This window comes from Python bivittatus, unplaced genomic scaffold (genome assembly GCF_059951505.1).
Source record: "Python bivittatus isolate LINGU-HERP-01145 unplaced genomic scaffold, Pbiv_v1 ctg000610_np1212, whole genome shotgun sequence".
Lineage (NCBI taxonomy): Eukaryota > Metazoa > Chordata > Lepidosauria > Squamata > Pythonidae > Python > Python bivittatus.
In genome coordinates, this window is record NW_028277088.1 from 40325315 (window position 1) to 40613672 (window position 288358).

Below are 288358 nucleotides of genomic sequence, written 5' to 3' on the forward strand. Positions count from 1 at the left end.
AAATACTGAAAAAGTTATTAAGGATGAGCAGTTCTCAGAAAGCAGAAACATCAACAAACCTTGAATAAGTTTCAAAGCTGTTGGGTTTTGTTTTTTTTAAATTAAAACAATAGAGTTACCAATGACATTTAATTGTGGAGTCCTTGGTGCTCTCTGAGCTTGGTTGCTTGCTTGTAGATGCTTCATTACTCAACTAGGTAACATCATCAGTGCTAGAGAGTGTGGGGTTTGCTCTCTGTTCATATACAGTAGCTTGCCCTGCCAGTGTTGGTGGGGATGTGGTTTTCTCCTTAGTAGTTCCTTAATTAGGCTATTGTTTTTTGCTTGATTGTTTGCCTGGTGTTAATCACTGCCTATTTGGGTGTTGGCTCCTGGAGATGGTGTGTTCTGCTCTTTTTTTTTTCTTGATAGCTTTTTTCTTGTCTCTTTCGAATGGTACGTAAATGTGATTTATCTCTATGTGTCTACTGATGGCTGATTTGTCTGAGTGCCAAGCTTCCAGGAATTCCCTAGCAGTTTTGGATTTAGCTTAGTCTAGGATGCTCACAGTTTCCCAGTTGAAACTATGGTTGAGTCTGTCCATGTGTTGTGAGATTAAGGAGTTTTCATCATGTCTTCTGACTGTTGGTTGGTGTTCATGGATGCGCTCTGCTAGTCTCCTGCCTGTCTGTCCTACATAGTGGCTGTTACAGTCTTTGAATTGTAGGTTATAGATGACTCCTGTGTTTTTTCTTCTTCTTGGGCTACTGCGTCTTTTGGTTTGCTTAAGATGTTTTGGAGGGCTTTGGTTGGTTTATATGGTACAACTGTGTGATTATAACAGTCTGGTTGTTTCTGAGATGTTTCTGATGTATGGATGTGTTATCCTTTTCATAGCTTATGCTGGTAGTGCTGTAGTAGATTGAGTGGTCAGGTACTTTTTGATAAACCATTTATCATAAAGCATTTAATTCAAACAGTCAACTAAAACATAGGAGTTGTGTACTTGTTAAACTGAAATATGCTGCTACAAGGATTATCTCTACAATGCTGAATCTAGACAATTCTGTTATGCACTATATGTAAGACATAACTCTGAAAGCAGAAAGAAACAACACAGGGCATTACTAAATTAAATATTATGTCATGCTTCAAATGTAACTTCAACGTTTAAATGAGCAAGTATAGTAGAAGCCCTACATAAAGTAATAAAATAATAAGATCATGAATAACAAACAGGTTTGTTAAAGTGTAGTGCAATAAATTAAATAGGAGGAAATATTATAGGCCTTTCCATCTTCACAAACCTATTTACCATTTAACTATGTCTCTATCTGAATATTACAAACATATTTCAAATGATTACATACATATATTGCTTTTAGTGTAGTCTCCAACAAGTTTATATTCAGGTAGGTGAATGCTGATGGTTTTTATATTATTACATAAATGATGATGAATCAGTGCCATAAACCTTATTTTAAATAGTTACACTGCATCAAAAATACAACTAAGATCTATATGTGTACATACACACATAAACTTTAACTCAAATATGCTTCTGAAATGCTTAAGAAAGACCTTGTTGCTATTTTAGTATTGTAGACATGTTTCAGAAATTATAAACCAGTTTACCTCATCTTCATGTCCTCCAGATGGGGGATGAGATTATAATTCCCAGAATTCCCAGCCAGCACAACTTTTAGCCATGCTGCTTGGAATAAGAGAGGTTGTAATCCCAATTTATCAATGGAAAAGGCTGCTACATGAAATCAATTGTCCAAAGATAGACGAGATGTTGTACAATCTTCAGCATGGATCTTTTTGGATCTCTACACAAAAATGAATGTTTTCAGGAAAAATGTGTGGTTGATGACGTATCCAATTGCTCATATAACACTTCATTTTTCCAAAGGGCAGCACAGTTGGTAACACTTGTACATCACCCCATCATGATAAAATTTCCTTTAACTTTTAAATTTCACAACACATGACAGTACTCTTTCATTTAATACTCATTGAGTCACACTTAGCCCTGCTACATCAATGACTTAACTGCACTCAGTTCAGTTACAGGAATTAAATTAGATACTCATCTTAGTGATGAAGTAATGTTTCATCTTGCAGTTTAGAGATGCAAAGTGTATCTTTCAAGAAGTTATTACCTGTTTATTAGAATGGCAGAAAATCAGACTTCCATTTGCCCACCATTTGCCCACCATCTACTGAGCATTTTTATATGAATCACAAGGTCTAATAACGTCATGCCACTTTTTTAGACTATAAACTCTACACACAGAAGCTGCACTAGTGTTGGGGAGTGTCAACTACAAGTCTTTCCCAAGCGAATCAATCTCATCAAGCAGGAAGTCCATATCTTCGCGGATCACCTGGGGGCTAATGATGACCTGGCGAAAGAAATTAACTTTTCCATGATGAGGTTGATAACCCAGCATCATGCTGCCCTTTTTTACCATCCTTTCTTTAATGGTGGGTGCAACCTGAAATAAAGAATTGAGATATGCATTCAGAATAATAGTTTGCAAAGGAACATTGATATATGAGTTTAAGAATCACAAATAAAGAAAGAAAGAAGAGGGGAGACATATATGTAAAGTATAAGCACATAGATTTGCATGATTTCATGAGATTTATATTAAGAATCTTTAGGATTGGACTAGCTTAAAAAAAAGTTAACCCTATGTACAGTGCTCCATTGAATCTTCCCATTCCACATTTGGGACTCCTTCACATGAAAACCCCACTTGTTGACTGACTGACTGGTTAATCGATCAATTGGTCTCCCATCCACATATAAACAGTGTTATGTGACAAAAGCTTTGTGTACCCAACACTAGCTAGTTAAGTAGATAATGAAAACAACACTGAATCTGGCCAAAGACCAAAGGAGCCCAATTCATTGGTGTGTTTCATATTTATTCTAAACCCTTCAATAAAAATTACCAGGATATTTGATATAAAAAAGGGGAAAATGTAACAAAGTGGTTAAAAATAGCAACACCAAAAAAGCATAGAATGGTACGACCTTATGGAGAAAAATCAACACACATCTTCAAACCCTAGTGGCACACAATTATTAATATATACAGCTTTATGTTATCAGACTTAGCCCAGTTTATTTATTTGGTTGCCTTTATTATTTTGAAAGAATAATTGTGTAATGACTAATATATCTTTCTGTTGTACTGCTCCTTTTGTCATTACTTCTTAAAAATAAAAGTAAACTGAATAATATTAAGTAGTCCCCCAATCAGTTAATGTAGTGAGTATAGAACAATTTGAATAATAACAACCAGAAAAGAAATTATAGGAGTTCCAATGCCAAACTCAGCACTAGAATAAGCCAAGTTAACAACAGAGAAAAAAGTGATTCTGAGCACATACGTAGCGCCTTTCCATCACCATGGCCTAAGAACTACATTTCTGTGATAAAAGGGAAGAGCCGGCTCAAGATACAGGTCAGGTCAAACATGCAGTCTTCTTTCTCTGGTATCTTTCATTTTACAAACATAATCTCCTAATAACAGGTAGCAAGTTTATTCAGAATTGAGTACTATTGTGTTCAATCTATGTTCCTTCTGCAATAGCTGCATCCTCACAGACTCACTCAGAAGTGCATTTTATCCCTACAAATGCTGTTGGGATAATATTCAAGGATGTATTTACAACACGGTATGGTCTTGCCCAACTAGGGGATAAAGGACTTTAGAGTCCAACCCCACATGGAGGCCATGAGGTTCATAAAGGCCAGCAGTGCTGCTCCATTAAAACCACAGCAAAGAAATTCACCCCAAGCGAAACAAAATCAAACTCTTCCCAGGCTCTGCTGAAAATCATAGCCTGACAAGTAGATATTTAGAAAATAAATACTTGCCATATCCCTTCGACATGCTCTGGGGTGCTTCTTTGCAAAGAAAAACTACGCTGCTCTCATTTAGTACTCATTTTCTAGGTCTCAAAAAGCCAGCGGCTTCATGATCTCTACAGGAAATAGGATGCTGCCGAATTTGACTTAATAGTGTTGCATCTCTCTTGCAACATGTACAAAATACATTTAACTTGATAAAGCCTAAAAAATTAATTTTTATATAAAGGTTATACATTCACAATATTTTTTCCAGTATATCACACCATATATCTCCTCATCCCATTTATGTATAACAGTCAATTGCCTTAAAATAAATTTTAAACTAAAAAAAAAAGGCATCTATAATTTTCCTTTTAATTTGTGCCTGCCTATTGCTATTTGTCTTTACAGTAAATGTAATTTTTATTTAGACTTTTATTGTAGGCTGTCTGGATATTAATTATAAAGCTCAGGAGAACGCAAGCGTAAATCAAGCGTATGGCTAAAATGAATATTATATCATCAAACTGGATGTGCAGTCAGAATTGTCCAGCTGAATTCTAATTCAGGAAATAATGCAAGCAAAAGAAGAGTGACTGTGAGGAAGACTGCTGTTCCAAGACAAGTTTTGGTTCAGAAAATTCTCAGACTGCAGTCTTCACCCTGGAGGAAGACCTATTAAATTCCCTGGAGCTTCCTTGGATATATTTCAAGAAGATATGCATAGAGTGTTCTGTTAATTAATGTTAATTTGAAAAATGTGTGGCTAGTTGCAATACTTGAGAAAAAATTAACATACATGGGGAAAAAAATCTAATGGACCATCCTCTTGTGTCTGCAAATGTCACTGGCCTATTTGAATTGCTCAGCTTTCCATGGTCCCAAACACTGACAAAGGTAGGATCTCAAATATTTTACAACAAAATGTGACTACATTAAAAAAAAAAAAAAACTAATTGTACAAGGCTTTCTGTTGCGAATCACATTAGTACGAAGGTTATAAGAAACAGTGCATAAAAATCAGAGACGGACTAAGAAGTATCTTGCCCAATTGTGAGAAAATATTGGCAGGTTCCCAAGCTAGTTCTTTTTGCCAGCACAACATCTTAAATATATTCTACAGAATGAACAATTTAGGTGACTCATCCCTCTTCAGTATTCCTGGGAGTTTCACTAAACCACTAGGTTATCTTCACTGGAATGCATTCACTTAACTGAATGTATGCATGTAAGCCAGTACACCACTTTAAAAATCAAAAACAGATTGTCTCAGATTTCAAATGAATAGAAGCCCATACCCAGCAGAAGGTTAAAACAAGAAGAAATGAAAGCTAATGATACTCCAGACAGCGATCTTGCACCCAACTTTGCCTTTTATCCTCGCAACTGATAATAACTACCAAAGGCATTATTCTGTGATTTCAGATCTGTGCCCTTTATTTATACACTTAAAAAAATCATGCCAATGAGTAAAATACCATGGCTATTTTGCTTTTATACTTCTTGTTTTGCAAAGCTGATTGCAGATGAATATACACGCTTTCTTCTCCTGCAGTAATTAAAACCAAACCAGGGTCATTTGTTAGCTGTCACCCTGACTAGAACAAACACAGTATCAAATGTTGGCACTCCCAAGCACAGCTTTGGTCCTTTTGCCAAGGCAGACTGTAAAAACCCAAACATGTTTTTCTTTTGTCTAGAATTTGTTCTGGGCCCACATCCTTAAACCACTAATAAATTACTGCTGCGCATGACTGCAAACAGAGTTTCCCTTGTGCTGTATCCTGCAACGAAATGGAGAGATAAATGTGGTTGTCAAATTGCAATTAATCACTTCCACTTTCTCAGAGCTACTGGATGTTATTAAAGGAAGAAATTGATGTCTCTGTATTTGCCCAGACAGTGCTATTTAGGAGGTATGTGTGGTCATGTTGGCTTAGATATTTTCAGTCATAGTTCCATAGACAATAGCTTTGACTTAGTAGACATTACATACACCAGATTCCCCATCAAGTGCCTTTCGTGGGCATCCGTAGGGGCTGGGGGGAATGAGGAAATGTGTGGTGTAATTATAACTTAGATAGTTGTGTCAGATTCCAAGAGCCAAGTGTTTAAGGGTGTCGTGTGGTTGATGATGTCGCTATATGTGTGGACATTGTGATGCCATTGCAGTGTGCTGCAGATGACACTGGTGTCTTTTTTCTCAGTGAGATATAATTGCAGAGAAAGTTTTGAAGAAACTTTGGTTAGAATCCTTGGGTTCATTCAGTGGGGTATAGAACAGAGCATACATATTTAAGTAGAATCAAGCCCATTAATGTCTAGAGACAGATGCTTGAAGTCCAAAAGGACAAATAAAGTTTATTAAGGAGGCTTTCATGCGATATGATAAAAAGCCTGCTGAGTGGATCAACGTGTTATCCTTCTGCATCAGCAGTCTGAATCAGAATAAATTTCTCATGTTTTCAATATCCGTGAAGCTATAGGAGAGGTTATCTGAGGATGAGGAATGAACCCACTGATTGGGCAGGGAAATGGATTGAACAAGTGTTAATAAACTGAGTAGTGAGTAGTTTAATTCTTGGCATTTATTAGAGATGTGCAAAACATTTCACATTCAAAACGTTTCAAGCTCAATATGGTCCATTTTGAGTTCACAGTGTTTGGTTCCAAAGTTCAGTTACTGAAAGTGATCCAACACTGTTCCAACAGTCCATTAAAAGCTCAAAGCACCTGTTCTGAACATTCTGAACAGAGGCTTTTGAGGTTAAAATGCTCCAGAATGGTTGGAACAGCTTGGAACAATGTAAGAACACTTCCAGTAAGGTTGGAAAAAATGATTTCTAACTCAAAGTAACAGACTTTTCAATTTCAATTGCACAGCCCTAGTGCTTTTCCTATTTTAAGGGAGTTGCATCATCTCTAAAGCATCAGGCACATAATTTGAAATGCTCTTAGATCTAATGTTGCTGCTAGAGTCACATATGGTCACAACGGCTGGCCTTTTATCAGCTTAGGTTGATATGAGAACTCTGATATGAAGTATCTTAATTGAAACAATTTCAGAATCGCTATTTACAGTATACCCTGCTAACCAGTTCTGTGGATTATTTCAGTGATCAGTTTTTGAAAACAGCCCAAAGGTTTAGGCAGTATTGACCTTATGGCCTGTTCAGAGGCAAGATAAGTGTTTTTCTTTTTCGTTTGGCTCACTATTACATTTTATTTATGCATCTTGTATGCCTGGAAGACTCTTCCTACTCTATTGTGTATAACCTCAAAGCAGCTTCCATAAGTTAGTCCTTGTGTGATTTGGGGAAAAAAATCAGCCAGTGCCAGAGTGGGCACAGAAGCAGTTTGGTGTCTCCATTATGTGCTTTGGGCTGATTACTTCGACATTTGAATATGCATATACAGAGCAGATTTTTGGTCCACCTATTCCTGTGGTATATACCGTCACTAGATAAATCTTTCAAAGAGGTCTTCCCCAGCTCTGCAGCTAGAGATGCCAAGGATGCAGAAGCATCCAAGGGGATGTGCGCCAAAATCTGAAATATGGTGGGTGCAGCATCACTATCTAAACATCACTCCTTTTGTAAGTTCATGCAACATTAATGGGCATACAAAAAGGGCAGGGCTTGGTTTGTGATGCTGCACCCACCATCCTGCAGACCTTGAATTCCTCTGCAGTTGCCACTGCAAGGATGTAAAGTGGGGTCCACTACATACAAAACATGTTCTCTGCCAAGTGAACCATGGACCATTCTAGGTCCTGCAGAGTTGAACAATTATGTAAATTAATGGTTACAAAATTACCCATATAAGAAGTAATACCGTTATTCATTCATTCATTCATTCATTCATTCATTCATTCATTCAAACAAACAAACAAACAAACAAACAAACAGATACACATACCCTATTGGACTTGGAGTCAGAAAGGTCTGCAACAATCCCACAGAACACAACTGCCCTTCCAGATAAATCAGGCTAAGAAATAAGGCTTATTTGGATGTCCATGAACACATGAATAAGGGATAGGAGACAGTGTAACTGCTAGCTGCCCAGAGTCATGCATATGAAATTGGTGGCCATATAAATTTATCAAACAAACAAACAAATAAACAAATAGAGTTCTTGCACAAGCAACCTCCCCCACCCCATGCCACGAATCCCAAGCTCTCCTTTGCTCTAGGGAGGCTTTCGTTCTACTTCTAACATCCGTATATTAGAAGACAAACTGTGTCACTCTGCACCCCTTCCTCTAGCCTCCTAGAATGCTCTCGTCATCTCAATTTGCCTATGTCTTTTTTCTTGCCCCTTCCCCCTATGTCTTGATAGGGGGAAAAACGTCCAAAGCCTTTGGCTGCCTGATGAGCCATTAGATTTTCTAAGAATGCCTTTAGAGGCACTGATAGAAATGCAGGTTGTGCTTGAGGCTAAGTCCTTTGCTCTGCAGCTTGGTAGCTTCCGAGGGAGGTATGTGAGTAATGAAATGAAAAATAATAGTGTCAGATAGGTTTGGAGTCTGGTAAGAATGAAGGGTAAGAATGAACCCTGATTGCTCATTGGAAGGATTGATAATGAAGCTCAAGCTCAGATACTTTGGTCACCTAATGCGAAGAGAGGACTCTTTGGAAAAGACCCTGAAGCTGGGAAAGATTGAAGGCAAAAGGAGAAGGGGACGGCAGAGGATGAGATGATTAGATAGCATCACTGAAGCAATGAGCATGAAACTGAGCAAACTCAGGGAGGCAGTGAAGGACAGGAAGGCCTGGCGCAATATGGTTCATGGGGTCACGAAGAGTCGGACACGACTTAATGACAACAAGAATGAAGGGAAGGTTCCTTTCTGGAGATCCAAGTCCTAACATCTGAACAGGGCTACAATTACCGGTTAATGCCATTCCACAGCCAGATGAACCAATCTCTTCTTCATGCCAGTCCAACCTCTATTTCACTCTTCCCCAACTTAAAGCCCTCCAAAATGGCTACTACTAACCATCATAATATGTGGAAACTCAGGCAGTTTTAGTACAACACATCTGGCAGACTAAAATTGAGTAATGATGCTCTATATATTTCAGTACACTGGCTCTTCACAGTCATTGCTTCAACTTATAAGAGGATTGTGGAAATCAAAAAGAACAATCTTCTAAGGCAGACTGCAAATGGAAAGAGTTCTATAAATAATCATCAGCAGTAATATTTATTGTTGTAGCAAAGGATATTCCAACACCTCAGACCAATCCAAAAGACAAACAGCACGATCAATTTAATATCTATTTAATTTTTTTAAAAAAAGAAAAATAATAAGGACAAGATAGTTGACTCAAGTCTCTTCTGTGGAGCATGGGGTTAAAACAACATTCAGTGGAAAAACCTTTTTCACCGCCTGCTGAGTGATTTTCTTGCCTCTGGAGAGGAATTAAACGGCAGCATGTCATCTCAAAAGGGTTTTAAAAAAACCCTCTCATACTTTGTTAGTATCTGGATGAGTTTTTGTTCTTTTCCTCTAGGGGAATAAAAATCATAGTGCAATGTGGAAAATGTACATTTAGTGAGAAGCGATACATTATTTGATGACTAGCTATTTAAAAAACTGACACCATTCCATTGTAGAAAAATAAATGTCCTCTGAGACACTTGGAATGAATCTCTGTTATTCAAAATTATGATTATCATTACCCGAACTACCATCTGGCATACCACCCTCAGATTTGTAAAGTAGTTGGGATTAAAGAGTTACAACAACACTGTTCTTCTGTTTTAGGCAGATCTAAAGAAAAACGTTAACATATATGCAGATTTAAACTTTTTTGTTTAGTATGACATTATTGCAATGGCCTTCCTAGAAATTTCTAGGATGCTCAAAGCTAAGGAAAAGAATCAGTAAAAAATTAGTACTGTATGGCCATACTAATTCTATTAAACAAACCCAAGAATCATATTTTTCAGAAATCTGACACCCATGGCCTTTTTCTGTACCTTCCATTTTCTCTATCAGAATTATAAATGCAAGAACAGACAAGCCCAATCCTGACACTCTGTATATAAAAAATTAACAAAGTCCCTGACAGAAGCTTGCTTTTTAAAAAAAAACCTCTCTGGAAAAAATTAAAAACAGCCCATGAACTTTTAAAAAATGGCTAAATTTAGGCATCCTGCATATAGAGTGTGGAAATCTGCATTTTCTCTCTCTTTGCAGCCATCTGCTGGACAACTGGACTTTTGCAGCTCAGTTATTGTATGCCCCAATATGGTGTGGTATGTATTCGGATTTCCCCTTCTCTATACAATGTTCCAGATCCAGACCAAGCCATAATTTAACCTGACAGCAGGTTTGCCAGCTGGTGTTTTCCAGCTGTGAGAGTACAATTCTCAGAATTCTCCTCTAGGATAAAGGTGGCACCAACTGGAGAATTCTGGGAATTACAGCCCTAAAACATTTGGAGGGTACCAGTTCAGAGAAGCCTGCACTGCAGTAAATGAAGAACACAAATGGAAGCATACATCATGTACATCATAAGAAAAACAGTTTAAATTCCATCTTTCATATTCTCCTTAGGCTCTGGTTTTTTTCCTTAAAATATACACAAAGTAATACTCTGTAGAAAACTTTAACCATTTCCACATGTAAGTAGCAGTCTGGCTGGCATGACTTATGAAAATTTATGGGACTTGAAGTTCCTTGCATAAGTCTTGCTCCAAAATGCAAGCAAGGCAAGTATTTTATTTCAACTGGAACATTTCTCTCTAGCATTCAGTAGATTTTTGAAATTTCATCTTCTATATACTTCATGGATTTTTGTGATGCTGTTATTCTTTGGACTGTGTCTATTATGCTACAGATGATCTGAACTGAATGATTAATGTGCATAACCAACCATTTTGCATATAGATATAAAAGAAATCTGCCACAGATTTCAATGGGAGCAAAATATTACAGTCACGGATAAGACAGAGAGCAATTAATCTGCTACCCTCCCTCATTCTCTACTGAAAACTCACATTTGAGAAAGATACTTCCAAAAGAGAACCTTCCATCTTATTTGGAAAAGTTGGAAGAATATACATTCATTCATTCATTCATTCATTCATTCATTCATTCATTCATTCATTCATTCATTCATTTAGACTCAATAGATTGAAGCACCTGCCATGCATTGTCTGGGCTCAGAAGATAAGTTAAGTTGATATGTGTTAGCATTCATTCATTCATTCATTCATTCATTCATTCATTCATTCATTCAAATGCCACCCAACTCCACCCAACTCCAACAGACTGCAGGTACTGTACAACCCCCCCCCCAAAAAAAACAATTAAAACATAAAACTGCACAGACAGCCCAGACTAAAATTATCTTAAAGGCAATCATGACAATATCAACATGTTAACGTGATACTGAAAGAAGCGGATGCCTCCCCTACCATTGAAAAGTATCCAACAAGCTATTGGGGTAGAACAGAGTGCAACATGAGTAGCATTAGTGCTTACAGTGTGACTGAATTAAAGCCAAAAGGACATTCAGATGCTGATGTGGACAGAGATAAAGGAAAGTTCTGTGCTCCAAAGATATGTACATCATTAGTGTATGTGGAATGCCAGAGCCATGAACCAAGGCAGGTTTCATGTTGTCAGAGCAAAAATGTCAAGATTGAATATTGAGGTTCTGTGAATTAGCAAACTGAAATGAATTGGAATAGATAACTTTATATCCGAGAAACATCAGATCTTCTACTTCAGACCAAAAAAAAAAAAAAAATCATAGAAGAAATAGAGTCACCATAGATATTAGCAAAAGGGTGTCAAAGTTTTGGGGGCTACAATCCCCCAAAATATAGAATAATCTCAGTTTGAATACAAGGTAAACCAATCAATATAGGAGTGGTCCAAGTCTGTGCTCCAACCACAGATGCTGAGGTAGTGGAAGATGAACAGTTGTTTGACAATTTGTTACACCTTGTTGACACAACATCAAAAAAAGATGCCATATTAATTGTAGGAGACTTGGATCCTAAAGTTGGAAATAAAATAACATGGAACAATATGGCCTCAATGTATAAAATGAAGCAGGAGACAGACTAATGGAGTTCTTGCAAGAAACCTGAATCTAAAAGATGACACCAAACCAAAATGATTACATACTCTATAAGCAAAGATAGAGAAACTCTCCTTGGCCAGCAAAACCAAGACCTGGCTTTGATTCCTTCTTGAAAAATTACAACTTAAACAAAACAGATACAATAATCAGACCAAGAAGTTATGTCTTCAGGAGAATTCAATATGATTATGCAATGAAGGGCAAGTATAGATTTTACACATTATATTTGATAAACGGAGTGCCTAAAAAAATCCTGGACTGAAATCCACGACATCTTTAAAGGAAACAAACAAAAATACTGTGAAAGTCAGAAAGCAAAAGAAGGCAAAATGGCTTACTGCTAATATCTTGAAAATAGCTGAATAAAGCAAAAGGCAATAGAGATAGAGGACAATTTGTAAGAAGTAATATCTAAATAAACAGTGCTAGAAATTGAGGATAACAATCAAGAGGGAATAAGAGATGGTGTGGATACATGGAAGAGCTATACAAAAAAGATTTTTGCCTTTGTCTTTTATAGTGCCCACCTTTGCATAAAAATTTCCTTTGATTACTATAATCTTCTAAAGTAAACATCTTTGGGATTTTTTTTGGCACAATTCTTCTGTATGTTCCAACTGTACAAAAATATATCCCCAAATCAATGATGTGATCACAGAATTGATAACAGGTTTGATCGCATAATTAGAGGTAGACATTCTAGAAAATAAAATTAAAACAAATGAAATCAAATAAAATTACTGCTAAAATAGAGCTGCAGAAATGGGTGGAATACTAACAATTTAAATGCTTGCAGAATGATGCAGTTTATAAGCAGGTAAGCAAAATACAGCAGTGGCCAAGGAACTGGAAAAGTTCAATTTATATTTCTATACCCAAAAGGGTCAGTGCTAAAGAATGCTCAAACTACTGAACAAGCTGCTAGTAGGATAACACTCAACATTTTGCAATCCAGACTTCAAAACTACAGGGAGCAAGAACAGCCAGATGTACGAGCTATATTCAGAAGAGACAGGGGCACCCAAGGTTACACTGGTAATATCCAATGTATAATGGAAAAGGCCAAGGAGTTCCAAAAAGATGTCTACATTTGCTTTGTTCATTATACTAAAGCTTCTGACTGTGTAGACCATAAAAATGTGCGTAGCCCTTAAACACATGGGTTTACCAGGCCACATCATCTGCCTACTGAAGAATTTGTATGATGATTAGAAATATTGTTTTTGTGCTTGTCTTGATCAGAATCAATCAGTCCTATCTATCTATCTATCTATCTATCTATCTATCTATCTATCTATCTATCTATCTATCTATCTATCATCTACCTACTACCTACCTACCTACCTACCTGACAAACAGAAAGCAACTGTTAGGTTAGCCAAAGTTTCATATTGTCACCTTATTTAATTTATATGCAGAATATATTGTGAAAAATGCTAGAGTAGAAGAAAAGAAATTGGAAGTAAAACTGCTGGGAGAAAAATCAACAAACCCAGATATGCTGATAATATCACTTTGACTGGAAGTAAGAAAGACCTAAAGAATCTCTTATTCAAGGTGAAAGAAGAGAGTACAGAAGCTGGCCTACTGCTCAATATTAAAAACAAAAAATTAAGATTGTGCCACAGGCAATGCCAACCGAAAGCAAACAAGCAGAGAAGAAATATTACAAACTTTATCTTCCCAGACACAAAAATTCATAGGGATGGTGATTGTAGCCATGAAATAAAAATATCTGCTGTTTTGGGGAAAGACTACGACAGATGTGGACAAACTATTAGAGTGCAGAGACATCACACTGACAACAAAGATGTATTGTCAAGGCCATGGTTTTCCCAGTTGTAAAAGCTGGACCCTCAAAGGTTGAACAAAGAAAAATTGATGCCTTTGAATTGTGGTGCTGGAGAAAATTGCTAAGAATACCTTGGACTGCAAGAGGAACAATAATTCAACACTATATAACATAAAACTAGACAGCTCACTGGAAGCACTAATAATGAAGCTAAAGCTTGAATAGTTTGGACACCTAACATGAAGGCAAGTATCACTGGAGCAGATCCTGACGTTTGGAAACATCAAAGACAGCTGAAAGAAGAGGGAGACAGAAAACAAGATGGTAAAATACTGTTTCTGGTGATATAAGAAGGAATTTACAAGGACAGAAAATCCTGATAAAATAATGTCCGTTGAGTCACAAAGAACAGGGAGGGGCTGAATGAATAAGCAACCTAATTAAGTACTTCAGACAATGTAAAGTTTTGCTCCAAAGCCTACACGGTATGTAGCAGTCTGTGAAGACAAAGCACAGGCCCGCCTTTGATTCTAAACTCACCACTGCATCTATTTCTTTACTGATTTTAAAGCATTCTTGTTTGGGGGGGGGGTGGAAGCATTGAGCAACCTCCTTGGTCTGAATATGGCCTTCAGTCAGTTCAGAGTTCCCTGTCAGTTGTAACTGTTGTGATAAAGTGCTGCCTAAAGTGCTCACAACCCTGATCACTTCATTTTTGCTGTTTTCACACTCAGTGCTCTTTCTCATGCAGCCAGCTTATATCTCCTTTCTCACGTAGCAAACTTTCCAGGTCTCTGTGATGTATGATGAAGGTAAGTCCTCTCATGGCCTCAGCTGTTCAAGGTAGACCAGACTAGGAAACCAATGCCATGTAGGTCAGTACTACTTTTATTGTAAAGCTTTAGTAACAGAATCTTGCAAGTCTGAATGTGCTTCTCCCTTCCTACCCTTTACCTTTGTGTGAACTAAGGAGGGACTTGTCTGAGATGTTTGCTCAGATAACATTCTTACCCTGGGCTCAGGCCCCTTTTACCTGACTGTTGCCTTGGTAGCAGCTCTTCCTCCTGTCCCTCAAGGACATTCCCCCTGCCTTCTACACATGGTCAGGTTTCCCTTGGGCCCAAAATATTCAACTAATCTTCTCAAGACATCCACAGCAAAAGCAACAGAGATTAATGATTTTAAAAATCCATTTTGCCTGTGACATAAATGCAAGCCTATCCCTGGATTTCTCCTTCTACATTCCTCCTTACAGCAATTTCCTAGTGGAAAAAACTCTGGTGTCCCTCAGGCCTGCTAAAACCAAAGGCCTCTAGTGGGAAAAACATTCTCCACACTAGGCATCAAAACTATAGAATGTCAGATGTGACGAATCACCAAAGCTGAAATATCTGATACCATGTTTGTTCTTCACAAACTGGTTTAACACATCCAATCAAAGAACAATCACTTTCGTAACTCTATCTCTATCTATATTATAACTCTGCCTGCAATCTCTATCTCTAACTTTATCTCTGCTTACAATGCTTAGATTGCTTTTCCAAATCGAATGTCTTCTTTTCCAACTAATGTATGTTTTCCCTGGGTTGTTCCTTGGCATATAAAAGAGATGTGCAGTACACAAATCAGATGTGAGCAAGCTTGCTTTGGATCCAGCATGGGCACCTCAGTGTACATGTTGCTGCTCCTTAAAAGAGCCATGTCTTTTTTAGGGCTCACACAATAGTCATGCAGGCTCTGAAAAATATTAGTTTGGATTAAGGAGATCTTTAAGGAGCAGCTGATCCAACTACTGCATACCTCTACCATTTAATTTTTTGGCTCCTCCTACTCCCATTCTTTGATTAGAATGACATTTTGCAACACATTGTTGTTCCTAATGCTATCTCTAAAAAGTGGTATGGATAATTGTATTCTTTTCCACATGTGTGTTTTATAAAGTCATCCCAGGAACATCACACTTTGTGTTAGAATAAATCAATTCTCAATTAAGAGATCTTTATCCCAAAGTGTATAATGAACCATGTCCTTAAGATATTCTTGCTATAATTATTTGCTAAAAAGCAGAAACTGTTCATCAGACAGGATTCCAGATCTCCTGCATTGTTATGTTGTCCATACATCATTTTATTAAACACAATTATACTTAATCAAGATTAGTTATATTTATATAGTATATTAGAAATTTTCTCCCTTAACTCCAAAACCCATGGGGAATCATGAAAAACAGTAGAGATTGCCTTCAGGAATTTAAGATGTATACTAATATAAAAATACAGTTTTAATTTTAAGATGATCTTTTATAAATTACTTGGAAAGTGACTAGGGAGGCTATTTTTTTAATAATAATTTAAGATTTTTTAAAAGGAAGATAGAAACTAATATAAAGTAAGAAAAAGAAAAGAAAAAGAAAAGAAAAAGAAAGAAATCAAAGAGAAAGCTAAAAGTGCAAAAAAGGGGAAAAATCTAAAAGAAAAATAGAAAAGAAAGAAAAAAGATACAAAGAAGTAGCTTCCAATCTTCTTTACAACAGTTATACGCACAGCTATCAATTTACCTCTTATTCTATGGTTACAACATGAGTCTCATTCTATAATCTATCCTGTCTAATCATCAAAACTATAAATCATAAGTTCATTTTTTTCTGTTTCATGCAAAAAGTCCATAAGGGGTTTCCAGTCAGCAATAAATGTGGATATTGCCTTTTCTCTGATCAAAGAAGTGAATTTAGCCATCTCAGCAAGTTCCGTCATCTTCACCAACCATTTCTCCATTTGTGGGTAGTGCTGAATCTTTCCATCTTTGTGCATACAATAATCTTGCTGCAGTTATCATGCACAAAAACAAAATTCCATAACCTTTTTCCAACTGTTTGTCCATCAATCCCAAAAGAAAAACCTCTGGTATCAATTGTATATTAATCTTTAAAATCCTCTGAATCAGTGGGTGTATTTGAATCCAGAATTTTCTAGCTTTTGTATATGTCCACCAAACATGATAAAATGTCCCTTTTTGTTGTTCACATTTCCAGCAAAAATTTGAAGTGCCTTTATACATTCTAGGCAATTCCTCTGGTGACATATACCAATGGTACATCATTTTATAAAAATTATCTTTAAGATTATAACATAGTGTAAATTTCAATCCTTTCAACCACATATTTTCCCATTCCCAATAAAAGTTTATATATTTTAGCAATTACATATTTATCATTTGTACACAATTCTATTTCAAACTCAGTCTTATAATGTTCAAAACCACAAATTCTTTTGTCTATTTTAAACCTTTCAGGAGGCAATTTTTTGATAGTATAGATCTTGAACATTTTTTGTTTGGAATATTCACTGTTGCTCAAAAAAAGGCCAGTGTAAATATTGGTAGATAAAGCCAAAAAATACCCCAAAGAAGTCAATATGGGGTTCATCAATTACAGAAAGGTCTTTGATTATGTTGATCATGTCAAGCTGTGGAATGTTCTTAGAAAAATGGGAATTCCAGAAAATCTCATTGTGCTTGTGTGAAACATATATACAGGTCAGGAATTCACAGTCTGGACAGAACATAGCAAAACAGACTGGCTCCAGGTTGGCAAAACACTGAACCAAGATTGTAAACTCTCTCTCTATTTATTCAATGTATAGAGTATATACTGAGGGAAGCTGGACTGGAAAAGATGAGTATGGTTTTAAAACTGGAGGAAGAATTATCAATAACTTGTACTATACTGATGACACTACTCTACCAGCTGAAAATGCAAAGCTCTAGTCAAGAAGCACAGTGAGAAAAATGGGACTATGATTAATTATAAAGAAGATCAAACTAATTACAACAAATACAGCAATCAGCCTTAGAAATGACAATGAAGATACTGAAGTGGTAGATACCTTCTGCCTTTTAGGATTGACTATCAACAGTCAAAAACCAGCAGCCAGGAAATGTGCTGCAGACTAGCCCTTGGCACAGCAGCCATGAAGGACTTGGAAAAGATATTTTGGTCTGGGATGTGTCTGTATCTACAAAGTTCAGAACCATTGGCCCTGTGACAATCTATGAAAGCAAAAGTTGGACTTTGAAGAAACAGGATAGAAAGTGTATTGACCCTATTGAACTCTGGTGCTGGAAAAGACTCCTGAGAATACCATGGGTAGCCAAGAACACAAACCAATGGATCTTCAAACAAATCAGCCTAGAGTTCTCACTCGAGGCACAAATGACTACGCTCAAATTATCCTTCTTTGGACACATTATGCAAAGACCTAGCTTCCTGGAGAAGTCTATAATGTTGGGAAAGGTAGAAGGAAAAAGAAGAAGAAGACAGTATCTAGATGGATGGACTCAGTACAGCAGCAATGAGTGCACTGTTGGAAGTTCTGAAGTTCCAGGTTGGAGGACTCCAGATTATCCTGGAGAAAATCTATGTGGTTTCTAAGAGTCAACATCGACTTGATAGCACATAATAAATCAATAATGTATTTACATATTTACCTTTGATTACTGGATATTTACTTTGGAGGCTTATAGAATATAAATTAGTACCTCAGCAAAAATTAAATTATTAGAAATTGCAACATGGCAATGAATTCCTGTAACTGTTTTCCATCTTACCACACTGTTTTCTGTTTAAAAGCTAATAGGTGGACACTATTGAAGATTGTTCCTCCCTCCAATTCTGCTGTTTATAGCAAAATTAAGAAAACAGTAAGATTAAGAAAAGACAGTTCATTCAGGTACAATTCCACAGTTTTTCCAGTTGTGCATTTACTCTTTACCTTGTGCTACATTTTGATATGCTCAGAACAGCACGTGTTCTCAAAACTGTTATAGATGCGTCTTGGACCACAGGAGAGTGGGATAACTCTAGCAGAAAAATGTGAAAGTCATTTTCATTTGGGTGATAGGTTTTACAGTATCAGAACATTCACACACTCTCTAATTTACTGAAGCAACTCGATGTATTCAATTCCTCACTGTGGTCTCATAAGGAATTGATTGATTATGTGCCATCAAGTCAGTGTTGACTCAAAGAGCATCATCATTATTTAAAAGTGTACAACTCACCAGGATTGTATCCCATTGAGTCTATTTGTTCCTCTACATATATAGACATTTGCATGTACAAACACACACAAGTTTGGATAAAGAAACAAGACTGTTTACTACAAAAGCATGAATGGAAAATGTTCAGTCACTGAAGAAAGAGAAAGAAAATAACCTTGATTTAGTGTAACAGGTAAAGAGGGATAAGAGTTGTTGGCAAATGGGCAGTCCTAAAAATTGACATTATAATTATATATGTGTGTATTTGTAGAAGTATAAATATAAATAAATAGGGCTATTTTTAATGATAAAAAGCAGGATTGACACAATATATTAAATAATACATACATACAATTATGGTTGTCTGCCAAGTGCTGTTTCTTGAAAAATTTATAGGAGGAAATAGTTGGGCTGTTTGTAATCAGTAAATTGACTCCATATCTTCCCACTGATTTTTTTTTTTCAAACAAGCATAAGGAAAAGGAAGTGGACTACAGAACTCACACAAATACACAAACAACGTCTCTAAAATAATTCCGTGGACAGTTTAAGAGGTCAGTTGTAGAACTGAGTGGTTTGATATCCTATGGGACAATATTATTAAAATCTGAATATTTTTACTCTCTAACAGATGTTAATCCTTCTATAATTTAATTCCTTCTGTTAATATTAATTAAATCCACTATACTTCTGAGCCATGTGCTAATATTCATTACCAAAATATGAGGCTTAATGATTGTAGTTCTGATGATAAATGGAATAATATTAAATGCATCCCAAAAATTAAGGGATTCCTTTTAAAAAACAACTTAAATTTGTGGCATCTATTTATTTTGAGAGTTCAGCTTTCTATGATAACTTTTCATAATATTTTAATGATATAACATGCTATATCCAAATGCCCTTTATCCAGTGTCTTCACATGAGATGAATTCATGAAAATTCATGCATGCATGCTTACCCCATGGTGACTGAATCATATAAAAGGGGGTGTTATTAATAATATTTCAAATGTAAATATTGACTTAAGGCTGGAAGCAGCTAGTATAAATCAGTAAGTCAGCCTTGCCCAACCTGTATGTTCCGAAAGTGATGGGACTGCAACTTCCCAAATTCCTAGCCAACATGGCTAGAAAACTTGCTGGCTGGGAAATTTGGGGAGTTGCAGTCCCAATACATCTAAATTAAGTCCAGATTAAGGAAGACAATATTAATTTTATATCACATCACCTACACTTTTTTTAAAAAAAGCTGTTCATCTATTGAACTATAAGTCGTCATTAGAACATAAGAACTATTCTGCTAAATCAGAGCAAAGTCTTACCTAATCCAACTTTTTGTGTCCACAGAGTCTAAATGTGGACTCATAACAAAGACATATTCAGAGGCAGGTTATGGATATGACAGTACAGTTGAAGCCCCATCCCTTTTTAATGTATATTGCACACATGTAAAAAATGGTGGGGCTCTGATTACCCAATCATGCTCACCATTTGACTTTTTGGACCTCTAATCTGCAAGCAGCCCTGATTTAAGATGTGCAAATGCTGGCAGAAAGAAAATGGATAGCATGTGGTCTGTTATAAGGAAGAAACGTTTGTCAAAACAAGTAAAAATGTTTCTGCCTACGTTGTTATATGGAAATGATATTTGGGTATGTCAGAAGAAACATAAAAGTAAGTTGAATGCAACAGGAATAGGTTACTTAAGAAGTGTATGATAAAACAAGAAGAGCAAGGATCAGGAATCAATAGATGCTGAAAGAGTGTGGATTGAATGCAAAAACAACAACACAGTACATTGAGGTGGTTTGGTCATATAGACAGAATTAATGAGAATTGAATTTCAAAACAAATATATGAATGGGTTGAGAGGAAGGAAAAGCCCAAGAAATAGTACTTGGATGGAACTGATGATATTCTCAAAAACATAGTAGTGTGAAGGTAAAGCAATGTATGAAATGGTGCATCGATAGGCTGGAAGCAAGGATTGAAAGGTATGGGGAGATACTGTATAATGCATGGTGTGTTAAACTAGCTTTAGCTACATTTCCTTTCCTTTTTCTTATGTCATGCCTTTACTTTCTTATTTTATTATTTCTTATTTGGTTTCTGCACTCTGCATAATGTTGCTTACCCCAAGCGAATTGCACGATAATGCAGGATATCAAACAAAGGGTTCCTGTTATCATATCTAGTTTAGCTGAAGTCTGTTACAGGAAGAGTGGTACAGCACCAGCTTCTATTCCTCTAGTCCCAGGATGCATACTTAATGGGTGTTACAAGCAAGGACCATATTTCTACATTATATGTACTTTCAGTTTCTATAGCTGTTACATTATTATTTTTATGGAAATACCTTAAAGTCAGGTTTATTTCTTTATACCATTAGATGCCCTCCAGAGTGAATTAAGATGATGGTGCATTATTAACCTCGTCTGCTGCTTAGCAGCCTGGATTTCCATGTTCCCTGCTGTCAGGAAACTTCACTAATGTAAAGAAGCTACTAGCTTTGCGCTAATTTATTTTAGTTCACTTTCAAACTAAGTATGTGGTCTAGATTCATTTTTAACAATTGCCTGTTGGATGTAGAAAGTATGCTTTAATGACTAAGGCAATACAGCCAGGAGATTGACAGGGGAAATAACCAAATGCTCCTGTCTAGAATTATGCAGCCAGTGATGATGAATATGAAGATGACTAAAAGAGGAGATATTTTAAGTTCTATTTCTCTTAAAAGTTGTATAAATTAGGGAGCCTGTATGCTACTGATGTGCTATGCTAATATAAGAGAGAGCTTTTAGAGCAGTGTTTTTCAACCTTTGGCAACTTGAAGATGTGTAGACTTTTAACTCCCAGAATTCCCCCAGCCAGCATGCTGGCTGGGAATTCTGGGAGTTGAAGGCCACACATTTTCAAGTTGTCAAGGCTGAGAAACACTGTTTTAGAGACCACATTTGATACAGACTGGTGTCCTATTATCAGCTGTAATAAGGCCAAAGAATATATCAAATAAATGACTTTTTTTTAACATACAGAAGGTTTGTCCCTAGACCTCAGGCAAAGGTTTAGGTTATAAAACAGAACCCCCTGACTCTGCTCATATTCAACATGTTCCTATTTCAGAGGCTTCATGCTTGCTTGGTATTCCAAAGTCAGCTTGTAGCTGCATTGGATATAACAAAATGGCTGCTACACTGATACATCCCTTCCGTGTACTGGAGCCATTTTGAACCAAGTCCTCAAGGTTTCCCACACACTGTCGGAGTCTATGCATCACATTAAACCATGCTGTGATTTTTTTTGTGTGTGATGCCAGCCACTGTGGGTTGTAAACTATGATTTAGAGTTTACTATTATGTCTGAATATAGCCAGTTCTGGTTTGTTCAAATAAACCATAGTTCAAAAAACCCTCTATTTATGCCATATGAAGATCAAATATGTGTCTGTGGAGTCCTTGGGGTTCTCTGAGCTTGGCTGTTTTCTTGCAAACGTTTTATTACCCAGCTAGGTAACATCTTCAGTGCTAGGATGGACTGGGGTTTGCTCTCTGTTTGTATATTGTGGCCTGCCCTGCCAGTGTTGGCGGGGGTGTGGGCTTTGTTTCGTTCTGTTTTTTCCCTCTGATAGTTCCTTGATTAAGGAATTGTTTGCTGCTTGTGTGTCTGGTGGTAATCTTGGTGTTAGTCTCTGCTTATCTGGGTGATGATTGCTGGTGAGGAGATGTTCTGGTCTTTTGTTTTCCTTTCTATTGCCTCTTTTGAATAGTGAATAGATGTTGTTTATCTCCGTGTCCCTGTTGATGGCTGCCTTGTCTGGATACCAAGCTTCCAGGAATTCCCTTGCATTTTTGGATTTAGCTTGGTCTAAGATGCTGACAGTTTCCCAATTGAAACTATGGCTAAGTCTGTCCATGAGTTATCCAAGGAACAATCAGAAGGAAAAAACAAAACGAAACCCACCCACCCACCCCCGCCAACACTGGCAGGGCAGGCCACAATATACAAACAGAGAGCAAACCCCATCCCATCCTAGCACTGAAGATGTTACCTAGCTGGGTAACGAAACGTTTGCAGGAAAAGAACCAAGCTCAGGGGACCCCGAGGACTCCACGGTTCAACCCTGGGCTACACACATTCGCTTCTATGAGTCTCCTTGAATGTAGAGGTTGAGTCTATCTCACATCTCCTTTTAATGTCCCCACTGTACACACACTGGTGATTAGAGCTAACACACCCACTTTTTAGTTTGATAAGGCAGCATATAAATATAATAATAAATAAATAAAATAAAAATAAATTCCATTCATGATGAGGAGACTGAGGTATTCTTATTAAATGATCAATACCCAGGTGTTTTGAAGGCAGTAGCAAACTTTTTATTTATCACCTTAACTTATAGGAGCTGTTTGGTCCCTTCTGTGCAATGTTAACTTTAAATATAAATATAAATATAAATATAGTTACTTATACATGTATTAAAGGAGCTGTATTTTTTAAAAAAATTCTGTTATTTGGTCTTGGACTGTAAATAAATAAATAAACAACTAAACCCTGGTTTAGTATGTGTGAACTCAATAACTGGTAATAGTTTGATATTATTACTGTTTCCCTGACTATTGTTTCAAGCTAGACTGTCTGAAAGACAGTATCAGCAATTAACTGTTAGAATGAAACAGCTTTTATTTTCTCACACATAAATAGTTCAGGAGAACTAATCATTCAGATCACTTTATTCTAAGGAATTTTCCATCTACCATATTTTATCTTAGACTACTCTCCATATTATAGGCATTATTTTGCTGCTAAATTTAATGGGGCTAAAAATACTGCTGTTTCAAAAGTGATTCTACATCCATGCAGAATCTAGAAAAAATACTCCAAATTTCAGTGAAATCCTGGACTGTGGAATACATTATAAATATGTTATTAAGGAGACCTCATTGTCAGTGTAACTAATTAACATGATGCCACTAAGTCTGAGCTTATTTGCTATAAAGCAGTGTTTCTCAACCTTGGGAACTTTACGATGTGTGGACTTCAACTCTCAGAATTCCCCAGCCAGATGCTAGCTGGGGAATTCTGGGAGTTGAGGTCCACATAGCTTAAATTTGCTGAGATTGAGAAACACTGCTATACAGGGCTGTTGATGGCGAGTGAAGGCTGTAGCATTCCTTTACTGTATAATTCCCTTCCTCTAACTCTTTCTGGTTACACCACCTCCCCTTTGGGCAATGCATGAAATTATGCTGAGGGATGCAGAACTTCCTGCCAGGTTTTAGGGTTGGAAGTTCTGACTTCTAATCTTTTCTTTCTCCTTTTGATGCATATTTTGGAACTTACACTCTATAGCAGGAGTTCTCAAACTTTCAAATACTGCAACCCTCTAAAATGGTAAATGAATTTCTCTTCCCCCCCCCCAAATAAACCTAAATTACAAATACCTAATAAATAACACATAAAGATAGCTAGACTCTCAGTTTAGCCTCTCTCAAAACTTCCTGGGGCTTTGCAACCTGCTTGGCCTGTACCAGCCCTCTGCTCTGAAGTCTTGCCCTGTCAAAATTTGCTCTGGGCCTCCCTCCCTGATTTGTTACAGGGTTTAGCCATCTCTCTTTTTTTTAAAAAAATAATTTTATTGAACATTTTGATTATAATAGTAAAAGCAAATACAAACTAAACTCAGGAAAAGAGGTAGAAAGAAAGAATAAAAGGTACACAGAAAGAAAAAGAAAAAGAAAAAAAGGAGAAAGTAAGAAAAAAAAGAAAAGAAATATTTAAAGAAGTGACTTCTGATCTTCATCACAAGTATAAACAAACTAGTAACTCCTCACCCCCTATAAGGTTACATGCAAGCATCTCTTCTTCCGAGAACCCATCCCTTATCCATATGCAAATCAATAAATCAACTTTTCAGTCCTGGTGTCAGTACGAAGTCCGTAAAGGGTTACCAGAACTTATAGAAACAGTCTTATTTTAACCTTGGTCAAACAAACCAAGGTTAACCTTTAACAAACCTTTTACTTCTAACAATCTTGATCTTTAATTCATTCACATGTTGTCGTAGGATTTTATCTCTCTTCAATTTTTCTTTTTCCCATCCCAAAGGCTTCTTCAAGGCTTTAGCAAGCCTCTTTTGTAAATCCAATGAAAATTCATTATCCAGATTATCCTCTTGGTTTATCATTTGTTTTTCCACTTTAATTTTCAAGGCCTTAACCAACTTCTTTTATATATCCAGTAGAAAGTCTTAGTCCAGGTCTTCTCTGTCTTATAATCTACACTTTTTTTTATTTTCCAGTATTTCTGGTTCTAATATTTCTACATCACACAAAATTTGTTTTCACTTCTTTATCACCTCTTTGTAAATCTCTCAAAATATTATTTTACATCTGTCATTCCTTTGTTAACATCTTTTGGACATAGTCTATCCATAGAAGCAGACATCATTGCTAACGTGGTAGCTGCTAGTTGCTGACTCCATTCTTCAAAAATCTCCTGGAGTTATTTCAAATGTCATAACATTTTGTGCCATTATGTAAGTTCCAATACTAACCAAAAACAAAGGGCAATCTTTTACTTTTTTTTCCTTTCCCTTTTCTGCCTGGAATCTTTAATCTCCTCTAGTCTCCAGTTTCTGAAATCACAAAGTCTCAAATTTCTGTTATGACTTAAGTTAGGCAAAACAATTTTGTTCCACAAAAGGTGTTTATATAATTAAAATGTTATAGTAAAAGTCCTAATATTCCAAAATTGTCTGGTCCCTTAATTTGTTTATAACGTTCTTGGATCAGAGTCTTAGCTCTATTTCTCCCATTTGGCAGTGAAAACGTCAGCAAATAAGGAAGTAGCCCATACATGAAATATGTTGTTCATGCAATTGTGGAAGGTCCTTTAGTTCCTGGTCTGTAGATGCCTGGATGACTCTCTCTAACAGATCTGTGGGCTTAAATGGAAACAAACAAACAAATGAAGTGTGGTCCTTGGGTACTCTGCTCCATTAGGCACCTGCAGATGACTGGCTTGGTAGCTTTCTGTGGTGTGGGGAAGGTTTCTTTTCTTGGGCATGGGAGAAAATAGAGTTGGTAGAACTGACTCTCAGCTTGACTTCCATTTTACCAGCTTGCTCAGACAAAGCTAGAGCAGGTTTTTACAGCATTCTAGCTTGGTATGTGTAATCTCTCTCCTCCCCACCTCAATTTTGCAACTCCCCTGACAGTTCCTTGTGACAAACCATGGTCTAAGAACCCCTTCATGATACAGCATGTATTTTTAGTTACAACTTACAGGCTATCCTTCTCCAACTTGGGTTCCTCTACAATTCCCATCAGTAGTGAGCAATCCTCACCAAAACCATTTGTACATCTAGGTTGCAAAAACCTAAACCGTATACAGTAAATCACTACTACTTCTGCAGTGAAATAAGTGGATACGAAATAATAATATATGTCTTCCACGAACATGATTTCCAAGGAGGAAATTTGTTATGTTTGACATGGCTTTTAGAGGAAAGAAGCTTCTTATGCTATGGAAATTATTACTACTGCTAGTAGTAGTACTGCTGCTGCTGCTGCTGTTGTTATTTCCTATTGTTTAGCCAACAAAAATCTTTCCTTCCCTCCTTCCCTCTCTCTCTCTCTCCCTCCCCCCCTCCACCTCTTTCTTTAAGATACATTTTTCAGGCATGTTATACTAGGCTTAACTTGCAAACTAGGTATGTCTTTAATGATAGGAAGTGACACCCAGAAATATCTTCACACCTCTGGGAATCACTGTTCCTCAGGACTACTAAACTCCACTTTGGTTCCAATCCCAGCCATGATACACTAAGGGGAAACTGAGTCAAACTGGATTGACACTCTAATACAGCTTTCCACAACCTCAAATCCTTGGATGTATTGAGACAGCAACTCTCTCCCAGAATTCCCCAGACAAAATCTTTGGCATGAAAGCTGGGAATTCCGGAACTTGCAATTCCAATGCATCTGGAAACCATTAGGTGGACAAAACCTACTTATACAATTTGAAGGCCACATGTGGCTTGTAAGGAAAATTTTAACTACAGTAGCAGATGTTAATTTCTTCCTCGCAGAAGGATATAATGGTCCACTTTATGGCTAGCTGGTAGTAAGGAAGAAAAACAACCACCATAATAATGCAAAATGAATGACACAATACATGCAGTAACAATATAATAAACAGATTTAACAGCACCCCTGAAAAATAATCCCTTTCTAGCTTAACTTTCAATACTTTCAATATAATTTGGGGAGGGGCAAGCTTAATCTTTTGGGGAGGAAAAAGAAGAATTTAAATGCTTGGCAAAAGAACTTGTCTATATCATGTGCTTTCATTTTCTGATGAATGGGTATTGACTGAGGTAAGAGGAATAATTTTAAATTCCGGTCAAGGAATTCCGATTGGTGGGGTCTAGGCAGAGGGCTTTTTCTGCTGAGGCTCCCACCCTATGGAACATCTTGCCTCCCGAGGTCCGGTGTGCCCCCTCCCTCATGGCCTTCAGAAAAGGGGTTAAATCCTGGCTCTGCCAGAAGGCCTGGGGGCCGGATGGGGGCTCACACCTGTGGAGATAGCTGGTGGGGTGATGGGTTTTGGCTCCCCCCCAGCATCTTGAAGGTTTTAGTGCTAAAATATACAGGGGGGTTTTAGGACATTTTTAATGTATGTTTGTATTTTAATTATTTATGGATTTTAGTCACTGTTGGAGAGATTGGTGTGTTTGTTCTTTTTTGTTATTGTGAGCTGCCCAGAGTCACCCGTTGGGGGAGATGGGCGGCATACCAGTTTAATAATAAAATAAATAAATAAATAAAAATTTACATTGCTATGGATCCCCATCTAGTGAGTGAGTTAAACAACTGTGCAAATACAGGAAGTAACCTCAGCCAGCATTCAGTGCTTGTCCCATCTTTAGTTTTAGCCAATTTAATAATGTCCTGGGCAGTATGATTTTCTTGCAACTATAAAAGCACGTGTCTATTTTTAAAAAGTCTCAGTGAGTTCAATCACATTTATTTTGAGATAAATGTTTATAAAATTGCATCCTTAGAATTTAATTTTCTCATTTTTTAATTCACACCTTGAGACCCAGGCTGGTATAGTGGTTAAAGCACCAGGCTAGAAACTGGGAGACCGTAAAATCTAGTCCCCCCTTAGGCACAAAGCCAGCTGGGTGACTTTGGGCCAGTCCCTCTCCCAGCCCCAGGAAGAAGGCAATGGCAAACCACTTCTGAAAATCTTGCCAAGAAAACTGCAGGTACTGGTCCAGGTGGTCACTAGCAGGCAACACTGACTCGAAGGCATTAAAAACTAAACAGAACAAAACGAAACAAAAATTTAAAAAACCTCACAACCAATACCCTTAAACTCCTGATAAATAACGTTTTCACAGCTTTAATAAGCCAAGCATCCTGCTATAGTAAGGTCTTCAGTGTACAATTCTGTACTAATGTAGATTTATGACCCTTATTGGTGCACCCTTGGACATTATTATTAGGGTTTTGTCTACTAGAAAGCAGAACACAATTTAAACTCTAAGAGTATCTTTCTCCTCAGAAAACAGCATTCTGCAAATAAGTCAAAAGAAAAATACACTCACATTTAAAAAGGAAAAGAAAAAGAACTGAAGCAGGGAAGTTTTTTTTTCTATGTGCAGATTTCTATGATTATTCCTAAAAGAGCTGAGCAAATATACTAATTAGAGGTTAAATATATTTATGTGATTCTGGTGCCCCCTCATGGCAGATACTTACACTGCTAGCCAAGATTTTTTTTTTCCAATAGGGAAAAAAAAAGGGTTGTGTATAAGTTCAAGATGTCTTGTAATAATCAGAGGTCTATTTTACTGACCAAGATGTCTGAGCCCCATTATTTCCAATTCTGAATGGCAAAACATTGAAAGACAATTCATGAGATTATAATTAAAGTTCAATCTTCAAATATTTTGCACCATGCATTCAACGTGAAGTTTATGAAGAACTTACACAATTTAGCAGTGTTATGTTTTGGACTCTTCGATGTAACATATCTTTAGATGAATATTTATCACATATCTTAAAATGAGATGTTGGAAGCAGCTGTATTTAGCAACTGCAGCATAACCTACACCAGCTCAAGTGGCACTGTAATGAGAGGAAAACATGGCCTGTCAGTCTTCCAAAGAAACCAGGATAATCCTTTGCTTTAAGTCAGAAAGCTGAAAACAACTTTGGTAATTCTTGGGATAAAACACAAATGGATACTACTTGTTGCTTCCATTTTTGCCAAAATAATTCCAAACGTGGCCTCTGTTCAATCAGATGCATGAAGCATTATATACTCAGGTGACAGCTTGTGTAAAACAAAACAGAACAAAAGCAGCAAAGTCAAAAAGACGCTGAATGCAAAGCAAAAAGTCCATGCAACATTTTTAGGCAAAATACAAATTGTTTCCGAGGGTTCTCAGCCCCAGCCAAATAGACTCTGGTCCAACAAAATACACATAACAAAAACATTGGGTGGCTCAGATCTAGGAAAAAAACCAAAACACTCAGACTGCATACTATGAAACTTTTAAACACAATGGATAGACAGAGCTGGCATTAATTCGTCATTAATGAAATTCTGCCTTTGACCACTACAGACGATGAAGCAATTTTACAAAATAGTAAAAGCAGTTACAGAAAGTTCTGTTTCACTGTGAATGACATAGAGACAATATAACACTTTGCATCTCCCTGCTAATGTAACTGGGAAAAAAGTCCCTTTACTGACTCAGTAAATATCAAAGCGATATTTTTTAAAAAACATTCCCCCAAAAGGAACAACCAGAGCAACAACAAGAATTCCAATATTTTTTATATATCAGTAATCATTTTATATCCAAGATGTATAATTCAGAAAAAGAGAGGGTAATTACACTACACAAAATAATTAATCTTTGTATTCTTAAGAACTGAAAACACATGTTGTTTTACTCTGTGTGGCTGGATTGTGCAATTTTATCAGATGTCAGATTTCAATAAAGGTAATTTATCTGCGCCTTAATTGCAGATTCTATGTTGACAAATTTAGAAGAGATGTTTCTTTAAGTAGTTTTATTTTTACCTTTGAACTACAACAATTAATAGCTGCAATCAAACATATATATCATTTTTAAAACAGATGTTAATACTGTAATCACTAACTGGATGAAATCCCAATTTTTCCAAATTGTTCAAAGCTACTGTCTTCATATGGTGCCCTCTGGGTGCATCCCCATTATGGGTATTGTAATCCAACACATTTGGAAGGCACCTGGTTGAGAAACCTGATCAGCTATGGCTGGTTGAAACTCTTCTAAGTTTCACACATTCTGAATCTTTTAATTAAAGATGTGAGGGTCAAATCTGAGGGTAATATTGTAGGACAGCACCCCTGCTCTTTTTTTGCTAATGGAAACATACACTCTTAAGAGCTTGTTGTGGGCATTTAAAAAATAGATGCCAGGAGATGGCTCACCACTTTATAAAATGGTCCCCACCATGGGTGTGGGCAGTTTTATCAATTTATACGATTTACCAGAAGGCAAACTTAGGTGGTTCCTCCCCACCTTCTCTTGCATTCTAACTAGCAATTCCAATGATACATTTATTGTTTCTTCTGATTTACAAATAAATCACTAGGCTGGGAAAAAAGAGTTTCTGAAAGCTATTTTGCTTTGCAGCATGCCAGTTCCTTTTCACTAATCCAAAACAGAAATCAACATTTTTTAAATGTTGTGGGTTATAAAGGCTGGTAGGCATTCAGGGGTACCCCATTTGGGACCATTTCAAGTATTCCCTATTCTATCATTTCCTGATTAACAATACACGTGTATAATGTTCCTAGTATCCATTTCATCTAGGGACAGGCCAAGACAGAGCTGTTTCAAAGCTCTGAGTGGTCCAGAGATAGGCTGTTTATGTGAGCTTCCTCCCTGCCCACTTTCTTCTTAGGGCATTTATGTTAATATCTTGTTCTCCATTGTTTTATCCACCAAAGGTAATATCCTAGGAAATGGGAATGTCCTGACAGTCTAAAACATGTAAGTAACTCTTGAGATGATATTTTGACTGATTCATTTTAATGTCTTCAGTGAAAAGTAATGATATATCTGATTATTTAAAATAGTGAATCATACTTTAATTATCCTCCTTAACTATAATATGGTCTTAGGGTTTAAACTAAGCTGGGGAATCTTTCTCTACTGAGAGCCATTGAGGCCTGAACAGTAAACAGGATTGAACAAAGTGAGGATATGGCCAGACCCAAATTTTCTGGGACACCCATATTCTCATTCTCTCTCTCTAACACACAACATTTTCTCTTTCTAACCCCCTTTTCTCTTTCTGACACATTCTTCATTGCCTACCAAACACTAGGCTATACAGAAGGGATAGGCCTCTATTCCCAGTTTTTTTTAACTGTTCTCTTATAAAATATTTTTGAACTTACAGGGGGAGGGGAGAAAGAGGGAGAGTTTAAGAAATTAACCTAATGGCCACATCCAAGCCAAGCTGGCCATTCCTGTTTTAAGAGGTATACTCTTAAAAGCAACAGCATGGCCTCAGTGTTGTCTTCACTGAGAAATGAAAAGATTCATGAGGGGAGAAGTAACACCTGATAAATTTCCAGTGATGAATATATTCAGAACTTCTTTTGGGGGTGGGGGGGGGTGGAGAAAAACAGAAATGATAACGATGAAGAGGACAATGGCTGGGGGAAATGGCATGCTGAAAGATAAGAGTGCAGGGAGGGCCAGTTCTACAGCAGATGACTTGCATGCTGAAACTTCTTAGTGACCCATTTCACACATTGCAGTAAGCCATCATTGTTAACTAAGCTATGCACTAAGCCATAACCAGGATTTACAAGTCACAATGGCTGAGTTCACAAAACCTCTTGTCAGGGATTCTCAAACTGTGGGCCATGAAACCCAGAGGGGTTAGAAACAACTGAAAGGGGTGTCACAAACATTTCTCAGAGCTGATCAGGTCTGCATAGGCAAAGCAAGAACACTGTCCAAATTTGCTCTAGGCTTGGTTCCCTGCTTTTCTTTTCCTATACCAGCTATTAGTTTTCTTCTGAGGAGGGAGGAGAGCTGTACAATTTGGGGGGTTGTGGCATTGCAAAGTTTGAGAAACCCTGTGTTGAGCCAAAAGAAACTGAAACACAATACTGCTTAGGGTAATGTCTTACTGCAGCCGCTGCTTCGCCATATGCAGTAGTGGTGTGGTTAAAGCACTCCAGAGAAGGCAGACAGACTCCCTTTCTGCCCACTGTGGACAAAACAGGCTTTTCCTACTACTTCAAAGGCCTTTCTGTACATCTAGAATTTTGCTCCAAGGTGATCAAGGCACCCCAGATGTGTAGCAGTCTATTAGCTTCTGACAATTTATTTCTTAGCTACAGAGATGACCTATAGGTCTGCCAGATTTATACTTTTTGCCACCTGAGTGGTTTTTTCTGAAGTGCCAACATTTATCCCCAAATCAGCCTTTGTCAGACTTACTTATTTTAGATGTAGATTTTTAAATTTCTTTTATCCCATTTTTATTTATTTTTTTTATAAATAACTCAAGGTGGCAAACATACCTAATACTCCTTCCTCATCCTGTTTTCCCCACAATGACGACCCTGTGAGGTGAGTTGGGCGGAGAGAGAGTAACTGGTCCAAAGTCACCCAGCCAGCTTTCATGCCTAAGGTGGGACTAGAACTCTCAGTCTCCTGGTTTCTAGCCTTTCTAACCACTAGATCAAACTGGCTCTCTATTTATTTATATCTATTTATTCATAAGACTTGTATGGCTACCCATCTTGTAGAACACAATTCTGGGTGGCTGACAACAATAATAAAACCAGAAACAAGAAAAACAAGAAAACCCACGATCACCAATCCATGGAATTATTTAATCCTTGAGCTCCCACCTCACTCTATCCCAGTGCCTGGAGGAAAAGCAACTCTTTATAGCTTCCTGGAAAGCTAAAAATTTGGGGGGGCCTGCTGGATCCCAGGGGGAAAGATGTTCCAGAGCAGGGGCTGCTACAAAAAAGGCACGCTAGCTAGGTCTCATTGGATGGCAACACTTAAAGGATAGGACCTGTAACTTGCCCATCCTGTCTAGCTAGTCGAGCAAGCAGATATCCTCAGGCAGAGATGGTCCTGCAAATAACCTGGCCCCATACCATGTAGGGTTTTAAAAGTAATAACCAGCACTTTGAATTGCACCTGGAAGAAAACTGGAAGCTAGCACAGCTCATGCTGCCCTGATATATCATGAACAAATCAAGGGGTATCCAGCACGGCACAAGCTGCTGTGTTCTGGACTAGTTGTAACTCCCAGGTGGTCTTCAAGAGCAGCCCCATGTACAGCACACTGTGATAACCCAGCTGGGAAGTGACCAAGGCATGAGTGACTGTGAGCAAGGCCTTTCATGAGAACACTGGCATTTGGGCTCAAACCACAAATACACCTTACTTTCTTTTTGCAACACAGAGATGGTAGCCATATCCAGGTAGAAAAATGTGGCCAGTTTTATTTTAATTAATGCGAGATTTGTCTTATGTATGAATGGCCACATTTCCAACTTATTTGAATGGAGAAAATTAAGATGTAAAAAAGGAGTCTAAGTTCATCTTTAAGCATCAGAGTTTCCTTTCTGTTAACTTTAATTTAATTGCATAAAGCTTATAAATAAAAATGCCACCAGGGGGCACATGAAGAACTCGCATAAGACATTTAAGATTTAACGTCTCTCTAGAAAAATCTGAACTGTTTCTGTTCAGCAAGAGTTTTAGGGATACATTTAATGAGAACTTTTTAATGTCTTCAAAATTATATCTGATTGTAATATTTACTATTGATTTACCAGATTATAATTTGCAATGATATAAATATTATCCCTGCAAAATCATGCTTATTCAGTAGCTTGAAGGGATTCACAAACATCTAATTGCTCACAGCTAATTGCAAGCAACATGAGCTCTTACGAATGAAGGCTGATTACATGTCACCTTTCTCATAATCTCCCTAGTAGTTTCATAGGTGACAATAATAGTCATAATTAACATACTGAATCAGAAAAGAAGAACCACTAAGTAGATTCAACACTTTAAAGGATGTAACTTATAAGTACATTGCACTAATAGCAAGGAAGAGTAGATTAGTCTGATTCAAGTCCATGTCAGGATTATATTCATTCATTTATTATTTAAATTGACAAATGTATGCATTATTACTGGTTATGCCACTATGAGGTTCATGTTGATGGATCTCATCATTTCTTGGTAGATTTCTTTTACATTCTTTGGCCACAGGGGTGGAAGGGGGTGGCAAGGACTGGTGTTCCCTCTTGATAAAGGTCCTACTAAGTGTATTATCATATGGCAGAGGTATACAAGCTGATGCCATAGGGCTGCAAGTAGCCTCTAAAAGCCCTCAGCACTGTGGAGGTCTTCAAAAGTTGCTTCATAATTGTTAGGTCTAATGGGACAGAAAGGGAAATAATTAAAACACATTATTAGAGCACAATCACATTAACTATTTTTAATTTTAATGAATATGGAATGTAAACCAGTTGAAATCTGATCTAGTTTTTGATATGGCCTCGCCCGCTGTTTCTTGGACTATACCCCATCCCCCAGCATGACATTTAAATGACAAGTGTAGCCCCCTCACCCCAGAAAGTTCCACATACTTTTGAGCTTATTACCTGAATTAAGCCAGCTCATAAAGCTTCTCAATTCCATCAAACACATAGTTAAACAATTAAATTCACTATTACAAGATGTGACAGTAACGTCAGTGACCTAGATGGTTTTAAATGGGGAATAAGATCCGTGTGGCTCCCACTGTGCTGGCATTTGGGAAGGCCTTGAAAATCTACTATTTTCTCAGGCCTGGGGTAGGGTGGATCAGATCTGGGTGTTGTCTAGATTGCCATTCTGTAACCATCTTGCATAATTTTTTAAGTTAATCTTTATTATGTTATTATTTACTTGTTGCTTTTGCATTGTTTTTTACTTAGTGGGGCACCCAGAGTCAGTTGGACTTAAATGACATCAACAATAGCGTAGTGTAGTATAGAGTAGAGTAGAGTAGTATTCAGAATCAGGGAGACAAAGCCTTGCAGAGGAAGAATAATGGGCGAAGACTATCTGTCACCATGTCTTACTTGGGAGCTTTCCATAGGTATCTCACTGAACATTGTAGGAAAAAATAGGCTTTTAGTTTGTCCCCCCCCCCCCCCAAGGGCTCATGTATTGATATTATACAATGAAAAAAGTGATGGGTAAAGATTAAAGAAAAGACTACCACATATAGCAGGGATGGCCACTACAGGCTACAAGCTCCACCTGACTTTATCTTTAAGGGTCCCCCTCCCAAAACAAAAGGGAAAACTGGCATGCCACACAAAGTACAAATCTCCACCATCTTTATTTTCAAGATAAACCTCTGGGCCCACATAGGTTCCAAATGCATTCTTAGACAATTGCAATGACAAGTGGCTGCAGCTTAATCTTGTTAGGTAGTCTGGTCACCAGTCTAGGGGGAAAAAAGCTACTAGTAAGTTAAGACCGGTAGAGCACACTGCAGGGGTCCAGAAGGGATGGCAGGAATCACCTTCACCATTTTGTCTTCTGCTAAATGGTCATCTGTGACTGGCCACGTCCCTCATGGTCTTCTGTGTAAGAGTCGTAAAATTCCACAGAAGGCTGCCTATTTCAGTTACTGGTGCATGCCTTAAAGCAGTGTTGTCCAAACTTGGCCACTTTAAGATGAGTGGACTTCAACTCCCAGAATTCCCCAGCCAGCATGGCTGGCTGGGGAATTCTGGGAGTTGAAGTCCACTCATCTTAAAGTGGCCAAGTTTGGACAACACTGCCTTAAAGTGATGTGCTGTGGTCAGTAATGTACAATATGAAAAACATATTACCCATATAATTAGAGCTATGCAACAATCTCAGTTTTAATTTGGTAAGATAGTAACTGTCCCTTGGATATACATTTCTATTTGCATAATCCCAGTGTTGAAGATGAGAATGAATGGCAGGTAAATTCAATTTGTGTGTATGAGTTTTAGCGACCTGATTCTGCTCCACATTCCAGAAATGCCACAAGTACAAGAAAAGGTCAGTATAAGTTACCATCAACATTGCAGTATTGCTACATTCAAGGCTTCTTTCCAAATGGTATCATATAATCTGTAATTTGCCTGGTACCACCAACCTACCGCAACAAGATTTGATATTGTGTTGGAAAGAAGGGAAAAGGTACAGGGAGAGAAACCTATTTAGATCACATTTGAATGCAAACTAATTTATTTTTGCATTTTTAAATCAAAGAATTATAATTCAGAACTTGCAGTCCCCTGTGCTTTACTATGTATGTTAGAAAAGCATTTGTATAAAAATGCATATATTCATGAAAATAATGTACAAAATATACTATATGAAGGAACATTGTTTGTACTTTGCCTGTATGCAATTTTCGTGAACAAAAACACATATTTTGGAGAAAAGTGTACTGAAATACTCACGTAAGCTTTTTTAAAAAGCATATTTGCAAAAAATGAGAAACTGAGAGAAACCAAAATCAAGGGGTTTGCTTATCCTTCGTTTGTGCTGGCTATAACACCCTTTTGTAAATTACTCCCTCAGTGTGACACAACTTAAGATTAGGTTGTGAGATGTTCCTAAAGTTACTTAGGTTTGATTGCCTAATATTTCAAGTATTAAGTACCTACACAAAGGAGAAGACTTAAATAGGCTTCTGTGAACAGCGTGAACCACTTTTCATTCTCTGAACAATAGGCAGGTTGTTTAACATCAGAAATTATTCCTAAACATTTTCCTGGGCATAATATCCACCAATAATGCTAAGTGAGTCCCAAGGACAATGTTAAATGTCTAAAACAGGTAATGAATGCTCTGTCTAGACAATGGATGCAGACAATGTCGTTCATCTTCCCCTGGCTCTGCCATCTGTTAGCAGCTTTGATAGCAAGTGGAAAAATTGTATAATGTCTGCATCTATTATACGAAGAGAGAAATTTAATTAGCCTTGCCTAAACTGAGATCACTGTAAACTTTAAAAAGTCCTATAAATACTTATTTCTAGTTCAAATTAAGACCCAGATGGTGGATTAATTCTGTGAGCATGTACAAAACCAGAGCTTAGTTTTATCACAAACCATAAAGGGAGCATAAACCTCTAAAGCGATCCACATGTTGCCAACATTTTCTCTAGCAAGTCTCCTATGCCTTAAAGAAGGAACTGTCAGGCAGAATATCATCAGACACAGCTATACTAGTACGCTAATACAAACACTGATGGAAATTTTGTTTGCCATGCAACTGTTAAAAGCACAGGAGTCTGGTTATTGAAAAGATAGTCCTTAACAAAATGTAGTACTCACATGACTGAGCTTTTCCCAGAATTCATGTCCTTTCTCCATCTTTCTCAGGCTAGGAGGAATATACCAGAAGCAAATATTTGCATATTCTGGCTAAAAAGGAAAGGAGAAAAAATCTTCAGAACGTAGAAAGAAAATTGGCCAGACTATACAAATATAAGAGTCCAAATGGGTAGAGAGCAAATATTACCCCAATCGATTCATATACAAACGCACACACAAAATTTTGGCATCAATCCCATTAAAGATTGTTAATCTAATTAAACATTTTTACATAACATCATGATGGTGTATGTAATTAACTATTTGTAAATTCCTGGGTACAGTTTATACCTGTTAAATGTGTATCTTGCATTTTCAGCATAAACCTAGTTCTATGCCATTATCACTTACTTTAAGAAAATACAGATAAATATAATGTAAGCTGTGAAGGAAAAGAAAGAATCTCTGAAATAATTTCTTAAACAACAATAACCTTTGTAGCACATGTTCCTGCTACACAGGCATAATTTGTTTTCAGTATTTCTGATTCTAAATCAGAATGTAGTGGGTAAAAATAGGAAGAGATAGAAGGAAATAGCTAGAGCATACTCTTTTTTTTTTTTTTTTCTGAAAGTGAATGCTATCTCAATTACAGTCTATTCTTCCTCCCAAGTGGGTAGAAACTACTAGCTGTGCTAAATTCTTTCATGAAAGGGCACTGACTCTATTCATAACATCATCTCTGCCTTCCTTCAAAGAATATATTAAATACATTTAATCATCAAGGAGAATACACTTGTCAGCAGGAAGAGATGGCCAAGTGTGTCATCGGCTGTGATGAAATGAAATGAAGTTAAACTTTTTCTCTAGAACATACAGGCTAAAGTAATCTTCCTCGCCTGGAATACTGAATTTAGTATTCACTCTGGTGGGATTAAAAAAAAGATGGAGGTGTCTATTGCAAATTAGCTGAGTATCTTTGTTCAAATTCACACAATCATGTCATTGTCCTCCTTTTCTTCCTTCAGGCCAACGGTTACCCAGTTTTCTACTTGAGTAAAAACTAACTATGGTGCCCTCCTTCTGTGCATTTAAAAAGGCTGCCATGCTGGAATTATGTAAGAGTTATTGCCATTATTTATGCCAGGCTGGGATTGTTTGGGATTTCTTCTTCTAAGTTTTTATGCATGATTTTCAGGTATTATATTGTAAACCACTGAAGTATGGAAGTAACTAAGTTAGTAAAAACAGGGGTTCACACAGGACCAAGCCAAAAAGTAGTTTTGTGCTGCATGAGCCCAGTTACTGTGCCTTAGTGTCTTGTGCAAGCCTAACACATTGTGGTCTATTGTGCCACAATTTAGTGCAATGTGCCAAAAGATCACTGACAGATACCACTGGCTCCTCTTTGGTTTTATTTTACATTCTTCCCTAGCAAGGAGAGACATAAAAAAGTTAAAGAAAACTTTTTTCCTTTTAGGATTGATGGAGACACGGTTAGAAAAGAGTCATGGAAGATTATTTCAATATATGATTATCGTGGAGAGATTATTACATGCACAAAGATGGAAAGATTCAGCACTTCCCACTAAGGAGGAATGGTTGGTGAAATTGACAGATCTTGATGAGATGGATAAACTGACTTTTTTGATAAGAGAAATTACAATTTCTACATTTATTGGCAACTGGCAACCCCTTATGGAATTTTTGTGTAAAAATGGAAAAAAATGAACTTGTGATTTATGGCTCTGATGATTAGACAGGATAGAATATAGAAAGAAGAAAGTCATGAGGTGACTTTAGAGAGAATGGTTAAATATAATTTTACTTATAACTGCTGTGAAGAATATCGGAAGCTATTTCTTTATGTCTTTATATTTTTCTTTATAACTTGCTCTTTTTTCCTATTTTCTTTTTCTATTGCACTTTTAGTTGTTTCTGTTATTCCTTTCTCTCTTTTTTTTCAATTTTTCTGTTTGTTGTAGTTTTATTCTTTTTTTTTTAATCTTTAATAAAAATTATATATATATAAAAAACAAAGTTAAAGAAAACTTCATACAATCAAGGGAAGGTTGGGGGATGGATGGCAAGGTAACAATGGGTATCACAGAGACTCCGAAGTAATGGTCATACATCAGACCCCCTGCCCACCTCACTTAATTTTTTTTAAAGATTCTTTTAATTTAGAGTCCATCTTATTATTCCTTCAGCATCTCGGTTACTGTGCTACTCATGCTGATCCTGCTAGCAGTAATCTATACCTTGAATGAGTGAACTGTGGGCAGTCAATTCTCTGTTAACTTCTGCTTTTCCTGTCAGGTTTGCTTAATCATTCTTTTTTACAAGAAAGGGGCCCTTTTCCTCTTTTCTCTAGAAGTACTGCCTTGAAATTAAAACAAGAAGTCCATTAAAATCCTAGCACTAATTCTAACTGTCAGCAATTATCAGAATCTGCATTCCAAGCCCCCTTATCTAGATAGATGCAATTGTTTTCCTTTTCCTCTGTATGTTTGACACTTTTCACTTATTTTTTAACCATCTATGCGTCTATACTGCCTGGTTTTCTGTTATGCATTCCTAACTCTTTGTTCAGAATTGTATCCATTCCTAACTCCAATTTGAAACACTAGCAAAATAGTATTCTGTGTGACATTGGAAAGCCCTCAACGTTTGTTTCCTATTTCTGCAATTTAAGTTTTTGAAGATTGGATATGAAGGTGTGACAACCCATGCATTTTATCTGCTCTTTGCTGACCTTGAAAGAAACAGAGTTTTAGGAAAGTTCATTGAGAATGGCTCTTGGCATCCTTTAGATATGTGGAGGATATATTGCAGACCAGCCCCACCTGAGGTCATCAGATAGGTCAGAATGTAACACTCATCATTTATAATCAGCAGGGCCAAATGCCATGATGAAAGTTGAAATTCTGTGCAACCAGAGGTCAATTAATGATCATGTTGCTGACAGCTATTTTTTTCTGTAGCCACATTTGATCTGAAAGCATAGCACAACTTATGCTACAGCAGATGTCTTTTCTATTGCCACACTGCATGGAAATTGCAGCTTTATATTTCTACTTGGTCTGAATTGCTGAAAATGTGCACAGACAATAATTTTTCAGGGGTAATGGGACAGCATCAGAGGTCTGGTATTCGACAGAATCTAGTTCCTTCAGGTCCTGAAACACAAGTTTCTGAGACTAAACCACCCTTCCTTTATTTTGGCATTGTTCCCAAAGGGTATTTTCAGGCTTGAACAGAATCCAAATCTAGCTTACCAATGGTCTAGACAACTAAGATCTGTTGTTAATGTCATCAACTCAATGCCAATAAGACAGATTGCAGAAACTATCCTTTTTTGGCACAGAAATGTGCTACAGGACAGCATGCAGAAGTCCATATATTCTAAGCTTGCTATCTCAGTTAAAAGAGACTTAAGCAACCAGGTTTGGAAAGACTTTGCTGAAATGTCTAAGAACAGCTGTAGCTGCAATAGGGAGTTTGAGAGAATGGAATCTGATGCACAGCTTAATATAAAGTGGTTATAAATTAATGTTGTGTGTCTCAGAGAAGAATTATAGGATTACATTCCTGGCTCTTTTACATCCCATTACCCACTCCTCACATTACAGCAGCCTTCCCAATCTGATGACCTCTGATGTGTTGGAGAGCAACTCTGCTCAACCTCAAGTCAACTTGGATGGTACACCAGTTTTGGAAAGGTTAGACTGGGAACTAGAGGACTCATGCCAGTTTAATAATCCCTGCAGAGTTTGGCTCACAAATAATTGGGATATGATATTACAGGCTCCTTACAGATGACAATTTGGAATACTATGAAATTCATAATGAATTCACTGCAGTCACTAGCCTCTAAAGTGCTCAGTTTAGCAAGTAATTAAAGATAAAATCTAAAGCTTTACATATGTTTTATCCCGCAATACTAAAATCTATTGCCAAATATTCTAATCAGGGAGATTTTAGTTTAAGAAATAAAGAGAAATCATTCAATGCAAAGCACCCTATTTTGTTTCAATCCAATTGTTGCCACTTTGTTTCAGTTCAATTACATGGTAAGTGATTACTTACCATCTAAAACAGGCATGGGAAGCAATCAAGCTGATGATCTAAAATACTGCCTACACTTCATACCATTTAGCATTTATTATATCATCAGTTCCAAAATGGTGGTGCAAAGACAGTGCTAAATTGCATTTAATAAACACCTACCTCCAGAAGCAACTGAAATCCTTCTCTCTTCTTAATTTCATCCACTAAGTATCTGAAAAACAGAACAGAAATATCTGGAGTACATTTAATTAACGTACAGATATGAGCAGACGTTAACATTTCAGGTTATCAGATGCACGTATAATTTCTTTCAGCCTGAGGCCCACAGGTAAGGCTAAGTCTCAAGTAGATGGGGTCACTGTTTATTTTTATAATTGTTCCTATATATTTTAAAATTAGCATTAATTTTTGTATTTACTTTTTTAAAATAGCAAAATTTCAAGGAACTGAGTGTGGAGGATGAGTCGTAGGCTTTTTTTTAGCAGCAAAGTCTTTTTGAATGGAAACTCTTTTCTGAGTGGCACAATGTACCCTCCACTGATTAAAAAAAAAAAGCCTGAAACTATTTGTTTGGTTGGTCTTTTAAATTATTCAAATATATAAATTTTCAATATTTTCTTTTAAAAAATATTTGTATTAAAGTTTATATATATAAAAACTAATACAAAACTAAAAACCCTACAAACAAACAAACAAAAAAGAAGAGAAGAGAAGAAAGAAATGTAAAAGGCGACTTCCCCCTCCTTCCAAACAAGTATATATATTAACAGTAACTTAACACCTTCTCTATTAAATTTTCAATATTTTTCAAATTAACAGAAACAGCAATAGTCCATTCTAGGAAACAAACACATACTGCAACAAGTGAATTAGTAAGTATCAGATTTCACACAGGCACTGCTGTAAATCTCTGTTTTTGTGATTCTTAGCCCCTAATTCAGGAATTGGCTCACTCAACATAAGGTTTATTGACACACTTCAGTAAGACTAATCTCTTTGTTGGACTTCCGGGTGAGGTTCAGTGGTGAACTAGACATCCCTGAAGGAGCAGGCACAGCACTGTGGCAGAGACCGGTGTCCAGACAGCGAATTCTGGTTGACAGAATCTCTCCAGACAAGGAGAGACTGTGAGATTGCCCATCTGTACTCCAGACAGCTGCTCCTCATGAGGAGACCGCAGGAATCATGGTTTTTGTGATTGACTTGTTAGTTGAGCATCTGGGAGTCAGGGGATTTCAATCATGCTCACAATTGCAAATGGGCATAAGGTTCACAAAACCCTCACTTTCTTGACCACTACTGGATACAATCAATTTAAAGTTAAAGAGAGATCTTCAGATCGGCAGAATAAGGGAAAATCACTTGGTGAGTCAATCACCTTTCTCAAGATCAAAGAAAGTGAAAAAACAAAAGTTTTAAAGGATTTTAAATTACTAGCAAGGATTAACAAGGATTTGATGTAAGAAAGTTTAAACAGATAAAGGGGACAGCAATTTTGAAAGATTAATTTTTGACTAAAGTGCTTTTGAAAATATTGGAACTAAATAGACAAACTGGACTTTTGTGGGAAAGTTGTTTAATATTAAAGAACACAGTTGATGAATTTTACAAAATAAAGAAGATAAAGGTAATGTGAGACTGATTGTGTGACTGTAACTATGGAATGTCAAATGAGACTAAAGTATTAAAGACATAGAAAGGCAAAACAGAAAAAAAAGTGTGGGGGGGGGAAGTCTGCCTTTTGTTTCCTTGTAATTGAGACACTTTCACTTTTGGATTACAAAATTAGAATGGCAACCACCAGAAAAGCAGCTAAAGCAGGAGAAGGGAGAAGACAATCGTTAGAGCAACCTACAGAAAGGGGGATCACCCCACAGATGTTGCAGAAAATGTTTGAGGAATCAGGCAAGAAGGTGTCTGAATCAGTTAATACTAACTTGGCAGCTTTTGTAGAGAGAATGAAAGAAAAGAGGAAAGAGGAAATGAAAGAAGAATTTAGGAATAATTTAAGAAGATTGAAGGATCTGTAGGACAAGTTGCTGGAGATGTAAAACAAATTAATGATAAAGTGGAAATTTTGGAAAGCAAGACAGAAGTTATAAACAGAGAGATGGAAATTTTTTAGATAATTTGGCACTATTAGAATTGAGAGAGAAAGAATTCTGCCTGAGATTCAGAGCATTGAGGATTCTGGTGAAGATATCAGAGAAAAGATTGTTAAAGCCTCCTCAATTTTTCTGGAGTGGGATGAAGAGGACACAGAGGTAGAAATCAATAAAGTTTATAGGATAAATACAAGATTTGAAAAATTAAGAAATGTTCCAAGGGATATACTTGTGCACTCTGTCAGGAAGAAGACTAGAGCCCAAGTTCTATAGCAGCATTTTAATACTAGACTGAAGATTGATAATACAGAAGTAATTGTGCTTAAAGAAATTCCAGTTAGAATATTGAAACCAGAACTTTTCCTCCTGGGACTATCTATCTATTCTAAACTAACAGTTAGAAAAGAGCCATGGAACACTGTTTGATGGAAAGATTTGGCAATACCTACAATGAAGGAATGGTTGGTGAAGATGACAGAACTTGCTGAAATGACTTGTTTGCTTAGAGAAAAGACAATATCTACATTTATTGGTGACTGGAAACCCCTTATGGACTTTTTTTGTGTAGGGTAGGAAGATCATTAGAGGTTGGGAGAAATAGAAAGAACAACAGAGAATCAAAAAAATGCAAGACATACAGGAAGGGTTCCAACATGAAAGTCTCAGGAAAACCTACAATATTGCTACTTCTGGAAGTGAAAAAGGATAGACATTTCTATTTCTCCCTCCCTTAAAGGGCTTGCTTAAAGGGCTTGAAACAATGGGAGGGAATACATTTACATCAGCTCCAAGGCTGGCATAGATTACATGCCAGTTTGTAAGCAGATTTGCTGATTTCAAAAAAGCCTAAGAAGGATTGGACCTCTTTTAGCAAATATTTGGATGGGAAACCACAAGAAATCTCAGGGCTATAAACTAGACTAGGCAGTCAAAAAACATCCCTGAAGATCCCCAGTGACAAACCACTTCCATACTGTTGCCCAAAATACCCCAAATAAATTTATAGACTTGAGGGAGTCTTACCCATTTTGTAAATGGCTAGACCAGTGCTTTTCAAGCCTGTCAACTTTAAGATGTGTGGACTTCTTAAATTTAAATTCCCCAGCCAGCAATATTAACCGAAAGACATAAGGCACAGAGGCAATTTTGTAGCAGTGCCTGCCCTCTGGAATAAGGTTCTCCCCAAGATCCAGCTGGCCCCCCACTCTTTGCCCAGGCCTTTGGCAAGAGAGAGTGATGACCCTTTGCTTTGTTCCTGGCTGGTTTGTCACTCTTGCCATCTTTTATTTTTCACTTGTTATTAATTGTATTTCTCTTGTTTTAGTTGTTGTGAGCTACCCAGAGTTACTGAGAGTCAAGCAAGCAAGCAAATAAATAAATAAATAAATTCCAAAATCAGCCTCCATGGAGCTGAAAGTTGAAAAGGAAAGTACACTCTTCCTTCACAGAAATTATATTCTATTACTCTTAAATACTTTATATTTGAACTAGGACTAAATCGATAATGCATTGCTTAAGAACGTCAATCAGTTAGATGGATCAGAATTATATCCAAGCCTATCCACCACTATAAGTGCACAGAACTTAATCCTATGAATCTGATCTTGGATAAAGGATTGCACACCTGACAAAATGTTGCTTGGAGAAATGCTCAGAAAATAAATACACAACATTGAATAGATTTCTAAAAATACTGATTTTAAATACTCACAAAATAACTTAGTTATGCCACAATCTGGCATTTTACATAACGTTTTGCCAAGACTGTCCAGGGATTCATTAAAGAGAACAACGAAGAGATTATTTATACTGGAGCATAGGCAATTGCCAAGATGTTTGTTTTTAACGAGACAAGTCCATGTGACTCCTCTCTCTTCAGTGCATATCTATGCAACCAGATTGCCATGGTGCACTGTTGCCACCAGCATTAACACTATCTAAATGAATGCAATATTCCTATCATTAAAAATACTTTTTGGGTTCATATTTATCATCATATTACTGGTATTAATATTACATATTACATTTTAAAGGTCAGAATGTGTTATGTGTGTATCACATTCCACTCACTTCAAAGAATGCCAAAAGGCAGTTGTTACAGTCCCTTTTTTTAAAGACAAGAAGAAAAGATGAAAGGTACTGATTTACCCCAGGGTATCAAAGACTGCGCAGTGGCGATGCTGTAACAGAGGCAAACATTGCTTCAGAACGTATTACTCTAGCACAGATTACTATAGAAGTTTGGCAGGATATCTATAAAGCACACAGAACATTTCCTGTGGGATCAGCTGAGTCCTCTGTTGCAATTATCTTAAAATGCTATGCATCCCTGCAAGGAAAACATCTATGCCAGTCTCAGATCTTCTGTAGAATATGAAGATATGGGATTCAACATTCCACAGAAAGCGAGGATAAAAATAAATGATGAATATGTTACAATAGCTGATTCAAAAGGCAAACCATACTGCAGTCCAAGTAAAACATTTGCCAGCCTGGCAGCTAGCAAAGGAGAGAATCTTGCCCTTGATTTTTTAAGGTCCATGGTCTACCTCCAGAATGAAGAAAAGTCTATTCAGGGACCCTGAAATATTATCTCTGCAGCATCACAGTAAAGCTTACTGTAACATAATCAGAAACATGCCACATTTAACAAACTGGGCTTTTTGCCCAGAGAAACAGATACCGCGGTGGTAAAGGCCTGGTGCCTAATGCTTAAGCTAGCGAAGATGCTACTGTGCTGAACATCACACTAGTGATGGTCAGATAAGGGCAATTTTCTTTCTGCGAAGACTAGTGACTCTTTCCTTTAGCTGTGCCATTGGCTAAAACATGCCCATCAAAGGGAAGTATTAATTCCCAGATCATTACCCGGTGTATTTTTAGCAAGTGAACTTGCAAGTATGACCTTGATGAAGGACTATTTTTTCACCGATAGGGAGAATCAGCTGCCAAGTCTGAATATACCCTGATTTAATAAGATAGAATGCAAATAGACACAATTATTGATTACTTAAGAAGTCTAAAGAACATCCAACCAGTAAAATTATACCTGGACTTTGTTTTCAACCCATTTCCTTCAGATAAATGGTCTTGTATAGAGCTGATGATGGAATTCTTGCCCAGCTTTTATTTACAATGCAGTCATAGTTAAAAAAAAACAACCCACAGTAGATTTTAGTATTACTATTAAGGCTATGCAGATGCCTCATCGAAGTATTTCATTGACTAAGGCAGTGTACCATGCCTCTGAGAGACAGATAACCTTTGAGCCACAGGGCCCTAATTATTATTTCTGTCATAAAAGGATGAATTTGTCAAAATCTAAAGTGCCATCAGTAAAACAATCTATCTAGGAACTATGTTCTCCCATGCAGAAATTAAATAGAGCAAGGAAGACAGGATTGTTTAAATACAGTTATTCAAGTTACTTTATTTCATGGGGCATTTTTATCATTCCAGCTTTTAATTTAAGTGTTTTGTTCCATGTACTAGTACATAACATTTTGTTACATATATTTATGTGAAAACACATTGGTGTTGCTATTTTGCCACTTGCTTACTGTACTTCAAACCAACTATTATTCTTCGATACTTTTTTCAAGCAAATTACCTGTAAGTACCCAGGGAAGACAACTTGAGGTTGGTGTTGCTACTGAGAGTGGCAAAAAGAACTGCATCAGGATATGAGCGGAATTGAATTATAGTATAATTTTTTGTAAATGTATGCAGGTGTATAGGAGTTTTAATGGAGAGAGCTCCTTTGCCTTTGTATATGAGCACGGTCACTCATGCCCTGGTCACCTCCGGGTTGGACTACTGTAATGCGCTCTACATGGGGCTACCCTTGAAGAGTATCCGGAAGCTACAGCTGGTACAGAATGCAGTGGCGTGGACAGTTCTTAATGCCCCTAGGAGGGCACGTATAACACCCCTGTTGCGTGAGCTGCATTGGTTGCCAGTTTGTTTCCGGGTCCAATTCAAGGTGTTGGTTATCACCTTTAAAGCCCTTCATGACATGGGACCAGGTTATCTGAGGAACCGCCTCACCCTGGTCATTTCAGCCCACCCCACTCGGTCCAGCAGAAGGGGCAGGTTGCAGACCCCACCGGTCAGGGAATTTCAATTGGTGGGGTCTAGGCAGAGGGCCTTTTCTGCTGCAGCGCCCGCCCTATGGAACATCCTGCCGCCTGAGGTCCGGTGTGCCCCCTCCCTCGTGGCCTTCAGGAAAGGTATTAAATCCTGGCTTTGCCAGAAGGCCTGGGGGCCAGAGGGGGGCCCGCACCTGTGGAGATGGCTGGTGGGATGATGGGTTGCCCCCCCCCAGCATCTTACAGGTTTTTATAGGGCCAAAATTGGAGGAGGTTTTTTAGGGTATTTTTAATACGTTTTTAAATTATTTATAGTTTTTAGCCATCTTGGAGAGAATTGTATTTTTTCTTTTTTATTGTGAGCCGCCCAGAGTCACCCGTGGGGGAGATGGGTGGCATACAAGTCTGAAAATAAATAAATAAAATAAAATATTGTATACAATAGACAGCATGCAAAGAGAGATTATATACTAACAACAGGACAAACCATGCTGAACCAGACATCATTAAGGTACATATAAACAGTTAAAACTCCATATTTATAGGGTACTTTCCTTCTCTTTGTATCACCAAAATTCTGCCCGTGAAGGGGAGAAACTCCCTCATATTTCAATGAAATTACATTTCATTGGATGACACTTTTCACTTTTGTTTTGCTCTAGAGCAGTGTTTCTCAAACTTGGCAACTTTAAGGCAGGTGGACCTCAACTCCCAGAATTCCCCAGCCAGCATTCCCCTTAAAGTTGCCAAGTTTGAGAAACACTGCTCTAGGACTTCTTTGGTGTTCCGAATAAGGAACAAAACACTACTGAGGCTAATAATATAGCTATTATTTCTAACACACAAGAATAAGAGGAAGACCAATAACAGCAGCAACTATAACAATCTAGTAGGATTTCTACACTTAAATGCATTTCAAGAAATAAACATGATAATGAATTTCTATTTACAATCTAATGTTAAGTAACATTGCAATAACATTTCGCTTTAAAGTTAACAATGTATTAACTTGGGCTGACACAAGTTCCCTATGGAGGTTTTCCCCTATCTAGTTTCTAAAATAGAATAAATAGGATCAATAGGATTTTTAAAAATGGAGTGCCTTGTTTTTCTTACACACAGTTAATGATCTCCAGTTAAAATTACTGTTGTTATTACAATTTCTGCTAATAATCAAGACTTAGACTTCATGACGTGGTTCCATGTCTGGTTCAGTATGGTTTGTCCTGTTGTTAGTATATAATCTCTCTTCATGAAGTCTAAGTCTTGATAACTGGCAGAAATTGTAATAACAACAGTAATTTTAACTGGAGATCATTTAGCACAAAGTATTTCCGTAACGTTTCCAGTTCTTAGCTAGACATTTTTATAGCACTCAACTTAGAGAATGTTTATGTGTAAGACACATTATTGTTTTGTTACAATACTAACAATAATCCTGTAGGCTGTTTTTTTTTTTTTGCAAAAGCCAAGGCTGAGTGTGAATGTAGTGAATATATTATAATTCCTTATACCAATTAAAGCATTGGCCCACACTCAATGTCATCTCTACAGTAACTGGCAACAGCTTTTCAGACAAAAAATTCAAAAAAGGTGACCACTTTTTCTAAAATAACTCTCTTATATACTTTTTAAAAAATATATAATGTATCATTTAAAAAAAAATCCTCTTAACCTATTGCACCAATTAAATCTGAGACCTTTAATAAAAGATTACAACTTAAATGATGTCCCAGCATTAAATACAATTAATATTTATTTAGAAATAGTTAGCTTGTTACCTGTATGAAACCCATTATTTTATGTTACTTATAAACCAAAACACACTGTTTGCAAATTGTTTAGTGGGATATTCTCATTTTCAGTAATATTCTAATAAAATATTGGCTGATATAATCAAATGCATATTAAGTTTTTTTAAAGAATGAAGAAGTGTTATTCAAATGTGTCATCAGAAACATTTTTGGATCAAAAACTATATTAGTTCACACCAATCTATTTCTAATAAAATCCCTCCCCTTCCTTCCCTTTCTGTACCATAATTCAGTATTTTGTTACAATATATTGAACTGGAAGACTGGGATTTATGTTCTTACTACTGAATATAAATGTTCTCACTAGAAATGAAAACCATGGTTTGAACTGCTTCAAGGACTGTGGTAAGAATTTATATTACAGGTTTTCTTAGTCTGAACACAGCACAACGCCAATTGTTGTTCCTCTTCCATAACATCATTCACACAGAGTATATCTATGATGGCAGACATTCTTGAAATTAACTTCTGAGTCCATTGTTCAGATATATCCTTCAGTACATTTGATGTTAAGGTATTTTGCTCCATTCTGTGTTAACAAGTCAAATAGGTGTTCTTCTCCTTTAATTTAATCTTTACTTCCTTTTGGCTCCCTCTAGTGTCCATCTTTCTAAGTCCCATCTTATCATTTTTGGGGGGGGGGATTCAAAACACAAACCGTTTTCCCACAGGAAGGATTCATTCAATTAATTTAAAAATCCCATTTCAAGTCAATATAGACCTTTAATCCAGTTATGACTTTCCAAAAACAACACTCTAATCACCCTTTTGCCATTTATTCCCAAAAAATTGCTGAGTCACACTTAAAATTTTGTTCATTATGGGCTGAAGGAAACTCACTCAGTGAATGCCATCAAACTTGCCATTCTGAAGATTTTAAAATTTAAAAAGCAGTAAAAAATAATTCAAAAAGTGATTAAGAAATGAGGCTCAGCTGTGCTTATTGTCCATATAGGCTATATTACGGTTGAGGGAGTAGATGGAATCCCTCAACTCCCAGCCACTCAACTCACCAGCCAACTGCAAAAAACTCAGTTCTTGCAGTCTACTCACAAACAGCAGCTGTCTGGAGTACATGTGGGCAATCCCACAATTTCTCCTTTCTCCAGAGAGATTTTGTTGGCCAAGATTCGTCCTCTGGTTGGCAATTTCAGCCATAATGCTGTCCCCACTCCTTCAGGGATGTCTAGCCGGCCATGTCCTCACCAGAAGTCTGTATAATGCCAATTTTGCTAGCCACAGAAATGTTTTTCTTTATTTCTTATTTACTAATGTAATTATATACCACCATAATCTACAAAGGACTCCTGGTGGTTAACAACTAACAGAAACATTTACATAAATCAAGAATTAAAATATCCATGGTAAATAATCAACATTTCTAATCACAAGCAGAACAAAAACAAGATAATGCAAAACATAACCCAACATAACATACTGTAACATAATCTTTACATTAAAACCCATGAGAGAAGGGGATTGTGGAAATAATCAGTCCAGCAGAAGGGACAGGTTGCACACCCCACCGGCCAAGGAATTTCGATTGGTGGGGTCTAGGCAGAGGGCCTTTTCTGCTGTGGCTCCCGCCCTATGGAGGATCTTGCCTCCCGAGGTCCGGTGTGCCCCCTCCCTCATGGCCTTCAGAAAAGGGGTTAAATCCTGGCTCTGCCAGAAGGCCTGGGGGCCAGATAAGGGCTCGCATCTGTGGAGATGGCTGGTGGGGTGATGGGTTTGGTTCCCCCCCCAGCATCTTGAAGGTTTTAGGGCTAAAATTTACAGGGGGGGGTTAGGATATTTTTAATGTATGTTTCTATTTTAATTATTTATGGATTTTAGCCATTGTTGGAGGGGTTGGTGTTTTTTCCTTTTTTGTTATTGTGAGCCGCCCAGAGTCACCTGTTGGGGGAGATGGGCAGCATACAAGTTTAACAATCAATCAATCAATCAATCAATCAATCAATCAATCTTGTTCTCCGTTTGAAAATCCAAGGTTTTAATATAATTATGTCTGAACTACATTTTCAGCTTAGGGAATATACATCTGAAATTTAATAGAGTTACCCAGAGAAGCTTTTAAAGATATAGCACTACTATGTGATATTTTAAGTATTGTGTCAAAAACTTCTATCAATGAAAGATCATACCTGACTAAAGCAAGGGCTCTGTTCACTCTCTCCTCAAGGCCAGCTGTCCCCACGGCTTTCCATGTCATCCAGAATTTGAATGCATCTGCTCTTCTGCTACACTGGATGGATTTGTCACCTGTGTCATAGCTTATGTCATAAAACTTGTCTTGCTGGAACAGATACGAGGCATTGGCAGAGTAGCATCTCTTGAGTAAGCCCTGTTTTAGATGTAACAGAAAATGAAACAGGATTAAAAGCCTTTATTGTATTCAGGATGATACATTAAATGCTGGACTATAACATAAACAGCCAGTATTACACAGGGGCACAACATCTTTAGAAACAGCATGGCCAGGAGCTATTGTTTTAAAATAGGTAACAAAGTTGTCAGTGGAGCCATAAATTCACAAACCAACATTCTTCAGAAGAGAGGGAAGGGATTAAAGTTGAATTACCCAACTGTTTAAGTAATCAAATTATCATTTCAGGAAAGACACTACTATTTTCAAAGACCATGGCAATGGCATCAGCATGATAGACTTTTTTAAAGGTAAAGAAGGAAGAAAGGAAAGTTGATTTTACAAAATAAATACAATTTCCACATTCCCCACCACAATTTTTTTTTTCAAGAAAAGGACAAATGCTATTCAAATTTCACTGTAGTTCATGTTTCTTTTCAGGCAGATCTCGTGGCAGCAAAATACCCACATTTGCTCTCAGTAGGATCCATAGTGGAATGCTTTGTGATCCTTGGTTATAAAGAGACAGCAAAGGGCCACAAAGAGAATGAGGGACAACTCATAGCACATTGTACAACAGTATCTGAACAGCCTCTGACTGTGAAGCAGAAGCAGCAATTAAGGCAATTCTTTTGAACTTGCAATAGAAATGTGGGATAAGAAAAGGCTATTGAATTTTAAATAGGTTCTTATTGAAGCCATTGGGGAGTTTCACAAGATTCCTCCCACAATTTCCGATGACTTATTGGCTTCAGTGCCAAACGGATAATCATAACCAGAAAATGTTCTAATGGCACAAGCCCCACTATTCATGAAATGTTTCATTGTCATCGTGCCTCAAAATGTTATGATATAATTGGCTCCTTTTGCATCATAAAGGTACACGAAAGTACGCATCAACTGATCCCTTTCCAAATTCTACAACAGGCTGTGTTTAAAACCAGATAGTAAGGAAGTCTTTTTTTTATTATAAAGTAATTCACATTTTAAAATGAAATTATTCCATCAGTTACTGGTGGGTCTTTTCCTCTTTAAATTAATTCCACAGAAAATATCATCACAAAATATCTGACTAGTAATGAGAACCAAAATATTAAAGTGCTTTCAAGGTATGTGCCTTGAAAATGGATTTCACAAAGACCAAAGTCATCAGCTAAAGATATGTGAAGAGAATGATGAAGGAATGTGAGGTCCAGTGCTACAAGAAAGCGTCAAAATAAAACATAAGTAATCTCAACAAACTCAAGCAATACAAAACTTATGTGCAATTGCAGATCCATTGCTCAGGGATCTAGATTTATATTCTGTCCTGGGAAATCACTGCCAATCAATGTCAGAATTTCTAGACTAAATTGTCTGGCAGTATTCACCCTTAATGCTAAGACTGAATGTGGTTTATTTGGCTTGGGCTTAAGAGTATTGTATGAATTTAGCCATCATTGTTTGTAACACTAAGGCTTAGTGTGATGTGCAAACCCAGACAAAATAAGGAAGCTTCCTAAACTTCAGGCACTCATTATACAATGTTGCCTTACTTTTAAACCCCTGCTAGAATTCTGAATCTTTTTCCTCCAGGAAATAAAAATAAACTATTCCACATGGTTGCAGAACTGTGTTAAACATGAGGTAAGATGCCATTCTAAAAAGATCCCCCCTTCTTCTGCTTACTAGATTTCAGAAATGAAGAATTCCAAGGAGGCCTCTTGCTTTTTTAGGAATGTTTACATTCCCATCATCCAATGTTCTCCATAAAGTCCTCTATACAAAATCCTAATATTTTTAATACCAAACCATCAGCTGAAATCTTAACTGAGTAAAGCCATGTGACCAAAAAGTGATCATTCCATTGATGAAATAAGTACTCCAAGCTGTTTACAAGCTTGATGTCCTCCAAATTAGCAATGTCAGTCTAACATTCCATGCATTTTCCCAGTAGTTCTAAAAACAAAGCTATAAAGCAGGACAGTATTGTTTTTCACATACAGTGAAAGGACTTTCAGGCCAGAGGGAAAGAGGCTTCCCAAGACTTCCTAAAACTTCCCTAGGGATGTGAAATAGCTCACAACTTAACCCCCATGGTAAAGTTCTGATTATGCAGGTTTTGTGTAAATAATGCATGGATTATTTATGTAAATAGTGTTTGGGCTTTGGAGAAGTATATGAATTCAGTGTGAACTTCACAGCAAAATTCACATACAGGTTATGAGAAAGATGCATACATAAGACCAGAGATTATCAATGTGATGTAGAATCTTATGAGATCATGGGATGAGAGTATTGAAATTTCCTGATATTTGTTCTTCCTTGGAGTGAGGTCCCTGGTACAGGAAAGGTTGCTGACCCTTAGTATAGGCAATGCTAAATGAATAAACAGTTGTTTAATTCTGAATCAGCTGATGGAATAGAGATTGGAGAGAACACAGGTAATCCTCCTTTAACAACATTAATTGGGACTGGAAACTCCATCATTAAGCAACGCGGTCATAAGTCAAAAAACCACATGACCATGCCAGTTAGCAGTGGCAGTTCTGGTAGTTCTGGTTGCCATTGTTAAGTGAGAACCACACGGGCCTTAAGAAAGGACTTGTGATGGAATGTTATCTACGAAGAGGAGAGTGATGTGGGAGATCAAGGCTATCAGGAAGGAAGGGGTGCATTCCAGCCAGGGAAAGGAGACAAAAGACTGCAGCCCACAAGAGGAATGTGGGAAGAGTAAGAGATTCAGGATAGCCACTCCCTAGAATCTCTCAGGGTATATCCACTAGTTGCTGTAGTATAGATTTAGTTTGGCAAGATTCTGTCTATAAGGTGTAAGCAAATAAAGAAACTATACTTGACTGGACCATTTCATCGTTGTTCTTGGGCTGGGCCTGACAGGACTTTACATGACTGCAACTTGTGACTTCCTGCTGGCTTCCCCATTGACTTTGCTTGTCAGAAGCCAGCAGGGAAAGATGCTGTGGCTGCTGTAAATATGAGGACTGGTCGGAACTACCGTTCAGTGCCGTTGTAAGTTTGAACGGCCGCTGAATGAGTGGTCATTAAATGAGGACCACCTGTATATAGATGTGGGATTCTTCCAATGTTTGGGTCTACAGCTTCTACCTACCCAAGCTACCATCACCAATGAGAAGGGGTGCAGTAGTCCTAATCCTAACATGTGGAGACAACATGTCAGGTTGTCTATCCCTACTTAGTAGATGAGAAGATGCAAGGTTTTTTGTACTCTGTAACTGGAGAGCCAAATTCTTTTACTATGAAAATATATACACTATTTTTATAGCTTTCAGTTATAAAAAAGTTAAGATTTTCAGGTGATTGTGAGAAACTGAAGAGTATACATTGACTGGGATTGAATTTGCATAGCTAAGAATGGAAAGAAATGTAGATAAGTTATCCAGTAAGAATTAATTAGGAAAACACCAAAATAAATAAAACAGAGCCAGTAACAGGGAGGCAATCATTATGAGTTTGCTACATTAAATAAGTTGATCTCAGAAATATAAATGGTATGCAAGTCATATTGGTCTGCACTTTAAGTTTATTAAAATAATTTTATTGTGAAAAACTGATTAACAAAAGGAAAGCCAAGGTTGCATATTATTACCTTATTTGTTTAATTTATATGCAGAATACATGTCAAATACTGGATTAATAGAATAGAAACTGGAAATAAAATTGCTGGGAGAAATATCAACAACCTCAAATATGCTGATGATATACTTCATGAAAAAGCACGCGCGCACACACACACACATATTCATATTCATATTCTAAGGACAGAATTTAGCTATTAGGTATCACAGAATATTTCCTAATGTGACTTTGTCACCTTTGTCAGTTGGAAATCAGCCAAAATTATATTTTCCGTATGTTGTTTGTATCAGCTAACTATCCATCCACCCTTACATCTAAATAGATTTAGGATTCAAGCCAAGCTGATGTGGGTCTAACATGTTGCTTGCAGTACATGACAGTGATGTGAAACAACAGTCTGCATAATGAATTGCATGCATAGAGCTTCTCCCAATGCTGATGTGAATATTCATCCAAAATGTTTGTGTATGTAACTTATATAGAGAAACTTTATCCAATTTGGCCACCTTGAGATGTGTTGAAAATGCATCTTCCAAAGTCCTCAGCTGGCTGGGAATTGTGGGAACTACATCTCCAACATGTTTGGAGGTGCTAGAGTGGAAGATACTGGCTCAGAACTTCTGGACTGGTGTAAATGAACAGCTACTTATGTGGTATAATTATTTGGACACTATTTAGATAAATCTGGAAGATTACACTTTTAAAAAATGCAATAAAGTAAAAACAAACATTGAATTAAGATTTTTCTGGACTGGTGTGAATGAACAGCTACTTATATGGCATAATTATCTGGATACTATTTAGATAAATCTGGAAGATTACACTTTTAAAAAATGCAATAAAGGAAGTAAAAACAAACATTGAATTAAGATTTTAGTTAAAGAAGTACATCTGCAAGAGCTCCATACAAACCTCCTTAGTTGTTGTTCTAAGTAAACAGGCAGACATTTTAATTCAAATTTGTAATTGCAGGTATTATTTCAGGAAAAGCTTGTTTTTACCAGACATTGTGGGAACCATTGTGCTCTTCTCTAGCACCCCTTGTCAACACAAGGAACAACCAGCAATTATTTTGATTGATGTCTGCTTTAAAATAGATCTACTAATTTCACTTTCTCCTTCTATATAGTCCACATATTTTCCCATTTCAATCAGCTCAAAACACTGTCTCCTCCCTCAACCAAGAACCTTGTACTTCTTTTTTACTAGCTCAATGACATTCAATCATATTTTGCATCTTTTTAAAAGATCAGTTTCAGTCATGCCTCTGTTTAGTAGTATATATTGAAAAGTCCCACTGAACTAAGTAGACATATAAAATACCTGCACTATCACTTGAACTTATATTTTCTAGCCCAGAAATAAATAAAACATGAATAATTTGTATATAAGTATAATCCTTATTTGATTTTGCTAAGGCAACCCCATAGACCTTTCTTAGTGCTAATTAACTCCCCGTCTCACTTCACTTAAAAAAAGAAATAATTTGTAAGAATGTGATCCTGCGTGCATGTTGCAAAACAAAGAACAATCTCAAATATCATATTAATCTACAGAAACAATGCTCAGCCCCACAAATATTGGGAAGACAGAAAACATCGTGAGATATTAATTTGCCTTCTGGTAAATAAGTATTTTATTATTGGCTAGTCCTACCATGGCAACTTGTGAATCAACAAGTCTTTCACGGCAGCCAAATTGGGAAGGTATCCAACACATGCTGTCAAAATTTGAAATGTATCCCAGTCCCAAAAGTTGTCTACCCCTTTGCTAAGGGAAATGCAGTCTCAAATACTGCACTCACTTGTGAAATTTAATCTGGACTAAAAGCAAAATTTGTTCTTGATTGTGACTCTCTTGAATCATGCTGGAGGGATAGGTGAGAGATTACAGGTAGTAATCAAACCATTTGCAGTTACAATGGTGATGAAAAAGTAACATGGTGACCAATCCTTGCATTTATGACCTCCGCAGGTCTGTAAAGCAAAGGAAAGCTGAAGTAAGATCATAAGCACAGTTGCAGTTTCACTTAGCAACTGCTTTGCTTAATGACCAAGTTGTCAGTCCCAACTGTAGTTGCTAAACAAGGACTACCGGTACTTTGCTAAGATTTTTTTTTTAATTATGCACAGGAAGCAGTTGTCCCATTATTGAAAAATGTAGTATTGAGCATTATACTGCACCTTACTTTTCTGCCCTGCAAACAAAATCCATCTTCCAGCAAAAATATTATATTTCCACTGTGAATACTCATAAAGTATTCATTTTGACAACAAAAGGGGTGGAGCCAACCCAGCAACCTAGTTATACACATCTTTTTAAGCTCCTGCTCTTTTAAAAATCGTATTATTCTTTAAATAGTTTCTCATTGCCATGTTTCTCTTCTTTTTTGATATTTTTAGTTATAATAAGCTTTTTAGAATATTGTAGTTTTTTAATTTTATTTTTATATTATATTTCTTTAAACTCATTCATATTTTCCTGCGGTGAGACGTACGTGGAGTAAAAAGCTTTAGCAAAAGTCTCAGAGTGGATCTAACATCATGGGAAAAAGGAAGATTCGACATGGAAGTAGTCCAAGCTCTCTTTCTTCTTCAAAGTCTGCTAAATAACCAAAAATAGAAGAACTACTTAAACAAAAAGAAACTGTAAGTAAAACAAAGCTTTCTCCTCCTCCCCCCACAGTAGCCCATGAATCATTCAAATGGGATTTCCAAACCAAACTTGAAAAGCAACAGTTGCTAGATATCTCATTATCACTTAGGGAAGAGTTAAATGAAAATTTGGTTTCCATCCCGGACTCTCATCATGGTCTTCAGCACAATTAGTTAGCTCACCCAATAACCTCAAGGGAAACAAAAATAAGCTTAAAAATAGGATACAAAACCAGAACTTGGAGAGACTTCCCTGGGATAACACATGGCAAAGCAATGCCTTCTTACAGCCCAAACTGTTATCTCATTGTTTGAGCAACTGTCTGATATAAAATACAACTTAGATTTGTTGAAAAAAGACTTTGAGATTTTTGTTTCTAAATATGATCCCGGTCTCACTGCCTTCACTAAATCAAGGCAAAAGCTATGATAAAGCAAGACTCTCTTAACATGTACTTGGCTAAAGGGCAAGTTGTTAAAGGAAAACAAATTGATAAAAGCGAGCAATGTCTTAACGATGACACCAGTAAATCCCAACCTTCTGACAAGATAAAAGGAGGCAACATACAAACTAACTCCTCCCTGGGTTTTGTGGAGAAACCTTCCTGCAAGCAAAAACGCATACTACAAACACAGCAGGTTGCTCTCTGTATCTCCCTGAATAAAATCAACACAGGACGTTGGGACACTAGGAGAGCAATCAAAACCTCACTAGGTCTTGCACTGTCACTATAGATCGATTGACTTAGATGCTATCGAATGGCTTCCTATAGTACAAATTCGAAGATGGGTCTTGCTATTGTTCAAACAGCCTACCATTCTGTCCATGATATTTAAGATGAGACCATAATTAGCAGCTTTTCAAATTTTTCCTATCAGAGTGTTCCGTGAGGTAATAGTTAATTGTTTATGTGGCTTTGCTGTACCTAGACACTATTCCTACACCAAAACTGCAACAGAAGCTAACAAACTTTCCCCCCCTCACAAGACCTTGAAAAAGCAAGGCAGTGGGAGTCAATTTTCTCCTCAACTGGACAGCATGACCAATCCAGCTGTAGTAGACCTTATTAGTGCCTTTGGCTCCCTGCCCAGGAAGGAACAAGATAACATCATATTTAAGCTAGAAAATCTTAAGAAAACCTTACTGGACTCTATTGCTATCGCAGAATCTCTCATTGATCTTGTGTCTCCAGCTACTGACTCCAATTACTATCACCTGGAGGATATAGATTTGGGGGGAAATCGATACCCAAATAACAACTGCTCTAGCCTTTATGAGATGAATGGGGTCTTCCCTGGAGAACGTCAGTCTATGCGAACTACTGAGGAGGCAGTCCTCCCTAGACCACAGACAGACGCTGACCAACGCCTTGTGGATACTAGATCTCCTCCACACGATGGCTTGTCCCCACATTCTGTGGATTCGCCTAACCATATTCACAAAAATCAGATGTGAACACATCTGGCTCCCCTGATCCTTCATCTGTTGAGAAATGACTGAATATGTCTTACCATAACCCTCCCTCACCCAGTTTTCCTACCCCATCCCTTACAGGTGTGGTTAAGGATCCAGCAGTTCACATATTATCATGGAATCTTGCTGGATGGAAAAACAAACTACATGAGTGTTCTAATTTTCTGTCCAACCATGATCTGATTGCAGCCCAAGAGACCTGGTTAACTGATGATGATGAGCAGATCTCGATCCCTGGCTTCAAATCTTCCACTCCAGCTCAGAAAGTAAAAGAGAAAGGCCAGGCGATAGGGGGGTTGGCCATTTTGATTAAGGAAGACCTGGGATGGAAAGGCACTGAAACTCTCTTGGATGCCTCTTCTCCTTTTTGTTTAGCCATTAAATTTCAATATAATGCTCTTGAGTTTATGATGTTAAATATTTATATACCTCCACAGTCGTCTATATACTATCCTCCAGATATATGGGTGACCCTAGAGCAATCCCTGACAGAACTAACCTTTAAATCTCCCAAAACAGTTATAATCGTTCTGGGAGATTTTAATGCAATGCTCGGGCCCAACATACAAGAGCATATTACCAATATGAATATCCCCACAGAATTTCATTCATGGTCTTTTAGGGACCAGAAAAGCAATGCTGCTGGTATACAGTTGTTGAATCTGCTGTTTAAAGGTAATTTGCAAGTGTTAGGGTGTAAGGACTATAGCTTTGTTTTGTTGTTGTTTAGTCGTTAAGTCGTGTCCGACTCTTCGTGACCCCATGAACCATATTGCGCCAGGCCTTCCTGTCCTTCACTGCCTCCCTGAGTTTGCTCAGTTTCATGCTCATTGCTTCAGTGATGCTATCTAACCATCTCATCCTCTGACGTCCTCTTCTCCTTTTGCCTTCAATCTTTCCCAGCATCAGGGTCTTCTCCAAAGAGATCTCTCTTCGCATTAGGTGGCCAAAGTATCTGAGCTTGAGCTTCATTATCAATCCTTCCAATGAGCAATCAGGGTTGATTTCCTTTAAGATTGACTGGTTTGACCTCCTAGCAGTCCAGGGGACTCTCAAGAGTCTTCTCCAGCACCACAGTTCAAAGGCATCAATTCTTCGGCGCTCGGCCTTTTTTATGGTCCAGCTCTCACAGCCATACATTACTACTGGAAAAACCATAGCTTTGACTATGCGGATCTTTGTCGGCAAGGTGACGTCTCTGCTTTTTAATATGCTATCTAGGCTTGCCATAGCTTTCCTCCCAAGGAGCAAGCGTCTTTTAATTTCATGGCTGCAGTCTCCATCTGCGGTGATCTTGGAGCCCAAATAAATGAAGTCTGTTACTGCTTCCATTTCTACCCCTTCTATTTGCCAGGAATTGATGGGTCCAGATGCCATGATCTTAGTTTTTTTAATGTTGAGTTTCAAGCCAGCTTTTGCACTCTCCTCTTTCACCCTCATCAAGAGGCTCTTTAGTTCTTCTTCACTTTCTGCCATTAGGGTGGTATCGTCCGCATATCTGAGGTTGTTGATGATTCTCCCTGCAATCTTAATTCCGGCTTGTGATTCTTCCAGCCTGGCATTTCTCATGATGTACTCTGCATATAGGTTAAATAAGCAGGGTGACAGTATACAGCCTTGTCGTACACCTTTCCCTATTTTGAACCAATCGGTTGTTCCATGACCGGTTCTAACTGTTGCTTCTTGGCCCGCATACAGATTTCTCAGGAGACAGGTAAGGTGGTCTGGTACTCCCATCTCTTTAAGAATTTGCCACAGTTTGTTGTGATCCACACAATCAAAGGCTTTTGCATAGTCAATGAAGCAGAAGTAGATATTTTTCTGGAACTCTCGTGCTTTCTCCATGATCCAGCGAATGTTGGCGATTTGATCTCTAGTTCCTCTGCCTCTTCGAAACCCAACTTGTACATCCGGTAGTTCTCGGTTCATGTATTGCTGAAGCCTAGCTTGTAGGATTTTGAGCATAACCTTGCTAGCATGTGAAATAAGTGCAACTGTGCGATAGTTTGAGCATTCTTTGGCATTGCCCTTCTTTGGAATTGGAACGTAAACTGACCTTTTCCAATCCCGTGGCCACTGTTGCGTTTTCCAAACTTGCTGGCATATTGAGTGCAGCACTTTAACACCATCATCTTTTAGTATTTTAAATAACTCAGCTGGAATACTGTCATCTCCACTAGCTTTGTTGTTAGCAATGCTTCCTAAGGCCCACTTGACTTCACTCTCTAGGATGTCTGGCTCAAGGTCAGTGATCACACCAGCGTGGACATCAGGGACATTAAGATCTTTCTTGTATAGTTCTTCTGTGTATTCTTGCCACCTCTTCTTAATCTCTTCTGCTTCTGTTAGGTCCCTGCCTTTTTTGTCCTTTATCATGCCCATCTTTGCACTAAACGTTCCTTTCATATCTCCAATTTTCTTGTAGAGATCTCTAGTCTTCCCCATTCTATTGTTTTCCTCAATTTCTTTGCATTGTTCATTTAAGAAGGCCTTCTTATCTCTCCTGGCTATTCTCTGGAAATCTGCATTCAGTTGCTTATATCTTTCCCTTTCACCCTTGCTTTTCGCATTCCTTCTTTCCACAGCTATTTGTAAAGCCTCATCAGACAGCCATTTTGCTTTCTTGCATTTCTTTTTCTTTGGGATGGTTTTAGTTGCTGCCTCCTGTACAATGTTACGGACCTCCGTCCATAGTTCTTCAGGCACTCTGTCTACCAAATCTAATCCTCTAAATCTATTCATCACCTTCACTGTGTACTCACAAGGAATATGATCTAAGTCATACCTGAGTGGTCTAGTGGTTTTCCCTACATTCTTCAATTTAAGCCTAAATTTTGCAGTAAGAAGCTCATGATCTGAGCCACAGTCAGCTCCTGGTCTTGTTTTTGCTGTCTGTATAGAGCTTCTCCATCTTTGGCTGCAAAGTATATAATCAATCTGGTTTCGGTATTGACCATCTGGTGATGTCCATGTGTAGAGTCGTCTCTTGTGTTGTTGGAAAAGAGTGTTTGCTATGACTAGCTTGTTCTCTTGACAGAACTCTATTAGCCTTTGCCCTGCTTCATTTTGTACTCCAAGGCCAAACTTGCCTGTTATTCCGATTACTCCTTGACTTCCTACTTTAGCATTCCAATCCCCTATGATGAAAAGGACATCTTTTTGGTACTAGTTCTAGAAGGTGTTGTAGGTCTTCATAGAAGCGGTCAACTTCAGCTTCTTCAGCATCAGTGGTTGGGGCATAGACTTGGATGACTGTGATATTGAATGGTTTGCCTTGGATACGCACTGAGATCATTCTGTCGTTTTTGAGGTTGTACCCCATTACTGCCTTTCCCACTCTCTTATTGACTATGAGTGCAACTCCATTTCTTCTAAGGGTTTCTTGCCCACAGTAGTAGATATAATGGTCACCCGAATTAAATTCACCCATTCCCGTCCATTTCAGTTCGCTGATTCCCAAGATGTCGATGTTCAGTCTTGTCATCTCATGTTTGACCACATCCAGCTTGCCTTGGTTCATAGATCTTACATTCCAGGTACCTATACAATATTGTTCTTTACAGCATCGGACCTTCTTTTCGCTTCCAGATACATCCACAGCTGAACGTCCTTTCGGCTTTGGCCTAGCCGCTTTACTCTTTCTGGAGCTACTTGGAATTGGCCTCCGCTCTTCCCCAGTAGCATATTGGACACCTTCCGACCTGAGGGGCTCATCTTCCGGCGTCATATCTTTTAGCCTTTTAACATTGTCCATGGGGTTTTCTTGGCAAGGATACTGGAGTGGGTTGCCATTTCCTTCTCCAGTGGACCACATTTTGTCAGAACTCTCTGTCATGACCTGTCCGTCTTGGGTGGCCCTGCACGGTATAGCTCATGGCTTCACTGAGTTACGCAAGCCCCTTCGCCACGACAAGGCAGTGATCCATGAAGGGGATAGCTTTGTTTACCTCTATACTTATCACTGAGTGAAATCAAGTGGCACATTAGACTATATATGTGTCTCAAACAGCAAAGTGTCCCTTTTCTCAGAAATCCGGGTATACAAAAGAGAGGATAGTGATCACCAACCGGTTGCCATAAAATTCTGTGGGTATTCAGACCTTAGACCCCACACTGTAAAAGATAGATGGATTTTACACCATTTAGAGGTCCATCAGGACAGAAGAATAAAATGGGCCCAAGTTGACGCAAAGGCCCTGACTGATTATTTGAATTCTACCCAAGCACAGTCATTTGTAGACACTGTTGTTGCATCAGACTCTGAGATAGTCGCCATTTCTACAGCTTATCAAAATTTAAGTGAAGATCTAAGAACATTCTTAACTGATGAGGCCCGCCTCAAAAGGCCCCTGAGGAAAGGCCCTCATTGGTTTGATACAGAGTGTTATGTACAGAGAAAAAGATTAAGGCAAGCCATGCAGGTTGCATGGACCCAACCCTCAAATAACAATCATATTGTCATGCTAGCAGTCAGACAAAAATACAAGAAAACCATCAAGTGCACAAAATCTCTCTATCCTCACTTTGGCTAAATCTAGAATTAGCTGCCAAAAATACAAACCCAGTCTTTTTTTGGCATTTGGTCACAGGAATATTGAAGGAATGTAAATTTGCCTTGGACACTCCAATATCCGCTTCCACTTGGGAAGAATATTATAATAAACTTTTCATAGCCCCAAGGGGTAATGGAATGGCAGATACACAAAATGAAGCACAGAAGGATTGCAGCTTTCTTCCATTCTGGTCCCCAGTGACTGAAAGGGAGATTAGAGGTCTTATACAGACTCTGAAGCCTAACAAGGCTCCTGGTGAAGATCTCTTTCCCCCTGAATTATTTAAAGGACACATTAATTGGTGGGCTCCCCTACATGCAGGCTTATTTACCCACATAAATAACTCCTGCCAAATCCCAGTTGGTTGGGAGCTCTCTATTGTGATCCCCATCTATAAAAAGGGGGATAAAGGTGACCCCTCAAATTACCGACCAATTAGTTTAATTGATATTGTAGCTAAACTGTATGCTAAATATCTCTTATATAAGATTGAGGATTGGGTGAATGAAAAGGACCTGCTACCCGAAAAGCAATCTGGTTTTAGACCTGGACACTTAACCATTGATAACTGTTGTATTCTATGTCACTTAATAGACAAATATTTAGCTAATGGGAACCAACTATATATTACCTTCACTGATCTTAGTGCAGTATTTGACTCAATAAATAGGGACCTCCTCTGGAAGAAACTAACGGATATGAATATGGAACCCAGACTCCTTTTATTAATCAAAGCATTATATTCAAATTCCCGCCTAAGGGTACGTACCGGAGCAAATGGTGCCCTAACAAGGACCATTAATACTCACAAAGGGGTCAGACAAGGATGCATACTGGCCCCTATTTTGTTTAATTTATATATAAGTGACATCTCAAAGTTTTTATATTCAACAGATACACATATGCCTAAAATTAAAAATAAACACATAAATATACTGCTTTACGCAGATGATATGGTACTGATGGCACACACCCAAGTAGGAATGAGAAGGCTACTATGTAAGATTAATACATATTGCACACTTAACTATCTGTCTATCAACAAATCTAAGACCAAGGTAGTTATCTTTGGGAAAAGGAGGATCAGGTATAATTAGACCCTGGACAGGGAACATATAGACCAGGTTAAGTCCCATCTATACCTAGGGCTTATTTTTACCAAAACAGGTTCATGGCTCCCCCATTTCAAGTTCCCTAAAAGCTACAGCCTGCACCAATGCCCTAAGGCAGCTAATCAACCATAGTTACCCAAGATCATTAACCCCAATTATAAAGGTTTATAACCCTAAATTGTCCCAATGCTTACTTATGGTGCAGAACTGTGGGGACACTTAAATGTCCCTTTGCTTGAACAGATACAGTCTTCATTTCTGAAATGTATTTTGGGAGTGGATAAGTCAACTCCAACTCGAGCTGTAAGAGCAGAGCTAGGCATTACTGGCTGAAGATCCTATCTATGGACTCAAAAAGATTACCTAAGCTTTGTTTTGAAGAACAGATGCACAACAAGCCTTCTCATGCTTGGGCGGCCTGACTTATCAATACCATCTCCCAATATAGATTTTCAATCCACTTCCCAGTTCAATCAGACTGGAAGGCCAAGAAAAGCTTTAAACAAAGGGTTTTGGACATGGCTGCCCAAGAGAATATAGCATTTCTTAAACATCTCAAGTCCTTGAAGTGGCTGGCTCAACACAAATCAGTCTTTCAACTAGAAAAGTACTTAACAACTCCCCTATCCCATTATCTTAGAAGAACTTTTACTACAGCTCGTTTTGATCAATTAGACACTATAGTAAGATATGGGAGTTTTCAAGGAGTTCCATATGAAGAAAGGCTATGTATTTGTGGCGCCTCAGCTGTTGAAGATACCGCACACATCTCATTTGATTGGAATACTGGAGCAGCCAGCAGAAACTTTTCTACTTTTTACAGGGCAAGAACCTCCTTATTACCAGTAAGACCACACTCTTCATATCAAAGGCAATTTCAAAGAGGACAGATTATTTAGACCTGATTGGTGTTGACTGTAGGGGTGACAGTTTGATATGAAATTGTATCATAGTTTTACTTATATTTACTAATTTTTTTTGTCTGTATGTTTACAATGGCTTTTTATTTTATTTCCTTTATACATGATATGGTCAATAGACTAAATCAATAAAGTTGATTGATTGATTGACAACAAAACACCTAATCAGATTCTTCTGAGTCCCTAAAGAACTGACATGGTAAATACTTCTGGTGCTACCCAGATTTTTGTTATTGATTTTAGACCTTTTACAGCAACTCTGTTTTTCAAATAGTGACTCTCAGATCCCACAGTATGAGATTACTACAGCAAAAAAAAAGAAAGAAAGAAAGAAAGAAAGAAAGAAAGAAAGAAAGAAAGAAAGAAAGAAAGAAAGAAAGAGAGGGAGGGAGGGAGGGAGGGAGGGGGGAAGGGAAGGGAAGGGAAAGGAAAGGAAAGGAAAGGAAAGGAAAGGAAAGGAAAGGAAAGGAAAGGAAAGGAAAGGAAAGGAAAGGAAAGGAAAGGAAAGGAAAGGAAAGGAAAGGAAAGGAAAGGAAAGGAAAGGAAAGGAAAGGAAAGGAAAGGAAAGGAAAGGAAAGGAAGAAAATTAGAACTGCTGAGTACATTATCACTAATTAAAGTCCCATTGGTTTTAATGGGCCCACTAGAAATATGAAGGACAATTATATTGTTCTGTTGGAGCTCTCTGAAGTTGGACAGCTGTATCAAGTCCTTGAATCTTGCCAGCTGCAGAACAGCACGACAGAAATAAGGTACTGAAAGTATAGTATCTCTTGATATTTGTTTTCACAACCAAACTAAACAAAAGCATTTTCTCTTATACCATACATAATGGGAGGAAATATATTTCAACCATCTGTTTAAATCTGTTTCTTAAAAAAAAGAAAAAAAGAAAAAAAAGTCATATAGGGAGTACAAAAGAGATCTAGGAACAACGAGTAAACAAGAAGGAAAATTACTGACAAATGTGATGATAATGTTCAACTATTCAAGAATTTTGGAATGCCATCTTTAAACAATTATTCAAAATATGACTCTTAGACCACACTTACAACTTTTAGTGATGTTGCCCAAAAAGAATTACTTTGGTTTCTTTTCATTGCATCCTGAATGATTCTAGAGTCTTCTGGGAAAGGTGACAATAAATATGAAGGACAAAGGTGGTACAAAGGGTTTTTTTGGCAATTGGCTATAGCAGAAAAACTAACAGAATGAAAACTATAAGGGTTAACTCATCTATAGACAATTTCATCATTAACTGATTGAAACATATTTCTTGTATTAATAACAAATTGGACTCTTGTTAATTCCTATTGTATTCTTTGAGCTAATTCGTTAGGATATAGTTGGAGGGTTTGTTTTAGTGAATATGCTAATTGAATATGTTAATTGGTATATATTTTTCCTGATAGGTTTTATCATATTTATTTGTAATGGTTTTGGAGTTTCAAAACATAAAAGCCAGGAACACTGAGGATATTTCAGATCCTAAGCATCTCCTAGTCAGGGGTATCTGCAGAGAAGATCAAAAAAATCAAGATGGTGGGTATAAATTTGCAGTTGAAACCCTGACCCTTTTATATGTCCAACACAGGTAAAAAAAAGAGAGAAAGAGAGAGATGGAGCTTTAATTGTATAGATCACCTTACATTCACATACAAGTCTCTTCCTGCATTCTTAGTTTATTTATCTTAGTTTATCCTACTTTTTTTTACTGACCTTTCAATTTGTAATCAATTTGCATTCATGTGGGTACATTTGTGTGCACAAATGTGTGTGAATTTGTGTACATATGTTATATAGAAACATATGAAATATAAGCTATATTTATAAGCTAAAATGTTATATGAAATAAGCTACTAAGAAAACTGGACTTTTAATTTAGAAGCTATTGCAGAAATAACATTTCTCTCTACATTCCTGGCTATTTTATGCTTTGCATTTGGAAAATTAATGGAGGTGTAGTTACAGGTTCTGTTCTCCTTTTTCTCCATATAGCAGAATAAAATGGACTTACAGAACTGTCTTTCACCAGAAGTGCACAACACTGGATTCCTGCCATAAGCATCTTATGAGGATTCCATGCAACAGAATTGGCCCTATGAAAATGAGAAATGGAAGAAAAAAGAACATTGTTTATTGATGAAAACATTCATTTTCATTTCAAATTGCCTTCATTTTAAATGTATGGGCATAGATATTCATATAGGTAATCTAAACAGCCTTTCCTCACTGTTGTGTTAAAGTGCACTCCATCCATCCTTGGGTTGGTAGGAAAAAATACCACAATGAAATTTGCTATTCCCATTACTAATGCTTCTCTCTCTTCCCTAGTCACTGCTAGTCACCGGCTTTTCCTCCAACATAATGGATAACAGAGTCCAATAGCTTTTATTTATCTTAAGGCTGCCCTTGGATGGGACTGGAATAAGGGGAGAAATACTACTTTAACCCCAATACAACTAACAAGGATTTAAGCCTGTCTGATTCAAGGGCAGGAGATAAGATAGAGACCAATGCAATTTGTTCCATGGGAGTGTTACCCTGTTTTCCTTTAAGTTTTGATGCTAGCACTTTAGGCAGGATCAGCAAGAAGGTTCAACACCTTTGGTCATTCCTGGCCAAAAGAATCTCCATGGCAGGACATGTTTGTGGCATGGTTATGTGTAAGGAACGGTCCACAGACCAGACAAAAAACCTCTGCTTTAAATGGGAAGAAGCTGACTTCTAATTCAGCAAAGGGGGAATCTGTGGGCTAAAGACCTCCCACTGCCCAAACACAGCACTGAAATTCAGCCAGAAAATGTTAAAATTTCATCACATGACTATGGGGGTTTATTTGACAAGCATAAGCAGCCAAATAAGTATGTTAAGCCTCTTTTATTTTTTTACAAACTTCAAACTCCAAATAAGCAACAACAGAAAGCAGGGGTGGGGGGAACAGTCAGAAGTTCCAGCCCCACCCTTTCTAGTAATGTCATGGATCACTGCTATAGCCCCTGAAACTCTCATAAGATGTTTTTTTAAAATACAACACCAGACTGCAAAGTTGGTCCAACTTAAAACAGTAGAATGTACAAAGTGTTTACATTTGATTCATAAGCCATTAAATTTCCAGTTAAAACTGATGTACCTGTGGATGCCATGAAGAAGCTTGCGATGCTTCCTTGACAGCAAAGCTGAACCTCCCCATGATGCCTATAGGGAAAGATCATTCATTAAAAGTTGTAAGGTAGGCTGGGCTGAGAGATAACGACTGACCCAAAGTCACCAAGTGAGCTTCCATGGCTGAAGGTAGGCTTAAACCTGGGTTTTCCCTGTCCTCAACTTAACTTCTGCACTACATTGGTTTGAATCTCTTAATCTTGCAACCTGCAACATATTCAAAAGATAAAGATAGATAAAGACAATGACAAAGACAAAGACAAAGACAAAGATACATGCGATGGATGGATGGATGGATGGATGGATGGATGGATGGATGGATGGATAGATAGATAGATAGATAGATAGATAGATAGATAGATAGATAGATAGATAGATAGATAGATAGATAGGCTGTGATTCTAAAAGTTCTCCCTAAAGAAAACTCTGTATCTGTCTGATCCACAGTTCTGAGAAAAGGTAGAGAAAAGTTGCATGTAGGCACTAGAATCTGGAATTGGCTCTTCAGTGCTCCACAGACCTAGAAATTCTTCAGAAATTTTCCATAGTTATTCATGTAGTTTGGTATCAGATAAGCCAGTGATGATCTTACACAGCAAGATCACTGACCAAATGTTATGCCTGTGAACAACCAATTTTCACCATAACAACAAAGAATCTTTCCAATGTATTCTAGAAAATTTAATTATCCTTTTTTGGGGTGAGATAAATTCAGGCACAGAAAAAAGTTCTATGGTTATTCTATTTAGCCTCATATTACTTAAAACTGAGGAAATAAAATCACTTCGGACAAGACTATAAGTTCCCTGTACAAACATAAATTGAAATGGCTGTGATACCATGGAACCTGCATACAAATTCTAGTTGCCAGAATTAGAAAAACAATGAGAATATGCAAGGGAAGTGAAAGGTGAATTTGGAAAGAAAATACATTACAGGACATAACAGAAGCTCTGAAAACTAAAGCAAAACAAGATCTAAAGAATGGAAAGAGAATGAAGCAGAACTGATAGAGAACCTTTAGCAGATGGATCACAGGTATTGGGTGGAGAAAGAATAGTGTATGTGTGTATATGTGTGTGTATGTATGTGTGTGTATCTAGACAGACAGACAGACAGACAGATCAGTCTGAGAAACAAGAAGGCATCAGCCCAAAAAAGAAGCAGTTGGGAAAATCTGGAGTGGAAAAGCTAAGAAAGAGTATTGTAGTAGAAACGTTATGTGTAATTAACATAAAAAGAGAACCAGGCACTCAAAGATAAGAATCTGTAAAGAAGAGGCTAGGAAAGAGAAAGGAGGCATGGAACTGGAAGGAAACTTTTCATGACAGATTATGTAAATTAATAGGAAATGGTTAAGGATTAAAAGTGCTGAACTACAACTCCCAGGAGCCCCAGCAAAATGGCCAAGATAAGGAAATCTGGGAATTGTAGGGATGTAGAAGGCCTCTAAAGATCAGGAAGATGGGATAAAAATGCTAAAGAGATTTGGAAGAGGATAAATCATTTTAAGTTTCTGAGTGAATGAAAGGTACATCTTTACATGCAGGTTTCTAGGAACAAACTTCTGATAGAAGTCTTAAAATAGGGGCACAAAGATTTGATCCTACAGATGTTGCTAAATGACAGAACCCAATGGCAAAGAATATTGGAGCTGTCATTTCACAACATCTGGCAAGCCAGAGGTTTCCATATCTTAAAGATATAGTCCCACATGGTGGCATCCTCAAACATTAGAATCTCTCTTGAGTTTCTGAACAAAAGGAAAACAATGCTCCTAATATTTTTATCTCCACCTAAATTGCCTGCTGTCTAAAATGCATGGTAAGTTTACAAAAGTAGATTTCAGTAAAAACTAGTCTACAGCCCTACAATGTATCTAGAATAATTCCTACGAATTTAATGGGGATTATTCTGGAGTCCATTCATACGGTATTGCCCAATTAGTATGCTGTGCTGACATTTTGTTTCAAATGGGCTTAGGTCATAAATAACATCCCATTGGTGATCTGAATCTGTCTCCAGCCATTACAGATTTAGCACATTTTATATAGCCTTTTCTCTGGAGGCTAGAATGGAAAAGAGTGATAAATTACAGTGGAGGTGGCCTTGCAGCTTATACCTGCAAGGCATTTTCCACATACCTAAACATACAAAGACTTTACTTGAGCAACAGTTATAGAGGAATGGTGAAAGTTGCTTTCGTATCCACTAGTAATAAAATAATACCCCTATGACAGCTATATCAGGAGCCAACTTGAAATATAATACTACAAAAGCAATTTATTTTTAGTTTCTCTGAATGATTAAATCAAAAGAAACAAAGAGACTTTCAAAATAATTATTACCAAGTAATCAAGGGATCATAAATTCTGAATACAAGCCTCTTATTATTTCTGATAACCCATCAACAAGAAAAGCAGAAAATTAGCAAATAGCAGATATAATGGCAGCTAGCTCACAAAACTCTTTATATGTTTATCTCCCTTACTTTAATTTCCCAAAATTAACATGAATGCTAGGCAGGGAGTTCTATTTTTATTCACTCGCTCTCCTGTTGTAAATAGAAATGTACACAAACCTGGAAAGAATCAGTTTAGAGTCTGGAAACGCTAGCCAAAAAGAACTCCACAGAGTCCTCATAAAGGAAGAATAACTGCTATTGAAATCTAACATTCATTCCAGATAATCATTTGAAATAACTCAGTACTCACTAAACACTAGGATAATGACATTTCTAATACTTGCCACATTGGGCTAAGATCAGTGAGGCAATTAATCAGCCTCACGGCTGGCTTCTGACAGCCTAGTTTAGGGGTTTTAACAGCATTCAGCTTAAGCAGACATTCTTTTCCTATCCTCATAACAGGAAGAAATGGATGACCAAATTGGAAACAGTTCCTACCAGTATAGTAGCTCAGGCAAAGAGGAAAAGGGTGACATTGGCAAGAGTCTATTCTGAAGAGTCTCTACACGCCAGTCCCTAGGCTGTTTTGTGCATTCTTTCTGGTTTTGATAAGCTGCCTTATGGGTCGAAGTAGACGACCAGTCATTTCTTTTCTTTTCCTTCCCATTTGTGTGTATGGGATGATGAGTAGATTTGTGCTGCTCAAGGACAGTCTCTCCCTCCCCCTTCACTGGCAACCTTGGATATTTTCTTCCTGGTCTCTGTCACTAAGTATTGTTTAAAACTCATAACAAAATGAGTTTTATTATGGATTGTTTATTTTGTCTTTGATTGTTAACTGCCCAGTGTTGATTGACTGATTGATTGATTGGAGCAGTATAAAAATTGGGTAAGTTAACAAATAAAGACATTTCACCCACTCTAAGCACCACAACGAAACACAATCTTGGCTACAGCTCTTGGGGAAAGTGTGGGGTTGCTAAAATTCTGGAATGATTTCCTTTTGGAAGGGAGGGAGGGAAAGGGAAGGAAAAGGGGAGGAAGGAGGGAAAGAACAAAAAGATTATCTGTAGTGGTCTAAGAAGTCCATTGGATAACAGCAAACATTTTAGTGGGATGATAAATAGAGCAATAAAGACATATATAAACTGACATCTTCCAGTTGGGACTGAATCTCCCATAATTCCTTACCACTGGGAATTCTGGGAGTTGTATTCAAGCATAGTCAACGGATGTCTGTTTTGGGAAAGGCTGCATTAAACAATGCTAAAGCCAACATAACCTTCCACAAAACATTTTTAACTAACCTTCCACATCAGAAACATTTATAACTAATTAAGCAAGCAAGCAAGCTGACAAGATGAATAAGCAAGAGCATATAACAGCTACACTTTTGGTTTTGGTATGGAAAATTTTACACATTGGGCAGCTTTGCCTAAAGTCATTACTACTCAACCAAAACCATGTCAAAATAAAAATGCTCTCAATTCTTGGGGAGAAGACTGACAATTTTAACAAATAATAAGCAAACAACATTCCGTTTTCAGAACCCCATTAATTGAATTAGAAAATACTGTATTATCCCAACATTTTCAGTGTCCTAGTTTGTGAAAATATTTCCGCAAGGAAAAGGACGAGAACAAGTGGGAAAAAAATCCAATGCTATTAAAATTAACTTACATCAACATGCAGCCAAAGATTGTGTTTTTCACATATGTCAGCTATCTCATTCAGAGGGTCAAATGCTCCCAAAACGGTGGTGCCAGCAGTAGCACTGACAAAAAATGGTGCTGAACCCTAGAGAAATAGAGATCGTTTATAATTCTACAGCAAGTATAGTACACAGAATAGAGTGAGGTTTAGGAATCTAGGCAGAACTAACAATGTTTCTATTTAACATTCTTTGCAAAAACAACATTAACAGCCAGCTTCCCTCCAAAGACAGCTGGTCCTTAGAAGCACATATCTGAAGCCTGGATTAATATCAGAATGTCAAAGATCAACTGCCAATTATCAGTGCTCTTTCACAGAATTATAAGGGAGGGGGTTCCCAGATTGATCAGGATTGAGGAAAGTTTTATGATCAACCATCCACAAGCTCCTTTGTTATCCATAAAGAGACTAGTTCATCCGCACACAGAAAAGCAGTCAGAAATGGAAAATGACAAAGATTCTGCCCTCATGTACTTTGGGGTGTATTGGTTGTAGACGGAAAACCATTTAGGTGCCAAAATTCTTGTAATTTCATCCTTTCTTCTTAATAAATCTTGCTAAAGAAAATCTGTGAGAACTGTGCATGGAAAAGCAATTAGAATTGTCTCTAGGCAGATGCCAAGGAGATCGACGCTGTCTTTAAATTCCACTGTGCCATGGCCAGTCTAAATCACTGTGACCCCCCAAAACAAAAAATTCAAATTGCAGCATGAACACACCAATGCCACACCCTCTTAAACAGGAGAAAATATAATCAAATAAAAATAAAAGAATGGTTGCCTTTTATTTTTTTTAATTGAACAATTTTGCAGCATTTAAGAGTTGAATTAAAGACTGACAAATGATATGCTACATTAAATAACTATTGTATTTTAGGTTCCTGCATTTTTAACCAATGGAATTTAAAAGGATTGGAACCAATACAGTCCCACTAAAAATGCCATCTTCCTAGATTAAGTTACTTTGGAAAAAAACAATATTCATTAGGATCACTGCTGAAAATGGCGGGGGGGGGATCCTCTTTGTGTGCCCTGATTTGGATCAAAGACTCTAGGTAAGAATGGCTAGTTTGGGGGAGGTACTGCTTTGAGTCATGGCATATCCAATAGGTAGGAATGGACACGATCCTCTTTGTTCATCCCCAAAGGGGTTCAATCTTTTGTTCTTGCTCTAACTGCACAAAAACCTAATAGTGGTCCAAACAAGCAAACATAAAACACTTGCAGTTAACTGAAGCACTGGTCCTCCCTCAGATTTATCTGAGTCAGGAGAACGAGAATTCTGCCATGATGATGGATGGAGGCTCCTATTCCTAAAGAGAACATATACTTTTTCAATCAAGAAGGCATGGGAGCTACGAGCCCTAACAGACTTCCAGGGAAGAAATGGTGAACTGAAGATGACCATGGCAGAATGAAGAGCCGGTGAGTGGAGCAGCTCTTCGTAATTCCTCTCTGGACAAGGAGAGGATTTGAGATTGCCCACAAGTACTCCATACAGTTGTTCCTTATGAGGAGACTGTAAGACAGTGGTCTCCAGCAGGTTTAGAGTTCTGGGAGATGAGGGAATAGCCATCTTGCTCAAACCACATCAGCGCCTTTAAGGACACTGGGTTTGCATACTTCCTTTTCTAATCGCTTTTGGAAATTGCTAGTTAACTGCTTTTTAGCTATTAAGAACCTTTGGATTGACAGGTTTTACAGCATTGGGTGAGATTTCTTCGATTCTTAGTGAAAGAAGTTTTAAACACAAGTTTAAGGACTGAAAAATACTTTTTTTTAAATAAACAGCAAAAGGGTGATTAGAACTTTGATTTTGGAAAGATACAAGCTGAGTAAGGGTCCAGATGGATTTGAAATAAGATAATGGAATTAATTATAAGAATACTACTCATGGGGAAATGCTTTTGCTTTGAATTCTCTTTAAACAAAGCATGATAGGATGAGACTTTGAAGGTTGGACGCTAGAGGGAATGAGAACAAACTAAAGATTACAATTAAAGGAGAAGAACACTTAAATTTGACTTACTAATACAAAATGGAGCAAAATATTTTAACACTGGATTTTAATACTGAAGGATAATTTTGAACAATGGACCCAGAAGTTAATTTTAAGAGTGTCTGCCTCTATAGATAGACTGTGTTTAAAAGATGCTATGGAAGAGGAACAAGTATTATGTGACATGATTGAGACTGAGAGTGGATTTAAAAATGACGGGCTACAAGAATGATAATGGAAAAAGATGCTACATTGGACATACAAATGAAACTGGCTGATGTCTTAATAATTAAAAGGGATATATAAATAACAAACCAAAAGAGTGACCTGCATAACTTTTCTATATTGGATTTACAAAAGAGACTTGTTAAAGCTTTGAAGAATTTTATGAAGGGACAAAGAAAAAATGAAAAGAAATCAAATTATAGGACATTATTAGAAGGGATTAAAGATCAAAATTGTTAAAAGGAAAAGGAAGGAATATAAAGTTGGTTTATCTGATCAAGGTTAAAATAGATATGTTGTTATCTCTGGTACCCTTTAATTGACTTTTGCTGACATCAGGATTAAAATGATGTGGTTTTATGGATTTGCTTATAGATGGGATATGGGAAGAAGAGATCATTGATTGTATTTTAAGAAAAGGTGACAAGTTACCAAAATTGTTTATACTTGTGATGAAGGGAGAAATCATTTCTTTATATATTTCTTCTCTTTACTACATTCTTATTTCTTTCTTTCTTTTTTATTTTTCTGTCTATGTTTTCTTTTCTGCACTATTTTTTCTTTTTATGCTTTTCTTTTTTTAGTTTGTATTAGTTTTTATCTTTTTAATTGTAATTTTTAATAAAATGACTATTAAAAAAGGAACTGTGTCCTAGCATGCCTGATTGGATTGCCACAATTTGAAGATAGCATGAAGATCCCTCAGTCACAGCAATCTCCCATCCTTCATCCCCAAAATAAATTTGGAGGTGCTTATAAACCAATTACTTCGTGACTTTCCTTAATACTTGCCCATCAAACAAAACATGTTGTTTTTGTTCCAGGATTATGGCCTAAATTTGACACTACCATCACAATTCACAGACTCTCAAAGGAACTCTATGCTTTTTCAAAGTCTCAAGCAGAGCACCCCTTTGAAACAAAACACAAATCAGCACCCTGTTTATAAAGAATAGAGTGACTGCATCAACAGGGGCTTCTGGAAATGTTCAGTGCATGCCTGGAAGGCTCTAACGTCAAAACAAAGAGCTTCATCAAGGCAGACAGGCTTTACACGATAATACTGGCAAGGTGCTTCACCATGCTGAAACTGACTGCTACATCTCCATAAGGCAAAACACCTTCTGAAGCTGAATCCTGGACAATATGCCTATTATTGATCCTGGACAATATGCCTATTATTAATAATCACAACGTTCCACAACACAGTTAATTCCAAATTACATTTTCAGACTTAAGTGAGGGAAGAAACCTTAATTCTAATAGAAACTCCATTATTGTTGAGAAGAATAATTAATTCAGCTAGTAGGTTGTCCACACAGCCATACTTGCACGATGTAATTAGAACTTTACCTCAACATTTGCAACCAAATACAATCAGCTTATCTTAAAAAAAGGGGACATCCCCCACCCCCCTCGAATATACCAGCTTCTTATGCAGCAGCAAACGATCACCAAGGCAAGAAGAAAAAACAGGTTCACGGTAAGGAGGCTTATTTCAAGGTATGAGGCATGACAAACAAATCCTATGCAGCTTAGGAGCTGGAGATATGAAAAAGCACATGCCTCATTATGTATCTGCTCATCAGTTCAAACCTGATAAGGATACCTCTTGAAGGTGTTGCATCAACCAGGACTTCTGTATGTGAAAACCCCAAAGAGTTCATTCTTGGTGAAGTGCCCCACTGTAGAATTCCTGCACTGTCAAATTACAGTTGGTATAAACCAACCTTGAGCTTCTCATGTCAATGTAGAGGAGTACAGAGGTAGCCCTGAGGGAAATATATAGAGCCATTATGAAAACATTAGCTTAGCTTACAAAGACAGGAAGAGTTGAGGAAGAAACTCAATGATTTGTCTGCCTTGATTTTCTTGGGTATAAGAGGGAGAGAAAGTGAACTCTGTCAGGCTTTCAATGTTTCGTTATTACAGCCTATATCTGTAAAGTAGAGTTCTAGTATTTCTTGTGGTATCTGTTTCCAGACCTGATCTACCTCAAAAGGCTGGCAGTCAGATGAAGTCATTTCTCTTCACTCAGGTCTTTGCTTAATTGCTTCTTCTGTCTGGATGGTGTCAGCATCCTGTCTTTATAGAACCTAAGGAAGTTATATTTTAAAATGCACTCCTCACTGTTTTTATTAATGACTTAGATTTCTTAGGCATGAAAGCCAGCTGGGAGACTTTGAGCCAGTCAGTCTCTCTGATTCCAACCCACCTCACAGGGTTTTTTGTTGTGGGCAAAATAGAAGGTAAGAGTATTATGTACACTGCTTTGAGTTGTATGAAATAAAGAAAGGAAATAATAATATAATAATAATAAGAGTACAGATGATAAAAACTGGGTGGGATAGCTAGAAGACAGAAATAAAATTCAAATTAATCTTCATAGTGGAAAGAGTGGCCTTAGGAAAGCAAAATCAAATGCATGGATATAGAATGAGTCATACTGGCTTGGTAATAATACTTGTGAAAAAGACCTTAGAATAGTAGTTTATTGCAGACTGAATATGAGTCTGCAGGGGGAAATTGCTTTTAAAAAGGCAATGTAATTTTAGGTTGCATAAACAGTAGGGTAATATCTAATTATGGGAATATAATTAGGAATGTAAATGATAGTAAGAAATTATAGTTCCTCTTTATTCTGTATTGGTCAAAGCTCACCCTGAATGCTGTGCCCAGTTCTGGAACCCCACTTTAAAACCGATTCAGAAAAATTGGAACAGGTTCAGAGAAGTGCAGTGAGAATGATCAGGGATTAAAAGCTAGTCCCCTGAAGAGAGATTGAAGGCACTGGAAACCTTTAGCCTTGAGGGGGCTGAAGAATACTTTCATACCTGTTCTTTTACCACAGAAGATGGTCAAACATCAGCATCCATTGAAAGAAGGGGTCAAAACAGACAAGATTATGATGCCTGTTTTGAAACACAGATCAACATGCACGCACACATGTGCACCCTTCAGATACCACTGCAGTCAAGACCACGTTCCACCATTCCAGAATGCAGAACACACAATTACAGATTTAATTCTGACTCAATGTTAGGAGAAAAAAATGCCTAGATAGGTTCAAGGGGAGGCTAGACAGCCATCTTTCGAGAACACTTTAATTTGGATTCCTGTGCTGAACAGGGAGTTGGACCTGATGGCCCAAATAGCCCTTTCCAACTATACGATTCTATTTGTGTGAGAGGTTTATTGACTTACTCATTTTTAATTGTAAGTATTTTAAACCAAGTGGTTCCTTTTATCTTAATGGAATGGTATACTGCTTTACAATTGTTGAAAGAAATAAAAATAGAGTAAATAAAGATTACAAATAAGTAATAAGTCAAGCACCCACTGTATCAAGCATTCGATCTATGCATGCGCCTGTCAATGTGGATGGGCAAGGGCAGATGAGGAATGACTGCATAATGAGTGATGAGTAAATGTAATCACTGGAAGTCCACAGACTTCACATTCAACCCTAGATGAAGATGCAGTATGAATGAACCCTGAACTAATATAATTTAACCACCACTGCGGATCTTAAGAAGGAAGGGATGGATCCAAAAGAGGAATCAGAGGTAATTAGCCATTTAATCCCACATTACAAAAGACTGTATATGTAAGAAATAGTATATGGGACCTAAAGAACCTTGTTGACTGTACAAACATAGGTCCTATATCTCTCCTCTCAGAAGGAATTCAGTAACAGCCACTGGCACAATAAGTGGAGTTGGAAAACAAAGATAGGGGAAGAAACAGTGGTTTGTTTACAAAATCAATGTGAATGTTCATTGCAATCTTCTGGAAACCTGACATGCTACAGATAAAACCATAAGCAAACTTCTAATCTTTCCAAATATTAAGTTCAGGAGAGGAATATCTGTTACTGATGTTCTAGGACTTGTCACCACATTGCCCTAAAGCACTGTTATTCAACTAACTTCAATGTTATTCTCATCCTGCATTACCGTTATATTTTTTAGCATTTAGGTCTTGTTGGCAGAGAGGCTAATGACATACCCATCTGCAATACTCATGCCTTGCACTCAGACACCTCTCTAAAATAACAAAATGTTCTCTTCTCCAAAGCCTAAAGCAAAAACATCAAATCAATGAAAATTATCCTCCCAAGACAACCGCTTTAAGTTTTCATTGCACTGAACTATTGATTAGAGTAACTTTTGAGTTCCAAACTTAAATACTGAACAAAGATGCAAAATAATATGTTCTGAAACCAGCAGAACAGCTTCATAAATCCCACTAAACAGAATTCTTTCAGCTCTGATGTAATGTTAAATAGGTTTTTTAAGCTTAACTTTAGCAGGGGATGGGAAGAGCAGTAAGCTTGTATTTCAGAAATTGTCTTTTCCTTGTAATACTGAAGCTAGCTGAAAAGATTGCCAAGTACATTTTCACTGTAAAATATTTTTAAATGCTTCAGTGGTGCTGACACATGTCAGTGAAAAAAAAAGAAGACATCCTATGCATTGGAAAATTCTGCTCCCTTTCCCGTCTCCACACTTCATGTTAGGTCAATCTAATCTCTAGTGAATTTAAAAAAAGATGAAAGCAACATCGCACTTCTGCTTCCCAAAGCAGTTTGAAACTGACCTGTGATTATATTCAGTTCTCCAGACCTCAAAACATTGAGAGTGTTAAATACAACATATTTATTGTGCTTAGATTTCTATCTGGCTATTAATACTGTATGGACTCTATGTCATTCTTTAGGGTGACGTGGGACTTCCTGATGTTTCCACTGTGACACCTTCACATGGCTACCCACTGGAAATTATAGAAATAGTGTCATCCCTGTCATCTATGATGCAACACAACAAATATTACTTGCCCCAGTGCCTGATGTACAACAACTATCCTGAATTGCAATTTGTATCTATGTAAGATACTGAGTTTATAAAATAGATTTCACCAAACATTTTTACAGGCCCTGAAATGAGATAAAAGAACCTTTCAACTGCTTATAGTTTCCATTTCAATGAAATAAAATCATATAAAACCCAGATAAGTACAGTTATTTTTCACTAAGGATGATTTTTATTTTTTTTTAAATATAGGACAACCTTGCAAATATGTTCATTTAAAATCATAAAAGTTTTTATTGACAACAATTCCTTTAGACAATGAACAGAAGAGTTGTTTAATGCAAAACAGAAAAGTTGGTTTATTTTTCAAAAATAGGTAGGTTCTTATTTTTAACATCTGCTCAAATTGCATGAAATTTCTGATCAAGTAATGACACTATTAAAGCAGATACTCAGCAGTCTTATAGCACAGAATAAGCGAGACATTCCTTATCTTTGACACTAGCTTGAGATATAATCGATGTGAAATGAACAATGAGAATAGTTTAGAACTGCAATGTTAGCCATTTTCAATGCCAATTTGAGACTTTCAAAATAAGAAAATAATACTGAGGGTGAAAAAGATGAACTAGAATACTTCAGGGTCACTTTAGCGATTGTCATTATGCATGACAGTAAAATATAAAGCTAAAGCAAGACCTTATGCCTTCTTCCTATAGTTTTCCTAACACTGAAAGGCCTCACAAAGGGTGAACCAGGATAGGCAGGAATAGTATGGGAGGAACAGATGGATCCTTGATGTTCTCAGCCCTCTGCCATACCATAAACACACCCAGCATTTTGATCCTCTGATAGACTTGTTCTGCAAATCAAAGTCTTTGAAAATGTGGCTTATTGAGCAACAGATCTGTGCAAGGCAGTGATGCTTCACATTGACAAGACATACTGTAGCAACAATCCAAGCTGTCTTGTTAAAGCACTATATGCTGCTTAGGGAGTCCCCTTTTTCAACTCTTTCAGCTACTAGAAGTGTTGAAGGTGTCCCCAGAGTGATACAATGTGAAGCAACACAGCATTTTCACTATTTGAAAGGGGGGGAAGGGATTGCACTATACAGTGGAGCAACTTTGAAAGGGTACTTCAAAGCAAACCAAAGCCCTAGATGATATGGGCAGCCCCACTGACCAATCTGTAGACTGAAAACATTGTCACATATGTACCATCCTACTTTGACTTGCATTCACCCCTTTTCTGTACACTTCGAAGCAAAATGCCCAAAGATCCACCTTTCATAAGATCCACACATAGACTTTCACACTCTCTCCCCCTCTCACCTCTTTCCTTGCCCGCTGGACTTGTTTCTCCAGTTCCTCAGGTATCATCTTACCTCTATGGAACACAGACGTAAAACTTTTCAGTTATGTTCAAACAGGTTAGTCGCTTACAGCAATACTGCATTGTCAAATGGAACACATCACTTGGATGGTGGTAGCACCCTTACCTGTCATCACTTTTGATGAAGTAAACATTTTGTGTGCCGATTCCCAAGAAGGAAGCTGCCTTCTTCACCGAATAGTGACACTATGTAAAGGCAAAATATGTGAAAGTGTGTGTTAAGCAGGCAACTAACAGTGGAAATGTTTTAAAAAAAGTTTCATCAGGCAAGCAATTTACAAATTCTACACAAAAAGAGCAGACAAATTGAAATAAAGACACAGGATAGTAAAACAAGACATCATTTCCTCCCTCAAAGCAGAAAGGAATATTGAGGCTGGTGAATCTTTAATCTAGTTCAGCATTTAAGGGCCAACCAAAGTTTCATGGTTTTAAGGTACTGCTACAAAGATATCTCAAACTACAGAAAGAAAAAGAAAAGTAGTCAAGTTGAATGAAAACCCTCTTTCTTTATTAATAGCTTCATACCTTGGGGTCCTTCCTCCATTTCCCTATCTTAACATTTTATTAAAAAAAAATAAAAAATCTAAAATGGATAAACCAATAGCACTGGCCTCTAAAAAAATAAATATCTGGAAATGTAACATCAGTTTTGGCCTAAGGTGACAGACATTAAAGCAGCCCATGGTTGACTTTATCGAGTCTTCTTTTGGCAACAGATGTTATGCCATGGTCATTGATAAGGTATTCTGTGTTCTTGACAGAATTTCTAAACATGTTTGTAGAAGCATCGCCAACTAGAAATATCACATTGGACTCTATTTGAAGTTATTTAGGCTTATTTCAAGCAGAACTACTGAAATCAAAGTAATTTAAGAAGCCGAAGTGGTCAGAGTGCCAGCTGAGTTAATGTTAGATTGGCTGAAATGTTTAAGATCCTGAAGTCAATAATTTTAGAAAACAAGTGACCCAAGTGGGTAAATTAGGAAATAAATTTTTGAATTCAATGTTCTGGTAATTAATTAAACCAGCCTTAAGGAGGCCTAACCCTGCACTAGCATTGGAGTAATACCTCCGGTATGGACACGGTTTAGATAAAGCATAACTTAAGTCTTTCCCTTGTTCCAGTCCTTCCCCTTTTTCTTTTCAGTCAGCAGACTAGCTCTGCTGATAGATCACTCTTTCTGGAGAAAATATTTCCTGATGGAAGAAACTATGTACTTCATCTTAACCATAACAAGTGTATCTGAAACTGAGGCAACAATAATAAAAACCAACCACCTCTCAAAAGAAAAGCCTGGAATAATATTAAAGACATTTTCCACAAGTCAATCAAAAACAGGAGCTGGAAAAGGATCCTGTTCACAGACATATTAAAGAAACATGATGTGGTGAGTCTCATGAGAAAGCTATGAGTGAATATTGTTAATAGTTACTAAAAGGCCTACCATGAAATATTAGAAAGCTTTTCAAATCAAATCTTGAAGACCAACAGTATAACCATTTCTTCCTGCTCATGAGCTTCTACCAGACCAAAGCCTTTCTGATAATTTCAAGGTGACTGCTCCTGATTCTGAAAGGCAGTTTATGTCTCAATATGGCCACATGAACAGTTTGGCCAAAATTGTAAGCTTTTTTATTTTTCAACCACTGGGACACAACATTTCCCTTTTGTCATGAAAACATGCACACAGCCTTTTTATAAACTATCGAACAAGAGTATCATGTGGATAGCAAAGAAATCCTTCAGGATATGGCATTTACCACCTGTACAATTTTTCAAAAGTAGAAATACTGAGAAATTTGTCGGCATTTCCCACACAGGCTTTCAAAATAAGAGCAAGGAATGGCAACATTCAGATGGCCCAGAGGCTTAATAATCTTGTTGACCTGTGTGCCTTCATACCACTAAATCATAATGTATGCTTCATCCTGATTGCTGAACAAAATGATTCTGGATTCCACATTGGCTCCGGTATTTAGATGAATGTAGGAACGTTCAGGTTAATCTACATTGCGTTCCATGGAGAAACTGGGCTCAATTCCAAGAGCAACTAGAAAAACAGAACATCTGAATTGCCCTGGTGACTACAACTTTCACATTAATAAAGTAGCATGCAAAAGCACCTAATGAAGTTCCATAAGGGGGCAGCTGAGGCCTTGGATCGGATCACACCCATACAACCTCTCCCCTCCTGTGGATTCCATCACTCCGTGTGGTTTACGGAGGAGCTGAGGGAGATGAAATGAGAGAAGAGATGTCTAGAGCACTGCTGATCCTCAAGCAAAGACAAGCTCAACCAGACATGGGTTAGAGCTGCTATTAAGGCCTACCTTGTGGTGGTAAGGGTGGTGAAGTGACAGTACTTCTCCGCCCTTATTGCATCCATATATTGCCATCCTGCAGCCCTGTTTCGGGTGACATAAGCCCTCTTGGGTAAAGGGGACCCAGAGCACCTTTTGCATAAGTGCAGAGGAATTTGCTCAACATCTGTTGGATAAAATCACTCGGATTCATTCGTAGTTGGGCACTAGTTTTGTTGCAAGTCCAGAGGAGATGCCTGGGGTGGTCTTGCCCACTTATCTGGGAACAGTTTGAACCTGTTGGACCCAAGGAAGTGGACAGGGTCCTTCAAGCTGTAAGCTCAGCCACCTGCTCCCTAGATCCATGCCTCTTCTGGCTTGTGAAAGCGGCCCAGGGAGTGTCCTATGAGCAGGCTCTAGCGGTGGTTAATTCTTCGAGGGAGGGGGTTGTTCCATTGCCTCTTAAAGAGGCTCTGGTGTGCCCCTTCCTCAAGGAGCCATTGCTAGATCCCACCATACTGGACAACCTTTGTCCAGTATCTAACCTCCTTTTTTTGGGTAAGGTGGTTGAGAAGGTGGTTGCACAACAACTTCAAAGGGCCTTGAATGAAGCAGATTATCTGGATACTTTTCAGTCCAGATTCAGACCTGGGTGTGGCGTGGGACAGAAACAGCATTGGTTGCACTTCTGGATGATCTCTGGCTTGGGCAGGTGGAGGTTGTGCATCCATCCTTGCCCTTCTTGACCCCACTGTGGCTTTCGATACCACTGACCATGGTATCCTTCTGAATCGGCTCAAGGGACTGGGAGTAAGGGGCACAGTGCTTTGCTAGTTTGCCTCTTTTCTCCAGGGTTGATTCCAGTCAGTGATGGTTGGGGAGGAGAGGTCCCGTCCTCAGCCCCTACTATGTGGGGTGCCGCAGGGTTGGTGCTCTCCCCTCTCCTATTTAATATCTACATGATACCGCTGGATGAGCTCATCCATCGCTATGGGGTGAGGTATTATCAGTATGTTGATGATACCCAACTATTGTGATGGAATGGAATTATGAAGGCCACACTCAAGGAGGGAAACATCCTCTTTCGTCTCCTGAGGGGCGAGGAAGAGATAAGAGGATGAGGCTGGCACCTCCCTGAGGAATTCACTCTGTTTTCACTGGCTGACTGTGGGAACTAAGTTCAGTCTGGAAAGATTCTTGCTGGAGGTCGTAGATAATAAACATTGCTGAACTGAATCTGCATGGTCTCCTGGAGTTCCTTGGGCTAGCCTGACACTATACATCTCTGCCCCTGACAAAGACAGTGATGCTGTGGATGCCTTATCCTGGTTTCTGGAGGCTGTGAGGGTCTGGATGGGAACAACAGGTTTCAACTGAATTCTGGCAAGACTGAATGGCTGTGGGTTCAGGGTCCTGCCAGTTCTGGACTATACCATCTTGGGTGCTGGATGGGATGGCACTGCCCCGGACAGACCCAGTGCAGTTTGGAGGACCTCCTAGACTCGCAATTCCTGCTCAAAGAGCAGGTGGTAGTCGTGGCTAGGAGAACCTTCGCACAACTCCATGTTGTGTGCCAATTGCACCCCTTCTTGGATTGGGAGGTTCTGCTCACAGTCACTCATGCCCTAGTCACCTCCAGATTGGGCTATTGTAATTTGCTGTCTGTGGGGCTGCCCTTGAAGAGTATCGAGAAGCTTCAACTAGTGCAGAATGCAGCAGTGCAGGCAGTTACGTGTGCTCCTAGAACAGCACATATTACACCTCTGCTTTGTGAGTTGCATTGGCTGCTGTTTTGCTTCCGGATCCAATTCAAGCTGCTGGTTTTGACCTTTAAAGCCCTTCGTGGCACGGGGCTGGGTTATTTGAGGGGACCACCTCTCCCCGATTACATCAGCCCATCCCATTAGATCCAGCAGGGAAGGTATTCTAAGGGTTCCATCGGCCAGGGACTTGCATTTGGTGGATCCCAGGAGGCGGGCCTTTGCCTCCATGGCTCCCTCCTTCTGGAACTTCCTCCCTCCTGAAGTTAGGCTTGCCGCTTCCCTGCTATCATTTAGGAAGTCCTTGAAGACCTGGTTGTGTCATCAGGACTGTGGATCTTTGGGAACCAGAGACATCCTTAGATAGCTCCACTGTAATTGATATTCTGCTTTCTCTGTAGGGTTTGTATATTTTAATTTTTTTAATTTTGTGATATTTTTATTTCAATAATCACTTTTTATCTTTTTATAATGCTTATTTTTATTCACTTGTTATTTTATTTAATTGTTTGCCACCCAGAGTCGCTTTGTGTGAGATGGGCAGCTACATAAATAAATAAATATTCACTGGTATTTTTAATATTTGACTTTGACTCAGTGATGAATCTTGAAAGGTTCTGTAGAGTCTTGCAGAGCTCCTGAATCCTCCCCAAAGTCTATGACACTTGAAATCTTTTCAGTACAATAATAAATCTTCCCCTTAAGAAAAGCAAAGGAAATAGGAGCAAGTCTTTAGTTTATTGAAGGGTTAAGTTAATGGATTTGCCAGCAATGCTGAACAAAGCCTTAAATTGTTTCTTTGCATACAGCAGGTGAAACCAGGTGGTTAATTAATTCAGTTTTCTTCCAAGAGTTCACACAAATGTAGTTACGAATGAACATAATTATGAAAAATCTGCAGCACTTTAATGTGTGGGTATGAATATATTAAAATTATTCAGGGTGCCACACTTCTTTTAATGAGATGAATCAAAATGGTGGCCCCTCCTTTTTTTTTTGACAAGGAAGTCTTTTTTCCCTATTTTTAATGAAGTGCATCAAATATACCATCAGCTACCATCAGCCAATCATTTCTAATGTGACACTTTCACAAAGCTGGTGGAATTTATTAACTCGTGCTGTTTTGTGAATAATAACATACATAGGTAGATAATTAATCTTCTGTTACCCTGAATTACATCAATAATGAAATAAGCCTGCAGAGGGCCAAGGTACCATTCACCAGACATTTGGACTCTGGCACCAGAGTTTCATTTGAATTGCAAGGGATTTTTACAAAATAGCTTCTTATTAGTACTCTAACAGTCACCTATTAAGCTCAGCTGAAAGGACTGTGACACTGAATTCCTGGGAAAATGTCAAACCTTTCCAGACTCAGATAATAAGGGATCAGCGAAATCTACAGAGTGACATAAAGGCAGGGCACTGAATCACAAGTCTTAGAAGAGAAGAGAACCTTTCAGGACTCCAGACCTCAGTTTATTCTTCCTTTTTAAGAATCTGCTGTCCAGATAGAATGGAAAAATGTAGTTAGGACAAAATGAAAATGGATGCTTCCAGTCTTATCCTCACATGCACAAGACAGGCAAGCACAAAAGAGAAGAAAAGGAAGGGCAGGAACCCCTCTATTGTGCTGGCATTTTTGTAACAACATAACACGGTTTAGCATTATGTCTGGCCCTAGCTGAAGTCAGCCAAGGGTAGTGAACATAAAAGGAAAATAAAGGGGTGGTTAAACTGCTGTGCCAGGTAAAATGAAGGTGCACAACTAATTGCCATTTAAATGCAATCACCAAAGCACAAAATGTCCCCTTTAAACAACGAATTCACACACACACACACACAAACCTATACCTACACACGCATAGGCACATTCTCTCTCTCTCTCTCTCTCGTTTCCGGACTGGATTGTTCTGACTATCAAACAGAAACAGAGTTGTTTTGGGGAGATGTTAATTTTCATAATAAATTCAGTAACCAGCAACAACAGAGAAAAGAAAGCTCCTCCCAACATAAAACTGATGTTTCTGTTCTATCATTATTTCTTTTCTTTTTTCTTTTTTCATTATAACAGGAGTTGAAATTAGCCTGCTTTCACTTAAAGTAGCTACTTGGTATTCTGCAGAACAAAAAGAAAAAGAAAAATGAACAAATGGTTTCTCCATTTAACTCTTTTATTGTTAGTGAGCTACTTGCCAATCAGAAGAATTGTCAAGGAAGAGGAACGTAAGGAAAAACGCACACAAAAGGTGAAGAAAAAACTATCAAGAGTCTTCTCAGTTTGGCCATTCTTCTTATTCAAGAAGCAAGGAGCACCTGGCGATTATCAGAAAAGAGCAGAGCCAAAATGGGCAACCTCAGGCTAGAAACCACGCTTAAAATATTTCAGGAAATAGAGGTGTAGTGGTTGGTGCAATGACAGGAAGACACGGAGCACTAATGGGAAGTCATTGGGGGTAGTATTTTATGGGCTTTCGTTTTTTTTACGTAACTAATCTACCCGCACATCTACCCAGCTAAAAGCAGTTGGGATCCACACTGCTAATTCTTAGAAGCAAACTGTGCTGCCAACATTTGGTGGCACATTTCCTTCTGGAGAATCTTGAGGATGAATGTATGAATCTCATACAGAGTCTAGACCATTTATCCCTTCAGTAAAGGAAAGAAAGTTTCAGAGAGTACTAATATTTCACACAGAGCTTTGTATAATTTTACTTTTCAAATTTTACTAATACTTCATATTGTCAGAATGTACGTTGCCAGCCAGAAGCTTGCTTAACATCCTAGCTTTGATCTTCTGTGTGTATATATATATCCTGATGCTTATTATGGCAATTTTTTGTGCACGTTTTCCTTCTCACAAAATGCTACACAGGTAGTCCCCAGTTTAAGAATGAGTTCCGTTCCCAAGGTCTGTCCTTAAGTCCAATTCGTATGTAAGCCAGAACAGTATTATTTAAAATACTGTATAAGTAGTATTGTATAATGAACTTGAACCATTGTGTATTTAACTCAAATCATTGTGTATTTAACTCAAATTTTGCTACAGTAGGCTCCGTTCTTAACTATGGGTCATCTGTAACCCAAGTGTTCTTAACCCAGGGACTATCTGTACTAGAAAAGCTATAAGAAAAGTTCATTACCTCTTCTGATGTAAACAGAACCAACTGAGGTATCCCAGAAAGACCTCTCTCCTTTATGTCAGGAAAATATTTATATCTTGCCAAGTTCATTGCATACATATTGGAAACAGAGCCACCTTTAAAAAAAAAATTATATATATTAATAAACATTTCAGGTTTCCAAACTGTAAGTGTAGAAATACTGAACTGTAAATGCTGTATGGCTATAGGTGCTTCTTGGATGTTGAGGAAGTCATATGGATACAAGCAGAACATATACATCTCAGAGAGCATAACACTGGAACAAGTAGAATGGGCTTTGCAATACAGGCAGTCCTCAACTTACATCCATTTGTTCAGCGACTGTTCAAAGTTACGGCAGCACTGAAAAAACGGACTTACGATCAGTCCCTGAAGTTCCGGCCATCGCCACACACCCATGGTCACATGACCGCAATCCGGATGCTCAGGTGCCCAGCTCGTGATTATGATATAACAAGGAGTTGTGGTCACGTGATCACCATTTGTGACCTTTCCTGCCAGCTTCCCACAAGCAAAGTCAATGGGGAAGCCAGCAAGGAAGGTCACAAGTCGCTCCAGTAAGTCACTCCCACCCACAGCACCCCTCTGCCCATGCGCAGCCTCCATTGGGCCTCCCAGGCCCCTCCCAGCCTCCCCCTGCAGCACTCTACACCCCCTGCAGCACCCCCATGCTCCTTACCTGGGACTCCTGCCGCTTCCCACTTAACGACCTGCGCATCTTGGGGTTACAATGGCAACTGGGACTGCCGGGATTGCCATTGCTAAGCAATGCAGTCACATGATGTTGTGCTTTACAACCACATTCCTTAGCAACAGCAATCCCAGTCCCAATTGCCATCATAACCCAAGGACTATCTTTATAAAGAGTTTCTACCCTACTATAAGCAACAGGATCCCAGAAGAGAAAATACTACAGGATGCTACAATACTTGTATAAATCATACGGTTGCTATGTAGATATTGCCTTATTTCTTAAATTAAGGAACACCTTCTTACCTGGATTAAATATACCATCTCCTCCTTCCCATCCAATATATTCAATCATTTTCTTTAGGACTGCTTCTTCCACTAGCAAAAACACTGGAGAAATTTCATAGGTATATCTGAATGAAGGGAAATGTGACATGAAACTGTCACTCAGATGGTTGACTTTTATCAAGTGTACCAAATGAAAAGAAAATCAGCAGACAGCATGAATATGAATATATAATGGATCCCTTCCTAGTCTGCAACCCAGCCCAGATTTTTATAACAGATTTAAAAGACATTAGTGAAAGAAAACTATAACTTGAGACATAAAACTCTCAAGTCTGTCTTGGTCATTTTAAGCACTTGGTCCCACCACTCCATTTCCTCAGTTCCTAATAGACTGGATGACATGTAATTAACTGATTCTCCACCCATTCCGTTAAAGTATGGCCTGTATTTCAAGCATGATACCATAGTCCTTCAGAATCAGGAATCTAATTCCTGTTAATTTGTTATGCTCCACAGCATATCATTACATTGACCTTGATATACAGTCATCTGGCCTTGTGATGTCTGAACCCACATGCTAATATGGCAACTTTGAACCTCTTCCCTTTATCTACCATCCAATATTGTAGACCTAGGGACAGCCAAAATATCTATATATTCCTGATCTGACCAATGTTGCTTTATGTTACAAACAGCATTAATGTGGAAGCATTAATATATAGAGAGAAATTTTTAAAAATCTCAATTTTGTAGCTTGTGAATTTCATTTCCCATCTAAGACTTTTATTGCTTCTTAATTGCTTGCATTCCAAGTGAGAGGATAAATGATAAACTGTGAGAACTAGTTGTGAGAACTGTATTTTTGAACAAAGGTCAGTGTGACTATAGTCTCCTGTGAAAGGACTTCATTTCCTCTAAGAAAGTGTTTCTCAACCTTGACAACTTTAAGACGTGTGGACTTCAACTTGCTGGCTAGGGAATTCTAGGAGTTGAAGTCCACACATCTTAAAGTTGCCAAGGTTGAGAAACACTGCTCTAAGAGCTCTTGAGACAGGTGTTCCCAGATTCACCATGTCCTATCCCAGTGCTGCAATGATAAGAAAAACTTAAATTAAAACAGAATTATCATAAAGAGACATTTTTCATTTGAAGCATCAAAATCCAATCCAAAAGAGAAATAAAGGGCTTTTAACTAATATTCAAGAAATACCTCATACAAATAATAAGCAGGTTTAATACATTTATATAAGAGAGGGGTTCCTCTTGAATTTTCTTAAACATTCTCATATTTGTTCTAATAAAAGAGCAGAACCAGATATAAAAGTCAAGATTTCACATTCAGATTGAATTCCCAAACATAATGGTAAGTATAGGGCAGTATTTTTTTCTCTAGTCTTCCTACGTGGATTAAAAGAATGAAACAGAAGCTTCACATTCTGTCTACATGCAGAAGGGTCCTACTGACTTGGGAACAATGTTTGAATAAAGCTAACATTTCAAAAGTCAACAGACATAGGCTCAAATTCTACAGTCAATATATGGTATGTGCAAGGAATTTAAACACAATTACCAGACTTGAGTGCATATGTCCTACAGATAGTCCTCATTTAGCAACTGACTCGTTTAGCAACCATTTGCAGTTATGATGGCGATGAAAAAGTAACTTTGTGACCAACTCGCATTTACAACCTTCACAGGTCTGTAAAGCAAAAGAAAGCTGAAGTAAGATAATAAGCACAGTTGCAGTTTTGCTGCTTCACTTAATGACCGAGTTGCTGGTTCCAATTGTGGTTGCTAAATGAGGACTATCTGTATTTGAATGCCATGCCAACAAATGGATGTCTGGCCAAATAAAGTTGCCTGGTACAGATGTGAAAAGGTAAACACAGGAAAGATGACAGAGAAAAAAAATATTCAGAACAGGAACATTCAATCGTATAAAGGAAAGGAAAAAAAACCCTAAGAATAAACCAATTAAACAGAATGCCTCTAATTAATCAGATTTAAAAGACTCCCCTACATCTTTAATTTAGCTTCTCTATAGAGTTAACAGCGACTGAGAAACCTAATTCACCCAATATCTGAAAAATGCACCCCATCAGTGTTATTAATGTATATAGAAATGTAGAGGAAATAGGATCTGCCACCATTAAACAGCATTGCAGATTCAGCACCATGATTTAAAACAAAATACACTTACACACTCGGGTTTAATGCCTCTGTAATGAAACGTGCTGCTAAAGAGTAATAATCAATACCAGCATACAACTGATTAAAAAATCTTGGGTGATCTGTAAATAATGATGACAAAGACATAAATCTGATTAGCATTAGTGGTTGTTGAAAAAGATAAAGTAGTCTGATTCACACATACTGCTAAGGCAAAGTTGCAGAGCTCATGCATCACAGTAATCAATAAAATAATGTTGTGGTTTTGGTGTGATGTGCGAACCCAGCCTCAGAACTTCTCCAATATAGGTGGGAGCTTTTCTGCTTACAGTCAGATTTTCCTTATCCAAAGTAAATCTACAGTGAAAGGCAGAGTGAAGCTTGAACTTGAGATAGATCTGCTCCTTTATCCCAATATGAGCTTCCTCTCATTAAAGGGGGAATGTATCCTATTTCATTCTTTCCAACTTTATATATGATAATATTAAATTAAATATTACCATCCCTGATTATAATAGAGTATAAAACTATTTGAGAAAAATTTTAATTATATATTATATATTTATAATATAAATTATATATTATATATTTAATTATATATTGTATTTGGTACAAGAAGAATGGTGTTCAAGTTACCTATTTAAAATTTGGATTTTTAATTTATTTTATTTATTTTAAGAGTATCAGCCTTTCCAGAAATATATTTAAGAGATGTATACATAGTCAATTTAATAAAAACATTACAAAAGATTTGAAATTGACTTTCCTATAATTCCTATTTTTATGTCCTCTCCAAGACACAAAAGACATTCAGAGAATTAAGGAATAATTAAAATCACATCAGAGTTGGTTATGTTACACAGGAATTGCTTAAAGGGCTTACACAATAGATAAAATGGCATCAGAAGACCATCTTAAAGCTATATCTAGTTTTTCAGATAAAAAACAGCATGAATCAGATCCCAGACTACCTAGCTTGATTCATCTCAACCAAAATATAGTACAGATTTAGAAACGTTACCTCTGAATCTTTTATAAATTAATGAACAGTGCAATGTTAACTGGGTGCCTGGCTGGACATCTTTTTTTGGTTAAGAATAAACTTATTTAAACTTAAACTTAGTGGTAAAGAATTATTGGTCAACTTTCTTAAAAAAGAGGCCTCTAAACAGCTATATACTGTAATTAAGTAACCCTTTTATAAAAATGTTGACTGATAAATTCTTTACCCCTAAGTCTTATCAGCTTTAGAAAATTGCTGTGAACTCTCATTAATTAACCATATTTTCCAAAGAGGTAATTAATCTTTTGATCACTCTCATTATTTACTAGAATAAACATTGTTTTGAAGATAACTACTTTGATTCTTGTTTAATGGGCTGCTAATCCTTGGTATTAAAATCATCTCCTTGCCTCAGGCTATAACTCTAGATGCACACAGGTTCTTCTGACTAAGACAACATGTGCTGGTCAAACCCAATCTGCAATTTATAGAACGACAGGGTTTCTGCATCACACTAAGCCATGATTCAAACACAGCTTATTGAATATGGCACCAATGCCCGGTATTCACATACTTCACTAAGCCATAGGACATGGTTACAAACCACAGTGTGCCCAAGTTACCCCTACCACATTAAACCAAGGTCAAACAAACCCAGCAAAGAATGTTAAATACTGTCTATATGGGCTAATTAATAGCTGCAATCTGATATTTAAGTGGCTAATTGGAAGGACCTCAATTCTGTAAGCATTTTGTATGCTGTAGATCCCCACTTCTTTCAGATTAAATTCATTTTTAAAAATATAAACATAAAGCATAAAAAAGGGAGATGGTCTGGTATAGTTGAAATTAGCAGGAATATCCAGGAAGCTATTCCAGTATACTTGTTAATCAATGGCCTTGAAATCCCTCTTTCAATGCAATACCTTTGATCTATTTCTGCTTGCATGTCTGCCTCTAGCTTCCAGGCCTTTTTTCTTCCGGTTTCCTAAATTCCCTGCTTCAAATTTCTATCCCTTATTACATTTTTGAATGTGTATATTTCAATGAACTCAGATATACAGTACTGTGCAAAAGTTTTAGGCAGGTGTGAAAAAATACTGTAAACTAAGAATGCTTTCAAAAATATATATTGTAATTGTTTATGTTTATCAATTTACAAAATGCAAAGTGAGCAAACAGAAGAAAAACCCAAATCAAATCAATATTTGGTATGACCACCCTTTGCCTTCAAAACAGCATAATTTCTTCTAGGTACACTTGCACACAGTTTTTGAAGGAACTCGGCAGGTAGGTTGTTCCAAACATCTTGGAGAACTAACCACAGATCTCCTGTGGATGTAGGCTGCCTCAAATCCTTCTGTCTCTTCATATAATCCCAGACAGACTCAGTGATGTTGACATCAGGGCTCTGTGGGGGCCAACTATCACTTCCAGGAGTCCTTGTTCTTCTTTACACTGAAGATAGTTCTTAATGACATTGGCTGTGTGTTTGGGGTCATTGTCCTGCTGCAGTATAAATTTGGGGCCAATCACACACCTCCCTGATGGTATGGCATGATGGATAAGTATCTGCCTGTATTTCTCAACACTGAGGACACCATTGATTGTGACCAAATCTCCATTTGCAGAAATGCAACCCCAAACTTGCAAGGAACCTCCACCATGCTTCACTGTTGCCTGCAGACACTCATTATTGTATCGTTCTCCAGCCCTTCAGCGAACAAACTGCCTCCTGATATAGTCAAAGATTTCAAATTTGACTCATCAGTCCAGAGCACCTGCTGCCATTTTTCTGCACCCCACTTCCTATGTTTTTGTGCATAGTTGAGTTGCTTAGCCTTGTTTCCACATCAGAGGTATGGCTTTTTGGACTCAAGTCTTCCATGAAGACCACTTCTGGCCAGACTTCTCCGGACAGTAGATGGGTGTACCTGGGTCCCACTGGTTTCCGCCAGTTCTGTGCTGATGGCACTGCTGGACATCTTCCGATGTCGAAGGGAAGTAAGCATGATATATCTTCCATCTGCTGCATTAAGTTTCCTTGGCCAACCACTGCGTCTATGTTCCTCAACATTGCCCATTTCTTTGTGCTTCTTCAAAAGAGCTTGAACAGCACATCTTGAAATCCCAGTCTGCTGTGAAATTTTTGCCTGGGAGAGACCTTGCTGATGCAGTAGAACTACCTTGAGTCTTGTTGCTGTGCTCAGTCTTGCCATGGTGTATGACCTGTGACATGAAACCATCTCTCACAACCTCAACTTAGTACAAAGTTTGGCTGTTCCTCACCCAGTTTTAAGCCTCCTACACAGCTGTTTCTGTTTCAGTTAATGACTGTGTTTCAACCTACTTATGAAACTGATGATCATTAGCACCTGCTTCGTATAATTGGTTAATCATACATCTTACTCTAATCCTACAACATCCCTGACTTTGTGCAAGTGTACAAAATGTGCAAGTGTAAGAATTGAAGTCAAAGGGTAGTCACACCAAATATTGATTTGATTTAGATTTCTCTTCTGTTCGCTCACTTTGCATTTTGTAAATTGATAAACATAAACAATTACAGTATATATTTTTGAAAGCATTCTTACTTTACAGCGTTTTTTCACACCTGCCTAAAACCTTTGCACAGTACTGTATTTGTTGCGCCTATAAGTTGTCTAGGACTATGTAAAATAAGCAGGATATTAACACTTTTAAATAAAACAAATCACAGCTAGAAACTAAACTCAATTTAAAAAATCAATAAAAATGCAAGGTGCCAACTCTCAGATAGCTATTCAACAGAGCATGGAGACAAACAGTAAAATGTTTTGTTGCAATTGCCACTGTATGTTCCAAATTATCTTCTTCAATTACCACAGTCAATTCATTTCTCTCCCCTTGGAAACATTCATAGTTTATCATAATCATGCCCAGATTCCTGCACTATGTTAAAAAGGTTTACTTACTACAAACTGGTTTTATTTATTCTTAATCACTTTTGCTATTCACTCTATGGTGAGTTTTGTTAATCCTCAACATGTTTTCTGGCCACCATTATCACTGACCACAAATCTTTTCAGAGGAACTCATTATAGTAGGACTTCAATTCATGTAATGAGTAGTGCTAATTAATGCTAGAGGTGGGGCTGAGGCAGAAAATTCATCAGCATCCCCAAGATGGCAGAACCATTGTAGACAAACTCAGTGGTCCATTTCAGATGCAAATTCCAAGTTTCCTAAGTATTTATGAAGCCAGGAAGGAGTATTCAGAGTTTATTTTCATCCTTCTCTATCTCTCTCAGTACAAAAATGTCAACATGATTTTGTTTCATTTAAAGCAAATTCTGTTACATCTGAAATAAGGATTCTGATTGAATAGTAACCAGAATATTAAATCAAAAATGTAAGAAGACAAAAAGGAGAGGCAGATATTGATAAAGGCCCATGTCAGATAAATGAAGTTGTGAAAGCACACCTGAAGTAGGCTCTTACCTAGACATGCCATAGTGACAAACTTTTAATTTCATTTTCTGTGTTTAGCTAGAAAAGCCCAATTGCTACATTCTTCTAAATAAATAAATACATACATACATACATAAAAGCAAGAGCAGCCTCACACTGCAATTGGAAGAACATCATCACTATATTAGGAACAAAAAACAGGTGTAAACATAAGAATCATACAGGTTTTGACGCTGAATTGTATAACATCCTGGCATAACTGCAAGAGTTTGGGATGGCTCTCTCCTGTGTCTTTCAATTCCAAATCAAGAAGTGTTCTCAGTTTCTCAGGAGGTTGCCATTCACACACCTAATTGCAGGAAAGCATCAAGTCATTGAAAAGAAATGTTGATGATGAGAGAACTTACAGTTAATCAAGTTGTGTCCTAAATAATTTGCAAAATACTCTGGTAAATACAACTTAAAAAAACAACTTGATCTGGTTTAGTTGTTAAAATATTCTAGAATTTCAATAAGAGAGAGTCTTTTTATAGTCTTTACAAACTGTTTTAGATTTGCAAATACAAACAATTTAAAATAAGCACAAGTATGAAACACATAAAAACAGAAGATTCTGAACAACAATATTTGAATTTTAGATTTGTCAGCTACTATATCCAAGAAATTAAGAAGTATAGGCATCATATGACATGGAAAACATTTCTTGTTGAAGATTCAGCATCTTTAATTGTCATATGATTTAATCATATCAAATATTTTCTTTTAATCTATCCGTAGCAATGCACATTGTACATAAAAACACATCCTTGAATATAATTCCTGAGTTAATAATTTCCTTTTTTTCATTTAGGTAATTAGTTTGAGTTATACCATATACTAAGAAGACACTAGGTCCTACTCCAATTACATCAAAGGGTTTTACCTTTTCAGTTGCATCAGCAGCCTTCTTGATCACTTCTTCCATTATGATCTTACTGACCTCTTCCACAAATTTTTCACCTGATCTTGAGTCTGCTACTGGGCCATTTAAAATAACCCCATCAACTAAGATTGCATTCTTCCTCTGTGACTTTTCCTGCTGGTTATTCATTTCAGCTGCAAATGATAAAGATAAGACAAAAGCAACGCACAATTATATATGCTGCCTGTCTCCCATTGTTTCTGTCTACCCAGCATGTTCAGGTGGAGTAGGCGTGTTCCAGCTCCCCTCAGTTAAACACTGTCATCTTGTGGGACCGTGGAAGTGTGCCTCCTCTATTGCAGCCCTGCCCTCTGGAAGAACATCCCCCCAGAGATACGGATGGTGCTCACTCTCCTGGGGTTCTAGAAGGCCCTTAAGACCTTTATTCTGAGGCCTGGGGACAGAGTCTTTGTAGAACCCCTGTTGTTCTTTTGTCTGTTCTAGCTGCTTTCTTGTTTGGGCTGTTATGTTTTCTTATGTTTTTGACTGTTTTAATTGTACTTTTGTTATGCTGTAAGCCACCCAGAGTCTTTTGGAATGGGCAGCTATACTAAATCTTAATAATTATAACAACAACAACAATAATACACTGAATACAAAATTTAAGAAAGTAACATGATATAATTATGTATATATACAGATAGTGACTTCAGGACCTAAAGGAGTTTGAAAGAAAGATGATGCAAGAATTCTCTCCAATAGGACATGGAGCCATACCATTAAAAAAAAATCACTTTGCAGGGATTTCATTTATTTCACAGCTGAGCTGGAATAAATCAGTTCAGCGCTCTGACAACTATATAACTCAGAGTTTTTGTATTATGACACAACAATGCCCACTTCATCCCTTACCGCCTTGTCCCCCCTACAAATATTTGATGTCTATACATAAAGTACACAAAATGGAAGCACAGAATATATCACCTATTTGCAAATGAATAGACTCTACTACTATAACCTTTTGGTGGGCTTCATTAATTAGGACACAGAATCTAGCTACTGTGCCTTGGAAAGAGGACAGGCTGTTTATCTGATAAAAGGAAAGCAACATAAAATTTATCTGAACATCCTAGAAAGGAAGGAATAAAACGCTGAAATCAAGTCATTGCATACAACTCTATCAAAACCACAAGACTGGAGATTGTGGGGCAAGTATTTCAACAATTCTAGAGCCACAAGAACAAAGACAACCTGCACTTTAAAAGGGTCATTATTAAATCTCCCATCTAGCAAAGCAGATGGCAGGACATTAAAACATGTCCCAGAAAATGCTTTCCAGTATTCGGGCATAGTTAAAATATAGTGGTAGCACATTCCTTCTCAGCTGGGATTCAGCCTCTATGTTTTGAAATGTTTGGGTATTTCCCCTAAATAAGATTATGTTCTGCATCCAAAATGCATTGCCTAAGTAATTCTCTAGCTCAGTTATTGCTCAGAAATAGTAATGACTCAGGTGAAAGACCATAAAACAGCCTTCACTTACTTCAGCTGAAAAGAACCAATCAAAGTTTAATTTTTGCTAGTACTTAAACAGTACTAGATTTCTACCAACTATTTTATATTTTAAATTACATTTTTGCTTTCTCTAAGAAACTAGAAAAGGGGAACATCCTTAAATATTGGAATGCCAATAAAATGTACTGGTACTGTCTTACCACTTTTGTAATTACAGCCTTTTCCCCTAAGTATTTAAGGCCTGTACATTTTTTAAAAACTAAAATATAATTTGCAACAGAAGACGACTTCTTAAAAATTATCATTTACTGGTGTGAACATTTCTCTCTTTACTGTGCTTATTTTCTTCCAACCTGCACTTTAAAAACCCATGTTATTCAAAAAATTCCAGATATCTATCATACTGAAGTTTGTTTTTGTAACTGTTCTTTGTAGGATTTTTAAAAAATAATTTCCAAAAATCTAACAGTGAAAATAAATGAAATTTACCCACAACTGAATCAGAAATTAAATTGACTTTATTCATTTATGTAATGCATTTGTAAGGCTGCCCAACATCCTGACAACTTCATGTAGCATACAATGATAAAATCACTACTAAAAAAAGAGATAAAAGTAAAAAACCAAAGGCAGGCTTTAGAAGAAGAAAACATTCAAATGCCAGCAGATTTGGGAAATCTCAAGTTTGCAAGGAGGAGGAAAAATCTGTAGGAGGGGAACATCCATAGCAGCTCAATCACAACACAGCAGAGATCTGGAGAAGCTTCCAGGAAGAGGGACCAGAATGAAGTGGCTGCAAATGTGAATAAAGAATACTCCATACCGAGTTTGATTCCATGAGAGACATTTGTCATTTTCTGAGTAAACAGTGGATATTCAAAAATAAATGTCACCCTTGAAGACATTTCTTCATTCACAAAATGACTTCCACAGTAAGTGTAACTCATTTTTAAAAAATCCCTCCAAGGTGGGATCTTGCCACCCTTTCTAACTTTCCAGGCCATTCGCCTAACATCCCCCAGCTTACTTCGCCTTTTTTGCTAGGCAGTTGGATATATCAACGGCAAAACATTGGGCCTCAACTGCTTACCCACTTTATGTTCTAAGAAATCCTATGGGGCCTACTACGAAATCTAAGTGAATCACAGGGGTGGGGGTGGGTGCATGGGATTACTCGGGAGGCTACTGCTTTGTAGCACGTCAAACACTTAATTTTAAAAAATGTATGTAAATGTAAAAAATATTTTAAATGTGAAAAAGTAGAATGGGATGGAGGGTTGCAAGGACATACTAGTGTCTACAAGCACTATATGGATGATTTACTCCTAATTCTACTTGTAGCACTGAAAAGCCTTTTGCTACCTGGATTAAAACTGTGCAGATTAAATCTACATATTATATATGTGGACTGCAACACATTGGAAGCAGATTACATCAAGCATTTCCCTGAAATGCACAATAGTAATTATGATGGCAAAGCCCAGAGTTTGTGGCTCTGCTTACCAAACTGCCTGATTATTGTTGGCCAGGATGCTACTGAAAAACAAGAGCACATATTTATTTATTTATAAATCAAATTTATACACCGTCCATCTCACATACAAGTGACTTTAGGCAGCTCACACATAAAAAAACATAAAAACAGTTAAAAACACAAAGCAAAGTTAAAAGGACTACAAACAAAGGTAAAAAACAGAGAGAGCATTCTCAAGGTACTAACTATCCCCAGTGTGGGGAGCCTCCATTGGATCCCCAAGCTAGTCAGCAGAGCCAGGTCTTAACGCTCTTCCAGAAGGCCAAAGAGTGGGGGCCAATCTCACCTTGGGGGGCAAGATATTCCACAGTGCAGGGAATAATGGCAGAAAAGGCTCTCCTCCGTCACTCCGCCAGCTGAAATTCTCAGTTGACAGGGTCCACAACATGCCCTTCCTGCCAGACCAGGTGGGATGGGCTGATCTAACCAGGAAGAGGTGGTTCCTCAGGTAACCTGGGCCCATGCCATGAAGGGCTTTAAAGGTCATAACCAACACCTTGAATTGGGTGCCAGTTTGACCCGGAAGCAAACTGGCACCCAATGCAGCTCACACAGCAGAGGTATTATATGTGTGGTCCTAGGGGCACCCCAAACTGCCTGGGTCTGAAACCTGACTGGAAGGGGTCCAGATAATCCATTTCATCCAGGACCCTCTGGAACTGCAGCGCAACCACCTTCTCTACTTCATATTCCTAGTGGAGCCAGGAAAGGGGATTATTTGCTGAAACTCATCATAATACAATATGAAGCTCAGAGAACCCCAAGGACTCCACAGTTCAACCCTGAGTTACATATATTCTCTTCTATTGGTACTCATCATAACAGGATGGCAGAGAAGTAGAGATAACATATGGGTCAACTGATCTCCTAGCAATCATAATATTCTCCCACACAGAAAATAGACAATTGACATATTTCCCAAATTGTTCAGGTTTTCATCTATGGACTCTGAGTCAGCTGGACTGTATGAAAAAAAATATATAACCTTTGAGCCATATTGCATATACATTTCAAGGATGTCCATGCAGATGTGTTCTAGCATTACAGCATATAACAAGAATGAAAGCCTAAACACAGAAACTGAGTGTAATTTATCATCTACATTTTGCTTAAGATTTGTTAAAAGCCCATCTGTAAATCACAGTCAGTTACACCAGCTCTCAACACTGATGTAGCAAGTAACACAGATTGTGGCAGCTGCAGCACCCCACCAGTGGAATGGATTTTATTCTTGGAAAGAGTAACGTCCCTACATACTGCAGGAAGTCACACCCAGTATCTGTCAGTTTTATGAACTGGTGGAAGTGCAGAAAAAGCTGAATTTGTCTACAAGGATACAAAGCTCTGAATCAGTAATTTCTGAAGTTATCAAAAGGCACCTTAATTCAGGCTTACTGAAGTTTACATTCTACAGACACTAAGGATTGGAAGAAAAGCAAGAAGGCAAACTAGGTTTGTTTTTGTTTTTTGTTTTGGTACTCTGGAAAAAAATTGGAATATCTCTTGTTTCAAAGTGAAAACAGTGCATGAGATCAGAGGAAAACCAATTACTTTTAAACATGTGAATGAGAAAGAAGACTAAACTCCATACAGTTATCCAAATGAGCATATAAACTCAATCTGATACAAAAAGGTCAGAAAATGTCAGCACATTAGTAACCAGAATGGCATTCATCTTATGCATAAGTAGAACATCAATACATTTTAAAAATCGCTATCCTTCATCATTTATTCTAAGAACCAAAAGAAATTGGCAATAAATGTTAAAGATGAACCATGATTTTAATGACCTACGAAGAGTAATGATTTGTTGACATTATACAGTGCATTCTGTTAAAAAGTAAACCATGCTGCCTTAGCTTATCTCTACAGAACCATAGGAAGATCACTTCCTATGACACTGATTTTGTACAATTATTATTCTTTGCATGCACATGACTAAAACCATGGTCACTCTAGAGAAGAATCAAAATGTTTTGCTGTACTTGCCAAACCACAAAGGAAATTTTTGTTGACTGCTCTGGGGCTTCTCAGAAGCAATACAGTGGTACCTCGGTTCACGAACTTAATTCGTTCCGTGACTCTGGTCACAACCCGAATTGGTCGCGACCCGAATCAAATTTTCCCATAAGGTTCAATGTAAATACGGTTAATCCGTTCTGACCCCTCCGAATTTGGTCACCAACCGATTTTGGTTGGGACCCGAATCAAATTTTCCCATAAGGTTCAATGTAATTACGGTTAATCCGTTCTGAACCATATGTATTTTTTTTTTTAAACCGCAAAAATATGAAACAAAGTACAGTACGAAGAGAGAGAATGCTAACCTTGCTCGATGTGACTTCTGGCGTGGAGGACAGGAAGGCGGGTGGGGAGGCGGTTATTGCTTGGAGTCCCCCTCCCTACAGGAAGCCACGACCACGTGTCACGGGAGGGAAAATGGCCGTGGATCCGTCACCCGATCCAGCATTTGCAAACGGAAGCAAAATTTGGCAAACGGAGCTGTTCGTGACCCAAATTGGTCGTGAACAGAAGCGTTCATGACCCAAGGTACCACTGTATTTGAAATTATTCTAGGGCAGCAGAGGCAGAAGTTTCTCTTAGTGCAGGGGAGTTTTCAAAAACAGGTTCTCACTAGTACTTGAAGTACCAGACTAAAAAGCACATACATGGTCTTTTTGCCTATTTCACTCAAATTTATTTATTTATTTCCATGAAATAATCCATTATTTCCATGGATTTAAAGATTGCCTGAGTCCCAAGGACTCTGGGCCCATTACATTACAAAAAGGCAGAAAAATAAAGGAACAGTTGATGAGCATCCAGCAAGAGAAAAAGCATACTGAACAGCATGAAATCTTATAGGGACTGTCCTACCCCAAGGCTTGGGAAAGCTGTGAGTTTTCAGTGCCTCTTGGAAAAGTTTTGGAAAAGTTACCAAATGAAACAGTTGCACAGCAATTCACACCTAGGTATCCCTACATACTCCAGGCAAACTTTTTATGGCCTGGAAGATGTTTTTCTCTCAATCCCACCCAATAAGTTTATTTACTGCAATATTAATAGCAAATGTTACGCCCATCACCTGAACAACAAATTACAGGATTGGAGAGAGATGATCTGGTTTGGGCAATGACCAGGCCAATTCTTGTCCCAATCACTATCCACAGTCCATCCCAATCACTATCTACTGTCTACCTTAGATCATGTCTTTGTCATATGACATCTTATTAAAAGGTTTAGTGGCAAGAATACATCTCCACACTATGTAGCCTTTATAAATCTTAAATCAGATATCCACCTTAAATCAGATATCATACGGGAGAAGTTGAGTAATATGAATATAGACAGGGGCCTCCTTTTACTAATTCAGGAACTTTATAATAACACCTTCGATAGAATTAGATGCAACCCACAAGACATTTTGTCTAAGCTAATCCCGGTTCAAAAGAGAGTTAGACAAGGCTTCATCTAGCCCTACTGTAAACTTCTATTTAAACTCCCAAACAAGCAGGTTAACTGATTCAAGTTTCCACCCCGTCACCCCATCCCCATGATTGCCAGGGTGGATATTCCATTTCTTCTGTAGGCTGGTGATGCGTCTATCCTTTCATTAATACATGTGGGATTTAGGCAAGCGCTCAAAGCTTTCACTGGCTTCTGCCGAAAGCACTTACTGCTTATTCATGACCATACAACTGAAGTGGTAGGCTTCACCAAGAAACCCAAAAGATTTAAATGGGCCATTGGAAGGAAGGAAACTGAGCCAATTAAATATTTCGAGTAAACCTGAGTAGTGTTCCAGGTGCCTGGAAGATGCACACTGATCATGCTGCTTCATTAGCGCAAAGGAGAACAATAGTTATTACATTTTTTTTTTCAGACAAAGGGTAGGGAATCACCTTCCATTAGTCCTGACCATCCAATTTCAATCTTCATGGCCACAAGGGAGAAACTTACTTTCCACTTGAGCATCTGCTTCTTTTGGAAGACCCTCATTAGAGAAAGGGTCCTAGATATAGAAGAGTCCCAGAATGAAGTCAGCCATATTCCAGCCCACATTAGAGCTTGCATAATTTATTCTAGATGGAGACTGGACAGATACTATTTTAATCTCTCCTGTCCAACAAAGAGTCTTTCTCAGACACATGCTTGATGTTTTACCCTCCTTGGTTCTTAATAGATTTACTAAAGTTTCCATGTGTAGGAGAACCTGCCTGTGCAGCACAAACACTGTTGAGACAATCACACATGTGATTTTATACTGCCCCTATTATGAGTGTAGTCAAGAAACTTTCATTCTTCCTTCACTGATATGTTTTATAGGTCATAATGAAAGTTTTCTTCTTGATTTTCTTCTCTCAGATAAGGAACCGTTTATCATAGATAATGTTAGCTAGATTTTGCATGGCAACAATTAAAATCTGTAGACAGATAATTAACCGTACTGGGCATGAGTAAACTCACTGAGAATCCCTATTTTATTATCATGTTTATTGTTATGTATTTTTAATTACTACTACAATTACTGATAGTCTGTGCTCAAAGCAGAGACCAATTCCTTTCGAATTTTAATTAGTTATGCTTAATTGCCCCCCACCCCAGCCCTACCTGGACACACACACACAGATTAATTTCTTTTAATTTTATGAAAGTTTACTATCACCTTGATTTTCTGGGAGGTTATGATGTTAATTTTTTTTCTTAACATGCTGATATTTAATTCACCTTTTAATACCCAAACAATTATATTTTATTAATATGCTATTGTTAACATCTTATTTCTTTTAAATAATATATTCTTTTTAGTATCTTAAGGACTCAAACTCTTTTCACACACTTCACTAATCTATTTTACCTTTTCCTTTGGTTCTTAGTTTCATTGGTACAGTACTTTATAAATTTAAATTTGTATAAAATATTGGTGCAGTGACCGTAATAAACTACAATTTCTCTCCAATCTTAGTGAATGTGTTCCCTATGAACAAAAGTGTCCTTTTTGGCATATGCTGGTACAATAGGTTACAAACTAATAAATTTTATTCATAGTAAACAAGTTTGATGTACATCACAAGGGCTGACCTAGCATGCTCCCATGATGCCAGTGGGTTGAACATCAATGACAAAATGGGGACCTGCTTACCATTTTTGAGGCCAAGGACTATGGGGCAGGGAGGAATGATGTCAAGTGGGCAAAGCTACATCACATTTATGATCTGAAGCAAGATTTTTCTCTTTTTACAGACAGGAAAAATAGTATTCTCTTTTTTAAAATTGTGGTATGCTTGTTTAAGAGATTGAACTACAATTTGCATGGCTTGCCACTGGAAAATATCAGGAAACTATGCTATTGACATTTTTGGCAGCTTTGGTGGAAGGAGGCTCTGGGAGGCATGAAAACAAATGTGTCAGCTGGTGGCAAACACATAAGAAAAACCTGAATAGCAATGCAGTTTATGAAACTGTTAAGTTATATTCCATTTTTATGACAGCATAAAAGATTGAAGCCAACCTGCTTTAAAAAAAATGGTGTGGCTGTGATGTAACCAAGTGGTTGTCAACTTTCTAGAAACAAATCTGGGCTAATGATCAGTATAGAAACGCTGCCAACCTCCGATGGCCCAGTAAATCACTTCATTGAAAAAGTATGGCCAGAATCCAAAGTGACTCGAAGTATTTACTCATGCAGAATGCAGGGAGCTGCTGATTATGGAATAAGTGGCCCACTTATGATTTTTGGAATCTTGCCCCAAAAAAGTATTCTATCCCAAATCTGAGGGCAACCTCCAAAAGGCAGAGCCTACATCTCTTCTTTATTTGCTACACCAGCCACAAAACAATTGGGAGCATTTGTTTTCTCTCAAACTGTTAGTTAATCTGTCTAAACATTGGTTGGGGGATGGGGAGAATATGGCTAAGTACAATCATTTAACAAAAACTATGGATTATTTTACCACATCATAATTTTAAATATCTACAGTGTGCTTTCAATTCAGCTGTAAAAAAACTGTTATTTTCAGAAATGGATTTTCTAGATCTCCTTAAGACCATGCACAGTATACTAAACAATGGTTTAATTTTACATTAAAAGTAAACCAGTGTGTTGTTCTGAGTTTATCACATCTGGGTAAGCAAGTTTTGGAATAAAACCCAACTGGAAAAAGGCTCAGTAATCAAGGACTCGATGGCCTTTATCTTTTTTATTATTAAAGTGAGAATTATGGAATTAAAGAATAAAGTGAAAAATGAAAGGAATGGCTACATTTGTATGTAGTATAATGCTACCCAGAACAGAAACTGCCTTCTGATGACTCATAAAATCTCACTCATGTACCTGGCCAAGGTCCCAATTGAAAGTACCTAGAAGTGCCTTCTGGTGCATTTTTTATTTTTTTCTTAGTTACAGTTGTCTCTCTCTTCTCCCTTCACATTTTTCTTTTCCAATTTGGAACCACAATGGATTCCTGAACTGCAGTACTTGGTACCTCAGGGACTAGTCTAATTCAAAGTTCATAATTATTTTAATTCTTTCCAAGAATAACATTAAGGAGAGAGGGGAGTTAAAATTTATGCTACCATAAAACAAAAGGAACATACTGAACTTTGAGGAGATGAATCTGAGCAGATTCCTTCCTACCACCCCTTTACTAAGCCAGAGCTGAACCTATTCCACTTTCACTTTCCTTCCTTACCCACCCCAACTGCTAATCACCATTTCTCCCCCTAAAGCCAACAGCTTTTCCTTGCAGCCTTCTCCCTTTCTTCTTGATAAGGGCAAAGAACTTAACTTCCTATTAGCTGTCCATTACAGATCAGATGGGGGAATCAGCAAAATCAAGTGCCCTGACTTACAGAAGCGCTATCCATTAAAACAAAGCAACCACAGGGTGCTGAGCAAATGTGCTCAGTAACGAAGTACAGAGATGCAGAAGGTTCTCTAATAGGGATGGGCAACCTGCTGCCTGCTATCCACTGTGAGGGACAGCTTCACAATCCCTAACGTTGTCCATGTGAGCTTGGACTGATGGGATAAGAAGTCCAAAATACCTAGAAGTCACCAAATAGCCTAGCCCCTCTACAATTTATTGATCCATCAGCCTCTGAGACTAAGAGCACTGTTTTAACAATGTATTGCAGGAGAGGACTTTCCTTTACTGCTAAATCTAAGTGCTACCCACCCATTATTGAACTGACAGAAAACTATACTGGCGTGAAATTTGCTGTCCCCATTGACAATCTCTATTATTTTCATCTTGCCTCTACTGTTTTAAGCCACTGTAAAACAGCGGATTTCTCCCCATGCAACAGGTGACAAAGCGTAACAGATTTGACACATGAGGGAACTATCCTTGGGTGATGCTGGGATAAGGGGGGAAATGTTGCTTTAACATCATCAAGAGCAACTTAAATCTGCCTCATTCATGGACTGGGAATAATATATCAGAGTAAGAACACACCAGACAAAAGAAGTATGTGCCATTATTAGGAATAAAGGGGGACGGACATGGGCAGAGGCATGTAGCTTTAATTCTGTATTTATTTAATATTCTTTACTTAACACACTTCTAACCATTTAAATTGGGCTATGCAGGATCCTGGCCCAGAGTTTATCCTTTTCAGTACATATTCTTAAACTTTACATGAAAGCCAGTGATCACCTTATCCACACTTATGTGAGTGTAAATTCTCTTGCGTACAATAGGAATGACTGTGGAAAAGATATGTAAAGGACAGCACTGTAAAGTACTTTGCCACTGCGTAATTACCTCTAGCGCTGAGCACAGCTGGAAGCTGAAGAGTTTCAAAATGGCAAATAAAGGCAGCAAAGGCAAATCAAGCTTTTTTTTAAATTTTAAACATTTAAATAATTGAATAGACATATCTTGTTTCCTATTTATTTTCTACAATAAAAATAAAACTCAGCCTTATATTCACTCCCTCATTTCACTGGAATCTTTTGCCAGGCTTCCATGTTAAAATAATGCTTCTTAGAAAAGCTGGAACATTTTAAAATGGTTGCTGCTGTGTGGAGGACCCGGTTGCCACTCTACTGCAAATATTCAGTCTAAATCTCAAAGTTATACTGCCTGGGTTATTGCTATAAGAAACTGCAAGGCATTTGACATGGATCTTCTGTATCTCCTCCATTCATTCTGCTTAGCCTGGAATTCAGAAAAGAAAAATCTCAGCCTATTATTCCAAAGCTGCATCCTCCTTTGACATATTTCCTCTAAAGCAGGTTCACTAAGTGTTTTCATTGTTGATGAAATAGATATCTCTAACAGATTTGGTATTGGAGCGCTTCAGAGATGTTCACCTAGAAAGATTCCACAGATAACTCACAGAGAGAGAAATTACTTTTTTTTAATAAAAAACTACTAAAATATGAATACCTGTATTGCCCATCTATCATAAAAAATATTCAAAAATGTACTAATTTTTACATACATAATATTGGGAATCAGGAATCTGCATTTCTCAATATGAGCATTTTTCATATTTGAGGCTAATTTTCTATCAATACCTGTACCTGTTAGAAGCTACACAGCTACAAGATCCTCTTCCCGAAAAGTCACTTCCAGTTCAGACCTCATCAGTGTAACATATGATGTTATGATGTTTGGTCCAATGTGCTCACCTTGTTTAGCAGGTCTGTATTTGTTATTCTACTGCCCACTCCTTCAATTTAGAGAAATCTTTTTTGAATGTTTCACAAACATCTAAATAAATTTATCACTAGCTGATATGGCCAACCCACCACACTCACTGTTTAACTCATAATTGCTAATTTTGCTCAAAACTCTTCAATGTGGAATTTTGTTCTAAAGACCTCAAATATCCAACTGAATCGTGTCTATTGGAACACTCCTATCCACATGGTTTTTGACAAAGCACTCTAAAAAGAGAGTGGAATGTGATTTACTCTTACAGTAGACTTGTCATTCAATGTTTTTGATAATTTCTATCTTTACTAAGACTTTCCAGTTTTGTACCTGGACATATATTAACCTAAACAGTCTGAAATCCTCTGGACCCTAACCCTAGATTTCTTTCTAAAATGTAGTACTATATTGGTCCATATTCTGATATAGAACTTGTCCTTAGGAACCTATATTGTGTTTTAAGAACTTTATATTTGAGTTTTTTAAAAAAACTATTTCATAGATAGCATTTGCACTAAATTATTTGTCAGTTACAGCTAGAATTTCTACTCTTACTACGCTATTTGCCTCATTTTCCATCTGAAAAGCTCAGTTCAGTTACATAAACCTTCCTACATTTTTGGCAGAGAAGTACTTCAGATTTTCTGCAATCTCTTTATCATCTGTTAACTTATTTTCAGTGATTCAACCACCTTTCTATGGGGCTTCCTGATTTTATTTGACTTAATTTTTAAAAAGATAGTCCTCAAAATCTTTGATTAGCAACTCTGATTACATTCTTCAGTATTTTTGCACAAATCTGTCCCATTTGTTCAAATTTTGGCAGGGCTTCCATTTTCTGAAAGAAGTCACCTTTTCTCTATAAATGTGACACCACTTTTTAATCATGCAAGTGACCCCTTAAAATTGGATGAATGGTGTACATTCTAGCTCAGCTTGTTATTGAAATTGAGTAATTCTGAAGTAATCTGAAGAGTTCTCACCCTAATCAACTTTCTTTTGACCAACAACGGAGTTCCAATTATCCATTTGCATAGAAATTAAATTTGAGTAGTGCTGTAATCACTGCTTCCCATCAATTCAACAGCACTCACAACATACACTAAGTCCTGAGTATGCTTTAAGATTAAATCCCAGGGCTACATTCCTTTGGTTATGTAGGCAAAACTGTTTTTAAACTATGTAGATATGTTACTTTTTTGCTATGAGTAGAATGTGCATTTAAACCATCTATATGAGGGCATTTCAGGACAAATCCCCCATTACTATGAACACTTTCTCTTTTAGATAATTCTCTAATTTCATTTTCCATCTGAAGATCATTACAGCTTAGTTAGGGTCTCATATTTCCACTGGAAAGATTCTGTAGAAAAATCTTTCGAGATTTTGAATCTATCTTACAGAGTGACATTGTTTCCCAGAAGGAATTTATATTTGCTGTGGAAATTTCTAATATTACCATAGGCATACCTACATAAGATTTCCCTCTCCAAACAACACACTTTCCTTATGGCTATCACATTTTATTGCATACTTCTAGCCTGTTATCAGTCTTCACTGAGAAGATCAGTGATGACAGAAATAGCTTGCCTAGCATAACTGGTCTTGCCCTGCAATGGGCTCTGCAAAAAAGAACATTTGATATGTCCTACAATTCAGTACTTCTGTCTCTTGTACTTTATTCAACTGAGCACTTGACAACACTCTGCAGGATTTTCAATAAAACACAGTAGCTTTATGGTAGATGTGTTGAGATTTTTTGGCAGACAAGCTAATATGAACAGGATTCTCTAAAGGAAGAAAATGTAGAACTTATTACAAGAGGAAAATTGCCAGACCCAAGCCAAGATAGTGAATAAAAGAAAAATGAAATATCCCCAAGTATTTTAGTATATGCTTTTGTTATTTAAGGTATAGATTTGAGAAATTAGAAGTTTGAAGCCATGACTCTCTTTGAAATGTTAATAAGCAAAACCAGCACCTATATATCTCATGGGAATGTGGGAAGCTGCATTACATGGTTAGACACCTCTGTCTCAGCATTACTAGTTCTTGCTATCAGTTGCAGACTAGTAATTTAGGCAGTATCTTTTTTGTAGGAGAGATATAAGCAGCTATTTGCTGCCTACCCTCTAATTTTGTGTTACTCTTAAAATAATTGTTGTCATTTCCCACTGTTCAGGGTTTTACATACACTACAGAAACTTTTCATCAAGCTATGAATTCTATCCCCCCCAAAAAGCTTAGATCATTTAACGCAGGGAAAAAAAACACCTCTGCCACAAAAAATAGCTTGCCTAATAAGTGTGAAAATTGAATTAATATACAATAATGATCCCAATGCGTTAATCTGATAGTAGTTTTTAGAAGTTCAATTGACAAGATTGTTTAATGATCATAGTATCTTAATTTGTCAGTATTAAACCCCATTTTGTTAACCATTTATTAAATCTTTAGGGGGAAATCAAACAAAGTATCACTTTTATCTTGAAAAAGAAGCTTGATGAATCTTCATGATTTCTTCCAAACACTTCCTTGTCTACTTATCAAATTATATGAATAAAAGTGCATTTTATCATCATTTGTATGTTTTAAAAGACCATGGCATAACTACCCAAGGGCTATATTGTAAAAATATTTTCAAGCTACAAAAATTCATCAAACCAACTTGTTAAATCACTGTTCTACAGTTCTGTTATGGCTAATCACAGCTCTATTTTCCCCTAAAAAGTAATAACTGTCATTACTTTGAGAAAGAAGCAAGAGCTGAAGATGCAGCATACCATCCTCTAAAGTAAGTTGCCAGAAAGTCCTGTGTAGAGCCATCGCACCCAGCATTTATTTATATTTCTATAACTATACACATACCACCCAGTTCCAAAAGATCATGAGGCAATTTACAATAAAAATTATAACAATTAAAACCATCAGCAAATTTAGCTCAGGCAGCCCAAGTAGAAGCACTCACACACTCTGCAGAATAAACAGGGTTTTGAGGCTTTCCAAAGGTTAACAGGTTGAGGACACCCCTTATCTTGGGAGGTGGGGTGTTCCAAAGGATGGGGCAGCCACTAAGGAAGTGTAGCATCAAGCCCCAACCCCTCACCTCCTCAGCATTCATCTATCAAAGACAGCATGGATTGGGCTGAGTCTGGGCAGAACAGATGGTCTTGCAGATATTCAGGCACCAAGCCATGAGAACCAGCACTTTGGATTGGACCTAGAAGAAAACCAGTAGCCATTCTAGCAACTGCAGTTTGGGTATTATGCTGTTAAGCCTACTACCTCTGCACTGGATCACCTTTGCAACAGATCATTCCCAAGAAGAAAAGTCATTTAAGACTGCCTGAAAGCTGCTATTAGTGGTGGTATTCGTGTTAAAATGTTAAAAAACACAACATAATGTTTAAACCTTGTACAGTTTGGTACTATCTGTGGGTGATGATGCAGTTGAGGGTTCTCTAATCTGGTGATTTTGCTCTTCCCTAGTTCATATCATAAAAATTTCATGGTGCAAATTTTTATTTTGAGTCTTTCTGCAGATTTCACTCTCTCCACACTGCTCTTGCATTGCTTCTATTTACTATGTAGATTTAATACCAACCTTTTTCTAGATTATATGGTACATTATATTGCATTTTTATGAGAGACCAGGAAATCCCATACCAGGCTGGGGAGATGAAAAAACATCTCAGAAGAAGGCAATGGTAAACTATTTCTGGATTGTTGCCTCAAAACTACATGGACAAACTCACCTTAAGGGAATCAACATTTTTATAGAGTGAAAATAAAGAGAGGGGGTTAAAAGACATCTAATAAACATCAAGAAGCACTGTATGATTTTTATTATATAGTACACAGTGCTGAGCTGAAATGTATTTTCTTGGCAAGCTTAATGTAGCCCTGTCAATAAAAATCACTTTAATAACCTGGTTTAAATTTGGATTCATAATAAGGGCAGCTATGAACTTTCTCTGAAAAAAAAAATCCATCTGGAAAAAGGTCTCTTACCTACTGTAAGTTAAATCTGTCATAGTAAAAATAATTTTAGTCATTGTTTGAATAGCCTAAATGCTTAGCAACTTACATAATTGAGCTTTTAGAAGAAAAAAAAACTTCAGAAGGAAAAAAACTGAACTATTAACTGCTCATGTTACCATACCTAGTACAAATTAGTCAATTTAAAGAAAAATATACTTCAGACTTTAGAAACACTTTCATAAGAAGATTTTGTAAGCATCTCATTAATTTCACCGAGGCTTGTGCAACAGTAATTCTCAGTAGACAGTGTCTCTTATGCAGCAATTACATTATTTTCTTCTACATGGAGCTCAAGGTGGCAATATGGGGTACTTCATAAAACATTTTTGGCAAGGGCAAGGAATGGCACAATAACCAGCATGCCTAGGTAAATACTTTTGAACTATGGAGTCCTTGGGGTTCTCTGAGCTTGGTGAACCCCACGGACTCCACAGTCCAACCCTGAGCTACATATATTCTCTTCTATTGGTACTTTTGAACTACAATCCTAAACAGACTTACGAGGGAGCAATACTTCCAAATAAATAGCCAAATTACTAATCTATCCATTCACTCTCAATAAAGTTGAATGGGAGTTTCAGATGTTTGACAGATAAAATTCCAAGTATTATTTTTAAAACCTTCATGTTCTGATGTACCGTTTCAATCTGGCATTCATATCTTCGTTTCCATATTTTAAATCATGCATTAGCATTCATTGTTTGATTAGTAAATGTTCTACCCCTAAATTAATAACAAAAGAGGAGCATGCCGTACTACAAGTTACCCATTTGTTATACATTTTAAGACTATGAACTATATTTCTCTAATATTGATTATATTCAGCATTCTAGTGTTTTTTTTTTTTAAAAAAAGAGCAAACTGTGATGGCTATAAATTATTTCAAGCACTTCTGTCCTACAAACCTGCTTAAAACAGTACAATTAAGACAACAGTCATTTTTCTATTACCTTAAATTAAGTACTCACAAACTCAAATGAAAATATTAAGGGCCAGATTCATAAATCCATGAAACTAGTTTGGTTGATAAGCTAAGAGGGCTTTAAACTTCGTTTCTATGGCAGTTTACTACAAATTATGGGATGCTGCTGTTCGAAAATACTATTGAAAGGCTGTTACTTAGACTGGGGTTCTTTTGAAAAATAAAGGTGAAAGTACACATTTTTAGTGATTTCAATAGCACCCACCTTCAATTATTTTATTTAAGATTACACATTTTTTTAAAGGAGACAATATAACAAATCCCAATACTTTAATACATTTATTTCATTCAACAGTAAAGAATCCTTAAAGATGAAGCCAAGTCCTCATGTCATGGGCACAGTTTACCAGTGTTCCTTTCATTTTTTCCCCAATGTTACAATTTAGCCTATTTTCTTGACTGGTCCCATCCAAATATGAACTGGGTTTGACTCTGCTTTTCTTGTGAAGTCAGCCAAGGTATGGTAGGTACTAATATCTAGCCCAGCTTTTCACTCAAAATATATCTCCAATATACTCAGCATTTATTTTAATATCCCAGAAAATTTATTTTTTATAGTCTTTCCCTAGATCAAGATGAACTAAAATGTTAAACACTGAATTTGCTTATTCCATAGAACTCTGCCAAATGCTTTTTCAAGCACACTTAAAGTAATCTCCCTGTAGAATATACATTCATTCTTGTTATCTTTCCTTTTGTACAAAAGAACAATAACAGCATTTTTCTAATTGTCAGGCCTAGATACACATTAAACAAACAGTGTAACTCCATAAGCAAACCAAATCTACATTTTAACATTCCTCCAGTTACACCGTCTACACCTGCAGGCTACCATCTTTCTTTATTTGGATAATGTTTGTGACTTCCTTTTCATCAATTTTTTGTGGGAGGTAACATTTATAGCATCTGTTCTGATTTTACTTTGATATTTTATTTATTTATTTATTCAATTTATAACAGTACAAAAAATTAAATATAATATAAATGCAGCCAATTGATCTTAAAAACCACTGGTATCAACACAACCATGAAATAGGGCCCTTCACACACTCGGGGCCCCAGGCCTGGGCATAAAGCCAGGCCCGGGCATAAAGCCAGGTCTTCAAGGCCTTCCAAAAAGTCAAAAGGATCAGGGCCATCCTAATCTCAGGAGGGAGGATGTTCCAGAGGGCAGGCACCACAGCAGAAAAGGCGCGTTATTTATTTATTTATTCAATTTATATAGCCGCCCATCTCAGACCAGTGACTCTGGGCGGCTAACAATAATAAAAACAGTCAACATTTAAAACAGTACAAAGAAAAAACATCCTATTTCATATTTCCCGTTAGCATAACACTAGTCACTTATATGGCATTCTATAACATAATTTTTTATAGTGTTCAAAGCAGCTTCCATATACTTTTCTTTATGTCCATTTCCCCTTCATTCTATTGGAGATTAATCTATCTTCTAGTGCTTTTTCATACAGAACTCATACATTCTGTTCTTATAGTCACTGTAGGGTTTTTCACTTAATTCCTTTTCTTACATGTTCATTTTTTCCAAAAATCTACTCTTGATGCTACCCAAAACCTGGATTGCTTTCATTCAAAATGGTGAATTCCTACTTTCATACACATCCACTACAACTTAAATGACACCAGTTCATACATCCATACATTTGTGAGCCCTTTCATTCACAATTAAACCTTCATCTTCACTTTCCTGTTTGTATTCTTCAACTCCTCCACAAATCAGATCACCTTCATTCATATCTTTTGCCTTTCTCTTAATTTCACAGATATACTACATATCTATTTTCTTTCTTTCATTTCATTAATATATATTCTTACATTCTAAGGCTCAGTCTTCTATATGGCATGTCATCACTAGATAGGTTTATAGATATTGGCTTCCCTTGTCTATCATGACTTTGGCCAACGAGGCTTTCACTTAATGCTTTTTAGTAAGATAAAGTAGAGAAGGTATGGACAAGGCTACAAGCTTTAGCTGTACTCATGCCCCAACATGCTAATGGTAAAGACAGTACTGGTCATTTCTGGCACATTTTGGTCAGGATGTCACAAGCATAATTAAAGCCCAGTGATCTCTAAACTAGAGAGTACTTTGAGAGCCAACCTACTGTTGGCTATATCCCATTAACCTAGATCTATAGACTCAGGATACCCAAGGAGTTATTTGTATCATGGCTTAAAGATTTGATTTAACATACATTTTTATTCTCTTAACTAAATATCTGCATTCAAAATAAGGCAAGGTACCTATTAGGAAACACGTGCAATACTAAGAAATGAACTTGTAAAACTACAGATCACCAAGATGTGTTTGTTAATAAGCACATGAAAGAAAAAAATCCAGAACAATTATTTTTTTCACAAAGCATAGGGGGACACTTTGGCAAACAAAACATTTTCCTCATACAAACAACATACATTATTATTATTATTATTATTATTTATTTGACTTGTCCCCACCCATCTCCCCACAACGGGGGACTCTGGGCGGCTTACACCATACAAACATTGCTGGAAGGCTGGCAGCATTACCTTGTAGGAGCAAAAGTATCAAAGGGTTTATGACAAAAGCTTTTATGTACAGTACACAAAAGTTTATGCCATAGTAAAATTTGCTGTTCTTAAAGTGCCACAAGAGTCCTTGAAGTTTGTAAGAGATATATCAGTAAGGGATCACAAGTCAATGGCTGAACACCAGCTTTGTAAGCTTCCAGGATCAATTCCTGGCTTCTAAGACTGCCCTTAACTGTGGACAGCTGCTGCCAGGAATAGATTCACCAATGACCCAGCTTAGTACAAGGGCAGTTTCCTACACTGTAGCTCTGTCAACTGTCTACAGATATTTATCCAGCTTCTTCATTCACATAATGCTTGAAATAAATTGTGGTAGTCTCTGTGCCCAGACATTGTGTGTGACAGCCCTGAAAGAATATATCTCACTGTGAAGGGATACATATATATGGAGAAAAGTCTCAGAGAGGCCTCCCAGAATTCATGGGGTCAACTGGGATTTACCACTTCCCCAATGCAGAGCAGTCTACTTAATGAAGTTTTCATAAGAAGTGTGGCTGAGGGAAGAGAAGAGAAGGATAATGTAATATATGTACATATATGATGTTGTTATATTAATATTTTCTAGTAATATTTAAAAGTTATGTCTATCAAGTTATAGATGAGTAAAATAAGAGCATTTGTACTCTGTGAAATACATTGTATTTTTTCTTGCTAGCTTTAGCCTTACTAAATTGATTTTAGCATATGTAGAGCATAACTTTAAGCTAAATTAGGTGTGTTCAAACCCACAAACTCAAACCAATGGCAGTCCTAATTTTATATAAGACTGCAAGTATAATCCTAACACAAATGTACTCTAGGACCAGACCCAGCCCCTACCTATCAACAGAAACTGGAAAGGGTTGGATGGACCTATATGGCTAACAAAATCAAAGAGATGTGACTTCTGACTTTGAGGAAACTTAAACTTGGATAATTCTGGTCAAGATGTTAGCCTGACTGGAAAGTCTGGGAAGATAGTTTTGATAAAAAGATTCAGTCTCACTGAAGAAAGAATCTCACTTATGGACTTTCTGCTGAAAAAAACAAAACAAAAAAAATGAACTGATATTTTATGGATTTGATTATTAGAAAGGGTAGATTATGGAGATAAGGAAACACTGATGTAACCTTAAAGAGAGGGGGTAAAACATAAATGTCCTGATAACTGCTGTTAAGAAGAGCAGAAGCCACCTCATTATTATTTTTTTCCTTCTTTTCTATTTTTTTATTTCTTTTTCACTTTTCTATTAATTTTCTCTACTTCTCTTATCCTTAACTTAAAATTTTAATTGTTTTTACTCTGTGCAAAAACTTCTTTAATAAAAATTACACACACACACAAACACGAACAATCTCATTTTCCTCCCATAGACCATTTACATTAGCAATTCCATGTTCATGATAAAAGTGACCTGCATTCCTTTTATAATGCTTACAGACACTACTGTACTGTAATATCCACACAGACTAGAGGGGCAGCAAGCAGGGGTTGGTTAATGCTTTTTTATTTTGTTTTTTAAGAGTGTAGGTTTCGTTATAGTAAACGGGTGGGTGGTGTGATGTTGGCTTCTGTATAACATAAATCAGCTCCATGCACCCGGCGAAGTTAATCCATGGTGGTAACAGATAAGTTATTTAGGGCTCGCCGATGGAGATACAGCAATTCCCTTCAGAGCTGCGGAAGAGCTAGGCGACCGCCACATCTAAACTCGAATTATTTACTGAGGACGCCGGTCACAGAACCAGACTGCAGAAGGGCAGCGGGGCCAGGTAAAAAGAGACCCTAAAGTGCCACAATACGGCGAGGAAAACACCCTTCCCACCCCGGAGAATTTCTCTCCCGAACCGCCAGAAAGCGGGATGGGACGGGGTGCGATCCACCAACGCCACTGAGGAAGAAAGCCGCCCGGCGTAAACTCACTCGCCGTAGGCACGGCTTTGCTTCCTTCACGGGAGAGCAGAAATGTGCGCCCCCAACCCGCGTAAAAGGGGGCGGAGGGCTGAGAAGCTTCGCCGAGAGCCAACTCAAGCATCCTGTAAGAAAAGATTAAGCAAGAAAAGCCACCGAGCCCGTGCTTTTACCCTCCTCCTCCTCCACCTCCTCCACCTCCACCTCCTCCATCCCGCCTTCGCCGCTGGCGCTGCAGTTCAACGGGAGCGTCTCCCCCGCGCTAAGCGAGGCGCCGATGGCTGGTGCCGGAGCTCCGCGCCGCCGCTCAAACCCTGAACTCCTCGGCAAATGGCTGCAGGTGGGATGACAGCTCAGAGCGGGAGAGCCGTGCGAGGCGCGCCCCGCCGCCAGCCCCGCCCACCCAGCTCGTGGCGCGCGGAAGCTGGGAAGCCGCCGCGCCGCTAATGCATCTTCTGGGCAAAGCAGATTAGAAATACCTGAACGGCCATGCTGAGCCAAAGGGTCGAGCAGAGGGCCGGGAGTGAGGCGCTGAGGGGTGGGGTGCTGTTGCGCATAGAACTGGGGGGGGGGGGGAATTTAATATTTGAATCTGGATTTAATATTTGATCGCAGTGGGGTTAGGATAGAGGGACACAGTTAATTTGGTAGGAGGAAGTAGACCTTTCCATCCAATGCAAATTTCTGAAGGCAATGAAGTATTTTCTTTTGGCTTAGTATGCCCCACTCTAAATATGCACTCACTAAAGATTTTACTAGGGTTGTGTTCCATAAAGAGTGGTCCAAGACCCTCTCTGGGTCTGCGAAATCATTTCCTGGATATTGAAGATATTGGCTAAAATTTAAAACAATTTCTTCTCTTTATTATAGGGTTTTTTTAATGACTATCTAATATTGTTATTTGTACATGATTCAATAAATAAATATTCTACAAATGCATCAATTTTAATTTTTAATACGGTAAATATTAATAAATAAAATCCATACAAGCAAAACCCCTTTTGGGGGTCCTCCATAATTTTTAACAGTGGTAAGGGGTCCTCAGAGCAAAAAAGTTTAAGAAATACTATTCTGGGGTAACTGTGGAGAAACCACAGCTAGGATTTATTTTCTGATGGACTCCTATAGGCCCTGTCCCCTACTTGCAGTTTGCTGCAAGTAGGGGTACCCCAGTCTTCTCCCACGGTGGCATAAACCTCATCTTCTCTCCAGTGCTTGTGAGGAACAGCTTTATACCGCTATCCACCCATGCTTTACTTAGCAGAAATCTAAACAGGCATGAAATTAGTTATTCTGATTGCTGACCCCTCCCCTGCCTCTATTGCCTCCTTCCCAATCACTACTAGTTACCAGTCTTCCCTCCAACGTAATGGAAAGCCTAACAAATTTTATACACCTTGGGGCTATCCTTGGATGGTATTGGGATAAAGTGGGGAAAAGCTACTTTAATAGCAATGCAGCTAAGGATGAATTATGCCTGTATTCCTCTTGAGCTGGGGGCAAAATGAAGGCGATGTTGGAGGGGGGGGGAGAGGATGCTAGGCCCTGCTTGTTTTGTAGTTAGGTGGAAGTGAGGACAAATCTAAAGAGAAGTGGAAGAAATATAGTCTTTTCCTGCATAAGCTCAGGGTCATGTATGTGAGATGGGCAGCTACATAAATTTACAAAATGAATAAATAAATGAATTAAAATAAAATAAAATAAGCTGTTTTGCATCCCAGCTGCAAGGTGTGTAAAATCTGTAATACTCTGCCACCCATTGTCTTGGAGGTTAGGTGACCTGGGGTAGGTGGGACCAAAGGTGTGGCCGTGCTCATTGCCCTTAGTCTCCTCTGTGCCATTGCTGTCGCAGCATTTGTCTTCTTCAATGTCATTTCTTCCTGAGTTGCTTTTTTTTCATGCCCATCATCTCCCTTCCATATCTGAACCCAACTATTTCTGGGCTACTAGCAAAGTAGAGGACTGGGGAGCAGACCTCCACTATTTTATTTGGAGAGGAAGAAGGATAGCACTAGTCTGTATTAAAAGTACTCTGAAATGACCAGACCACCTTTATTTTATTTATGGGGAGATAGAGAAAAGGGGGCATAGTAGCACAATTTCATTTTTAAAATATTTGAAAATTGCATCAGTGAGGATCTTTGCAGAAGGCATGCATTTCATTGCCATGTCCAGAAAATAATGAGGATTATTGATGGCTTTAGTTGCTCACCAGTGGTCCTATGTTTGTCAGGGTCCATCATTCCCTATCTCTCCCTGTGAAATAAAGTAGGTGCCCATTAGCCATTCAGTTTTCCTACTGTGCAGGACCTAGCTAACCATGGCAGAAGCTACCCCACGCTCCTCCTTCTCTGTGGGCTATTTCTGCCTGGTTTCTTTCCTTCTCCCCCCCCCCCCCAACATTATTTTAGCTTGGGAAATGCCCAAGCAAGATGTAGGAAGAGGGGCAGACACATCAGTGTAGAGAAGATCAGGCAGAGTTCTGAAGTCAGACCCGTGCAGTGTTCTTGATGCTCTGCCCCACTGGTAAACCGGCTGAGAACAACTGAAAGGAGATGGTTTAAAGCTGGAGGAGAAAACCAAAAACATTGCTTATAATGACTGGCACTCATACAAATCGAGTTGATACCTTTTTTCAGTAACTTGAAATGAACACAAGATAGATAGGATGCAAATTAGCAAAGAGGATTAGCAAAGTTCATGCTGGGTTGTCATGTACTAACTCAAGGAGGGATGGATAGAACTCCAGTTCAGTTGTAGAGAAAGGCTCACATCAAAATAGGCTGGCTGAAAAGGAATCTTTCAGTTCATGCAAGCAGTGCTATGCTGGCAAAACTCGATTCTCCAGCAGCATAACAGATTCAGCAAAAGCACGCTTGGCAAGTGGAATCATTCTGCGAGTAAATATAAAATGGGAGAATACATGCCAGAGTTGCTCACACAGGTGTCTGCAGAGTTCAACAGTTTCTTCAGAGTTATGATACAAGTTTTACAACACAAGCTCCACCCTTTATATTTGTGCCTATGATATCATAATGCACATACAAAAAGGACAGGTACATCACAATGCCGAACACTCTTTTCAACATTTTGTTCTCCTCCCTCCTCCGCCACAAGTGCTCTTGTTGCAAGTACAACATGGGTAGTGCAAAGAGAGATAAACATACTACTTTCTATATCATTTCAGTCTATGATCATGTCCTTTTGAAAATTTACATCGCTCTCTGACCTTGTACAAGAAATGTTACTCTCACTGATGTCAGTGAAAGGATTTTAAAAATATGTGGCTATGATTACCTGATTTACCACACTACAAGTCTGTTATTAGTATTAGACTTTTTATCCCACTTTTAAAAAAAATATATTTGGTCAATTCAAGACAGAGTTAACCAAATAGTACAACATTGTACAGAATATGCTGGAACTCAACATCTACCCAGTGGAAAACTCCCTTGCTCTATAGACAAGGTCTAAATTAGAACTGTAACCTCTGAGGATATAAGTATCAGGACTGCATGCTGCTTCTTAAAAGATGCAGCTGCTTTAAAGAGCTGCAGACAGGTGTTAAGTGTGTGTTCCTGCATACTCTGTAGCTCCTTGTCCATTTCCAATTATTTTTGAAGCACTGCACAGCCCTAATAATTCTCTACCCCCTCTCTCCTGTATATCATACCTGTTTGGGGATATATTTGTCCATATCAGATCAACCCCATATACGTATTTGTTTGAACAGACAGTTGGTAAGACTCCCCTCTGGGGCAGCCGAAAGAAGCTATTAGGCTTCCTTTAGAAGGCTCAGACTTGTCTGAAATTTCCCAGAAAGGCCTGGCTAGAAAAGAATATCATAATGCCAAAAATGAAGCCATTTCCAGCAGTTGGTTGCCTCTGACAAAGACAGCTGCTTTTCTACATTTGATAACACTTTCATGCTTTCCACACATGCAGCTGGAATGTTAGATTGACAGGATAACTTTACCGGTTTTCTTTCCTTTTAAAAGGGGGGGGGGAATGTTATATTGGCTACATGTAGTATGGATATCAATTTATTTATTTTATTTTATTTAAAAGATTTATATAGCCACCCATCATATGCCCCATAATCCCGACCAGCTTAAAAATGATAAAAACAGTTGTTGTTGTTCAGTTGTTAAGTCATGTTCGACTCTGTTATATAGCCACCCATCATATGCCCCATAATCCTGACCAGCTTAAAAATGATAAAAACAGTTGTTGTTGTTGTTCAGTTGTTAAGTCATGTTCGACTCTGTTATATAGCCACCCATCATATGCCCCATAATCCTGACCAGCTTAAAAATGATAAAAACAGTTGTTGTTGTTGTTCAGTTGTTAAGTCATGTTCGCGTGATCCCATGAACCATATCACGCCAGGCCTTCCTGTCCTTCACTGCCTCCCTGAGTTTGCTCAGTTTCACGCTCATTGCTTCAGTGATGCTATCTAACCATCTCATCCTCTGCCGTCCCCTTCTCCTTTTGCCTTCAATCTTTCCCAGCATCAGGGTCTTTTCCAAAGAGTCCTCCCTTCGCATTAGGTGACCAAAGTATCTGAGCTTGAGCTTCATTATCAATCCTTCCAATGAGCAATCAGGGTTGATTTCCTTTAAGACTGACTGGTTTGATCTCCTAGCAGTCCAGGGAACTCTCAAGAGTCTTCTCCAGCACCACAGTTCAAAGGCATCCATTCGTCGGCGCTCAGCCTTCCTTATGGTCCAGCTCTCACAGCCATACATTACTACTGGAAAAACCATAGCTTTGACTATGCGGATCTTTGTTGGCAAGATGATGTCTCTGCTTTTTAATATGCTATCTAGGTTTGCCATAGCTTTCCTCCCAAGGAGCAAGTGTCTTTTAATTTCATGGCTGCAGATGGAGATCTGCAGTGAACTTGGAGCCCAAATAAATGAAGTCTGTTACTGCTTCCATTTCTACCCCTCCTATTTGCCAGGAATTGATGGGTCCAGATGCCATGATCTTAGTTTTTTTTAATGTTGAGTTTCAAGCCAGCTTTTGCACTCTCCTCTTTCACCCTCATCAAGAGGCTCTTTAGTTCTTCACTTTCTGCCATTAGGGTGGTATCGTCTGCATATCTGAGGTTCTTGATGTTTCTCCCTGCAATCTTAATTCCAGCTTGTTATTCTTCCATCCTGGCATTTCTCATGATGTACTCTGCACATAAGTGAAATAAGCAGGGTGACAGTATACAGCCTTGTACTCCTTTCCCTATTTTGAACCAACTGGTTGTTCCATGACCGGTTCTAACTGTTGCTTCTTGGCCCGCATACAGATTTCTCAGGAGACAGGTAAGATGGTCTGGTACTCCCATCTCTTTAAGAATTTGCCACAGTTTGTTGTGATCCACACAATCGAAGGCTTTTGCCTAGTCAATGAAGCAGAAGTAGATGTTTTTCTGGAACTCTCGTGCTTTCTCCATGATCCAGCGAATGTTGGAAATTTGATCTCTGGTTCCTCTGCCTCTTTGAAACCCAGCTTGTACATCTGGTAGTTCTCGGTTCACGTACTGCTGAAGCCTAGCTTGTAGGATTTTGAGCATAATCTTGCTAGCATGTGGAATGAGCGCAATTGTGCAATAGTTTAAGCATTCTTTGGCATTGCCCTTCTTTGGAATTGGAACTTAAACTGACCTTTTCCAATCCCGTGGCCACTGTTGCGTTTTCCAAACTTGCTGGCATATTGAGTGCAACACTTTAACAGCATCATCTTTTAGGATTTTAAATAATTCAGCTGGAATACTGTCATCTCCACTAGCTTTGTTGTTAGTAATTCTTCCTAAGGCCCACTTGACTTCACTCTCTAGGGTATCTGGCACAAAGTCAGCGACTACACCAGCATGGACATCAGGGACATTAAGATCTTTCTTGTATAGTTCTTCTGTGTATTCTTGCCACCTCTTCTTAATCTCTTCTGCTGAGATGTTTTTACTGATAAAAACAGTAAAAAAATATAAAAACTAGCACAAAAACTCCCAGTGCCCCCAAAAGCAACACACCCTCTCATATCCGCAAATAACTTTACTGGGCTTTACTGAGCTTCAGCTAACACTGAGCTCCAGCACTTGTGGCTAAAGCCAGATCTTCAGGGCTTTTCAGAAGGCTAGGAGAAACGGGGGCTGCCAGATCTCAGGAAAAAACATGTTCCAAATTTAAGGAACAGATAGCTTGTTGTTTTTGTTAGAAGATCAACCATTTCAAATCTGATCTCTTGAAAAGCTTCTTGGTATTTAGATGCTCAGACTTGGTGATGTGCTGATCTGTAACTTGTCAATTATACCTTGAACATCACTGTTCCTCATGGCTAGACTACCCAGTACATTCATACCCAGAGGATTCTCTGCCAGTTTGAATCTGGCTCCAGCCTTATACCATCATCTCTGTTTGGAAGCGGAGATTATTATTTTCAGTTTAGCTGTAGTACTAAGAGTGGGGGGGGGGGACCCTTCAGATTGCAGAGCCAAGGCTCTGCAAAAGCTATGGGTCATCTTTTTCACGTGGGCTGGGATTCATCCCTCACCCTGTCTTTTAGGTCTTTAAAGGGGAAAGGTGGCTTGACAGCTTGACAAGTTCCCTTCACAACCTAGTTTGCCCCCTTCATGACAAGATAAATGCACACCAGCTTGCATATTGCACTTTCAAATGCAGCCAGAAGTGATTGGGGTTGCTTTGAGAGCAATCACTGTGACTGTTTTTGTGTACGCATTTCTCTAGCAGAGGATGTGAAACTGAATGTTGTCTGTTTCCTTTTCTTTTCAAAAGTGGGTTAGCTTCCATGAAAACCTTCAGGCCTTTCCTTCTTTCCAGAAATTGTCCCAGGGATTTCTTCCTTTTGTGTGTAGGAGTGAGTGAGATGATTATTATTGTTCTAGAACAGTGTCTGTCTGTGTCTCCCTCCATCCCAAGGGCAATCTTTAGCATCCTGTTCCTGGGGCCCAACTGCAGGTATGGTTCAGAAACTATCTCCTTCTTTCCTCCACTCTAGCCATTGCAGCAAAACGCAACCATGGTTACGGCTCTTGGGGAAAGCACCTGGCATGCGCTCCCTTCACCAGCACTGTTAACAAGAAGCTTTTACATGTTTGATTCATTTTTTTATTGCATTATACCTGGGAACTCAAGGGAGTATGTATAGGGGGATCTCATCTCATTTTGAACATTCATTGACCTGAACTGCAAGAGAAGGATGGTTTAGCACTTCCGCAGTTTCTCCCTTTAGAGTTATGGTTAATTAGTTTTTCAAAGGGCCTCCACCACTGTGAGTTGCAGAGCAGGAATAACCATTTTAATACTCTCCAATGGAAGCAAACAAACAAAAGATAACAACAACAACAACAATAATAATAGCAGCTTAATATTCTATCCCAGCATTTTACCTTTGTGAAAGGGTTCTTGAATGGACAGAATTGTTAACAGAGCCGAATATTAATAATGTAATATCCCATCTACAGATTGTGGTAGCACAGTTGATACTGAAGCCTAGATTTAATATTTTACTACCTTACTGCAATAGTCTGTTAAAATTGTTTTAAATCCATTTTTTCACCAGTGCCCAGTCAAATATAAAGTTATGTTTAAACTATTAATCTCATTTTATAGGTGGAAAATTGAGATGGAATTGGAATGACTTTCCCTGCTGTACCTTTTCCCCTCATGACTGGGACAAGAATTTTTCAAAGCTGGAAACATTCTTAAGTTCTTGAAAGAAATACTCAGGAGAGGACATCTTCTGAGTGGGTCTAAAGAAACAAGTGAGTCATTATTTTCACTGATATTTGTAGCACGTATAACTAAACAAGTAGGCACAATGCTCTCAGAACAACTTGAATAAGGGGGTCTGGAAAGAAGAAAAAAATCTCTGCATGTGACTACAGTCAAGTGATTGAAAGCACAAAGCAAAGACACTTCATCAACAGGGAGTAAAGTGTGCCTTTAAATTAATCCCCAGTGAGATATTCTACCCCCCTTTGAGTCAGCTTGTAATTGCCTCGAGAAAGTGCACCGTTCTTCAGCATAACCAATATGCTGTTTTTCTCCTCTAAACACATTCCAGGTTATAGATATTGCTCTTTTTAGCAGAGAAGGCAATTGAAGGTTTCCAGGCAGTAGGAAAAAACCAAACTGATCTATAGTGGAGTGCCCTTGTTAACAGTTTCTTATTTCCAACGGCTATTAGTCCTGCCATACTGATTCATTGAATAACCTTTTTTAACAGCTTGCTTCTTAATTTCTCTGACTTTCCCCAGTTGACTCTTGACTCAAGCAAACTTGGGTTATTTTGATACTGATATACTGTACATGCTTGCTTGTTAGGGTTTCAGTACTGTTCTCTAGTTCAGACACAACAACAAGCCATCGTTTGTTGTTACAATTATGAGCTCTGACAACCTTTAGGCTTAGAAGCAAAGGAAGAAGATCAGAAGTTTCAGTGCACGGATTCTTTGCAAAATCAACATGAGAAACGATGTCTTGTGCAAACTATCTTCTGAATTGTAGAACAAGCCACGGTGCTTGTTTTCCTGTACCTGGATCAAACCCAAAACAAAACTGCACTTTCCTGTAAGCTACAAATTGAAAAAGAAGAGGCCCACAGAGCCATTTTAGTATGAAGGCAAAACATACCTAATTGAGGGTTACCAGATGTCCAGCAAAAGGAGGACACACCCTCCTTTTTATCCTCATGTTCTCCATCCAGCAGTCATAGCCTTAAAATCAAATATTGTCCAGCTTTTTGGATGTCTTGGGGTTTTTCACAAGAGTAGTCATTAAAACTTTAGTGTATTGGGACCTTGTAAATTGCTTCTTTCTTTCCCTCGTCTGTTGATAGACTCGATAGTCTAGATTTATGTTATTTATTTCCTGATTCAATTCAGCCCCTTCAAATCTATGATCACTGTAGTCTAGATCACATGACTCATCATATGTTTAAATGGTGAAATTTGAAAAGCGCATCATCAACGATTCTATATTATCTCATGCATATGATCTCGAAAAAAATGTGTTGGAAAAATATTGCAATTGAAAAACCAGTCTTTCTGATGCTGGGAAAAAAGTAACTTCTTGTACATGTAGACCTAATTACAATGTTTTGTAGTTTTTTGCTGTAATTTTTGTCACAGATGCCAAGAAAGTTAAACAGCTAGTGTGACCTCCTTTTCCCCCCATATGTCCTCCTTTCCAACTGTCCATGTCCTCCTTAGCCAGTTCAGATATCTGGTAACCTTAGCTCAATTGGTTAGAAAGTCAGAGACATTTGTTCTTTAAGGCATCTGATATACAAGGCTAGTATTGCAAGTTTTCATTTTAGTATTTTTGTTGCTAGTATGCTTACCAACACACATCAATTTTTTACTCCTAAAAGTACAAGCATGGTACGTACCAATAGAATAATTGTGTATATAGATCTCTTTATATTTAATTGCTTTTTAAACATTTATTTCAGCATCAAATCATTTTAAAGCTGTTTTTAGTATCTTTGAAAAGACAGCATTCTAAGTGTGCCTTCTAAATCCCAAACCTCCTCTAAACCTTAATTATCTCCTCAAAGAAAAATGTAGTAATCTATAAATGATCCCAAACATTTTACAAATAGATGCTTGCCAGCAATATCATAATTATTTAGGGCTCATACCAGGGGCATCTTGTCCATTTCTGGGACCCTTTTTCTGAACTGTCTGCCACAGCTAATAGAAATCCTGAGGTAATGTTGTTGTAATATTTAAGCTACAGAAAGCTGTAGGAATGTTGGCAGTTTATTTATTAAATCTATATAGCCACCCATCTCACATACATGAGTCAGGCAGCATATAATAAAACAGTCAAGTAAACAATTATCCGGGCTGTAAATGCCACCGCCTGGCAATTTGATCCATGCCCCTCCTGGCTGGTTAAGGCAGCTCGGGAGGTGACGTGTGGGTGGGTCCAGGCAATGGTGAATTCATCCTTGAGAGAGGGAGTGTTTCCAGCGGCCTTTAAAGAGGCACTGGTACACCCCCTCCTCAAGAAACCATCACTGGATCGCACTGGTACACCCCCTCCTCAAGAAACCATCACTGGATCCCACTGTACTGGACAATTTTCGTCCAGTCTCCCACCTTCCCTTTTTAGGGAAGGTGGTTGAGAAGGTGGTGGCATTGCAGCTCCAGAGGATCCTAGATGAAACGGATTATCTGGACCCTTTTCAGTCGGGATTCAGGCCCGGATTTGGGACTGAAACAGCATTGATCACACTTTTGGATGATCTCTGGTAGGAGTGGGATGGGGTAGTGCATCCATCCTTGTTCTTCTTGACCTCTCAGCGGCTTTCGATACCATTGACCATGGTATCCTTTTGGGTCGACTTGGGGAGTTGGGGGTAGGTGGCACAGTTTTATGCTGGTTCACCTCCTTCCTCCAAGGCCAGTCCCAATCAGTGTTGACAGGGAGCGAGAGGTCCAGCCCATGGCCCCTGCTTTGTGGGGTGCTGCAGGGTTCGGTACGTTCCCCGCTCCTTTTTACACATTGAACACTTTACACACTTTTACTACATGAAACCACTGGGCGAGATCATCCGCCACCATGGGATGAGGTATCATCAATATGCAGATGATACCCAGTTATACATCTCCATCCCAGGTGATCTGAGTGATGCGGTGACTACCCTTTCATGGTGCCTGGAGGCTGTAGGGGTCTGGATGGGGAACAACAGGCTTCAGCTGAACCCTGGTAAGATGGAGTGGCTGTGGGTTGGGGACTTCTCTGTATCCAAAAGTTTACCACCTTTGGTTCTGGATGGGGTCGCACTACCGGTGCATAATCTGGGGCTCCTCCTGGACTCACAACTCCTGCTCGAAGAGCAGGTGGCAGTCGTGGCCAGGAGGCCCTTTGCTCAACTACGGGTTGTGCACCAGTTACGCCCTTTTCTGGATCTGGAGTCCCTCCAGTCAGTCACTCATGCCCTAGTCATCTCCCGTATAGACTATTGCAATGCGCTCTACATGGGGCTACCCTTGAAAAGTATCTGGAAGCTTCAGCTGGTTCAAAATGCAGCCACATGGGCAATTTTAGGTGCCCCAAGGATGGCACGTTACACCTTTGCTGCATGAGCTGCATTGGGTCCCAGTTTGCTTCCGGTCTGATTCAAGGTGTTGGTTATCACCTTTAAAGCCCTACATGGCATGGGACTGGGTTACCTGAGGGACCGTCTCACCCCCATTATATCCACCCATCCCACCCGGTCAGGCAGAGAGGGTATGCTGCGGACCCCATTGATGAAAGAATGTCGACTGGCAGGGTCCAGAAAGGGAGCCTTCTCTGCCGTGGCCCCCGCCCTATGGAATACTCTCCCCCCAGTGGTGAGCCAGGCCCCAACCCTCTTGTCCTTCCAGAAAGCAGTCAAGACCTGGCTCTGCCAACTTGCATGGGGTGAAAAAAGGAGCAACCAACCCTGGGGGTGGCTAGCACCTTGAAGATGCTCCCATACGTTAACATCATACTGATCATCAACATCTTGGAAGATATTATTATTTGTGTATGTATTTGGTTGTATTCTATTTTTACTGTATTTTTATATTGTTCTTATTGTATTTTAATTAATATTATTGTTGTTTTATTGTGAACCGCCCAGAGTCACTTTTTCGTGAGATGGACAGTATCTAAATTTAAAATATAAATAAATAAATAAAATTATAAAACAATAGCATAATACAATTAAAAAATTTAAAATAATTTTAAAAAGTTAAACACAGATATAAATAAGACTGTGGGAGAATGGATCAACCTCCTACAAACAGTGTAGCCACCTTCCAGGCTCCCTACTTCCCTGAGATCCCCAAGCCTGTTGAAAGAATCAGGTTTTGTTGTTAAAAGGGAACTGCAAAGGACCTAAGAAAACTAGCAACGTCAGTGCAGCAAACAACAATCACACCAAAAAGGCCACACACATGGAGTGACATCATCACACAAATGCTCCCATTCCATGATTGCATCCTGACATCTGACTGAAGAATCTAAGTCACAGAGTATGTGTGATATTGTCATGCTAGTTTTGTGATTTGTCCCCAGCCCTGAATACCTGTAACGATGGGGTTCTTCAGGGAGGCAAATGACTTGTGCTTAATGATGGACGCAAATACTAATGACGGATTTGCATGATGACATCAGCCTGAGTGTATCGTCATTTTGGTCTCATTGCAGGTGACTGCAGGTGCCACTGTTCTAACCAGTTGCTGACTTCCTGATAAAGTTATAAACAGATGGCTCTCTCAGCATGGAGCAGTAGTAAGAAAAAGGCTAATATTTATATCCAATCTGATTCACCCTATTTTATTCATAATTCTTGTAGATAGCAAGGCCTACAATACTGTACTTACCCTAGCTGCCCCTTGACTGAAGTCACTGATCATAGCAACCAAGACTCTTTCAGTGTGAAAAATGATGCCTGAACCCCCAGGTGTATTTCAACAAGGGATAGGCACTCAAAAGGTTGCTAAATGTATCCCCAGAATCCCCAGTAATCATGATGAATGCTTAGAATTATTCTTCAACAAGAGCTGGAATGCCACAGATTGCCCCCATCTGATTTTAAGTATCTCAAAAAACTTGCTGTCAACCTTACTCAGATCCAAGGAATACTAGCCCCCAAGTGATAGTTGTTACAGACTTCTGGTACAGGCAGATGTTGCACTGACACAGATTACCAGTGAACTGTGTAAAAATCTGCACTGTTATTGCCTGCCATTCTCATTAAATGGTGGTTGAAGGTCTTTGTGTGAGCCATATGTAACTTTATTTGAGTTTAACAGTGACAACTGGAAATAACACCATTGCGCTACCAAAACGTTTTGTCTTGCAGTTCAGCCATGAATTTACTAAATGTCCTTGGGTAGTAAGACCACACTGAGTATTAGTTTTCCACATGGAAACTAGAAATAATAATGGGAAAAGGAAAAAAAAATTCATAGAATTGTTCTGAGGAAGAATGAAATAAAGGCTGCAAATGTCTCATAAAAGACATTTTACATAATTACGTTTCACTGTGTGACTTGATTTTAAATTGTGTCAGTGCACTATATTTTAAAAATACTATGAAACATCAAGTAGTATTTTAGATTTAAAAGAAAACCACAGGACAAGAGAATCACATTGAGAGGGTTTTTTTTTTTAATTTTAATTTTAATAAGATGCTTGAATTTCATTTTGACCCTAAATGTTTAAGAAAGTCTTCTTGCTGCAAATGGTAATAGATTGAACAAATGAGCTTTAAAGAGTGCGAGCTCCAGTCTCCAAGAATCTTGAAGAAAGAACCTGATAGTTTAATTCTACAGTGCAATATTACACTAGTAAATAAGTGCCTATTTAAAATATTTATGTATAGTTTCCTTAACTTCTGCGTTAATATATTGAGTTACTGCTAGTGAAGCTATGATCCTCTATAATGAGATCAGCTATGGAACAGAGACTTAACAGGGTATTACTCTGAGAAGTAATTCCTTACTGCCAGAAAACAAATTATGCTGCTCGGCTAAATTATGTTACTATTATGTATATTATGGAAAACCTTGTTTACATCGTGTAACATTTCTGAAAGCAGGTTGGTGTCTTAACCATTCATCTGTTCTTTTTCTGTATATTCGTGACAAAATAATAAGTGCTCATCACAAGTGATGTTGAATTGGTTTTTACTCTTCTGTAGAAATTAATTAATTAGATTGACAAAGTGCCAAGTATTCAGTGGTCTTAAACTGTTGTAAAATTAAAGTTACTTACTGTTAGCCGCTTTTCAAACTGGGTCTAAAGAATTTCAAATTTTATGTATTAATCACACAGTGAAATGAACACAGATATTCAGAGGGGTTCACTTCTGTAAATGTACATCCGTAAAATGATGTTTGGACTCTTCACATACAACGATTCAGGTTTTTTATTAATTATTAGCTCACCATTGCTTTTTCTCTCCAGCCTGTCATCCTGTACCTAATTTACAGACAAAGCAAGTAAATGAAAAAGAAGAGTAATAGCAAGAGTTCAAAAGCAATATCCTTCTGCTAAGAGGAGTTACCTTGTTATGACAATGAAGGTGAAGTAGAGTGATAGTGGCCTACCATCTATAGCAAAGTGAAGAGACAGTGATAGGTTTTTATGGCTTCTTTTATTTTTCTTCATTACTTCTGTTCTTGAGGCTACAAGATTGCATCTTAGCTGGAAAAGTACCAAGACAGTTGGATCTCAAGACCAGTAAAGATTAAACAGACTTATCTGAAGTTTAGTTAAAGTTAATTTACCAATTTAGGAAGTGTTTTTCACTGAGACAGACCACTGATTTCATTAACACTGATTGGCAAGAGATCTCCAGGAAGGCTTCCATCCCTCCCTCTATCTCTATCTGAAGATGATAGGGATTAAACCTGAGATCTTCTATATGCCAAGCACATGTTCTGTTACTGAGCTTTGGCCTCTCTTAACTAGGTTAATGCCTGTTCCATGGATTCACAGTTGACCATGCAACCATGGAAGATGATTATTTGAGTTGGGTACCATTTGGCAATGGTCATGTATAACATTTGAGGAGAAATATTCCCTTCTCTCTTTCCCCAGATTTATAGTGAGTGATGTAGTTATCTAAAAATGAAAATTCATGGAAATGCCTGATGGAATGAGAGCAGTTCCTCAGTGAAGTAAATCACCTCATTTCTGTCTTGTGCTGTGATAATGATACATGGTTCAAAGTGTCTCCTCAAAGGCAAACTGGCCACCTCACACAGACCAATTAGGACTGAAGTCCTATGAAGAGACACTGAAGGAACATGGAACGCTTAACCTTGAGAAGACTGAGCAAATATATGCCACTCTTCCACTTGAAAGGATGTCATACTGAAGAAGACCAAAATTTATCTGTTGTCATTCCAGAAGACAAGATGCAAAATAATGGATTTTAGTTACAGGAAGACAGATTCTGTCTGAATATTAGGAAATAAGTCCTAACATTAAAAGCAGTTCAGCAGTGGAACCAATTCCCCAGAAAATTGCTGTGCTGTTCCTTGCTGGATCTGTTCAGGCAGAAACTGTCATCTATCATGAATACTTTAATTTGGATTCAGGGATATTATACTAATCCAGCTCTATACAATATAGCAGAAATCAAAGTTCCATGAAAGCAATCATATTATGGGGAGGGGAAATTTAGAAATACTGTCTAGAACACCAGAATTTATATAGATATATCCTGTCTGAGGATATCTGATAAAGGATAGCGGAAAAGCTCTCTGTTATCTGAAGAAACTGTAGCTCTGTTCAAGCATCACCTTCTCAGATTGAGTCCAATACAAGTCTGGTAATAGTGAAGGGTTCCCGCTCATGTGGAAGCATTTGTGTGTAAGCAAAGACTGTGTACTCCAGATCATCATGCTGTATCCCGGATGAACAGCTTTTCAGTTAGGTCACCAGTGAAACTAGGAGAGGGAAAGGACTGCTCACTACTCTTTGCATGTTGCATTGAACATGTGAAAGTAATGCCTGAATAAGGCATATGTTACCTGTACATTTCTTTGGGGTCTGCTGTCCCTCTGGAATAAACAAGTAAATTAAATCTGCAAATCTTAGAAGTGAATGCGAATACTTGAATACCTTGGAAACTCTGGAAATGGTATTTGCATTTGTGTACAATGTGGAAAATGCAGGAAATCATATGGGGCTGGAAGTGCCACTATAATAAAATGCGAACAAGAAGAAAAAGAATAATTTATCAATTATTTTATTGTGCAAGTCAAAAACAAAGAAAGACGGCAACTGTTCAAGTTTCTGAAATTTAATTAAAAAAGGATATTTATTGGGATTCATAAATAAAAAGAAGGGTATTAATACATTTGTATCTACTTTTAAAGATACAATTTAAATAATTGAAGAATTCAATGTATTATTGATGCAACTAATAAGTAAATTCTCCTATGGCAACTTTATCCCAGAACATATTAGAAAGACTTCTTCAGAAGTCAGATTTTGCAGTATATTATGGAAAGATGTCCAAAGTTTTTCATTCTCAATCCAATGCATATATTAGCAACTTGAAATGCAAGTTTGAATTTTGCTTGCTTTTCAAATTAAGCTATTTGTTTGTTTTCAGATTATCATTAAAGCTACAGCATACCAGGTACTTTAAAGTTATTGCAGTTAGGAGTATGATAGTGGCTTAAGAAAAAAAAGGGGAGGACACAGAACACAGAGTTCAGAACACAGAATTACATAAATAAAATGAAAATTGTTATTATTCTTATTTTTATTCTGATTCTGGTTGCATCTTTCATTTTGGAAGTTCAGGTCAATGTATACAGCAGATATCCCTAATTTTATCCCGACAACAGCAATCTGGTAAAATAGTTCCATAGTTGAGTGGGGACTTGATCAGACTCTCCCTTCCCTAAACTAATAAACATCATAGTCGATAATACTTTGATCAAGTGTCTGTTCAGCCTCAAATATTGGCTGCTAATGGACAGCTTCAAGACCTCTCTTCTGATTATTTATCTTCAGCCAGACCTGGACTAGACAGACCTTCAACGAGAAGTCTCTGGCCGCTCCCAGAGGGTTAGATTAGGCAATTATATCTCCTCAGCTCTTACTCTCAACACTGGTTCACCGCAGGGCTGCGTGTTGAGTCCCTTATTTTACACTCTTTATACATATGACTATACCCCCACTCACTTCAGCAATATTATCATTAAATTTGCAAATGATACAAGAGTGGTGGGGCTTATCTCCAAAGGAGATGAGTCTGCCTACCGGGATGAGGTGGACCGACTGCTTTCGCGATGTGGAGACAATAATTTGGCTCTTAATATCAATAAGACCAAGGAGCTTATAGTGGACTATAGGAGGAATAGATTAGATGTCCAGCCCCTGGTTATCAATGGAGACCGAGTGGAGCGGGTGGCCAGTTTTAAGTTTCTGGGTGTTACTATAACGGAGGACCTGACCTGGGGCGCTCATATTGCAGCCTTGGTTAAGAGGGCCCAGCAGAGATTATACTACCTGAGACTTCTCAGGAAACAACAACTGAATGAAAAACTGCTGGTGACCTTCTACCGCTGTACCACTGAGAGCATTTTAACCTACTGCACCTGTGTATGGTTTGCTAACTGCACAGTGGCAGATAGGAAAGCGCTCCAGAGGGTTACCACCACTGCCCAGAGGATCATTGGTTGCCCTCTCCCCTCTTTGGAAGAACTTTATAGTTCCCGCTGCCTTAAGAAAGCTCAAAACATTCTTAAGGATCCATCCCACCCGGGACATTCTTTTTTTGAACTATTACCATCTGGCAGACGGTACAGGATAATGAAAACAAGGACGAATAGGCTGAAGAATAGCTTCTATCTTAGAGCTGTAACTATACTGAATTCTATCGTATAGTGCAGTATTAATCAAGGGTTGTGCAATATGGAATGTGAAGGTTGTGTTATATGTGTTTTATGTGTGTTATGTGTTTTATGTGTTCTATGGTTTTTATATTTTTAAAGCTGCACTGGGGTGGCATTTAATTTTGTTGTACAAGTAGTACAATGACAATAAAGATTTCTATTCTATTCTATTCTATTCTATTCTATTCTATTCTATTCTATTCTATTCTATTCTATTCTATTCTATTCTATTCTATTCTATTCTATAAAATAGAACTTTAATTGCTGTTATAGGCTCCTCAAGTGAATGTTCCCCAAGCTAGTGTCCTCAGTTGTGTTGGACTACAACTTTCAGCTTTCCCAGGCAATGCTAATTTGGGTGATGAGAATTATACCCCAACACATTTGGAGGACAAACAGAATGGAAGAAGTTTACCTTAAATTAAGACAATAAGGCTGTGCACACAGGAGACGTTTAGCTGAGTTAAGAGAGGTTAGTAGACTATACAAACCTGTTAACTCAGTCACCACTGGGATTAGAGATTTTTAAGCAAAAAAGCTCTGGGTTCTCAGTTAAGTAACTTACCCTGATTGGCCATGTTGTGCAAACAGGAAAGAGAGTTTACCTGTCGCTTCCTGCTAGCACACAGATGAATGCCTAGACTTCAATAAACCTATGTTTTCCCTAGGTTCTTCACATACACACACCGATTGCAAATGACTAGCAAGAGATACTATATATGGCGACTTGTTTCAAGCTGTGAAGGGGCACTTTACAATCCCATGGGGAAAAGAATACCTCCAGAGAAAGGAGAAAGGGTTATTACTTTGAAATGATAAATATAAACATGGTGTTGGATACACTGAACAAAACTGGAGGATAGGTGTAGGATTCTAATGTTTACAAAATGCCTCACAAGGGGCCTGATTTCATTCTTACTTGAGAACTATTACAGTATCACAGTATCACAATTGCGCTGTTTTGAAAAACAGCTTGGAGGTACTACTTTACTCAAGCTTTTGTCGAAGCAAAGCATCTTCTTGAAGATCCAGATAACTGTACTACTTAGACCAAACACATCTACCAGTGAAAATCTGATTGTCTTTCCCACTGGTCTCTCTTCTTTCTATTTTGCTTCATCTATAGTTTTAACTCTCCCCAGAATTAGCTGCTTTCTTTACTATAAAACAACAAACAGCAACTATTTTCAGCAGCAAATTAGAAAGTTTCGTGCTAACAATTAGGAGTTGAAAGCCATAGTTCAAAGGATACCATTGTTTCAGATGAATTATTCAGAATCTTTCAGAGAAGGTGCAAAAGGGAAAACATTGCAATTGTTTTGCTGACTAGAAGTGACTTCAGTTCCACAATATTCTCATCAGTCCTTGAGTGTGTGTATATGATGATTAAGAATTAAAGAATTCAAAGATTAAAGATTCTTCAAGACACTTGAGCACATTATAAACATTGGCAGAATGAAGCTTAATATTTTCAGTAAGATAATTGTATGGAGAACGAGTAAAAGCAGAGAAACTAAAATCACTTTGTATTCTGCACAGCAGATTAAAATTAAAATGTTGATTATCTGAAAGATCTGGATCATCTTGCTGCTATTATCCTTTTTAAAAAATAAACTCAAATGAATGGAAGAGAGAATGGAATCAGTGTAGTAAAGTAATTGTAAGTACATTAATACATGTTTTCTCTTTATAAGTAATAGCATTTTGCAGAGGCAATTTGCATTGAGAAAAATAAGAGGAAGAAGTTAACCCTATCTCCATGTGCCTAATCCAGATTGTATCCTTTTCCTTCCTTGAAGATCTTTTTTAAAAATTAGGGGTAGAATGGTCAGTTTTGTACTTGCACACCTCTGACATCTCATCTTATTTAGCCTTAATAAAGGCAGCCATATATATCTCCTATATCATTATAGGAAACCTGTAATCCTCCAGATGTTGGTCAGTTACAATGCGCAATATCTCTCACCATTGCCCTGCTTCCTAGGAATGTTGGGAGTTGTAATTCAACAATCACTCAAAGGCCACAAGTTCCCCATCTTTATCACTATATAGCTCTACCTTCAAAATTGCAATATAGTGCAGGAAAGAAAGTATCTTAATGATAGGTTAGAGGTTTAGAAAAGAATACCAGCATCCTATGTATGATGTGACAATAAAGACCAACTAACCCAGTACAAAGGTACGTACAGAATGTACGCATAATAAATAAAACCTATATCTACAGCCAGTGTTGTCCCATTCAGTTGAACACATATGGTCATGGTTCCCACTGCTACTTTTGCAGAGGGATCTGGTGGGAGAGGAGGTAACAAAATCAAGATGGCAGGAGCAACCATGTGATTAAAGCCCTTACAGTGCATCACATACATGTAAAAAAGGGGGCAGGGCTTCGATCACACAGTCATGACCACCATCCTTACTTTTTTGGATCCCTCTGCCATGGCTGCCACTGCATTTTTGTCTTCAATAAAACAACCGTCCTACAACAGCCATACAAAAAGCAGTTTTCCACCTCTCAAGACACATCCCATTATTAAGGTTATGGCGCCATTTAAAGAGATGGCTATTTTCCGTAAGGTTGCTGCTTCTAAAGGTATGTATGGAATGTATGAGGAATATGACATCTGTAAGCTCTAAGCATGTACTAAGCTCAGTATTATCCTATCTATAGAAGTGCACCCAATGTGGATGATCTTGGAAGCTAAGCAGAGTGAACTTTATCATTATTATTACTACTATTATTACTATTTACATACCTTTACCGAGATCAAAAGAAAAACACAATTGTTACAAAATTCTACCCAATAAAATAGTTCACAACTAAACAACCAACCAGTAAAACAAATATTTAGAACTAAAATAAATCAGAAATAACCATCCATATCTAAATGGATGCTGCAAATCCTAAATCAAAAATTACTAATCTGAGAGCTACCATTCTTAATGAGAGTAGGTTAAAGCAACCAGTCCCCACAGTGACCCACTAGTCAAATAGAAAAGTATTTCAACTCCTTTTAGAGGCTGTCAGATTTCACAAAAGGAGCTGTTCGTAAAAGGCTGTGAGAATAACCCTGGGAGACAGGAGGAAGAGGCGCAGCCTAGACAATGGTCTCATAAATGAAATCTGAGTCCAAAGGAGGTGTGGGGGTGGAGAAAGAGTCTCTGAAGGGACCCTCCCTAGTTTTCTAGAATGTAAAGGCAGGGGAGGAGGGAAGCACTTTCAGACTTGCAAGATTTTGTTACTGTAACCTTACAATAAAGGTAATATTAGTACTCATAGTTTTGGTTTCCTGTCTGGACTATCTCAAAGGGCTGACACTGGTTCCACAATGGCAGGATAACATACTTGAAAGCCCACAGCCTTTAGACCATGACCCTGAAGTGAGGAATAGAAAGAAGATCCTGCCTGCCTAGGCAACATAAGAAAAGAACAGGGTTGTAGAAAGAAATAAGGACAGATGCCAGGGGTGGGGGGTTGTGACCAGAGGGCTCTGGGCTCTGTCTTAAATTGGGAGCCAGTGAAGAGCTCTACAATGTACAAAAAATGAGAAGAGCATGCAAGGTCCAGAACAGCTTGAATGGCACTGTTCTGAATTAGGATCAAAGGGCCAAGAGGAATTGGGATCACCTACCAGGAGACTATAGCAATAATCTAAATATGAAATAACCTAGCCATGTACCAATAAATCTCCTCCATCAACCCATCTCCCTGTATCCCACAAATATTCATCAAATGAACATGTGCAACCCTCTCGAAAGAGTTGCAAATAAATGGATGCAAAGTCAGCTGATCATTAATCAAGATCCCAAGACGGCAAGCAGAGGAAAGTGGAACCTCTTGGAGCTATGGAGATAAATAGGGGTAGGAGAACTTATCTGAATTTCAGGGCTATTAAGTAATCCAAGAAATAGAAAAATATCTTGGAAAAAGGCAATGACACATCACTTCCATAACACTGCCAAGAAAGCATTACATGGATGTACTCATCAAGAGCCAAGCCTGACTCAAGGCTGTCTTTACTTTAAATAGTAAATCTCAATCAACAAGGAACATTTTGAAACATTTAAGCAGGCAGTATGTTTCTCCATATTTAATAAAGTAAAGCAAGGAAGTTTAGTGGCAGAAATGTGTATATCCTCCTAGGCATCTTGACACAACATAATTTAAGAATACTACTGATGATTTTGTTACTCTAAGGGATTTTAAAGTAATATTCTAGTTATCATGACAGCAAGAGGAACCAAATTAGTTTTCTAAGAAACATCAACGAACAGGATAAAACTCATTCAGATGGATTGTTCTACATGCTTTAGTAATATTTTATTCCAGTTATTAATGTACTTTGCATAGTGCTGCTGAGATGGTAAGTATTAAGAGATTTATATAGATCTTCCTGACACTGATTAAATATTTCTTGTAATAAGTTACATTCAACAGGATGAAAAGACCAGGAGTTGGAATAGGTAATCATATGGTGGCTGAATGTCACAAGTAGCATTGGAGTCAAGGAATATGGTAGGGAGGAATAGGCAAAGTATATGTGTCACATCTGTCTGTGTGCTTTGTATTCCCCCCCCCCCGGGAATTTGAAGAGCAATTTCTTGGTTTTTTTCAACCACGCTATGTTAAATTGTGTTATGTTATTACATTGCATTATATGTTGAGCTTTAAAATAATGGGAAACTCTTCCAATGACTTGTGGTAATTATAATTTGGGGACACTCTCCCCTGCCAAAAGGATTTGGGGATTTTTTTTTTTCCTCACTGGTTGGTTGTTTGGTTTGGGTGGATTGTAATGCTGTGTCTTTGGCTCATGCCATTAAACTTGAAGGGAAATCATTATTTCATGGATTGTTTATGATTTTATTGAAATGTATAAGCCAGTGTTTAATATAGCAAGGTAATGTGCAACAAAATGAACCGATCAGTAGTAATAATTAATCATTTGTGATTATTCAGTTGTTTAGTTGCTTCCAACTTAACAACTTCCAGTTGTTTAGCCACCATCCAGTGTCCATTGGAGTTGGGCAGCCAATAAATTTAAACAAACAAACAAATGTCTCTTGGCACAATAGGTAACAGTTTATCAAAACTACTTCTCTGAATCCTTGTAAGGGTCATGCTCATGATATCAGTGATCTTGTTTTCTGTTAGCCTCTTTTTCTATTGCCTTCATTTTTTGCCCAGAGACTTTTGTTTCTACCTTATTTTCCAAAATACTGAAGCTTTAGCTTAGCATTTCCAGAGACCCATCTGGTGTAACTTAATCTAGGATGGATTTATTTGATTGTCTTCAGGTCCAAACAATTTTCTCCAGCACTGTAGTTCAACGGCATCCATTTTTCTTCATTCAGCTTTTCTGATGGTACAGCTTCCACAGCCATAGATTATGAATGCAACATCCATGTTCTTGAAAAAAAAATGCCTTTGTTCTGTCATGTGATATCCCACTACTTTCTAAGTAACAGAGTACATAGTATAAATTCAGCAATTAAAATTCAGTTATAAATAAATGTAAATAGGTGAGTCTTTAGGGTCTACCTGAAGGCCTGAATGGTGCAGCCTATCAGCCACCAGTTAGAAAAGAGTTCTACAAATGGAGGAAGGGTACTATTGAGAAGACTTTATCCTTCATGCCCACCACCCTAATTATTCTTATAGGTAGGCACCCAAATATAGCTTCCAACATTGAACTTAAATTACAGGCTGGCTGTTATGGATGAAAATAGTCTTTCAAAGTACTCAATGGAGCCAAACCATGAGTACTTTAGAAATGTGTGTCAGCATTCTAGACTGGAATTGGGAACAGATGGCAAGTAGGTCACAAGATCTAGAACAATTCTATCTATCACTTACCCAGCTCCAGAGGTTGCCTCTTGTATTAGAAAGGGATTCCCAGGACTGATAACATTGACAGTTGCTAAGCAACTATCCTTAATCCATTCCCTGGAATAAGCTGCCTGATGGCATTACCAAGGCTTTTTCAAATCTCAAACTTAATATCTGAAACTTGATATCAGTGGATTTTTTTGTTTAAACCCTTCCTGAAGTTATGAATCCCATTGCTTCCTTAAGAATGACTGTAGCTAAGTGAATACTTGCTGTTGTACAACTTGATAGGAGTGCATGACATCAGAGCAAAAAGCATAGACCAGTCTAAGAAAAGGTTGTTACTTTTGTTTTGCAAAGCCAGTGGTTTGCTGGAACTCTTACAAGTATCGCACTGGAAGCAATAACTCTTTTGATTTTTTTTTTATTCCATTCAGCAAAAGGATTTGTGTATGTGCATAATGTGTGTGGGGAAACTGGATAAATGTAGCGCACATATTTAAAGATATATTTTACTGCATTATATAACACTAATGATAGAGAGCCAGTTTGGTGCAATGGTTAAGGCTCCAGGCTAGAAACCAGGAGACTGTGAGTTCTAGTCCCGTCTTAGGCATGAACGCCGGCTGGGTGACTTTGGGCCAGCCACTCTCTCTCAGCCCATGACCTCAGGCTTGGGTGACAAGCCGGTCAGTCAATTCCTGTCGTAACCAATGGATCAACAGTTGGTTGATCTGAAAAAAAGTGGACCCTGCACCTGTGGGAAAAATGCTAGGAATATATATATATTCTTCCTAGCATTTTTCCCACAGGGGAAAATATATATCTATATATATATATATCTAATGAACAAAAGAAAACTAAGCCTGAAACAGTACTAGCAATATAATGTATCTCAAAATCATGATTAATACTAAAGACATAAATAAATAAAACATGTAAAAAATCCGGTGCACATCTGAATGCATTGGACATTTTCATAACTACCAGTTCAAGTATGTCCCAATGTCACTTATAAGGCCTTTTTAAACTTAGAAATTTAAAAGTCTTGTGGCACATGGGGGTTTGCTGCAGCCGTTCCACATGGCCACAGCTCTGAAGCGGGCAGATATGCACTTCTGTGACAGCCTATATATTCTGATGCATATTTACATATTTCTTAATCCACTCCATCCATCTTATGTACCAGTCCATCAATATACCTGACCTAATTTCAAAATCCCTGCTGTTGCAGATGCCACCGACATGCAGGGTGCTCAGCGTATTGGGAAAGCGCATCCATCAGAGCAACAGAACACAGTACTGGGAGCGTCATCTTCTGTCAGGAGCAGCTGGAGTTATTGCTTGCTTGGTCACCCCAAGGCATTTATAATTGAAAGGCGGGAGTCATGCATGCTGCCAATATGGGCTATAAAAGACACATTTTTATGCCCAAAGCAAGTTGAGAATGTCTTTGTTAGTACAGCAAATGGTTTCATTTATACCTTAATTAAAGTAATTTTCTTTGATTTCATTTTTGTAGTTTGCATAAATACATTTGATCTGGTGCAATGAGGCACATTATGATCACTTGCACTGGCCCAGTCCCAAATGGTTAGTTTTGGGTGAAGAAGGGAAAGAATCTATTAATATACACGTGCAACTGGAAATATTACCATATGATGTTGGCAGCTGGTTTCTTTGTGTAGTGTGTGGGATAATTAATTCACATAAAATCTACAATATAGATGTCAGTCTTAGCATATCATACTCGAAATCTTGGGGGGGGAATAGAGCCTAGATTTTAGCTTCATATCTTTGGTGTAACTGAAAATGACCAGTCAAGCCAGTGCTTTGCTATACTTTCTTATTTATTATAGCAGTTCAAACTATATTATCCTTGATTGTCCTCCTTCCTGTACTGTAAGTATTTGTAAGACAATGGGCATTGCATCTCTTTGGATAACTTTGATTCATTTGAATTAAATTTCTTCTTTGTCTGAAAAGGCCAATTTTAGACTGGCAAAATTTCATTAGAAAAATCATTGTCAGCCCTTAGCATCTAACAGCCATGTTTGTTTTGGAGTTATTGGAGCCATTTCTCATCATTGCAGTGTGCCAGCTCATCATCTGTGATACCAGATGTTCTTAATACTTGCCAGGATTTTCCACTCATTAATGGCAAAGACTCTGATGACACTTGTGCATACTGTGTATGCTCAGAACAGATTTGTGGCAATCTTCAAATATCCTAGAAGTAGCTCTTCCATCCATTTGGTAACCTACTTTCATACCCAGTCTACAAGGCTGTCACTAAAAAGAGTCTGAAATGAAAAGGAAGGAAGGAAGGAAGGAAGGAAGGAAGGAAGGAAGGAAGGAAGGAAGGAAGGAAGGAAGGAAGGAAGGAAGGAAGGAAGGAAGGAAATAAATTAGGGAAGGAAGAAAAGAAAGTCGAAGGGGAAGGAAGGAAGATAGGAAAAGGAAGTTTTCTTCTATTGGAAGTTAGTTTGACACCATCTCAATACTGGCGATTTTAAGTTCCTACCAAATGGCACCAATAAGACATAAACTGCAAAGCCAAAGTTATTGACTTTTATAATTAGTAATGAATAAGGCTATGCAAATCTTTGAAAGAATGCTTCACTCCATAGGTGTCAGGATGGCACAGAACCCACAACTTACATACTTAGGACATTAGGACACAAGGACAAAGACAGGATTTGCATCATGTCACCAGGCAGGTGTCATCTATTTGATGTAATCTAAGTTTGTCATGAAAGCCAATTTGGTATAGTGGTTAAGGCACCAGGCTAGAAACCAGGAGACTGAGTTCTAGTCCTGCCTTAGGCACCAAGCCAGCTAGTTCACTTTGGGCTGGTCACTCTCTCTCAGCCCTAGGAGAAGGCAATGACAAACCACTTCTGAAAATCTTGCCAAGAAAACTGCAGAGTCTGGCCCAGGCAGTCACTAGGAGTCAACACTGACTCAAAGGCACAATCATCATAATCAAGTCTGTTGTAGGCACCTCTGCTTCTTTCTGATGTAAAATGTATTCAAGTGCTCCTTTGAAGTTAGGCCTAACTGCCTTTTTCTGAACTTGTTCATTTGCCTGAATCCTTTTCAAAATATGGTGCTCAGCTGGACACAGTGCTTGAGGTAGAGTCTGACCAGAGCAGAACTAAGTAGAACTATGACTTCCCAAGATTTGGATACCATACTTTTCTTAATGCTCCCTAAGAATTCCATTTGCCTGTTTTGTAGTCATGTCTCCCTGCAGCCTTAATTGTAATCAAGTAGTACCCCCTGACTTTTTTTCACTGCCACCCCAGGCATTTGCTATTGTATTCCCATGCATCTGATTTCTGTTTCCTAAGTGGAGAACTTTGCATTTCTCTTGATTAAATTACCTTTTGTTATTTTCAGCCCATTTCCCTATCTATCAAGAGTCCAAATCTGCATATGGGCTAATCATTTCAGATTTAAAGTTTTGAACAAGAATGCCATCCACTTTAAGTGCCTTCTGACCAAGAAGGATACAGTTTGGCTCAGCATTCGAAATGTGGGCCTCATGTTATATTCATGTCAGGGCATCATGTGCTTTCTGGGAAACATCTGTTCCATGTGAATACTGTTCAAACTAATATGCCACCCAGCATGATATGCTTGTTCCTTGCCATCAAGAGCCTCAGGGGGAACCACTTTATTGACATCAGGAAAAGATAAGGACTTTATTACACTCATCAAGCATAATCAAAAAGTTCCCAGATATCTTGACGCTGATCAGTGTAAAATACACAGCTGCTCTCTGCATTGTATTGTGGCCATCGGTGAGTTACATTCCCCAAGTGCTTTTGATAATGGATTATGGTTGTGATTCCATTTGGTCCTCTACTTCAGTGAGCTCTTCCAAAAGGTCTATTTCTTGACAAAGACTGTTGAAGCTGTCTCACAGATAACTTTTTTTTAATGCACCATAGACTTCTTCAGTATTTCACTACTTCCTTACAGGTTTATTTTGGGTGTTGCCTGTTTAATAGGCTCTGAAAATGCCAACCACTTCGTTCAGATTCTTTCAGTGGGAAAGTTAATACTTGGCAGGTTTTATGTTTAAAACCATGTGGGTTGCCCTTCAACTTTATTGGAGATGATGGAATAGTCAACATCAGAATTAAACTTGGTGTTTCAACTCGCTTTCTGGGGTGGGAGGCAGTGGAACTCCAGCCTAGCCAGAGGACATTAGACTAGGAGGGCTCCACTTGCCATTAAGGAGACTTCAGCAAAAGCAAAAGAAACGATTGTGAGGCCATGGCAGTGAAGTCATTGTCACCAATTATTCTGTGCTTATTAGGAAAGGAACTAAGAGATGCTGAGAGACATAAAATAATTGTCAGCAAGAAAGCCCTTATAGATAGAATTTACACAAGTAGCACCACAAAGAGATTTAAAACTAAGGACAGAAAGAGGAAACACGCATTTTCAAATAGGCTTGCAGGGACATTGCTTCAAGTGGTAGGAAACACAAACCACAACCCATAATCCAGAACTAATAGATTATCGGGTTTTTATGGGCTTCATGGAAATTGTAGCCCAAAGCATTCAGAAACCATCAAGTTGCTTACAAAACAAAGAGCTATGAAGTGCTACAAAATAGCATGGAAATGGTTTACATGTGATGTCCTAGAGCACTTCTGTGCCCACAGTTCAGAAATCCAAATGACATATAATGCTCAGTCACAGTTTTTTTTCCATTAAAAGTGCTTGTATTGATCCTTCACCTAATGGATATTCAGTATAACTGCAATGCACTTTTTTCTTATTTTCTCCCTTTACCTCCCTGCACCCCTCGGAATGCCCAGCAGAGAACATCGTGTCCAGTCTGATCCTTAGATGTAACTTTGAGGCTCCTCATACTGTATCCTTTTATTCCTTAGATACAAAAATGTCTTTATGAATACATTGACTCCCTTCCAAACTGCTCAAGCTTGCTTAATTCATACATTGCGTCATCTTTAACCTGCCCACTTGAGTTCCACCTCTTTGGGGGCGTGACATCATCACTCTTCTAGTGACATCATCTGTGGTCCTACTGGTAGAAAGGGAGCAAGTCACAGCTCCCAAATCAAGCAAATTGCCTACCTTTCTGCAAAGTCATAGTGAGGTTTATTTGCTTTTGGCTTTATGTGCTGCATGAACTTTTGGCTTTATGTGCTGCATATGGTAGCTTATACAAACCATAACTTAGTGAGTTGAACTGAGTTTTCCACAGCAAACTTGCATTGCTATTGAAGTAATAAATGACTCTTAATTTCCCTTGCTATAGTTGTATATTTTTTTCTTAATGAACTTGCTTGTTGAAGAGTTCTTCAAAGCTTGCAATTGTTTTTGTGTAACTTTTCTGTTGGCCCAATAAAGTTATTACCTCTATAGAGTTTGAAATTTTTCTTATGATTCACATGGATTCTATTATTTTTATAGGTAGAGAAATGCTGAATATAGCCTTCAAAGCAAGATCCTACAAAGGAGAAGAAAATTGCATGTTGCCTTGGGAGTCCATTTCCTCCTGTGATCAGATAATCCTTCCCAATTTGGCTTTGACTATTCATTGTTGCCTATTATAACATTTCAGATTGTATTCATATATATTCACATTCTGTTTTCCACCAGCCAAGGAAACAGTGTATTTATATAAAATAAAAACAGTTTTGACTTGAACAGCTAGAACTGATATTTCTGAGAATGGAGGATCTATAAACATTTGCTTGGTTCTTCTTTCTAAAAAGCTTTGGGAGAAACCTTATCACAACCTAACAATGGTCTCTGTCTATTAAGACCCAGTTTGTATGCCTGGGGGCTCCATATACCCCACCTAACAATATACACTGGTACAGCTATGGCTCCAAAATCAACCACATTCTTCCACTCCTTCCCCATTTTTTTCCTATCCAGCTTGCCTAAGGATTGAATCCAGAAAGTGTGTAACAATTTTGTAAAACTTCAGTTCGTCAAAACCTCTATGGATTTTAATTTTTTTTCTCATGGTCAACATGGCACTACTGTTTTTTAACTGTACATTCATCATCCTGTTTGAAAAGAAATAAAATTGCAACTGCTTGGAGACCCCTAAGCTTATTAAATCATCAAGAACTTGTGAATTTCTGGAGAGGTGCAAATTCCCAGAAATGTCAAGCTTAATAAAAGGCATGGGGAGCTTCTAGTTGGAAAATGCAAAAAAGAAAGATGTCTAACAAGGGCAAGGATTTATGAAAGTCCCTTTGGCTGAAACCTGCTGGGCAGAATGAAGACAGAGCACCCGGAATAAAAGAGGACACAGGAGGAAACAAATCTTCTTGGCAGCTGAGGTCCAGGGAAATCTCAGGAAAGAAGAAGAGACAGTTTTGAGGACTCAAAGGTCAAACATTCATTTGAACTTGGCATTCAGCCCAGAGACAAGAAAAACATCCAAATTCTAACACTGTGAACAGCTGTGCAAAGCTTTAAAGTAATACTTCCATTTGATTGAACCACCCCATTGAAGCAAATGGAATCCAGTGGCTTCAAAGGGCTCTATCACCTTTCAAAACGCTTTTGCAGAACTGAAGCCTTTTTCTGCACCTTCTGAGTTTGTTTCAGATCATATGCAATGTTGCCATTTCAGTTCCAAGGATGGAGAAGGCTGAAGGGGAAATCGCAATGTAATGGGCTCTCTGGCACTGACCTGAGTGGCTGGCCAGTAAGTTTGATCCCTTCATGAAACTCTCTGCCTGTCAGACTTGTTGTGGAGGGAGAGCATTGAGGGGCAACAGTAACATTGCTTTGGGCTTCACTCACTTTCTCAGCTCTCATCCCCTTTAAGATGGCCAGCCAAAAGCCTTAACTTTGCCTTCTCTTGCACTAATAATGCCACGCTTCTGGGCTTGTCCTGCTGACAAACTGAGAGTTTGGTTGATCAAGGCTGACCAGTTCAGTATGCCCTCTGATATCAAACCAGAATGTAGTTTGGCTCAAACCTTACTTTTAACTTCTGAACAACTGGCCAGGAATGAATAAATAGGTACCAAGTGAACACTTATGAGGTAAGCATCCACTGTTTTAAGAATAAACTATAATGGCAAGGCTGTGAACACCACTTTTTCTGTGCCAGGTTCTTTCTCTGTGGCCTGCGTATCTCAAATTTCATTTTGCCAGTCTCCCTTGCTACCTCTTCTAACAGACTTAGAATCTTTATCTGTATTTTTGTTTTATAAACCTTAAAAAACATTTCTTTAAAAAACTTAGCAGTTTGTAGTATTACATAAAAACTAAATAGCAATGTAACTATATAATTGTTATATTGAAAACTCTATACTTTAAAAAAGAAACCCAACCTATTAGAAGAGAAGCTATATAATGACTTCAGAAACTAACTTAGAATATTGTTAGCAAGCCACAATGCTGACTCAATCACATCTTGCCAGCGAGGAGTCCCCTCCACAAGGGGACCTGCCTGCTGACCACCTTTACCATCCCTCTTGGCACCCGTAAAGTGATCAAAGGTACCCAAAGGTAAGGGCAAATCAGTGCTCATTCTGGGATTTATGCAAAAGTATGACATTCCAGAAGAACAAGTGGAAAAGTAAGAGCTTACTTTTAAAACAGTTTTTTAACGTTTTATTTAAAGTTGGGGTTAGACGTTTTCTGCATTGCTTCAGTGCAACTTAGACTCAGTGTGGAGGTTGCTGTCCTGCATCCCTGCCTTCTCATCCTTAAAAAAGGTACACAGTGAAAGTTTCAAACACTGTATGGCTGTGAACCTCTTGAAGATACCCAGTTGAAACTAGGCAGGGTTACTGTCCGTCAAAGAATCGTTGGTAACTTGCTATTTCCATTCCATTATTTCAAAAGTTGAAGCAACGCTAGGTATTTTGTTACTTCCCCATTATAGCCTATGGGCAAATCTTTTTTTCAAATCTTGACTGGTTTATGATTTGGTTTGACCCAATCTCATGCGGTTTAAATCAAATTGGTGTGGCCCTTGGACCTCCAACCACAGTGTCTAATTTGAATGGAATCAGGACTGATTTGGAAAGGCCTAAGGAGCAGGTAACAGTGATGTGGGAGCTGAACGCTCTGAAGGGGTGCTTTGCCCTTGTGACAGTTTATGCAATGCACCTTTTTAAAATTACTTCATAGAGCAAAACAGCCTTAGCCCACTTAGCAAAACCGCCACACTGGTTTCCTTTGAGGCCACCTCTGGCAAGTCCAACAGCTGGAAAGGGCTTCTGGATGTGATGTGTGATGCCCCTTCTGGCTACAGGAACTACTGGATGAAATTTCAAGGTAATGCAAAGCATTTTGTCAAGGAGAATTGCCTCTTTCCCTAGACAAGAAGAATTGTATCATCCATAATGTGAATCAGCTCAATAAGACAAAGCCAAGACTCTGTTATTCAAGATAAGATCCTATAATCATGATCAAATTCCTGAAATAACTATATTGTCCAAACCTGCTATAAGTAGCTTTTCTTCAGAGTAACTACTATAATCCTCTTCAGGCATTATCAGATCTGAATTGTGGCAGAAACAGAGGGACATTTGTTCTGTCTCTGCTTCCTCCATTCCTAGCCTAAAGTGCATTTCCCCACCTTCCCTCCACTCTGGATTAATGAGATAGCAAGGCAAATCAACAGACAGGCTTAGTAGCTGTTTCGAAACTGAAAAAATGTAGTTGGATAAAAGCAATTTCATTAGGCTGAATGGCCACTATGGCCAGAAGCAAATTTTGCCATGTGTGTCTGCTCTATTCTATCTATTCATACAAAACATATAAGAAATGTAGCTATCATTTAAACTACCCTCTAGAGTAAGCTATTCTACTCTTTTCAGAAAAAACTAGATACAGTTAAGCTATAAATCAAAAAATGAATAAGATAGCCTAAGGTCTAGAAGCCTTCCTTAGGGACTTCTCTACCCAGGAAGGATATTGTCATCGAATCTATAATATAACATTATAGAAGAATTAAAAAGAAGAAATAATATGAAGAAGAAAATGATATCTTTAAGTTGAGGTCAATTCTTCGTGACTTTAGGGACATTATCTTATCATTTTCTTGGGAACAGTAAGGAAATGGTTTGCTATCACCTTCTCCCAGGATGTATTTGTGAGTTCCCAGTTTAGCCTTCAGTCCTGCTTTTCCTTGCTAGTCTCCCATCTAACTACTAAACTGGCGTAACCCTGCTTAGCCTCCAAGTGCAGACAAGCCCAGACAAGATCAGAAAAATTGCATTATGTAAATGTGGAATATGTTAGCACATCCACTGCTACAGGGCCCAGAAACTAAGTTCATACTGTACTAATCCATGGTTTGTTTTAATATTTTATTTCTACTAGACAGATATTGCTAAACCAGCCTTCCCCAACCTGGGCACCCTCCAGGTGCATGGCATTTCCTCAAGAATGGCCATGCAGGCAGATAATGGGTCACACATACCCAAAGAGGACCCAAATTGGGAAAATCTATGCTAAGCAATAACCTGGGTGTTAATCACCTTGTGGCGTTGTGCAATATATGAACTTAGACATAAAGTTAGTGGTAGAGGCCCATGCTTCAATTTATGGTGCAACAGCCATCAGTTGTTGTTGTTTTTTAATTAAAAAAGAACCATAAAAATAAGAATAAAGAGCTGAAGGAAACCTCACAAGAACCATAGGAGATGTTAATGGACACAGTGCTACTCCCAAATGTCATATTGGAGAAGTTGAAGTCTGTGCTAGTTTCCTGCCTTTTGTTGACTTCGTCCTTCTTGCATTTTCCACACATGGGATTCTGTGTCTTATATTAACCTTGCTGCATTGTTTTGTATTTAGTCACTTGGGGAATCATAGCTTCCTGATGATTCATTCAAGTAGTCCCTCAAACAGCCAAGCATCCTCGAATGATAAAGATAAAATTACAGCCCTTTCCTTGTTCTGCCTCTACGAAGGCCTTTAATTTCTTTTGGTACAAATCAGCTTACCAGCTCCTGATAAGTCCTTGAAATCCAAACAGCATAAGGTGCCAGGGATGAGTCAAAAGCATTCATACAGTTGTTGTGGTTTCTTTCTGAGCATAAGCTGTAGCTGGTAATCTCTTTTTTAATACAACCCTTTGGGGTTTGGTTTTATTTGTGTTATGGAGTTAGTCTTCCAGTTGGTGTATTCTTTTTTTGATACAAGTTGTTTTCTTTTCATTGTAAGCTGCCCAAAGTCACTGAGGAGTAGGGCAGCCTCAAACTCGAATTAAATGAAATTAAATTAATAAAATAAACTGCACAGTGCTATCAACCCAAATTGATCTCTGGGTAGGAATATGCAATTTTTCTTGGCAAAGGGCTGCACCAATCTTTGCAATGGCAAATGGGGTGGGGGTGGAGGTTGCGTGTGGAGGAGCATGGGGCCACATTAAAACTAAAAATTAAAAGAGCTGGGGTGAAAATGAAATTAAACTATACCTTAATATTACTCCTTGCCTTCGTTTTAATTATTTAACTGTGATATTTAAACCTACCCACTTAGGTATCTCCATCTTCCCACAGCTCAGCTGATTCCCAGGTTTAAAAAAGAAAAATAACAAATAAGTGAGCAAAAGAGAAAAACTACACCCAAAATCTATTCTCTTTTATGCACACATGCAAACAGATCTCACCTACCGAAGAGGCAGACGTGGGACATGGAAAGAAACACTGCTGGCCTGAGGTTTGTTGCTGGTGAGCAGTGGATTTCCAGTGGATTTATAGGGGGCTTTTCTTGACACACACATGCACATACCCTGGTAGATCACATATGGCCAAGGTACAGGTTGTACTCTTTGCTCCTAGCTTGAGAATGTGCAATGCCCTAGCTGGCTGAAACAAGCTTGAAAACACATTGCTTGTCCGTGAAACAGTGGAGAAAACTGATATTCTTCAAATGGGGTTTGAACATGAAAGAAAAGGTGGCCTTCATTCACTCACTCACTGACACACTGTGACATTCAGATCACATTTGAAGTCAAAGTCTCCCTATCAGGCAGAAGGGAAAATCCCCAATTTCTGAATACTTTAAATGTTGCATGGGTGCGATTTGAATAATCAGATATAAAGAGAGATACAGATCATGAATTTTAAACCGGTCATATTATTGACAAAGTTATGTTTGGTGCAATTTTTATGTCTACTGCCCGTATTTCCATTTTTTAAAGCGTTTAAAGGGATTATGGCTGAAATGCATTAGGAAGAGAATATACTGTCTGGAAAAAAAATAACTACTGCTTGCTTTTCCCTTCAATTGGATGTGACACTGACTGTATATTGTTAAAAATATCATATCTGAATAGGAGCTCCATTCTTCTAACATTCATTTTCGCTTAACTGGCTACAGGACTGTATATACGTGCAGAGCTGTATTAACCCAACCCAGTTAATTGGATTAATGATCTAGTAGTTGTGTTTACACAACATACTAAGTTGGTTAATATTAACTTTGATTAGATTTTTTTTTTTTTTTTGCACCTTAATGTCTAATTTCTGAACCCAGCCCCTTTGATTAGTTTCTGGTTCAATATTTTACCCGCACTGAAAAAATAAAAATAAAATTGATCCTGTCCGTGCCAGATTCCTACACTGGCAAAAGCTTTCCCATGGCACTAACAGCATGAAGCAGCAGCTCAGCCTTCCTTTCTTAGGTACCTTATATGGATGTAAGTTTCTTCAGGCTTTGCCACTGTTACAAATAAGAAGAAAAGGGGAATGAGAGGTAGGGGGGAATTCCTTCCATGCTCTAAGGCAGTGTTTCTCAACTTTGGCAACTTTAAGCTGTGTGGACTTCAACTCCCCGAATTCCCTAGCCAGCATGCTGGCTGGGGAATTCTGGGCGTTGAAGTCCACACAGCTTAAAGTTGCCAAGGTTGAGAAACACTGCTCTAAGGAAATTGTTGAACATCTGGTTACTTCCAATATGGGCTAATGGAAGTCATATGGAAAAATTTAACCACCTGAAAAGGGTTGTAGTATTAACTCTTCATGCAAATTTGGGGCAAGGAAAGGGAGTTGAAGTATGAATAAAGACAAAAAGAGTGAAAAGGTGCCGTGTTGTATTTTTCAGCTGACTCCAGCTGCTTCTTTAGAAAGGCTTGTATCTAATCCCTGCACTTTTAGCTTGTTGGTACTCATACTGACTTGTTTATAGATAAGATATTTTAAGCAAATGTTCTTACTTTAGGACCACAGGGCTACTGGGCCTACCTAACGCTTTTCCAAACTGATTCCGTTTTGATTTTTTGATCTCACAGCCCCATTTTGAATTCCTGTATTATGGAGAAATACTAAAAGAAAGGTTGGTATCTGTTCTGCTTTCATTCCTGGTAGAAGTAGAGATGTGTTAAGGTAATTGAAAGTATGTATATATGAGATAAATATGCCATGGCATGTTATATCAAAATGTATTAACCAATCGAAAAATGTGGAAGACCTTTAGGTTTTGAGGAAGGAAAAATTAGCTTGGTGGTTATTTTTGGGAGGTTATCCTTGGTGATTTTAACATTTGTACTGACTGCATTTTATTTTTTAAAATGCCTTCTGCAGTTGTTTTGATCAGTTCTTGGGAGGGGGTCAACATTTGGTTTAAGGTTTTATTTCTTTCTGTCAATTTAAGCTTTTTCATTTCTTAATCTACTCTTAAATCAGGAATGATTAACATGTTAACTGGAGCTGGTCTGAATGTTGTGGGAGGGGGGGCACTGACTGTCATAGCAGGTGAGATAATGCATGGATTGACCTTTCTACTTTTGTAGAGGAGTTGAATTTTTAGGGTCTATTAAGTGTATTTCAAGGGTCACATCAGCATTTTTGTATGTTTCCTGCCTCAATCTTATGGGAAAACTGTACCCAGTTTTTAGGAATCACTCTAGCAACATTCAGAGGCACTATGCAAACTGAGGCTGCTTAGCTTTTCTTGGCCCTTGGTTATCCTACAAAGAAAGAAAACTTTGTGGAAAGTAACCTTTGATGATTCCACTTCTGTGCCTCCTTGAACTATTTAATTTTGATGGATTAGGTAGAATTTGCACATCCAGCAGTATTTACAGCTGGATTCCTGATCCTGTCAAATTTTATGACCAGGTACTAGCAATCAGTAAAAGTAGAAAGATGGTCTGAATTTAAGGTGATTCCCTTCAAGAAAAGGCAGGTAGAAAATGCACATCAACACAGATGAAAGTTCTGCGTGTTGCTCTTTTTGCCCACCTTGGCAGTCTAGGACTGCAAATTCCATCTGAAGCAATCCTGCAACCAATAAATGTTTGCATGTGGCACCCTTTACCTGTGTGTGCAGGTAAGTATACTTGCACATATACCTGCTAGAAGCCATGCTCCAAAATAAGGGCAGAAACATATACATTTAAGTGTGTGTGTGTGTGTGTGATAAATACTCATTAAATGTAATTGCATATAAAATAAGGTTCCCCATTTATGAAAGTAATTAATCCTCATCTGGGTATACCAAACATTCTTTCTCACACACCAACCAGTATCATATACAGACATTCTCCTCTTTCTGGCAGAAACAGCCAAATAGAAAAAAAAAGTAGAATAGAATGACTGCATTGGGAAGGGAAGGGAAGGGAAGGGAAGGGAAGGGAAGGGAAGGGAAGGGAAGGGAAGGGAAGGGAAGGGAAGGGAAGGGAAGGGAAGGGAAGGGAAGGGAAGGGAACCAATGAGAAGCAGTAGTGCTATGGGAATAGGGCTGCAAACATGAGGATGACACAAAATGGTGTCAAAGAGAACAATTTTCTGTACCTGCTGATGTCCAGATTTTGGAAGCCCAGATCTGGTAATCTTGGGAAGAGGTAACTGGACAGGGAAGGAAAGTAAAAAGAAAGAACGCTTGTTTAGGTGTTACAAAAGAGTTAGCTATCAGGTATGCTGTCCCTCCAAGCAGCAGTGAATCTTCAGGTTGATCATCCATGCTTTGCAGCAGAAATAGAGCCATTGGCATCTTGGGCTAATTCATTTGTTTTCAACAGCTTCTCCTATTCTTATCAGCCGATGTAAGGTGACCTCCTCCTCTCATTCACAAGTAATGATTTGGGGAAAAAACTCTTCCTACCAGTTAAATATAATAAGCAGATGTCTAACCATTATTATGCAAAATTAACATCCTGAATACAAGTACTAGAGGGGTGCACAACAAAATATTATTTTCAAGTTATCTGTATCTAGTTCAGTTTGACCATATTTACTCCAAAACAGTTACCATCTATTTCCATGTGGCTATAGAATTCCAAATTTTGGGATTAATATGAGGCCATAATATTCTCTTTAATCTTAATTATTTCTATGCAACTTAAGGTGCCTTGGTTTGCAAACATTCTCTTTTAACTGCATGGCTAACCCCTTTCAGTGATCTTAGTGCAACAATCCACCCAGGTAGTGTGCTTATTGGTTCCCATCACATTTTTGAAAGCATTATGTGATCTCATCCTTGGAAAGAAAAAACATCACTGAGGAGTACCTCTTCTGAAGCTTTATAGTGCAACCACCCCTTGCTGAAATCAGAGCAATTACAGATTGAGCTGGGACTTGACCTTGGGCTCATATTCCATCTTTGCACATATGACAACTGAAGGGTGTGCTACCCACTTGCCTGAGCAATGCATAGCTATCTGTCTTGCTCTCCTGCTCCTCTCTATTATACCCTTTTCCACTTTTTTGGGTATGTTAAAATATACACGAGAAAAAGCAGGCTGTGTAAATATTGGTGCTTAATATCCAGCATCAGCAAAAGATAAGGAAAGGGGGGAGGGGAACCAGTTCAGAAACCCTGGGCTGTTTCATTTAGAGTGATGATTAAGCCCGCTCCTTTTCAGGGTCCAGAATCCCTGAGTCATCATGGTGATCATTAATGCTACCTTTTTTGCTTACTGAGCTTTAAAAAGATTACAGTGATCAGCAAGGGGCACCAATTTAATTGGTACATAAATTAAACCAAGGCTTCATTGGTTTTCATTAGAGAGAAATCCTGCCCTTTTGATGTTTTTCCTCCTCAGTAATATTTTCACCTCTGTTTATTAAAATGGCATAAAATAGCAGCAGGTTTTACCCTTTCTTTCTTGAGATGCATCATTTAAAATCTGTCCTTTCATTAATCTAAGCTGTTTCCAATTGAGCCAAGTATATCTAAGGCATTTACATTTTCTGCATATAGAGGAAAAATAGGATTCATTTTGCATCTCCACTTAAGTTGGGCACAGTTGGGCTGTTTTATCTGTTGTAATGCTCCATGAATCAGCATATCACCATGGTAAATTTCCCATTCTTCCCCAGTCTAAACCGCATGAATTGGACAGCGATAGGTATATTTGGAAGGATCAAATATCATGTCTGTAAAATAATGTGGGTTTCAAATTAATGCATTTAGCATAGTCTGGGTACAGTAAAGGCAAAGTCTCTTTTGAGTCAGTCCTGACTTCAGATGACTTTCTAGACAGGTCCACCTGATTTTCTTGAGTGGCTTGCCACTGCTTTTTGCAGAGAAGTTTTTCAAAATCCCATTCCAGCAATCTGGATCCAGGGCTATAACCTTAGAATCCTCTTGTGATGCTCATCCAAATACCAACTAGTTCCAGACTTGCTTAGCTTTTTGAGAACTACCTAAATTGGCTAGGTTCTGCCCAGTAGCCTGGATACCCACAGTCTGTTTGAGCTGACCATACTGCTAGGAGTGAAGATTTACTGTGCTTTGAGATGCCCCTGAAACAGCAGAGGATCAGAGTAGGAATTTTCTTCTATCAACATTAAATTAGTGATATTGATCAGAGTAGACATTTTTCCCTGTCAAGATCAAATTAGTGAGCTATCTCTACAAACAAATCTAAAGTCAACCCCACCATCATCCCTAGAATAGCCTATTTTAAGTCCCACCACCAATGTTATCCTTATGCTAGCTGAATTTTCTTTGACAACAACTGATGACTCTCTTCTTGATGCCAAACACTGCCAGTGAAGCTCATCTCAGCCATTGAGGGGTTGATGTATGCTAACCTACTTTAAAATGCAGTCCAAAGAGATCAGATTGCTTTGTGATCTTCCACTAAATTATCTAATCTCTTTCAAAGCTATCTGTGTGGTAGTCATCGCTTCATGGTACCAAAGCTTTTAAAATAATTATGTGCCATATGGAGAATTATTTTAGTCTGTTGTGAATCACCTGTCAGTCAGATTTATTATCCATAAGATCATAGTTTAACAGAGTTCTCCCTCCTGTTTCCAGATTCTTCTCATTGTTTAGTCACTACCCATTATTGCATCATAGGTATATATAAAATATCATTTCCATATATGTTTGCCTCTATATATATTCATACATGCTGAATTACCTTGAATTTAATTTGCCATTTTGTTGCTCATTCACAAAGAGTAAGCATTACAAGGGCCAGTAATGTGGGATTCCAAAAATCCAGCTTTTCTTGATAAGGGATGAAAGGACTGATGATGAAAGAGAGTAGCAAGAAAGCTCATTAATAATATTAATGAAATTTATGTTAATTCTGCAGTGGGGGTGAGCAGATGAAAAGGTCATACCCAAAGAGGAGAACTGATTTAATGACTGAACTGCACACTCTAATCTGGAATTAGATCACCAGCTGCCCAGGCACAGTGCTTCTGTTCTGGAGAAGGCCACCATGCACTTGCACTTGGATAAATTAAACCCAGATGGCAATTTATATACTATATTTTGTTCCTGTAAAGATCTCTGGCTACTGCAAGAAGGCAAACATGCATTATGACTGTAATTGCCAATTAATGAGTTTTTTAAGTGAAACAACAACACATTTTAAAAATAATTTCCAGCTACTGAAGATCAAATATATTTTAGAATATGTTATTGAGAATGAATATTTTACAGTATAAATAAACAAGCATAAAACTCATCCCAATTATTTCTAGGACAAAAGACTAACAGGTAGAAACTCTGACTTTGCACATTACAGGAATGGAAGGTGTCTTTCATTCTCAGCAAACAGAAATTGCAAACAACTGAAGGTGAAAACCTGAGCCGGGCTAGAAGAGATTAATTAGGAGTTAAATAATTGACAAAGTTCTCTGTCCTTGTTTAACTGGAAATTAGATGAATTAACCTGCAAAAGTACCAGGAATTGATAAGGTAGAAGAACACTTGCATGAACAGAGCATAACTCACTGTTAATAAAGAAAGGAAAAACAAGAGGAAAAACCAATGTAAGCAGACACAGTGCTTAAAAAGAAATGTTATGTTTTCAGAGATGCTGACTTTCTACACTGTGTTGTATGTATTATCATAAAATGCTCTGTAGCATTCTGCTTGTTTTGATGAATTCCTTGTCCTTCAACCTCCACTTTGTCTTCCTCTTCTTAATTCAATCAGATTGCTTCAATTGAGAAGCAAACAGTTCCAAACAAGGAAAGACTGATTATGTCACATGTTTTATATAATTTCAGGGTTTATCAATGTTTGGTCTTAAATTATGCCAACTTGCACTGTTGGTGCTTTAGTTACCAAAAAAAGCTATCTACCTTTTCAGGTTAACCATGTTCTTCTTAACAGACATCTTAACAGACATCTTAATAAACATCTTTTCAAACCAAGTCAGGGATGATTATAAGCAGTTTTATACTGGCATAGGCTTTCATAGCTGGTATCTGTTGGGTAGTGTTGGGCTTCAGAGTTTAGTGACTGTGGTCTAGAGAACAGATTGCCTGACATTTTGCCTCCAACACCACCATAACAACCAATCAAGATCAGACACAAAGAACCAATCAGAGACCAGCCCTCACCAACTTGCACCAATTGGAAACCAGCTTGGCCAAAGGCCAGTCAGAAGTCAGGATGCCTGGCTATAAAGACAGGAGCCCAGTCAGCCTCTTGCTCAGTTGTCTGTGGTCTGGAGTGTCGTGCAGAGTGATAATCACAAACACTCCTGTTTGTGCAGAGCACAGCAAAAACTCCAGGAAAATATTAGCCATGAAAGCAAACACAATGCAATGTCCATTTCTTGTTTCCCAAAGAAATCCAGTCAGAAAATATATACTAACTGGTGTTTATTGATAAAAATGCAAAATTCCATAAAATGCAAATATCATACAAAATATAAAGAAAAACACATCTTCTCATTATATTGTAGCATCCAAGACTTATTAGCAACACAAGCTTAACAAAATCTCTAGCTACAAACTCTTAGAGAAGAGGTACACTACTTGGTAATTTGTTACAACTATGTAGCCCATAAAACCTACATAGTGGCTAACACTAAAACAACTAACAACTACTCTGAGAGGTTGAACATTTTCCTCTCCTTGTATTATAGCTCTATGCCACCCCCACTGGGTACCTAGCATACACACGCCAATAGGTGGCAGTAAATAGCACAATACACAACACACAATAACAGGTGTTTTTCACATGATCTCTATAGCCAAAATATTATTTGTTATTGTTGTAAAGATAACAGGATGAATCCTTTCCCATGAGAAAGAAAATCCTGACACCCCTCTCAGCCCGTTTTTGACACAACAACACACATTACAAAAATAATACAGACAATTGATTACAACAATACAAAAACAATTACATTTGTTCAAATCCAAGTCTGGTTAACATTGTTTCATGTTGTACAATAGGCAATGATTTGGTAAATACATCTGCAAGATTTGCTTCAGATACACAATACACAAGATCAATGAAATTTTCTAACATAGCTTGTCTTACATTTTTGTACTTTACATCAACATACTTTGTGCGAGCTCTTAGGTTTTCTGTTTTAGCTAACCCTATACAGGCTTGGGAATCTTCATGCACTGTATAAGGCAATTACACCTTTATTTCCAAATCAGTGAATAATTGATGAAACCATCTTAACTCACAAACTGTTTCTGACAAAGCTGCGAATTCTGCTTCTGCAGTAGATAAGGCAATTGATGTTTGTTTCTTTGCTTTCCACGCAATTGTGGATTCACCAAATTTACAAACAAACCCAGTTATTGACTTTCTGTCACCTTCTTCTGCAAATGAACTATCAACAAAAATTACTGGCTTTTCAGGCCCTTTGGCTGACATTTTGAAACAAAAATCTACTGTGCCTTTTAAATATCTCATTACCCTTTTTAATCCTTGCCAATCATGCTCAGTTGGTTTAGCCACTTTACGGCTCAAAACTCCAACAGCATAGGATAAATCAGGCCATGTCCATTGTGCTAGGTGAAGGATTGAACCTATCACAGAATGGTACACTTCAGGTTTTTCACACAACTTTTCACATGTCTCATGTTTTAAAAAATCACATGTCATTGGGGTCTTTACAGGTTTTGCATCTGACATCCCCATCTGTGGTAACAACTGTTCTATCTTTTTCTTCTGACTTAGATAGATTTCTCCATTTTCAGTTCTATGCACTTCAATACCAAGGTAGTATCTTAACATACCCAAATCCTTCATTTTGAAATATTTCTCCATTTGCTTTGCAAATTCTTTTACCAAGTTTAAAGAACCAGTGACAAGACAAAAATCATCAACATAAGTGATAAGGACTGTATAACTTTCTCCAGTTCCTCTGGTGTACACACATGAATCAGCTAATGATTTCTTGAAACCAATTTCTAACAAAGCTTTATCTAAACACTGATGCCAACATCTCCCAGCTTGTTTCAATCCATACAGTGCTTTACACAACCTGTAGACTTTCTGGGAATCTCCACATGAATATCCTGGCCCTTGTTTCATGTAAACAACTTCAGGAAGTTCAGCATTTAAATAAGCTGTATCCACATCAAAATGATGAACAACCATGTCTCTTTGTGCAGCTAAGGCCAACATTACACGCAATGATTCAGGCCTAACTGTAGGTGCATATGTCAGGTTGTAATTCACAAACTGCTCTTGTGAATAACCTTGTGCCACAGTCTAGCTTTATACTGAACAGTATCATCAGGTAAAAGCTTCTTTCTAAACACCCATCTGGAACCTATGGCTTTTTTTGATGCAGGTAAATCAACAATCTCAAAAACATTTTGTTTTACCAATGAATTAAATTCTGTGTCCATAGCAATGTTCCACTTATCTTGCTCATCAACAGGTAAAGCTAACATTTCTTTGAAGTCTTTTGGTTCGCAAGTGATGTGACATACTCTCACTTGTTGAACAACAAGACTTCAAAGAAATGTTAGCTTTACCTGTTGTCAGGATTTTCTTTCTCATGGGAAAGGATTCACCACTTTGCCACTGAAGATGCCAGCCACAGTTGCTGGACATGTCAGGAAATCTGTCATTCAAGTGGTCATTGTAAAGCAAACCATTAAGAAATCTGACAAAAATGGAAACTAATTTGCAAGAAGGAGAAAGAGAATATTGAATTCCTAAGAAAATAACTAGCCCCATCCAATCTTTTACAGCAATCAGTGAAAAAACAGGAAGGGCAAGGGAGGAAATGCCATTCACAGGCTCTTCTGTAGAACTTTCACAGAAGAAAGTCAGCCATATAATGTAGGGAGTGCTGTGAATGCTGATAGCACTAATCACCAATTATGAAGGCATTTGTGGACTCCACAGGAACACCAACATCTCCATTATACCTGGATGCCAGTTGTACAGCTTTTCTATAACATGGTTGCCTCTTAGTTTTTGCAGTGCTTTCTAGAGATAGTAGGTTGGTGGTTCACAAGGGAAGGCCTTATCAGTAGCAGCCTGCTCACAACTATTGACTTTTGTGCCCAGGGAGGTGAGTCTGAATCTATGTCTGAATTGTACTTGGGAAATTCCACACTATTTCACTGGGATTTGATAAATGTTAATGTTGCTCTTCTTTGTTTAAAGTAATATTTTCCTTTTGCTTTCATTCTGATATTAATGTATAAAGATGTTGCATGGCTGGACAATGTACCTTGGTTTAAGGGCCCTAATGAAAAGCATGGTTAATATAATGATGAAGAAATAAATAACATATCCAAGAGTAGGCTTTCCTTGCTCTGAATTTTGTAACCCCCTCCTGATATCATAAACAATGAAGAATATATCATTCAATCACTCGTACATATTAGCCATAATAGAAAGGAAACTGCCCATAAATGAATGACCGGAGGAGAAGGAGGAGGATTTCTGCACTGTTCATGTAATGAAGTTCACTATATCACAACAGTCCTGGTCCCTTTTATTTCTGGCTGTCTTTTATCGCAGGGCCATTTATTCTAGTAAAAGGTCTCTAATTCTTCATACATTATAGCGGTCAGTCAAAGTGTAGAAACCAATAATGATGCAGGAAGACACACCCTCACCCACAGACTCTCTCTACCAAATACATACTCATACAAATCTCATTGGAATTCCTAACCACGAAGGATACAGAAGCCCTGAGAACAAAGCATAAAATGTCAGACAGTCCATAGATGTTCTGTGTTCTTCATAAACGTGCAAGTCTTTTAAAGAGAACAGAAATGGTCACAATCATTAGGTGAAATACAAGTTGACATTTCCAGCAGGTCTCTTATTATCTGAGAAAGAGAACTCTGAATGGCAACTATTGTTCAGGCAGTAAACTCCAAGGCAAGATGCTGATGAGAATTTTCAGGACGTGAAATGAATTAAACTAAAACTCAGAAATACAGAACAAACAGTTGGCAAAACTACCAATCAGATTCATTCATTTATTTGGAACTCTTTCTGTTCAGATTTTGGGTAATTTTGGACCATTTCTTTTTTCTTCTTCTTCTTCAAGTGTAAAGATCTCATCACCCCATCAAAGCAGATCCCCAAAGCAAAGCATCTCTTTTGTTCAACTGTTCAGACCAGCCAGGTTGCCAATTTTGTAATCCTTCAGTTATCTACAGTACACGTGTGCAACCAATGTACAGAAGCCATTTGTCTCAAAGCAAGAACTGTTTGAGACAGACCAGCCCTGCCCCAATGCTGTAGCACCTTGCCTCAACATTTCTAGCAATGGGATGAATTATTTGCACTGGCCTAATACACATACTCACATACACCACCACCACTCTAGAGAGAGAGAGACAGAGAGAGAGAGAGAGAGAGAAATCACACACATTGGGTAGATAGTTGGAATACCTTCAATCACTTTTGTACAAAGAGAAACAGAAGGGACATAATAGATGAAGCCATGTTGTCACTCATTCATTTTATTGGAGGAACAAGTGGCGGGGGAATTCTGGAAGTTGAAGTCCACACAACTTAAAGTTGTCAAGGATGAGAAACACTGACGTAGAGAGTGGTGCTGTCAAAAAGTAAACTAGCTAAGGGAGCCTTGTAGATGTTTGTCTTTTTATATATATGAATATACGTTTTGTTATCAAAGTATCAATATCAAAGTATCAATATACTTTCATAGGGTAAACTTTGCCTTCCAGACTGTTTATTGCACATCATATTCAGCACTTGTGGGGTGGAAATATTAGAATAGTCTGTTTTAGCTCATGATCTACATTTTAAAAGAAATCCACTGCACATATTTTCATAAGAATGTACAGTATATGCTTTTTTTTAAAGGATTCACAATGCTCATTTATTGATGAGTTTACATACCACATTTAGGCATGGTTTATTTAACTATGGTATAAATGATGGCTTATAAACCACAATGGCTAGGTTCATACAACTTACCAGTCAAAACTAAACCACAAAATAGTTTAATGTGATGTGTGAACCCAATTATGAAGTGTCTGACAACTTTTAGCACTTAGCCACATAACTAATTATATACTTGTCACATCCATAACATAAATCTTTTCTCTAAGATGCTGTTATTTACATTATGTTTTCTCTATTTAATTCACCTTTCTTTAAGCTTGTACTAATTACCATTTTCACTTATAAGGCATGATAATTATTTCTCTGCATTGTGCCCTGAAGTTCTTGTCAAGATTCAAATCCCCATTCATCTGGACAGCTGCATTGTTACAGTAACTGTATTATTTGCTTGAAGAAAACTTTCTCTAAAGAAAATCCCAATATTGAATAATTGTTGTAAAACCTGATCCAGGATATACAAAGCAAGAAATGCTCTGTTCACAAGCTTTCCCAAAATCAAACTGCATTTATATCAGATTTCAAGGAAAAACAAACATTATATGCAATCTGCTTGTACATAAATCCATCACACAATAATACAGCCACATCCAAGTTATTGTTAATGCAATCGGGGTCTCTGAAAAGTTGAAGTGGCATTTGAGAGCCATGGAAGAAAGTATGCAAGGAAAGGATTCAAAGAAGTGAGCCCTAGAGCCACTTATGAATGTATCAGTTGGAACTGCCATCTCAGGAAGGGAGGGTGAGAGAATAGCAGTAGGGATCCATTGACTGCACTGCTATAGACCCAAACCAGCATGTCCAATAATGAATTAATGCCAACATAATCCAACAACATTTGGAGATCACAGATTTTCCCTCCCTGCTGTAGCTTCCCTGATGGTCAAGATCCATGTTCAGCACTAAGCAGAGAGTGCTGTTATTAGTTTTATTTATTCCCATAGTATCTGCCCAGTGGGTCCAATCTGGCAGGGTTGGGGTTCCTTCAACTAATCAATGCCATCTATCGGGGCTCTGAAATTGTGCCGTCTCTGTAGCAGCACTTGCCCTCTGGAGCGAGGTTCCCCCTGAGATCTGAACAGCCCCCACCCTACTGGTATTTCAAAGGGCCAGAAGTTGTGGCTCTTCACCCAGGTCTTTGGAGACGATGATCAACACCTCTTTTCTTCATTTTCTCTGTTCTCATCTGGGTTTGTTTCCTCTGTCATCTTTGTTCCTTTTGTTTTGTGTTGTTTTCATATTTTTGTGTTGTTTCCTTGGTTTAAGTATTTTTAACAGTGTCGAAACCACCCAGAGTCACTAGGAGTTGAACGGCATATAAATTTAATAAATTGATAATTTAATTATTTATTTGGCACATGTATGATGGACCATGAGAAAGTTGCTGAAGAGACATGGCAGGAAGGAAGGCTGTTCAATTATGTTTTGGGTAGGAAGAAATGGGGAAGCATTTGTCATCACTTTGGACCATGTGAGGTTTTATGTGGTGTTGATCAGCAGCTCTCCCATTTAACCACTCCAAAGCAGTCCTTTAACAGTCTACTTGAATTTTTAAATGAATCTTAAGTAAGTCTTAGTTGACCACTTACCACTTTTTCAACCCTGGCCATCTGGGAAGATTAACAATCATGCAGCACTTGAAGATGAATCCATTTTGCCTCATTAGGTTTAAATCATAAATAAAACAGAATGTGGATATTCTGCCAACCCATTCTCTTCCCTACTTATTGCTACGAAATAAGAAGCGACAACAGTCCACCAAGACAGTTTCTCAATTCAGTTCGCTGTGAAACGGATCACTGCAATGAACATGGGAGAGCTGCATGCCAAAGACAGCCAAATCCTGAACTTTTGCCAAATGGAGGGGGAGAATATGGTTTATAACTGGAGCAGGAGCTAGCTGTATTTATATTAAAACAATGTAATAAGAACCTGGAGGTTGACTGCCCGTCAGACAGGTCCATCAGAATAACTTTATGAAACGTAAGGCAGTCTGCAGGCCATGTATTTCACAGACTCTGGAGGAATAGTAAATCAATAAGCTACCTAAAGGTGGCTGCCACATTGTATAACTCTGTACAAAAGTGGGCATGGTGGGTTTTTTTTTTTTTTCCTTCCTTTTTTGCTAAGGGCAAGCATAAAGGTAGAAAATCTATTTGAAGGAAAACAGGAGAGTCATTGCACTGTAGCCCTCTTTCCATTATGCCATTCAAATGTCTGCAAGAGTGGTGTATGTTCTGCTTTGTTCTGACACAGCATCTTTCTCAGCAATGCAAAAGCAGTTTGTGACCTCCTTGTCATTGCCGGAATCTTCTTTCTGCTTCAATTCATTCACAGTGGTCTCCACAGTGCCAGGTAACATGTAAGCCATTAATACTGTTTAGATCAGCGGTTATCAAAGGGTGGTCTGGGGGTCCCTGAAGCCCTTTCAGGGGGTCCGCAAAGTCAAAAAATATTTTAACATTTCTCAGTTTTAATTTCTAATACGTACACATTGATAGTCATAACCCACATAAACCAAAGCTCTTTGGGGTCCTCAATCACTTTTAAGAATATAAAGGGGTCCTGAGACCAAAATGTTTGAGAACTGCTAGTATAGATGCTTCTGTAAACTGGCTGTAACAGCTTGTGGGAGGGTGCTGGAGGAATGAGATATTCTACTCCATTTGCAATGTTATTTGCCCCTTCCGAAAAAGAAAAGGTCTCCATGGATGTCATCTATAGAACACCAGCATGCTGCAGATGAAAATGTGGGCTTGATTCCAGGGCTGGTGGGAGCTTCTCACATATTTCTCAAGGCCCCCTGGCTAAGTCAGACAAGTAAAGTCAAGCATAGCAGACAAGGCATGTATAGAAAGTAAGAAAGGTGACCTTGATAGAAATGCTCAAGAACATTACCTAGACTCAAGGGACTGAAACATTTTTAAGTGCTGAGAAATGAGATAATATTCAGAAGGGGCTCAAGCAGACCCCTCCCTGATTCACTGGAGTATAAAAAGGAAGAGGAAGAGATACAGCACAGTCAGACTTGCAAGATTCTGTTATTATAGCCCATCTCAATAAAGGTAATTTTAGCTTTCCTGTGGAGTTGATTTCCTGATCTGGTCTACCTAATGGGGCTAACAGTATGGTAGTGAACTTCTGCTAAAAAGGACAGTGAGAAACTGGACCAGACAACTGCAAAGAGGATAAAATAAAGACCTTTCCTTTCCTTTCCTTTCCTTTCCTTTCCTTTCCTTTCCTTTCCTTTCCTTTCCTTTCCTTTCCTTTCCTTTCCTTTCCTTTCCTTTCCTTTCCTTTCCCCTCTCTCTCTCTCACTCCCTCTCTCTCTCCACAACACTGTGGCTAGATTTGGATATTATAGAATCAAGGATCTTCAGAGGTATTCTAATTAGACTCCCTGCTCAGTGCAGGATCTGGTTGGCAACTCTTATCATCAGGAAATTTCTCCTGATATCTAACCAAAGTTTTCTTCTCTGTGATTTCAATCCATTGGTTCTGGTCCTGCCCACCAGGCAGCATAGAACAAGTTCACTTTCTTACATATCTGAAGACTGCTATCGTATCACCACTCAAACTTCTGTTCCGCAGGCTAAACATACCCAGTGTTACCTATTTCTCATAGAACTTAGTTTGCAGTTCCTTCAACATCTTAGAAGCCTTCCTCTGGACCTGCTATAGTTTGTCAAAATCTGTTTTAGACCCCAATGCCTAAAACTGGACACAGTATTCCAAGTGGGGCCTGACCAAAGCAGAATAAAGTAGGAAAATTCCTTCCCATGACCTGCAGTCTCTGATGCTGCTAAGACATCCCAAAATAGCATTTGCATTTTAGCACCTGCATTACATTGTCCATGTTTAGCTCGTAATCTATTAGAATACCAGATCATGTGAGCCAGGTCCATCCTGTATTTGTACCATTCATTGTTTTCTCCCCAGACAAGGACTTTACATTTCTCCCTGTTAAATTTCATCTTGTTCATTTCAGCCTTCTGCTCAAGCCTGTCTAGAGCTTTTTGAATCTTCTATTTCTTTTTTAAAGTGTTAGCCTCTCCTTTCATTTTTGTGTCATCTGCAGATTTGATGTCATTCCCTAAACCCTTCCTGGAGGTCATTAATGAAAAGGTTGAGCAGCACAGGGCCCAAGACAGAGCCCTATGGCCCTCCACTAAGTATTATTTTCCAAGCTGATGTGAAGTCATTTTTGACTATTCTTTGAGCATGGTCATTCAGCTGATTATTAATCCAATTAATTATCATTTAGCTCATATCTTACCATTTTATTAATGAGACTTGTCAGACACTTTGCGAAGGCCAAGGTATATTACATCTATGGCATTCCCCCAATCTCTTAACTAGCAACTGTCAAAAATGGAGATAAGTTTAGTCTGACATGACTTGCTAGCTCTTGTTAATTGTGGCATTTGATTCCAAATGCTCACAGATATACTACAGGTAGTCTCCGGGTTAAGAACACCCGGGTTACAGACAATCCATAGTTAAGAACGGAGCCTATTGTAGCAAAATTTGAGTTAAATACACAATGATTCAAGTTAAATACACAATGGTTCAAGTTCATCACATAATACTACTTATATAGTATTATACAATAATACTGTTCTAGCTTACACACAAATTTGACTTAAGGACAGACCTTGGGAATGGAGCTCGTTCTTCAACTACCTGTGCTAATAATCTGTTTGAAGACCTTGCCCAGGATGGATGTCAAGATGACATTTCTGTAATTTTTGAAACCCCTTTTGTTTTTGAAGATAGGGATAACATGTGCTGTTCCTAGTTCTCCAGCGGTTCTCAAAGATTAGAGTTAGCTTTTCTGCAATCACCCTGACTAGTTCCTTCAATGCCCTAAGATGTAATTCATCTGTCCCTAGAGATCTGAGTTCATTTAAATTAGCTAAGTGTTCTTTTACCCTCTCCTTGTTGATCTTCAGCTACAGCTCTTTCCTTCTTCTTATGGTGCAATGATGGACAGCTTGGGTTTTGCTTCCCTTCTGAGACAAGACAGAAATAAAACATGAATTTAAATAGTCTGCCTTCTTGCCATTATCCATTACCAATTCAGATCTTTCTCCTTGCAACAGATCTAAGTTTTTTTGCCTTTTCTTTTGTCTCTGACATTTCTGAAAAACTCTATTTTGTTCTTTTAGGCATTTCTTCTTCTGACTTTAGCCTTTCTAACACAATCTGGCAACTGACTTGTATCCTTCCTTGGTTATATGCGCCTCCTTCTGTTTCCTATAAATAATCTTTATTTTTTCAGCATTTTAGAAAGCTCTGTGTATATCCACACTGGTCTATTTAAATGACTCCAATTTTTTCTTCTAGTAGGGACTGCTTGTGATTGTGCCTTCATTGTCGTGTTTCACAGAATTTCCCATCCTTTTTGCACATTTTTCTTCTTCTGGATTCCACACCATTGGCTCTGATCAACCTTCTGCCTCAGTTCACCAAAATCAGCTCTTGTAGAATCAAGTACACAAGTCTGAATCCTCTGTTGTTTCTCCCCTTGATGTCATGAATTCAAGGATAACATGATCACTTTCTCCTCTGGTTCCAATCACCTTCACTGCTTAAACCAATTCTCCCTGTTGATGAGGATTCAAGGTAGCAGACTCTTTTGTCCATTCTTCCACCTTTGGACAAATGAAGTTGTCAGCAAGAGAGGACAGGAACGTGTTGGACCTCTAACTCATGCTAATTTTGATTAAACACATTTTGTTTAATCAAAACACATGGCAATATTGGAGAAACATGTTGGTAGGAGAGGTCCATTTCCTCTTTTATTTCAAGAAGAGTAAGCCTTAGGTAAACCTGGTCTTGCAAGCATAGATCAGTGCGGTTACTGGTTTGCTTTACAGATAGCTCTTTCCAAGACAATGTCCCAAAGCATTTCCAGCTGCCTTGATATAGTTCTTGAATACACAACTTTTTCAGAGCCAATAACAGAGCTTAGATGGCCCTTCCAATCATGATGCTTCAGTGTTAAGTGCTGAGTAAATTATAGCAAATGCTAGCTCTATAGATTTAGAATAATAAATATCAGACCTGCAGACAATGAGAGCAAATGTCTAGGAAGGTGCAGGTCTCCAAGGGGGGAAAAAACTGATTGAAGATCATTTTTATCCTTTTCTTCTTCCCAAGAAAAGACCTGCATGCCCATTAGCAATGCCAAATTTTTCCTACTCTTTTGTCTTTCTTCACAAATAACATTCACTGAACCAAGCAAGCCAAATTGCATGATCAGATGATTATTGTTTATTAAGAAAGACTATGAGAAAGGAAGGTTTTATACCATTTGTAAATGCATGCAAAAACTATTTTTTAAAAGAAAACATGGAACAATCCAGGGAAGGCAATGTTCCCTTTCCTTACCCCAAATTGGACCACAGTTAGGTACAACTTTACCCTCCCCTCCCTTACTTCACAAACAGGGGCAAAAACCTGAAGCGGGGGGGGGGGGGGGGTGCAGTAGAACATTCTTAACAATATTATATTTATAGTATTATACCAAATGCAAAATCCTGTAGATGTAGATAGCCATAAGCAGGCAAGACCAGTATTACTTTTCCTGTGTCTCCCAAACACAGAACAGCCTGTCAATCATTACAATACAAAATACCACACTGATATAGGAACATCAGCTTGCAGCAGCCTTTCTCCTTGACATGTATACTTCCTTCTGAAGTTATTTATCTGTATAATACTGTTATTTAATTTTGTGAAACATTGGGGATTCAGTTTAATCTGGAAGATGCTGAGTATAAAAGAATGGTTCATTATATTTCAAAATTAGACTTCAATGAATGCACATTTTAAAAGGGGAGGGGGAACTTTCCCAGAAATCCACACTGGTCTCCGGTGAGATTCACTTCTTCAGCCTTCATTCCATGGCATACCAGGGGAATAAAACGGAATGACTTTGCTTAGTTTCCTTTCTTTGTATACTTTTAAGCTTTTTGCAGAAAACTTTCAAGTATGAGAAAACAGAATATTTTTATTCTGTTATTCAACAAGGATTCTTGGATTTTGGAATAAAGTGAAGAAAGTGTAAGTCACAATTATGCATACCAGTTCTGCACGGTGTTTTTCCCAACTAAGCAAGAGCCTGCACTGATATAGGGTTTACCAGTAAGATAATGGGCTGTAGTGAGATCGATCCCAAGCTGAATGCTGCAATGGGGTACAAAGAGCTTGTGCAGGGACAAGGGGAGAGAAAACAGCATTGAACCCTGTATATATTGGTATGTGCATCTGTATGTTTTAAAAATGTAAATAATGCAAAGTGTGTGTGCTCTTTAAAATGCAAACTGTGATCAGATTTGTTTCTGTGCCAGAGAATGTATGCTTTTTCATAGATCTGTACAATTTCCAGGCACTAAAGACATAAAACAATTTCATTGTAGAATTACACTCTGTGTGTCTGTGTGTGTTTATGTATCAGATATTGGCAACACAGTGTATTCCAAGATGTATGCAAGAATCCCAGAAGGCCTCTGACTGCCCCAAAAGGAAACTTTCCAAAATCTCATGAGATCTTGTCAAAAATGCCAAAATCTTGGAAGATTCTATGATCTTGTGAGATTTGGGTACTTTTGCCAATACCCAACTATATCTTTTCCAAACAAATTCTATTTTATGGAGCAAATTATGTAGCTTTCTTATTAGCTTTATGAGAATGTTGAGAGACGTAATTGAAAGGACGATTAAAACAAAGTATTCCAGATTCCATGAACCAATTGTCAAAGGAACAATACTGCCTTACAAGTTCTGTGGCTGCTGCCATTAGCAGAGGTCCCAATGAAGAACATATGATAAAAATAGGATGAAAGCAAATAAGAAGTAGGATCTCTAGTCTCACCCACTCTGGCACAGAGCATATTTGTGCTGATCTTGATTTGATGCTGTCTATCATTGTATTCCTGTGATATCAATCCTCCTTAGGCAGGCAAACCAATTATTTCTGGTACAGTTTCAGTGCAGCTGAAATTACAGAACTTTCATTTAGCTATCTGTGATGATGAAGCTTGGCACTTTTCCCATTCCCAAGAACTCTTGCTTCATCCTATTCCCTTATCCTGGATTTGGAGCTCTCTTGTAGCTTTCATATGCAGTCTCATCAACAAACCCCATTTTAATCCTTCTGGATAGTTTCTAGCCAGTTGCACAATGATGACATTAAAAGCAAGTACCCACCCCCCTACTCTCATCCTGACTCCCAGCCTTTCGGTCAGAAGCATCTGCAGCTAGCCACAATGATACCAAAATGATGAAAGTTGCATTGTGACATTACAATGCAAACTCCAGCTCTTCTGTATTTGCAACGGCACAACATACGTACGAAAGTTTGCACTGCAATGTTATGACACACATTTTGTCACTTATGCCTCCTCGCTGAAGATGCCTAAGCTCTGGGCTCAAGTGAACTGTCTCCCCACTTCTCATTCCCATACATGTACAGAGACTCTACACTACAACCTACAACCATGGTTATAGTAGTTGGAGATAATACCTGGCTGCAAAAGGCTGTCATCATCCAGCGTTCAGTGAGAATTTCTATGCAGGAAGAATGGTGTCTCAGAAGCCAGCAGCTTTCTCCATATAATGATAGACAACCTCAAGTTGAGCTTGACTCCTGGTAACCACCTCTAGGCAATGTTCTTGGCAGGATTACAGAAGTGGTCTGCCACATCCTCTTTCCTGGATTTTTTTCCCCAACTTCCTGCTCTGGCTAATGACTCTGAAATGATCAGGAAGTTGCCCACCCAGGTTCTAATCAGGGCTGACCCCACTAAGCTCCTGAGATTATGTAGGTGTTGCCATATCCTACAATGGCTTAGATTGTTAGACAAATGTACGCAGCAGACATTGAAAGCAAGGAGCTAAGCTAGCCACTTTTATCCCATCCTTTTTTAAGTTACAGTAGGGGCAAGGGGGTTGCTGTCACTTGGGGAGCTGCTATAGTTCTGGGAATGTGGCCCTGAATTAATTATTATTTTTTGCACTTTCCTATTGGTCACCTGCAGGGAGCACTCATTGGCTTGCACTGTTCCCTGCATGTTCTCAGTTGCACAATCAATTTCAAAATGCTTTTGAGGGACTGAAAAGAAGAAATTGTGCTTTATGGAAATGCCCTTCGACAACTATGTCAGCGTTATCTGTTCTCCCAATAAACTGGCCTTAGAGAGAATGCAGTTGTGAATTTCAGCTGAGTTCATGATATTCACTAAGGCCAGATATGGTTAATTTCTTTGTGGCTTATTATGATGCATAAACTTAGCCATTGCAGTTTGTCAACAGTTGTTCATAACTTAGTGTGATGTTTGAGTCCTACCAATTGGGGCTCATTCAACAAACCATGGTTAAGGAAACTGTGGCTTAGTGCAATGTGTGATGATAGGAGTTTGGCTCCAAGATTTAACTTTTCTCTTAATTCTCAAAATAAGTTCCAATTTCATATATATATAATTTTATTTTAAAAAATTAAAACAGAAGTTAAAAACTAATACAAACTAATATAAAGTAAGAAAAAGAAAAGAAAGAAATCAAAGAGAAAGCTAAAAGTGCAAGGAAGGAAAAAAATAAAAGGAAAAGGAAAAGGAAAGAAAAAATATAAAGAAATAACTTCCAATCTTCTGTATAGCAGTTATAAGTGCAATTATAAATTTACCTCTTACTCTGTTACAACATGACTCTCTTCTTTCTATAATCTATCCTATCTAATCATCAAAACCATAAATCATAAGTTCATTTTTTTCTTTTATGCAAACAGTCCATAAGGGGTTTCCTGTGAGGGACTGCAATAGAACAGCAGTTTCTCAGGAGGGAGGGAGCATATTCCAGGAAGGGGGGCAAGACAAGAGACAGCACAGTCCAGAGCAGGAGTGTGGGAAGAAGTTTAGGATAGCCGCTCCCTAGAATCTCCCAGGGTATATCCACTAGGTTAGAGTAGTACAGATTTAGTCTGGCAATGTGCTGCCTATATGGTATAAGCAATAAAGGAACTGAACTTGGCTGGACTGTTTCCCTATTGTTCTTGGGCTGGGCCTGACATTTTCGGTCAGCAATAAATGTAGATATCGTCTTTTCTCTGATCAAAGAAGTCAATTTAGCCATCTCAGCAAGTTCCATCATCGCATCAGCCATTCCTCCATTGTGGGTAGTGCCAAATTTTTCCATCTTTGTGCATACAATAATCTCACTGTAGTTATCATGTACAAAAACAAAGTTCCATAACTTTTTTTCCAACTGTTTGTCCATCAATCCGCCAAAAAAGCCTCTAGTCTCAATTGGATATTAATCTTTAAAATTCTCTGAATCAGTGGGTGTATTTGAATCCAAAATTTTCTAGCTTTTTTACATGTCCACCAAACATGATACAACATCCCTTCTTCTTGTTCACATTTCCAACATAAATTTGAAGTGCCTTTATATATTCTAGACAACTTTCCCGGTGACATATACCAACAGTACATCTTGTTGGAAATGTTAGAAATGTATTGGGCATTTTGGAATACTTGGAGCAACATAATGAAAAACAAGCCACACTGATTTTCTTAGATACAGAGAAGGCCTTTGACAATTGGAACTGGGCTTCCTTGTTCAAGGTTTTGGAAGATATGAATTTTGGAGATAATTTTATAAAATGGGTAAGATCAATTTACAATTCACAGAAAGCATAAATAATTGTTAATGGAGATTTAACAAAACCCTGTGAGATACAAAAAGGAACAAGACAGTGATACCCACTGTTTCCTCTCTTGTTTATTTTGGTTTATTTTGGCAAAAGTTAAGGGCTTTTGCAGATGACTTGTTGCTGGTTTTAGAAGATCCCTTAAATAAGGGAATAAAGGGAATTGAAACATTAATGCGCAAATTAAAAGAATCTAGTGCATTAGCAGGTTTCAAGATTAATAAACAGAAGATGGAGGTTTTAACAAAAAATATGAAAATAGAAGATCAAACAGAATTGATGAATAGAATGGGTTTTAGATTGAGAAGAAGGTAAAATATCTGGATATCTCTCCAAATGTGAGATACTAGAATTTTGTCAAGGGGAATATAAAATAAAATCAAGAGAATTGCTGGTGGCAGAGGGGTATAGTTGTCAATGGTTTTCTTATCTACAGTTATTAGAAAGATTTAAAGTAGACAAAAGAGTTTATGGTTTTGAACATTGTAAGACTGGGTTTGAAATAGAACTGAACAAACAATGAACATATAATTGCTAAAATGTATAAACTTTTATTGCAATTTGAAATAGAAGAACAAGTAAAATAATAGATGATGAACTGGGCCAAAAGTTTTGATTAGAATATACAGATAGAACAATGGGAAAATATGTGGTTGAAAGGATTGAAATTTACACTATGTTATAATCATAAGTTCCAATTTAGAATAGCTTATTACTGAGCGTCTGGTATTACAGCCAGACCTATGCTTCAGCTTCTACTGTTATGGTTGGCTGTTTGGACAATTAGCACTTTAATGGGCTGATGCACTTTGCTCATGAATTACCCTCAGAGAAAGAGGAGTCTTTTCTGATCAAACAAAAAAGGATATTGCAAAACAATAATAGAAAGTTTGTGACAAAGAAGGACACTGTAACATACCAACTACCAAGACTTATCACAGCTTACATTTATACTGAAGTTTTCATTAATTCTTAAAGAGGAGGTATTTACTCATTGCTGGGAGAGGGGGGAAATGTGAATGAATGAGTCACTCCAATTAGCATGAAATGCCCTCTAATGGTCAGCTCTGGTCTGTTTGGTTTACCATTTGAAGAATCACACCCAATGTATCATGCATATATTGGCATCTTTAAGGCATCTATTTAACTCTCCAAATGTCCTAATCATCTAATATATAAGAGGCCTTTAATCTTATGAGGCCACAGGCAGCTTCAAGATGTGTAGATTAAATGAATGTCCCATACGCTCAGTAAAATAAATGGATTTGCAGTAATTTTTTTTAAATGTAAAAAGTTCAGTATGGCACTGAGCCCAGAATGGTGGTAGAAATTTAACATGTTAAAGGTGAACTTGTAGTACAGCATTTTCCTCCAAGAAATTATGCCTTCTGCAGAAATGAATATAAATCAAAACAAGAAGCTGAAGGGGGGGGGGGGGAGACATTTCCTCAATGCAGGAGGGAAGAACTGCTTCTGGCTTCAAACAGGAGCACTATTATTACTTTTCTGTTGCAAATGCCACTTTACAAAGAAACAATGGATTTTAAATCTATGTATAAGAAGAGCTATATTAAGGGAAGAACCAGATCATATAAAATGGGATAGCATCATCCGTTTATACCCACTTGATGACATTGCTCCATGTAAACATAAGAAAAGCCTCTTATCTGGCATTCTTTTTCCCACTGATCAACCAGATGATGTTCAGAAAGCCACAAGCAGGGCTTGAAAGTATGTCATTGATGCTCTTCAGCAGTTGGTATTAACAAATACAAAGATGATCTACAACAATTGTAGTGCAGATTTCTGTTGCTTTCTCGTGCCCTCCTTCACAACACTCTACTCCATTGCCCAACCCAACTGTCAGTCAGGGAGTTCTGACTCTTTGATTGTGCTCTCCTTCACCTAGATGATGATTATGATTCCAGCCTTGTGGTTCTTGAAACTTCAGAAACTTCTCTTTTATATGTTATTTTAGCTACATAAGGTTTGACACCCATATCTGAACCGAATCACAGGATCCTGTTGCTGACCTTGTTGTTACAAGTTTATAGGACACTATTCTATGTACAATTTATCAGAATCAACCTCCATTAGATGGCGGGGGACTTCTTGATAAGAATATGTAAGATGGTGATATTATGAAAAAAAGATATTTTAATAGATTCTGTGGATTTGTACTGTTTGCTCATGACAACTGCAAATCTAACTCTACCTTCACCGGCAGAATGTCTCAGAGCTGTCTCTGTTTTTACTGATGGGTCAGATCTAGATGACAAGGACCTCCTTCTTCAGAAATCCTATTTGGATTACTGCCATTCAATCTCCCCCCTCCACCAGGTATATGAGTGGAACAGCTTATGCATTTCACTGTATGTTGACATATTTTAGATCAGCAAAATTTTACTGTTAACCCCAACATTTCTTTAGTACTGCTCATCTCTCAGAACATCTGCCTCACATTTCTTATCAACTTTGAAATACTACTGAGACAGCTTCTACTTCTGGGCCAGCATTATGAGTCCAGCTCACTCTTAAACAAGTAAACAAAAAAGAGGAGATCCACCAAGTTTTCACCAGTCCACCTTATGGCAAACTCTTTGGACACCTATGTGCTAAACATCTGGTGAGGCATAACAATCAAGCTTACTGCCCAACCTTCCCGTATCCTTACCCGAGTGGACTGAGCATTACGGTCCATGTTCCTAGGGGTATGTTCCTATGCTAGCTCAGCAGCAATTTCAAGTGTGATGCCTATAGGAACCAGAATGGAGGTGTTACACTGATAGCATGACAGACCATCACATCACTACTCATCAGACAAAATTTTAGGCATTAGTGATTCCCATGTTACTTCTGAGGGTAGAACTAATCAACATAAGACTGAGCAACAGCCAAATGGAACTATAATGACAGTAACTGCACAAACCCTGGTTTATCCACTTATCCCAAGTTTTTAAGTTTGCATGATGCACCAAGCCATAAACTAACCAGTATGCTATGGACACACAGCCAATACCACCTATTCTAGAATTACTAGAATACTTCTTCCATGTGGACCCAGCCCATTCTGTATGTTCATCCCAAGTGGGATGTTCCCGTGAATGTGAAGTGAGAGGAGTTGGGGGTTAGCAATGTTTTTCTCTGGTGACCCCTACCTTGTGAAACAGCCATTCCCCCCAAGACCATGTTGGTACCCCCTTGGCATCATTTCCAAAGTCCATGAAAATGGAATATTTCCATAGAGTTTCCTAGGTGTAATTATTGCTCCTATGTAGATTGTGGTTGGACCTATGATAATTGTGCTATTATTGTTTTATTGGTTGCTGTTTCATTTAATGGTTTTATCTTTGTAATTTAACTGGGTTCTGGTTTTATCTGCTTGCAAACCACTATAAGTCAGTCTGTCTTGGCAGTATAATAAAGTATATCAAACAGCCATAGCAGTGTAGGAAGGAGCTCTCACTTCTCAGGGCAGAGGGTCAAAAGGGGTTCTATGAGTGCTACTGCAGCTTCTTGAAATATACATAGCAATACACACATTCATTTAGCCAGGCTGTGGAAGATCGCACCCATATGCTGAGCCTAGCTGCCCGTATCCCTGCCCTTCTCTTGGCAAGCAGAACCGTCCTGTTTATTAAAGAAAAAAAAATATTATGAAACAATGAAACTTCTGCTAATGAGATTAATTCACTCACTTTGTTCTAGCAAGTCAGATCTTCAGCAAGAAGTGATTTGAATAATTTCATTTGTATCCAGTTATAACAATAAATGTATCTAAAGAAGTCTTTAAAGAATGAGATTATTCTCTTTCCTCCAGTGCCAACTGTTTATTGCCTTTTAAAAAATGTATTATTTGATGAATATTAATCAGTCATGTTACACAGTTATTCTGATTACTCTAATTGCAAGGAATTTATTCTTTCTCTGTATTGGGTGTACATATTCACACACACACAAAATTTTAAAAACCACACAAATAATGTAATAGGAGTAGTTGGTGTGGCTGTACCCCCAGCTCTGAGGAGATCTTCTATTTGAAGGGCTCTCTGATCCAAATATGATTTAAACCTTTTAAAAAAAAGTAGTGGAGCAGAGATTTTGAAGTTGCCAATAAACAGACCAACAGCAAACCTATCAGGCCCCAATCTCCCCCAGTGGATCCTGTATTTCTGTTTAAATAATAGCAATCATTCCTAAGTTTGCCTCTACCATTGTTTCTCAACCTTAGCAACTTTAAAATAGGTGGACTTTAACTCCCAGAATTCCTCAGCCAGCATGCTGGCTGGGGTATTCTAGGAATTGAAGTCTCCCATCTTAAAATTGCCAAGGTTGAGAACACTGCTCTGTACATATAGATTAACAAATGTAGCTTTATGGAAAAATGTAGCCCCCTTTTTCATTTTTTCTTCCCTTTTGGCAAAGCAGACAAGCTATGCTAACCATGGTTGCTTCCAACAAGGAAATAAGAATAAACATACATCCAGAATATTGTCATGGAATGAGGAAAGCAAATTGAAAGCAAGGAGTACAGATAAAATTGCAGAAAGTGTTGCTTCTCCCCTCCAACACCCCCCACCCACCCCAAACGATGCTTTTCCCCACGGAGGTGGCTTGCCTGGTTTGTCTGCTTAAGTTTGTCGTGTCGCGTTCTCTCCCAAACAGAGACTGTTCCCCTTGGTTTCATAAACAACGGCAGGAGCAAGGGTCGATGGGAAGCTGATTTCAAGTGTGCAGGCAGTAATAGAAAAAGGTCATGTCTGAGTTGTTGTTGTTTTTAAGGAAATGAAGAATAATATGGGAAGTTTAATAGGAGAATTGGATTTATTATTCAATCAAAGGAATAAAATGGAGAAGGCTGTACCGTGACTAATATGACGACTCAAGGAAATTACTGCACTCAAGAGATAGTATGTGACACTAATTACTGATTACTGATTTGTTTTGTCATTATATGTTGATACATAAGCAGTTTGTTTACTTAAGTTTATGAACCTTGAAATTAAGGTGTAGACTAAAATGGACTAGAAGGGTGGCCTCCCATCTAGGAGAATTTTGCATATATATGATCAGTGTAGCCGTTGCAGTCCATGCCAGATTAGTTCTCCTGTGGACATTCATTGTGTGATGAAAATATTGTGAGGCGTCAAATTCTTCCACTGTTATACACAATTTGGCAAATAACTTCTATCCCAAAATAACATCCCTAAAGTCAGTATTATCTCCATTGCAAAACTGGCTAGTCATTGACTGGTTCACATATAGTTTAAGCCATAGTTTGCTGAATCATGGCTTATTGCAAAAGTTAAAATTGGTTGAACACTAAAGCGCATTACATCAAACACTATTTCTATATATTAACTTCATACTAACATACCCTTCCACAACCTATGCCTCCAGTTATACTGGGATCACAATTCCTTAAGTTCCAAGATGAGAATTAACCTAGAGAACTCTGGGTTGGGGAAGGCTTCATGAAAGTTTGGTGCAGTAGTTAAGGCTCCAGGCTAGAAACCAGGAGACTGTGAGTTCTAGTCCCATCTTAGGCATGAAAGCTGGCTGGGGGACTTTAGGCCAGTCACTCTCTCTCAGCCCAACTCACCTCACAGGGTTGTTGTTGTGGGGAAAATGGGAGGAGGAAGGAGTATTAGGTATGTTCTCCACCTTCAGTTATTTATAAAAAATAATAAAGGCGGGATAAAAAATCTTTTAAAAAGTCAACTTTCATCTGTACTAATAACTGAGTGGTCCAGTGCCTTTATGGGTGGTAGTTACAGCCCTTTATCTAGGAAGTTTTTTCATCATCCAAGGAGAGAAAAGGAGGAACCAAATATATTAATAGTGCTTAGATGAACTGATGAGCAATATAGTAGCCACATTTTCCGCTTGCATGATTCTCAAGTTGAAGGGCAAATGGAAGACGCTCTTTATGCAACCCAGTGGTTGTAGTGTAGTTGGTATAAGCCAGAAAAGGTTAAAGGGGTTATGCGAATATCTAAAAGTGCAGGATGCAAGAAATAGGATCCTCAGAGCTGCTAAGGTAAATTGAGGTAGAGATTAAGAGAAGAGATGGAATTGTCTGTCAGGCTGCTTGGAGTCAGTAAGGAATTCAGAGCTGGAGACTTCTAGAAGGGAAGGAATCTGTCCCAAACAGTAGGCAGAGGAAAAAAGATCTAGAAGAGTCTGGGAAAGGTACGGTTACCAGTCCTCAGGCAAAAGGAGGAGATGTCTTCCTTTTTCTCCTCATGGCCTCCATCCAGCAGACATAGCCTTAAAATCAACTATTGCCCAGCTTTTTGAGTATCTAGCAAAGTATCTCTTCCAGAGCAGCTTTTCTCACTGCAGGTTAGCAAGGTCTGCTCTGTGACCTTAATCAGTTGATTAGTACAATTAGTTAATTCAGTATCTGCTGCCTGAAATTGACAAGACCTTAATCAGTTACAGGCTGAAGGCCTTTACCTCATAATGGGCTTTAGCACTTTCTTGAGATTGACAAACCACTTTTTCTGATGCCGGAGAAAGTAATTTCATATACATGTAGGCCTAAGTACTTTGGGGGGGGGGGACAGTTTTTCACTGTAATTTTTGTCACAGATGCCAAGAAAGTTAAACAGTTAGCATGTCCTCCTTCTTCACCCATTTGTGCTCCTTTCCAAGCATCTGTGTCCTCCTTTGCCTGTTCAGACATCTGGTAACCCTAGGGAAAGTAAAAAAAAAAAAAAAAAGCTGTGAAACTATAAGTGCACAGGCAAAAGCACACATATCTATGGTGGAGAAGAGAGGGGCAGAAGTTTAGATCAAAAGTATGACTAGGAAAAAGGAGAGATTAGGTTAGAAAGGGGCAGGCTATGGAGGTAAAGGGATTAAGATAAAAAGGTTAAGTCAAGGCACTAAGCAAGAAGTAAGAAAAAAGAAAGAATGAGACATTACTACCTGGAGCACTTTCTCCGACTAGAATTCCACTCACTGCAGTTAACAAGGGAAGGAGGCAGTTTTGGGGGAACTGTAAGGGATTCGGAGTCTCTGTTGTTGACAGCTCAGCCAATGCACAGAGAACAGAGAAAGAGAGAGGCTGGCAGTTTTGGGCAGTGGGAAAATCACCAGTGCATTGACTACAAGAATTTCAAGGCTTGAATAGCTGAGGGGAGAAGTGGATTGGAGACCTGGGCCAGATGAAGAAAAATGGTTATGAGACTTTTTGCAGAAAAAGCTGTTTGCCAGGAGCATTGCATCAATGAGGAAGGGAGGAGAGCTGTTTTTATATGTATTGCACTTCTGCAATGTCCTGCACCTTTAAGGAGACTGTTCAATCAGTTGTGTATGAGATGCTAACTTTGAGCAAGCCTCTATGCAGGACACAAGGAGATTCGTCTTACTGAATTCAGTAGCATACTATTGCTGAGAGAAAGAAGTGGTTTGCTATTACCTCCTTCCCAGGGCTGAGAGAGAGTGACTGGCCCAAGGTCACCCAGCTGGCTTTCATCCCTAAGACAGGACTAGAACTCATAGTTTCTAGCCTGATGCCTTAACCACTACATCAAACTGGCTCTCTTAAAGTTATTATTGCACCTTTATGATACTCACTCAACCATAATGATGCCAAAATGATGAAATGTGTATTGTGAGATAACAATTCAAGCTCTGTCCTTTCATGCTTGTGTCATGACATTGCATGGGGCAGAGTTTGTGTCACAATGTAAAGACACACATTTCATTACTTGCCCTCCCCTGAGGATACTTATGATGAGACTGCCTATATATCTGTTACAGTTGTTGTTTCTGTAATGTAAATAGTAAAGTCAAATCTATTTATGCCCAGAGGGTTAGTTATTTTCCTTGCTGGAAGCCCAGAAGAGAAAGAAATCACTCCTTGGAGCTATCCCACTCCCCTCACTTGTGGAAGACTTCACAGCCAGCTTGTCTGAAGCAAATTACAAAGGAGCTAAAAGGGTTTCTGCCTGAGAGAACTATCGGGGAATCAACTTGTCAAGCTCAGGGCCAGTTTCTGTGTTACAGCAGGGGTTACATATATTCATGGAGGCATTGCTGGGATAATATTCTCCTCATTCCCCCCTCTCCCATTAGATATTTTAGCCAGGCAGGCCGCCCTCCACCTCCCAGCAGTGAACATATATGGATATTAAAATGGATGTTTCTGATCTTAAAAATTGATGCAGGGGGAAGGGAATTGATGTGAAACTTTTTTTTTTTATGGTAAAAGGAATCCCTGAAGACATGCAGTTTTATACAATCCAGCTTCTCTTCAGCAGGGATAAGCTGGCATGCAAAGCATCAGACTGTTTAGTTTTCTTGCCCTGAGGTTTATCAGTTTGCGAGAGAGCGACTACCTCAAAGAAGAAGTTATCCAGCCATGGAATGGCAGGGATATATCAAGATTTCACACAGCTGCAAGCCATCAGTCATGACATCATTTGATTACCTACCAGGAGGCTCATCTTGCATCAGCATAGGACTGCATTTGTGTTAGTCAAAGGCATGTTTTCCCACCAAAGGGAAGCACCCTAAGTGAGATGATCCTGAAAAACTCTTCTGTTACTGCTGCTGTTGGATCACTACAGCTGGAAGCATGGTTTAAAGCATCAGTGAAATGTAAAACAAAGGTTAATGTAAACAGAATCTGCTGCTGTCTTTAGCAAGAAGCAGGAGTGCAGACATTCTCTAAAAGCACCTTGGCCCATGGTAGCTTGCTTGAGGAAGCCACCTTTTCTTAGAGAGACACACGGCAAAGTGTGTTCTGCAGTAGGAGCAGCATCTGTCAGCAGTAGACAGTCCTGTAGATAAAAGAGTGGCCTCAATTAGCCACTTTATGGTGGAGCCATATCTGACACCAAGCAATAGGTAAACCTTGGTATTCATGCAACCATACCTTTTTCACCTGATTATTTCTTACAGAAATTACAATTATGGATCAGAAATTAAAGATTACAGCCATTCCTCTTTACATCTAACCATAGCATGAACATGCCCTGCCAGCTTCTTTTTTCATCCAGGCCCTAATAACATTGCCTTCATCTCATCCTCAACCCATATATGAGACAACTTAAAGTCATCCTTAGCTCTTCTGGATTTTTTTCTGTTACTCCAACACAATTTTTGCTGTTGATATAATCTGGCATGTTTCACTAATCATTTGGTTGCTGGTACAGTGAGAGCTTAGAGTTGGCCACATTAAATTGCTACATGCCTTCCTTCCCTCCAGTTGCAGGACACTGTCCTCCAAGGCCATCTTGGCTTGGACAGCAAGATTGACCAAAGATATGTTTGTGGCAGAGGCAGCACTCTACATAATGCTGGGCATAACACTTAAGAAGTATTAATGCAAGCTCCCTATAAACATGTCTAGGAACTCTTTTGAAAGAGCATTACACCTGTCTCCCAAATATTTTAGTACTCTTTTGAAACAATACTGGTCCAGTGCTTTATAGAAGGTTGATTTAAAAGAAAAACAGTTAGATCCTTCAAGCTGTGGGTTGCTATTTCTGTTACTATTGGTTGCGGTACAAATCTCCAGCTATTTCTCCCAACAAGGGTTTTTGCATGGCTGAACTTTTAACTATTTTTATCATTTTATTTTATTATTTTTGCAGACTTGAACAACTGTCACCTTGACTGGGGAATGCTGTCCTGTCTCATGTAGCTGCAATATCTACAGCTACTTGTGCAATGCACTACAGATTTTTTGGAGGAAGGTGAAAGCACTGTTTTGCACACTCCATCCCCACTATAGTGGCATTAGGTGCCATGGGGATACTTATTGTTATTACACACAAGGCAATCATAACTGTGTAATTCTAGAAGTCCACTCTAGCGCATGAGTTTCCTATGGTTGCTCCCTTCTTACTTCTGGGTGCTACCAGCTATTGAGTCAGAGTTTGACTTCTTGGTCCCTTGTTGCCAGCACTACCAAGATGGGCAGTGCTCTTGCTGCACCAGTTGGGATCATGCTAAGTTGCAATAAGTTGCTTTTTCCTTCTTCATTCCTTCACTAAATGCAATAATCACTTTTTCCTAAACATAAGTCAGCAAGGAAAGAAGCCCACAAAGTGCCAGTGGGGTAGTAAATGGAAAAAGGTTACAACCATTTTTTTTCCCTAGCGTTTTACAATTGCCCTGTTGGAAAACTGGGATAAAGCAGAAGTTGAGGTTCACTCACTAGAATATGGACATTCTCAAGAACACTGGGGAGGAATTAAATGATAGGGCTACCAGATGTGGGCTACTAAAATCCACCATCACTAAATAGCAGCAAACTAACTCTAACTCTTTGCTTCTTTCTAGAGGTAGTTGGGTTAGAAAGAAGAGTGCAGTAAAAGCTTAGATGCAGGTGGCAGAACCTTTGGGAATGCATTCTACAGTATTGCATAGCCAAAGAAGACATCATGGCACAATATAACAGAAGCACAAGGCACTCTACACCATGGGTATGTCACTTTTTCCTACACTTGTATCATACAAAAAGTAGTCCTTCTAGTGCTGCATGACAGCAGCTTTCAGATTTCAGGTTTTGGAGCTTTTTAAACCACTTAAGTTAAATAACTAAATAAATTATCATGCGTGGAAGTTTTTTTTTTTTTTTTTAACTACCAGAAGGTTAATGGTCCAAACGAACTTGTGTGGGAGAGTGCTGACATCTAGTGTCCACCTCAGCAAACAATGGGCCAGTTATGTCAAAGAGAAAGAAGACCATAGGGTTGCAGTTCTAACAACAAAATATAGAATAATTGAAGTGGGTTTTTCTCTTGGGAGCTAAGAAGATCAAGCTACATTTGAGTAAACCACTGTTTAGTGAGCATTTCTTAACTTCATATTGCAGGCTGGCATTTCAAAATGAGGCCTCTACAACTTAATATTATGAATGTTTCTCTTGAGCACTTTTATAATACCCCAGAATTGAGGTTACAGGCAAGATGCAACAAGATAAAAGCACAGTCCATACTATAATGAAATCAGCATCAAAGGTCATTTATGGAACTCTCCTGAGGTAGGACCTAGTAGCTGCATGGTAATCCGTATGCAAAGAAAGGAGACATCCCAGGTGGAATAGGGTAATAAATCAGATCATTGTAGAGAAATCTGTATTTTTATTTAATCTGTTTTTCTATGGCTTTCCTCTACAAATAGTTCTCAGGGTGACTCAGAACAATAAAATAGAAGATGAAATGTAGAAAACAAATGAAAAAAATATAGGAAGAACACCAGGAAAATGAACTGCACCTAGCAGGGAAAACCAAGTTTAGCAAGCTTTAAAACGTAATCCCTTTATACTTGCTACTCTGTTACTGAACAAGTAATTCAATTGCAGTCTATTAAATGGGAAAACAACTCTTTGTTCAAAGGTGGAATTCAGGGAGAACTGGCGTACCGTACTTAGTTATTTTAAAGGGTAATCCCAGTGTACCTAGCTATTAATATTTATCATTAATATTTTAACCTTTTGCCAAGGTTAACGTTCTATAACTTAATTTACCATAAAAACAATAGACATCTTTAGAAAATCAAATCCTTGCTATAACGACACCATATTACAGAAAGCAACAACCCTTTTTCCAACTGTTTTATTTCTGGATCACAAGCAATAGTGACTGTTCTGTAACCTAAGGAATCATTTATAGATGAAATAGTTGGCTCTGCATATTTTTAATTTGTGTTCTTGGCTCTGCACATATTTCTAGTTCTTGTTCTATGCTTCTGGAACATGATACTAATTTGGATTAAGATAGATCAGTTTGGATTATGAACCTAGGGATTTATAGGGAGCACATTCAAGAAAATGATGGAGCTGGACATTTTCCACAAGCTCCTTTCCCACTCTAGCCAAAACAGTAAGTGATGCTTTTGCTGTACACAGAGTTCTTAAATTCATGTTCCTTCTTTGACACCTGGCCATTTCACAGAAAGATGTACTTTCCAAGAAGATTTTTTTACAAAAATACCCATGATGGCTCTATTTCCTCTCTTTGGTGCCTTTATATATCTGTTGTCTCAAAAACCTTGAACTGAAAGTGTGAACAATGACATCAGCATAACATCAATGCAGTCCCTTTCAGGCAGCTTATTCCAAAGCTTTTTCCTACAAAAAAGAGGAAAGCCATAGAAAAACAGATTAAATAAAAATACAGATTTCTCTTTTTCATGGCGTACCTTAGTGGAAAGGTTGTGGCTAATGTACTGGTTTCACATAAAACCCAAAATCATCACCCTCTTTTATTGAGCTCAATGGGGGCAACCCTCTTCCAGAAATCCAGATGGCCATCTCATTCTTACTCATGCTGAGAGGATGAATGCCAGGAGGCTGCTCAGGTAAACAAAGAAAGAGAGACTTAGCTTGATCAATGGCAGTGTTAACTAACCATAGTTGGCTATTGATGGTGCGGGTTCTATAAAAGGCTGTTGCCCAACAATGTCAGGAATATGCATTATTAGGAAAGATTTACAACATGTATGTGCCATCATTCAGTCAAACTAATGTACTTAAAGCAAACAGAGATTAAGAAATGTTGGCCTGCAGAATATTTCTAGTGATAACCAATTATGTTTTGTATTTGTGTGACGTATGGCTCTGATGTGATTTGTTTCTTTGTGCACTCTATCTACCCTTTCTATACTTTCCCCATGAGCCTATTTCTTTGATACCAAGTAAAAACCAAATCATTTAATTATTTGAAATGCTGAGCCTACCCATATCATTTCCTTTTCTATTGCAACAGCATACAGATACACCCATCGCATGCCCTATAGGTGGCAGGTCCTGGGAGGTAGCAGTGAAGAGTTGAAGGACTGAGCTCTGGATGCTCTGCAGCTTGCCTTGCATCCCCTAAGCTACATCCACATAAGATGGGGTGGAGGATGCTGGCCCATCAGTAGAGTTGATGTAGGATTCAATTACCATTTGAATAGGCTTCTATAGATGGAACAGGGGCAGGAGGTTGGAATGGGGAGCAGGGATAGCACACTTTAATCTTCTGCCTCAAACAGAAAAATGCCTCGAGCCATTTCTGAACCCTAGATGGGAAAAAAAGGAAGGAGGTGGAATTACTGTGAATGTGGAAAAACGAATTGAACCAACTGGCAGCATATTCCCAACTTTCATTACCAGGATTGCTTTACCTTTTAATAGGATGGAGTATTGTGTGTGTGTATGCATGTGTTTTAGTATCATGAAGGGAGGAATGGATGAAGGCCTTAACTGGAAGAAATAAATTGTCAGGTCCCATGTAAGTCAGGTTTGGGGGCAGGATATGGGACTGAGAGGTGTTTTTTTTTTTTTTAATCACTTTAATGAAACTGGATGAGAATAGTATGATTCTAATCATTCTCTTGGACTTCTGAGAGGCTTTAGATACTATAAACTATTATATTGCCCAGGACTGACTGGCCTTTAAAACACAGTTTTGTAATTGCTCTTGTCTCTACCAGGTCATACCAGGTAGAAGAGGGCATGGTGAAATTTCTGCCTGGACCTTCAAGCTGCTGGTGAATGTGGTTCCATAGCAATCCATTTTGTTCTCTATGCTGTCTAATATCCACATAATACCACTGGCAGAGGACATGAGGAATTTTGGAGTCTGTTGCCACCAATACGCTGATAGCAGATGTACTGCTTCTTTGTACTGCTTGAGCTGGACCGGTAATGTAGCCATTTATGTATTACAAAACTGTTTTATATTTTTATGTGTGTGACAGAGTGTGTGTTGTCTTTTAGCTATCCTGAGCACTATAGGGATGGAAAGGAGAGTAAAATAAGCAAAATAAATAGTCTCTGAAAAGAGTGGAAAGATTTTTTTAAAAATTAGCTTTCCCCAAGATGCCATCTGGCATCTGATTTGGCTGGCACTTGAGTACAGCTCTGATACTAAATTCACAAAAGCAAGTCATTTCTGGATTTTGCATGAAGAGTTTGGTTAACATTCCTGTGCAAACTCATTTTTTGACGGCACAGTTCTAAGAAAGACGTGACTTCTGGTTCTATTAAAATGAACTGTTGGGTTCACACACCTTCTCTCAGAGCTCATCTACACAACCTGTTTATCATAGCATGTAAAGATACAACTTGCCATTTGCTGAAGATAGGTCTTCCCAACAGAACCTCCATCTCAGCCCACTGCTGAGGCCCACCAAAGCTCATCCAAGGCATGAAACTAGTGTTTTCCTTGGGAGACAGAAGAAGACTTCCTATCTGGACAACACATGAAACATGGAGGAGGAGGAAGCTTGAGATGACATGACCATGGGTGGTGATTTGTACAGCTATAGTTGGCTTGTAGTGACTCAATGACTCTTTTGCAGTGCTGATTTGGTTGTGAGAGAGATTGGAACCTTCTGCAGCCACTTCCTTTTTTAATTTTCCTAATTTACCTGGTTGATTAACTGGTCTACCAATCAATCTAGAGAGTGTGAAGCTCTGAATTTGAGCAACGCCCTGGTTACTTATCTCAAGTAATTGAAGAGGTAATTGAAAGGACTTGGCTCTTGTGCTTCTAGTGTCTGCATAGTGGCCACTGCTCTTGGGGAAGCTCTGACTGCTCACTTCCTCTCCATAAGGAATATTCTCTTTAAAACTCACTCCATCATAGAATATAACCAGGTACAGATATGTCTGAAATGTACAGCCATGTTTTTCCCTCTCCTGTGTCTTTGGATGATCAGAGCTGTATGCATGATTTGACACAAGGATTGGTAAATTGACTTCTCAGATTCCACTTCTTCAAAAACACTCATCCAGCAGCTCCATTTCAGCTGCACAAATCTGGATGACCACCAGATGGCAGCCAAGAGATGCAAAAAAAGTCTAATTCTTTGCTGCCATCCAGTGGTCAGTAGGTTGATAGGTAGATAGATCAACAGATCAATCATCCTCTTGGAGAAATTATATGGATGTGCCTGAGAGCACCCCACAGTTGAACATGTTTCTTTCATACACAAAACTCCCATTCATGAATTCCAGCTCCAAGAACACTTATGCAGCATCTTCATCTGGGCAGCACAAATCCAGGCAACCACTATGCTGCATTTAAGAGAGATGAACCCTTTGCTGACATCTAGTGATTGATCAAATAAGTCAACAGTCCTTTGGGGGGGGGGGGAGTGTTTGGGTGGAGTGCCCAGACCTTACAGCACTATCCTGGCAAACATTCTGCATAGTGATTGTTGGTGGCTTTTCCCACAGTTCATGAAGTTCAAATTTTAGCCAGGAAAAGTTGCCAATCATTGTTTTGTATAGAGGAATTGCATGAACAGCAGCCTTATTTCAGATACACATTTACAGCGAGTTGTGGAGTGACTTGATTTACAGCAATAAGATTTGCTGCCAGCTCTGGCACCCAAGGAAAGTATACCAAGAAACTAAGTGGATGAGCCCTCATTCCCTCTGGCTAAATACTCTGGTTTATTTTCTTAGTGGATCTTCCTCTGGTGGACCTGTAGTAGACATAATTGCCTGTGAAATGTTGGATATGCTATGATGGTATTGTCCACACTGCATGACACTTTTGGCTTGGAAGATCATATCAATCTGACTTAACTGGGATGAGATTGCATAGTTGGTACAAATCAAGGTGCTGCTGTTACAGAAATTTAAGTGAAATTTTAAAAGGCATCCATTTTAGAAATCGTCCAGGAAAAAGGAGTGAAGAATCACTGGTTTCTATCCATACACTCAGTGAAGCCACTTTCTTCTTCTTTTCATCTCCCCCATTCCACTGATAGCTTTGCCTGGCAGTAAACTATGTGCTCTATATTCAAGTAAGTGAATAATGCATAGCCCATATATTTAAACAGGCAGTATAAATCTAACTTAAGTTATTTATAGTGCCACTTTCGGCAGTAGCTTCACATTAGGTAGCTCACATGATCTGGCCATACTGACTAATATTAAAGGTCAATTTTATAAATAGATTAGAAAGGATTTAACTAGATGGTTTAATAATACCAAAAAAAGATGAATCAATGGTTATGAACAATAAATTATGCAGAAGTCTGGGTTGACTCAGGGGAAAGAGGGAATGGCATAGTCTCCTTGATTCAGAATGAAGCTTTTGACAGTACAGAATTCAGCTGTCACTTGCTATTACCCGTAGATCAAGCTGCTGCTAAAGACAGGAGAAAGGGCTGGAAAAGGTGTGTTCAACCTTGACTGGATTTCTGCAATTCGCTTTATGTGGTGCCGCCCTTGAAGACCATCTGGAACTTTCAGCTGACCAAAATGAGGCAGCCCACATGATTATTGGACAGTCCCAGTACTGTCCTATTAACCATTGTGGTAAGAACTGTATTGGTTATTGATGTGTTTCCAAGTATAATTCAAGTTATCTATCTATGCAGCCTTATATGGCTCATCCTATATAAACTCAAGGTCTGGGAATTTAAAAGACTATCTTTCACAGGTAGATTCCACCTATTTGACCTGAAGGTCCCCTCCTATTATAAGAAACAATGAGAGGAGGATCAATGGTGGGTGTTCTCTTACCCCAGGGGTGCCTCTTACTCTGATAGACTTCCAAAAAATAGTGAAGACCTGGCTCTTTTGGAAGACCTTCAGAGAGGGATTATATACAACCTTTGGAAGCAGAATAGATGTTTCTATTGCTATTATTGTGTTGTTGTTACTGATATTATTTTGTTGTTATGGTTTATATTTTGCATACCACCCAGAGTCCTTTGGGATTGGAGCAGTTAATAAACCAAATAAATAAATAAATAACCAGTTTGTTGCAATAGACTTGAGAAATATGTAATGGAGTTAATGTTTGCTGCAAAGCCAATGGGAGTTTTTGAGGAGAAGTAAGGAATTTAAACAATTGGGTGCTAAGGGTCAGGTTGCCAAGGTCTGTAACTGGGGGAAGTTCGAACTGGAAGAAATAGGATCCGTGGAGATGCTAAGGTAAAGAAAGGATAAAGAAAGGAGAGAGAAAGTGGGCTCCTTCAAGGAAACTGCTCAGTTTGTTATGTATGGAGGGAGGGGGGAAATGAACTACTAGCTTTGATAAGGCCTCTCTTCAGGGCACAAGGAGATTCGTCCTATTGAATTAAACTGTACACTATTATTTAAAATCATTTTTCTAGCTCTGCACCACTGTCTGTATATATTGTTGTCATTTTTCTAAAGCAAATAGTAAAATAAAGTTGTTATTTTCTGCTTATAAGTAGAGGTTTTAGATTTTTCTTATTGGATTCCCTAGGAAAGAGGAAGGATTAGCCCCTGGAAAAACATTTTCTTCATTCAGTTATTTCACCTGAACTATGTGTCAGAGAAGTGCTTAAACCACCTGTAACAAGGTCTTAATCCAGTAGTCTGCAAGGATGATGTACTCAACAGAGATCAAATTTATAAAAGTGCCAAACCTAAGACTAAGGATTTAATCCACATCAAGGACAACCCTTGCATTACGTGGTACATGGTATGTAGTGCTTTTAATGGAAATGAACACAATTTATCCCAGCCATATTCAGGCTTATACCCTCTAGATGGGTTGAATTGTAACTCCAAGAAATCTCAACTTATGATGGCTGGAAATTTCATATGTGTCTGAAGAATATTTATTTTGGGAAGGGGTGAATTAAGCATTGCCCAAATCAACCTAATCTTTAATAAACTCTTGATATTTTTAATTGAGCGTTTTTCACATCTCTTTTCCCATTGGGCAGCATTAGGTAAAGCTGCTATTTCTCAAATGCCAGAGATTCCCCATTGTGATGTAAATTAATCTTTAATCAGTACAATACTTACAAGAAAAAGATAAATATTAAAGCAATCTAACAGAGGGCTATAAAACAATTCCCAACCCAAACTGAAGTTCATTCAACACTTGTATTTCAGTACAATAATACAAACAATAACACTATCATTTATAACATTAGAAACATATGCCTAAGAACTGTAAGGGAAGTAACAATAAAAATTAGAAAGTAATAACATGACAATTACGAGAAAACTATAAAATTAGAATCTTCAAATTGCTATGTAACTAATTAATTATAATTAAACAATAGGTATAAAATAATATATGAAGCTTTACACAAAAGGGTAAACTTTAGCAATAAAAATTATAATGTAGATATCTATGATTATAAAAGTAGTACTGTCATAATCTAAATCAAATTGTTAGCACCTGCCAGATCCCATCAGATTTTGCCCACTGCCACATAGAAACTGCCAACATTATATGTTATAAAAGGGTTGCAATCTGAAAATAATAAACAACATTGACCTCTGAGGCCTGGCAACCTACTTAGCAAAGGAGGAATAAAAGAATATCTCTATAGAATAAGCAGTGAAGAACCATAAGTGGCAATCTTAAAAATCTATAGTCCATAACACGCTCAGTTGTTTCCACTTGTCCAGCATTGCAGGGAGAAAGATGTTCTGATAAAAGGATCTTCCTGTACTTTTCATCTAAGATGGCCAAAGGGAGGGCACAGCTGCAAGCTAGTATGAAAACCCGTGTATGACTACACTACACTATGACTATACTAGCTGTGTAAGTATGCAGCAGATAAAGCTTTCATTAATGAAAGGGCTCAAAGACCTGCCTAAGTCATTAATACTCTATGTAAGTTGTTATGTAAGGCTCCTTGCTTGCTCATAGCCCATGTAAATTGGGTGATAAGGGGACAGACCAAGAGATGTTGGCTTCCTAATGGATTGGTGCCTATCATTCAGCATTAGAAGAACTAAGCTCACTGAAAAAAAGATAATGATAGCCAAAACGTGGAGCACAGATAACCATACTCTGGCCTCCACTTTTATCAGGATGGGCCTGCCTCCCATCATAAACTGGTACCGGAGACACAGCTGGTACACTGCTCTTGAAAATCTCAACTGGAAGAGCACCAAAGGGACAAAGTTAGAACAAGGTTCAACTGGGCTTTGCAAAGGAGTTGCACGTTGACTTGGCACTAAACAAATTAAGTTCTGCAGATACATAGTAAACGTCTTTGATTCAAAAGAATCTTAGGGTGGTGATAGAATTCTGCACATTTTGTGCAATATAATTGCTTTGAGGTTTTCTAGAGCCAGAAGCATGAAAGACGACCCTGAAGTACTTGAAGCATGACACCTGTTTGAGCCTGTTCCCATTCATGCGCCAGGAATGTATCTTTGGTCTCATGGGGATGAACTTCGAAGATTTTTTTTTTTCATTTCTTTTGCCCCGTGCACACATATACATCCCCTTCATGGATCACTGCCTTGTCGTGGTGAAGGGGCTTGCGTAACTCAGTGAAGCCATGAGCTATACCGTGCAGGGCCACCCAAGACGGACAGGTCATGACAGAGAGTTCTGACAAAATGTGGTCCACTGGAGAAGGAAATGGCAACCCACTCCAGTATCCTTGCCAAGAAAACCCCATGGACAATGTTAAAAGGCTAAAAGATATGACGCTGGAAGATGAGCCCCTCAGGTCGGAAGGTGTCCAATATGCTACTGGGGAAGAGCGGAGGGCAATTCCAAGTAGCTCCAGAAAGAGTGAAGCGGCTGGGCCAAAGCCGAAAGGACGTTCAGCTGTGGATGTATCTGGAAGTGAAAAGAAGGTCCGATGCTGTAAAGAACAATATTGTATAGGTACCTGGAATGTAAGATCTATGAACCAGGGCAAGCTGGATGTGGTCAAACATGAGATGACAAGATTGAACATCAACATCTTGGGAATCAGCGAACTGAAATGGACGGGAATGGGTGAATTTAATTCGGGTGACCATTATATCTATTACTGTGGGCAAGAAACCCTCAGAAGAAATGGAGTTGCACTCATAGTCAATAAGAGAGTGAGAAAGGTAGTAATGGGGTACAACCTCAAAAATGACAGAATGATCTCAGTGCGTATCCAAGGCAAACCATTCAATATCACAGTAATCCAAGTCTATGCCCCAACCACTGATGCCGAAGAAGCTGAAGTTGACCGCTTCTATGAAGACCTACAACACCTTCTAGAACTAGCACCAAAAAAAGATGTCCTTTTCATCATAGGGGATTGGAATGCTAAAGTAGGAAGTCAAGGAGTAATCGGAATAACAGGCAAGTTTGGCCTTGGAGTACAAAATGAAGCAGGGCAAAGGCTAATAGAGTTCTGTCAAGAGAACAAGCTAGTCATAGCAAACACTCTTTTCCAACAACACAAGAGACGACTCTACACATGGACATCACCAGATGGTCAATACCGAAACCAGATTGATTATATAGTTTGCAGCCAAAGATGGAGAAGCTCTATACACACAGCAAAAACAAGACCAGGAGCTGACTGTGGCTCAGATCATGAGCTTCTTACTGCAAAATTTAGGCTTAAATTGAAGAGTGTAGGGAAAACCACTAGACCACTCAGGTATGACTTAGATCATATTCCTTGTGAGTACACAGTGAAGGTGATGAATAGATTTAGAGGATTAGATTTGGTAGACAGAGTGCCTGAAGAACTATGGACGGAGGTCCGTAACATTGTACAGGAGGCAGCAACTAAAACCATCCCAAAGAAAAAGAAATGCAAGAAAGCAAAATGGCTGTCTGATGAGGCTTTACAAATAGCTGTGGAAAGAAGGAATGTGAAAAGCAAGGGTGAAAGGGAAAGATATAAGCAACTGAATGCAGATTTCCAGAGAATAGCAAGGAGAGATAAGAAGGCCTTCTTAAATGAACAATGCAAAGAAATTGAGGAAAACAATAGAATGGGGAAGACTAGAGATCTCTACAAGAAAATTGGAAATATGAAAGGAACATTTAGTGCAAAGATGGGCATGATAAAGGACAAAAAAGGCAGGGACCTAACAGAAGCAGAAGAGATTAAGAAGAGGTGGCAAGAATACACAGAAGAACTATACAAGAAAGATCTTAATGTCCCTGATGTCCACGCTGGTGTGATCACTGACCTTGAGCCAGACATCCTAGAGAGTGAAGTCAAGTGGGCCTTAGGAAGCATTGCTAACAACAAAGCTAGTGGAGATGACAGTATTCCAGCTGAGTTATTTAAAATACTAAAAGATGATGGTGTTAAAGTGCTGCACTCAATATGCCAGCAAGTTTGGAAAACGCAACAGTGGCCACGGGATTGGTAAAGGTCAGTTTACGTTCCAATTCCAAAGAAGGGCAACGCCAAAGAATGCTCAAACTATCGCACAATTGCACTCATTTCACATGCTAGCAAGGTTATGCTCAAAATCCTACAAGCTAGGCTTCAGCAATACATGAACCGAGAACTACCGGATGTACAAGCTGGGTTTCGAAGAGGCAGAGGAACTAGAGATCAAATCGCCAACATTCGCTGGATCATGGAGAAAGCACGAGAGTTCCAGAAAAATATCTACTTCTGCTTCATTGACTATGCAAAAGCCTTTGATTGTGTGGATCACAACAAACTGTGGCAAATTCTTAAAGAGATGGGAGTACCAGACCACCTTACCTGTCTCCTGAGAAATCTGTATGCGGGCCAAGAAGCAACAGTTAGAACCGGGCATGGAACAACCAGTTGGTTCAAAATAGGGAAAGGAGTACAACAAGGCTGTATACTGTCACCCTGCTTATTTAACCTATATGCAGAGTACATCATGAGAAATGCCAGGCTGGAAGAATCACAAGCCAGAATTAAGATTGCAGGGAGAATCATCAACAATCTCAGATATGCAGACGATACCACCCTAATGGCAGAAAGTGAAAAAGAACTAAAGAGCCTCTTGATGAGGGTGAAAGAGGAGAGTGTGAAAGCTGGCTTGAAACTCAACATTAAAAAAACTAAGATCATGGCATCTGGACCCATCAATTCCTGACAAATAGAAGGGGTAGAAATGGAAGCAGTAACAGACTTCATTTATTTGGGCTCCAAGATCACCGGAGACGGAGACTGCAGCCATGAAATTAAAAGACGCTTGCTCCTTGGGAGGAAAGCTATGGCAAGCCTAGATAGCATATTAAAAAGCAGAGACGTCACCTTGCCGACAAAGATCCGCATAGTCAAAGCTATGGTTTTTCCGGTAGTAATGTATGGCTGTGAGAGCTGGACTATAAAGAAGGCTGAGCGCCAAAGAATTGATGCTTTTGAACTGTGGTGCTGGAGAAGACTCTTGAGAGTCCCCTGGACTGCTAGGAGGTCAAACCAGTCAATCTTAAAGGAAATCAACCCTGATTGCTCATTGGAAGGATCGATAATGAAGCTCAAGCTCAGATACTTTGGTCACCTAATGCGAAGAGAGATCTCTTTGGAGAAGACCCTGATGCTGGGAAAGATTGAAGGCAAAAGAAGAAGAGGACGGCAGAGGATGAGATGGTTAGATAGCATCACTGAAGCAATGAGCATGAAACTGAGCAAACTCAGGGAGGCAGTGAAGGACAGGAAGGCCTGGCGCAATATGGTTCATGGGGTCACGAAGAGTCGGACACGACTTAACGACTAAACAACAACAACAACACATATACATATAGGGAAATAGAAAGAGAAAGAAACAGCATGGGTGGGTTTGTTTCATTTATGGACGGCGTGACATTTTACTATCATTCTTACTATTTGCTTCTTTTCCTTCTGGTCCCTAAATTCAGCCTATCCTACGGCAGCTGCAGAACAGAATACATGAATGATGTATTCACACAATCTGAGTAGAGTTCTGTATTTCTCTGTAAGTGAGCGGGACCTCCTTTGTAATTACTCAGAGGGAGGAGGCCTTCTCAGGCAGCTGGCATTAATGAATGGGAAAGGGCTAGAGACAATTGGCTTTTAAATTAATTATTATTGTCTTTATCCTGTCAAGACAATAGGCTGTGACAGGATTTATACCCTGCCTTTCCCCAGGAACTCAAGGTGTTGTACATAGCACTCTTTATTCCAGTCTTTCCAACAACAATCCTATAAGGTAGTCTGGGCTGAGAGAGAACGGTTGAGCCAAAGTCATCCACGTGCTCCCATGGCTGAGACTAGACTTGAACCTAGCTCTCTCTGGTTCCAGACCAACACTTTAGCTACTAGTACATCATAGTTATTGCTATGCAGTAGAAGTCACAATGTTATCATGTGTCATGACAACATTGAACATATTATGTTACTTCCCTTCCCCTGCCCTGTGGTGGAGAAAATAAATGTAGCAAATAAAATGGAGGCTGCACCCTTTTCCTCCCTGTCTTTTGGACATGACCAGGGTCAAACCCACCTCATCTCTTTGCCTAAATCCTCTCAGACCCAAACTGACCCTCCCTGCCCCAGACAAAGCCCACTGGATTCCCGTCTAAACCAAAGAATAGAAGCCTCCTCACTAGCTCACGGTATAAGTCCAAGGGCAGCCCTCACAAGCGAATTGCAATGTAGAGAAATTCTCTGAGTTCCATCCTCAATCAGCCTGATTACTTTCAGCATTTCCTCTCCTACCAATGGGCTTCTCCAGCTCTGCTGCCCTCCTGAAAGGGCCACTTTGCCTAGCGATAGAAATAACCCCCGGTATAGGGACAAGGACCTGCCTAGCTTCCCCAAACTGGCCAGCAAATCTGATCCCACCTTGTAGCCCTCAACATCTATTAAAATCTTTGCTTTCCCATGGTTCAGGGTCCCTCTTTCTCGTAAAGTAGGCACCCAACGATCATTGCAATAGACATGGTTCCTTCTCCTCGGTGTTGTACTCTGCACTTCCGAGTTTCCCACAACACCTCTTCTCACCCACACCAGCAGATGCCCATGACCATACATGCCTGGGACTGATTCTAAGGCAAATGAATAAAGGACTGCAATCTAAAAGCTGATTTGAGTACATTCAGAAAAAACTGTACAATATGTTCAAAAGATACCTAAGTAACTGTAGGCCTGCATTCAGATTTACAGCATTATTGTTCCAAGCAACATGTCTTTCACATTTGTGCAGATACACCCACATCACACACACACACACACACCATCCCTTGATTAATTTGTGCTGCGTGATCAATCTTACATCCTCTCATTAAGCTATCTAATTTATGCAAAATAGGTCTCCTTGGTAGATAATTTATTGGTGTCAAAATCCTTAAGCTCTCATGAAGATCCCACTACAGCAAGGAAAGCTGTAAAAAATGTCTCTCTTTGCCACATTTGGCTAGGTGAAATTAGAATTTCCCACAACAAATCGCAGCATTGTTTCATTTCACTCTGGGATAAACCCAGAAAAATACATCGCAGGTGGAACAATGAGACTTCGTTATGACTGCGTTTTTTAAAACCCTCCTTTTGATAGATGTCACTGGCCAGTGGATGGAAGGCCCAAGTAACAAGTGAGAGGTGTTCCCCTGAGCACACAAAGGCTGTCAAAACAAAAGCATAGCAATGAGGAAGATGCCCGTTGTGAGCTGTCATTCTGAAGCTCCCATTTCCAGTTGTAGCTGCTGCATAAATGCATAAATTGATTGCAGTGCTTTGAGACAGCCAGGTATCCGATTTGCTCTGCATCTCTATTATTTTCCTTTTATTTTTAAAAGGAAACCATAATGACATGCCTGAATCCTAAATCTTCCCTCTGTTTTTATGCAGGCCATCTGATAATATTTACACACTGTGTATTGTACCCCTTATTTGTGCAACAACAACAACAACTATTATTATTATTTAGCAGTGTACTCTCAATTACTCAAGGAACATTTTAAACAATAGAAAAATGGAGCTAAAGCCCACATAATTGATTTTTTAATTAATTTAATTTAATTTAATTTAATTTAATTTAATTTATTATTTTATTTTATTATAATATCCATGCGCCACCAACTCCCTTCGGTATACAGACATTCTCCAAAAATATGGCACGTAGGCCATTCCCGTATAGGTAGTGTGCTACTGTGTGTGAAATGTACTGTATACAAAATAGCACTTCTTTTCCAATATTATTTTGATATATAATAATATATATCAAACTATTATATGCTGCAATTCATTGAATCTATACCGCTTAGTATGATTATTTGCTGGACTGATATCTTGCCTTTTCTCCTGAAAACTGACGCCATTTACATGAGGATCTCCTTTCATTTTATCCTCACAATAACAATCCTGTAAGGTAAATTAGGCAAGAAAATGACTGGCCCCAAGTCACCTAGTTAGTTTCCACAGCTGAAGGTAGACTTGAAACTCCAACACTTAACTACACTGGCTTTTTTACCATATGAAAACATCTCGATGTGTGGTTGTTTTATGCTATTGAAAGAATTAACAACTTAACTGACATAGCATATAGTATATTGTGAAGTCTGTTTAACACTTTTGGTAGATCATGGCACAAAGACCTAAACGAATCTTCAGAAGCGTGTTTAGTGTTAACAATATGAATCTTCTGCAAATTCATCCTCATGCTAGGCTACATTTTCATTTGTCACATACTGGAGGATGTATAGTCTTCCATGACTCTGCTGATTGTGTAAAAAATAAGTACAAAAGGGAGGGGAGAAAAGAGTTTTTAAATCACTGCTCACTCTTGCTGGTTGAGTACAACTGAAAAGGAATGTCAGACAATGCTGTTCAGCAATGGGTTTTTTATGGTGCTCAAGAAGGCCAAATATCATAATGGTAGAAGATTTATAGTTACATGAAATGTAGCCTGAGAAAAGAACCCTCAGATTGTCAGCTTAATCACCAGCATGCGAGTTGTGAATTTGATCGCCTTTATTTATTCCACAAACCTAGAGATATCTACTCAAAGGTAAATCCTACTGAGTTTAGTGGATTTTACTCTGCTAATTGGACATAGGATTGCAGCTTGAAGATCAAATAACAGTATATTATATCCTTATATGTTAATTCTATTTGATTTACATCCCACCTTTCATTCAGGAGGTTGCACTGGGAGAGGGTGATTGACCCCTTTTATCCAGTGAGCTTCTGTGTCTGAGGGTGGACTAGAACCTGGATATCCCCACATCTTATCCAACACCTTAACATTACACCACAGTGGCTCTCAGTGTTATCATTTGTTGATTTATTATGTTGATGATATCCCAATGACCTATCATCTTTCTCATTTCAGTTCTTTATTGATTAAAATAAATGTGTCATAGGCAAACATGGACACCCTCCACCAGAGATATCTATCACTATTCCACTTCAAACATTTCAATATTTTTTAAATTCTAAAACAATGAGCATGCTTTCATATATATTTCTTCCAAGCCCTGCTTCAAGCTGGACTTCCTTTTTGACATGCACTGCATATGCAGACTAACAGTGGATTCCAAACCTTGTGCTAAACAAAGTGTTGTTAATTATGGTTTCTCTAATAAACCACGATTAACTGAGCTCACACAACACTCAAGGACAGTTTAATTCTCATTTCTCCAAGAAGCGAAAGCAGGAAAAATATTACTTATTTTAAAAATTGATTCCAATGGTCATAAAGCAGTATGTGAGTGTGAACGCTCCTGCAGTGTTTTAGCTGCCACTGCTGTTCATTGGATCAGGAGCAACTACAGGGGCATGTCAAAAAATGTCAAGATGGCAGCTTTGATCACGTATTTGTGGCCACCGTCTTTAATTTTTTGACAGCCCCGGAGATGCTCCTGTCAGATTTTATGAGCCAAGGTGGTGTAACAATCTGTAAGAAACAATCTGGAATCCATCTATTCCATCTATCTCAACTATCTAACTGAGGTAGCAAATAGAAAGGACAGTTCACTGTAGCAAAAATGGAGCAGGTGGGACACTAAAGTGGTGGAAGTAATCTACTTTAAATGAACAATTTCTGTTTTTATAGTACTTCTGCCTGACTGGACAAGGATCAGAGAGACCAATATGTCTTTTTCCTTTCAGGACCACAAGGTCACTGGGTGACTCTAGGCCAGCCAAGGTATCTCATCACAACCTATCTCACCGGGCTGTTGCTGTGGGGATTGAATGGGAGGAGAAATCCATAGAGGAAAAGTAACAATGGAAATCTAACTAACAAGAGCAGTACAGAAACCAAAATAGCATGGAACTAATGTAGAGCCAGTTTGGTGTAGTGGTTAAAGGCAGCAAGCTAGAAACAGGGAGATTGTGAGGTCTAGTCCCGCCTTAGGCCAGCCACTCTCTCTCACCCCTAGGAATGAAGCAATGGCCAACCACTTCTGAAATCTTGCCAAGAAAACTGCAGGGACTTGTCCAGGCAATTGTGTGTGTGTGTGTGTGTGTGTGTGTGTATTAGTTGGGACATTTATACTGTGTTTTTAGGGCTACCATATGTGGGCTGCAAAAATACAGATGACCACTCAATAACACAGAAAGTTAATTTTCTGTATTGATATACATACAGAAAAACAAGACAAACTGGTAGTCGCCTGCAGTTTCACCAGCCAGATATGTAAGCCCTACTTTTCCACAATTATTTCACAAATATGCCACCACTCAAATCTAAAGCCTGAGGTTGTGCCATTCCTGTGTTGACACAAAACATGTGCAGCTTCCCAATATTTACCTCCCCAATGTCTTAGGGTAGCTTTCCTTATCAGATTTTCCCAACTGGTCTACCATCCCCACAATTCCAACCACCATGACCATGAGAATTCTGGGATTTCAAGTCCAAGCGCAGCTAGACCATTTCTTACTACTTGCCCATATAGCTCTGCATTATGTTTTTAGCTAATGACAAGAACTCCAGTTGTCTTTCCCATCACCTTTTAACTGGGGATACTAAAGTCTTGAAGAGTTCTGTATACCAAGCATAGCTTTACTGTAATGCTAATCTAAAGGGATTTCTCAACAGCGTACTGCTGCAGAAGCGGGCAGGCAAAAATCAGTTTATATCAGTGTTCATAAACTATCTTCTCCCTATCTAGGGATATCATTAACTCCAATTGATTGAGCCAATGGTGATACCTGAAGCATAAGTTGACCACACTTACCATGACATGTCCATATTGTCCATAAATGGGCAATTGGTAGTGAAAGCACCCTGCTCCTTTGAAAGGCAGCCAAGCTTCCCGAGGTTAAATTCAATTTTCCCATTTTGTCCAGAAAAGAGAAAGCAAAACAGCAAGTGCATTTCATGCCTTAAAGTATTTAGATCCAAGTAGGTACAGACACTGAACAAATACAGAAGTACTACAATATGAATAGGCTGCTTCACAGTCAGGAGAAAACTATGTATGCCATTATTATTATATGAAACACAATACAGCCATTGTCTATTTTCACATGGATGGATGGATACTTCCTCCAATATGGTGCTTTGTACATAAACTTGTTAATGAAAAGAAAATGTAAGGATATGTTTGTTCACTAAATAAACAAACCAAATGCTACTGAATACTGGCATTGCTAAGTTCCAGATATCATAAACTCAATCATATTTTGTTCTAATCCAGTTTTTTGTCATCCTTGCTGTCTTTTATTCTTCATTGTCTATGACTGTATTTTTTCTTGCTTTTAATGTTTAATGTGAACTGCCCAAAGTTCGGGCAGCATATACATGTAACTAAATAAACAAATATTTAAGGTTGATAATAACAGCTCAAGAGGCTTCAGACATATTTATAAACTTTCTTCATTCTTTAATGATCCTCCTTTATGGTTTTATTAAAGTTATTGTTAATAATAATAATAACTCCCCAGGATATTCATTTAAAAAGGGTCTGCACTTAAAATCAGGTAAAATTGCCTGAGAAGTCCAGAGAAAATTGCCATGTTGAGAGCAATCACAATGAGAGGTGATGGTAGAAATAGCACTTCCAATTATGAGGGTGGATGAAGCATAAACAGCTAATTGGGATGAAAAATGCTCCATGACTTCAGACCGGCTGTTACTGGGGTAGGAGAGGAGATAAAAACTGAAGGTGGGGATGAAATAGGTATTCTGGAAAAGAGCATGGCTGATTGGCAGGAATCGTGAACAAGTTCACGCTATTTTTTTTTTAAGGTCTCACTTGTGCCTTATAGAAATGTTTCTTATATTTTATAGGGAGGGAGGCAGGCAGGCAGGCAGGCAGGCAGGCAGGCAGGCAGGCAGGCAGGCAGGCAGGAAGGAAGGAAGGAAGGAAGGAAGGAAGGAAGGAAGGAAGGAAGGAAGGAAGGAAGGAAGGAAGGAAGGAAGGAAGGAAGGGTGGGTGGGTTACCTAAATTTCAAAAAAACACTAATTTTGGAAAAATCAAATCAGATGCTCTCTCTTAAATTTTAATCTATTGTAGGCCTGTGCTCAATTATACCTAGTGTATTTTAGCAAAAGCCCTTATTTTTTTAGTTAAAACTATCATATACAGTACTTAGCCATTGTTCAAAGCCTTATTATACCACTGCGCAGCATAAAGGGTTATGCTAGATTTTAGAGGAAAAGGTAAAATGTACCAGAAAAGGTAAGAAATGAAATGAGAAGGAAAATTAGAGAACTCATCCCTAATTTTGGTTTTCTTTTTGTAAAATAAATAATTTATTCTTGTAAAATAAATGATGACATGGTGTAATGTGTCATGTGTTGTTGTTCATCTGAGGTTGTATTTAACCTACTTTTGAGAACTGCTAAGGACCAGATGATTTTTATTATGTCCTGATATGTAAAACCATAGAACTCAAAGAGGGTGTACTTTCTTCTTCACACGACTGTATATTACTGAGTTATGTATTACTGAGAACCACAAAGCTTCTCAATGAACAAGAGAGAGCTCAGGAGAATTTACCAAAAATGGAAAGCTGAATGAAGAAACATCAAGAAGGCAACGAAGCATGTGATGTTTGATGTATGAAAAGAGGACTCTTCCATTTAAAAAAAAAGTCAAAGAAAAAAATCTAATTTTCCAAGTGTTTCTTATGTGCAAAGAAGCCATCTGTTGGTGCTGAGTGTGGCCTCATCTCCCAAATACATCAGCCTTCAGTTTTGCTAGGGCAAAAGTATTTTCAGCGTTATATTTCAATTTCTTAAGTTTTATGGGAAGCCATTAAGAGAGAATCGAAGCAGAGAAAAAATAGATTTTTACGACAGGCCACACAGATTGTTTTATATTCAAAGGAAATGACAATCCTCTTTCCCTGCATGTATAGTAATGATATTCCAGAAATACAATTCAAGCCAAGGTTTCTCCATCTTTTACTTTAGAGCTAGTCTCCAAAGAGATTCTCCTCATTAAATAGCTCAACAATCTTTGGCCATGTTGAAAAGTAGAGGTGTAGAGCTAATATCACTTTGCCATCAGCCAGTGTTATTTATGAAAGCTGCAGTGAGAAAAAAGAATATAGATCGTACAAAGAGGCTACTTAACCTGGACATATTTTTAGACAGAGAGCAGAGCTTTCTGGGAGTGATTTAGAGCACTGTGATTTCTGCATTATATACAATTCAGGATGGAAACACAACCTACTATCTGATTTTTTGTGAAAGGAGAACAGGCAAGGCATGTTATAGCATCAGACTACCCATACACACACACACACACATACTGTAATGCCCCCTGCTTCTAAATAATCAACCACACCAAGTATAAAGGCTCTGATTCACACAATGCAGAAAGCTCTTCATTGATCACAGGTTCCTTCCTTTCTTTAGAAGTTATACATCCATACAAATATTGTGTGCACAACACAGTATGTCTAGGACTCTGGAGTCAAGTACATTTTAAAAATCTGTCCTAAATAAACTCTCTTTCGAGTTAAGCTTAACTTCTAGTGACTTACAGACCGGTCCTTGTTATTTTCTTGACAACAACAGGGAAGAAGTTTGCTGTTGCCTTCTTTGGGCACACTTTTTCAACTACCCAGTCTGGTCTTCAGCTCTGGTATTTCCTGGTAGTCTCCCATCCAAAAGTAAATCAATTGCCCCTGCTTAGCTTTTTGAGATGAGCAAAGGTTGGCTAGATGCTGCATCGAGCTGCATAATGTGATTAGTTCTCAACCCAGGATGCCAAAATAATAAATAATTATGTTGATACTTCCAAACAATTAAGGCTGCAGGAGGCAGGGGGATCTAAATCTCACATATAAGTTTCTAAGTGTGCAATAGGATATATTTGTACTATTTTCCCAGTTGTGGGTTCACATGGCATATAGAAGGTAATTCTGATAAATGCATAAATTACCTGCAGGCATGGTCCTCTAATTAAAGAAAGGACTAGCATCGGTAATCCAGTCTGTTGCTTTGATTGTTTTAGTGGGCTTCTTTAAGTTTTCCATTGGTTGTTGGAAGATCGGGTCTAGCTGGAAAGAACTGAATCTGAAGCCCCAAACTATTAGCTAAGATCTGGGGTGTCCACAAAGTATGGTAAAAAATAAAAGTCAAGATGAAACCATGATGGTGCAATCAAAGCTCTATCTTTTTTATGGGTATCACACAGGCAACCCACATAAAAATGGGTGGAACTTTAATCACACCACTGTGGCTGCCATCTTGACTGTTTTTATCATACCCTGCAGATACCCCTGGGCCAGAGACATTAAATATTCACAAATTATAATAATATTCTGTCAAGCTCCATCATGGATCAATGGAGAGGAAGGTCTTCTTGATGGGACTGCAGGATATATAGTTTGTTGATAATATAAAAAGCTAAATAATTGAATATTGGCATTCGGGCACATTTTAAATGAAAGAATACTATGTTACTTGCATTATATAATTTCTGGTGGCATTCCTGTTTATGCTGTGATCTTGGGCTGTTACCAATAGTAGAAATGTGCCCATTTAGTTTAACTGCCTGTGACTCTGCTTCCATGTTTGCAGGGCTATGTGACTACTTGATTTAGAAATTAGGTTTGAGGGTGATTTGATCAACTCCCTGAATCAAACTACCTTTCCAAATCAAATGACTGATTTGATTTCAATCATCAAGTGTACCCAAAGGTACTAGAGTCAATTGAGACTGATCTGGATTATATGCATTTTTATGGCCTGAATTGATTAAGGCCAATTCACACAACATGATTAAGATGATCCTTCTAAACTGAAGCCTAAGGAGAAAGAAGAGATTAAATTCACAGACTAAGAGGGGAAAAAAGTTCATGCAAGCAGATAATGATGATTCTGAAATGCATTGATTGGCTCCAAGTTGCAGAATCCTATACCAAAAATGATCTCTGAAGTTTCATTAGAAGATACAGCAACATCAGCCAGAAATCCAGTGTTGTGTTTAAAATAAATAAGCAAATAAGACTGCAGTTCTATACACACTTCTCTGAACGCAGTGTGATTTACTTCTAAGGAGACATGTATGAGACTACACCGCATGATAAATATGGTTCTCATTTTATTTTCATCTTTGTGCAATCAATATTACAAAGTCAGATGAATGTTCCCGTAAGTTCAAATGTTAATGCATCATCAAAGTGCATCAAAGTAAAATGGCGTATATAATATGAATGATTTCCATCCCATACCTCATGATACATGGGCTCTATGAAACATCAAAGGGGTGTTCTGATTCAAATGTTTTGATTAAATCAACCCTTTGGAATAAATCTTCAAATCAAATCTTTAGAGACGTTCTGGTGCTCTCTGTTTTTGCAGATTCTCAAACATTGGGGTAGCTTTCCTTCCGTACGGGAACAAAGATGAGGGGAAAATTGAGTGGCATTCTGATATTGGCAAGAATAACTGGCCAATGAGTTTTTTCACTTCTAAAAATTGTATTTATCAAAGCTTTTAGCTGAATGCTGCTCATGCTGTTTGTACTTCACATTTCTGACCACCGTTTTTAGGCTGGTTCACTTGGAGAGAGAGAGAAAGAGAAACTGCTCTTTCTTTTATTATGTTACTCCTTCTTTCTTGTGTGATTCTCTACTTTTCCCCAAATCCATTCTTTTTTACCCATATCTGTAACTGTCCCACTGGTTTGAAGTAGCAGAATAGCTAGGTATCTCTTGACGTCAACTTCTCATCCCTGGAGGATCTCCAGCAGGACATGTAGACAGGGCCCTTCCTTACTCTGCTACTTACATTATGCTTCTGCTGGGGTGTTTAGTTTAGGTTTAAGATTAGACCTTGCAACTCTGACCATTCAGGCTGAGCATTGGCTGGAGACAGACTTCAAATATTCTCAACCTTTGAAAATGTGACAACAAGCAGGGGCATCCATGGAACATGTTTGTATGTATGTATGTGTGTGTGTGTGAAATAAAATAAGCTAAAATAGCTGCAATTGTGCAATCGGGCAATCAAAGCCCTGTTCCTTTTTAAATTCAAATTAATTTTGCCATCATGTGCCAATGTTACACTTTCTGGGCCAATGCTAGCAGTCCAATCCAACATTAATAACATATATCTTGGGTCAAATTGTTTTCCCCACCCCTTCTTCTGTTTGCTTGGGTGAGATTTCAACTTCAGCATTGAGCAGATGGATGCAAGGGCAATATTAGGATCTGGCCCTAAATGTTTTCTTTTCTCTGTGAATATAGCAATATATGCCAATATAGCCCTTGTTACCAAATACTGTTTTTAAGAAGATGAAGAAAATTGGATAGCCTTCCTCCAACAGTTCCTCCTACTTCTGGTCAGCGCAGTCATTCAACTCTGAAATCCAGAGCCTGCTTGCCAGTCTCTTCCTCTTTCTGAGCCAGCTGGGCTACAATGACCCAACTGCTGTCTGCAACGATCCAGTGGATGAGTACATTTATCACTTCTTCTTGCTCGGCAGCCTGCCTCCACCAAAGCCTGTTCCAAATGCTCAACTTGGAAAATGTCTGTAGCAACTTGCCAACCAGAGTATCACCAACTCTGGCATCTGTTTGCATTCTATTCAGCAGAATGAAGTCCTTCAGAAGGGCAGTCCTTCCAATTTCTGGCAAAGGATATTGCAAGGAAACCACAGCCTTGCTAGTCTGTATTACCCTAACCCATCTGCATCATTTCTCTAAGACAATACGCTTGCCAAGGCTAAAGGCATAGCTGGCAGCCAAGAAAGCAGATGGTCTGAGGGTGGAGGATTTTAGTTTTAGAAACTCCAACACATCACAGAGTTCCATCACATAAGGACTTGGTATTTGGCATCCTTCGGTGTCATTTCTAGAAGAGACCAAACTTGCCAATCATCCAGGCCAAGTAAAAAAAAAAGGCAGGTGGTCTGAGGGTCTTGGGCTCTTCCATTTTTAATAACAGCTTACTTTTTGTAAGGTTTTTGAAGTTTTTATTTCTACATTGGTTCAGCACAATTTAGATTCTTTGCCGGACAGTTTGGAGGCTGCTGTGCTATCTTTTTCTTATCTCGGATAATTCTGCCTTTAAAAGGATGTAGGACGCCTAATTCAACAATTGATCACAATCAGGTCCTTGAGATCTGGCAGGGTTAGCATCCTCTAATTCATTTTCCACCCTGTATTCTCATCCCATGTTATTGAAAAATGAAGAATCTGCCAGTATTTTGATGGTTTGCCTTATACCAAATATTTTATCCAGCTGAATCTCAAATAATTTCAAAGTGAATATTGCTGTCATCAAATCTCAGAGTTGAATTGAAATTTGTCAATGTTAAAACTCAAAATTAAAATGGAAGTTTGCTGCATTCTAGATTAAGGCATTCTGACTATGCAAGAAGGTGGCATGTACCTCCTAGTTGATGGGATGTGGACAGCAATATGCTTAGCTTGCAAGGTAATCACTAGATTAATCATGCTAGCTTGTAGAGAACAGTGTCACCATCCTTGAGATAAAACTGGATTTTAGCTGCATGCATGTGGCATATGAGCCAAAATGTGCCCAAACTGTCCAGCACTGTCCTTAGGGGAATGCCTTCTCTACCTTATTAAAAATGTTATATCAAAGCCTTAATTAACCAAAGCATTGTTTCAGAGATCAGTATTGATGGGCCCTTCTAGTAAACCATATTTCCTTTCTTTTCTTGTATCTCATGCATTTAATGTCTCTGTTTTACTATTTATTAGTCCTTTTTTTTCAGAGTTTTTTCATAACTCTGCTTACTCTGAAATAAAACGGTCTAATGGGTATGTATATACATATTTGCATTGATCCACTCATTCTTCTTGATTTGGACAGAATTATCACTATTAGCATTTCAGCATGCATAGACATGGAGGAATTTGGATGCCTGGTCATACAAAACAACATGAATATATAGTTTTCCATGCAGAAACCCCCCCTCCCCATATCTATATCTGGGTGATTAAGACAATCAAAACAATTTAACTCACATTTCACTGTGTGTTTGAGAACAATGAACCCACTAGGTTTACTGGGCTGACCTGCTTCCATATCTGGAAACATACAACTCAGATGGAGACCTTCACTGTAGCTCTACCTCCTCCACTGCAAACTTTCTACTAAAAGATATGAGCTGACAGATCATTTCAGACTAAGTTAAAATACAAGACAGACTTGTTCTTTTAGCCCTTTAACATTCTGGTTTGGTTATCAAGTCTTTAGCAACCATTAGTAGGGATATGCAAGGGTTCTGAGATTTTGCACTGAATCACTAAGGTCCCAAAGCTATACTCTCAGCCACATGCAGGAGATATTGAAGCAGAGCATCAAGAAATTTGCAAAAAATAGTGATAATGGGCAATGTCTGTGAGATTTCAACCAGAAAACAGCATAGAAAAGTCACATAAAAAACAAAGAAGTAGAAAATATTTTCTGAATTCATTTGACTGTATACATTTTAATACTTGGGGAGGGGGGGTTGTTTTTTTGTTTTTTTAATAGGAGACATTATTGGTTAGGTGGTGTAGTGGTTGAGATGATGGATTGGTGGGGAGAAATCCAAGTTCTAGTCCACCCAAAGCCATGGAAACTCACTGGGTAATTTTGGGCCACATACTCTCTCATCCCAACCTACCTCACAGCTATATAAGCTGCCTTGAGCCCTTGGAGGAAAAGCCAGTTATAAATTTAACACCAGTTGGATTGTGATCTCTAGGTACTCAGGGAGAAAAGAAGGAACTGGAGGCCTCATACTTATTATTCACCTCTGTTTTAGTGTTTGGAATGGAATCCTTAGGAAGTCTGGCTGATGAGGTAGGTAGAAAAAACCTGGATCACAGGCACTGATTAATGACCAAGGAGGAAGGGAAGCCTATAACCTCATCAGCAGACACTGACATATGACATCAGAAATGGAGTGGCATAATGGGATGCACCACTGCTGATGTCCCAAACATTCTGCCTTCAAAGGTGTTCCTAGTGAGGGTAGGAGTCCTCCAATTCCATGGTGGTCCCTCTATTGGGGATCACGATCCATTGAAATATGCGGCATAAAATGTATTTACAATCAAGTGTTGTATTATTTGTAAATAAGAACTAAGATTATGTTTCACCTGTTCCTGATGGCCTTGATTTCCCTTGATGAGAAACCTCTTCTGGCTACTGCAAGTCTAGCTAAGACTACACGAAGAGGCACAGGAAAACGTTTCACTCTCTCTTAGAAGTGAGGGGATTGCATCACTTTTCAAAGGAGGTGCTTTCCTTGAGTCTTCATCAAGGGAACCCCCCCTTGAAGCACCACCTTAGTTTTTATACATTTCTTTAGATGTAACACTGCACTTCCCCTTCATGGATCACTGCCTTGTTGTGGCGAAGGGGCTTGCGTAACTCAGTGAAGCCATGAGCTATACCATGCAGGGCCACCCAAGACGGGCAGGTCATGACAGAGGGTTCTGACAAAATGTGGTCCACTGGAGAAGGAAATGGCAACCCACTCCAGTATCCTTGCCAAGAAAACCCCATGGACAATGTTAAAAGGCTAAAAGATATGACGCTGGAAGATGAGCCCCTCAGGTCGGAAGGTGTCCAATATGCTACTGGGGAAGAGCGGAGGGCAATTCCAAGTAGCTCCAGAAAGAGTGAAGCGGCTGGGCCAAAGCCGAAAGGACGTTCAGCTGTGGATGTATCTGGAAGCGAAAAGAAGGTCCGATGCTGTAAAGAACAATATTGTATAGGTACCTGGAATGTAAGATCTATGAACCAGGGCAAGCTGGATGTGGTCAAACATGAGATGACAAGATTGAACATCGACATCTTGGGAATCAGCGAACTGAAATGGACGGGAAAGGGTGAATTTAATTCGGGTGACCATTATATCTACTACTGTAGGCAAGAAAACCTTAGAAGAAATGGAGTTGCACTCATAGTCAATAAGAGAGTGGGAAAGGCAGTAATGGGGTACAACCTCAAAAACGACAGAATGATCTCAGTGCGTATCCAAGGCAAACCATTCAATATCACAGTAATCCAAGTCTATGCCCCAACCACTGATGCCGAAGAAGCTGAAGTTGACCGCTTCTATGAAGACCTACAACACCTTCTAGAACTAGCACCAAAAAAAGATGTCCTTTTCATCATAGGGGATTGGAATGCTAAAGTAGGAAGTCAAGGAGTAATCAGAATAACAGGCAAGTTTGGCCTTGGAGTACAAAATGAAGCAGGGCAAAGGCTAATAGAGTTCTGTCAAGAGAACAAGCTAGTCATAGCAAACACTCTTTTCCAACAACACAAGAGATGACTCTACACATGGACATCACCAGATGGTCAATACCGAAACCAGATTGATTATATACTTTGCAGCCAAAGATGGAGAAGCTCTATACACACAGCAAAAACAAGGCCAGGAGCTGACTGGGGTTCAGATCATGAGCTTCTTACTGCAAAATTTAGGCTTAAATTGAAGAATGTAGGGAAAACCACTAGACCACTCAGGTATGACTTAGATCATATTCCTTGTGAGTACACAGTGAAGGTGATGAATAGATTTAGAGGATTAGATTTGGTAGACAGAGTGCCTGAAGAACTATGGACGGAGGTCCGTAACATTGTACAGGAGGCAGCAACTAAAACCATCCCAAAGAAAAAGAAATGCAAGAAAGCAAAATGGCTGCCTGATGAGGCTTTACAAATAGCTGTGGAAAGAAGGAATGCGAAAAGCAAGGGTGAAAGGGAAAGATATAAGCAACTGAATGCAGATTTCCAGAGAACAGCAAAGAGAGATGAGAAGGCCTTCTTAAATGAACAATGCAAAGAAATTGAGGAAAACAATAGAATGGGGAAGACTAGAGATCTCTACAAGAAAATTGGAGATATGAAAGGAACATTTAGTGCAAAGATGGGCATGATAAAGGACAAAAAAGGCAGGGACCTAACAGAAGCAGAAGAGATTAAGAAGAGGTGGCAAGAATACACAGAAGAACTATACAAGAAAGATCTTAATGTCCCTGATGTCCACGCTGGTGTGATCACTGACCTTGAGCCAGACATCCTAGAGAGTGAAGTCAAGTGGGCCTTAGGAAGCATTGCTAACAACAAAGCTAGTGGAGATGACAGTATTCCAGCTGAGTTATTTAAAATACTAAAAGATGATGGTGTTAAAGTGCTGCACTCAATATGCCAGCAAGTTTGGAAAACGCAACAGTGGCCACGGGATTGGAAAAGGTCAGTTTATGTTCCAATTCCAAAGAAGGGCAATGCCAAAGAATGCTCAAACTATCACACAATTGCACTCATTTCACATGCTAGCAAGGTTATGCTCAAAATCCTACAAGCTAGGCTTCAGCAATACATGAACCGAGAACTACTGGATGTACAAGCTGGGTTTCGAAGAGGCAGAGGAACTAGAGATCAAATCGCCAACATTCGCTGGATCATGGAGAAAGCACGAGAGTTCCAGAAAAATATCTACTTCTGCTTCATTGATTATGCAAAAGCCTTTGATTGTGTGGATCACAACAAACTGTGGCAAATTCTTAAAGAGATGGGAGTACCAGACCACCTTACCTGTCTCCTGAGAAATCTGTATGCGGGCCAAGAAGCAACAGTTAGAACCGGGCATGGAACAACCAGTTGGTTCAAAATAGGGAAAGGAGTACAACAAGGCTGTATACTGTCACCCTGCTTATTTAACCTATATGCAGAGTACATCATGAGAAATGCCAGGCTGGAAGAATCACAAGCCAGAATTAAGATTGCAGGGAGAATCATCAACAATCTCAGATATGCAGACGATACCACCCTAGTGGCAGAAAGTGAAAAAGAACTAAAGAGCCTCTTGATGAGGGTGAAAGAGGAGAGTGTGAAAGCTGGCTTGAAACTCAACATTAAAAAAACTAAGATCATGGCATCTGGACCCATCAATTCCTGACAAATAGAAGGGGTAGAAATGGAAGCAGTAACAGACTTCATTTATTTGGGCTCCAAGATCACCGGAGACGGAGACTGCAGCCATGAAATTAAAAGACGCTTGCTCCTTGGGAGGAAAGCTATGGCAAGCCTAGATAGCATATTAAAAAGCAGAGACGTCACCTTGCCGACAAAGATCCGCATAGTCAAAGCTATGGTTTTTCCGGTAGTAATGTATGGCTGTGAGAGCTGGACTATAAAGAAGGCTGAGCGCCAAAGAATTGATGCTTTTGAACTGTGGTGCTGGAGAAGACTCTTGAGAGTCCCCTGGACTGCTAGGAGGTCAAACCAGTCAATCTTAAAGGAAATCAACCCTGATTGCTCATTGGAAGGATTGATAATGAAGCTCAAGCTCAGATACTTTGGTCACCTAATGCGAAGAGAGATCTCTTTGGAGAAGACCCTGATGCTGGGAAAGATTGAAGGCAAAAGAAGAAGAGGACGGCAGAGGATGAGATGGTTAGATAGCATCACTGAAGCAATGAGCATGAAACTGAGCAAACTCAGGGAGGCAGTGAAGGACAGGAAGGCCTGGCGCAATATGGTTCATGGGGTCACGAAGAGTCGGACACGACTTAACGACTAAACAACAACAACACTGCACTTCCTGAATGCTTCTTATGTGAAAACTATCAAGCTCATGATTAACAGTGGACAATTTCTGGAACAAGAACATTTGCTAACCACAGTCCCCCATTTGCAATTAGATACTCTGTTACCCTAGTTGCTTATCATAAGGTGGTTGCTGCCAGAGTCCAAAACTAAACATGTCAAATATCTTATACCACAATAGATTATAAAGTGTTCTCACCAATTTGTCAGGCTCTTGGTGCCAATGGCTGTGTGGTGAAGTGCCAAAGTTGTCCATAATTTTGCCCCAGAGTGCAAGCATTTGTTCCCATATTTCAGGAATCCAATCTGGGTGTTCATTCCTGTAATTCAAAGAGCTGTTGAATTAGTTTAACCAAGAAGTTAATCTGGAAACATATTAAAGTGCCAAGATTTCTTGTTAACCACATCAAATGGATGCTGGATTGTTTAACATGAATTTTGCATGGTGGTCACTTTATCTAAGCTAAGACCTCAGCACCTTCCAAATGTCCAGAGCTACAGTTATGTAATCCATAGCCAAAAGGAACACCTGTTGACTGTGGGTTATGGAACTTGTAGTATGGAGGTAACTGGATCCAGGAGGGCTGTTACGGTGGCTGACAGGACAATACTCCTAACCTTGGAATGTATAACATGCAAAACTGGCTGATATTACCTGATTCATACTTGATTTCTCACAAACTCCAAAGTAGATTTTAGCTATGGAATTTTATTCATTTATTTCCAACTGTAGATGCCACCTACACTTCTGATTTTAGGTGGCTTATTACATCTGAGATAAAATATTAGTAAAATCATATAACCCATCCATAAAATCCAGTAAACAATTAACAATTATTTTAAAATATAAATAAATCTGCAGCAGCTGTCAAGTGAGTGCAAATGCTCTCTTAAACAGGATTGGTTTTGACAACTTTTTTTCCCCCATCCATTGCCCAGCTCAGCAATCCAATGCTTTATTGAACTGATTTTTACCATTGGTAAATAAAAATCTGAAAGGGTTCAAAATGCATTCTAATTGTTTGGTACTTCGTTCTATTTATATAGAGCTAAATTAATACTCCCACACTGATATGGCCTGACACTTTAACAACTACACCAGAGTAAATCCCATCATGATATGACAGGCTTGAGGGATTTGAATCAGTGCTTCCATGAAATTAATAGCACAAATACAAGGATTATGCTGAGATGAAATTGTGCAACTTATAATATTCAACCTTATGGAAAATTCAGGACAACTAAAAAGAATCACTGCTTGACACAGTAGGTAGGTAAACTATGGAATTTGCTATCATAAGATATAATAAGAGACAACTTTGAGTAACTTCAAAAGGAGATGAGACAAATTCGTGAAGAATAAATATATCAATGGATTTTAGTTATAATGGCCAGTCCATATTCTCCCCAGTATGAGAGGCAATGTGCTTCTGATTACCAGTTGGTGGAGAATGCAAGCAGATGAATGTCTGGCTTGGGAGTTCCCAAAGAATCTGGGCAGCTACTATAGGGACCTTTGTTCTGATCCATCCAGCTTATTCTTATCATGAATAGACCCCGTTTTTACAAAGCGTCCCCTTCTCCTTTGGATAACTTGTCCATTCCTTAAAAAAATAAACTGGAAAACTATTCTATGCTGGTATTAGATCTCATAGGGATCATGACTGGGCTTCAGTTGTACTTGTGGCGTACTAGTGCTACAAGTGCCTAAATCACCTGGACTCTCCTCACTGTTAGCAGGGAATGCAACATCGGTACAGATATGACTAGACTGGGAACCTAGTCTATGTCTTCTGTATCTTTCTACAAAACATTATGTTAAAGCCTTGATTGATGAAAGCCATGATGGGCAGTGGATATCTCAATAAGTACAGGTTTAGAGGAAGAGGAAGACCTATAAGTCCCGGTTGGACAGAGCTGATGAGATCCTGCAGAAGAATTAGAAGTCTAAAAAGAAAAGGAAATGTGGGAAGTCACATGCAGATGTGGTAGAAATGAGGATGATTTGCAAGAACTGAACGATATGAAGCAAGGCTGAGTGGCTGTGAGTATTAGAACTCCCCGGTATCTGGGACTTTCCATTTTTAGTTCTGGATCAGGCTGCACATTTGCTTTGTCTCAAATGTTCCTTCATCAGAAATCTGATCAGAGCAGAGGCCACAAAACAACTGGGAGGTTGTTTATTTCACAGGGCTTAGCTTCTAGCGCACAGTATAAAAGTTTACATTTTCTTTCCTTTTATCTGATGCAATCCGATCAGTGTCTGTCTGAGAGGCTATTCGAATACTGAGCCTGTTCTAAATTCCATATATCCAGCTGATTGAAACCTGAGCGATTAAAAATGCAAATTAGAAATATTATATACGTATAGGCAAATTTTCTACATGCCAAGATTAATATGATACCAGTATTGATTACTATTCTATTTGGCTTCTTCCATAAACTTGTGAAACAGAAATCTCACCTGCTTAATCTGCAGTATCTTTTTCTTGTTAGGCCAGAGAACAGGAATGTATGGTCAGATATTCCTGAGGCCTGTGCTAGGCAGAAGATGGAAGGTATCTAAGGCTCTTACTGGGAAGCTATGAGAAGAATCACTTTCTCTTGAGTTGTTTGTCTTAATTTCTCCAAGCAGTGACATCCATAGTAAATAGTGGTGACGCCAGAAATACAACATGCGCAGTATGAAATTGTCATGCAAATGCTACCCTCACATACATGAGTCCTGACATCTGATACAAGTACATAAATTGTGGGATTAGCATGATGATGTCATTATGCTCATGTTTCATCAGCTCCCTCCTTTCCTCCTCCCACGGACATCCATGGGCATAGGCATTCCCAACAAACAGCACAGTTGCTGGCTTTTTGCTCTCCAAGGTTCTCTGGTTAGTCATCTTCTCCCAAAGTGTCACATGGAGAAAGGCCCACTGATCAAGGCAAAAAGGCAGCCAGCAGTGGGACCAATCCCAGTAAGGCACTGTCCATGAACAAACACTGCTGTGATCCTTTTTTTAAAACAGTAATGTTATTAAAAATTACAATTACAACAATACAAACTAATACAAACTAAAAAGAATAAAAAAGAAAAATAGAAGGTGCAGAAAAGGGAAAAATAGAAAGAAAGAAAAGAAATAAGAAATAAGAATATAGTAAAGAAAAAGAAAAGAAATATATAAAGTAATGACTCCCCCCTTCATTATAACAAGTATAAACAATTTTAATAACTTAACACCTTCTCTTAAAATACAACAAATAATCTCTTCTTCCCATATCCCATCTCTTGTCTATAAACCAATCCTTAAAAACCCCACTGTATCCTTTGGTGCATGCTGGAATTGTTCCTGTTACTTCAACATCTGAGAAGGCAGCAAGAAGGCCTGGCACAGAGGTCTGAACAAACAGTGTATGTGTGCCAGGAACCTACCCTGCCCTCCATAACCTAATTTGGTATGATGGAATACATAACCCCATCTTCAATGTTGAAATAAGAATCACGGGGTTTTTTTTTTTTTGGTTTTTTTTTTTTTTTGTCTGCGCTCAGTCATTGCTGACCCTGCAGTGACTGCTTGGACAAGTCCTTGCAGTTTTCAAGGCAATTGTTTCGGAAGTGGTTTGCCAGAGCCTCCTTCCTAGGGCAGAGCCCAGCTGGCGAGCGCAGGAGGCGGGGTTTCCGTTGCTTCGCGCCCTTTGCTGACTAGCCGCCAGATAACTAACCTTGACCATTTTCAATACGCCAAGAAGGAATCTGCTAGGATAACACTGGAAATAAATCACCAAAGGAGGAAATAGAGACGTTGCCAATAGATTGCAACTTGTTAGCAGACCAGTACTAAGTCTAAAGCAAATGATTTTTGTTTTGATTTGATTTTAAATAAAAGCACAATACTGAAATAGAAAGGACAAGTAGAGTACCTACAGAAATAACCAGGTATTATTAGGGAGAAGAAAAAATGAATAAAAACGACCATGCTCAATTTTTGTTTTAATCGTATCTATGAAATGAGGCACAGCCAGGAAGGCTTCTGACAAAAATCCCAGCATAAGGGAGAATTGCTATATTTATTGAAAGAAATTGGCTAACTTAAAGAAAAGGTAGAAAAGTAAATATATTGTCTTTGTCCCTATTACTCTTCTACCTGTTCTACATACATACCCTGTTCAAATATGCCGGCTCTCCCATATAGATCTGTCTGACCACTATAATCAACATCTGAACTGTCTGTGCCAGATGTGGAGGAGAAAAATATTTTCTTTTGGGGTGTCCATCCTTTAGAACTCCTGAAGAAAAGCAGGCCTGCCAATTCTTTCAGTGTAAGCATAGATTTTCAGCATTCAAATTCAGCATGAAGTTATAATGCTATTCTAGTGAAGCTGGCTATGTATGTCATACATAGATATATTGTTCCATTACTATACACTGCTTGGATCAGTGATACATGACAGAAGGTATAGAAATATTTTAAAACTTTCTCATTTTAAATGTTTTCCTTACCAAGTTTCTTAACTTTGTGTTATCTTTCCTTATTATATTCCACATTTTATTCTTTCACTTCTAGAAGTTATCTGCTTTCAAAATGTCTCTTTTCCTTGTACACCAAATTTTGTCATGAAATATTTGTGGTGGGTATGACAGAAAAGAGGTATGAATCACACTGGGAAGCCTGTTAAATATTTCAATAAGATATTTTCTTCACCCAGTTCTCTTTTCTGCTCAGGATCAGCTTTAGGGTAAATAGCTCCTGAGGCATGGAGTACCTTTGTGCCTCTACCAGTCAGTGTAGACCTTTTGATTTATTGTTTATGATACTTGTACCAGTGTTTCTCTTTCTGCAATCTTGGACCATTAAATAACTGTTTGGTAAATTCAGGGACTACTCAGTTAAACAAATATCCCTTCCCTCCATTTTTCATCTGAGAAAATGCAATTTCCATGACCACTTAGTGTGAAATACAAAATGGTTCAAATTTGGTCTTACAGGGGACATTATGACATGGGTGGGCAACTGAAACTTCACATGATCAGGATCACCCTTGTCAAATTTACATTGCTCGTGATCAAAACTGCTTCCCATGGCCTGTAATCTAGCACTGAACCTTAGTGGCAAATATCATGGAAACACTGTTTGGGTTAGAAAAAAAGAAATGAGCAGATGATCTACAGGTTTATTTATTTATAAACTGCTTCAATGAAATAACTTTGAGGGATACAGAGGAATAACAGCTAAAATAATAAAATAGAATAGAATAATACAACAATACACAATAAAAACTAATGCAGCAGAACAATCACCACATAATAACAAGTTCAAAAATACATATTTTGGGGATTGATCTTCAACTTTTAAATTACATCTTGTCCTATTTTTTTTAAACTTAGTAACAGTAGGAATGATTCTGAATAAGTTAGCGTCAATTATAATTTTTTTAAAAAAACAGCAGTGGCAAAAACAGCTATGAGTTTGCTAAGACTTTCATGCCCTTCTTCTGAATCTCTAGGAATACTGACTAGCCACTTCTGGAGAAAGAAACCTTATTTATCCATTTATCATTAAATATTACTTTATACCCAGTTTTGTGTTCTTGCTTTTTGCTCTCAAGCCATCCACTCTGTTTTTGGTAGACTAATCCTGTTCATGCCTACTTTTTATGGGACAGGGAATACTCCATTAAAACTGAAAACACTTTTCTGCAAACCTGCATTCATATGAGAAACTAGCAGTGTGAATTACATAGCTGCCATAGCTTATTTCATCCTGGTGCTCTGAAATATGTTGGATTACAGTTCCGCTTAATAGCTGGGAAATAATGGTTGGGAAATAATCAAGCTGGTCTGACATAGCTTGATGCTAATCTACACCACCCAAATGAATTAGTTATATTAGACAGTTGGAAGATCTCACACATTTCTCTTCAGGGAAATTCACCCAGAGGCCAACACTATTGTATTTTCTTGCTGAATTAAGATTGCTTACCTCCATCCACAAGTCAGAAGACTATATTGATCATCAAAAAATGAAGGAAAGCAACAGACTCTGCAGCTATATAAAGGCTTCTCTTTCAGTCTTCTCTGGGCTCCATTGTATTTCTCCCTGTCCTGAGGCCAAAATCTAGGGTAAATTTCTCCCTTCTGCCCAATTGTTCCTCATTCTTCATTCTCTGGGTAGATGCACAAGCTATTCAACTGCTGCCAATTTATACTGCACAAATGCAAAACAAGTTTCTTGCTTCTGAGTACCATTTTTAATCAGAAATTTTCTTGAATTATGGATATAAGGTATCATTTTTCATTTTTACTTACTGAAGCACTCCTTTTTTCTGACTGCAGTAAGTGGTGAGTGATTAAGATAAGTGATGATTATGGCTTTGCTAAAGTTACTCTTTTTATATCTATAGTATGGCTGAATGAGAAAAGACAGGCACATCAGTTATACTGAAGATTTCATTTCCAGCATCATCGCTGGCCAAGAGATTGTGCATACACATATATTTCCCCATGAAAGCTGAATTCTGGGTCAAGCTGATTTTATTTTGGTTGTGTGGATGGAAACCTGAGATAGGTCTTTGATGAGTAATTTAACCAGGGTTGCTAAATAAATTAAATGAAGCCCAATATTATATTATATAACATCTCATATGCTACTTTAGAATGTTAGAATTTCACATACATTAGTTTATCCTTATTATAACTCTTAAAAGAAGCTCAATACCATCACCACTATATTGTAGATGTAGGCCTGATGCTCTAAGAATAGCTGGTTGCTTTTGACTACTTGCTGGATTAATCACTGACGTCAGAGCTGAACTAGTGCCTATTTTGGCTCTCACATATCTTAAAGTCTGAATCTGGATTTCCAAATTCATCTTGACCTATCCAGCCACTATACCACAATGGCCTGATGAAAATTAATCTCTATGCCCTGTTTCAGCTGAAATAGATTTTCAGATTGTGGCTATAAACTAAAGTTAGATATTAAAATGGAAGTTTAGTTTGTTAGAGCCTTTTCAGATGAGAAACTGGTAGCTGTGGAATTGAAGGCAGCAAAGTGATTATTTGAAAATTTAAAATAAAAAGATATTGCTAACAGTGGTAGTTTTCTGGACTGTATATGGAATATTTAATTACAGGAAGAAAATTATATGTTCCACCTTGGAGAATAACCTGATCAATATCGTTCACGCTCAACTCTAATTCACTTGTCTTACAAGTCATTAAGTTTGAGATATTATTGATTATTTTTTCCCCTCTGGTAGAAGGCTTAGGGGCTAAATAAGTACATTTTAATATCTGGGACCTTAGTTTAAATTTGATCTGTAAACCTTCATCAAATGAGTTTGATGAGTTCATCAGTGTATTACATGATATCCAGGGTGAAATGAGAACAGAAATATTCCCACACCACCAATGATATGCAAGAAAATAAGAATCACACAGAAACAAGTCAGATAAACCAGTGCTGCTGCTTCCTTGAGACGAATCTTGGATGGAGAAGGAAGTGAACTGTGAATTGATTTTAATTATGTTGTTTAGCTATCTCTTTCCATTTTCACTGGCTATGACTAATTCCATTGACCAAGAGACAAATAATAAAACAAACCACAAACCATTAAGCCTTATTTTATTGGACAATTTGCTGCCTGGAAAGAAACTTCAGGACAACTTCATAGCATAAAACATTAGCTATGCAATAGACCATTTTCTTTCCCAACCATATACGATCCATTTTCTTTGGGCATTACTCAAATTAAACAAACAGATATATCATATTTTCAAAGCATTGCTAAATTTTACACTTAGGTTCAAAATCCCAAAGTCCAGAGTTTAGATAAGAAAAGTTGACACAAATTTGGCAAACTGAGAAGAACATTTGGCCACTATAGTTCAGATAGCTCTGTAACTTCACCATGGGCTGGTCCCACTAGTGAATTCAGTCATTCATACTACTTCAAGGGCTCTTGAAGAATGTCAACCCTACAATCTACATAGCAGAATCATAGCTTCAACCTTCCAGATTGTAGCTTTTCTGTATGCTCTTTCTGGTCTGTCTTCTGACCTCAGATGGTAGATGTCCATATACAATGTGCCTTTAAAAATATTGGAACAAATACTGTACATTTATCAGGATAATCGGCTCATCAAATAGAATGTGAAAGCTTAAAAGAACATATGGATAGGGTAACTAAAGACGTGCTGACTTTTACTGGATGTCAGAGGATGCAAAGCAATAACTGCTTGAGCAGTTGGAACAATCATAAGTTATCACAGCTATCAGTCTGTTCCTTGGTATTGTGGGAGAGCAGAAAAGGCAGTGTAATATGAGCTGCATTGCCTCTTGACACTGTGATGTTCCTGTGTGGGTGCTGGTAGCCAAGGTGACTTCTCCCCCTTCTGCCCCTCTCTCATGCTACAGAACCAAACTATCGACAGCAGTGCGCTTCTGGACCCCACCCAAACCTGCAAAAAAAATCTGATCCCAATTCATCATTTTAAAAAGAATAATGTTGCATCTCTATTGCTTTGCATCATTCCTGAATAAAGGAACCATCAGAAATTACACACCTGTAGAAATCTTTTTATTATTCTAAACATCACCGTTGGAACTTTCTTACATGCCCTTTTATTTTTCAAAAGCTTTGAATAGGCCAGCTATCAAATACAGTTTAAGGTATATTATTGATTTCTAAAAATGGTTCTATAAAATGTTTGGTATTTTAGTCCTTTCTTTCTAATGGCAGCAAAATATCGTACTGTCACTGAATATTGATCTGTTCACAATAGCTTCAAAACATTCCCATTCATATATTGAGGCCTGTCAATTTGTAAGAATATTCAAAATTATTTCCATTACCATACACTAGCCTCTACTGACTCTTTCATCTTTTACTTTATATTCCACTGTCCACTTATTTCTGAAGCTTTGTTAACCTACCTTTCCTTTGTGTTAACTTAAAAAAAAAAAAAAGCAAGAGGAAAGATGAGAAAGAAACATGCACTTGGCTTTTACTTTTTTTTTATCACAGCAGGCTTTCTCTGTCTTTACTGTTTTCATCCTGGGTCTTACTATGAAATTGGACCCCCATGAGAACCTTCAAACTGTAGGCCAGAGTTCCTCAGGCATCACAGATGTGGGAAAGGGATCCCTCAAATCACAGATTGTTGGAAGTGTCTTGGTGTCTCCCTTTGTTGTTCTTCTTTTTCCATGTACCATTTGGGATCTGTCCCCCTTTCATTGCATGCACACTTTATAGCCCTGTGTCCTTGTTGATTCACTAAAGTTCTGAAGGGGAAAGTATTAAAGCACTTTTTTGATAGCTTCATGCAGGCATTCACAGCTGAATGAGATCTGAGTTTCCCATATTTGTCCTTGGTGAGATACAGAAGGGAAGAGAATTCTAGATTAAGAGCTATTTTGTTTCTTGTAAGGTGGGGGCAGGATCTTTTGGGTTGCTTACACTATCAACATTACAGTTGCTTGGGAAATGATTGGCTCATGTTTCCCTTTGCCATCAGCAGCATACTTTTGCAAAAAGAAGGGGGTAAGAAAATGGAAGTTAGCGACTAATGGACTGGGACATTGCAAAATGCCAACCATATAACGAAACAGGCATGTACTAATCTAAACCTTTAGATTTGGCTGCTGTTGTTTTCTAATTAGAAAAAGGCATTGCCTTTTGCACTTTGAGACATTCTCTTCTCTCTCTGACTCTCTCACACACTTATGTACACCCTCCTGACTTGCCCATGCCACATATTTTCCGTTACAATGTTGATGAAATGATTCCTCATCCTTCTTTGCTGACTATTCCTGAACATTTTCCTTCTAGACTTGGTGCCCTCCAGGTGTGATAGGTCAGTTTGGAGAAAGCTAGTCTTAAGGCAAGCTGCCTCATTGCATTAATCATGCCAACAGCTGTTTCACTGCAATAGTACATTGAATTCAGACATATGAATTTTATAAAAGCTATTATATGATTTGGAAGAAATGCAGGGGCCTTGGCAGAAGTGCATCAACCCTCTGCTATTCAATAAAGCACCCCAGGTTGTTTTTTTCAGATTTCCATAGGAACCTCAAAAAAAGTGCTGCTGATTTAAAATTCATATAGTATTAACTTGGAAGAGTGGATTACTTAAATCCAGGCACTATGTGAAGCCCGAAGAAAGCCCAGTTATTTTAATGAATACATATTTGCACACATTAGATTTTTTTCTCTCTCTTTCTCTCTTCTGAGTTCATGTATATTTGCTAGGATTGTTGATCAGTAATTGCTTCTTTGAGTTCTTATAAGTTCTTCGGTCTTCAGTTATAGTATCTAGTCACCTTGTCTTCTATCAGCCTCTTCTTCAATTATCTTTGATTTTTCCAAGTATTAGGGTCTTTTACAATGACACTCGCCTTTGTATTATGTGTCCCAAATAGTTAAATCTTAGCTTTGATATTAGTGGTTTCAGTGAGCAGGTTGGTTTCTCTAAATAAGTCACTGACTTATTTGACCCTCTTGTGGTCCAAGGTATTCCCAACGATGTTCTTCAGCATTATAGTTCGAAGTATTCATCTTTTTTTTTTTTTTTTTACCTCTCTGATGCTCCAGCTTTCACAGCCATATGTTACATTTGGGAAAATCATAGTCCTGACAATGTATATCTTTGTTGTCAGTGTGATGTGTCTATATTTTAATGTTTTGTGTAGATCTGTCATAGTCTTTCTCCCATGGAGCAGACATCTCTTTATTTCATGACTACAGTGACCATCCCTGTGAATTTTTCAGCCTAGAAAGATAAAGAATGTTCACTATTTCAACTTCTTTTCCAACTATTTTCACTGGATTGGCTTTGCCTGTTGACATAACCTTGGTTGTTGTTGTTGTTGTTTTTAATATTAAACAGAAGACTGGCTTTTGCACTCACATCTTTCAACTTCAACAAGAAATTCTTTAGATATTACATATTTTTGAAACTCTGATCTCAGGTGTTCCTGCCTGTTCTGAATCCAGCCTGTGTATCTGGCAGTCTCTGTTCCATGTGTTGTTGATTGCAAAATCTTGGGTAGTATATTGCAAACATGGGAGAAAAGGGCAATTGTTCAATAGATTCAGCATTCCTTAGCATGTCTTCATTTTGCACACCATGGGCACATTTTCCTCTTATTCCAGATGTTATTTTACTTCCAACTATAGCATTCAAGCCTTCTATAATTAGTATGATGTCTTGTTTTGTTCTGTTCTGTTTGCACAGTGTTGCAGATCATCACTGAATTGTTCAACTTCCACTTCTTCTGCATCTGTGGCTGAGATGCAGATTGAAATCAGCATCCTACTGATTGACTTGCCTTGGATTTAAATTGAGATTATTCTATTACTTGGGGGGGGGCGTTATATTTGAGCACTGACTTAGATACTCTTTTGTTAATAGTGATGGCTACTTCATTTTTTCTGTTCTTCTTGTCCATAGCAGAACATGTAATGCTCCTCTGACATGAATTAACCCATTCTAGTCTTTCAGATCACTAACTCCCAGAATATCAATGCTCAATCTTGACATTTCTGCTCTGACAACATCAGGTTTATCTTGATTCATGGTTCTGACATTCCAGAACCAATGATATACCTACCTTTGAATTACTGAACTTTGCCTTTGGCCATATCAGCAGCCTTTTGGCTTTAATCCAGCCACATTGTAAGCCCCAGTGCAACTTATTCTCTGCTCTTCCTGAGTAGATCATTGGATATCTTCTGATTTGAGGAGGCTCATCTTCCAGTATCATGTTGAAGGAGATGCACATACATACTCTATCTCTGTCCATTTATACACATTTATTTGTGGTCATGGAGGTGGGAGAGGAACATTGGAACAACTGGAAATTGGAAAATGCTATAAAAGTTACCGTCTATGGAAAGCAATTTGGATACTAAACGATATAAAAAGAACATCCAAGAGAGAGGACATAAAAACAGCACGGGTATAAAACAAGCAGAAACAACTAATCAACCATGGCCATTGGCAGCGGCTTTATTTTATTGTCTCTTCACTATTGTCCTAATGGACCATTTTAATCTAAGGGAAGAATCTTTTCTCAGTTGTTGTCTGAGAAACAAACAAACCTAAGAACCTGAAGAAAAGAGATGCACACATAAACACTATCACTGTAAATTTAATAGCAAGCTTAAGAAAGCGCTGACTTTCCAGATATTGCTAGAGCTGTAACTACAAGCTGCTATAGTTCACAGCAAGAGGTGTTGAGAGTTCTAGTTCAGCAATGTCTGGGAGATGATCAGTTCCCCACCCTAACACCAAAGCTTGTGGCTTGATTCATCCACATGAACATATATAAATATTACATATGTTAAGATCCCCATTCACACATAGCGGGCAAAGTATAAAATGAGAATAAAACATGCAATACTTTAAAAAAAAAAAACCCTACACCAGTCAATACAGAGCAATTAAAACAACAACCAGTCATTCTCCCATAAATATACCAGGTACAAATCACCTGCTTTGAAATGCAGATCAGCATTGATTTTGGACTTTAAAAAGTTCAGGGGTTTATAACTTCATTAAAACATAACATTTGTCCATACTGATACATTTCCAATAAACTAAATAAAAGAGCATGCACTGCTTTCTATTTTTGTTTAATGCTTATTGTGCAATTTAATATTGCACAATCTCTTCTTGCAGATCAGCCTTGGTGATTTGGTAATTTCGTGTTTTGGGCTACTCTTGAAAAAGCCACTGAAATACATGCATGTGACATCAAGCTGATGTAACCAATTCTTACACATAATGGAAGCATATATTGCTCTTTTGGGCTTTGTTTATACATCCCTTGGATTTTGTGAATAAAAAATGGATAAAAATTACTCTGCCAAGTTATTCAAAGTTTGTCTTCTAAGATGGAGCAGAAGTTCCATCTTAGAAGACAATTGTCCTATTTCACATTGGAGAATCCTGTATCTGAGAGGCCGTTCAGTCCAAAACTCATTTAAAAACAAAGAATTCTAAAAATTGTAGAACAGAAATCTAGAAGTTGTAGGTCAACAGCACTTGGATCTTAAACTAAGTAGACACACAAATCATCTGGACACAATGTTTCCAGTTCACTAACATGTTGCTATTCAAACTTATCACTGGACCAAAATCTGCTTTGCAATATCTCAAAAGTTCTATACCATTATTAAAGAGGCTTTTGTTTTTCAACACCTTTCTTCTCAAGGCATTTGAGAGCTTCTTCCAAATTTCTCTGGGCAGCATCTTTGAGCTTCCTTTATTGTTGGGGGGTTTTAGTTGCACATTTTTCTTTCACTCTAAAGCATTCCTAGCTGCCAGACTTCCCAATCTGAAAAAACCCATTGAGTTAACTTTCTTCATAAGGTTTTCCCTTGGGATTTAACTGATTGTGGGAACCAAGGAATGAGAAAGATTATTGTGTAATGAAATTCAAGACATTTGTACATATCCTTTTGCTTCCTTGTAATTAAACAAATGCCAAAAACCCAACCAGGAGAATTTCACTGAAATGTATTCCTCCCTAGAAAGAAATCTCGAAAGCAAGTTCTCTTTCATCAGATTGAGAAAAAATAGGCAGGGGGAAATGTATTACTTTTCTTTGTGCCCTATTTAAAATAATAGAAATGATTTCTAAATTTTTATCTAGGAGGAAGATGTAAATTTAGAAACAATTTGTATAATTTTAAGTAGCGCCTTATTTTTTTTCTAGTACATACATACATACCTGATGCAACTTATACACTCTTTCTGATTATAAATAAGAGACCAATGAATAGCGTGTCTGAGTATGTGAGCAATCAGTTCTTAATCTTCAGCATTAGGGTACTGGGACTTAAATCCTTTTCTCTGTCATTTAACTCTGTTTGAGAGAATGGTAAATAATTTCACCCTGGGAAGCAGATTTCAGGATTCTGTGTCACCACATTTTGCAGCAGCATCAATATTAGCATCAAACCAAGCCAATTAATGTTCATCTTTCCCCAATCAAAAATCCATCAGAAACATACACATGCACTCATCTGAAAATAAAAGACTCTTCTGAGAGTTGTTGCAGTTTTTTTAAATAAGGAGATTAACATTAGGAAACATACTGTAATAGTGTCTGTCAGGGCATGTTATGTAGCAAGGAATGAAAGCAGGTTTCTTGGCAGTTTTTAAAACTTGCTTGACATCTTAAACTGCTCCATACAAAGCGGGGGGGGGGGGGGAACCGATGCATGTCAGGAAATGCTGAGACTATAAGCTCTTCTACTTTCTTTTTTTTAAAAGAACACTGGACTGGAATATCATTTGTGTAATGTCGACTGTGAGTTGCATCTTTACTGATCCATACAGTACATCCTTGGTGGAGAATTAGCAGTGAAGCAAGGATCTCTGCATGTGTTCTGAATCGTCTAGTTTATTATTATTTCATCTATTCAGGCTTTGGCCTTCCCCTTAAATACTGAGTTAAACTCTGGCTTAGATAAACTCTTCTCCCTATGAAGCTATTTGCATTTCTACATATGCATATTTAAGTGAATTAGAGGGAGACAAGATTTTGATAATTCATAGCCTGGAAATAAAATATGGCTTCCTGATTAAGTGGCTATTTAGTAACAGATTATCATCCATCTGCCAATGCTCTTCTTAAAAATGCCAGAAAAGATTCATTTTATACCTCATTTCAAGGCCACTCATCTAAGCGGTTATTCTCATTCAAAATGGAGATGAACAGAACAACTGCAGAACTTGTAGCAATGCACCCCAACCCTAAGAGAAGTGTGGCGTTCCTCTGCTCTCCCTCCTTTTTTGATCATCAGATAGGGTAGATGAATGACCCAATCGCCTCCCCTCTCCTCCTGGGTTTCCAAGCTTTTGAACAAGCAGGAATATCAAACATACAAGAAACCCTGAAGAGTGAATGTGTCTTTATGCTGTGAATAAGAATAAGAAAAGATTCCAATAAGAAAAGAAAGGAAGAAGAAAAAAAATAAGATACCAAAATAGGTCTGATAAAATCAAGTGTTAATCCCTGCAGCTTTCAAAGCTACTGTTCCCCGTAAAAGTGATGTGGCCTGTGTGACAATGGCCTGTATCTGCACCAAGCAGCTGATAAATTGTTCTTTTTTAAAAAGAAAAAAGAAAAGAAATCAGAGCCTAACAGAAGATATTAAGGCAAAAGTACATGCCTCGCATAAAGGAGAGAGGGAAGGATTACTTCTGTGGTTGTTGTTAGGTTATGTTCCGAGGAAATGCATGTTAAGCCTTTTATGAGGAAGTGACCCATCTTTTCCCCAATCCACGCTGTGATGATTAAAACAGGGATATGAATCACCTATGATTCCATTCAAAATTAATTTGATTAAAAAAAAAATAGAACTGAGCCAAAGCTTTAATTCTATTAGACAAGTCAGTCTGAGTTGTCTGTATTTCTCTTGCAGCTGTATTTGACACTCCTTAGACTCTGGAAGCACATGCACACATAGGTGTGCCCTGGGGGAGACGACAAAATGTACATTATTACAACATAATGCAAACTCTTTGATATATATATTTCTGCAGAAAGCCAGGATGCAAGTCTGCAAGGGCGAGCTGTGTATTGCAATGTCACAGTGCACATTTTGACCTTTTATATCATTGCAGTTGGTAGCAGATTCCTATGTTTGCATGGAAACCACATGCTTTGCTTCTCTGCTATGGTCTCATTCCCTTTCCCTTTCAGGTGTCACCAAAGATGCTTGCACATAAGGAACGTCCTCTGCAATTGCCATTCTGTGTTCAGTTACTGTTTACATGGTATCTCCATGATGTTGTTATCAATTTTTTTTTCCTGTATTTGTCTCATGTGGACAAGGCTCACAACATCCAATGTTACTTGAAAAAACAAAGTAGCAGCACAAGTATTTACTTGTGAAGATAAAATTACATTGGCATAATTTTATTGATGAATTCCACAACTTGAAAAGGCAATCAGATAAATTCATGGATGACTAGTCTATCCAGGGTTATTGGTCCTGAAGACTCAATATTACCTGTGGATTGGGGGCATCATGCCTCCAAATACCACTTACAGAGGAAGAATTTGTTGTGAGCTGCCCAGGGTTGCTTATGATGGGCAGCCATGTAAATCTTTTAAATAAATAATTAATGGTGGGAGAGGGATATCTCTCCAACTTCTGCTTGTGAGCACCCCAGAGCCACCAAAGTTCATTCCCCCATGCACAGATGATGCTACCTAGTCTGTTAATAAAATGTTTCCAAGAAAAGCAAGCTCAAAGAATACCAGTATTGTTCTCCAAGTATCTTTGTTTTTTATCTAAAATGTACCACCTCACCGTCCCCATATCTTTACAGTGTTTTCATAAGGAAATCAATAGCATCTCCAGAGCTGGGTGTTCCTCCTTGATCATATCTTTAGACTTCAAACGATTCAAGTTTGGAGACTTTGAATGCAATCTTGTTCCTTTCCTTGAAGTAAGGTCTACTGAACTCACAGGGAAGGATCTTCTCAGTAAATATTGGATAGATTCCACTGTAAAGTTGTCAAACAAAATCACTCTTATTCCAATTAGACAGAAAAAGTGAAAGGAAAACACACTATACAATGTCTCAGCATGGCATAATGGGAGCAAAACTACTAATAAATCACTAAGCTCGATAAACAACATGTTTCCCTCAGCTGGGGAACATTATACACTGTGCAAATCAAAAGTTGTCATAGCAGAGGGTTCAAGCTCCTGAAGTTTCCTAGTCATTTCCCTGGCCTGCCTGAAACTGTTGGGGACCCAGTGTCATATAAAGGTCCAAGAATGACTTGAAAGGACATTTTATTCAGCTGTTTCACCATCTCTCTCTATATGCACTAACAATCCATCCCTCATTCACTTGCTTTCAAAGATTACATTTCTGATGCTTCCTGCCAGTATATCAACAGAGAAAAAGCTGAATGGAAAACAAGCTGGTGCTTTTTGAAGTCAGCGGTATTTAAAAACATGTAATTATGAATTGCCACTATTGGGGCTGTACAAAATTCATCCCAGGCACTCATGTGCACAGAGTTGCTTTTAGTTTAATCTCCACAGGACCTTGGCTTGAGTGTCGCATTCAGTTATACTCCAATTCTCTGAATGCTACTGCGTTGAATTTGCTGTGTTCCATTTCAAATGTTTCTTGATCCTGTTGCAAAAACTTTGCATTCAGGAAAAAGAGTTATTTGCCTCCAAGAATCCATTGATGAGCTCTAAGAAGGGAATGTCTTGCTACTTTGATTTAAGGGGAGACTATTTGAGCAAGACATATGCAGATCCCAACAATATGAGAAACCAGAAATACTCCCAGGGTATGCCTCTGATTAAGAAATGAAATATCAACTATTATAATGTCATTTTCTTTATTTTAGCTAAGATCTAAGGCACCTTCCACATGACTGCTAGCTTTACCTCCCACAAACACCACACAACATAAGCAGCATGCCTCAATCTCCTCTCCTTCAGCTGGCCAATGTTCCATCTAGCTGGCTGGTGGAAGAGCTCTAAAAATGCCAAATAGCCAGCATCCCTCTCACAGCCCATGTCTGGCAGCACAACCCCCACCACCGCACCACCGCCCCACACAAATTGGATTGACTGCAACCAATCCACTTGTAGTATTGGTTAATGGGGAAAAAGCTAGTAACGTCATAAAACCTTGCCAGTATTGTCCTAGCACAACAGTTCATAGGACTTCAGGCATTTCTAGAAAAACATGGCTAGAAGTTGCAAGGAGATGCCAAGAAGTTAGCTATGCTTCCAATAATTTAAATCAGGTTATCCATTAGTGGAAGTCAAGAGCTATAATAAATTGAATGAGAAGGTTTGATAGGACCTGATTTTCCCACTTAATCAGCCATTGGTGTGGCCTACTCTCACAAGGACACATGAAGGCATGATGATCTATTGCAATGGGCCTGTCTAGTAATGGCCTGACCATGCAACATGACTCCTTTACATGAGTTTCTCCAAGGCAAATGAAGCAAGCTAAGAGTGGCCCTTAGGAAGACAGAGTTACTGCTATACTTCCATCACTTATAAACAGGAAGCCTTTGATACCATAAAACTCCCACGATTTGCAAATGCTCAAACTAATGAAGACGAATATTCCAAACTCTATTGCTGTAGCAGGCAGAAAAGAAATTGGAAATTAGTGAAAACTCTTCCCTTTTCTATGATACAATACATAGTAGAGCAGGAATCCTGCCAAAAATCTTTGCTTTGAAGTATGCCAAACATGTCATTATGTAGGTGCTGAACACTGAAATGTGAATCACAGGGACTGCCATGAAGAATTGAGTCATGAAGAACAGTTTGAAATGAATCTAAATCAAAAGTGATAAAAGTAGTTAATAAGGTACACAAGTTCCCCTTAAGTCCTGCTCTGTTGCCTCATTGTGGCAGAAGTGGTGTTAGTGGTGTTCCTGAGACAGATGAGTAAAGAACACTGTGACTGTACAACAAGAGTCACAGGGTCATCCCAATTGCCTAATTAAACAAAGCAGACACCTATGTCAGGCAGCAGTGATATAGGAAGATACTGGAAGTATATAATTACTTTAGTGACAACAGCAAATGTATCCTTTCATACTTATTCAACTTATATACTGAATATATATTGAGGGAGGCAATATATCTTCTTCCATATATTGGAAGAAGAGGACTACAGCTTTAAAAGCGGAGGAAAAAACATCAATAGCCTGCACTATGCTGATGAAACTACTCTGATAGCTGAAAATGGAAATGATTTGGAAGCTCTAGTAATGAGAGTCAAGGAGTACAGTGAGAAAAATGGGACTAAGTTTAAATATAAAGATTATATAACCAAATGAATGACAACAGGTACAGGTAGTACTTGGGTTATTAAGGCTATTGGGCCCAGAATTTCCATCGCTAAGCGATGTGGTCATAAAGCGCGACATCACGTGACCACATTGCTTAGTGAAGGCAAGCCCGGTTGCCATCATTAAACAAGGATCAAGTGGGTTGTCAAGTGAGGACCTCATGTGATTGAGACTTCCAACTTCCTGCAGGTTCCCTGTTGACTTTGCTTGTGGGAAGCCAGCAGGGAACATCAGAAATCATGATCACATGACCCCGGCTTGCTATAATGTCATAATCACCAGCCGAGCAAAATACAAAAAAGAATGACTTCTAACTTCTTTTATCTCAGCTAGCTCCACTGACTTTACAATCAATTCTTCCATTCTAGGTAACATCGAGCCTTTCTACCTTTGAGCATATAAAACATATAAAAGTTTTACTGCAGTTATCATATAAAAATAAAGGTCCATGAGATTTTTCCAATTGTTTATCCATCACCCCCAAAAGAAATGTCTCTGGTTTTGATTATATATTAATCTTCAACATGTTCTGAATTAATATATGTATTTGAGTCCAAATTTTTTTAGCTTTATTACGTGTCCACCAAAGATGATAAAAAGTGCCTTCTTGTTGTTCACATGTCCAACATATATTTGAAGTCCCTTTATGCATTTTTGACAATCTTTCCAGTGATAGATACCATTGATGCATCATTTTATAAAAAAATCTCTTTAAGAGATTAATAATGTAAATTTCAACCCTTTCTTCCACATATTTTCCCATTGTTCCATTTGTATATTATGTCCAAAAACTTTAGCCCATTTTATCATACAGTCTTTAACTTGTTCATCTTCTGTTTCAAATCTCAACAAAAATGTATACATTTTACCAATAAATGTTCATCATTAGTACATAACTCAGTTTCAAAAATAGTTTTATCACATTCAAAACCATATGTCTTTTTATCAGCTTTAAATCTTTCTACTAATTGTACATGTGAAAACCACTGACACATATATCCTTCTGATGTCAGATCTTCTCTTGATTTTATTTTAAATTCACCCTGGTAGAAATCTAAAATGTCACCATAAGTTAACCATTTCTGCTCAATTACCATTTCTCTTCTATAATAGGCTTCTTGTGGTGCTAGCCATAAAGGCATTTTCGGACACAATCTAGATTTATATCTATTCCAAATTCACAAAATGGCACGTCTAATAAAATGATTTTTGAAATCTACATTAACCTTTGTCATACCTTAAATAGCTGTGCCATCCAAATCTTAAATCATGTCCTTCTAACTCCAATAGCCTTCTATTTCTCAGTGTCACCCACTCTTTCATCCAAACCAAACAGCAAGCTGCAAAATATAATTTCAAAGCAGGTAGACCCAATCCTCTTTCCTTTGCATCTTATGTTTAATTCACGTTTTTTCCCCTTACCACACAAATTTAGATATATCCTTCTGCTACTGTTTAAATGGTGTATCAGTAGTCAAAACAGGTATTCTCTAAAACAAAAACATCATTTTAGGCAAGGCATTCATTTTTGTATTTCTGCTTCTTTATTTTTTTTCTTTTTCTGCACTTTTACTTTCTTTCTCTTTATTCTTTTTTTCTGTTCTCTTTCTTGATTATTCATTCTTCTTAGTTTTTTCTGTTTTTTAAAATTTAATAAAGATATTATAATTGTGAGCAGGGCGCCGAGCATCTGGATTCCGATCATATGTCTGCAGGGACACTGCAGCAGCTGGAACTATAAGGACCCGTCATAAGTACCATTCATTCAACACTTTGGCCAAAGGAATTTGTGGAGGTTTCTACCAATAAAACGTAATTGTTATAATTCATAAAAGTGTTATTATACAGTATTATGATGTCAAATAGCTTTCTATGTTTCACTGCAGAAATTAACATATTTGAAAAGTAAAATGTCTCTTACTGTTATGTTTCATGTTACATAAGTATTAGACATGGTATACACTTAAAATGGGGGGGGGGGAACTAATAAGATTGGTGTGACAATATGCGGCAGCTAAGGGCTGACTGCCAGCCTACCATGTAAGTTTGCAGATAATGTCATTTTAGCTGATAACATGATCTGGAGAAGAAGAGATAATATCCTTGACCCAAACTTTCCCACAGGAAAGAGCAGCCAATGTGCTGGCAAGAGATAGAAGATTGCTGGTACAGTTGAAGAGAGAAGTTGAAGGGAGAAGAGATTAGGTTCTAGGCAGTGTTTTCTGCAGAAAGCTTGTTGGTTCCAGAGGACACTGGGGCAAGGCTCCTTAAGCAAAGCTGAGTGTGTCTGAAGACCACCAAACTAAGATGATGGGTAACAAGGGACATGTTTACTGCTGCAGATGACGTCCAGGAGAAGCTGTAGGTAGAAAAATACATCTGGCCAGCCTGACCAAGACTGCCAGCCAGTGTGATTAATGCCTTTTCTTAACTCTAAGTAGGGTTAGGGTTTACCTAGCAATTCTTGACCAGGCATACATAAACCACATAAAAAGTAAACTGTTTTGCTATTGCTCATCAGTAGGGTTGCAGGAAGGCAGAAAAGTGGGTGAGAGTCCATCAGAAACATCTATCTTAGGTAAGTGCTGCTTGACTTAAAAGGATCTGTGTTGCTGAAAGAAATGCTTCTTGTCTTATTGTTGCTCAAATAAAAGGAAAATCCACAAGAAGGACTTTTTGTGTGCTGTGTTGGACAAACACTGTTTTAACAGTTCGCTACAGAGGCTCAGTGATAAAAGGAGAGGCATCCCCCAGACCTCAGAAAAAAGAAAAGATAATGGAAAGCAAAATGCTGAAGATAATTTTGTCTCTAACATTAGATCTGCAAAACCTTCAAATACACAATACTGAAATTCTCTCTAAGTGCGATGACCAAAAGGCCTATTCCTGCTGCCTCTTTAGGAGAAAGTTGCCAAAACTAGAACTATTCCAAAACAGGATTTGCCCTGGATTCATATTAAGTTTTAGATGTAGCAAGAGCATCTTGGATTTGCATAGAGTGGGGAGACTGTTATATATTTCTAAAGCTTTTTCGCCTGTTCAATGTGCCAGCACAATAATTTTATAGTCCCCTGACTTTTCCTCAGCTTTTGTAATGGGAAGTTATAACTGCAATCTTTGTTCCCATTTTCTCCTTCATTTCCTGCAAAATTTAATTCAGAGGGAGTTTAATAGTTGCCATTTTTTTTTCTTACCAGTAGAGACTTGTTCCTTGGAAAACCCTTTTCCAGGTGGCCTTGAGGAAAGCAGTCTGCTGACTTCTAATATTAGAGGTGAATTTAGCTTCTCTGCTCAGCTCTGCTTTCCAGCAAGCATGCTCAGGGTCCAGACACCTTTACAAGAGTTGGCTCTACAACAGATGGAATGAGTCCATCCCCTGAATAGTCTCATGCAACCCTCCCTCTAGGATTCCCAAAAGAAAGGAAAGGTCCCACTGAGACATCAGAAAGGAAAAAGAAAAGAAATCAGAACATACAGGCTGCCTAACCTGTACACTGTGATGGAATGCAGTAGAGATCCAGGTTCTCAGGAAGGAGGGAGTGCATTCCAGGAGGGAAAGGGGGGGAGACAAGAGGCAACACAGTCCAGAGCAAGAGCATGGGAAGAAGAAGAGACTTAAGACAGTCACTCCCTAGATTTTCCCAGAGTATACCTGTTAGGTTAGCATAGTACAAATTTTGTCTGGCAAGATTCTATCTATATGGTGTAAGCAATAAAGAACTGAACTTGGCTGGATTGTTTCCCTGTTGTTCTTGGGCTGGGCCTGACATATACATACAGTTGCACCCATTATTGCCTTACATTTTGTAAAATATTCCAAGGTTACATATGAGACCTTTCACTATGTTATGGGATATATTATGTGCGCCCAACCCAATGGTGGCCTCTTATGTGGTGGTGGGGGGATAAGGAAAGCACCTAGTTGCTTCCCTTTTAATTCCCCACTGAAGACAACCAAAAATATAAAAATAAATACAAGATCAGGAAGACTCTACTACCTGAGCAGGGCTTCATTGGAACAGGAGCCTTCTTAACTATTTCCTGTCCAAGAGAATAAAATAGCCCCCCCGCCCCAGATAGGCATAGTTAGATCAGGGCCTGATGATACTGCTTAACTTGCATCAAAGAGTTAATTCAGGAGCTTGGGGACAGGAAGAAATGTAGAATAATTTAATAGTTCATCACCATCAGGTGTAAGTATTGTGGATTTCAAATGTTAATGTGAGCACATGGTTTTTATCATTGCAGGTAGTCCTTGTTTAGAGACCACAATTGGGACAGGCAACTTGGTCATTAAGCAAAGCAGTTGCTAAGTGAAACCATGACTGTGCTTATGATTTACTTCAGCTTTCCTTTGCTTTACAAACCTGCAAAGATCGTAAATGCGAGGATTGGTTGCAAAGTTACTTTTTCATCACTGACGTAACTGCAAATGGTCATTGATGAGACAATCGCTAAACAAGGACTACCTGTATTGCTTATATGTACAAGAAAAACAGTAAAAAAAAGCATGCAGCATAATATGAATATAAAATACTGCAGCTTTACAAAGCAGCTCAGTTTCTGAACAACATATTAAGCCTTTTCACAAGATGACATACTTGCTCAGAGAATGAGGAGCAATTTGATACTTATGTGTAAGAGAAAGAGATTTCAGAATATCAGAAAACTGAGGGGAAATGTTAATTCAAGCAGACTGCTTATAGTAGAATTGTAAGGAAATGACTAATTTCTCTCAGGGTAACATTTCTCTAAGTTTTTCAGAGTTACGGTATATTTTTAGCACTAGAAGCAATGCACCTCCTTTTTCTTTCCCTTCCCTGCCATGCAAATGAAAGCCACAGCTGTACCAGCACTGGGGCTACTATTTTGATACCAAATGCCTTAGATTTCCTGTTGTGCCAGGATACTGTAAAAATAAAATTGCCATTGCAACAACTACAACAATAACAACAAAGGAGAATGAATTCAAAGACATTCTGCAAAATGGTCGTATTTTTTTCAGAGAGGTAAAAATAGGCTAAGAAAACTCATCTCTAGTTTCCAGCAACTGATCTTTTTCCTTTGAGGCTATGGGCTTTTCTGCCCTGCAGCCTTCCGCTGCTTGTCTCCTGTTCATAGGCCAGATCAAAGTGAAGCTGGCATAACAAGTCCTTTTCTGGACTCCAACCCTTTCCTCCCTTTGGCCACCATGATAGCCAGGGCTCCTGTCTTGGGTACATGGTCCTCCACTTGGTGGGCCCCCCTGCCTCTTTTCTCTTCTGCACATGCCAGTAAAGCAAGCACCAAGTGTTTTCCATTCTGTGGGCATGGCAGTTTCACAACTTTTCTTCTCACTTGGGCTAGAAAGGGAGAGCTGGAAGAACACTTGTCAAATACACTCAGTTAAAAATAAAAACAGCATCTCAAGCTGAGTGTCATGGATAACAGAGTTGATAAAATCCTCAAATAGTAGAATGGCAATTCTGGAAGGAGCCGACTTAGCCAACGGACTTCATAGACATTTACAGTTATAGAGATACAAAGGAGGATAAAAGTGTAAAAGGACATATTATTAGACAAAGTCTGATAAAAGCATGGAATTTGACAAAGGGAATAATAAGCCCAACAATTTCACCTCTAGCCTCTCCCTTAAATGCTTTTCAAGTTGGAGACAATTACAGAAAGAAAAATGTAATTACATATGCAGATATGGTTCATTCAGACTCTACAGATAGATTAAAAACACAGCAAGAACTACTCAGTGAAGGCAAAAAGATACCCTGACCGGTGTACTTATAAATTGCTGGAAAGATAAAATCAGATCTCAAGAAGGAAGGAGGGGTTTAAGAAAAAAGACAGAATTTGAAATGCTCATACAAAATCAACACCATCTGCTAGGGTGCATATATAAACTTTTACTTAGATATTATACAGAGACGGAACAGATTAAAAAAAAACCTGTATGATAACATGGATGCAAAATTTTAAAGAAACAGTTACAATACAATAATGGGAAGAATTATGAACTAAATCTATAAAACCTACATTGAGTTATAATTTAAAGGAAAATTAGTACAAAATGTTCTACCAACAGTATACAACTCCATCAATAATACCTAAGATGGACAAATTATACAGTAATAAATGTTGGAAATGGTATGAAACAGGAGGAATGTTTTATCACATGTGGCGGATGTGTAAAAAACCCCAAAAGTACTGGAAAGATATACATAGTACTATGCAGAACATTTTGGAATTCAAATTTGAAATGAAACCACAATTTTTTATTAGGTATAATCTCAGAAAAAAATCAGAAGAAACATCATAATTTAATTAGATATATGCTTACAGCAGCATGAATAAATTTTGCTCACCACTGGTAGAAAGGTGCAATTCCGACAATATCGTATTGGGAACTTAAACTTGGAGAAAATGCAGCAATGGCAAAGTTAGCAGCATATATACACAATAGAAGTTTAATCGAATTTAAACAAGAATGGTTCCCATAAATGCAATACATCACGCAGCATGGCAAATATAATCACTTACAGTCTGGCTTCTCATGGGGCTTAAATGCCTACAATACAGTATTGTAAATTAGCAGATGTATAAAGAGGGGGTAGTTAGAAACCCAATAGTTCCTTTTCTTTTTTCTTTTTTTTAAATTATGTTTTGATATTTTAATTTTTGTTAAATTTGTATCGGTTATCCATTTTTCCCTTTTATTAACACGTTAAAATATATACATACTAAGTAATTACACAATGGAGAATTTAGCACTACACTAGATCGAAACTTTTATTGTATAACAAATACTTTGATGCAATAAGTTCCTTTCGTCTAATGTCACACTCAACTTTGGATGAAAAAGTCAAATAATTCTATGTAATTAATATTTTACATATTTTCTCTTTTCTTCATTTTCAAAACTCTAAGTTATCGATACAATAGAACATCAATCATTTTAATTAATATTATATAAATATCATTGTATCAAAACATTATGTTTTACACCAATTTACACCGAGTTACACCAATAAAAAGGAAAAATTAGACAAAAAAGCCCCCAAAACAGCAGCTCACTTTTCCTCTGCTGATTCTGTTGATGGAGGGAAAAAATTTTTTTTACAGTTATTCCAGTTACTTGGCTAGAAGGGGAAACTTGGCAGAATTCTGGTCAATTTCACCCAGTTAAAACAAAAATTCCAAGAAGCAACCAGCACTTCTCCCTTCCTCACTGAATCTGTTAAAAAAGAAGGAAATGGCATTTCACCATTCTACTACTGAACCCAGAAAAAAAGAAAGTTCAAGCTTTCACAGCAGGCAGCTGAGCAAAATGGCCATCAAAAAAAAAGCAGGGACGGAGGAGTTGAAGGGGGCGCCTGCCAGAGCACCCATCAGCCATCTGGAATGGAGGCATCTGTATAAGATGGAAGGAAGTGCAGCAGAAGGACTGGATTGTCCTCCTTGTACCAATGAAAGAGAGAACACTGCATGGGCAGTAAGAAAACTCAGGTGGAGATGACCACCCCAGCAGCCAGGGGACAGCTAAAGACAACACCATCCATTCCTGCCCTGTATCAATTCAAAATGCATTTGAGGGATGGGATAATTTTTCTGAAGAGCATCCCTGTCAAAAACTCCCTAAATATGGAAAGACAAAGCCACCAAAAGCTAGCATGCTTGTTTTCTTTACACGTGGATACTTTGTTGAAGGACTGCTTCCAAGCTAGCAGTTTTTCATGTACACATCAAAATGTGAATGTCCTTTTCACTTACAGTTGCCCATCAATCCTTTGTGAACATTTCTCAATATAGCTTAGAGTGTATGAAGCTTAGCTTAAAAGAACTGCCAAAGCAAACTAAAGCATGCATTTAGTCTTGGCTTGAACTCTTTAGAAAAGAAAGGTGACGGAGAACACCTACATCTCTCCCAACAATCTCTGTTTAATTCATTTTTATTGATTTAAAAACCGATCCATTACTTTTGCAATGGGCAGACAGCTGAGAAGCAAAACATGAAAAGCTCATACCTTGTATCTTCAACATTTAATAGCTGTCAAAGTTAAGAACTTTGACAGAGTTTTAAGAAAAAGCTGAATCATGTTATTTTTGAAAAAAAATGTGCACACATCGATAGAATAGGCAGATAAAGATGACATTCGGGCAATCCACAGAGGGGTGTTTGTGTGTATGTGCTTTTCTCCCTGCTTCCCTGGCCTTGGGTAGGGATAGAAATCAATGATTACTGACATTTTGCCAAATAAAGCCTTATCCTTCTGGGGTTACATTTATTTAACTTCTCCAGAAGAGAGAATGAAAAGGTGGGTGGAAAAACACCTTTGATGCTGTCATTTCAGTTGATAGACAATTTGCTAGGAAGTTCTTTTTTCTGATGGATGAGACATTCAGCTTTTGTGTCTGTTGCCCAGTGATATACATTGTCAGACAATACCAATTCACACCTTTTTTAAAAAAATGAAAGTGGCTTCATGGGATTAACAGAAAGGGAAAGAAGAGATGGTATTGTTTTATTACTGAACCAGCGAAAGCCAAATTCAAGTCCACCCTCAGTCATGGAAGCTGACAGTGATTTGGAGCTCACTCTTAGCCCAAGCTACCTTATAGATTGTTGTTAAGGATAAAACTTGGGAGGAAGAAATACTGTTACACCACCTTGAGCTCCTGGAAGAAACTCAAGATATAAATCTATCTAACCAACAAATACAAAAGAAGTTAGGAAAAGCATGCAGAGCATGACCTGGAATTCTTTCCAAACCATTCACCAGCAGGGCCGTAGGAGGCATCTGTGTTTTCTTCAGTATAACAAAGTAAAATATTGGGGGGGGGGGGGGTTCATGTGTATGTTTTTCCTACATCTGTCTGGTGTCTATGGCAGGCTGCATACACTCCTTCCTGGGTCACGTGACAAGCAGCAAGAGAGTGGGGCTTAGAATGGAGCAGTCAGCAGCGTTCTAAGCCATTGTCCAACTGTTTCTCCCAAAGGGGTGCATGTTTTTGAATGCTTTTCTCTACAAATCCGGCCATTTTCATATTCAATCTTTCTTTTGCAACCCCCTTTGCATATTTTCTTTCTAACATTCCCTTGAGTTGGAAAAAATAAAAAGCAAAGAAATGGAGATGGGAGACGACATTCCCCATCAGTCCACACATGGGGCAGCTAGACTTCAATCTCTAACTTATTTCATAAGCAGAAATGTATGGTCCCTTGAGCTGTGCTGGACTGGCTCAGAAAAAAACAGGCACTTCCGAGGGGCGGGGGAGGTGTTATTCTGATTAATGCTCCTAAAATCATAGCATTGGCAGGGGCCATTTAGGCCCTCAAGTCCACACAATGCACCCTGATTGTTGTAGGAATCCAAATTAAAGCATGGCGGATGGCCGCCTAGCCTTTGGGGAGCCCACCACCTCATTAGGCAATTGATGCCACTGTCAAAGTGCTCTTACTATTTGGAAAGCAGAACTGGCCTTCTATAGTATATGTTACATTCATTATTCTGTGTCCTGCTTTGGGGAATGAGGCAAAATAGGTTTTACATTTCTTCTGTGTGCCAGGTATCTGAAGGTGCAGCTTACAGCTAATAGCGTGGGTTGATCTTTCAGATTCTGAAATGCTTCCATGGAATGTTTCCATTTATTTGTTGCTTAAATACTGTATATATGCTGTCTTTGTGGTTGAAAAACTTCTCAAGTTAAATATACCCTATAAGATGTTACTATACTTCTCAATACTGCATGAATACAATCAATAATACAAGTAATTTTCAGATGAATATGAGAAGCCAGCAAACAAATGCCGCTCAGTTACAGTCCTCAAAATCCTTTTTGACATTTAAAAGAAGAACCCTCAAGAGAGCTATTTCCCTCACATCCACCTAGCCGATGGTGGCTTGTAAGCACGGCAAATCTTTAAGTAACATGCAGCTTGCTTTTTGGCTGGGAGTGACCAGGACTAATGAAGAAACTAAAAAGAACAACAAAAGAAAATCTCATGGGTGGAATTTAACTCTGGCCTGAAATCACTATTTCATTCTACACTGATCATTTCCTTCCTTCCTTCCTTCCTTCCTTCCTTCCTTCCTTCCTTCCTTCCTTCCTTCCTTCCTTCCTTCCTTCCTTCCTTCCTTCCTTCCTTCCTTCCTTCCTTCACAGTTTCAAATGAAGGCCTATGTATAATATTTTGCAATGAAGGTTAGCTGATTATGAATAGCTGCTGCAGGCTATCTGTGTCCAGTTGGCATCTCACCTTCAGCTCAAAAGGTTTTCCAAGTTACTTAATAACAGTGATGGATCCAAGGGCCAGGTATGTATCTGCTCTTTTAGGGCAGAGGTGAACAACCTGTGTACCACAGAGGCCCAAGCAGCCTGCAGCAATCTATTTATGTGTTTGCATCAGAAACATTCAAATGCAAAATTGCTGAATTTCAGCAACACAATTTTAGGTTGTTGGAGCAGAGGGGGCTTAAAAGTACAATTAATAGTGGTTTGCTCCATCATGATTCAAAAGGAAATTTTGAACAAGGACACTTGGTATCCTACTTCACTGGGGAGAGAGGTTTTGTTTTGTTTTAAAAAAAAAAACCAAACTAAATTGTTCCTAGCTGACATGTTTCCAATGATGGTTGGCATCATCATGTCACAAATTAAAATCAAATCCATTCCACAAAATAATAAAAAGGACAATATAGCCATCTTCTCCACTCTAGCTACAGTTCAACTTCCTTGAGGATACCTCACTAAATGTGCCCTTCTTATTAGAAACAAGAGGTGGCTTTTGTCAATCAAATCTCCTGCTGAGGTTCCTATTCCTCTGGCTTTCATACCACTTGGTTCCCTCCTTGCCTTCTTAAAAATGTCATCTAGTGAAATACTATGGCCAAGTTGCATCCCTGCATTTTCTCAGCTGCATCCTCCAGAGGCATCGCCCAGCCTTGACCTTACTGACTTGGCATAATGTGGGTTTTAATCCAACACATCTGGAAGCCATGAGGTTGGGTAACACAAATATAAAACATGAGCATTCCAGAAGTGGCCATACCATAGGCTGTGAATTCTTATGTTTGGGTTTGGAAGGAGTTGGGTGAGTAATGCCATATACCTCTCACTCTGGAAACCTTAGAAATTCTTATGCTTCACCTTACCGATGATCAGTGCTCCACTTCTGATATCTCATTTAGTGATGAGTCCTCCAGCGTGCTTACATTTTCTACCGTAGACAAAACAGGGCAGGAAAGAGAAGAAACAGCTGTTACTTGAACACGAGTGGGATTCATTTGCAACACTATGTTTGATTTATGTTGTGCAATGTGGCACACCTGCATATGCATAAAGCAAGGACCCATTTCCAAAACAGCTGGATGCCTGAGTAATTTGGTAACATTTCCAGTAGCGCAGCTGCTGGGAGAGGGTCGGGTGTATCAACAGTACTCCAAGTAACACCTCCTTCCCGCTTCTCCTTAAATAACATTATCATTCCTGACATGGCATTCCTTTCTGCCCACAATATTTGTCCTTGGGGTTAAGGCAGCTGAGGCCAGGCATGTAGTTTTCCTGTGACCTCAGGCAGCTGTCACATAGGAAACAGTTCCAATGAAATATTCATTTATGTCAAATCACGGCAGCATTTTACCAAAAAGCTGACAGCATCAACATTCCACTAATCGAACCCGTCAGCAGGAGGCTTAACACACTGAGCTGCGAGAGTAACGGGGGTGGAATCTTCATGCATAGCCTCAGCGTATATTTCTCAACAAAAAAGGAAGAAAAAGAAACACCCAGGTGCACAAAAAGAGGAGCTAGTGGCTCACAATTGTTCCTATAGTAACCTTGCAAGGACAAGGAGAAAAATGCAGCTTTTCGCTATCTTTTGATCATTCCTGCACCGCATAATTTACACCTGCAGTGCTCTGTGAGGAAAATTATGGCATTCTCTGCAAGCACATGAGAAAGCTGAAATTAATCTTGCCTCCACAAAAAGCCGACCTATGAAGTCAATACCCTGTGGCTTCCATTCATCAGCACTCTTCTGCAATCCTACCCAGGTCTGCCGGAGAGTAAAACCTGACTGGTTCAATACAGTCATTTGCTTTAGTATAAAAATGGATCAGGGTTGCTTTGCAAGATGAGTTTGTAATAAGAGATGGAAGCAGCTTTTCAGAATCATTTGATCTTTCTAAGTGGCTGCATTAAGTTCATTTTAGCTACAAGAATGTTCTCCTTTATAATATTTCTGAGTTTAGTTGGAGGACTCATTCATGGCCGACCGAAGATATTTCTCTGTCTGAGGCAGAGCAGCAAGTGATGTTCCACACTCCAAGCCAAAGTGCAAAGCAACCATAGCTAGGCATGTTCTTTTGATGTAGGAGGTACAGCATGCTGCCAACACTTCCCATCATCATCATCATCATCATCATCATCATCATCATCATCATCATCATCACTACTTACTACTACTATTAATGCTGCTACTATTACAGTCCTGCTGCTCTTTCATATCTCCTACATGAAGCAACTTCTTCCTTCCTTCTTCCTTCTGTCTGAGTCTAGGCCTGTGACTGGAAGCTCATTAAGCAAGTACCAATATAAACCTGAACATGCTTATCTATGTGGATATCATAGCAATTAACTTGGCCAGGATAAGCCCTCTTCAGTTCAGAGGCAGGGCCAACCCTGTTATTAGGCAGAGGGAGGTAGCAACTTCATGTGGGAGATAGTCAAGGGCAGTGGGATTGGCAGATAGTGTGTGGGTGGCATGTAGCTGGCCCTGTAATGCTTAAGGGAGCCTGCTGTCCTCAAGAGTGTTGAAAGATGCTGCCTTGTCATATGTCAATACTGGTTGCTTCTGTACATAAAAAAGAAAGGTAAACTCATCCTGTGCCTCAGGCCACAAACTATTTGGTTTGTTCTGTCCCCTGCAGCACAAGCACTCCACAACCCTCCACAGTCATTTGGTAAAGAAGGTTGGACAATCTGTAACCACAGGGCCGCATGTAACCTTCAGTTTAATTTAACACAATCCTCAGTCAAATCTAACTTCTGGCAAAAGTGATCTGTACCTTGCCTGGCAGCCTGTATAAAAAACTGACCTGATCCGATTCAATACAACTTTCTAATTGGATAACGCAATTCAATTTGGAGAACCAATCTAACTGGCTTGGAGTCAATTGTCCAGATCAAAATTTTGCACAGCCCCAATATGAGGAAGCAGGAAAAAGAAAGTATCAGATGGCAAGAGAGAGAATATTTATTTATTTATTTATTTATTTATTTATTTATTTATTATATTTATATAGTCACCCATCTCACACAAGGTGACTCTGGGGAGCGTACAACAATTAAAAAGAATAAATACATAAAAACAATTACAAATAAAAAACTGTAAGAACACACAAAATAGGAGAGGATAAAATTAATAAGGGAGCCATCACAAAATTTCCCCAGTCCCCTGGGACCCCCAGGCCTGATCACATAGCCAGGTCTTGAGGGACTTGTGGAATGTGAAGAGGGATGGAGCTAATCTCACTTCCGGGGGGAGAAGATTCCACAAGGCGGGCACCACAGCAGAGAAGGCCTGCCTCCTGGGACCTGCCAAATGTAATCCTCTGGCAGATGGGACTCACAGCATGCCTTCTCTGCCAGACCTAATGGGACAGGCAGATGTAATCAGGGAGAGGTGGTCCCTCAGGTAACCCGGCCCCATGCCATGAAGGGCTTTAAAGGTCAAAAACAGCACCTTGAATTGGACCTGGAAGCAAACTGGCAACCAGTGCAGCTTGCAGAGCAGAGGTGTAACATGTACCCCCCAAGGGGCACACATAACTGCCCGCACCACTGCATTTCGCACCAGCTGAAGCTTCTGGATACTCTTCAAGGGCAACCCCATGTAAAGCACATTACAGAAATCCAAACGGGAGTGACTAGGGCATGAGTGACAGTGATTAGGTCCCTCTGATCTAGGAACTGGCACAACTAGAGCACAACACAAAGCTGTGCAAAGGCCCTCCTAACGAAGACTGCCATCTGCTCTTCGAGCAGGAGTCATGAGTCCAGGAGGACCCCCAGATTGTGCACAGGGTCTATCTGGGGCAGTGCAACCCCATTCAAAGATGGCATAGCTCTAGCACCAGAAGGCCCTAAAACCCACAGCCAATCAGTCTTGCCAGGGTTCAGTTGAAGCCTGTTTTTCCCCATCCAGACCCTCACAGCCTCCAGGCACCAGGATAAGACATTCACAGCATCGCTTAATTCACCAGGAGCAAAGATGTATAATTGGGTATCATCGGCATACTGATGATACCTCACCCCATGGCGACGGATGAGCTTACCCAGCAGCCTCATGTAGATGTTAAATAGGAGGGGGGAGAGCACCAAACCCTGTGGCACCCCACATAACAGGGGCCAAGGGTGGGATCTCTCCTCCCCAACCACCACCGACTGGAATCAGCCATGGAGGAAGGAAGTGAACCAGCACAACACAGTGCCGCCCACCCCCAATCCTCTGAGCCAATCCAGAATGATACCGCAGAGAGGTCAAGTAGGGCAAGGATGGTTGCACAACCCCCATCCCGCCCTCGCCAGAGATCATCCAAAAGCGCGACCAATGCTGTTTCTATCCCATATCCAGGCCTGAATCCTGACTGACAAGGATCCAGATAATCCACTTCATCCAAGATCCTCTGAGGCTGTTGCAGAACCATCTTCTCAATCACCTTCCCCAAAAAGGGGAGGTTAGATACTGGACAAAAATTTTCCAGTATAGTGGGGTCTAGCGATGGCCTCTGGAGGAGGGGGCGAACCTAAGCCTCCTTAAGAGGTGAGGGAACAACCTCCTCACTCAAAGATGCATTAACCATCACTAGAACCCACTCACACAACACTCCCCAGGCTGTTTTCACAAGCCAGGAGGGGCATGGATCTAAAGAGCAGGTGGCTGGGCTCAGAGCCCCAAGGACCCTGTCCATTTCCTCAGGTCCAACAGGTTCAAACCATTCCCAGATAACAGAGCAAGACTCCTCCCTAGTCACCTCCACTGGACCTGCAGTAAAGCCAATGTCCAACTGAGAACGAATCAGAGCAATTTTATCTGACAGATGCCAGGAAAATTCCTCCACATATCCCTGCAGATGGTTCTCCGAGCCAGGAGGGCTTGTGTCACCTGAAACAGGGCTGCAGGGTGGCTATCTGCGGACGCAATAAGAGCGGAGGAGTAATGACGCTTTGCCGCCCTTATTGCTACTAAGTAGGCAAGAATAGCCACTCTAACCTGTGTTCAGTCAAGTTCGTCCCTCTTCAAGCACCAGCGATGCTCTAGACCTCTCTTCTCTCACTTCCTTTCCCTTAGCCTTTCCGTAAATCACGGAGAGTGCCGGGATCCCAGAGAAGAAAGAGGCTGCAGGGGCACTATCCGATCCAAAGCCTCAGCCACCCCTTTATTCCAAGCGGTGACCAAGGCTTCAGATGGACCATGCAGCAGACCAACAGGAACAACCCCCAGCTCCCTCTGGAACCCATCCAGGTCCATTAGTCACTGGGGGCAGACAGATTTAATAGGTCCAGCCTCCCTGCAGTGGATAGTGGCGCTAGGGAATCCCATTGTAATCAGGGCGTGATCTAACCATGACAAGGGGGACACCAAAAGTTCCCCCAATTTCAGATCACATAGCCACTGCTCCGACAGGAACACCAGATCCAGTGTATGACCACTGTTCCGTGTTGGGCCCTGGATGATTTGGGATAGGCCCATGGCCGTCATGATGGCCATGAACTCCCGAGCCACCTCAGACCCCACCCCTAGAGAAGGCAGATTGAAGTCCTCCAAGATCATAAGCCTGGGGAACTCCACTGAACTCCACAGAAATAGTTGTCAGAAAGGTCATTCTCCATTTGCTTCAGCCTTACCAACTAGTGGCATGTGACATGGCTCTCAATGGGTTACTCCTGAAGAATGAGGCCCTCAACGGTAAAAAAAAAAAAAAAAAGTTGCCCAATCTTGTAAAATGATTTCCACTGCCATGTCTGCTTCCTAACAACCACCAGGTTCTCATCTTTCATCTTTTATCTCTCTGCAGTAGCAAATAAAAAGTGGCAGAAATCAGGCAATAGGATTCATGCTTCTTTTGGAGCTAACTGATTTCATGTCTAGAATGCTGCATCCCCCTTGTTTTTTGTTGCTGTTTTTTTCATCCATGTCCTATCTACTTTTTCAGTGGAGCCAGTGGTTACAGATTGCCCATCCTTCTTTACCAAATGACTGTGGAGGGTTGTGGAGTGCTTGTGCTGCAGGGGATAGAACAAACCAAATACTTTGTGGCCTGAAGCACAGGATGAGTTTACCTGTTCTTTTTTATGTACAGAATAAATTGATTGAATGGAGAAGTCTCAGATTCATCCCTGGTATCTCTAGACAGGACTTGGAAAGCTCCTGCTTGAAATGATGGAGAAACATTGCCTGTGATTGCCAGCAATACTGGGCAAGATAAACCAAAGGTCTGCCTTAAGAAAAGGCAGCTTCTTCTCTTTCTGTGACTGGAAACTTTGGCACATAGGAAAAGCCCCATGTGGTCCTTGATCTGGAAAATCAGTTGTGAACCCCTGGTCTGAAGAGATCTTAGGTTTGGGATAGATATTTTTCCTCCTTTTTGCCATTTGTTAAATAAAAAATCAAAAATGGTTTTGAAGATGAAGAGGGATATACTTCACTGGTTCTTGTGTTGGGGAAGGATACAGGGGCATCTGTAGAGAAGATTTTAAAAATCAAAATGGTGGCCATGCCTGCATGATTGAAGCCCTCTTTTCATGTGTATCTCAACACACAAAAAGAGAGGGGCTTTGATTGCACAGGTCTGTGCACCATCTTGGATGCCCTGAAAGGTGGGCTTTGTTTACATTTATACTGTTGCATTTAATGTTTTTACATTTTTCTATCAGACCATGCATTTTTTCTGTGGAGGTACAGAATATTGCAATTTTTAAATTCCATTCCATTTAATTCTGTTATGAGGTAAGAAGAAATATCTGCAAAAGCTTTAAACTGAAAGTTTACAATAAACTAAAGTTTACTTTAGTAGGTTGAAACTAAACCTATCAAAGTATGTGTCATAATATATGACAAATAACATATGAGTAAGAACATATGACAAAAAGAGGAAAACCTGAATACAGCTATCAGGAAACACACTCTCCCATTTTCACCAGCACAATATAACAGACAATTTCCAAAAATGATAACTGACAGATGACAGGTAAGAACATGGGGTGGGGTGGGGTGGAGGGAGTAAAGGAGTTACATAGAAATTACAATGAAATTCCTTTTCAACAGTCAGTCTTGACTTTATCCACCTCGAGAAATGCAGATAAAGGGAAATTCTCTGAGGTCATAAAATTGGGGGGTGAGGGGAGATCTTTTCCTAAACGCCACAGTTTTTCTCCAGCATGGAGTCCAGTGTGAGGATGTAAGACGAACAAAAAAATGAAGGATGTTGGGTTAACTAAGGCAATGTAGGCATGATATTTATCACAGGTTAGCAGGGGGTCTATTGCCATTAAGTACCAATCCTGCTCCAAACAGAATCATGGTGCTTGTGTTTACAACTGCAGAAAATAAACGCCTAAACTTGTCTACTCAAAATCTGTAGAAAACGTTTTTAACCACTCATACAAATGTATTATTATTATTGCACATTTCATGGCTGAAAATACTGCCAGCAAGAGGCCAGTCTTTTCTTAAAGTTATGGCTGGGTCTCTTCCTTGAAATAAACAGTTATCACTCAACTGTGCTGTGAAAGTTTATAGCAAAGCCAAAACTGCTTCGATTTTCCGTATCCTCATTAATGTAATGATTGCCCATTTAAGTTGATAAATCCTATCCTATCTGTTACTACAAGTCAACCTTTCTGTATATTTAACAGATGCTCAGCTACAAAAAGGGAGATTGCCTGAGTTTTACAGCCTCTGCTTTTCCTTCTGCTCCTGCTGATAGGAATGGAGAGGGGAAGATGGGTTCAAGAACGAAATGGCTAACATCAGCAGCTCATACTTCCCAAAAGGGTAGATTTCTCTTTATTCTGTACTGAAATAGGATGGGGTTGGGCATTCTACCCGCAAAGCTCTTCAAAACAAAATGAGCTATTAAATTCTGTATGCCAGGCAAGCTAATAAAGGCCAAATTAAAAGTGACATTAAATGTACAGTTGTCTTAGCAAGTCTTTTTTTTTCTTTTAAAACAGCTGTGGATTTTTGCATCATGCACACACTTTGGATTGGAGGGCTATTGTATGGGGATATTCCTTCTTCCCATCATGATCCCAATGAAAATTAGCACTAAAGGGGCGTGAAAGTTCTTCCTCTTCTACTGGCTGAGGTTACATCTCATGTTAAGTCATAAAGCGTATTGTTTATTTTTGGCTTAGCATGTCCTTCAAACCCAACTGTTGTGGTTGGTAGATCTTGGTTACAGCTTTGCACTATGTGTGAATTCAGGCAAATATAGCTTATTCAACAACCCATGATTAAAGCTAACCTTGATTTGGCATGATGTGGGAATCCTGCCACTATTGCTCCAGTTCTGATTCTCTCTCTCCAGCCTTTATTTAGAAGAAAACAAAAAACCTGATCGCTATGCTCACACAGCATACTTATGGTTACCTTTATTTAGACTGATCAGGATTTACTCCCTCTATTTTTTTCTGGATTCACAGAAGACACTAAATCATGACTAACCATAAAGGCTGAGTTTGCACAACACAGTAGCTAAAAGGTAGTCAGCTTGTTTGTAGCTCAGCAGGTTAAGTGACCTTGGCCAATGTATTCAGCATGGTTATGTCTTTAACAGGCCCAAACCAGGCATGGCAAGTACTGAGAGTGAAGTCAAGAGAGTACCGCAGCCAATATGCAGAGAAGTCTCTTCCTGCTTTTTCAAAAGGCAGGGAAGTTCCTGGAACAGACCAAGCAATGTGGCAGTCTTGTTTCACTTCTAGAAATAAGGGAGGCTGGGTTACTTTATGAAGGACTTCAAGGGAGTGTTTTACTTCAGGGCTCCTCAAAATGAAGCACTCCTTCAAAGGTCTCTATGCTTTTCAAATAAATTAAATGTGTATGCCTGTTATGCTCTTGCTTAAAGTTCTGAGTTTGCAACCTGTTTTAGAAATCAGCTTGATTGTGAAAGCAATTTTAGTTGGGCATTTTCCACACTCCCCTTCCAACACTGATTTCTTTGTTTCCCAGGGCTTGTCTCAGCCAAAAGTCTTGGGTCAGAAACATACCCATCACCTCTAAAAAATGTTAGTTTTTAATTAGATATGCTTGACTTGCCAGAGTTAAGGCAAAACACATCTGGGTGTTTTATCGCCATAACCTTCTTTTGACCACTGCAGAAAAATGGATGGGTCAGATACAGAGAATGGATGACTAACTTTGTTCAATATATGGTTAGCAATCCTTCTGTAATATCTAAATCTAGCCTGATAGCTAGAAAGCCTCTGGGCACTTTTTTTTTCCAGCCCATCATTCATTTGGAGTCATAGAAATGTCCATTCTGTTAGAAGGCTGCATAGAGTAATGGCTATGGAGGAACACAGTCATGAATACTTTGCCTCCTTGATCGTACTATTAGCAACTTCATATTATTAAGCAGGATAGAACTGTGACTGATAATGAATTAAACCAGATAAGGAAATATGGAGACCTCCAGATGTTGCTGGACTACTCCCAACCGCCACACTACTGGCAAATTATTGGCTGGAACCACTGATTCCCCATTCCACTCCTGCGCTCTCTCATCTGCCTGTGTTTTCTTTCACACGTCATTTCCACTGTATACACCAATCATCTTCATGAGCGGTCTAGTTAACTGAACACAGTGAATAGGAATTCTGCTTCTTAGGTGGCCCTCCAGACATTGCTAGGCTACACCTTTCTGTATCTCAGCCCAACTTCCATTGAGTCCTTCTGTCAGGACAAAAGGAGAAAAGATCCTCTGAACTCTCAGAGAAAAGGTAGTGTATAAATACAGCAATAAATGTAGATCTCTGTGACTTCCTGGAGAAAAAGCAGGATATAGTCTAGCAAACACCTACTAGATAAAATCAACCCAGTCATTAATTACAATTCATGTTTTCAAAATGGGATGCAGAAATGAGATGATGCATTCTTACAGTTGGAGAAACAAGCAACTCAGCAAAATAGCTCAACAAAATTGTTCATCCCTCTTGTGTCTGGAAGCTGGAGGCTGCTCAGACTAATAATAGCAAACTACCGTCCACTGTGGTGTCTGAACATATTCAGAGTCATTCTGACTGTTTGCTTCAGGCCTAGAATGGTCAATAATACTTTTGTTTTCAGGCAAGTGTCTCCTCAAATTTCCTCACCATAAATTAGCCAGCATCCATCAGACCACAGGGTGCAGCATAGTAAAGGAAGGAGAAAAGATGGTGAACTATGCCAATCAGTTCACACACATACATACACACACAACAGAGTTAAGCACATGCCTATGGGGAAAGTCAGGTAACAATCCAGGAAGAATAATTCTTGTGCACTCCTCCTTTTGAGAATGATTCTCAATGCTCACAGACAGACATCCCCTCAAACACACACACACACACTCACATTTTTAAACCTCATTTTCATAGCATAAATCAGTCTTAACTGCTGGCATTTTATAGCTTTAGCATTTATTTGCTTCCTATCTCATTGTCAAGCTGTCTTTCATTTTAGTTTATTTTTGACACATTAATTAGAACCATTGCAGTTTGAGAACTCAGAAAGTTTTTTTTTAAAAAAAAATCTGCATGCACATTCAAATCTGTTATGACATGCATGGTCATAACAATTTTTAGAATCTGCACTATCCAAAGGGTGGGCTAATAAAATACTTGGTTATAACGTTAGAATGTTCAACTTGATCAGTTAGATCTAATTCATTTTGGGAATATGCTAAATATTTATAGAGCTACATCATTTCAGATTCTATAACCTTTCTCCTTCTCTCTCCTCATATCCCTTCTTCCTTGAGAATGCCATCTATAATAATTTTCCTTAAGCACGTTGTCCCACCATTGTAAAAAAAATGCAGGACAATTAGTAATTATTTACATGGAAAATGAATTAGGGTTATAGGGAAGGGTAAATTAGTACCATTCCCCTTTTACAAATGCCTTTCAACATGTAAATCAATTTTGTATATTCATGATACACAAGACTAATATGTTTTGTATTTATGCTTGTTACTTTCATCTATTCTGAAGTGAGACAGAAAAATCTGTTTTGTTATTTTATGAAAGGTCAAAACTAATTTTATGCAGCAAACCATGAGGAAGAACATCAAAGTGATTTTTCTTCAAATAAGATGCACCAGTTACTAACAATATAGAAGCCCAACACAGCAGAAAAGAAGAAGAGCAAAAACCAGGGGCGGGAAGGGGGGGGAGTGATTTAAAGCATCTTTTTCGCTCTTGCAAAGCCCAATGAACCTATCCTGGTTCCCAGCCAATCCCTGGGAAAAATGGAAATGGCTATGCAGATTTTTAATTGTATCAGGTTCTACATATGATTTATGGCATCTGGTTAAGACTGGTTTTAAGGGAGCTTTCAGCCAGTTTGGTGCAGCAGTTAAAGCATTGGGCTAGAAAATGGGAGACTGTGAGTTCTAGTCCTGCCTTAGGCATGAAGCCAGCTGGGTGATCTTGAGCCAGTCACTCTTTCTCAGCCCTAGCAAGGAGGCAATGGCAAACAACTTCCGAAATCATGCCAAGAAAACTGCAGTAACTAGTCCAGGCGGTCGCCAGGACTCAAGACTGACTTGAAGGCACCAAAAAAAAAAAAAGCATACTATCTATGCGGACTTTCTTAGGGTACACTAAGTGGACAGATTATAGTATCCTGAGAGTAGGTAGCTGGAGAAAAGTAGGAGCCTCATCTGCTGTTTTTCCATTGGTGTAGATGTCTTCTCAAATTCCTCCAATGTCACTGGATCCATGGCTATCACCATCACTATCGCTCCCCTCACGTGCCCTCTAAATGAAAACCCAACAAGTTCATCTGGAGAGCAACAGTAGCATTTTGGATGGATGCTGGGCCAGGCCTTCAGTTCCCATCTCAAAGTGTCACTTTCATCCAAGAAGTCTTGTCTAGTGACATTGACTGGCTGCCAGGGAAATAACAACAAACCAATTCCTGAGATCAATATTAGATACTGCATTTCAGGTACTGCTGGTATGGATCCTTAAATCACTCTTCATCATTCATTCATTCATTCATTCATTCATTCATTCATTCATTCATCCATCCATTCATCATTCATTCGCCCTTCAGACAGAGGACTGTCCCTGATAGTTCTTTAAAAAGAGAAGTGTTTCTGTATGATAGTGCACATGTCCAGTCTACTTCAGTACCTGCTTTTCTGCCATGTACTGTATCTTTTCTATTTCTTTTCCATCTAACATAAATGAGAATGGCTAACAAAATACAAAATACAATCTTAGTATAGTACAAACCACCCTCAAATCTTTTGAACTACAAAAAAGATAGATCACAACAATATATTGTTGTAGGGGAAAGTCCACCATCCAGTAAGCAGGCATGAATATATAGCAGATAGACATACACTGGAATGATTGTGGTTTAAATTTAGAAGAGACAGGGGAATTGGGACAAGGGATGGGTTAAAGAAAATCACAGTATTTCATTTCTGTGCACCATTGGCAATGTGTGAAAAAGTTCTCAGACAGGTTATAGAAACCTTAAATCTAGGTACTGGTCCTAGAGTTTAGGACAGGTAGAAGTCTCAGGAACATAGAAAAGATAAAAGCAAAGAAAGAGTTTATAAAAAGGGTAAGCCTTTGTTTCAGATTTATTCCAAACCATCAGCATCCACAAAGGGGTGGTGGTGGTCAAAATTGGCAAAGTGAGGGGTGTGACACTGCAATTCAAGCCTCACCCCTTTTGTATGGGTGTCCCATGCAAGTGCAAAAACAGCAGGGGTTGGATCATACCCCATACCTGCTGTGTTGCCAATTTTGACCCCTCCTTGCATATAACAGTGTTCCAGAGCAATTTTTATTTTTCCCTAACTCATAACTTCTTGTGCGTATTATAGCAGGGTTCCTCAACCTTGGCAACTTTAAGACGGGTGGACTTCAACTCCTTGCTGGCTGGGGAATTCTGGGAGTTGAAGTCCACCCGTCTTAAAGTTGCCAAGGTTGAGGAACCCTGTTTTATAGGACATTCCTTTGTTGTTGCTTTGTTTTGAGCTTAACAAATGAAATTGTCTGATAAACCTTGGTTAAAGTTATATAAAGTTTGCGATGATCATTATTAAATTTGGTTTTTTGAAGAAACAATATTCTTTTCCTCACAGTCAGAAACCAGTTAAGGTGACTACATAGTGATCTTCAGAAACCAGACTGGAAGGTTGTAAAAACTGGCATGGCTTGCAGATGTAAATGTTTAAAACCCATCAATACTACCACAATGTGGGAAGGTTTACTTTCTTATCATGAATTAATTCAAGAAAAATGTTACCTTTCTGGTATTGTTCTCACTGTTTCTTTTACACATTGGAGCCATTCATTGTTAGGAATCCTCATCATGCTGTTGAATTACCCCCTTTTATCTTTTTTTTCCTTTGCTCTCACAAGACATTAACAAAAAGGAAACACATAGAGAGTAATAAATCAATGAAAGCATATATGCTCTGTATGCAAAATGTTTCAAGTTTAGTCAAAGGTAGATGCAGGCAGCCTATATGCAGCCAATGGATGTGAAACTAAAGTTGAGTTTGTCTGAGTTGTGGTTGTTTGTTTATTAGTTCTACTTTTGGAGGGTTGTGGGACTTAATCAAAACTGGAGTATTAAACTTACTGGATTGTTAACCCACTTATTTTGCTTCTTATTACTTTTTTTAAAACTTTGAAGATCATGCTACCATATTTCAGCATTTTGGCAGCATAACCTGGGAGAGATCTCTGGGGCCCCAGAAAAGGAGCAGAGGCTCCATATGGCCAGCAGACTATCTAATGCTGATCTAGTCATGATGGAACAAATTGATCTCCAGCTGATGCTTGGGCTCCAGGCAGAAAGCATCTGCGTCTGGGAGGGAAAGGAGATAGTTGAGGGGGATATGGGTTGTATTTTACAGAGGAGTCTTCTATTTGAAAACTTCTGGTATATAAATTGTTACCTGATCCAAGTTCAGTTTATGCATAAAGAACCGCAAATATGCAAAGCAAAGGCTTTGAAACTGCCCATTAGGAGTGAGCACCTAGCAGGCAGATCCATAAGTCAACTTCTGCACTAAGTGAATACCATTAGCTTTTGCTGGACTGGTGCTATTAGAAATTCTTAAAATGCTAAACCTAGGGTGTCTTCACAAAGATATACTGAGCACAAACTAGCTAATATTATTTTGGCCTTGCATGTTGTACAAATCCAGTCCATGTGATTAACATATGGTTCGATGTGTTGTGCAAACCTAGACAATTGGCTTTGTTAAGTAATCTATGATCAAGTTAACCATGGATAAGTATGTACAGTATGTCATGAAACACAGCTGTATTATGGTAGGTGCAATAGAGTATTAAAAAAATGTGATGTTGGGGGCACACACAGCTTATTGTCACTGCTCATATGATGAATTAAATTGTATTTGCAGCACTTGAATAAGTTAATTGAAAGTACTGTCTAGATCTGAATCAATATATATTAACCTGTGACCTTTCTCTGTTACGTTTTGATGATGCAAACCTTCTCTTAGGATTGGGAGAATGTTAAATGACTATTCTAACTGGCTGTGAAAGCAGATGGCCAGAAATAATTGTATGTTGCCATGCAGGATCAAGTTCAAAGACAACACAGTAGGATCAGGAAGGCCAGAAGCAGATATGCTGTGAAAATAGGCAGAGTCTAGATCCAGGCCAACCAGTAGAGCAATGTCCCAAAGTCAAAATAATAAGAAGAAATCTTTATTGTCATTGTACAACTTGTACAACAAAATTAACGAAAATAACAAAAATAAGTTGCCTGAGCTGAAAAATCAACAGTGAAGCAAAGAGTTAATTGACTCATTTGATAGTCAATTGACTGAGCTGTTCCACTGCTAGAATTGGAACCTAGATTGTATCTTTGATGTCTGTTCCAGCCCCAGGAAATTGGGCAGACCCTGCATGCAAAGGTAGCACTCTGTACATGTTCAAGAGTCTTCTGCTAAGCAATCAGAAGGAATCATTGGTGAGTCCAGGAAGCACAGCGGGCATTTACTTGAAATTGCCAGGTTTAATCAGCTTAAAGCCTTTCCACTGACAGCTTTCTGCTGTACTATTTCTTCTGTCTATCATGTTTGCCAGAATGATGCCTTGACAGCTGAACTATCCCATAATGGTAGGTTTGGCCTAAAGTATTTATTTACACAGTAACATTTTAATGTGCTTTGCAGAATCTTCTACATGATAAAAGATTATTAGAATTCCTTCTGATATGATTGCATTCGTTTTTCACATTTAGTCAACATTACCTTACAGTTTTGGCAATGCAAAATGACACTGATAAGAAAAAAGGCTGATCCATCCCCAAATAATTATCCATCTATATTTAATTATTTTTTCCCATCACCCCGTGCCAATTCTTCTACTAGAAAAGGAATAAAGTCTTTTTTATTGACCTTTATAAGTCTTAGAAAGGTTGTGTATGTTCCCACCAAAAACAAAATGCTTTATAATCTCTCTTTCTGTTCAAACCTTATTTTTGTAAACAAAGGATTACACGTTTCTAATGGGGTCATTAAAGCTTTACAGAATCCAAAATGTACTCTGTAAATTAGAATTATATTAATCACTAGCTTAGTGCTTTAATACTTTATCATTTTCCTGGAGATCTGCTTGTTTAAAGGCTTATACATTTGCCTAACTCTGTTCTACTTCAAAAGAGTCTCTATATTTATTTTAATGTTATTCAGGCATACTTGTAAAGACCATCCTTATAGTCTTTTACTTCCTCAAAACTTACCCAGACCACATTAAAAAACAACAACAATGGAAGCACTGCTCTGTATCAAATAAAATGCAATAACTGCATTCAAAACAAGTGCTTCAGAAAATTCATTAGTGCAAAATAAAGTCTCTCTCTCTCTCTCTCTCTCTCTCTCTCTCATTGAATTATTAAAGTAGCTACATCCTTTGCAGTTGCTTTGAAAATTGTCACCAGTTATCTGCAGGTGTGTTTGTATGCATTTACAGATAACACTTCCACTGAAAAGAGAGCAAAGAAGATGGTTGTGTATACAGGTAGTCCTTGCCTAACAACCTTAATTGGGACTGGAATCTTGGTCACTGAGCGAAGCAGTAGTTAAGCGAGATGCCCAGTGATTGCTTTGCTCAACGACTGCAATCTGGTCATTCCCGGTTGCAGTCGTTAAGCAATCTCCCAGGTCGTAAAGTGGATGGAGCAAAAGTGCTGTCTGCTGAAGGATTTCAGCTCTGCATGGAGCTGAAATCCTTCAGCAGACATGTTCTTTCGCCCCATCCTCTTTCCCCTCCCCTCTCTCAGTGGTGAACAGAGCACACCACTGAGAGAGGGGAGGGGAAAGAGGACAGAGCAAAAGAAAGAGGATGGAGCAAAAGAGCTGTCACTGTTTCGCTCCATCCTCTTTCTTTTGCTCTGTCCTCTTTCCCCTCCCATCTCTCAGCAGTGAACAGTGCACCTGAATATTTGGGGTCTGTAACTGCTCAGCGCTGAAAGGGGAGGGGAAACCTCACAGTGTGAAGGCAGGGACCTCAAATCCTGAAGATTTCAGCTCTGTAACTGCTCACTGTCATGTTCCCTCCACTTCCAACCTTCCCTGCAAGATTGCAAATGGCGATCACATGATTGCAGAGCACTTGGCAACCAGTCATAAATGCAAGCTGGTTGCCAAGCACCTGAAATGCAGCCATGTGACTGTGGTGGGGGGGGACGCAACGTTTTACGACGGCTGAAAGTGCTTTATGGGCTGTAAAGCACCCTTTCCAAGGCTGTCATAATTTTGAGCCATCATTAAATGAACAGTCGTTAAGCAAGGACTACCTGTACTGTACACATGCATGAAAACATAGCCAGAAACAGAGATTGAAACACCCACACAGGCCTTGCAAAGGACATGGCTGCTTTAATACTTCATAAAGAGGGGTTTTTTTTAGTGTAAACGCACTTGCAAAGCCCCTCTTTCAAATGTTTGGTATGATCGTAATAACAATTTCTTTCTTGCTACTTACTCAGAAGGTCACGATCTTGGATGCATTCATGGAAAGGGGAAAATCTTTCTCCTTAAACAACCATGTAAATATCTTTGTTATGTGAATGGCAGTGAAGAGCTGCAAATCTATGCACACTTATCTGAGAGCAAAGTTGGGCAATTCCAAGAGGTTAAATTTTGCTCATTTTGCTCATTTTGCTCATTTTTATAATCTTAAGCTCATGCAGTCCTATTGCCGCATCAGTTTGTGAGTTTTTAACTCTTCTAAAAATTCATATCTGTTTTCATGTGCTTTTCTCCTAACATGCACATTTATCAAACTTTGTCTTGATCTAAACATTTCTGCAAGACATATTCTAATCCTTATTGCTCTAGTACAAAGCTTTTCTGATATACAATAAAGTCTGAGTTTTCAAAGCTGCTTATTATTGTAGGCCATCAGACACAGCAAATTTTCATTCTCAAAATCTTCTTGTTGCACTCTGTCATTCAGTTCCTTATATTCTGCAGTAGACAGAAGGTTTAGAAAACCATCCAACAAGGAAACATGGCAAACTCTTGTTCTACTTATATAACCCAGTGACAGACAGCAGTAAACAGTTTTTTCCAGGTTTCTTTTTTTAATTGCACTATAATTTGCCGTTGTGGTAAATGACAGTTTCTGTTAAATAGTCAAAATATTTTTATTTATGTCATAGACTAATACTATTAAATCAGAATTCAACATAGCACCTTATTGTTCTAGGATCATAAATTAATATTTGATTAACTGAACACTGTACAACCTAAAAAGATTATCGTCCATTTAACTCCTGACATCAAAAAGGAATCAATATTGTAATACCAAAACTTCTACTGAAACAGTTTTAAAATTGTAGTAATAATTGAAGATTTATCTGAAAGTACATGGTCTACATAATCATTTTCTGTCTTACCAAATGTCAATCTTTGGTAAGGAAAGCTATTAATAGGTCAGAGTGGAAGTCCATGGAAAGGGGTAACACATCAGTACACATGCAATGGTGTCTATTTCCCCAACTTCATGTGGACAAATCTGTTCTGGACACATTGCTGTATTTTCCCCTCAGAAGCACTGAGGGTTGGCTAAGCTTAGCTAAACTAAGGAGAAAGCTCTTCTGGGTTAGGGTACACATACACAACACTGGTGAAATTACTAACAAATATAAAGATCTTATTAGTCCCTTCTCATAAAAATGTAGGGGTTATACTCAAATCCTTGTGAGGGCCTGAATCTAGCCCCAGTGCCTGTTTTGAACCTTCACCTTCTCAAAAGTCAAAGCAATTAGGAGTGCCCTGAGAGACCTCAATGTTAAAGATCATTTCCAATTTCTTTCCTCCCAGATGAAGTATAACCAACCAGGAATATCAGAGAGGCCAGGGATCTGGCCAAAACAATGGCTTTAGTCCAAAATTGAGATGATAAACCTGCACCCCGGCCTCAAAACAAGCCTTCTCTGATCAAATATAAAGGCATGTTAGGGACATTTCAAGGGATCCAGAAAGTCGTTCTTAAAAATGTTGATTGCATGGCTTTCAGCAGGAAGAAATCTTTATAACTATAGACTTGGGAGCCATACCATATTTGACTACTTTTCTTCACTTTAAAAACTTTAATGGCAATATAATTTGCCCGTTTCTAAGTTAGGATAGCCCTGGAATGTCTATGGGCCTTAGTTTCAATAAATTGGTAGGCAGAATGTTTTCAGATAAAACTAAAAGATATGCATGCTTATATGCAAAAGAAAGCCATCTTATCCACCGCATGAGCAAAGACAGCATATGTGCCATCCACAAGCAATTATCACAAAGTTCTGGTGATTTTTTTTTTTTAAATCACTTTTCACTGAGTACAGATGGCATTTCTGACGACGGTAGCAAGTTCTTCTCGGTACTTGTCATCCTTGAAGGTTCTCATGTTTCTGAAGATGCCCAGGGTAAGTTACGCACATGCTCAAAATATTGGCAAGACGATTGAAAAATGTTTCTCTGATTCACACTCAGCCTACAGATTCTCACTAATTCTCAGTCATTATTTAGTTTGGGCTAAGGACTGAGGCTTTTCTCACAAAGGCAAACACTGCAGCTTCACTTAGCTGTCACTAATTATTTAAATATTTTCTTGATCTGGGCTTAGGAAAAGACTGCTCCCTTAGTGTCAAACACAGTTTCAATCCCACTTATCATTGCCTTGCCTTTAGGACTTGAGAAACAAAATGTGTGCTGGGGACCAGGTAGATAAGAAGGAAGGTAGGTAGGTAGGTAGAGTAGGTGAGTAGGTATTATGGATGGATGGATGGATGGATGGATGGATGGATGGATGGATGGATGGATGGATGGATAGATAGATAGATAGATAGATAGATAGATAGATAGATAGATAGATAGATAGATAGATAGATAGATTTGTCTATTGTACTATATACAGCATGTTGAATGACCATGTCCCTTTTTCAAATTTTGACACATTGGGAGACATGCTATACCCCAGTTTGTGTTTACATTCAGAGTATATAAATTCAATAAATCTGTGTGAGATTTCTCTCCCATCCAGGGTCTCTTTAAGATGCTGAGAAGCATACTTCCAACTTTCCTGCATCCTGTATCGGTTACTTCCAAATCTTCGTGACCCAACAGATATCATTTTGCTAAGATTGTCTATCAGTAACTACTTCTCTGACTTACTGTAAACTCACACTTGTGTCATTGGTGATAGTATCTAGCCAGTGTAATTTTTTGTTCTCTGTTATTTGTTAAATGAGTCCATATTTTTCATTCAAGGCAGTAAAACCAGTCAGTTGCAATTCAATGAAATTTTCTCTTTGGGGGTTTGGCCTCAGGGCCATTGGAAGATGATGACAGCAATTTTCATGGTCCTCTCATTTAAGGGAACCCTGTCTGAATTCAAGTTCCATATCTGAAATGACTGAGTGAATCCATATATCATTTGAAGCAATAAAGCTAGTAAGTTAAAATATAGCATTCATTCCCACTTACTAGGCCACTAATTTCAATGGACAAAGCGTAATTGAGAAAAAGATGGCAATTGTGCAGGATGGAGTGAAAGCAAATTAGGTGAGGGAAGTGCGACCTAAATGAGTATTTTGCCCCCCAGGCCACTTCAAGTCTTAAAAAGGCCTTTTATATATCACTCAGTACACCCAGTTCACAATGAAAGTAAACCTATGCTGGCTATCTCCAGGAAACCAGAACCTATAAAACAATATTAATTGCAAGATCATATAAATGTTAACGTGTTTAGGCAGGCCCATCATACAACTGCTCTACCAATATTACTGTTAATGCAGCATCATATAAATGTGATAACTAATACCGCAGGCAGTTATACTAAAATATTTCAGATTCTGAGATGGGAGGGAAACTATTGTTCAGCAATGTTGAGTAAGTCCAGTATATTTCAGCTGCCCCTAATGATAATTTTGGAGTAAGTCATGTTGAGATTGCAGCTGTGATGATTTGAAAATGAGGTATCTGATATTTGAAAGAAATCTCTTCTGTAAGGGAATATAGAGAGTGCAAAATGTTTTAAGGGGAAACTGCATTTTTCCAATAGATTCTTTTTAATAGCAGTCTCTCTAAAGAAAATACAACTGAGAAACTATTAGATATCAGTTAAATGACATGAAATCACACAGTCTGGAATTCTGCCATAGAGACTTTGTGTACACAATTCATATAAAACCAACCCTAAGAGAATCTGAGTTCAGAATGAAGTTTTTATTTTTATTTTCCGCACACTTAATGGAGGTGCAGTTAAAGCTGAAAAATACCAAGATGATCATCACTGCAGTGGCATGACTCTGAATTATTTAAAAGGGAACGTCTTCTCCTTTATCACATAATTAATTTTGGAAATTCCACTGATGGAGATTATTTAATACGCATGAAGATTAAAAAATGCCCATTATAAAGGGGGAAAAGCCTTACTCCTACTGTGCATTTATTTTATTTTTGTGTGTTCAGCAGTCCTTGTTTTCAAGTGAGTTTGTGAGGAATTAGGACAGGATTACAGGATTAGAGGTAACAACATGGGCCTGAATGCCACTGAAACATCAACTCTGTCACCTCACTGCCCACAATTAGTAATAATTGAAAACAGGTGATATTTGCAGGACCTACAGCAAGACATCATCACACAAAAATGACAGCCCACATCATGACATCATAATGCAAGTTCCCATCTAGGTACCTGCACTCTGATACTAGTACATAACCCACAATATTATGACACAAACATATAATTAAGTATATTGTCCCCACCCTGCAGATATCCATGGATAATATTAAATAAGGAATACAGTATGGTTTTTTTTCAGTGTGTAGAACACACTGGACCTTAGACCTTCATTCCAAAGAAATGGGTGAGGCCAGACAAAAATACATTAAATTTAATGTAATGTTATTTTTTTAAAAAAATCATAGTTTATAATGTAGTTAGCCATTTTGTTTTCCCATCACATTAACACATTGATGGCAACTTTTAGATCGGCTCTAGGGTCCATGTTCAAGGCTTTCAGGGGTGGCACATATACTCTATTTTTGAATTCCTGTGATAGATTGTGATAGATGTTGTCAATCTCTTCCCACGTACTCTTAGTGATAGAACTAGGTGATTTTAGATTTGGACTTAATGATCAACCCCCCCCCCTTTTAAAATTATTTTTAAAGCACATCATGAATATATCTCTTCCCTCCACCTCCCTACTTTGCAACTGCTTTTGTGTTCTTGATTCAGAGCCAGGGCCATCAACCAGCAGCCCTTGGCCTCATTTCATATGGCCCTCAACCTAATTCTGAAAGTCTTATACACTAATTCCATTCAGAGCTTTCTGGCCCTTCTTTACAAACTGTAATTTGAAAGAGCAAAAAGAAAAAGGAAAGAGAGAGTCTCCACCTACCTTAGGCCTCTAGTTGTACCCTCTTCTTGTTTCGGCCCACCTTATCCTGCAGCCACCCCCAGATCACTCCTGGAAATGAGGTTCTCAGCAGAAAAAAAAAAAAGGTTGTGCCCCCTGCATTAGAGAACATTTAGAATAAATTAGCAAAAGAACTATTTTGCTTACATACAATTTTGCCTTCTAAAATTGTAGCGCCATAATTCCAGGAATAAGAACAATTTACGTCGCCTTGACATCAAAGACACTGAGGTAGTGTTTTAAAGAAGACAAACTCAGCTTTTGAATGTAGTACAAATCCACAGAATGCTGCCTCATGGGTGGGCCTTTAATTCTTTGAAGTAGAAATCTGAAAAATAAAAAAGTAGGACTGGTAAACAGCCAACAAAATCAAATTCCACCTTTGCTTGTGCACATTTGAACTTCTGACTTGTTGAAGATAAATTGAGCAAAGGTGAGGACATTTTAAGGCGGTTTCTTATTCCCCATTTCCTTTACTCCAGGGCTATGTCAGAAGTGCATCTATCAGCTATTTTCACTCTGCTATGCAAACAGGCAGGAACCTGAGAGAATTTGGAAGTTCCTATTTTCAGTATCTTGAAGGAGTAGCTGCCACTGAGTCAATGAATCTACTTGTACCATTCAAGGGATGGGGGGAGAACCCTCTTTGTCCCTTAACTTGTATTATTTCCTCACTACCTGTATCTTTACACACATGCACACACACATACATGCACACATACACAGAGGCTGTCATCACAGTACACAGTCAAGTCACTAGTAGACCTAGCATGTCATGCAAGCCTGGACCACAGGTAAATCCAGATAAGGAGAGAAGATTAATTACTGAATATCTTCACTTAGTTTCCCCATGTTTTCCAAATCTAGCAGAGAGGATTAAGTTCAATTCAACCTTTTCTTTTGGTCTCCAGCATAGAAAAAGGAAGCTGGGGTGGCCCCTTGAAGCAGGTGGATGGATTAGAACATAAAATAGCCCTGCTATAGCACACTAAGGCCCACCACAGTCCAGCATGTTATTTCTCACAGTAGCCAGTGAGATACCTTTGGGATTCTTGAAAGCAGGAGATCAAGGCAAACGTCTCTCTCTCACCACTGTTCCTATGTAACTAGTACCTGGAGGCATCTGCACATAACCCAGAGGTAACACTGAATCTTCAAGACCAATAGCCCTTAATAGACCCATGAATGTATTCAATCACCTTTTAAAGCCACCACTGTTAGTGGCCATCGCCATGTCATGTGGCAATGAATTCCACAGGTTAATTATGTCCTGCAGAAAGAACTGCTTTCTTTCATTTGTTCTAAATCTCTTTCCAATTAGCTTCATCAGATGACCCCTGGTTCTCATGTTATGAGGGTGAAAAAATTCCCCGTGTCCACTTTCCCCATACCATGCGTGATTTTACACACCCCAAAGTTGCCTCTTTTCTAACCTAAAAAGTCCCAACAATTCTAGCTTTTTCTTTCGAAGGAGTTCAAGCCCCCTAATCATTTTTGCCATCTTCTGCACTTTTTCCAAGTCTATTATATTCTTTTTCAAAAGCAGCACCTACAACTATACAGTACATAGTACTTCAGAGGCATACATAGCATGGATTTGTATAACGGCATAACAGTTTGACAGTTTTATTTTCAGTACCTTTCCTAATAGCATGAAGTTCGCCTTTCTTTTTCTTTTTCTTTTCTTTTTCTTTTCTTTTTCTTTTCTTTTTCTTTTTCTTTTTCTTTTTCTCTTTCTCTTTCTCTTTCTCTTTTTCTTTTTTTACAGCTGTCACACACTGACGCAACATCTTCACTGAGTGATCCGTATGACCCTCGCTTTTTTCCAGTGAGTTATTGACGGCTCAGTCCTCATTACTGTATATGTAAAATTAAGGGGTTTTGCCCTGGTGTTCGTCACTTTACATTTACTTGAACTGAGCTGTAATTGCCATTTGGTTGACCATTCACTGAATTTAAATAAGAAGGCTCTGGGGTTCTTCAAAAAAAAATTTTTTTTTAACCACCCTGAATAGTTTAGTATCATCTGCAGACTTGGCTAGTCCCTTTTCACTTCTCTGCACTGAGAGAATTGCCCATTTATTCCTACTCTGTCCTTTGTTAGCAGTCCATAAAAGGACAGGTTGCTCATCTCATGACTATTAAGTTTACTCAGGAGTATTTGATAATGAATTTTGTCAAAAGCTTTTTGCAAAATGAAGGGACCTGACATCCTGGGAAGGTGATGACTTGATCCCATCCTACAGTAGAAGGTCCCGTTCACGTTCTTCTCTGATTGCCTAAGCATCTCCAGCTCAGCCTCTTGGCTTCAAACGTGTTCTCTCAGAGTGAGGAGCTCACCATATCAATCACAAAACCCCCATTTATGCCCAGCGGCCAGATTCTCACCTAATTAGCACTTTGTGCATTAAGCTGGGAAATGCTGCCTCCCCTGCTGACTTTCTGTCTTCACACTAGCTACTGTTCAGAACTTGCTCTTCCTCTTTAGGAACTGTCTGATCAAAAAGATAGCCCCTGTGTTAGAATGTTATAGATCAAAATCTATACTGTACTGTACTGACTTCCTCACACAGTTGCTAAATGTATTCTCAATGCTTAATTTCTGGAGATAGACAATTAGCATGCTTTTCCTCCTGCTGCCCTCCCCTGCTAAACTCCCTCACAACTCTCCTGTTCCTGTTTGCCCACCTGGTTGAGAACTTCCAGCTGCCTCTCCTCTTTCAAAGGGTGCTGACTGGGTTATCTAGTCATGGCATTCTTCTCTGTTTGTTAGTTAGTTTGTTTGTTTGTTTGTTTGATTGATTATATCCCACCTTCCCAAGAGCTCAGGATGGCTTACATCCCTTCGTTTTATCCCCTCAACAGTAAACCTGTACAGTAGGCTGGACCAAGAGTGGGCTTTTATGGCTGAGGGTGGACCTGGATCTCATTTACAGTGACTTTAATCGTTGTACACTAGCTCTGCCAGTAATACTGAAGAGCAGATATTTTTCTATAAGATCTGATCTGTAGCCGAACAATAAATATATTGTATTTCAATTTAAATTAGAGTAATCATTTCCAGTTTTGCATCTACATATCTAAATTAGCATAGCCTTCCCCAGTCTAGGAGTCTTCCTGATATGTTGACTTCAACTCCCTGAATTCTTAGCAGTTGCTATGCTGGTTAGGAAATTCTGAGAACTAAGGACCCATGATTGGGGCAAACCGAATTAATATATGCAAAAGTTTAAGCACTGGAGGTGGAAGTATAGGTTTTAGTACAGGCATATGAAGATGGATGCTCTGTGCTTATATGTTATCACTTTTCTGGCAGGGGTGTTGGGGTAGAATAAGTGATACTTTCTTCCAAGCATTCTTACCTTAGGGTATTTGTGTGTATATGCATTGGGTTTTCTCTACTGATTCTCACTTTTCACCTATGATTTCACAAGCCAGTTCATTCAAAAGCAGCCTTTGTTATCTGTTTCTTCTTAGCCTACCAAGGATTTAAATTGTATTTTTAATAGTCAACTTTATTATTCCATTAAATTCAGGCTTATATATTTTTACTTGGAGAGGCTATCTAAAACACTTTTACGTGCAATCAGAATAAACTAATTATCTTGCAAAAATTGAATCTTTATTTTAACCTCAGTAGTTCCTACCCTTGAGAGTCTCCAATAGTTGTGTTCTTTTGATAATTTTCCTAACATCTGAATTCGTACAAATGACAAAATTGAATTATTCCCTAGAAGAAATATCTATTTTCAGCAAGATTAACATGAAGTAGGCAAGGGCAAACCACTTCCCAAAAACCTTACCAAGAAAACTGCAGGGACTAGTCCAGGCAGTCGCCAGGAGTCAAAAACTGACTTGAAGGCGCAAAATAAAACAAAATTCACAGTCAACAACAATTGACATAAATTCAAATTAGTCCTGTGGAATTACAGAATAGTGATTATTATATCTCTATAATTTAAAGCAAGATAATCTCAATGTGTTGGCTTGATGTTACATAAATTTTCTCCCATTCATAAATTAGTAAGATATAACTAATCCTTATGTGGCAAATAATTACTATATATGGCTTACTATAAATAATAATTCTGTTTGGTGCAAATACTCCATTTTTGAACTTTTACTACCTTATATATTCTAATATTTAATTTCCCTTCTGTTTTCTTGGGCATCTGTTTCTTTTCTATTATTTTTATTTTGCTGTCCTCTACACTTTACCTTGCCAAATGTGTTTCCTGCCTGTTTATATAGCAACCTGATATAAGTTAAATGAGTGTTTGTTATGTATATCAGGAAGATCATTATCTCACAACCACGTTCTTCAAGCTGTGGAAGTAAAGAAGGGACAATTATCATTCTCATTTTGAAAAGAGGTTTGAAGGAAATGTAAAATACTCAAATGAATTTCCAGCCAGCATAAATACTATATCGAAAGTTTATAAATATATCAGAATATTCCATTATTACATGAGATGTGTTTGATATCAGCCATTAGACATGGCAGATTGGCCAACAAGAATGCACAAAATCATTTAACCACATTGTTTAAGTGGGCTTACACTTCCTCAATTACAATCTAATTAATATCTTAGTATGTTGATTAGATTGCTCTTCATTAGTTGCACTCTTGGTAAGAACATCCAAAGCCTCCTTGACTCAGTTAAGACAATTTGGAACATGTGAAGCTGCCAAAGTAGGCTATTCATTGAACTAGCTGAATATTGCCTACTCTGATTAGCAACAGTTGTTTCCATGTTCTGCTCCCATCTTTGGACTCGAAATGCCACAGGCCAAATCAGGGCTGCTAGATCTGGGCCAAACAATTATGGATACCCACCAGGGGCAGCAAAAAGATAGAGAAAACGTAGCTCTTTTTGCTGCCATCTAGTGATGGTTCAGACTTTTGCATCCTATATCTGGTAACCCTGGACCAGGGGGTTCAAACTCATAGCCCTCCAGCTCATTTTGTGCAGCTTGTGCCACACTCACACATAGCAGGAGTAGAACAGCGTCTTGATGATACTTAGGCTGAGAGGAAAGTGGACCACAGCTGCTTGTCCACAGGACAGGCCAAAGGGAGGCTGTATTGACCCCACATTGAGGTGCCAACACAGCCAAAGCACAATCTGCCCACTCCCTCTAGTTTCTCTTCAGATTATATAAAACGTTCACCTTTCACTCCCTCAAGACAGCTGAGTGGGAGAAGTTAGTTTAGCCCCAAACCATCATGGAGCTGTTTTAGAAAAACTCTCTTTAATCCTCTGCCGAGTTTGATATGAAAGCCAGCACACATGCAATTGCACGTTCAAAGATGTAGGGGCTGACCTCTTTCAGTGACAGAATTAATGACGGCTCTACAGTATTTTGGAAGATATATCTGTGGCAAAACCAGTTAATATTTATATATGGTCATAGACCAAAAAACACATTTAAAAGACAAAGCATCCAACATAAAAGCCCCATTCATAATAGAAATTGAGAATAACTGGATTTTATTCAGATCCAACAACTTCTAATAGCAATTGCTGCAGTATAGAAATTAGCCCCTTTTCAGAAAAATTTGGAATACTGATCAAACCCATATAAGCCCAGTCCTTTACTGTAATTTCATTATTCAGACAGACGTGTTCTATTATATTTTTCTTGACAAGAAAAACTTAAATAAGAGAGATTTTCAATCAATCATTTATTGTATGGAATTAAATACATTTCATGAAAAAAAAACAGGCTAGCAAAATGAGAATAGAAACTCCATTTTGAAATACAAAATACTGTTATTGAGTTGCATGGGTGGACATGCTTACCCAGAGTTAATCTCTTTGGAAGATCATTACAGACTGTCAGCCTTTCTGTCAAATTAGACCTTCTTTAACTCCATAGGGAGGTGGAGCATAAAATGAGGGTTTGTACCACCAGGTTTCCTAGCAAAACTTGGTCCTTATGAAACCTGCAGGGAACAAACTTTTCTCTTCACTTCCTTCCACCCATTCCAAAGTGTACTGATTTTCTTTAAAAATCAACAGGGTAGGCTTACTCATCCCCCTTGATTCTTGGGAAGAAGAAAGATGAATAATCTCATCCATTGCTAGTCACATCCGTTATCAGAATTTTTCTGGCCTTCAGCCACTGAAATATAATCACAGCCATCAATTGCCCATTTGTCAGGTCTTAAGCAGCATTGCCACAGAGTACCCATTCTCACAGCTAAAGTCACAGAAATCTTTAATGTTCAAGAATTCAAGTAGGAAGGATAAAGTAGCAACGTCTCTGCTGAGCTGAGCTCAACTCCCAGATATGAAGTTCCTTAGCAACAATATGAAACCCATTTGCCATTGACTTCTACCAGGATTTTTTTTTTTTAACTTCCCAGCATGGTCTGCAGCCAGGCGATTTCCTAATGATTTCTCATCCAAGAAGTAACTAGATGCAGCTCTGCCTATTTGTTCAAGATTACCCAAAGCCAGCTAAGTGTACCATTTAACTATTCAAATTAATTTTTTGTTGTTGTTGTTGACTCTGAGTCACTCTTGATTCCTGGCAACTAACTGGACAAGTTCCTGCAGTTTTCTTGGCAAGACTTTTGGAAGTGGTTTACCATTGCCTCCTTCCTAGGGCTGAGAGAGTGTGACTGGCCCAAGGTCATCAGCTGGCTTTGTGTCTCAGGCAGAATTAGAATTCATGGTTTCTATTCTCTGGGTTTCTAGCCTGGTGCCTGTGACTACTACACCAAACTGGCTCTCAAATTGACCCTTCCCCAAATCTAATACTAAGTTCAGTTTTTCGTATTCCGAGGAATAAGAAAAAAGATTGACATGTGATGCTTTGTATATATTTTGTATTTTCTTTACATTTGATTTTCTAATAGAAGTGTGGAGTGTAAATCCAGTGCGTAAATAAAATATATTACAAAATTCAATGATGAAAATGATTCTCACACATCCATGTGCTTCTTTAGAAAACCTTACATTATCTATTTTTTTTTCTTCTAACAGATTCCAAAAGCTAACATTGCAAAGCTTGTAAATTTAGGGGTACTGACTGTCTTGCCTTGAATCACAGAGTGTCAAATTGGTGATAGGGAAAAAAAGGAGCTTGACACTAGAAAGGGAGTCCTTTAAAAGGTATGAAAATATTGTGTGCCAAGTTTACTTAGATGGCAGCCTTTGAAAAAAAATCATTTTATCATGGCCAACTCTGCTCCCACTGGTCTCCTTCAGAAAGCAAACCACTTCCCTTTTTCGATTGTTCGGTTGGCACATGATACTATATCGCATTGACAGGTCTCTGAGATTATTCTGTTTGATATTCTTCTTCGTAACAGAGGCAACCGCAAGAGGAGCTCCAGCTCTGCAGTTTGCAATAGTAGCAAAATAAATCACAGTATAGGGAGAGATTTAAAAAACATTTCCACTGTGGCCACCAGAGTAAGGGTAGTTCCACACAAGGACTTTGGGTCAATTCAAAAGCACTTTCATGATATCAGCTGGGTTCAGGAGCTGAATGGATTTATTTCCACTTCTGCTATCGTTTTCCAAACCTCAATAAAATTAGTTGTTTCTTTGAAACACGGTAGTTTTGTGGACCCCATTTCCCCATTTGCAGGAACTCTTGTGGAGCTCTTGTTGAGCTCTGCAACTGGGCTGCTGCAGGCAGTGGGCTTGCTTCGGTTTGCAGACTCTGGTCAGGCTCTTTTCCTCCTCCATCGCTCAGCTCTGCCTCTCAGCGGGTCTTGAAGCTCTAAGAACTGCCATTTTCTTTTGCTGCCTGAAGACTGCTGCTGAGGCGCTGGCCTTTGGATTGGAGGTTTCTCTTCTTTCCAGCTTCTCTGCTGTCTTCTTGGCTTGACTCCTTTCGCACCCCACCCACCACATGCTTGCTTTCTGTTCCGTTTTATGGGAGAAATTCTCCAAATAAGGAGAGGGTGGGGCTCTTTTAACCACCCCCACCCCCCACCCCCAGACAGCACCAACACTCTTGATCCCAGGAGGGAAAAGAAATGCCTGTTCACTCTGGGTGATGAGTTCACTCTTTCACAATGCAATGTGCTTGTTGGATATCATGCTACTAGAAATGATTGTATCATTTCTGTTGCTAGATGGAGAACTGAATTGTAAGGAAGCCTCTACACCCATAATTAATAGTATATATTATTAATTATGTGTTAACAATTTATTGACAGATGCAACCTAGATGGGGTGTTATTTGATTTTTAAAAATGTCTTGATGTTCATATCTTGTGTTCATGTTATTTAGATCAGTGTTTCTCAACCTTAGCCATTTTAAGATGTGTGGACTTTAACTCCCAGAATTCCCCATGCTGGCTGGGGAATTCTGGGAGTTGAAATCCACACATCCCCAGCCAGTATCCACACATCTTAAAATGGCCAAGGTTGAGAAACACTGATTTAGACCCATAACATTATACTGTATTTAGTATTTAGTAACTAGAACAGGACCTACACTGAAGCCCCTTTTCTGTGTAAAGAGCTCTGAAGATAATACATGCGTGTGCACACACACACACATACACAAATCTGCAAGCCAGTTGTTCCTCAGTGAACAAACAACAAGGGAATTAGTACAATATCCATTTATGTTTATAAGGAAGTACAGGTCATACATTTTATCATCTATATACAATTGGTGGAAACCTCCATTGCTACTGTGTTTTTTTTTTAAATAAAAACATTACTGAATAATTGCATATGCATCTCCAGATCAGCTGAAAAAAAAAACGCAGCTCTGTAGGTGTACAGTAGAAAATAGCTTTTTAAAAATATCAGTGATTTTCTGTCTGCAAATTTCTTGCCTTCAAAGGAATTCTTCTTTTAGAAACAAACCCTTTGCTATCTTCATTGGCTGAAGAGGTATCTTTGCTTTTCCTATTATTTTGTTCTCCGATTGTTAGCATCACACCTTGCTTATCATCACAACCCACTAACAAACAAATCCTAGTAATTTATTTTCTGCCATACCCTCATGATGTTGCCTTTGTCTCATCCCCAGCCTACAGCTAGGATCTTCCCTTTTCTTCTGGCATTTTTTTTGTATAAACAATCTTGCAGGCTTTATTAATAATGTAGTTGCTAATATGGTTATGGGTGGGTTCTGCTGACTAATTTCAGCAGCTTCAGACATGACCCATCTCCTGACACATATACACATACCCAGCTACATTGGCTTGGGCTACAAGAAAGATTAGACACCTGAATTCTGCAGAGGCATCTACCAGCAGACAGGTAGTCCTCGCTTAATGACTACAATTGGGATTGGAATTTAGGTCACTAAGTGATGTGGTTGTTAAGTGAATTATCATGTGACCACTTCACTTAGCAACAGCAATCCCAGCAGTCCCAGTTGCCGTCATTAAGTGAATGCCCTGATTGTTAGGTGAAGTAACTTCCTGCCAGCTTCCCACAATCAAGTCAGTGGGGAAGCCAGCAGGAAGTTGCAAGCCCCAGGTGCTGCCAGGTGGGGGAGGGAATGAGAGGAAGCATGGGGGGTGCATGGCAGGGTCAATGAGGGTGCATGGGGGTGTGATGCAGGTCAGGTGTGCAAGGGCCTCAGAACTGCCTGGATTTTCAGCCCCAGAGTCGAGAGGCTTCTGAAGCCTCTCTACTTCGGAGCTGAAAATCCTCCATGGCTGAAAATCCTGCTTGGATTTTGACACAGAGCTTTTTCAGCCAGCCCCCAGAGATGAGAGGGAGTCCTCTCAGCAGGTGGCAGTGGCTTGCAATTGCCAAGTGTCCTGTGATCATCATGTTCAATCTTCCCTGCCAGCTTCCCCAGAAAGTCAGTGGGGAAGCCAGCAGGGGCGGTGGCAGGATGCTGCCGCCTGCCGAGAGGACTCCCTCTTGACTCTGGGGGCTGACTGAAAAAGCTCTGTGCCAAAATCCTGATTGGATTTTGGAACAGAGCTTTTTCAGCCAGCCCCCAGCGGCAAGAGGGAGCACTACGAAGAAGGGAAGAAAAAGTCTGTTTCCGGATCTTTTCCCCTTCTTCACAGTGCAAAGCCCTCTTTGGAGCTTTTGGAAAGGGCGGGGCTTGCTTTGTGCTGTGAAGAAGGGAAGAAAAGGGCTGTTTTTGGCTCTTTTCCCCTTCTTCACAGTGAGAAGCCAGCCCCACGGGGCCCAGCAGCTAGGCTGGGCATGCTTCGTCAGCAGCAGGAGTAAGAAGTTGGTGGCAAAGGTCAGCTGGGGCAACAGAGCTCAGGGTGGCAGGGGGCCAAAAGGCAGAGATGGGGGGAGATATGCAGCTGGGGGGAGTTGAAGCACCCCTGTGTTGTAAGTTCCGGCAGGCTGCCAAGCACCTGAGTTTTGATCACATGACTGTGGGGGTGCTGCAACGATTGTAATTTCGGACACAGGTCATAAGTCTCTTTGTTCAGCACAACTGTAATTTCAAAGTCACTGAATGAATGGTCATTAAGCGAGGACTACCTGTAATGCTTGACTGGTCCTTCCCAGAAGCACTTGTCTAGTCTTTCTTGGATGCCTTATAAATACAGGTTAAATACTATTTTGAAATAGCAGTCATCCTGTTAGGCATACATGGTCCATTTAAACTGGTAAAGACAGCAGAGTTCTGCCAGCTGTGTGTTGCTGAGTCTGTCACAATGGAGTGCATTACTGATTTTCCATGACTTCTGCCAACAGTGGATTTCACATGGCCATAACCTGGCAAAAATACAACTGGGAGGAAGATCACATATTTTATTGAAGCAATGATTGTTGGGTTCCAGCTTAGAAAAAAAAGAAACAGAAAATAATAGAACAGTAAGATCTTTTATAGGAATTTTGAATTGTGGGGCAGGAGGTTCTGATTTGCTATTAGGATCCTGAGACCATATAGGGAAATCCGGATAAGTTTTGTTTGTGTAAGGTAAGCTGTTTTATTGTTAAGAAAAAACAGCATAGGAAATAGCTAGTGTATCTTTGCTAATGAGTGACTGAATGTTGATGCAATTATGCTCATGTTTCCAATTTGCATGGAATTTCTGTGGTTTTGCCGAGTTACATTGTGGACCTTTCCCTTCTTACTTTCGGTCTGCCTTAAACAATTCCGTGGAGCTGAATCTTCACTGCTTTTAGTTAGTTTCATTCTGCCTTTGTTCAGGAAAATATTCTTTTCTTTTTAGCCAGGAAAGGATTAAGTGGTTTTTGTTTAAGGGCAGGAATAATTACTTTTGGCATGGCAGGATTATGTAAACAAGGGACTGGACTCAGTCCTTATGACAGAAGCAGTGGGAAACATCCCAGAAATAAACTCTCATCTTATTTCAGCCATAACAATGTCTTTACTACTTTTATCATCTTGGAGGCAGCAGTGGCATTTTGCTTACTCCATTCCACCTCTACAGCTATCCAGGAACTACTTCTAGGTGCTACTGGCCACAAAGACAGAATGGGACTCACTGCCAGCACTGGCATTCCTTTGAAGCACTAGTGGAAGATTGTAGAGGGAAGAGGGAATGGCTTTGAAGGATAGAAGGAAGAGCAAGTACCAAGGCAATGGTCAGGAGAAGAGGTCTTGCCCTGTCTCAGGCCAGGCACACACAAATACACAAGAGGTAGTTACAAACTTTTACTTATAGCAGGCAGCAACAAAAAGTTATGTGCAAACTCACACATGCAAAAGCAATCAAATTCTCACAAGTCCAGTAAACTTGCCTAAATAAAGAGTTCAAAGTCCAAGGAGTAGGCACAAGAATGGTCAGGCAAAGCCAAGGGTCCAAAGCATTAACAAGGTCATCAGCCAGTCAGAGTCAAAAGCCAAGGCACAAAGAGTTGAGTTAGCAAACTGTTGTTTCCAACACCAGTCTCAAGCTCATAGCTCTTCTTAAATAAGAGCAGCCCAGGTGGGGCTCACTTAGGACCGTGAGGCTGCTTCCTTGCAAGTAACCTGACTGACTTCTTCTGTTCTGCTCTTCTTTCTGCTCTCCGTGCTCTTGCATTGGGAGGGGGTGGCAATTCCGAGTCCTCATCTTCTGTGAGCAGTGGCAGCTGTCCCCGCTGATCGCTGGCCAGCCCCGCCCCCTCTGCCTGCTCAGGCGGCTGTTCATCCAGTGACCCCAGAGCTGACTGCTTGTCCTCCAAGGCCACTTCAGGAGCTGGCTGCCCTTCTTCATCTTCTGACTCTGAATCCGAGCCCCCCATGACAGGACTGAGCCTGGGCCAAGAAAGTAACATGAGTAAATGTCTCAGACAAGCCCCACCCTAGTTCACATGAAGATAAGGGAGGGAGGGGGGAAAGCACATCCAAGATCCTGTTAATATTGCTTTACAATAAAAGTAATACTGACCTACACTGCGTTGATTTCCTAGTCTGGTATACCTGGAAGAGCTAACAAGGATAGAGCTTGTTTGTTATTAGTTGCTCTCTCCTGTTTTGCTCCTCTTCCCTCCTTTTGCAAAAGAGTGTTAGGCTTGTCTTCAGAAATCACTTGGCTTACAGATCACAGAGACAAAGCAATAATGAGCAAACTCTGTTCTTAACTAGCACTACAAGGATATATCAATGCAGTGAGTGACCAAGAACTTGAGTTCTGACCTCAGGGCCTCCAGCACCTGAAAGAAGCTGGTGAACAATCACAGAAAACATGCAGTTGTGGCATATAATAGCAGTAGCCATCGCCTGGCACCTAGTGTCACCAAAGCCTAAATGGAATAGGCAAAATGTTACAACCCCATTTAAGAGAGTCATAAGTAACCATGGTATGTTACACAGTGTTCATGCATGAGTCCTCAGAAGTACAGGTACATGTAGTCTTCACTTAACAATGGTATTTGGGACCAGCAACCCCATTGTTAAGCGACATGGTCATAAAACACAACATCACATGACCAACTTACAATGGTAGTTGCAACAATTCCAGTTGCCATCGTTAAATTAATCCCATGTGATTGTTAGATGCAATATCCTATGATCACCATTTGCAACCTCCTGCTGGCTTCCCCATTGACTTTGCTTGTCAGAAGCTGGCAGTGAAGGTCGCAAATGGTGATCACATGACTGTAAGACTCTGCGACTCGTAATTGCAAACCAGTTCCTAAGCACCCAAAGCATGATCACATGACCATAGGGATGTTACAACAGTTGCAACTATGAGAACTGGTTGTAAGTCTCCTCGTTCAGCACCATCATAACATGGAACAGTCACTGAACAAGTGGTTGGTAAGTGAAGACTACTCATAAATGAAAACAGAAAAAAAAAGATGAAGTGATATCTTTGTCAGCTGAAGCAACGGAAGTCCTATAATGTACTTAATGGTGACAGAATTAACAACACAAAGCTGAAAGAAACCCACTCTCTCTCCCAGTTTAAATTGATGTACTGCACACAACTAGCACTCACTGAAAATACCGAACACACGTTTAAAGAATAGCTTGAACACTCTTATCAGTGTTTATAATGAAGTTTATAAAATGCAACAATCAGGCATTACCTGGATGGGGGTCTGTGCAGAAGTAGATCTTAAATTTCTCCTGCAGCCCAAGCCAAAATGATTCTCAAGGGCACATCACAGTGACCGTGTGTGCGTGCATATATATGCCTGCGGCAGCCTAAAATAACCAATAAGATCTGGGCAGACCCCACGGCTGACACAATCAGCAACCAAATCATCAGTGCCAGATCATACCCATGACAAGCACTGTGTTGGGAGAAGAGGGAAAACACAACTTTAAAACTGGAATATCTAGGGGCAACTTTAAGTGCCTCAGGTATGGGCTACAAATGAGACAACATCAGGAAAAAGCTGGGACATATTTATGCTCTGGTTAGAGGCAAGTGAGGAACAGCTCATTGTTCTGTTCTTCTCTGAAGAAAATCCTTGTCTAGCTTCCTGACAAGTACATTGTCTAAGCTTTCCACAATACTGTAAGTAACACCATCTTGCAGTCAAAAACAGTAAAGTTAAATTTATTGCTTCACTGACACTGTGTTCTGCTGATTCAGATTTAGTTGACTGTAAGGAGGAGGGATTTTCCTGACTTCTCATTCCCCTGTTCTATACCATATGTCTATGATTAGTTGAAAAATTTGATTGCATTACTGTTAATTTCCTGTCTCTTAGCGAAGAAAGTTGCATTTGCATATGAGCTGGAAAAGGCTTTCTGGGAGTAGAGTTTGCAATGCCATCCTTAAAATTACAATCTATTACAAGACAGGCATTTCCATCCTCCCATAATGTAATGTAGGGAATCTCTACTCACATAGGTTAAAATAGAGATGCAAGTGATCCAAGTTTTAAATAGAAGAATAGCATTAGAGTGAAGATGAGAGGCTTGCTAAAACATTTTTAATACCTGATGGCAAGTATTCCATAAATAACTTTTTGAAGATGTTTCCACCCACCCATCTTTTCTTTCACGACCAAAATGAATTCTCGAATACAGCCTGTAAGAAGCATTTACAAGCGTTCATTAAAAGCAATAGAATTGGTTACATTTTGTCCTTTCAGCTGCAGCAAGATCTCTCAACCAGCAAAAAACATTGCATCCAAAGAACCCTTGAGCACAATTAAATGAAAATAGGCAGCAATCTGGAGAAATCAGAGTCATAATTTTACAGTGGAGCTAAGCAGAGCTGTCTCTCTCAGATGATCTTAACAAACAGTACAGATGCTTTCTCTTCTTATCAGTATTGAGGCAGGTGTTGAACTCCCTTCTGGTTAGAAGAGTATTATTAAAATGCCTTTACCCAAAAGGAAGGAGTTGTCAGTATTAAACAAAAACAAAAGACAGAAACAGCTTTCCAAATACCAAAAGGGATCATCATTTCCCAGTAGAATTACTACAACATACAAATGAGGTTCTCTAGACAAAGAAGGAAATGTGGTATCTACACATTAAACATCTGTGATCGGTCTGGCTTCTTAGAAAGAAGATGTTGAGATGCTATCTATTCTGAGAAAGAAATGTTTTTAGAAACAACACACAGAGTTGCTTGTGAATAATTTAAGTTAGTAATATTCAGGTATAGGTCTCTTTTATCTCTTGGTTAAAATTCATTGTGGTTGTTGTCCAGACATTCACTCACTTCTGACTCTTTCTGACCCAAAGGACTTCATTTCAATGGGATAGTTGTTGGCATAAACTTTAGCTTCATTATTAGTACTTCCAGTGAGCAATTTGGATCTAAGAATTGGATTATTTGTTCTTCTTGCAGTTCAGGGAATTCTCATCATTTTTTCCAGCACTACAACTCAAATATCCAGATATTTTTTTCTTCATTCAGGCTTTCTGACCATCCAACTTTCATAGCCATATGTTACTATTGGGGAAACCATAGCCTTGACAGTACATATATTTGCCATCAGTATGATATCTCTGTACTTTAATATTCTGTCAAGATTTGCCATCGTTTTTCTCTCAAGTGACAGATATCTGTTTATTTTATGGGTACATTTACCATCCCAGGACATTTTTGAGCCTAGGAAAATAAAGTCTGTTACTCTTTCTTTTCTGCTTACTTGCATTAGGTTGGTTATATGGATATAATCTTTCTTTGTTTTTGTAATATTGAACACCAGATGTCCTTTTGTATTCTCTTCTTTCATCTTCAACAGGAGATTGCCTACTACAAGTAGACCTTGCTTAACAACCCTAATTGGGACCGGTAACTCTGCTGCTAAGTGGGAAATCAAGTGACCATGATTGCTTTCCAGCTGGAAAAAGACAAGACTACTCAGTTTCACACCTTCAGCTTTTGTTTGCCTCCTAATCACCTCCCTACCCTTTGAAATGCTCAAGTGCCTGCTTACTGTCTTGTAACTGAAATTGAAATCACGCCAGTAGCCCAGGGCTAGGTGCCACGGGCACGCTATGCAAACAGCTTACAGTACTCTCTTGAAATCCCTTCCTCTCTAATCTCTCTGCTCTGCAAAGGGGGGCGGGGGGAGAAAAAAACACAGGTCAGGGACAGGACAACATATACTGATTGTAATGGCGATCATGTAATTGAGGGACACTGTGGAGATCGTAAATGGGCCATAAAGTTATTTTTTCAGCAGTGTTGTAACTTCAAACAGTTGCTGAACAAATGGTCTGCAAATGAGGACTACCTGTACTTCCGTATTTATAGTATTAAGGTGTTATCATCAATATAGTTGTGGCTGTTGATATTGCTCTGAAAAATTGAGAGAAAAATGAAAAAAAGAAAATAAAAATGGAGAGCCACTTTGGTCTAGTGGTTAAGGCACCACGCTAGAAAGCAGGAGACTGTGAATTCTAGTCCTGCCTTAGGCATGAAAGCTGGCTGGGTGACTTTGGGCCAGTCACTCTCTCTCAGCCCAACTTACCTCACAGGGTTGTTGTTGTTGTGGGGAAAATAGGAGGAAGAAGGAGTATTAGGTATGTTCGCCCCCTAGAGCTATTTATAAAAATAATAAAGGCAGGATAAAAAAATCTAAACAAAAAATTCTAATTCCAATTTCTATTTCTTCTAGTGAACCATTTCTCATTATATATTCTGCCTATAAGTTAGATGAGATGCATGAAAGATAGATAAATAAAATGACAGTATACCACCTTGGTGCATTCCATTCCAATTCTGAACCACTGAGTTCTATATTCAGTCCCAACTATTACTTCTTGTAATATATACTTATATATATGGATATTCTGGTCTTCTTAATCAAATATTCTGCAGGCATTTCATCCAGCTTTTCTGTTAACAGTATTTTCTACAGCCATTAAAATTCACCTTCCAGAATGTCTGGCTCTAGGTCAGTGATCAAACATTTGTAGATATCTTTCATTTTGGTTCTTCTTTGTACAGCAGTACAAAACTGTTTGCATATTCACACCATCTCTTATTTATATCTTTTTTCTCCAGAAGACCTTTGCTTTCTCTATCCATTGATTGCACCCAGCTTTGCCTAAAGGTTTCCCATGATTGTAATTTTCTTAAATAAATGTATTGTCCCTACCAATTCAAATGTTATCCTCAATTCATGGCTGTGGAAGACACAACTGTTCTTTAGCGCTCTTTGGCCATGATATGTTAGTTAATCTTACTTGTTTGATTGCCCTGTGAAAGTGAAAAGTGAATGTAGATTTGGCTTGAAGGTCCTGTGGAGCTCCCAGTGGCATGTGGTCAGCAGTCAGTTCTGGATTCTGTCTGCATCCAAGGCCTTGCAGGAAGCATAGGAGTCTTGCACAGCTAGAACAGTAGAGGAAATCCAATGAATGACTGGCATTTGATGTGGAGGACCATAGAGGAACAATTGGAGATTTGGAAAGAGGCAGAAGGGAAGGATTTTGGACGTAGTGAGACAGTGGGGAAAGTGGCAAGCCCCCCATTTTGGGGATTCATATAGATGATAAATTTATGGGAATTGGCTGTGGATTATGGCAAGTCAATGTTACAACTTTTCTCTTCCCCATTGTTCAAAGGGAAAAGAAAAAGTATGGTTCCTCAGAGCAGTCATAAGTAACAGGGAGAATACTAAGAAATCTCTTCTGCAACATTTAGCCATTCCAGGACACTTTGTGTGCTTAAATAAACATTTTTTTAAAAAATTAAAAATACCCTTCCTATTTTATTGCATTTTAAAAGAAGATTACAAAAAAAAAAGACAAACCATACAAAAGACAACAAACTACAACCCCCCCCAAATACTATGCATCTAAATATATAATTACACATTGTGTAGAAATCACTGGTTTACACAAAATACTTTATAATATTGTATTATTATTATTATCAAATACAGAGGGAAAAAAACCTGATAAGACAGGTTTTGTACAAAACTTGTACAAAAAAAAAAAACATATTGCTGAATTTTCTGCTTAGTGGAGAAAAGTTGCCATTTCAAAACAGATAAATTACACACTTCCAAAAGCCAATCTTTAATATCTGGAATAATGTCTCTTTTCCAATTTCTCAGAATAATTCTTTTGGCAACCCCCCATGCCCAGTATAACCATAATTCCTCAAAGACAGTCAGATTTTAGGATATACAGTAATTCAACACAACATTAACATATTTCATATTTCCCCACAAATCTACTTATATAAACTGAAGGTTATTCTAAAAAGATGTAAGTAATTCACAAGACCAGATCATATAGATCAGTGAACCCTCAAATTTTTTACATCACCAACAAAGAAAAGCTGATGTCCATCCTTTCAAATACAATCTTTGGGCTTATCGGCCATAAGTATATGAAATGAAAATGTATTAGAGTATCATCCTCCATGGGCCTTGCTGGAGAATTATTTTTTATCTCCACTAAGATCATGACAAGTTCTTGAATCAACATATAGTAGAAAAAGTGTTTTATTTCCAGGAGTGTGTGCTGTGAGAAATATCTGAGCTCTATTGGGGCATAAATTGGATTTTGTCTCATGAGTATTTAACTCTTTGGAAGAATTCTACTTTAAAAATAGGTAGTAAGATGTTTTATTGGAAAGGATGCACAGAACCCAGGGTAGTTACTTTAAATCAATTAATAGGTAATGATTATTTCAAGTATTGCGAGGGGGGGCTTCAAATTGAATTTAATTCACAGCAGTGATGGTATCTTCAACTCAAGCATGCTTTGATGGCTCAATATGGGTCAGGTGCTTTGGCCCGTCAGAGATAACTGAGGTGTTTTCTTATCTGATGGAATCCATAGCTGAATTTCAACCTACAACATATTTTTACTAAAAGTTTTTAAAAAATTAAGTGGATACCACTGGGATTTATGAAATATGGACTAAAGAACTAGAATATCTGATAATGCCACATTATTGGGTATAAATTCTTAAGAACATTAAATGGGTATCAACAAGCTTGAGATTAAAATTGCTTCAACAAAAAATTGTACTTCAAGTTTATTGAACTTCCCCCCAAATAAATGAGCAATTCAAAACAGATATTTAATGTCAGTTGGCCGTAAGCAATCTAGGAACATAATTAACAGGTTAGCTTTTTGTTTCTGGCTCCATTCCATTCCAAAACAGCTTTGAGACACTGATGCACACATCATATACATCGCATTAGTGTCTCTGGGGATAACACCTTATAATTAGCTTATTTCAGACTGTTCAGTATGTTCATTGATTGCACGTTCTGCTATCCATAGACTTGTAGGACATTTTGACTCATAATTTGCTGCCTAGAAAAATCAATCTCCTTGACTGATGAATGCATAAGCCCCAATGAGCTGAGTGGAACTTGATTTTTAAGGTCAGGTTGTATTTCTACACATTCTGATTTAGAGTAATTTAACGTTACTTTCAAATTAACACTAGAGGAATTAGATGAACATATTTTGCTAAGTGGCATCAAGATTGAACTGGCTGTTTTAGGGATTTGAACTGTCAAATAGAGCAGCCATTATACAATAAATATAAGCAGTATTTCTTTCACTCTCCCTTGATGGAACAATATATCACCCACTTATGTGAAATTCTCCAGAACTATCTGAACAAATGGATAGATTACAAATAATACTTTTAAGAGCAAAATAAGAAAGTGATTTATCTTTGTCCGCAAAGTACGTCCATTTAGTGCAATTATTATTATTTATCAGAAATTTCATATAACAAAATATTTTATAATTTCATGGTGAATGAGAATATCTTGGATTTCATGCTGCCAATCATCTATTCCTTCATATACTGCACAATGGTTCAATGTAACTTCAAAGGCAACAGTGTTGTAAATGAGCTATTACAGAAGACATGCAGCGTTTAGTTAATTGAAAGTAAGGAAGACTTAGAAGAGCTCATCATGAAAGTAAACATGGAAAGTGAAAAATCTGGGTTAATGTTAAATATTAAAGGTAATATCAACCAGTGTATTTCATGAATACACAATTGATGGCAAAGAAGTAAAGAAGGCAGATAGTTTTGCTTTCTTGGGCTAAGGAATAAATGAAAATGGGCAGTGGTCCGGAGAAGTAAAGAAATTAATCCTTGGAAGGAATGGGAGGAAGGCAGTGACAAACCTGGACAAGATCATGAAGGATAAGGAAAAGCAATCATTTTTTCAGAGGTAATGTATGGCTAGAAAATCTGGAGACTGAGAAAAAAGATTGATGCTTCAAATTAGGGATTTGAAGAGAGTTTCTAAGAGTACTATGGACTGCAAGAACATCCAACCAATCAGTGCTGGATGAAATAAAAACTGATTGATTCCTTGAAGTGATAATTAGCAAGCAGAAACACATATACTTTGGGCATGTGATATGAGCAGATGATGGACTATAAAAAAATACTACTCCTATAAGAATGACTGATGATGATGACATGCCATCAAGCTGTTGTCAACTATTAGCAACCACATAGGTAGATTTTCTCCATGACCATCTGTTCCTAATCTGGTCCTTCAGCTCTTCCAACGGTGCACTAATCACTACTGTAACTGAGTCTATTCATGTTGCTGCTGGTCATCCTCTTCTTTTTCCTGCCACCTTTCCCAGCATTAGAGCCTTCTCCAGAGAGCTAGGTCTTCACATAATGTATTCAAAGTAGGATAATTTGAGCCTGGTCATTTATGCCTCAAGTGAGAACTCTTGAGTTGACTTGTTTGATGATCCATTTGTTTGTTTTCTTGGCTGTCCACAGTATTCTCAATTCCAACACCAAAGTTCAAAAGCATCAATAGTCTTCCTAGCCTGCTTCTTCAAAATCTAACTTTCACTTCCACAGAGTGTCACATGGAATGCCATAACCTGCATAATTCTCACCCTTGTAGATATAGAGATATGATGGCATTTGAATAACTTTTCAAAGGCCTTCATGGCTGCTCTACCAAGTGCTAGTCTGTGGCATATCTCATGACTGTTTGTTCCTTTGCTACTGATGGTTGATCCTAGAAGGTAGAGGCTATCCACCACTTCAATAATTTCATAGTCAATTCTAAGGCTGGCTGTTCTACCTGTTGTCATTAATTTGGTCTTCTTTATATTTAACTTTAGTCCCATTTTTTCCCTGTGCTCCTTGACTTTTATCACTAGGGCTTGTAGATCCTTTGCATTTTTGGCTGTCAGGAAAGGGTAATCAGCACAACGCAGGTTAGTGATGTTTCTTCCTCCAATTTTAAAACAACACTCATCTTCTTCCAGTCCAGGTTCCCTTAATATATATTCCGCATATATGTTGAATAAATAAGGGGAGAGTATACAGCAGTGCTTCCCAAACTTTTTCCTTCATTACCCAAAACCCTAACTTTGAAGGGTCGCTGAACGAATGGTCATAACTCAAGGACTACCTGTATTATAAAAACAATATCACTGAATGACCTTTATGTCATTTCAACAAATTACCATTGGTAATTTCATCCATTTTCATCTTAATAGGAATATTTTGGGAGATTTTCAAATATATTTTAGTGCACATGGCAATCTTTAAGTCAATTTAAATGTCCGTTTTGTGATTGAGTAATGGCTTCGTGTGTCGTTACCCAAAGAAAAACCACTTTTACCCAATTCTGGGTAAGTTCCCCAGGTTTGGGAGGTACTGGTATACAGCCTTATCTCACTCTTTTGCCAACCTGGAGCCAGTCTGTTTCACCATGTTCTGTCTGTACTAGAGGCTTCCTGAGCTGTATATAAGTTTCTCATGAAGACAATGAGGTATTCTGGGATTCCCATTTTGTGAGCGCATTCCATAGTTTGATGTGATTGACACAATCAAAGGCCTTTCTATAATCAATGAAGCTCATACTGACTTCTTTTGGGTATTCTTTGGCTTTCTCAATTATCCAGTGCACATTACCAATAATGCCTTGTGTTCCCTGGCCTTTTCTAAAGCCAGCTTGAATATCTGGCATCTCTTTTTCCATGTAAGGTTCTAATCTGTGTTGAATGATTGTAAGCATTATTTTGCTAGCATGTGAAATTAAGGATATTGTATGATAGTTTGCACACTCTGTTAAGTCCCCCCCCCCGCTTTTTTTTTTGATATTGAAATGTAGATTGACCTCTTCCAATCTGTTGGCCACAGTGTTGTTCTCCAGCTTTGCTGGCATACCTTGGTTAGAACCTTTACTGATACTTCTTCTGTTGCTTGCCATATTTCAGTGGGTATTCCATCAGTTCCCATAGCCTTCCGACTTCGTAATGTTGGAGTGCTAATCTAACTTCATCTTCTAGTACTAGAGGTTCTTGTAAGTAAAGAATATCTTCTAGGATATCTTGGATGTTGACATCTCTACTGTACAGTATTTCAGTATACTCCTTCCATCTTAGTTTGATCTCCTTTGGTTACTATCTGCCCACTGGAGTCCTTTAGTATATCATTTCGAGATTGGAACCTACTTCTGAGTTCAGATATCTTTTGAAATACTTACCTTGTTTTCCCATGTCTGCTTCTTGTCTCCTCTACCAGCTCTCTGAAACTCTTTGTTAAGTTCCTTTTTGAGATTTTTGTCTTTCTTGGCTTTGGCTTCTCTTCTCTTCTTGGCAATTTCCTGGTTTGTTCTGACATCCAGTTTGTTTTCTCCTCTTTCTTAATTTTTGCCAGTCTCTTTTCACATTCATCCTTAATAACTTCTTTAAGTTCATTCCATAATCCTCTGATTCTCTATCAGTGGGGTTCAGACTTCAAAGCAATTCCTGATGTTCTCCTTGAAAATGGTGGATGTACAGTATATTCAACA

At 38.6% G+C, this 288358-nt stretch overlaps 1 protein-coding gene across 5 annotated transcripts; it reads right to left on the minus strand.

The window, feature by feature from the left end:
* Nucleotides 1–950: 950 nt before the first annotated feature.
* On the minus strand, nucleotides 951–118846 carry GADL1 (GAD like acidic amino acid decarboxylase 1). 5 transcript variants are annotated; one of them, XM_088150852.1, is made up of 15 exons: nucleotides 118779–118844; nucleotides 97412–97584; nucleotides 96712–96838; nucleotides 92068–92158; nucleotides 89886–89992; nucleotides 88869–88984; nucleotides 81768–81847; nucleotides 81601–81655; nucleotides 73200–73316; nucleotides 69081–69145; nucleotides 67965–68046; nucleotides 51417–51616; nucleotides 41425–41476; nucleotides 37216–37305; nucleotides 951–2480 (listed from the first exon to the last, which is right to left on the minus strand). In XM_088150852.1, exons 1-15 carry the CDS (start codon nucleotides 118816–118818, stop codon nucleotides 2307–2309), a joined length of 1569 nt encoding a protein of 522 aa, XP_088006978.1. In that variant the 5' UTR covers nucleotides 118819–118844; the 3' UTR covers nucleotides 951–2306. The 5 variants fall into 5 exon arrangements, with proteins under 5 accessions (XP_088006978.1, XP_088006979.1, XP_088006981.1 ...); XM_088150853.1 differs by lacking the exon at nucleotides 118779–118844 and adding an exon at nucleotides 102767–102973; XM_088150855.1 differs by having other exon boundaries at nucleotides 2344–2480; nucleotides 37216–37301; nucleotides 118779–118846.
* Nucleotides 118847–288358: the final 169512 nt, after the last annotated feature.

Excerpts from the sequence above, each read along its gene's own strand:
- GADL1 (XM_088150852.1), bottom strand. The coding sequence starts at position 118,818 with ATGGAGGAGGTGGAGGTGGAGGAGGTGGAGGAGGAGGAGG. Across the intron at positions 89,993-92,067 it reads GAGGCATTAAACCCGAGTGT|ATATACCTATGAAATTTCTC; the intron begins GTAAGTGTATTT and ends CCCTTCATTCAG. Across the intron at positions 51,617-67,964 it reads TTCTGGTGAAAGACAGTTCT|GGCTTACTCAAGAGATGCTA; the intron begins GTAAGTCCATTT and ends CATCTAAAACAG.